This window comes from Cetorhinus maximus, chromosome 8, assembly GCF_964194155.1.
Source record: "Cetorhinus maximus chromosome 8, sCetMax3.hap1.1, whole genome shotgun sequence".
Lineage (NCBI taxonomy): Eukaryota > Metazoa > Chordata > Chondrichthyes > Lamniformes > Cetorhinidae > Cetorhinus > Cetorhinus maximus.
Genome location: NC_135886.1, coordinates 9,883,067 through 10,123,822, shown reverse-complemented (window position 1 = coordinate 10,123,822; position 240,756 = coordinate 9,883,067). Strand labels below are relative to the sequence as shown.

The 240,756-nt window shown below is 43.9% G+C and overlaps 1 protein-coding gene and 1 long non-coding RNA gene across 3 annotated transcripts; one reads left to right on the top strand and one right to left on the bottom strand.

Annotated features, from left to right (window-relative positions):
- Positions 1 to 106,845: 106,845 nt before the first annotated feature.
- On the top strand, positions 106,846 to 228,245 carry blacat1 (BLACAT1 overlapping LEMD1 locus). 2 transcript variants are annotated; one of them, XM_078546415.1, is made up of 3 exons: positions 106,846 to 106,962; positions 123,015 to 123,061; positions 221,059 to 228,245. In XM_078546415.1, exon 3 carries the CDS (start codon positions 221,100 to 221,102, stop codon positions 221,199 to 221,201), a length of 102 nt encoding a protein of 33 aa, XP_078402541.1. In that variant the 5' UTR covers positions 106,846 to 106,962; positions 123,015 to 123,061; positions 221,059 to 221,099; the 3' UTR covers positions 221,202 to 228,245. The 2 variants fall into 2 exon arrangements, with proteins under 2 accessions (XP_078402541.1, XP_078402542.1); XM_078546416.1 differs by lacking the exon at positions 123,015 to 123,061 and having other exon boundaries at positions 106,858 to 106,962.
- On the bottom strand, positions 132,394 to 186,290 carry LOC144683422 (uncharacterized). Its single transcript, XR_013577254.1, has 3 exons — positions 186,181 to 186,290; positions 145,554 to 145,737; positions 132,394 to 133,517 (listed from the first exon to the last, which is right to left on the bottom strand). It is a non-coding gene; the product is annotated as an uncharacterized LOC144683422 (long non-coding RNA).
- Positions 228,246 to 240,756: the final 12,511 nt, after the last annotated feature.

Sequence of the window (240,756 nt, the reverse complement as noted above, 5' to 3'; positions counted from 1 at the left end):
GTTATGTTCTTCCCTTCAAAATATCGGGCCCATAAAAATCCTGCAGGCTGTCAGAAGCTTAAAATATTAGCAACCAAATCCATCAGCTAATTTTGATTAATCCGCCATATATATTTAGATAACAGCCAGGTCTCTCTAGATACTGAATGGCCAGACAAGACACACGAAATATAGAAAGATATTCCCATTTTGGTCCAAAACTAGGGACCGAAAATATCAGAGTCACCAATAAATCCAATTGGGGATTCAGGAGAAACTTCTTTACCCAGAGAGCAGTGAGAATGTGGAACTCGCTGCCATAAGGGGGATCTGAGGCCAATGGTGTAGATGGATTTCAGGGGATACTAAATAAAGACAAGAGATAAAGGGACAGGAAGATGTGCTGAGAGGGCTGGATGAGGTAGAGTGGGAGAAGGCTCATGTGGAACACGTACACCAGCGCTGGAGCAAGTGGCCTTCCAGCATATGCCAATGGCAGGTGTTAAGAGCGGGAGAGATTCCTGGTCAGCCATGTGATGGGAAGAAGATTGGATCCTCTACCAACACTATTCATAGCTCCAGACTACAACCCACAAGTGAAAGTGGACATCACCACAGCAGCTTGGCTGGATGGTCAATGTGGATCAGATTGGCGCCAACAGCATGGGTTCGATCCTTGTTCCGGCTGGGGTGGATTCCGGACCTGACTCCTTGTGGTGGAAGCCGTAATGCTGTGGGTCAGACCTGCCTTCAGGCAAAGAACTGAAAAAGGAGAAGAAAGGTGATATATAAATTCAAGTTGTTGCTACTGCTGAATGTCTAAGCTTGCATTCGAACAGTGGATGGAGTGCCAGAGGACTTAAATAACGAAAGAAAAACTTAGACCTGCATTCTTATAACGCCTTTCACGACCTCAGGATATCCCAAAACGCTTTACAACCAATACAGTATTTTTTATGGTAATTTGGAAAACATGGATATCAATTTTCTCACAGCAAATCCCCCAAACAGCAACAAAATAAGTGACCAGATCATCTGTTTTAAGTGTTAGTTGATGAATAAAAATTGACCAGGCCATTGAGAGAGCTCTCCTGGTGCACTTTGAAAGGTGTCGTGTATCTTTTACATCCACATGAGAGGGCAGATAGGGTCTCAGTTTAGCATCTCATCCGAAACACAGCACCTTTGACAGCGTGCCAATGAAATGCTCTCCCCATTGGCACAATGCATCAGTGTGCCAATTCTCTGTGGTAGGAGATCTGGGAATGACCTCCATGTCTATAATTCTTAGACTCAGGATAGCGCATGGAGTCTGGAAACTTCTCTCAAAGGAGGGCAGCAAATGTCAGCTGATTAACTCAGAGCCCTCCCATCCTTTGCAAAAACTAATTTCCCAGGCGCAGCCCTGGGAACACTTCACAAGGGCCACACTTTCCCTCAGGGATGGATCTCAAAAACAAGCACATGCATTAAGGGAGCACAATGGGGAGCAAGCTCGAAAACATTGTGAACCAGTGCCACTTGCTCTTTGCTATTCCACTGCCAAATACGCCTGCCCTGCATGGGAAAGATCTACTCATGCTAAGAAGATGGATGCTGTTCTGAATGCAAGCTGCCGACTTATCACAGGTTGTTTAAGACCAACAAACACCAACAGCCTATATATCCTGGTGGGTATCGCTCCCCCTGATATAAGAAGAATGGTAGCCAGCAAGAAAGAGCGACTCCGTCAAACATCAGATGAGAGGCACCCTCTATATGGTCATACACCTACACCCAGCCACCTAAAGTCAAGGAAGAGCTTCATGAACAGTGTTGTTCCATTACAATCAACCCCATCTGAAGCCCGCATCTCCTTGTGGAAAGACCGGCTCGCCAGTCTCAAACAACCCCCAGCGATGGAAATTCTACCGGATGAAAGCCTTCCCCCAGGAGCCAAATGCAACTGGGCAACCTGGAAGTTCCTTAACAGACTTAGGACTGGTTCAAAGGTGTCACTAAGCAAATGGGGATATACAACCAGCCCAACAACTTGTGAATGTGGAACTGAGCCACAGACTATGCAACATCTCCTGCAATGCCTGTCACTAGAGGAACCCTGCACTGTTGCAGACCTTGCTGAATTCAACAACAAGGCGCAAAAATGTGTCCAGTTCTGGCTGGGCCATGAATAGACTGTCCGTGGACATGATAAGAAGAAGATGCATTAAGGGGAATTCAACATCTTACCAATAACAGTAAGTGGCTATTTCTTCATATCCAACCTACTTGATTAGTCCTTCCTGCTTAAACCTCCTTCTGCCATCGTCAGCTCTCCCTCAATTCGAGGATGACGTTTATTCAGGGTCAGAAGTTTCTGTCCTGGGTCTTCTTGTGACTGCAAAAGGTTCTCAGGTCTTTGGGCACAAGGGGCAGAACGTCCCACAAGGTTGTGGGACCCAAAAGGCAGGATTTGCTTCCTTTGCTTTCCTACTCTGCTGGAGCTCTGCCTCATCATTAAGACGATGTGACTCAAAATGTGATCCAACTCGATGGAGACGATGTTGCGATCCTGGGCGATTGGTAGCAAGCTCATCCCAGTCATTAATGTCACTGTCGCCGGGTCACAATCCTGGAACCCCCTCCCTAACCGCACTGTGGGTGTACCTACACCACACGGACTGCAGTTGGTCAAGAAGGCGGCTCACCACCAGCTTCTCAAGGGCAATTAGGAATGGGCAATAAATGCTGACCTAGCCAACGACGTCCACATCCTGTGAGTGAATTAAAAAATGCTGCCACGCTTTAAGGAGACCTTCAGAGTGTCTTTGAAGCATTTTCTTTGGCCTCCCCTGGAACGCTGGCCGTTTGAGAGATGGGAAAGCAGAATTTGGTGAGGGAGATGGCTTTTGGCCATCCAGACACATTGTCCAGTCCATTGAAGTTGATTTTGCAGGAGTTTTGTCTGAATGCTTATGGAACCAGCTTCAAGAAGGACACTAGCACTTGTTCAGTGGTCCTCCCATTGAATCGGAAGGATGTGCTGAAGGCATTGCTGATGGAACTTCTCTAGCGCTCTTATATGTCGCTGATACATAGTCCAAATCTCACTGCAATACAGGAGTGTAGTGATAACAAGTGCTCTGTACAGTAGGACTTTGGTTGACTTGCGGAGGTCTTTATTGTCAAACAGTGTCGTAGTTTGTAGAAGGCTGAGCTGGATCTCCTCATCAATGGTGGCCTTTTGAGAGAGGTGGCTGCCAAGAAATGGGAAGTGCTCAACGTATTCCAGAGTCTATTCTTCAACATACATGGGAGTGGAATATTTGCTTGACCAGATCTGGGCTATCATATGAGCTTTGTTTTGGAAATATTGAAGGGCAGGCTGAGTCTCTTGTATGCAGAATTGAAGAGATTGAGAGTAACTTGCAAGTCTGGTGCAGAGTGGGCAGTGACACTGCAGTAATCTGCAAACTGTAGGTCATGTATGTCTATAGTAGTCAGTTTAGTTTTGGAATGGAGGTGACTGAGGTTAAAGAGTTTTCTATCAAGGTGGCATTTCATACTGACACCAGAGGGCTGTTGATCTCTGATGAGGTGAATAGTCAGGTAGATTGTACATTGTAAAGGGGCTATAACAGCATGGCTTAACCCCATTGGGAATCCCTTAACGGAATTTTGAAGGCATCTGTTTCGATTTCCCACTCAAGACATTTGCAGTCATATCATCATAAGGCAATTGTAAGATTGTGATGCAGTTTCTTTGGCATCCAAAAGCTGGGAGCACAATCCACAGAGCCTTGCGATTTACTGAGCTTTGGCCAGGTTGGCGAATGCAAAGAAGAGCACCCGGTGTTGTCCTCAACATTTTTGTTGGATTTTTCTGGCAACAAACACCAGGTCAGGGGTTCCCCTGGAAGGTCAGTGCCTCTGGAGGGATTTCCTCAGCCACAGGAAGTGGGCAATTCAGGAGAATGCATGTCAGGAATTTCCCTGCTGTGGACAAGAGGGAAATACCTCGATAGTTTCCACAGCGTCATCTATCTCCTGTCGTGAAAATAATACAATCCTGAAGTTGTTGGGATGTGGGGGGGGGGGGTTGCAGAGTGGGTGGGGGTGGGGGTGGGGGTGGTTGCGGGGGGGTTGGTTGCAGGGGGCGGAGTTGTTGCGGGGCCTGGTGGTTGCAGGGGGGGATGTAGTGGGGGGGTGGGGTGGTTTCAGGGGGGGTTGTTGTGGGAGGGGTTGTTGCGGGGGGGGGGTTGTTACAGTGGGGGTTGTTGCAGGGGGGGTTGTGTGGGGGGTGGGTTGCGGAGGGGTAGGAGGGTGGGTGGGTGGTTGGAGTCTTTTACTTCCCAAACCCGTAGGATGAGTGTATGGAATCGAGATGTGAGCAAAAGTCCACCAGCTTTGAAGACTTCAGCTGGAATACCATTGGGATCGCAGGCTTTGCTGTTTCCCATCTGTTTGATGGCTTGTTGCAGCTCTCCCATCGATAGTGCTTTACACACGAACTGTACACAGGGCACTGGGGGATAGCCTGAAGGGTGTCAGCTGCCACTGTGGATTCTTTCCAGTGCTCCTTCCAGCATTGATGGGTGGCATTGTCATGAAACACCATCCTGTGAATGAAGAGGATTTTGTCCATTGGCCTTGGTCTTTGGATGGTCCTGGTGACCCTGATGGGCATCTTACCGCCTAATGCACAGCAAAAACAGGAAGGAGCTATTTCTTCCTACAATTATCCCTTCCTGCTTAATCACCTCATGAGTTGCTTAAATCTCCTTCAAAATCCCGGCCATTCATACTCTACATGCTTTGTTTCTTCTGTGTCAATAAAATGATCAGCCTAGTGGCCGAGTGTTAGCATCATCATGTTGCCTTGTGAACAAAGAGTCTTCAAAACCACAACGCAGGAAGAGTAATGATATGATCACAATCAGTTGGCTTGCAATGAACATAATAGCATAAGAAATAAGAGCTGGAGTCAGCCCAGCAGCCCTTCAAGCCTGCTGCGATATTCAATAAGATCTTGTCTGAATGTCTACATCAACTCAACTCTACTGCCTTCTCCCTATATTCCTCAATTCCCTTAGTATCCAAAAATCTAGCCAGCTCAGTCTTGGATATATTCAATGACTGAGCATCCACAGATCTATGGTGTAGAGAATTCCAAAGATTCACAAGTGAGATCCTCTGAGTGACAAAAATTTCTCATCATCTCAGTCCTAAATGACCAACCCCTTATCCTGAGGCTATGAATCCTAGTTCTAGACTCTCCAGCCAGGGGAAACATGATCTCAGCATCTATCCTGCTAAGTCCTCTAAGAATGTATGCATTTCAATGAGATCACCTCTTATTGTCCTAAATTCCAGAGCGTATAGGCCCATTCTACTTAACCTCTCCTCACAGGACAATTCTCTCAGGGATCAGCCTAGTGAATCTCTATTGTGCCCCCCCTCTAAGGTAAATATATCCTTTCTTAGGTAAGGAGACCAAAACTGCATATAGTGATGACCTTACTAGAGTTGTTTATAATTTCAGCAAGAGTTTCCTACTCTTTTCCACCAGCCCGCTCATAGCAACACCTTCTCAATTGCTTGCTGTACCTCCAAAATATCTGCACTTCTTCAAATCTGGCCTCTTGAGCATCCAGAATTTTAATCAATCCCCTATTGGTGGCCATACCTTCAGCTGCCTAGGCCCCAAGTTCTGGAAATCCCTCCCTACACTTTTCAGCCTCTCAATCTCTCTCTACTCTTTTCATACATTTCTCTTTGGCTCGGTGTTAAACTTTGTTTGAAAATCGCACCTGCGAAGCTCTTGGAATGTTTCCCTGTGTTGCAGCTGCTCAGTAAATACAAGTTGTTGTTGCTTTTTTTATTCATCCATGGGATGTGGGTGCCACTGGCTGGGCCAGCATTTATTGCCCATCCCTAGTTGCCCTTGAGAATGTGGTGATGAGCTGTCTTCTTGAACCACTGCAGTCCATGTGGTGTAGGTACACCCACGGTGCTTTATAGAGGGTTCTCAGGATTTTGACCCAGCGACAGTGAAGGAACGGTGATATATTTCCAAGTCAGGATGGTGAGTGACTTGGAGGGGAACTTGCAGGTGGTGGTGTTCCCATCTACCTGCTGCCTTTGTCCTTCTAGATGGTAGTGGTCATGAGTTTGGAAGATGCCATTGAAGAAGCCTTGGTGAATTCCTGCAGTGCATCTTATAGATCGTACACACAGCTGCTGCTGTGCATCGGTGGTGGAGGGAGTGAATGTTTGTGGATGGGGTGCCAATCAAATGGGCTACTTTGTCCTGGATGGTGTCGAGCTTCTTGAGTGTTGTGGGAGCAGTTTCCAGTCAATGGCAACCCCCAGGATGTAGATAGTGGGGGATTCAGTGATGTCATTGAACATCAAGGGCCGATGGTTGGATTCTCTCTTGTTGGAGATGGTCATTGCCTGACACTTGTGTGGTGCGAATGTTACTTGCCACTTGTCAGCCCAAGCCTGGATATTGTCCAGGTCTTGCTGCATTTGGACATGGACTGCTTCAGTATCTGAGGAGTCGTGAATGATGCTGAACATTGTGCAATCACCAGCAAATATCCCCACTTCTGACCTTATGATGGAAGGAAGGTCATTGATGAAGCAGCTGAAGATCTTTGGGCCGAGGACACTACCCTGCGGAACTTTTGCAGTGATGTCCTGGAGCTGAGATGACTGACCTCCAACAACCACAACCATCTTCCTTTGTGCTAGGTATGACTCCAAACAGTGCAGAATTTTTACCCTGATTCCCATTGACTTCAGTTTTGCTAGGGCTCCTTGATGCCACACTCGGGCAAATGCGGCCTTGATGTCAAGGGCAGTCACTCTCACCTCATCTCAGGAGTTCAGCTCTTTTGTCCATGTTTGAGCCAAGGCTGTAATGAGGTCGGGAGCTAAGTGGCCCTGGCAGAACCCAAACTGGGCATCACTGAGCAGTCATTGAAGGGGAGAGAGGCAGTGTCAAAGATGTGCTTGGATTTGGTGGGACAAAGGGGCCTGAGGAACTCAACATACCACCACATTTAGAAAGGACAAGAGGACCTTTGGATCAGTCACATCAGAGAGACTGGTGTGATGTTGCAATGTGTCAATGTGCAGAAGAGAGAACAAATCTAAGGAGCCGTGAAGAAAACTAAAAATCAAAATAGAAAATGGCTGCCTTAACACTATGACATCTTGCACATATCAGATTGGTCCGTGAGGGTCTCATGGATGAGGAATTCGATTGGCCTATGAAAGACCAATCAGCAAGGCTAAAAACTCAGTACAGTGGAGAACTAGAGAGGCAGAGGAACATTGTTGCATTAGAGAATGTGAACTCTGGAACTTCATTTCAGGAAGAATCTGAACTTTAAATTAATCCCCATTTTGCCACAGACAAAACAGAAGAAATTGTGACCTTGTGATTCCCTCTAGTGGACCAAGTCTCACTCCTTTGTGTCTGCAAATGTTTTTTTATATGCTTATTTCAAATTTTTGGACATGTCTAAATTATTGTTTTAACTAAAGTGTTCATTAAATTATATCCTGGAAAATGAATCTGAAAATACTTTAAAAAAATAATTTTAGACATGTTCAAAAAGGTGGATTAATTTAAATTCAGATTCATCCTGAAGTGTTGCACACAAGGGTCTCACCAATGGGGAGAGACGCACACTGAAGGATAAGAGGCAGTGGGACAGGTAGAAAGTGACAGCATAAAGGCCACTAGCGCAGGGTAAAGGGCAGCAAAGGTCAGTAGATGTTTCCTCAGTGAGACACTAGGTGGCACTCATGTTGTTGGAACAAGATAACACAGCAAAGAGAAATAGAAAGTGCATTTATACAGCGCCTTTCATGACCTCAGGACATGCCAAGGGCTTCGCAGTCCATTAAGTACTTTTTGAGATTTAGTTACTGATGTAAAGTAGAAAGTGAAACAACCAAATTGCACACAGCAAAATCCCACAAACAGGAATGTCATCATAACCAGGGCATCTATTTTGTAGTCACATTGGTCATTGAGGGATGGATAATGGCCAGGACACTGGGGAGAGCTCTCCTGCTCTTCTCCAAAATAATGGCATGGGATCTTTTACACCCATCTGAGAGGGCAGACAGGGGTTCATTTTAAGGCCTTATCTGAAAGATAGCCCCTCCAACAGTATAGTACTCCCCTCAGTACTGCACTGGGAATGTCAGTCTAGATCATGGGCTAAAGTCTCTGGAGTGGAACATGAACCCAGAACCATCTGGGTCAGAAGTGAGGCAGCTATCCACAGGGCCATGCCTAACAGTGGGGTCAATCTTAACTTACGCCCGCAGACCCCAACCCATTCAGCTGGGAGCTGATGGTCAGAAGTTGAAATAGACTGAGGTATTTTTTAGCATCCTGATCAGACTGTAGTCACAGGAGCTTGATCTGCTATTTTAGCCCGAGGCCTAAGCTGGGCTGCAGTGGTGCCTACCTGCCGGGGGGGCAGCAACCAGGTCGGAGAGGCCCCTTAAAGTACGCGTTTTTAAAACTTCCTTATCGTCACCAGCGGTGATCTCCTGCTGTATGATTTAAACAGCCAGGCGGCCACTTCCCGACCTACGTTATCATCACTCCCGATCCAGGGCTAACCTCCTCCCACTCTTCACCTGTGAGAGATCAAACCTGAAGCTCTCATTTACTCTCCCAGGTGGATTTAAAAGATCAAGGAAGAGCAGGGGAGTTAGTCTCAGTGTCCATCAGCCAACACCACTGTATTTAAGATCCTTTCACAGAATGTGGGCATCGCTGGCTACAGGCCAGCATTTATTGCCTGTCCCAACTGTATTGCAGAATGTGGGATCTTGCTGTGCACACTTGGATACCACTTTTCCCACATTACAACAATGAATACAATTCAAAAGTACTTCATTGGCTGCAAAGTGCTTTGGGTCTTCATGAGGGCCTGAAAGATGTTGTTTTCTATATATGATATATATTTATATATATAAAATACACAGACACACACGCTCTCACAGACACACACACACAGACACACACACAGGCACACACACACACACACAGACACACACGCACACACACACAGACACAGACACACACGCACACACACACAGACACAGACACACACACACGCACACAGGCACACACACACACTCTCACACACACACACACGCACACACACACAGACACACACACACACACACACAGACACACACGCACACACACACAGACACAGACACACACACACGCACACAGACACACACAGGCACACACACACGCACACAGGCACACAGACACAGACACACACACACGCACACAGGCACACACACACAGACACACACACACGCACACAAACACACACAGGCACACACACACACGCACACAGGCACACACACAGACACACACATCTTTCTTTAACGCTCCCTGTTCATGCCTGCTTCCACTCCCAGTCTGAGCCCATCCTGCTATTGTTCTGGACTGGGCTGGTTGCTCATTTTGCCACATTCCTGCTTGTTTTACAATTGAATCTGGTGTAACAGAACATCTGAAAGACAGAAAGCAAGAGAGAATGAGAGAAACAGAAGATAAGTGGGAGAAAGGCATGGAATTACACTGAATTTTACAGCGTAGGAACAAGCCATTAAGTCAGTGTTTATGCTGTGCACGTGCCTCCCCCCTACATGACATCATCTAACCCTCTCAGCAAAACCTTCTATTCCTTTCTCCCACATGTCCTTATCTAGCTTCCCCTCAATGCAACTATACCATTCACCTCAATCACTCCTTGAGGCAGCAAGTTCCTCATTCTGACCACTCACTGGGTAAAGAATGGTGACAGGAACAGAATCAAAGCGTTGGTAAATTAATGAGAGAGAGAGAGAGAGAGAGAGAGAGAGAGGAGGCGGGGGGGGAGCGGAGAGGGGGAGAGGGACAGTGAGCACAATTGAAACAGTGACGTGTTTGCAAGCTGACCGATGAGGTACAGAAGGAGGGAAACAAATTGCAATCGGTAACAGGCACTTTAAACTAAAAGGGAGAGAGATGAAGAACAGAACCACTCCAAACAGGGAGATAGATGAAGGGATACTGAGACGTGACCCAGTTATACTGCAGTCTCTCTGCCATCTTTGATAAGACATCAGCGCTAAACATGCCGTCTAACAATGAAGTTAATACCAGGAGAAAATCTCCTTGAAAGAATAGAATTTCATCTCCGTAGCACCATTGGAGGGCAATCCCCCTCCTGGTCTGTGCGTTCTGGCATTGCCTGCTCTGTGAGTCAGCTTAAGAGGGAAGACTGCGTAGTCATTTCCTGCCTGTACCCAAAGCAGCTGAACCTGTGCCATCCTGACGTCACAAAGCCTTACCAGTGGGCAGATCACCCCATTGCCCAAATTTGGACCACCAAAAGCCATTTTCAACTCCACAAGTCACTCAACACGGATGAGGGGTTCAGCTGCAAGAGGAGCCCAGCATTAGCGTTATTTACAAAGCCATGTACTCCAACTGCAGGTAAGGATTCTTAAGAACTTCTGAAATTACAATATGTCTGGAATTACTGAGTTGGAGTTGTGCTGAATTCCTGGCTTTGGCAGGGCGTGTAGCTGCATGCTCACAGGAAGGGCAGAAGATCTGGTGACCTGCCATACAAAGGCAGTGGAAGGTATGGTGGCTGCAGCTGCAGTGCCTCTGGGTCTTCAGTGCAACAGGGAGACGGACGGAGCAGAGGCTACAGAGAGGGAAAGCCCTCTGCCAGATTGGAGCTGGGCTCTTTGACAGTGAGAGGGGGCTGTCTGGCTCTGTCAGGCCAGCCAACTCACCCAGCATCTCAGTGTCATGCCCATCGGTGTTCTCCTGTATGCTGCCCCATTGAGGTCCTCATCTGTGCCGCTATAGCAGGGATAGTCTGGGACCCCTCCAGCCAGAGAGATGACACAAAAAACCTATCCTTACCCCCTGGCCCACCTGCTGTGGCTGGGCAGGCGGTAGTCCTTAGGTGTATGAAAACAGGAAATCAGAAGGAAAAGGTTGGGGTAAGGGAATGAGGTGGGGTGGAAAGCAAGAGGTCCATGGTCACACCACCATCAGCTTCCTCATTATGCCAGATAGCAGGGCGAGGGTGAGCTGGGAGTTGAGAATAGGCTGGTAACGCAAGAACATATCAACATCCACAAGGTTCTCAGTGACGCTGGATGCCATGGGCTCTGTCGCATAACACAGAGAGCCATCTCCTCCATTGGGCTCAGGAGATGTCGGTGTCCGTGTCTCTCACAAGTTCTACTCTGCTCTTTTCTATCACGTGACCACCTTGTCCTGCAAGAAAAAGGGCAGGATGCCAGTGACTGTCTAGTGCGGTGTTTGGGTGATGTGCCTGCCATAGCATAGGAGCTGGAGACATGTGAAAGCAGCAAGAAGTGGTGTGAGACTGGCAGGTGTGTGAAGATGTGGTGCACTATCTGGATGCTAGGTATGATGCAGGGAGCGCTGCTGGGTAAGCGATGGGGCTACAGCGCGTTGAACATAATGAGAAGCCAATGGGGTGGTGGGTAGGAAATGTCCTGTGAAGATGCATTCACAGACCTTGACTACTCATGTGAGGTCATTAGACTTCTTGTGGCACTGCTGTCAAATCCTCAGGGCCACACATTGGGAATTGACCAGCTTGGGCATCTGTTCTCAATCCCTTCTACGGGTGGCCCTTGATGACCTTCTGGTCCCTCACAAAATTGTAGCATCTCTCCTCCTTCCTCCACCATATAAAGCCTCCATATTCGTGACCCTGGAGCCCTCTCTCTGCCCCTGTGTTCCCTTTTCCTCTTTTAAAATTGCAGCTACAGTATTCGGCAGCAGCATCCTATAATCCTGTGCAGCTTCCCTTTAAGAGGGGCAGACTGACTTTAAGAACAGTAGGCTGGCAGCAGCAGCAGCAGCAGCAGCACAACATTGCTGGGCCTGTTGCTGAACACGGAGGCAGCCATCAGTGTGACAGGCTTTTGGCCCAACAACACTATCATGTGAATGAGGCAGCAGCTCCAAATCTATGTGCAGCCACCTGCCCTGAAGCTGGCACACAAGGTCACAAATCACAACACCCGTGCCCAGAAAATGGGGCAAACCAATGTTTAATCTTTAAGCTTGTTAAAAACTCTTATGTTTGAAGGTTTATGCCCATTTTAATCACTGTCTCATTTCAGCCTGTGGGATTGCCGGATACGTCTGTGTGAAAATATTGACAAACATCAGAGAGCATTTCAACCAGATCTCACATATACTCAGGTCTACGAGCAATGGGTAGGGGTGCACCTTCAAAATCGGCGCTTCCAACATCTCAAAGTACTATTTATTGCAGGGTCATTCTCCTTCCATAAATTGAGGTATTAAAGCAGGAGTAAATACAAATCTGGATGTGAATTGAGCTTAGTCACAAAGTCATTACAGCATAGGAAAAGGCCATTTGGCCCATCGAGTCCAAGCTTACACATGTAGTAGACTATATTTAACCCAGACAAATGAAGGAGAAATATCTCGCTATGATTCTCAAAGAATATCATTTGCCATTCCATTTTGTGACCAACAGAGGACATTGCAGCTGTAATTTCCCCTCAGCCAGGATTAAGCCGTGGTGTACGGGGTTTAAGGATGTATTCGGCAGTTGATTTTGTAGTTCCCTTGTAAAATGTAAAGGAGGTAAAATGGAGAAAGATTGTCTAAATATCGATCGCCAGTTGGATGAGATACTAAACCAAGGCCCTCCCCCACACCCCCACCGTTGCCCCCAACCCCCACTCCACCAGGTTTATGCCCTCTCAGGTTTATGTTACAAACCCCATGGCATTATTTCAAAGGAGAGCTGGAGAGCTCTCCCCTGTGTTCTGGCCAATATTTACCCAACCGATACTGGCAAAAACAGATGTCAGGCCATTCATTCACTTGCTCTTTGCAGGCCTGGCCTGGCCTATTGAGGAACAGTGACCACACTTCAAAAGTGGCACAGTGGGAGGCACCCTTGTCACTGAGTCAGACGATTGTGGGTTTGCGTCCACTCCAGTTTCTTCACGTTTTCTGTGTTAACACTATACAGAGGGAGTACTGCATTGTCAGAGATGCCATCTTTCTTTTGAAACATTAAACTGAGGTCCCATCTGCCCCCTTAGGTGGACGTAAATGATCCCACGACACTAGTTCAAAGACCAACAGGGGAGTTCCCTGCCCCGGTATCCTGTCCAATATTAAGCCTTCAATCAACATCACTAAACAGGATGATCTGGTCATTATCACATTACTGTTTGTGAGAGTTTGCTGTGTGCAAATTGGCTGCCATGTTTCCCACATTACAACAGTGACTAAACATCAAAAGTATTTAATTCGCTGTAATGCTTTGGAGGTTGTGTAAGGTACCACAGAAATGCAAGTTCTTTCTTGCTTTAGTTGCATAACCAAGAGACAGGTGCATAACCAACTGAGTAACTAGCAACTGAACCAAGCTGACACCAATTATTATTAGTTCCTATGTTGTGCTGATTTAATTTGCACAGGTTGCCACTGTGATTCCTGTGGCACATCATTGGCGCTCTTAAGACATGGAATCTTCCACCTCCACCTGACAGGACAGATGGGGCCTCGTTTTAACATCTCATCTGAAAATTGACGGGGGCCGGTTAAGTGTGAGGGAGTACGGTTAGGGAGGGGAATGAATTTTAAAGTGTTGTGTGTGCTCAAGTCATTGACTTCCTCAACCATTCTTCAATTCGTTCTCTTCTCTATAATTCTTTTTGTTCTGCTTCATCGGGTTTCCCACTTGCTCGGGTTGCTCATCAGTCGGAGAGTTTTCAGATAAGTAGTTTTGTTTTAAATGGCTGTCAGAGCTGGGAAGCTTTCAGTGCAGAATGCGGAGACCTCACATTATGAATTGTCCTTTCTGGCTTGAAGGACAATCCGAGGCCTGGGTTTAGTTCAAGCCTTTGTACAGGTTTGCATTGTGAGCTTTTGTTGTATCCCTTGTGCTGTGAAAGATTTGCAATCGCCTGGCAAGACATTACAAAACCTAACTTCTGCTACAGGACTGCGGGTGGGTTTTTGCGCCTGGCCTGTTGTTCTCACAATGTGCTAGATTTTTAAGTTCTTTCTTTGAGCCAAGGAGAGTGGGGCATATTTCTTGCTGATCATTGTGTGAGAAATCAATACTGGTGAAAGGAGTATGTCACCTCTGATGCCAGCATCAAACGCTCCCAGAATTAACGTAGCTCACATGCAGAGTTCAACTCTTTTTTTTAGTTGTGCCCCAATAATGCCTGAACTTCAAACTCAAGAGAAGACTCAACCTTCCTTTAGCCCAACAGCATAAAATGTCCATGATTTTAACCGACTATATTTTAATCTCTGTCAGGATTGATGACTAGTTGCTATTAATATAAATAAATTAAAATTGGGGTGTACAGTTAACATTGAAGAGAGCAAATGGCAGACGGCGTTAATAAACTTGCAGAACGGGCATGTAAATGACAAATTAATTTCAATATAGGTAAGTATGAGGTGATGCATTTCAGTAGGTTGTATAAGGAGGCCACATACTACACTAGGTAATAAAGTCTATTGGACAGGAGGAGGCCTTGTGGTGCAGTGGGTAGTGTCCCTGTCTGAGCCAGAAGCTCTGGGTTTGAGTCCCACTCTGGGACTAGGTGACCAAGCAGTGAACATTCATAGTGTAGCTAAACAGGTTGAGTATCAACCTGTGAATCCTTCCAACACAAGCCAATAGCGAGTAGTAAAGAGTGGGAGAGATTCCTGGTCAGCCATGTGATGGATAGAAAGTTGGAGCCTCTACATCACCATCCATTGCTTCAGAATACAACATGCATGTAAAAGTGCATGTTGCCACAGCAACTCGGCTCCCTGAGTGAACTGTGATGCACCCCCGCCAAATGGGGTAGAGGAGCAAAAGGATCTAAGGATACAGCTGTACCGATTGTTAAAAGCATCAACAAAACTTTGAACATGCAACCTAAGTACTGGAGTTTAGTGGAGATTGGTGTTTTAAACCTAAATAAAGGCAACCATAAGGATATGAAGGCAGAGTTGGCTAAAGTGAAATGGAAACTAGGTTAAAAGGAAACACAGTAGAGATATAGTGGCAGACCTTTAAGGAGATATTTAATAGTTCTCAGCAAAGATTTATCCAAGTGAGAAAGAAAGGCTCTTTGAGAAGGAAATTAAGGATAGTATCAAATTGAAAGAAACAGTGTACAAATCTGCAAAGATTAGTGGTAGGTCAGAAGATTGGACAGATTTTAAGAACCAGCAAAAAATGACTAAAAATAATAATGAAGAAGGAGAAATTAGAGTGTGAGAGAAAGCTAGCTAGTAATATAAAAACAGATAGTAAGAGTTTCTACAAATATTTACAAAGGAAAAGGATAATTAAAGATAGTGTTGGTCCTTTGGAGAGTGAGGCTGGGAACTAATCATGGGAAACAAGGAAGTGGTGGAGGTGTTGAACAGGTATTTTGTGTCTATCTTCACTGGGGAAGACTTAGAAAACTTCCCAAAAATACTTAAAAATCAAAAGGAGAAAGGGAGGGAGGAACCTAAAACATCACCAGGGAAAATATGCTGGGAAAACTATTAGACGTAAAGGTTGACCAGTCCCCAGAACCTGATGGCTTCTATCCTAAGGTCTTAAAAGGTGTGGCTGCAGAGATAGTGGAGGCATTGGTCATAATCTTCCAAAATTCCTTAGATTCTGGAAAGGTCCCTGCAGATAGGAAAATAGCAAATGTAGCACCTTTATGCAAGAAAGGAGGGAGATAGAAAGCAGAAAACTATAGGCCAGTTAGCCTAACATCTGACATAGGGAAATTGCTATTAAGGAGGTTACAGCAGAATACTTAGAAAATCAAATTGTGATCAGGGAGAGTCAGCATGGTTTTGTGAAAGGGAAATCATGTCTAACTAATTTATTTGAGTTCTTTGAGGAAGAAGCAAGGTGCATAGAGGGGAACTAATAGATGTGGTGTACTTGGATTTCTAGAAGATATTTGATAAGGTGCCACATCAAAGATTACTATGCAAAATAAGAGTTCATGGTGTAGGGGGTAACCTATTAGCATGCATAAAGGATTGGTTAGCTAGCAGGAAGCAACGAGTAGGGATAATTGGGTCTTTTTCAGGTTGGTAACTAGTGGAGTGCCACAAGGGTCAGCACTGAGGCCTCAACTATTTACAATCTATGTCAATGATTGGATGAAGGACCAAATGTATGGTAGCTAAATTTGCCGATGACACCAAGGTAGGTAGTAAAGCAAGTTGTCAAGAGGAGGTGAAGAGTCTGCAAAGGGATATAGATAGGTTAAGTGAGTGGGTAAAAATTTGGCAGATGGAGTATAATGTGGGAAATTATGAACTTGTCCAATTTGGCAGGAAGAATAGGAAAGCAGTAAACGATTTAAAAGGAGGGAGATTGCAGAACTCAGTGCTACAAAGGGACCTGGGTCCTGGTACATGAATCAAAAAAAGTTAGTATGCAGGTACAGCAAGTGATTAGGAAGTCAAATGGGATGTTGGCATTTATTACAAGGGGAATTGTTATGACATGGCAGATGATGTGTGCCAGGCGGACTAAATCCAAAAGTGAAACTTGGTCACGCTATCACAACGGTTTCGCAATTCGTATTTATTATGAGAAGATGAGTGCACTGAATTAAGAAGCAATATGTCCGCTAAGACCTTTAGAGATTTAAAAAATTAAATTAAAATATTTATTAACAAAAAAAAAAGATTTAAAGCACATACATAAGACTACAATTACTTACTGCTATAACAAATTCTAAAGTTCCTAATTAACCTGACTCCCAGTTACACACTCCCTTTAAGGCAACAGTCCAAAATAGATTTTAAATTTAGGAAAAACCAGCAAGTTAACACAGTACCCACTTGACAGTGGATTTCCAAAAGGCTTTCTCCAGCTTTAGTTACTGGACTTAACAGACTCATGCACAAGTGGCTGGAGACTTCTTCAGCGCTGTTTCACACACTCCTTTTTGATCTTACATGGCCCTCACCACATAGCTTTCATCCTCCTTTATATATGTTCCTCTCTCTTTAATATGTAAATTCCATTGTTCCATTTGGAAATATACCTTTCCCATAATATAAAAACTTTCATTTTGCTGACATTGTCAGTAACCTTTGGGAAAAATAAACACACTCCTTAGCCTTGTGTATCTGGCTAGTTGTAAACAGACTAACGTCCCTTTGAAATCCAAACAATCCCTTCGCTTATCTAAAAATGCAAATTCCCTTCACACCTTACATGCTAAGACTCCATCCATGTTTACTCCTTAGCATTTCAAGTACATTTCTATACCTAGCTTCTTTTGATAATTTCAAGCTCGTAGTCTGACTGAACCCAAAAGTAATTTGAACCATCTGCACTCACACTGATAAACCTACTTTACAACAAACCAGAAAAATATCATGAAAATTGTTATACTTTTGTAACAGAACAGAATATAAAAGTAAGGAAGTTTTACTGCAGCTGTACAAGGCCTTGGTGAGACCACATCAATGCACTGTGTGCAGTTCTGGTCTCCTTATTTGAAAAAAAATTATGTTAGAAGCAGATCAGAGGAGGTTCACTCAACTCATTCCTGGGATGAAGGACTTACCTTGTGAAGAAAGATTGAACAGTTTGGGCCATTATCCATTGGAGTTTAGAAGAACGAGAGGTGATCTTATTGAAATATATAAGATCCTGAGGGGACTTGAGAGGGTTGATTCCTGGCAGATTTTTCCTCTTGTAGGAAAGACTAGAACCAGGGGACACAGTTTAAAAATAAGATGTCTCCCTTTTAAAATGGAGATGAGGAGAATTTTTTTCTCTCAGAGGATCATTAGTCTGTAGAATTATCTTCACTAGAAAAGAGTGGAGGCTGGATCATTGAACTTGTTCAAGGCTGAGTTAGGTAGATTTTTGATAGACAAGGAAGCCAAGAGTTATGGGGGGCAGACAGGAAAGTAGAGTGATGCCACAGCCAGATCAGCCATGATCATATCGAATGGTGGAGCAGGCTCAAAGGGCTGAATGACCTATTCCAGCTCCCATGTTCCGATGTTCACTTCTCCAGGAGTTGGATTGAAAAGTAGAGAGGTTATGTTAAACTTGTATTGCATGTTAGAACACACTTAGGCTGGAATTTTCCACTCTCACTGGTGGCGGGCATCATGGCGGGCGTGAGCGGACAATATGGCGAGAAAGCCAAAAACCAGTTTTATGCCATCGAGAAACCAGTTTGCAATCACCCGCTCCGCCCATCAATGGTGGGCTATGTTTCCCGGCGTCCAATGTTGGGAACTTAATTTTAATGCATTTGCATCCCATCATTGGGGCCTCACGCCTGAATCAGCCCTCCCACGTCAAAATTACCTCCCACATCGGTATGACTTCAGAGTCGCGGCGTGCTTCACAACTGCATTTAAAAGGCGTGCACCTGGGGAGCTGAACTTCGAGGGGAACTCGGAGGTGAGTGCAGACAACCTTGCTCAGCGCTCACGAGGATTGCCCGTAGGAACATCAAGGAAAAGACTCTGTGCATTCGGGGCTTGGGTGGGGGGGGGGAACACAGGCAAGTCACCTTTTCCCGGCTGGCTTTCAGAGCAGTGGTGGGGCAAAGGCTCCAGTGCGAAGGTGATAGGGGGGGTGGGTGGGGGGGTAGTGGGGGGCTGGGGGGAGGTGAAGTACATGGGAAAGCTTGTCAAAAGTGGGCATTCTTCCACAGCTGAGACCATTCAGCAGCAGCTCCATTGACATGCTTGGAGTCGGGCCGACGCAAAAGCATGAATGTGCCACCAAATGCTCCAGAGCTTTTCACCCCTCAGGCGCAGACTGCAAATTAATGTTCATTTAGGGGGCTGCAGAACAAATGGACAACTGGGCAAGTTGAAGACTCAGAGGCTGCAGGGTTGACTCCTCGTGGAAAAGGGCTACCCACGGAGGACGTGGCTGATGACGCCCATGCAGCGGCCTCAGACTGCAGCAGAGAGACGGTACAATGAGGATCATGCAGCAACCCAGACTTTGGTGGAGCAAACGATAGGCATATTGAAAATGAAGTTCCAGTGCCTCAACAGGTCTGATGGAGCACAGCAGTACAGTCCCCTGGAGGGTGTCGCGCATCATCGTCGCTTGCTGTGCGCTATACAACCTGGCGCTGCAACAGGGGGAGGACCTGGCTGAGGAGGAGATGGAAGAACTGTATATCTCCTCCGATGAGGAGGAAGTCAAAGGGATTGTGGGAGATCAGGCCCTCGAAGGCGAGGATGCCTCTGATGAGGATTGTGTTTGTGAGGGTGATGACGAGATGTAATGAGGACAGTCCTGACATTCTCACTTTGCATCCATGAACATTTGACTCCTGTGTGGCTGATGGCAGTGCACATACCCTCAGTGCTCAGGCTCATGTCATGGAAATGCAGCGGAGACCCTAATAGGCGCAATATTCCGGGAGGATAATGACGACACGTAGTGAGGACGCTCCACATATCTCCACATAGCCTCAGTGAACGTTTGACTCCTGTCTGGCTGAGGGCAGCTCGCTTGTGCTCTGTGATCAGGGTCATATCATGGAGACTCAGCTGTGAAACTTTAAATGCACCTGAACCTTTGGCAGCCTTCAGCACCTGCCCCCCTCAGGACCACACCTTCACTGGACACAGATGCTAAAGAGATGGGGGGGCCAGCCCTACCTCAAAGATGCAGAGAGCACACGGTGAGAATGGCAGAACTCGGTGACACCTGCCCACTACATTCTGGCAGCAATGACCAGCACCATCGAGGTGCAGGCATTACTAATGTATCCAGTGTGTGTGAAGCCGGACCATCACTTTGGTCTGAAGGTTGCGCACTGCACAAGGAAGAGGCCCTGGACTGAGACACCTGCCTTTATTTTGTGCAGGAACCAAAGTTTCACCTCTGAATGACACGAATACTGCTCATCATAACAAGGAGCCATTGACAAGGAGACATTCTTGGGACAAAAGCAGAAAATGCTGGAAAAATTCAGCAGGTCTAACAGCATCTGTGGAGAGAAAAACAGAGTTAATGTTTCGAGTCCGTATGACCCTTCTTCAGAGCTAAAGAGAAGTAAAAATGTGATGAAATTTATACTGTTTAAGGGGAGTGGAGCAGGTGAAGCTGGATAGAAGGCCAGTGGTAGATGGGGGCAAAGGAGAGATTGACAAAGACGTCATGGACAAAAGGACAAAAGGGGGTGTTAATGGTAAGGGCTAAAGGAGGTGCTGATAGTGGCATAAAGGTGAGAAAGCAGAATGTGATAATAGCAGTACAAGGGTAAGCACTCTGGAAAGAACAACATGAACAAGTGCCAGATAGCCCCTTGTGGGGGTGGGGTGAAGGGAGGGGACAGCGGTGGGGAAATAAAGGATAGAAAATGGGATTAAAAAGATGTATAAAAAAAGGGATAAAACAAAGAATAAATGAATAAAAATAAAAGTAAATAAAAATAAATAAATTAATTAATTAAAATAATTTTTAAAAAGGGATTTAAAAAGGGGTGAGAATAGAGGAGAGAGTTCATGGTCTGAAGTTGTTCAACTCAATATTCAGTCCGGAAGGCTGTAAAGTGCCTAGTCAGAAGATGAGGTGCTGTTCCTCCAGTTTGCGTTGGGTTTCACTGGAACATTGCAGCAGGCCCAGGACAGACATGTGGGCATGTGAGCAGGGTGGAGTGTTGAAATGGCAAGCGACAGGGAGGTCTGGGTCATGCTTGCAGACAGACCGAAGGTTTTCCACAAAGCGGTCACCCAGTCTACGTTTGGTCTCTCCAATATAGAGGAGACTACATTGGGAGCAGCGAATGCAGTAGACCAAGTTGAAGGAGGTGCAAGTGAAATGCTGCTTCACCTGAAAGGAGTGTTTGGGCCCTTGGATGGTGAAGTCCTTGCGGGAAGCGGAGTGTGAGGAGCTGTAGTCGAGGTAGCTGTGGGAGTCGGTAGGCTTGTAATGAATATTGGTGGACAGCCTATCACCAGAAATTGAGACAGAGAGGTCAAGGAAGGGAAGGGAGATGGACCATGTGAAGGTGATAGAGGGGTGGAAATTGGAAGCAACAGTAAAGGCAGGAAGAAAAGGGGCAGGTGTTGCACATTCTGCGATTGCATGGGAGGGTGCCATGGGAGGGGATGGAGGTGTTGGGGGTGATGGAGGAGTGGACCAGGGTGTCCCAGAGGGAACGATCCCTGCGGAATGCCGCCAGGGGGGTGTAAGGGGAAGATGTGTTTGGTGGTGGCATCATGCTGGAGCTGGCGGAAATGGCGGAGGACTATCCTTTGAATACGGAGGCTGGTGGAGTGAAAAGTGAGGACAAGGGGACCCTATCATTATTCTGGGAGGGAGAGGAAGGTGTGAGGGCAGAGGTGCGGGAGGTGGGTCGGACACAGTTGAGGGCCCTGTTAACCACAGTGGGTGGTTAAGGAAGAAAGAAGACATGTCAGAAACGCCATTTTGGAAAGTGGCATCATCGGATCAGATGCGACGGAGGCCAAGGAACTGAGAGAATGGAATGGAGTCCTTACAGGAAGCGGGGTGTGAGGAGCTGTAGTCGAGGTAGCTGTGGGAGTCGGTGGGCTTGTAATGAATATTGGTGGACAGTCTATCACCAGAAATTGAGACAGAGAGATCAAGGAAGGGAAGGGAGGTGGACCATGTGAAGGTGATAGAGGGCTGGAAACTGGAAGCAAAATTAATAAATTTCTTCAGGACCAGCCAAGAGCATGAAGCAACAACGAAGCTGTCATCGATATACCAAAAAAAGAGTTGTGGGAGGGGGCCTGTGTAGGACTGGAACAAGAAATGTTTCACATACCCCATAAAGAGACAGGCATAACAGGGGGAGTTTATTTACAATAGCGAACATTATGTACAAGTGATTAACACCTGTGCCCACACGATGCAACTACATCTTCTTAACCTTCCTAACCCTGTCCTGGTTCTCCCCTGAGATCCACAGCGGAGGTGGAGGCAGCCTGCTGACTGCTACACCCTATCTGTGATGACTTTGACAGGAGTCCTCTGGAGGACCAAGACCTGGAGGGCCCAAGCGCTCCTCGCTGACTCCTTGAGGAAAAGAGGAAGCTGGAATGAGATCGAGCTGCCCAGTACCCCTCTTGCATTGACACTGCTGGAGACCAGCTATGGTGTCGGCGATGGAGTTGAGCCCACGCAGCAGTGCAGGGCGATGTCCTGAACCAAATTTTCCATGGCGGCCGCCATCCTACCAGTGTTGACCTCGATGCGTTGGCATGTTGGCACTATCACCTCAGACCAAAGGCGGACGGAATCCTCCATCATCCCTTGCAATCTCAAGGACTGCACCAGACATCCCCTCCTGATGTTCCCATGATTGTCTTTGCAGCTCCAAGAACTGACTGACAACTGAGTCCAGATGCTCATCATCTGACTCGGACTCAGCAGATTCCTTGCCTCCAGGAGTCCTCCGAGTGGCTTAGTTGTCGGAGACAGAGGGTGAGGACACAAGGGCGCTTTAGTGACTGGAAGCCAGTGTCCAGTGGCGTACCACAGGGATCTGTGCTCGGTCCCCTATTATTTGTCATTTATATAAACGACATAGATGACTATGTGGGGAGTAGAATTAGTAAATTTGCAGATGACACAAAGATTGGCCGGGTGGTTAACAGTGAGATTGAGTGTCTTGGGCTACAGGAAGATATAGACGGGTTGGTCAAATGGGCAGATAAGTAGCAGATGGAATTTAACCCTGAAAAGTGTGAGGTGATACACTTTGGAAGGAGTAATTTGACAAGGAAGTATTCAATGAACGGCATGACACTAGGTAGTTCTGAGGAACAAAGGGACCTTGGCGTGTGTGTCCATAGATCTCTGAAGGCGGAGGGGCATGTTAGTGGGGTGGTGAAAAAGGCATATGGGACACTTGCCTTTATCAATCGAGGCATAGATTACAAAGTAGGGAGGTCATCTTGGAGTTGTATAGAACATTGGTGAGGCCACAGCTGGAGTATTGTGTGCAGTTCTGGTCACCACATTATAGGAAGGGTGTGATTGCACTGGAGGGGGTGCAGAGGAGATTCACCAGGATGTTGCCTGGGATGAAACATTTAAGTTATAAAGCGAGGTTGGATAGACTTGAGTTGTTTTTGTTGGAGCAGAGAAGACTGAGGGGCGACCTGATCGAGGTGTACAAGATTATGAGGGGCATGGACAGGGTGGATAGGGAGCAGCTGTTTCCCTTAGTTGAAGGGTCAGTCACGAGGGGACACAAGTTCAATGTGAGGGGCAGGAGGTTTAGGGGGGATGTGAAGAAAAACGTTTTTACCCAGAGGGTGGTGACGGTCTGGAATGCACTGCCTGGGAGGGTGGTGGAGGCGGGTTGCCTCACATCCTTTAAAAAGTACCTGGATGAGCACTTGACACATCATAACATTCAAGGCTATGGGCCAAGTGCCGATAAATGGGATTAGGTGGGTAGGTCAGGTGTTTCTCACGTGTCGGTGCAGACTCGATGGGTCGAAGGGCCTCTTCTGCTCCGTGTGATTCTGTGAGTGCCGGTGACCTTGGATGTCTCTGCCTCCATTTCCTGTGGAACAGATTGTGTGTTGTGCTCACCAGATTGTGATCCCGAGGCTACTCTACATCTCGGTCCCACCGAGGTGTGTGTCGCTGCGCTGGTGGAGGGTGTGGGTGAGCGCCATGATGGGTCTTCAATGGTGCTGCCCTCAGGGTCCTCAGCCAAGGTGATCTGAGCACTGGGGTCGTGGCCAAGGTTGCTGGAGGGCAATGTGGCAGATGGGCCTAGGAGAGAAAGTGAAGATTATTAGTGCTTGGCAGCCTCGTTGAGCACAGGCCAGTAGACTCAGAGCAGCTTTGAGAGAGGGATGATCTAGTGCAGGATCCTCATGTGGATGTTTTGCCGCCGACCTCACCATCACTGCAGGAACGGTCCATGTCCTCACCAGCCAGCTCCAATGCGTGATTCTTGAATGGAGTGAGGACCTTGATGACTGGCACTCCACCCACCTCCCCCCCCACTCCCCCAAACCCCCAGGTCTGGGACCTCTCCGAATGATTGTAGGCGACCTTGCCCTGCATAAAGACAGGTGGAGAGAGCGTGAGCAAGGCACATGCTAGGCCAAATGAGAAGGATGCCAGGCATGTGTGTGTGCTGAGTGGAGGCGTGGATGGGATGAAGAGGTGATCTCTAGAGGAGATGAGGCCAGATGGAGTTGTGAGGAGGCGTGTGAGAGAGTGAGTGGTGATGTCCCTTGAGCTGGCAGTGAATGAGCTGCCTGTGAATGTGTGATGGGCTTGTGAGAGTGTGAGTTGAGAGAGATGAGATAGCTGACTTACCCTGGTGGCATGGATGAGATCCTTCATCCATTTTCTGCAGTAGATGGCCAACCTCTTGTGTGCAGTGTTGGTATTGACCACTCCTGCCATGTATCGCCTCCCAAGCTGTATTGGTGAGACTGATGGGCCTCCTGTGGCCAGGATCAGAGCAGGAGTAGAGGACATCATCGTGGGCCACCATGGTGCCCAGAAGGCACCCCAGGGAAGCGTCACTGAATCAGAGGGCTGCACTCTTCTTGGTTTTGGAGCCATGTCTTCACCAGAGCAGTCCGGGGTTACAAGTATTGAGAACTGTGCATGTGGCTGCAGTTTGAATATGGCACCCGGAGTGAGGAAGCGGCGAGGTAACAGTGGCCAGTGATCCGGCGTGTTTCCCATGACTGCATAATTAATGAGGTGGGAAGTGGACAATACGGCGCGAAAATCCACCATTGTGGCCGGCGAGTAAAGCGTCTTTTACCGCACTCAGTGCAAATCTTGGACGATTCTGCCCTTAGAGTACTAGGCACAGTTCAACCTCAATGATGTAAAATGGGTATAGAGACAATGAGGAAGGTGCAAAAAGAAAGTACATAAGAATGATATCAGAACTGAGAGACCAACGAGGTAACATGGCAATTCACTTTGAGTTGTGCTCATTTGACCCATTACTCAATCGAATGATCTCCCCGACCATTTTACATTCATCGGACAGAAGCAATGTAGAAAGGGCAAAGTTATTCCTTTAGGTTGAGCAACATTCTAATCCTGATTCCTGGAAATCCACCTAACAATTTAGTGTGGAAAAACATCGCTGGTCTGGTCTTACGAAGCAGTCAGCAAGACCCCAGGTCCAAACCCACACCAGCCACCACACCAACCCCCATGCCACCGAGTGCGGGCCGTTAGGTGATCTGAGTCAGGGTGGCAGTCGTGGGAACTACAGTTACCTTCCGAAATCTTGGGCTTCGTGGGGGTCAAATAGCTTCACTATCGCCTGCTAACCAAACAGTGAACCTTCGTCATCAGAGTCATTACAGCACAGAAGGTGGCCTTGCTCGAGAGGAAGAGGAAAATTAATGTGGTGGGTGGTGGGGGGGGGGGGGTGTTGGGGTGGGAGATTTTAAAAATAGGAGAAAATAATACATTACAATAACAACTTGCATTTACACAGCACCTTTAACTGAGTAAAATGTACCGGGTCACCTCACAGGAGCATTTTCACTGAAGCCGCCTAAAGAGATATTAGGGCAGATGACCAAAAGCTTAAACTGAGAGGTATATTTTAAGGAGCATCTTAAAGGAGGAGAGGGAGATGTAGAGAGGCTGAGATGTGCAGGGAGGGAATTCCAGAGCTTAGGGCCCAGGCAGCTGAAGGCACAGCTGCCAATAATGGAAATCGGGGATCACATGAGGCCAATGAAAATAGGGTGAATAAAGTGGGAGATGAAATATAATAGCTCACCACTACACATTTAAGGGGAGGTCTTATGGTGCAGCGGCAGTGCCCCTACCTCTGGGCCAGAATGTCCAGGTTCAAGTCTCACGTCAGGACTTGATTACCAAGGAAAGTGCATTTATAACATGGCCAAACAGGTCAATTATCAGCCTGTAACTCCTTCCAATAGGTCTGATGGCAGGTGGTAAGAGTGGGAGAGTTTCCTGGTTGGCTACATTGTAGAAGGCAACAGTAAATTATTGTGGTACTTTGCCAAACTTAATCATAGACCAATTCAATAGAATTCCATGGTCACCAATACCCTCTTAGGGTATGGTACCTGAAGGGCGACACATTTAAGATCCATTGTCAGTGTACATGACCCCAGCCTCATGCTTTGCAAATAAACTGAGAGTGATTAGGTGTTCCAGGGTCCTTGTGTTTCATTAACTACGAGGATGCATTATTCACCTGGAATGGGATCGTGTGATTTACTGGGACCACAACGGATTCTCTGTGTCAGTCAGTATGTTAGGAACTCAAAGATCCAGTCTGATTGGGCATCAGATCCTTCTTACAATTTACATGTCAGACCAGATTGCAAAGCTTCCTGGGAGATTAACGGTCTGACTTTTTTATTCTTTCATGGGATGTTGGCATTGCTGACAAGGCCAGCATTTGTTGCCCATTTCTAATTATATCAGAGAAGTTGGTGGTGAGGTGCCTTCTTAATTGGCTGCAGTCCATGTATATAGGTACACCCACGGTGTTGTTTGGAAGGGAACTCCAAAATTTTGACTCAGTGACAGTAAATGTGTTTCCAAGTCCTACATTTGTTTCTCCAGCGAGACTGACACACACAGACAGACAGACAGGCTGAGGCTGGGATCTTATCAGCCTTCTAGAGATGGATTAGTATCAGGCAGCAGGACCGGTAAGATGGCAGCAGAAGGCCCCAGGAGGGAAGCCTGGCTTCTCATCACCACAGGATTCTTTGAGAGACGGAAACAGCAGTGACTCAACAGGCCGCTGGCTGGAAACAGGCGGGCAACTAAGGTAATTAAATGGCCTATTAGCAGGTGTTTTATGCCTCTGGTTTTACCAGCATCGGAATACGTTCCTGCCCCACTGTGTAGGGAGACCACTAGGTACATCGAGGTTTCATGAGGAAGAGGGTGTGACCTTCCTTTAATGATGCTCAATGGTCCAAGGAGGAACCCCTTCCAACAGCAATTGGCTCCAACGCACCCCCACCCCCTTGGAGTTTTCACCCCTCCGAGAACCGAGGCCCAATGGCCTGGTCTCAGAAAATTGAAAAAAATTCTCACCAACCCTTCGAGTGCACCACAACATGGAGGCGCCCTCCCCTTCTCCCTGCAGCCACAGCAGCAACCACCTCTAGCGGTGGCGCTACCGAGCTGTTGGCTCTCTGATTGGGCCAGGTCTTCAGGGAAGCAGGCCACCGCCCTTAATGGGGCAGCAACCCCAGTGGGGCCTCTTAATTAGCTTCCACTGGTAAAACCCGCTCAGGGGTCCCGCTGTTCACCCGTGTGGGCTTGTGGCCTGCATTTGCTCTGAGCGGCGGGACTGGTGATGTGCCGGTAAAATTCCGACCAGATTTTCCAATAATAATCATTGGGTAGTAAAAAGGAGATTAAGATTACCTATACCATGCCTACCAATACGACTCAGCCTTGACTGGAATTGACCCAGAATCTGAACGGGCTCAGTGCCGCTTGATGCTGAATTCAAGCCAACTGAACCGTGGAAGGAGCCCGTTCTTCCTTTGTCCTAGGAACAGGAGGAGGCCCTTCAGCCTCTCAAAGCCCATTCCGTCATTCAATTAAATCATCTGCACTTTAATCACCCATTCTGCTCCATTCCGTAACCCTGAATACCCTTATCCTCACAAAAGTTCAGCAATCTCAGCTTTGAAATTTTCTCTTGATCCCCAGACTCAATGGCATATGTGGGGGGGGGGGGGGGAGTGCCAAATTTCCCTTACTCTTGTGCATAGAAGTTTTGCCTGACATCACCCTTGAATGACCCAGCTGTAAGGTTATGCCCCCTTGTTCTGCCTTCTCACTCACTAGACGGAAGTTTCTCTCTCTTTACCCCATCAACTCCTTCAATCGTCTTAAACCCCTCAATTGGATTGCCTCTTAATCTTCCATACTAAAGGGACAGTTTGATCCAACCAGCATCCCAACATTGTTATGTTTTGGTGTTCTGGTGTTTGATTCGACACTGGATTCAATTTGGGGCTGTTATCCATGATGCTCAGCAAAGGACAGAGTTGAACCTCTGGAGCCTTGTCACGCACGACCAGGGAAATTTTTATTCGCCTCTTGTTAGGAGGATCCCATAAACCATGTATAAAACTCAGCAAGACCTCATTAGTGCCTCTGCGATATACTTGGATGCCCCATTGAGAGTAATGCAACTAATCTATGAATGCAGGAATGTTGACCTTTATCCCAAAAATAACATTAGTGTCAGCAGTAACAATGGACTGTGACCATTCCTTCAGGAAGCCAGAGTATGCTTTGTAATTATTGGGTTGATTTGTCAAAAGATTTGTATCTATCAGCTGTCAGAGATGAGATTTATCCTTCTTTACACAAAATGATTCAAAGATTAACCTGCATGTTAAATAGTTACCGCGTCAGTCAAGCTTTTTCTAACGACCCCCACCTCCCCTCCTGCTTTATCCCCTCACCTTTGACGCCAGGTCTATCAGTGTCCTTTAACCAGTGAGTGGTTTCCTTGGCAACAGTTACTCTGACCACCTTTATGATTTTGTAGAACGCGGCATGTTAGGTCTGTTCTGAATGGCAATAACTTTGAAGGTATAAGTCAGGAGAGCAAATTCCAAGTTGCTATAGCGACCCAACTAATTGCAGCTGCTTGAGTGAATGTTGAACAGGAATCCAATACCTCAGGGCAGATACTGCTTTCTTGAAACATTGTAGGTCAATAAAAATACTTCAAATTGTAGCTAAGAGCTCCTTTGTTCCTTGCTGGGTCTGGGGGAAGCAGGGGCAGAAACGTGACTTGCTCTTAGAGGCTGATGTGATCATTTCTGTTTAGCGAGGGGCTAATGGTACAGGACAAATGCAAGAATACAAATGAGGAAAAATGAAGACTTGCATTTATATAGTGCCTTTCGTGACCTCAGAAAATCCCAAAACACTGTACAGCCAACAAAGTACATTTGAAATGTGGTCGCTGTTGTAATGTAGAAAATGCGGCAGCCAAAATGTGCACAGCAAGCTCCCATAAAGGGCAATGTGATGAACACAGATAAATTGTATTTTTAGTGATGCTACGTGAGGGATAAACATTGGCCGGGACACCAAGAAAACTTCCCTGCTCTTTTTTTGAAATAGTGGCTGCAGGATCTTTTACATCCACCTGAGAGAGCAGGTGAGGCCTTGGCTTAATAGCTCATCAGAATGACAGCACCACCTACACTGCAGCACTCCTCGGTACTGCACTGGGGTGCTGGCCTAGATTTTTGTGTTCAAGTATCTGGAGTGGGACTTGCACCCACAACCTTCTGACTCAGAGATGAGAGTGCTGCCCACCGAGCCATGGCTGACGTTCATGATGAGATAAATTAAGATGACTCAAGCTTTAAACCCCTGTAGGTTGTAAGAGGACTGGTGGGTGGGGTACTGATTGGGGGTTGGGGGGGGGGGGGGGGGGGGGACCTGGTTAGGGGAGGGAGGGGGTCAGGGGAAAGGAGTTCCACCATTTTGAAGTCCCAGGGAAGATTGAGCAGGAAGCAGTGTGATGACCTTTAGCTGCAACATTACCTCCTGTAATGCATGTGCTAGAAAGTGAGAGCCAGAAGGAGGTAAGGAACCGGGAGCAATACTGCTGTGTATCTAAAAGCAGGTTTGCAGCATCATTCAGCTCAGATTATTGCTGTTTAAAGGAGATACACAGTTTAATTGCAGTAGGAAGAATATTATCCCACTATTTTCTCATGGATGATTCACAGAATGATACCAAAAACTGATAAGATGTGCTTATTAGGAAATTGTGAACAAGCTGGGATTCTATTCCCCAGAAAAGAGAAGGCTGAAGGTGACACGAAAGAGATCTTTGAGCTTATAAAAGGGTTTGATAGGGCAGGCATAGAGCAAATGGGGACACAAATTGGGCTCCATGGGGCTTCTCAAGCACCCAACATGGCACACACACGGAACCTTGCAAGTGAATGTGCGCCAGATGCCATATTTGTAAAGTAGTTCGCATGCACATACTTAACATCCACAGAGAAGGCAGGTCATGATGTCAATCGGTGCACAATGCTGATTTGACAGCAGAGCTGCCATTTTGGAACTCAGTGCTCCACCTTACACCCGGGTCTTAACCTTGCACAGGCGGAATACAATCTCAAGCAGCGTAAAGAACCTCCCACCTTTGCCATTTACAAGCGAGTTGCTGATTTATTTCTTCTGGCTGTTGCTGCAATTACATGAGTTTTGGGTGCTTTCTAAAGTTGGTAATGGTTTCAATAGTGTGCAGTGTACAGACCAGGTGTAGAGTGGAGCATGAAGTTCCAAAATGGCAGCTCTGCTGTCGAATCAGCATTGCACACTGATTGACATCATGACCTGCTTGCTTTGTGGATGCTAAGTATGTGCGCGCTAGCCCCTTTACAGATACGATACCTGCCGCACATCCACTTGCAATGTTGCACATGTGCCAATTTGGGTGCTTAAGAAGCCCTGTAGAGCCACAACATGTATAGTGAGTGATATGAGGGGTGCTGAAGCACTTTTTTGTTGACTTAAAAGTTTCTGCACAGACCAGTTACTCCCAGGCATGGTTGGCCTTTATTGTGGCATTGAGCAGGACTGGGAGAATGAAGAGAGCTCACACAGAGGGGGACAAGCTGCTGGAAGAGGGAAGAGGAGGAAGAGGCAAAAGAGCACTCAGTGGGAGGCCATATCTCCATATCTGCAGAGGGTGTTTAGGGAGCAATTCCCTTTCCTGAAGAGGAAAGGAGGCTATAACCTTCACAGCTCCTTTCTGTGCTGGTTCTATTAATCAACAATACCAGTAATCTTAAACCCATTCACTCATTCACCAAGAGTGTCACACTCCTCACTTTCCCTCTGTCACTGACCATCACATTGCCCTCTTTCCCATGATGCAAAAATAAAAACTGGCACAAAGAGTATATTCCCATCTAAATTTATAAACTAAAGCATGCTGTAGTGAATACAAAAATAATGCTCATTCCCCTAGTTCCTCTTTCCTGTGCCTTTACTGCCCCTATAATACTCCTGCAAAGTGTTTACCCAGTGGCTACAGCATGACTGGTTGAAGGACCAGACTACAGATGGCTTTGGAGGGCACCCACTGTAGCAGTCTGGGCTGGTTGACTGACTGGCAACAGCAAGGGCATTAGCAGGTGGGGCAGGAGATAACAGCACACAAAATAGGAGCAGGAGTAGACCAAACAGCCCATCGAGCCTGCTCCACCATTCAATACGGTCATGGCTGAACTTGGGCTTCAACTCCATTTTCCCACCCGTTCCCCATATCCCTTAGTTCCCTGAGAGACCAAGAATCGGTCTATCCCAATCTTAAATGTATTCGACGATGGAGCATCCACAACCTTCCGGGGTCGAGAATTCCAAAGGTTCACAACCCTTTGAGTGAAGTAATCTCTCCTCATCTCAGGAAGCGCAAACATTATCGTGCAGAGAGAGGACGGCAGCTTCATATTCCACGGAGCTACTGCCGAGGGATCTTTTATGCGCACCCGAAAGGGCAGATGGGGCTTGGGATCATCCAGGATGTCACAGTTAACAGGGTTTCCCCCTAGTAGAATCTGATGGAGGTGTGTGGAGTTGAAATGCAGAAGATTTCAACAGGTGTTAATGGAACACGGAGGCAGCAAGTGCTTTGGTTTGCGTGAACTTAATATTTCAGTCAGCCCTCCAGCCAACTTCGCAGCACATTGATAATTCACAATCCAATCACGCAACACACTTGTTCAGAATTGCTTTACGTCCGCTGCAGGACTAGTTTAATCAAGCCTAGATTCTCACTTCACTCTGGCAATTATGATAGCTTGAGTGGAATTGATTGCGAGGCTAATCATGTTAGTTTCTTCAATTCGAATGTCCACTTCTTCCTGTGGAAAATTCAGAATGGATTGTGCTTCTTATTTTAAAAGGAAATTGAAGCTCCAATTCTTTAAAATAAATTACGTGGGGATGTTGGTGAAAATCCCCGGCTTTCGTAATGATTAGCAAACATTATCAGGCACCAGCTGAGCTGTGTAAAATGTACGCAGTTGGGAGGTGACAGGATGAAGGGTAGTAATTGGCTTTGGAAACAAGGTTTCGGTTGAAATCTGAAATAAAAACAGAAAATGCTGGAAGAGCTCCGCAGGTCTGGCAGCGTCTGTGGAGAGGGAAATAGAGTTAACGTTTCGAGTCCGTATGACTCTTCTTCAGAACTCAGTTCCAACGAAGAGTCGGATTGAACTTGAAACGTTAACTCTGCTTCTCTCTCCACAGAAACTGTCAGCCCTGCTGAGCTCTTCCAGCATTTTCTGTTTTCTTTTCCAATTTCCAGCATCCGCAATATTCAGTTGATTTCTGTCTATTTCTGCAGTGTCAATTTGCCTCACCTTCTTGTGAACTTTTACTAGGTTCCTTGCTTCACCTTGCAAGGCTGAATTCATACTATTTTCTACTTTCTTTAAGGAAAGCAAACGTTCCTATAATATAATAAAAATTGTCCACCTGCACACGCTTTTTCCATTAGAAATTCCTACATCCCTATTTATAATGCGAAATGCCTATATAAACAGATCAAGTTGTAATTCCACCCTCCCGCCTGTAGTTAAAGGTAATGACTTTAGCCTTCCTGATGTTGTGACGTATCGAAAACCTTGATGTTGGGCAATGATTTGGCAGTACTGAGGCAATCAAAGGCTAGAGAGAGGAGGTGAAGAGATGGAGCTGGCTATCATCAAGGAAGATGCTGATGACGCCAACATGGCGGCATGTAAATGAGGAAGAGAAGGAGGTAAAGGGTACAACATTGGGATCTGCTGGATGTGATAACACAGGAAAAGGGAAAGAAGCTATCATTGGAGAAACCCTGGCTGCAATTTGTTGAGTAAGAAAGGAACCACATGAGGGAGATTCCACAGATTCAATGGCAGAGAAATGGCATTGGGACGAGAGGGTATGAAGTAAAGTATCAAACACTGCAGATAAGTCAAAGCATACAAGGAGAGATTGGTCATAGTCACAGAGAATGTCACTCTTGACTTTCTCCGAGGACTAACTATCTAAAACACTGTTCTCATCAATTAAAGGATGTTCATGCTGTATAATGGAGCACTTTCCATTTTGAACATCCACTATCAATATTCAGCCCTCCTAGATCAGGCATAAAATAGATAGACCTAGTTGCCACTACCCGAACCCCACCCCTCCCCAGCTATGTACCTCAGTCCACCCCCACCTCAAGAGAGCTCTATACACCTCCAATTATAGCCTCTTGTGCCTATCTCCCTCTAAATCAGTACTCATGATCATGCCTTCATTGGGGTCATCCATAAGCTCTAGAGTTCCATCACTTAACCTCTCCAACTCTTTCTCCTTGTTTAAGATTCTCCTTAAAACCTATTTCTTTGAGCAAGCTTTTGATCTGCTGTCCTAATGTTTCCTTATATGGCTCAGTTTCAATTTTTAGTCTGATTACACCCATGTAAAGCACCCTAGGGTGTCTTAACATGTTAAGGGTGCTATATGGATGCAAGCTGTTGTGTAACATTCTTCTCAACCATCTGTCCTCGAGTCTCTTTAAGTAAAATTGCCAATTGGTGCCAAATTAAGGACAATCTTTTATTGTGGACTCAGTCCTACTAGGGAATAGCCAACAGATGTTGCCATGACTTATTTCACATAGGATCCTTATAGTCAGCAGACAGTTGAGATTCCTTTTGCTTATTAACCCCTCATTTTCTATCACAGTCTTCCTATTAAGGACACATGGATCTTGTCTAGCATGAATGACAACTGAAGGAACGACCAGGAGAATTCTTGGAATTTGAGAGCCGATTGGACTTCCTCAACTCGACTCATGAGCCATTAAGTCTTTACATCCTTTTCAATCATGGAATCTTATAGCACAGAAGGAGTCCATTCAGCCCATCAGGCCTGTGTCAGTTCTTTGAGAGAGCTATCCAATTAGTCCCGCTCGTCTGTTCTTTCCCCCATAGCCCTGCAAGTTTTTCCTTTGCAAGCATTTGTCCAATTATCTTTTGAAAGCTACTATTGAATCTGCCTCTACTGCACTTACAGTCAGAGCATGCCATATCATAACATCTCGCAGTGTAAAACAAATTCTCCTCATCTCCCCTCTGATTCTTTTACCAGTCTTAAATCTGGCTCCCTTGGTTACTGACCCTTCTGCCAGGGTAAATGTTTCTCTCTCACTAGTCTATTAAGACATTCATAATTTTAAATATTAAATGTCCCCTTAACCTTCTGTGCTCTAAGGGCTTTTTTTATTCTTTCAAGAAATGTGGGCATCGCTGGTAAGGCCAGCATTTACTGCCCATCCCTAATTGCCCTTGAGAACATGGTGGTGAGCCACCTCCTTGAAGCCACAGCGCTGTTAGGAAGGACTCTACTCTTTTGCAGATGCAGTATAAATTCAAGTTTTTGCTTTTATAAATCCCAGTCTCTCTGGTTCTTCACGAATTGAAGTTCCTCATCCCTGGTACCGATCCCATCTGTAACCTCTCCAATGCCTGCAGTGGACACTCAGACCCTGCTCAGTTTAAGTGTAATCCTTGCAGCGAGGGCTTCATGTTCCGTTCTAACAACAGGCTCCGTGAAGAGAAATGGACTAAACTATAGTTCCCAGAATTGGACGCAATACTCCAGCTGAAGCCTAGCTAGTGATTTATAAAGATTTAGCTTGGTTCCAGTAACAGTCACAGGGCCTTTTGATGAGCATTGCTTGACTCAAACTCACAGGTCTCTCAGCCAACACAAGTACATAAGAAGAAAGTCACCAATTCAATCGAACACATAGTCATTGAGCATTTCAGTGGTGAAAATGATTAGTAACAGTATAAATAACCTAAACATCCAGTCAAAGGCTGCCTTTATGACTCAACGCACATTAATCTAGCTCTGATATCTTGTAGCATGTTTACTTGCAAAGTAAACCTGAGCCTGAAGGAAGCTGCATGTGATTAAAGTTCACGCAGTTATTTCAAGTATTATTATCCCTTCAATTCTGCCCCAGTAATGTTCCAGAATATTAGCCTCTGCAGTGGATCCATTCTATATGGCTCTTCTAATACTAAATAATGCATAGAAAGAAAATTCTAGTCAGTTAAGCAAAATAGCTTATCTGACTAAGCCATCGTATGGGCCATTATGTGGTCATAAAAATCAAGCATGGCTGTTTGAAGAGGTGAGTAATTTGGTTGGTTATTCTTAGTATATGTGGGAGTGAGAGAGAGAGAGAGAGAGGTAGACAGACAGATGGATAGATGTTGACTCCTGTTTCACCTAACTGGGTGATGGCATTGCCAATTAATTACTTAAATGGTTGCTCCCAGCATTCACCATTCTATGAAGATGGCAAAAAGGGTTTATTTTTTACTTGAGGTCATTCAAAACTCTGCTGCCCATGTCTTAACTCACAGCAAGTCCAGTTCCCCTGTGCTCCCGGACCTAACAACTTACTCCCGGTCAAGCAACTTCTTGATTTTAAAATTATGAACATTGTTTTCAAATCCCTACAAGGCCTCACCCCTCCCTATCACTGTAATCTCCTCGAGTCCCACAACCCTCCGAGATATCTACACTCCTATAATTTTGAACTCCTGTGCAACACAATTTTAATTGCTCCAGCATTGGTGGCCATGCCTTAGTTGCCAAGGCACCAAGTCCTGGGATTCCCTTCTTATACCTCTCCCCCTCTCTACCTCCCTTTCCTCCTTTAAGACACTCCTTAAAGCCTACCTCTTTGATCCAGCTTTTTGCTCATTTGATCCAGTGTCTCCTTTTGTAGCTGGGTGCTGTATTTAGTTGGAAAATGCTCCTGTGGTACCTTAGGACATTTTAATATGGTAAAGGTACCATATAAATATAAGTTGTTGTTGTACTGACATAGGCGATGTTTTGGGATTATTGCAATTCCATATTAGCTTGAGGAATTTTTCAGAACAGAAATGAAAAATTAAGTAAGCCCAACAATTCCACCCTTTCTTGGCTGATCTCAGTCCCACTGACCCACCTCCTCACTATTTCCCTCAATCACATCTCCCTCCGGAACAACACATTTTTACTGTCCCTTTTAATGGCTTCCACCCTTCAGGAGAAACAGATTCATTTGACTTCCCTTCTAACTCTTAATTATTATCATGTGCCCCAGGGTACTTAAGGATGCTTATTTAAGAAAGTACTTATTTAATTCTTAAGGGTACTTAATTAAGAAAGGATATAATTGAATTTAGATGCACTTCAGAGAACGTACAGTCAACTGATTCCTGGGATAGGGTGTTATCTTATGGGGAAAGGTTGGACAGGCTGGGCCTGTGTCCATTGGAGTTTAGAAGAATGGAAGGTGATTTTATTGAATCACAGAATCTCAGAAATGTTACAGCGCAGAGGGAGGCCATTTGGCCCATCATGTCTGCACCGGCTCTCCAGATGAGCATTACCACTTAGTGCCATTCTCCTGCTTTATCCCCCATGCCCTTGCACATTGTTTCTATTCAAATAATCATCTAATAACTTTCCTCCAGCCTGAACAGTATCCATTGACTATTACCCTCTGTTTCCTATTACTCAGCCAATTTTGTATCCAAATTGCTACTGTCCCTTTTATTCCATGAAACTTAAAAGATCCTGAGGGGACTTGATAGCATGGATGCTGAAAGGATGGTTCCCCTTGTGGGAGAGACTAGAACTAGTGGACTCAGCTTATAAATATGGGGTCTTCCTTTTAAGATGGAGATAGGGAGAAATTTTTTGTCTTAGGGAGTTGTGAGTCTGTGGAATTCTCTTCCCCAGAGAGCATTGAAGGCAGGGTCATTGAATATTTTTAAGGCAGAGTTAGATAGATTCTAGTCTAACAAAGGAGTAAAATAGTAGAGGGGGGTGGGCAGGAAAGTGGAGTTGAGGCTACAATCAGATCAGCCATGATCTTATTAAATGGCACCCATCCACAAACATTCATTCCCTCCACCACCGACGCACAGTGGCAGCAGTGTGTAGAAACTCACCAAGGCTCTTTACATAGCACCTTCCAAACCCATGACTGCTACCATCTAGAAGGACATGGGCAACAGGCAAATGGGCACACTATCACCTGGAAGCTCCCCTCCAAGCTACACACCACCCTGACTTGGAAATATATCACCGTTCCTTCGCTGTCGCTAGGTCAAAATCCTGGGACTCCATCCCTAACAGCACTGTGGATGTGCCTACACCACATGGACTGCAGCGGTTCAAGAAGGCAGCTCACCACCACCTTCTCAAGGGCAACTAGGGATGGGCAGTTAGTGCTGGCCTAGCCAGCAATGCCCACATCCCATGAATGAATAAAAGAAAGGAGGCCCAAAGGGCTGAATGGCCTACTCTTGCTCCTAATGTTCGTAAGTAGATAAGTCCATTATTTTACCTTGGAGCATAGAATTAGGGTGAGCCATTGTAATAAACGTGGTGTACCAGACTGGTTTCTTACTTGAAACAGTTAATTTTATTTTCAGAGCTCCTGAAGAAGCTACGTGCTTGAACCAGGTCCACAACTAGAAAGCTCCACCCCTAAGATTACCCATGCTTAGGGCTGATTCGTCAGTATAATCACATGACCCCCTAAAACAGTAGGAAAGGTTTTACTTGCAATCACTACATTCCTCCCCCATTAATTTTTTACATTTTTTATTTACAAGAATATCTTAATCTACAACATATAGATATATACACAGGTCATGCGATTATAGGTTAAATCTCTGAGGTGGTTTTCTAATTCGGTTAGAACGACGTAGCACTACAACTTAAGATTCTCCCATTGGATCGACATGATCAGGAACTACAGTATCAGTGACATACTTAGACAATGGCAGTTCAGAATTATTTGGTTCAACAGAGACATCAGGTATGTCTATTCTAGGTCGATCTGTCACCTCAGGAATTAAAGGTTCGACATTAATTACCAGCAGAATAACTGGTTGTTGGAATGTTTCTCTACTCCTTAGATGATTCACATGTTTTCGAACAACCTGGTCTTCCACTTCCACTTGGAATGACAAAGGTCCAGTTTCAGAGGCAATTATACCAGGAACCCAACTAGGTCCATTTCCAAATTTCACACGCAAACTGTACCTCTCACAGTAAATCTTCGAGCTTTGCTATGAATATCATGATACACTTTGACTACTCTGGTTCTTCTCTACCTTCCCCTCTTGAGTTTGGAAACACCAAGCTCAAACTTGTTTGAAGGCGGCGTTTCATCAGTAATTCAGACAGTGTTGAACCCGTAGTTGCATGGGGAGTCGTGCAGCAGTTGAGAAGAAAACATGAAATTCTTGTTTCTAACATTCCTTCGGATAATTTTTCATTCTTGTTTTCAAAGTTTATATTGCTCTTTCTACTAGCTCATTGGATGAGGGATGATATGGTGCTGTTTTAATATGTTTAATCCAATTTAAACTCATGAATCTCTGGAATTCCATACTAGTGAAGACAGTACCGTTATCTGAAACAACGACTTCTGGTAGGCCATGTACACAAAACATTGGCACAGCTTTTCAATAGTTGCGCACGATGTCAGTGATCAAACTTCATACACATCCATCCACTTAGAATGCGCTTCGATGATCAATAAAAACATGGTACCTAAAAATGGACCCACATAACCTATATGTAGTTTAACCCAGGGTTGACCAGTACACTTCCATGGATGCAGTGGAGCTGAAATGGGCAACTTCTATTGTTGCTGACACTGAACATTATGTTTAACCATTTTTTTAATATCACTGTCTATACCTGGCCACCAAACACTGCTTCATGCAAGCATCTTCATCTTCGAAATGCCTGGATGTGTACTGTGAAGCTCTGTCAAGAGTGGTTCTCTTCCTTGCGATGGGAAAACGACTCTTGCTGCCCACAACAAGATTCCAGCTTGACAACTTAACTCAGTTTTCCGGGCATAGAATGGTTTTATCTCTTCAGACACTGGTGCATTCGGTCATCCTTGTAATACCTGGTCTTGGACTTCTGATAAAATTCGATCCCAATTTGTCCAATTCTTTATTTGCTTCGCAAAGACTGGCGAGGAGTTAAGGAAATTCAACACACATACAACTTCTTGTGGCACTGAAGCATGTACGATGCTATCTGGTAATGGAAGACGACTTAGGGAGTCAGCATTTGCTATATGCACACCCGGATGGTACATAAAGGTGTACTCATATGCATAAAAATCAAGGCCATCATTGAATTCTGGCAGAGGCTATTGGTGGAATTGCTTTATCTTCACTAAATAAACCATTAGTGGCTTGTGATCTGACACAATGGTGAAATGCCAACCACGCTATTATTGATGGAATTTCTTTACTCCAAATATTACAGATAAACCTTCTTTTTCAAGTTGTGAGTAACCCTTCTCAGCTGCAGAGAGGGTTCTGGAGTCACAGCCTATTGGCCTTTCAGAACCACCTTCCATCCTGTGTGACAATATCGCACCCACCCCGTAAGGAGACACATCACAGGATAACATTAACTCTTTTGATCGGTCATAATGTACTAGTAGACATGATGAGTGTAAAAGCTTCTTGACTTTTACAAAGGTTTCTTCTTATTGTGCCTTCCATGACCATCTATGGTTCTTTTTCAATAATATATGTAAAGGGGCTAACACTGTTGACAAGTTTGGCAAGAAGCGACCATAATAATTTATCATGCCCAAAAAAGACCTGAGTTCAGTGACACTGGTAGGAGAGGGTGCCTCCTTAACTGCCCAGACTTTTTCCTCTACTGGATGCAACCCTTGGGCATCCACTCAATGAGCCAAATAAGTGACTTCAGTCACTTGGAAAGTACACTTCTCTTTCTTCAATCATACACCAGCTTCCAAAAATCTCCTTAAAATCTCTTCTAGGTTGGCCAGATGTTCAGCTTCCATTGTTCCTATGATCAGGACATCATCCAGGTACACTACAATTCAGGAAGTCCTTGTACTAGGCTTTCCATGGTTCTTTGGAAAATCGCACATCAGATGATACATCTGGGCATGTATATTGGTACAGGCCTTTGTGCATGTTGAAGGTTACATACCCTCTAGATGTGCTGTCCAGCTCTAGCTGTTGGTATGCATGGCTCATGTCCAGTTCGATGTAGGATTATCCTCCTGCAAGCTTAGCGTACAGATCTTCAATCCTCGGGATTGGATATTTGTCTAATTTAGCATCCTTGTTCACAGTTAATTTATAGTCTCCATAAATGTGAACAGTTTGATCTGGTTCCATCACAGGCACTATGGGCGCTATCCATTCTAAAAATTGGACTAGCTGAGTTATGTATAACTTCTCTAAACAGCACAATTCTGCATCCACCTTCTCCTTTAGGGCATAAGGCACAGGTCTGACTTTAAAGGACTGGGGTGTTGCCTCCGAATCTACATATATTTTTGCTTGTAGGCTTTTTATCTTTCCTTTCGTCATGAGATATGCTGTCGTACTTCTTTAACAACTCAGGAATTCCTCCTGTTCTAACTTGAAAAATTTCTGTGCAGTTGAGCTTAATTTCTTTTCATCAATCATGGCCCAGAAGACTAAGTCCTTCACCTGTTACAATAATCACTGGAAGCTGGGCTGTCTGTTGCCTGTAGGATACAGGTACAGAGGCCATGCCTTTTACCAGTATTGACTCTCCAGTGTACGTCTTCAGCTGAGCTGTGGCTTGTTCCAGATTCAGTGGCTGGGTACCTTCACTTAGGTATTTAAATTTGTGTTCTTCCTGTGTCAACCTCCATGACTAGAGGATTCCCATTCACTTGAAGGATGACGGTAATCGGTTCAGTTTTTACTGCTTTGACATTATATAGGGAATAGAGATCAGTATCGGTTAGCTTCTAGTTCAGTGATATTGTGCACTTCATTCACCTTGGTCTGCTGTCTGATTGGCTGTCTTGATTTCGCCCTGCATTGCTTTATTTCTTGCCATTTTTTGTGACAGTCTTGGCATTCTGCCTCTTTAAATCTGCAGGTTTTCAGTGCATGGTTACCCCCACATTGGTAACAAATTAATTTCTGAATCACTGGTAAGATGCTTCCAGTATTCCTTTTCGGCTTTCGAGCAGCAGAGACTGTTTCCCGCTTCGCGGTTGTCTCTCTGGTTTTCATGCCATGCCCGGCGGTAGGTTCCCGCCCCAGCTGAAGGACGGTGCCAAGGTGCACACTCTGCAAAGCCTGCGAGTCCCTCTTAACACTCTCCATTGCAAGCGCAATTTCAGTGGCACACTTCAGGTCAATATTAACTTCTGCAAGTAAACGGCACTGAATGGCATCATCGTGTACACCGCAAACCAAACGATTTTGCAACATGTCCTTGAAATCGCAGTGCTTAGCCTACTGTTTTAACTTGGCGATATAAGTTGCCATTGACTCACCCAGGGCCCTTACTCTGGAGTTGAACTTAAACCTTTGCATAATCACTGATGGCTGCGGCTGAAAATGTATCTTCACGAGGTCTACCAGCTCATTAAAATATTTAGAATTGGGCACGTACAGGGCTCTCAGGCCAAGGATGAGGTTATTTGTCTTGCTCCCGCAGACACTTAAAAGAATTGCTTTCTGCTTCTCCTCCGCTGTTATTTCATTCGCCACGAAATAGAAACCTAGGCACTCCATGTACTGGCTCCAGTCTTCCATGGTGGAGTCATAAGGGTTGATTATGCTGAAGAGTGGCATGACTGGTGAGTATACTTTTCTTTCTTTCCTTTAGAACTGATATACTCACATTCACGTGGCAAGGTGCATCATCAGAACTATTTATCCTCGTCGCCAATACCGGACAGGTTTCTTACTTGAAACAGTTAACTTTATTGACAGAGTTCCTGAAGAAGCTACATGCTTGAACCAGTTGCATGACTAGAAAGCTCCGCCCCTAAGACTATCCACACTTAGGGCTGATTCGTCAGTACAATCACGTGACCTCTAAAACAGTAGGAAATGTTTTACTTGTAATCGCTGCAGCCATTTAACCCTTTGAGCCTGTTCCACCATTCAGCGAGATCATGGCTGATCTGTGACCTACCGGCATAAACCCACCTTTGCCCCATGTTCCTTAATGCTTACGGGCAACAAAAATCTATTCATCTCAGACTTAAGATTAACAATTGACCTCGTATCAATTGCCACTTGAGAAATAGAGTTCCAGCTTCCTACCACCCTTTGCAAGCAGAGTGTTTCCTAATTTTACCCCTGATCAGTCTTTGTACGATTGCCACTCAGCCACATCCCCTGCTGGCTGAAAGGCAGAATTAATTTTGTTAATCTCCTTCATAACCTTCTCATCTTCAGTCAGATCAAATCAAAAGCTTTGCCAAAGAGAACAAGACACACTCCTTAAACTTTCCATATTCATGACATCCAATGTCACCTCTGGTTCTTGTTCCTACTCCAAACTACACGAAGTGACCCTTGTTAGATCAGGTTTGGTGCAGGTTTCTCAGCACCCATCATTGTTCCTTTTGAGTCCTGCCTGCTCACCCTCACACTGCATGCCCCTCCATTAACTTCAGTTTATCCTTGTAAGACCATCTCTCGGATGCCTCTTTTCTGGGTGAATTAAATCACAGAATCTTAGGGCTGAATGTTGGGTGGGGGGGGGGATGGTTGGCATATTGGTCACCACGCCCCCAACCCCAGAAGAAAAATTGGTCCCAAACAGATGAACTTTTATAAAGCCTGCCCTACAGCGATAACACTAGGGTTAACAACTATAATTAAATGTATTCCCGGAGATTTCATCCCATGACTTGCCCCACATTCCAGCCATTTGTCAGCCCACTCATATAGCCTTGTGACATACTGCCTTCCTACGCCAATTGGAAGGCAAAAAGACTCATTACCCAACTGAATGATGCTTGGCTGTCAGTCAAACAATCCTTTTTAACCCATTTTCAATATTTTTGCATCCGGTAAAGAGAAATGTTGAAAGATTTTTTTTTAAAAGATATCTTTCTTCATGTCCCTATGATGTTTCTCCAGGATTGTGCACAGCAGTGTCCTGAACATTGATCTTCAATTCCCAGAGACTCCAGGCCAATCTGGAAGGTTGGCAACCTTAGCCTGCCCCAACATATTGTCTAAACAAGCTGAGGGTTGGACCTCCGCCCCTCAGTGCACACAGAGTCCCACCCTCAAGAGCTGCCGACCAATCAGATTGGCCGGCAGCTCTAGCAGTCCCAGGGACGCCAGAACTCACTAGTGGACACTGCTGGGACTGCAAGCAGGCCCATGGAGATTGAGGATGGTGTCTGGACCCAGGTAAGTCCTGGGCTTTTAGGGCCAGATGGGATCGGGCACCCTAGGGAGTGATTCGGGCACTGAAGGGGTGGGGGGCACGTATTGGAGTCCAGACAGAGAGGAACAAAGCGGGTAAAATCTTGGAGGAGCTGCCCCCAATGTGCACAGGGCACCCCCAGAATTATGTGCCCCTGTACTCTTCCCCCCTAGCCCTGTAATTTTCTCACCTTCAAGTGTTTATCCAATTCCTTTTTGCAAGTTACTATTGAATCTGCTTCCACTCCCCTTTCAGACAATGCATTCCAGATTATAACAAGTCACTGCTTAAAAAAAAATCTCTTCATTCCCCCTTCTGGCTGCTTTCTATGATCTTAAACCTCTTTCCTTTGATTACCGACCCTCCTGCCACTGAAGACAGCTTCTTCTCAGTTACTCAACCAAAATCCCTTTGTGATTTTAAAAACTTGTATTAAATCACCAGTCACCATTAACTGGTGCATTCTCCATGGCAACCCCTCTACCAATCAGAGTCCACTTGGCAGCCAATCAGCACTCTCTTCTCATATAGTAAAGACGTTTCTTCCCCTGACATTGGTATTCTTGCAATTGTCCTGATGAGTGCAAGATGAAAAGCTTTGAAAAAAATGTCTTTTTTCAGCAATACTCAAGTTCTGTACTACCAGTCGACTATTATTAAATCTTCCCTTCACATTCTCTGCTCTTAAGAGAACAATCTCAGCTTTCTATTCTCTCCAATTGCTTCTCACAACTCAGACCTCTAAAAGCTGTGACAAATGGCTTTCCCTGACCATTATGTTCCGTATTCTGGTAGATTTTGAACCATTTGAGGTGCATCTTCTTTCTTTTATTATTTTTCAACGTTGTTTAATACTGTGTATGGATTTTTGTGCTCTATTTTGAAAAGAACCTCATTGTCACTCACTTTGATTGTGTAGCTCCCTCTGAAGCAGTAATTCAAAGGCTAATTCTGTGTGTAGGATTTTATTGATGAGGCTGTAATTACATACCCCCACTTCTCCCCTTCAGAACCACATTTCTCTCTATCGGCCCCAACACACTAAGCTCTGACTGACTTTGCAACAATTACTGCTAATGAGAGTTTACATGACTAATGTAACTGACAACAACCTTTCAATGATGGATGTGCTTCAGTCATTCCTCAATCAGGTAAGAACTTACTAACATTACTAAAAGCAAGTGATCTTATCATTGTGACTTTGCTGTTCATGTTTCCTATGTTACAACAGTGAATACATTTATCTGAATGTGGAGTCGTGAGGAAATCATAAGTTTTTTTTTAACAAAACCTACCTTTTTTGTTATAGCATTCCTTTGGTCCCTTAAAAGATCTTTGGTTTGACTGCATTTGACGACAACAACTTGCATTTATATAGCACCTATAATACAGAAAAATGTTCCAAGGTGCTTCACATTAGTGTTATCACTCAAAATTAGCCATGGGGGCCACAGAAGGCTATTAGGACAGGTAACCAAAGGCTTGGTCAAAGAGGTAGGTTTTAAGTAGCATCTTAAAGGAGAGAGAGGTAAAGAGGAGGCAAGGTTTAGAGAATTCCAGAGATTAGGGTCAAGACAACTGAAAGTACAGCCACCAATAGTGGAGAGATTAAAATTGAGGATGCAGGAGATGCCAGAATTGGATGGACTCAGAAGCCTCAAAGGTATTTAGGGTTAGAGGAGGTTACACAGATAGGGAATTGAAAACAACATTGAGAATTTTTAGTTTGAAGCATTGCTTGACCAGAAGCTCATCTCAGGAGCAAACACAACACCAATGTTGTAGCCCACTTGATCGGTACCCCATCCACCATCTTAAACATTCACTCCCTCCAGCACCACCGCACAGTAGCAGCAGTGTGTACCATCTACAAGATGCACTGCAGCCAACGTTCCTTCGACAGCACCTGCCAAACTTGCAACAAGAGAAGCAGACACATGGGAAACATGATCACCTGCAAGTTCCCCTCCAAGCCACACACCAGCTTGACTTGGAACGATATCACCGTTTCTTCACTGTTGCAGGGTCAAAATCCAGGACCTCTTCCTAACAGTGGCAGTGGGTGTACCTACATCATAAGGACTGCAGCGGTTCGAGAATATGGCTCACCATCACCTTCTCAAGAACAATTAGGGATGGGCAACAAATGCTGGTTTAGTCAGTGACACTCATTTCCCATGAACGAATTTTTAAAAGTCTTTGTTTTCCCCTGGAGTCCATCGTTGGAGCCACTTACACAAACCATTCAAATTTATTGGGAAAAAGGAATCCAGAGCTAGTGGAGGATAGGATGACTTGCACTGCGCTCACTCAGAAAATACAATTCGTTAAACTTGCCAACAGCTGCAGAATTCAAGGGAAGGCCCGATTTAATTTAAATCTGGAACCAACCAGCGTGTGTAACGAGGTAGTCAGCTATTAAACTCTCTTGTGCACTGAACTCAGAACAACGGAATCTCATTAGGAATGGAGAATATGGGAAATAGGAAAATAAAATTCAAAGAGAAGAGAAAGCAGATGAGCTTCAGCCTTGAATGCCACTGGCAATATGATTGATCAGGGAGGCTGTGATGAGATGCCCTTAATTTTCTGTCAGGCATATGAAAAGGACCTCGCTTTGAATAGAAGTCACTTTGGTTCACTGGTACATAGCCCATCTTGTGCCATTGAGACGCAAGGAAGACATTCAGTTGCCAGAGCCAGTGCAGAGGAGAGTCAAGGGACTGATGACTATTGCACTGGAGATCTGAGCTATAACAAAAAACCTGAAGAGAGTGGGACCTTAGAAATTCATTGATGCCGCGCCCTGGGGTTACGTTTTTCAACGTAAAACAGGTGCCTCAGTATTCAATGGGCAGCATGTACGCACACGCTCCACATTGGAAATGCACGACCCATCACATTGGTAAAGAAAGATTTGGATTTATATAATGCCTTTCAGAACCTAGGGATGTTGCAAAGTGCTTTACAGCAATTAAGTACTTTTGAGGTCCTGACAGTGTTGTAATGTAGGAACTGTGTCTGCCAATTTGCGCACAGCAAGCTCCCACAAACAGCAATGTGATACTGAGCAAATCAAGCTGGTTTCCAAATGCGGATCCTGCTTAAAAAAACATGCATGTAGAAAAACTCTTCTAATTTCCCCTCCAAATTACCTTAAATCTGTATCTTCTAGTTACCAACCCTCTTGCCATTGGAAATACTTCTCCATATCTACTCCATCAAAGCTCCATATAATTCTAAATTACTCTGACAGATCTTCCCTTAACCTTGTCTGCTATAAGGCGAACAACCCCAACTTCTCTAGTCTCTCAATGAAGTCAATCATCCCTGAAATTATTCCATTAAAACTCCTCTGCACCCTCCCTCAAGGACTTCTAACTTTTTCCATTAACCTGCACTGGAATGCATCTATGGGTTTACCTAGGTGAGAATCAATAGAGTTCAAGTGCGATGCCTCATTGTCAAACAACCTGGAGACGTTTCAGAGAGTAACAGCTGGAGATGGTGGTGCAGTAACAATGTCACTGGACTAGTAATCCAGAGGCCCAGGCTAATGCTTTAGGATACTGGTTCAAATCCCACCATGGCAGCTGGTGGAATTTAAATTCAATTAATAAATCCGGAATATAGCCAGTGTTAGTGATGATGACATGAAACTATCATTGATTGTTGTAAAAACCCATCAGGTTCACTAATGTTCTTTAGGGAAGGAAACCTGCCATCGTTACCTTGTCTGGCCTACATGTGACTCCAGACCCAGAGCAATGCGGTCGGCTCTTAACTGCTCTTTGAGTCACTCAGTTCAAGGGCCATTAGGGATGGGAAACAAATGGTGGCCTTGTCAGTGATGCCCACATCCCATAAAGATTTCTTTTAACTTATCCATTATCCCTTCACCCTGGTTGGGAAACTGATGAGATGGAGTGCAGCACTATTTTTACATGCCATCCGATTTTAATGTACTGCTATGACCCCTGTAGAGACCAATAACTTTTAAAAAGATATTCGAGTTCCCAATGACTGACTCAAAGGAATCGCACAAGAAGATTTCAAGTTTTAAGACTTTTACTGTAACAGCAAAATTAAAATCAACATCAACAATATATTATGTAGTAAGAATATAATATGCTAGAATAGATAACCCTTATTAACATCTTAACATGACTGATTACCCCAGGCAGCATTTATACTTTATAGCACGCTTTCCACAAAATCGCAGTCTTTTCAGGAAACAGTCTACAGTCCCTCCCAGCTTCCAATGGTTTCACTTCTCCCCCGTTTCACTGAATCGTAATGTCCAGCAATCGTCGAATGTCCTCTCCCTCAGTCCTCTGAGAATTCCCAAACCAACTTTCAGCTGTGGGGCCTTTTCCAGTGATTTCTTCTCCTGGTCTCACCTGGGCAAATCTTCCATTGTCCTTAAATCACTGCGGGTCCTTCACTCAGGCCAGTGGACCAGCTTTAACCCCCCGTTCTGCTCTGAAGAAGAGTCATAACGACTCAAAACATTAACTCTGTTTTTTTTTCTCTCTCCACAGATGCTGTTCGACCTGCTGAGCTTTTCCAACATTTTCTGTTTTTGTTTCAAATTTCCAGCATCCGCAGGATTTTGTTTTTAATTCCTCCGCATTCTGCCTGGTAGCTAACAGGGAAAGCAGCCCTTTTCCCTCTGCCGACTGCATCAGTTGCTGTCTGAGACTTTTCTCTCTCTCACTCTCCAAAGTTTCTGAGACCGAAAGTCTACAGCTGCTTTTGCCTTTGTTTCAGGTGTGAAAATTTTGCTCTCAATAAGCCTTGACCTGAGCTCTCTATCCCCATGGTAACCAGGCCACCTGGCCTGTTGTCGGGCAGAGTTAGCAGGAGATCACATGCCCCTCTTCACCACTCCATTTTACCTTGAATTATAAGAGACGGTTTAAAACATAACAATCTTATAAAACTCCACATTTGTAACAATGCATAGAAGTAAATAGAGATTAGTGTTGGCCAGTATTGGAAAGCCAGCATTCCACTCAACTTGCCCACCCAGTGAGGTCAGTTAAAATTATCCCTGATGTCTAATTGCATACATAAGCAACAGTGAGTTAAATTGTATCCCAGTAAGGGCCTGTGCCTTAAGGAAATTTCAAGAGCAACCTGTCACTGGGAGTAGGGGTGGGGGTGGGTTGGTGGTGAATGGTGTAGACAGGGAGTAAAACCCAAGTAAAAACATGGACAGACACTGAGATAAAAGCAAAGAACTGCGGGTGCTGGAAATCCAAAACAAAAACAAAAACAAAAATACCTGGAAAAACTCAGCAGGTCTGGCAGCATCGGTGGAGAGGAGCACAGTTGACGTTTTGAGTCCTCATGACCCTTCAACAGAACTAAGTAAAAATAGAAAAGGGGTGAAATATAAGCTGGTTTAAGGGTGAGGGGGCGGGGGGGGTGGTTGGGACAAGAAGAGCTAGGTAGAGGGCCAGTGATAGGTGGAGATAACCAATAGATGTCACAGACAAAAGGACAAAGAGGTGTTGAAGGTGGTGATATTATCTAAAGGAATGTGCTAATTAAGGGTAGAAAGCAGGACAAATAAAGTACAGATAGCCCTAGTGGGGGTGGGGTTGGGTGAAGGAATCTAAAAAGGCTAAAAGGTAGAGATAAAACAATGGATGGAAATACATTTAAAAATAATGGAAATAGGTGGGAAAAGAAAAATCTATATAAATTATTGGAAAAATCAAAAAGGAGGGGGAAAAAACAGAAAGGGGGTGGGGATGGAGGAGAGAGTTCATGATCTAAAATTGTTGAAGTCAATATTCAGTCCGGAAAGCTGTAAAGTGCCTAGTCGGAAGATGAGGTGCTGTTCCTCCAGTTTGCGTTGAGCTTCACTGGAACAATGCAGCAGGCCAAGGACGGACATGTGGGCATGAGAGCAGGGTGGAGTGTTGAAATGGCAAGCGACAGGGAGGTCTGGGTAATGTTTGCGGACAGACCGAAGGTGTTCTGCAAAGCGGTCACCCAGTCTGCGTTTGGTCTCTCCAATGTAGAAGAAACCGCACTGGGAGCAACGAATGCAGTAGACTAAGTTGAGGGAAGTGCAAGTGAAATGCTGCTTCACTTGAAAAGAGTGTTTGGGCCCTTGGACGGTGAGGAGAGGGGAAGTGAAGGGGCAGGTGTTGCATCTTCTGCGGTTGCATGGGAAGGTGCCGTGGGAGGGGGTTGAGGAGTAGGGGGTGATGGAGGAGTGGACCAGGGTGTCACGGAGGGAACGGTCCCTACGGAATGCCATCGGGGGGATGAAGGGAAGATGTGTTTCGTGGTGGCATCATGCTGGAGTTGGCGGAAATGGCGGAGGATGATCCTTTGAATGCGGAGGCTGGTGGGGTGAAAAGTGAGGACAAGGGGGACCCTATCATGTTTCTGGGAGGGAGGAGAAGGTTTGAGGGTGGATGCACGGGAGATGGGCCGGACATGGTTGAGGGCCCTGTCAACCACCATGGGTGGAAAACCTCGGTTAAGGAAGAACGAGGACATGTCAGAGGAACTGTTTTTGAAGGTAGCATCATCAGAACAGATGCGACGGAGGCAAAGGAACTGCGAGAACGGGATGGAGTCCTTTCAGGAAGCGGGGTGTGAGGAGCTGTAGTCGAGGTAGCTATGGGAGTCGGTAGGCTTGTAAAGGATATTGGTGGACAGTCTCTCATCAGAAATTGAGACAGAGAGGTCAAGGAAGGGAAGGGAAACGTCAGAGATGGACCATGTGAAAATGATGGAGGGGTGAAAATTGGAAGCAAAATTAATAAGTTTTTCCAGGTCCAGACGAGAGCATGAAGCAGCACCGAAGTAATCATCGATGTACCGGAGAAAGAATTGTGGGAGGGGGCCGGAGTAGGACTGGAGCAAGGAATGTTCCACATACCCTATAAAGAGACAGGCATAGCTGGGGCCCATGCGGGTACCCATAGACACACCTTTTATTTGGAGGAAGTGAGAGAGACACTGTGTTTGACAAGGCTCCTGTAAAGCCTAAGCTATACTAGGATTCTTTAGAGTTACTGAACTAACGGTGCAGAAAGACTTGCTGTAAGTGTGTAGCTCCCTGTGGTCCTGATCATTGCCAGGGATTTGCAGTACACATGTTATGTGATGAGACAGTGAATTAGTCAGATGGGCTGCCAGGTAATCAGAGCTGTCACTGCTCCTCGTGTCCGTCTATTCCCCTTATGCAGGAGTTCAGTTTCAAACCACCTCATCTGCAAAACATCTTCACTTCCATTTGCTACCAGGTGACGCAGAACATGATCAGATAGTTAGGCTTTCAGAACATGAATAAATTGAGTTTGAGAATCTGGACGCAGTAAAGGAGATGGACAAATTAGAAAAGGAGACAAACTTAATCAAGGTGTAAAGCAAGTGGCCGGCTTAAAGGGTAGAGGATACACCCAGGTGCAAGTGTGTTATACATGTTATTATGTTACCCCAAGAATTTCCTCACTCTTTTATGCCTGCCTAATTAATCTGTGCCCCCAAACAGATCTTGGCTCAATACAATGGCTCACCCACCTACAAGACTAACGTGCTGTACACGCAAACACCCTGCTATTACACTGGTACAAAATAGGTGGAAAATTACACCCAGAATTTGTCACTTTTCCAGTTTTCTAAATTGACATTCTTAAAATTTCCCTTCCCTGGTACATGCTGTCTGTTTTCTGTTCCTTTAAATGCATTTTTATGGCATCAGTGAAGTCACATTAACAATGCAAAAGCTTCGAGAATCACATACTTCTACACCCGCTGTGCCTAATGTGCATGAATGATGGCTGGATAACTTGAAACTTTAATTTTCAGACTTAAAAAAGGAATGTATGGCATGAGTTCAGCCCTTTCTGCAGGTCCCCCATTGTTTACACAATTTTTATGTCTGGCATAAGCCAATGAGATCGGTGGGATATTTAGCCATAACTTGATACTGGCAAAATGGGAGAATGAATTATCATAATTCTTAATGATGCCACCACAGGAAACTCCACGCTAGTGTCCAGGAGACAGGCAGGTTATCATTCTTACTCAGGACCCCAAACCTCAGTCGAGGTTTTCAAAATAATGAGGGGAGCAACTGTTTCCATTGGTGGGAGGGTTGGCAAAGGAGTGAGAGGAGATCCTTATGCAACGAGTTATATGATATGGAATGCACTGACTGAAAAGGTGGCGGAAGCAGATTCAATAGTAACTTTCAAAAAGGGAATGGGGTAACCGGGGTCAATATCCTCACAGGGGTATTCACTAGTAGTGTGGGGGAGGGATTAAACTAGAGTGACAGGGGGATGGGAACCTGAGTGGGGAGACACAAGAGAGGGAAACAAAGATAAGAACGAAAGGCAGAAAAGCAGAAAGCAAAAGTGGAAGGCAGAGGAAACAAGGGCTAGCAGCAAATAGGGCCAGAGCACAAAAAAGATGTGTAAAAATGTTTAAAAAAAAGGACAAGTCTAAAGGCACTGTATCTGAATGCATGGAGCATTCTCAATAAGGTAGATGAATTAACAGCGCAAATAGCTATAAAGGGGTACAATATAATTGCAGTTACAGAGAGATGGCTGCAGGGTGACCAAGGCTGGGAACTGAATATCCAAGGGCACTCGATATTTAGGAAGGACGGGCAAAAAGGAAAAGGAGGTGGGGTGGCATTGTTAGCTAAGATGAAGTCAGCGCAATAGTGAGAGAGGATATTGGCTCAGAGAATCTAGATGTGGAATCAGTCTGGGTGGAGCTAAGAAGCAACAAAGGGCGGAAAACATTAGTGGGAGTTATATATAAGCCTCCAAACAGTAGGGTAGGGTAGGGGATGACATTAAAAAGGAAATTAGAGATGCATGTAATAAGGATCCTACAATAATCATGGGTGACTTAATCTACATATAGACTGGGCAAACCAAATTAGCAATAATACTGCGGCGGATGAATTCCTGGAGTGTACGAGATGGTTTTTTTAGACCAGTACATCAAGGAAGCAACTACGGAGTGGGCTATCCTAGATTTGTTACTGTGCGATTAGAAGGGGTTAATTAATAATTTTGTTGTGTGGGGTCCTTTAGGGAACAGTGACCATAACATGATAGAATTTTTCGTTAGGATGGAAAGTGAAGTAGTCCGATCTGAAACTAGGATCCTAAATCTAAACAAAGGAAACTACAAAGGTATGAGGCGTGAGTTGGCCAAGATATATTGGGGAACTTCATTAAAAGGCATGACAGTGGATAGACAATGGCTAATACTTAAGGAGGGAATGTATGCATCGTAACAGTTATACATTACTTGCTGGTGCAAAAGCACAACAGGAAAAGCGGCCCAACCATGGTTAACCAAATAAATTCAGGATGGTATTAGATCCAAAGAGGAGTCAGATAAAGTTGTTAGAAAAAGTAGCAAGCCTGAGGATTGGAGCAGTTTAGGATTTAGCAAAGAAGGCCAAGGGCAGAATTTTCTGGGTGACGTGCGGGTGGTGGACCCCACACGTCAGCGCTTAAAATGGCGCGCGCTGGCGTCGGGCAAGTGTCCCGACATCACCGCGCGCCATCGCAATATTTAGCTGGGCGGGCGCGTGATGAAGTGCAATGCCATTGATTAAAGGGCTTGCTAAGGCCCTTAACTCGGCAATCGACGCCGATTTTGAGGCGCCCGTGCAATCTTCGGCTTGGCGCAAGGGCGCAACAGGCAGGCGGGTAAGTGACTTTTGAACAAAACTCATCCACGGGCAGGATATTTGGGTTCAGTCGGGTTGTCAATGTTTTATGTGAAGTATTTATTGCAGCAAGTATTTTAAACTTGCCTGTGTGATCTGTAGCAGCTCAGAACGAATTCCAGCAGCTTTCTCTGTACTTTGAAGCTTCAGCTCAGCAGTCTGCAGTCAGGAATCTTTATCGGGCCTGCAGCTTTCCGGAGGCCTCCATTTAGCCTGGGTATGGGTTCTGACATCTTCACTGGAGGCAGCTCCCCTGAGGAGGAAGGGAGGGCTGGAATGAGGAGGAGGCCAGGATTGGACAATCAGCCTCCAGACCTTTGGGAAGCCAGGCACAGGCAGGGCCAGCAGGAAGTCCAAGGCAGAAGGGGCCGCAGAAGACGCCACTATCTTGCTGCCAGGGTTTACAGATGGTGATGCAGCTACCTCAATGCGTCTGAGGTGCAATACTGAAGGAGGCTCTGTCTCTCAAGGGAAACAGTGACCTCGCCCTGTCAGAGGATTGGCCCTGAGATCAGCTCCGACTATGTGGATGGACATCCCATGCCAGTATCTCTGAAGGTCACAGTGGCCCTCAACTTCAATGCCTCTGGCTCTTTCCAGGGGTCAGTGGGGGATTTGTGTGGAGTCTCCCAATCAGCTGTCCACAGTTGTGTCAAACTGGTGACAGAAACTCTGTTCAGTCGTGCATGGACGAGGCCAGCCAGCAGAGCGAGCCAGAGTCTTTGCAGTGATTGCTGGCTTCCCCCATGTCCAGGGTGCTATAGACTGCACACATGTGGCCATCAAGGCGCCAACGGGTGAACCGGGAGCCTTCATCAACAGGAAGGGATTCCACTCCATGAACGTGCAGATAGTGTGTGATCACAGGATGCAGTTTCTGCAAGTCTCTGCAAGGTACCCAGGCAGCTCCCATGACGCTTACATCCTGAAACACTCCCAGGTGCCGGGTCTCTTCAGTGCTCCAGCCCAGCTGGATGGATGGCTGCTGGGTGACAAGGGCTATCTCCTGAAAAGGTGGCTCATGACGCCTCTCCACTACCAAGAACAGAGGCTGAGCAGCGGTCCAACAGGAGCCACGTCTCTACAAAGGCAGTGGTAGAGAGAACCATTGGTCTTCTCAAGATGCGCTTCCGATGCCTGGACCATTCAGGGATCGCACTGCAATACCCCCAAGATCGTATGTCACCGATAGTGGTTGCATGCTGCGCTCTCCACAATCTGAAACTGGAAATTGGGGACGCAGTGGAGGAAGAAGATCTTGACGCAGCTGCACAGGCAACAGACAATGAGTCCAGTAGTGAGTCCAAGGACGAGCATGCTCAGGAGAATGCTGAGGGCATAGATGCTGACCTGGGCAACCTCGGAGGCAGGGACACGTGGGAAGCTTTGATCCAAAGCTCCCTCAGCTAGCCTACCAAATAAGAACCACCACCACGTGTCAGGGCTGCAGGCTCCATACTCGATCCCTCACAGGACCAGTTCCTTGGTTAACAACATACCCTATGTGCCTGTGTGATAAAGTTTAAGGAGTCACACACCCATCACAACACCATGGCTTACCCTGCACCTACAGAACAAATGAAACATCCAGAGGCCAGTTGCAAAAAAAAATCTCATTTACTGCTGACTGACAAACATTGCAGAAATTAACATTGACCGGTGTTTTACATCGTACCATTAAAAAAAGAACAGAGAAATGGGGGAAACAAATATCATCCGTGATCAGGCCGTGTTGTGTTTAAAGTGCTTTAAGTTTTTGCTTGCGGGTGCTCTGTTTTGGTGCTTCCCCCTCGCTGACACTGGCATTGGAGACAGCCTGCTGACTCTGCTGTCTTGTTGGCCTTGATGACCTTGGCAGGCACAGGCCTAGCCTGTAGAGTCTGTTCTGGCTCTGCCTGGCAGGGAGCGGCCAGTGCCACGACTGGCATCTCTCCAGTCGCCACAGCCTCATCAGATGCCACGGTCACTAGCAGAGGGTCGGAGGAGCTGCTGCCATCATCCGGAGGGCAGCGAGGCACTCATCGCCTGCCGTGTCCACCCGCTGCAACCCCCATTCACAGGACCTCCACGTCCTTCCAGGGCTGCCAAGGCCTCATTTGAATCGGCCGCCGGGTCACCATTGGACCCAGCAGACATTAAGCCCCCGCCCCTGCCCCCGTCCACCCCGCGCTCTCATTCACATGCTGCATCTCACGCTGCACGGGCCTTAATTGGCCCGTCCATGTAAAATCGTGGCGCGCTACTGATCACAGGCAGCGGTCGGCTTCCCGACTGCCCCCACATGCCCCCGTCGATCCTGCACGCCAAGGGCAAAATTCTGCCCAGTGTTAATCCACCACCTATTAGTAACCCAATCTTAAATTACTGCAAGTGTCTTTTAAAAAAACACACAAAACTATTTTCTCGTTAGATTGGGGTACTGCAGTCGGTTCCAATCCATTCAAAATCTTTCAAAAATGTATCTATTAGTGGCCTTGAGCCTAAAAAAATTTGGCTTAATTTTTGGTGCTTCATCATAGACCTGCAAACAAGCACAATTAGCAGGAACTCTCAATGGTGATTAGTTCATTAATTTTGTGAGCAGGGCCTGCCTCTAGTATAAATGTGTTTTTTTTTTAAAGTCAGGCTCGCATTTCTATAACAATACAAATAGACAATTAAGCACTTTTGAAGTGTAGTCACTGTTGTAATGTAGGAAATGTGGTAGCCAATTTGCACACAGCAAGCTCCCACAAGCAGTAACTTCATAATGACCAGGTAGTCTGTTTTTGTGATATTCATTAAGAGAGAAATGTTGGTCAGACTACTGTGGATAACTTCCCTACTCTGCTTCAAAGTAGTGCCATGGGATCTTTTATTTCCATCAGAGAGGACAGACGAGTCTCTGTTTAATGCCTCGTCCAAAATGCAACACCTCCAACGCTGCAGTGCTTCCTCTGAACTGTACTGAAGTGTTAGCCTTGCATTTTTGTGCTCAAATCTCAGGAGTGGGAAATGTGGCAAAACAACTTGTGCAGAGCGGAATGAAAGCCAAGATCTCCAATCTGCGGTTACAAGACAACAAACTTAAATAAGGACACATCAATCACCCCTTTGCACACAACAACTTAAATGTATAACAACAACCCACTCCAAAAGATGCATCTTCAAAGCTGATTGTTCTAATAATATGGTTCACAAATACAGATACACTAGTTCTTACATTCACTTTTTATAATGCATGAACCCGGCGGCCTTGAAGACTTAAATCTTCACAATGGGTTCCAAATGCATTTGATTTCCTAAAATTAATTTAGTTGATTTTGGATTGTTATTTTTACACTGGGAAGCACAATAACATACTAATAAATTATTTAATGGAACTCTCAGTGTAACGTTCAAATTTAACTTATTAATAAGTTTTATCCGAAAATTCAAAGCACCTTAATGATTCATATATATATATGTATAAAACATATACATATATATCCACACACAAGCACATACATAAAGAATGGAATATAGGGTTATAAGGTAGGGTGGAAAGAGGTCATTATGGCTGAGTCGTGTGAAGTATTAGTACCAGCATAAACCAGTTGGGCTGATGGGTTTGTTTCTTAGAAAATGTTCCTATGCAGCAACTGGGAATGTACCACATGGGGAGCAAACCAATGGTAATCGCACAAGCAACATTCCCTTTAAAAGTGTGCATACATGGTCATGTGTTAATCTTAAAGGGACCAGGTGCATACATGAAACAGAAGTTAGAGCATTGAATTTGAGCAATTTGATTGGATTCACTTCTGCTGACTGACTGATTTTTGATTGGGAGTTTTTTTTTTGACTTGCTGATTGGTGGTTTCCATTCCCATTTGCTATGAGTTAAATGGTACATCCTGCACATCTTCAGTTCTAATTTGCTGTTGTTTTCTGAATATCAAATTTCAGCCTATGGAGCGCAGATGCTTGAATTGTGATAGATGTAAAAACATCTAATACGTCCCAGCTCCAAGATTCCAGGACCTGGGAGAGTTAATACCCTGGGGTCATACACTATGGCTGGAGGACAACAGTTGGAACAATGCCTGGTTTTGCTGGACTTCATTTGACTAAATTTGTGGTTGCTTAATGTCAATGCTATTCATAAAATCATAGCACATTCGTAGAATCACAGTACAGAAGGAGGCCATTCAGCCCATTCAGTCTGCGCCAAACCTTTCAAAGTGCAATCCAGTTACTCCCACTCCCCTACTCTTTCTTCATATTCCTGCAATTTTTCTCCCATAAATATTTATCCAATTCCCTTTTGAAGACTACTGATGAATCTCTATCCACCACCCTATCAGTCAGTGTATTCCAAATCCTAACTACTCATACATAAATAAGCTTTTCCTCATGCTACCTCTGGTTCTTTTGCCAATCACCTTAAACGTGCGTTCTAGTTATCAACCTTTCAGCCAAAGGATAAACTTTCTCTATTTAGTCCATCTAAACTTTTCATGATTTTAAACACCTCTATCAAATCTCATCTTTGTCTTTTCTGCCCTAAGGAGAACAACCCTGGTTTCTTCAGTCTATCGCATAACTGTAACCGCCGCGCCCCCCCCCCCCCATCCCTGGAACCGTTAGCTTGCTCTACCACCTTCAAAGATTTGTGCACAAATGCCCTCATGTCTCTCTGTCTTGGACCCACTTTGAGGTTGTAGCAATTAGCTTGTATTGTCTCTCCTCTTCACATTAAAACGTATCTTCACACTCACACTCTTCTATGTTGAATTTCACCTGCCATGCATCCACCCATTCCATGAGCCTGTTTCTGCCCTCTTGAAGTTTATTACTATCTTCCTCACTATTATTCTGCTTCCAATTTTCGTGTCATCTTAAATCTCATAATTATGCCCAGCCAAATCCAAATGATTAATCGTCCTTGTTGCCTCAGTGCCATGCTGAGTGGTGTAGGCAACCATGGTCTTCCAAACTTTCCAATTATCACAATAGTGAATGACCTCATTGTTGGAGTTCTGGTTAAGCCAGTCTTTAATATTGTCTAGCTGCTTCCTTTGCTGTCCTCTTGCTCTTCTGTTAATCCTTCCAGTGGTGATTAGGCACTCCAATCCTTCTGCATGGATAACATGTCCAAAGAACTCCATGTGTCTTCTTTTGATATTATTTAAGAGTTCTCTTGTTCTTCTGCCCTCATTCGTTACTTCTTCGTTCATTCTTCTCTCCACCAAGCTTACCCATTAATACACATCAAAAACAGCAGTAGTCCTAGTACTGAACCCTGGGGAACACCACCGTGTACTTTCCTCCAGCCCAAAAACAAGCCATTCATCACAACCCTCTGTTTTTCTCCCTTAACTGATTTTCTAGGCGTGCTGCTACTGTCCCTATTATCACAGAGGCTTCCATTTTTCTAACAAGCCTATTGTGGTCTTCACAGTGCTGTCACTTTACACTTATTAGTAATGTAAATATGCACAGAAACTGGAACTTACAATATTCCACAAGCACATTTCTAGCTATGTATTATCCCGTATGAATAGATTAGCTGAATGGCAAAACTATAGCAAATGGATTTCAATGTAGGCAAATGTGAAGTCATTCACTTTAAACTTAAAGATGTATCAAAATACTTTCTAAATGGTGAAAAGTTAGAAGCAATGGAACTCCAAAGGAACTTGGGGGCCCAGATACATAGATCACTGAATTGCATGAACAGCTACAGAAAATAATTTAAAAGGCCAATAGAACATTAACCTTTATATCTGGAGTATTGGAATACAAGAGGAAAAAAAGCCTCGCTTCAGCTATACAAAGCCCTATACATGGAGTACTGTGAGCAGATCTGAGTGTCTCACCTTAGAAAGGTTATACTGATCTTGGAGGGAGTGAAGGGAAGATTTACTGAAGTGATACCCAGACTCCAAGGGTTAGGATACAAGGAGATTTTTCACAAACTAGGGCTGTATTCACTGGAGTTAAGAAGGGTCAGGGGAAATTTGATCAAAGTTTTCAAGATAATAAGGGAAACAGATCAGGTATCTTGAGAGAAATTATTTCATGTGGTTGGGGAGTCTAAGACTATGCAGCAGAGTCAAAGAAATTAGAGGCAGACCTTTCAGGGGTGAAAGTAATAAATACTTCAACACACAGAGTGTAGGGGAAGTTTGGAACTTTTTTCCTTAAATGAAAATGGATGCGAGACCATTTTTGATAAATTTAAAACTGAAAATGATAGAATTTTGCTAACCAAAGCTGTCAAGAGATATGGGGTGAAAGTGGGTATGTGGAGTTAGGTCGCAGATCAGCTGTGGTATCACTGAATGACAGAACAGGCTCAAGAGGCTGTATTAGCCTCCTCCTAATCCTTTGTTCCTAAGTGGTAATATTTACAAATTAAGCAGAAATAAAAAAAAACAAGTCTTTGCATTATCATAATGCTGCTAAAATGCTTTGACTTGAGGGCCAATCAGGGACATGATGGAACACTGGACATTGTCTTCATTATACCCAAGATAGAGGTGGGACTACCCAAAATTCCTCGTTTTCAACATCAGACCTTCAGATCAATGCAAAAGACACAGTTCAGAGCAATTTTAACCTAAACCACCAGGAGACTGAGGCAATCAGGTGCAACATTGGGTTTACAACCATTGTAGTTAACAAGGAGTAATGTTGGGTGGGGGCGTAAAACCTGAGTCCCATTGATCCCTTGGGTTCCAAGAGTTAACTGTAGTGTTCAACTGTTCTGTGTTTGATTGTGTGAGTCTGTTTACTATTGATGCTCACTGTGCTTGATTGGTTAAGCCTGGGTGTGGACTCAGGGAAAAGGAATTGTAGAAAGAGCTGGAAGCCAGAGCTGAAGCATATAGCAGACATTGTTAAAAAGCACTGTAAATAAAACCTGTGACAACATACAAACTAGTGTCATCTCTGCATGGATCTAAGGTATAAAATATACAACATTAACGTCTCAGGGTTGATGGCCTTTTGTGATGAAAGGCCATTGACCTGAAACATTAACTCTGTTTCTCTCTCCACTGATGCTGCCTGACCTGCTGGGCATTTCCAGCATGTTCTGCTCTTATTTCAGATTTCCAGCATCCGCAGTTCTCCACTTAGTGAGTTAGTTTAAAACTAACCCCATTTTTGAAACTTCAACTCACAAATGTGAAAAATCTGAACGAAACAAAATGGCATCTGATAACAGTTTATTTAAATTAACGCCATACCCTGCACTCTGGGTGCAGTTTTAAGGCGGGGGAAAAGCCTACAGAAAACCGCCCATTCGCGAGCGAGAAGCACGGTGTTTGTAGAATGGGCAGTCCTGGAATAGCTGAGGTGAGAGGGTCTGTGCTATTGAGCGTGTGTATAGTACCCATGTGAGCCTCCATCTAATATCTGTGAAACGAATGGGGATGGGAATTGATTTACTTGCTATTTCTCAAGATCAGGCTTTTTATTAAAATATTTGCTCCTGACACAAAAAGACAGCGAGCCTTGATGATGAAAAGAACTGTCCCAATCATAACCATGGCAACAGAGGGGCTTGTGCTTTAATAATTATTAATCTATAATGAAACCTAGGCTGTGTTGAAAGAAAGGGAAAAGGTGTGAGAGATATTTTTAGACATAGCTGTCATCCTGGCATACTCTGAAACCACATCATAGCTGCACAATGAATGAAAGTACAGCAGCGTTAAATGTTGAGTTACACAGTATATAAAATAAAGGCCATCAAGCACGGTTTGTTAAGCAGCAGCAAATGTGTAAAGACTCGAGAGAGAGAGAAAACTGGGTGATGGATAGATAGATAGAATGAAGGAAGGAGAGAGGGAAGAAGAAAAGGAGGAAGGAAGCATGGAAAGGAAGAAGGAGGGAGGAAGCAGGAAGAAAAGGAGGGGTGGGGTGAGGTAAGAAGGAAGGAAGGAGAAAAGAATGGAGGGAAAGAGAGAAGAAAGAAGGGAAGAGGAAAGAGAGGAAGGGAAGGGAAAGAGGAATGGAGAAGAGGAGAATGAGGGAGGGAGGAAGGAGTTAGGAAGATTCTGCACCTTATCACACCTTCAGCGTGTCCCAAAGTCCTTGATGTCAATGAATTACATTTTCTTGACCTTCTGATACAGTTGAAAATGCAATATAGGTAAAGACTGATCAACCAGTTCACAAAGAGGTACTGAAATCAATGGAAAAAAAGAATGGATTGGGTTCTCTGACAGCCAGGTGATCTGCTCCAATGGTTTAATGCCCAAGCAGTGAAGCTGAAAGTTACCCCTGTACCTATATCACTTGGTCGAAGTCTGAATCAATTACAGATTAATGGGTAAGTGATGCTATGGAAGCATTTTCCACCACTGTTTAATGACTGTGACGACAGGAGTGGACATTAAAAGTAGCAAAAACTACAAGAAAGGTTGAAACCACACAGTAAGCTATTGAAAAACTGCAGAGTACTGAATACTTATTCTCCCTGATGGGAAATGAAAAATCTTGAAGTTTAGACATTTGAAAACAAATTATTGGGAATATAAAGAATAAATCAAGAAATGAATTTCAATTTTTAATTTTTGAAGCGAACTTGAAATGTAGTTTACTCTTTGCTTCTGATTTCAAAATTCCAAAATTGTCACATCAATTCTCGTGATGTGGATGTCACTGGCATTATGGGCATGTATTCACCATCCTAGTTGCCCAAGAAGGTGACAGTGATTTACTAGGCCACTTCAGAGGGCAGCTAAGAGTCAATCGCATTGGTGCGGGACTGGAGTCCCGTGTAGGATCAGTCAGGTAAGAACGGCAGGTTTCCTTCCCTAAAGGACGTTCATGAACCAGTTGGGTTTTTATGACAATTTGACAGCTTAACATTCCCTTTAACTGATATGCAATTTTAAGGGGCCAGATCTCGAAATCAGCCTTTCAAAATCTAGAAATGGCCGTGTCGACCAATGGGTTCACTGGGACAAATTTAATGCTTTGTTTAATTTCCTATACTTACTCATTCTCTTGAGCTCCATTAATACCCGTTCATAGTTTCTTAACTAGTTATGTAGCTGCCAAGACATTTGAGAGGCACAAAATGAGTATTAGTGTAGGTGTGTCCCGGGCAGTTTCCTGCCAGTGAGGCTAATAAGATGTGATAGGACCAATGCCCAATAATCAGCGTCTCTACTCCAATGCTAATAAGGTAAATGTTCCGAGGACTTAGTTGCGCCCAATTATTGCGGATACACTCTCCTCATCATTAAAGGCCCTTTAACTGGCATTGTGGCACAACTAAAAGAAGGCACTCCAAAGGCAAAAAACATGAGGAAGGTAATGGGAAACCATCTCAGCTGATTTACCAAGTAAAAATGCCAAGAATCTCATATGTGAGTCTTGAATTATTACCTGCTCCAGGGCAAAACATTGTGTACAGACGGGACACTAAGTTCTTTAGAGTGCACATATCAGAGCTTATGGTTACAGAGGGTAGTATCATTGAAGTAATGTTGCTGGACCACTAATTCAGGGGCTATTTTTAGCACCCACCTGACTCTGATCCCAGCCCTGGCGAGGGCCTAAAAATCATGGCCAAGAGTTCAAATCCCACCACGTTAGCTGGGGGAATTTAAATTCAGTTGATTAATAAATCTGGCATGAAAAGCTAGTCTGCGTAATGATGATCCTTGCGTAGGGTGTGTTGCTACTGATTATTCCATATCCTTTGTGCTGTTCAGCTCAAAGGTCTCCGCTCCTTCCATAACAAATGGAAGCAATAAAAGATTTATATCACTTCAAAGAAATCCTGATTTCTCATTAATGGAACAAAACTGACTCCCACCCTCCTTTACCTCCTTCCCGCTGTGCTGTTCATCCAGCATCTTGTTATACTTGAAAATGTACACAGCTTTTAAAAGACAATATTTGATTATCATGTTAACAACTTGAACTTCAGTTTGCAGTAAACTTGTTCTGGCAACTTGTGAAATTCTTTTGACTGCCTTCATTGCAGAACCTTTGCTGAATTAAATGCTGCATCTTCTATTGATTCGGGATCATGATGGATTTTGTTTTCATCACAAAGTGACACACAATTAATGTAAGTGAAGATCTGAATTAGTGCACAGTAATAATGAGTGTGAATGGGTGCTCGCTATCAGTTGTTACATAATTAATCTTTCAAATGTCCTGCATTCAGACCTGTAATTGTTGTGTTCTGTTAATGAGTTGTAATTTAACAATGATGTTCATCTCATTACAAACATATTTAAGTGTTTGTCATTCATCCATGCTGCTGGAAACCTAATGAAATGTCACAGCTAATACTTGGTTGTACTGTGTGTTGGTTTTGCCTTCCTTGCCAGCTGTTGTCCTCCCCAGTCTTGGAGGCACTGAGGTGGTAACGGCAGCTAAGACAGCCAGCGTCAATAGCCTATTCAACATGGGGGGACAGCGTTTGAAGCATCAAAGTCAGGCCCAATCTTGCCCTTACCCAGTATTTACACGCAGCAGGAGTTAGCAGATAAGGACTCCTAATGGAGGGAACTTGTTTGAGGCATTGATATGAAGGAAGCTCACACATTTCGGACCTGTGATGTGAACAAGAGGGGAGTGTTAGGAAAAAGGTAATGCAAGGCAAGCCACCTGGAAAACATGCGCAAGACCCAAGATGGCATGGGTGGACAATATCAGAACGTTGACTGGCCTCTCTTTGGGACAGGCAGTGAGGGCAATGGAAAATAGAAATCAGTGGAGAAAGATTGTTCATAATGCGGTCAACCCTCGGAACAAGGACGAATGAAGACAAGACATGACCAGAATTAGAGGGGCTTACATTATGAGGGCAAGTTGCATAAACTTGGCTTATATTCCCTTGAGTATAGGAGATTGAGATGTTTAAATGTTAAAAGAATTCAATGCAATCAATACGGAGAATATATTTCCTCCAGTGGGCGAATCAAGAACAAGGAGGCACAAGTTTAAAATCAGAGCTAGGCCATTGTGGAGTGAAATCAGGAAACACTTTCTCACACAAAGGGTAGTGGAATCTGGAATCCGCTCCCTAAAAGGCTGTGGAGGTCACTGAGTGATGACTGGAGCTTTCAAGACTAAGTGATAGCTATAAGAGGCTGCAGGTATTCTGGCTGAGGTATAAAGTGTGGCATAACAATTTGCACTAGACAGCATGTTCGGCAAGAGTTTGGAAGAAAGTTTGGAAAATGGAGTTGATATGAGAATGCAATATTAGGAAAGACTAAACAGGCTGGGACTTCTTTTCTTAGAAAAGGGAAAGCTGAGGAGTGACTTGATACATGGTTAATGTTTTGAAATGTTGGAGCAGGTTCGAGGGGTTAAATGGCCTACTTTTGTTCATCTCCCTATATTTTTATGTGACTGGGACAAGAACAATGTTTTTTTCTATTTATAAATAATCAATATACTCCACAGGGTTGGGTGTGGGGAGGAAAAATAAAGTATATTAAAAAGCATAGGCCAGCACTCCATGTGTCACACTTCAGGCAGCACACAATGCAAAATGTTTTGTCACACTTTTTACCGCAGCCAGAGTATCTGCAACCTCTTAAAGCCGGAGTTTGATCTGTAGCGGGACATGTCAGTGACCCGAGCAACTATTTCAAGATTGTAGAGAACTGTAACTTTTCAGTCTTAAAGGGACACATACCTACATTCCAGCAGCAAAATAATACAAGGGAGATGAAATTCATCTGTGCCAGCTCTGCAAAACGGGCTCATAGTGAATCGGCAGTTGATTTTTCATCGTGCCAGTTTTTATTTTCCATTAGCTTGGAAAATATTGCCAAGGTTTTTAATCTCAAACCAAGTAAAGTTGAAAATGAGATGAGAAAATGAGTGAACTTCAGTGAAAAGAAGATTGAACACGGTGGAAAAATCAGCAACCTATTCACTACCAGCTCATTTTCGTGCAGCAGGCAAAGGCCAATTTCATCCCTATTACCATTCACATTTCATCATTTTTCCATCCTTATTATGTTAAACGTCAGGATGTGCTCCATTATCAGTGCCCTGGTAGATGACCCAGTACAGTAAATAACATTGCAGTTATAAACCATTTCCTTGAGGAATGCAGAAGAGCGACATAGTGAATGTAGTTCAGATGTGTGGCTCATTGTAAGTATAGTGGAGGGAAATGATACTTAGTACATGGGAATTGATAGCTGCTGCAGTAAATTTATTCATGTGGGTGATATAAAGACCTCCGGTCCCATGCGGGACAGTGGGCTATAAATATAATGGATATAAAGAACATATACCATATTGGGTAATTTACATACGACATGAGGAGAATATATAGTAAGTATATTGTAGAGATGCAATGTGCATAGTGAGTAATATACATGAAATATGTTGCAATGGGAAATCTATAATAAATACGCTGTTGAAGGCCATATATAATTACATTCTTCTGGATGATATATAGTAAATATACAGTTAGAGTGTGATATGCAGCAGATATATTATTGGGACCGATGTATAGCACTATCTTGAGAAGCTATAATGACTGCCTAGAGATATTTAGCTTGTCTCTGGAGTCCCATAAGCCTTGATCTAGAATTAATCAAATTACAGATGTCTTTAAAAGGAGACAAGAGGTTTTCCACATGCCAACACCCAGAGGAATTGTTTGCAATGAATATGTCCAATAATGCTGAGTATCACATGCATCCCTCCTGGGGTAGTGGAGCTGACAAATACCATCATTTCTGTCACTAGGTCCGGTGAACTAGCAGAGGTGGCAAGGAAGAAAAGCAGAAAATACTGAAAATATTCAGCAAGTCAGTTAGCATCTGTAGAAAGAGAGAAACAGAATTAACATTTCAGGTCAACCTTTCGTCAAAACTGGAAATATTTAGAGGTATGGAAAAGGGAAGAGAAGGTCCATGGTAGGGTGGAAGACAGGGGAGATTAAGTGACCAAAGGGATGATGGTGCAAGGCAAAAGGTGAATGTAATGGGACAAGTAAAGAAACAAAAGACGTGTCCAGAGGATGTGTGAATGGAATTATCAGAATCCTTATCATCAGGGCCCAAGGGAAAGGGATGCAGCCGATGTCAAACACCGGGGCCTTGAGGCTGGGGGAGGTGCCGGGCTCAGGGTTTAAGACCGAATTCTCAAGTCGTCCAGCCCAAGCTTCAAACCTTAAAGACCGGCTTAAAAGATTTGGCAGCGTCAGGCTGCATGTTCCGATTTTTTTTTTTTAAACAGCCGGTCAGTGCCAGGTCAGTTTCACCAGTTGCTACGCGGCTACTTCCGACCTTTCACCAGTTGCTACGCGGCTACTTCCGACCTTTCACCAGTTGCTACGCGGCTACTTCCGACCTTCAGGCAGCTTCAGGGTTCCAATTTTTTTCTTTTGAGAAGCCCATCGGAAAACCACAAAGGTCAGCAGCAGCACAACAACTGTCAAGAGAGTGTTCTCTGTTCAATAGTGGCAAGTAAAATAAGTGAAATCCCTGGAATTTTAGAGTGTGTGGGGGTGGGGGGACGGGTTGAGTTGGAGGGGGGTGGGGATGGGTGGTTGGTGGGGGAGTGGGTGGCAGGTTGGATGGGGGTGGGCGGGAGGTTGGATGGGATTGGGTCAGAGATTGGAGGTGCTGACCCTGGGGATGTCACTTTTAAGGTTTAGTGCCACAAAATTAAATACTGTACACTTCTCAAAATTCTCTTTTGAATTTAAACCAGATATAAATAGCAGTCTAACATTTTATTATGCCTTAAAGTAGACACAATTCTGATGACAAGCTGTGTTGATGTACCAGAGGCTTGAGAATCTTGGGCCTCATCAAAATAAATGTAAAAAACTAAAAACCGGGAGCGATGTAAAACAGGGTGTTGACTCACTATTGCCTGCTTAATTACTCTTTCTAAGTCTGGGAATGAAATCCCTATTTGTCGTGAAGAGATTGCTTAAAGAAAGGTTTTACAAATCTATACTGCAACCTAGGTTCACCCCACCCTGCACCATCCTATTTAAAATCTAGCAAAAGGTGGTCACACTGTGGGACTAAAATTTCTCTGGGGCTGAGGATTCCCAATCATCCATTGTAACTTTGGCAAAAAAATCCATTGAAATCCCAGATAAACAGCATAAAGGGCTTTTACCATAAAGGGCCTTTATAGAAACCCAATACTATGACTTAAGTGCTTCTAGAAATGGTTTTTCTTAGGATTTTGCTGTCACACTCTTTTTCTGCTGTTGGAGTTTATTTATCAATTACATTTTTGCACTTAATTTTCCTTATTCTCTCATACCTCAAACAACAATTAGATTTTTTTTAAATACTATTAAATACTATACATTTATTTGGTACAAATTTAATGAAACATCATATGGAACCTGTGGATAGGCTGTTAATTCACAGTGTACAACACAGTGGGTTGATGCCGGAGAAGTCAGAATGGTAAGGTTGTATTAGCTACAGAGTTGAATTGTTCTGTAAATGTAGTGATTTCTTTGTAGCTACTTTCCTGTGATCAATTATCCTTACAGAATCAGCTTTGGGCCTCCAATTTCACCATTGTTACAGTCACTCTGCCTACTGCATGCAGATGTAATGAAAGAAAGACAAAACCTACACTTATACAGCACCTTTAACAATGTCCCAAATTTCTTTACAGTCAATTAAGTACTTTTGGGTGTAGTCACTGGTTTGGTATAGGCAATGTTATCAAATGGCAGATCAAGCTTGATGCCTGCTCCTGCTCCTAATATGTATGATGTATGTCATTTTGGATGGATGAGACGAGCTGGGTTAGATGGACTTTGTCATTCATAATTATCTTGCAAACAGATGATAGAATCATGGCTGGAGTTCTGTTCATTTTGTTGTTAATGAACATTTGCTGTGAGTGGGATTTGTGGGGTGAAATTTCAAGGAAAGGAGTGCATAATGGGCTCATAGTGAGTAAGTACCCTGTTTTACACTGCACATGATTCTCAAGAGTAATTTCCATTGACTTCAATCTTGTCCTTTTGTCTACTTACCTATTATCCCACTGTATCTTGGCACTTCTTATGAATTTTTTGAGGTATTAAAATATTGTTGCATAGTAGATATTGAAAGTATATTGTAGTGAGAAGCAGCAATCAGCAGAGTCTTCAGACTTGCAAATCGTAAAAACACAGATACAATTATGAACTGTTCAGTCTTTGTCCTCTGGCCTCTTAAAAGTTATGTTGCACAGAGACACCGGAGGGCTCCAACACTTCTCACTGAGAGTGAAGACTTACGTTGGTCAATCATTCCACTTTGTTGCTCAGGAGTCATTTGCTCTTTCTCCCCTGTGAGATTACTGATAAAATGGAATCCAATTACACTCCTTGTATGAAATAATTATATTTAATAATATCGTGCACTGAGGCAGAAGAAAATTTTCTTATACTTCTATAGAATGGGAAAGATCTTGTGCAGTTCATCTGAGTTGGAAGTATTGAATCTTTCCCCAAATATGAATTTACTATCATTGTGTCCATAGGTTGCAATGTGCAGAACATGCTAATGAGGGCTGAGGCAGTCACCAAAATCAGTGTTATCACCTGCACAGTGTTATAAATAACTAATAGGATATTTTCCTGTCAAATTGACAAAATTGCTCAATGTTGTGCAAGTAAAATTTGTTGCTTTACTTGTTGTGGTGGGATCACCTCTTGGGTGCACACAAACTAACGCTGCATTATATTGTTGCTGCTCTTAATACTAATGACCCATGACGCATCTATATCTAAAGATATTTGTCACCACATTTCAACAATGGGCGTTATCATTTTACCAGTAACTTTCTGTGATTGTTTGGCAAATTGATTGGTGAATCGTGAAAGGAGAAAAAAATAACATGCATGATTGGGGGTGGTCGGGGTGGGGGGGGAGGGGGAGGGTGCATGGAGGGTTAAAGTGGGGAGGGGGGAATAAGAAGCCCGGAAACTGGAGAAGCACCAGGGCCCATGATTCTCTCCCTGGCCCTGCTTATCATGGGACTGGTCAAAATTGTTACCATTTAAAGGAAGGGCAGTTGTTTCCAGTAATGCATTATTTGCTATGACCTGAGCCTTTTAAGAAGAAGACTATAAAGAGATTGCTTTCACATGAGAGAAAGGATATCTCGATAATCCAGAGGCCCTTTAATGGTATCTAGTTCTCTAACCGCAAAAGACAAGTGAATTGTTGAACAGGCATCAGCATGTTAAACAACTTCAGAGATTATGGAGCTGATAATATAATTATGGATGCAGGACATTTCACATTGGTTCAACGATGATGGTGGGCACCCTTCATATTTATTGAGAGTTGGTGTCAATTGTTAAACCTAAGCCTACTGTAGGGAAGAATGCTGTAACATTCAATTTTTAAAGATGTTAGTCTGATTATGGAAACCATAATCCAGCTACTGATAGGTGGAAAATATTGATAGAACATGTGCTGGCAGCAAGAGGTAAATGTCAAACAGTCAGGCCGTAAACAATAAGGAGTAAAATAGGGCCCACTGTGAGACAGTGAAAGAAATAAAATAGCATTCAAGTTACTGCAGAATGAAAAAGAATGAACATCCCTGGATCTCCAATTCTTACAAACGATCAACATTTCTCATCCAACAGAATGTGTTAAAGTGTCAAATAAAATGTTTAGAAAACCAGATTTGACAATACCTCCAGGATACATTGATGTCTCCTTTATTTTCCCAAGCTGACAGTTTACATTTCTCCCCCGTCTTGTCTTTTTAAGTACAAGAATATTTACCTCATGAAATCATTTTTTAAAAGTTGATGACTCAACCTTTTCTGAGTGTTTTCTTTTGTACTTTGTTTATTTGCCGGGTGACCGGGAAAAGGTGTGGGACTCTGCTGAGTTGCGTCTGCGGAGATCCAGCACAGGCAAGATGGGCTGAATGGCCTGTTTGTGTGTTGTAACCATTCTATGATTCTGATGGCTGGAACTGGCTGTACTGGACCTATGTCTCCTGGAAAGTTAGTATGCAAGTGATTAGGAAGGCAAATAGAGTGTTGCTGTTTATTGCAAGGGGAATGGAATATAAAAGTAGGGACGTTTTGCTTCAGTTGTACAGGACAATGGTCAGACCACATCAAGAGCACTGTGTACAGTTTTGGCCTCCTTACATAGAAAGGATATATTTGCATTAGAAGCCATGCAGAGAAGGTTCGCTTGACTGATTCCTCAGTGTTGAAATGGCAAGCGACAGGAAGGTCTGGGTCATGCTTGCAGACAGACCGAAGGTGTTCTGCAAAGCGGTCACCCAGTCTGCGTTTGGTCTCTTCAATGAAGAGGAGACTGCATTGGGAGCAGCGAATACAGTAGAGTAAATTGAGGGAAGTGCAAGTGAAATGCTGCTTCACTTGAAAGGAGTGTTTGGGCCCTGGAGGAGGGAGGGGAGAAGTAAAGGGACAGATGTTGCACCTTCTGCGATTGCATGGGAAGGTGCCGTGGGAGGGGTTGAGGTGTTGGGAGTGATGGAGGAGTGGACCAGGATGTCCTAGAAGGAACAGTCCCTACGGAATCCTAACAGTGGGGGTGAGGGGGAGATGTGTTTGGAGGTGGCTTCATGCTGGGATTGGTGGAAATGGCGGGGGATGATCCTTTAAATGTGGAGGCTGGTGGGATGAAAAGTGTGATGAATAATGAAGGTGTGAGGGCAGAGGCGCGGGAGATGGGTCGGTAATGGTTGATGGCCCTGTCAACCACCATGGGTGGGAAACCTCGGTTAAGGAAGAAGGAAGACATGTCAGAAGCACTGTTTCGGAAAGTGGCACCATTGGAACAGATGCGACGGAAGCGAAGGAACTGAGTGAATGGAATGGAGTCCTTAAGGGAAGCGGGGTGTGAGGCACTGTAGTCGATGTAGCTTTGGGAGTTGGTGGGCTTGTAATGAATATTGGTGGACAGTCTATCACCAGAAATTGAGACAGAGAGGTCAAGGAAGGGAAGGGAAGTGTCGGAGATGGACCATGTGAAAATGACGGAGGGGTGGAAATTGGAAGCAAAATTGATAAATTTTTCCAGGTCCAGACGAGAACATGAAGCCGCACCGAAGTAATCATCGATGTACCGGAGAAAGAGTTGTGGGAGGGGGCCTGAGTAGGATTGGAACAAGGAATGTTCCACGTACCCCATAAAGAGACAGGCATAACTGGGGCCCATGCAGGTACCCATAGCCACACCTTTTATTTGGAAGAAGTGGGGACAAGTTTTAGGAGAAATTGTTCAGTGAGAGAACAAGTTTAGCCAGATGGAGGAGAGTGGTGGTGCATGGGGATTGTTCAGGCCTCTGTTCAAGGAAGAAGCGGAGAGCCCTCAGACCATCCTGCTGGGGGATGGAGGTGTAGAAGGATTGGACGTCCATGGTGAAGAGGAGGCGGTTAGGGCCAGAGAACTGGAAATTGTTGATATGGTGTAGGGCATTAGGGGAATCGTGGATGTAGGTGGGAAGAGACTGGACAAGAGGAGAGAGAACGGAGTCAAGATAGGAAGAAATTAGTTCCGTGGGGCAGGAGCAGGCTGATACAATCAGTCTACCAGGTCAGTCCTGTTTGTGGGTTTTGTGGAGGAGGTAGGAGCGGGCTTTCCGAGGTTGGGAGACTGCAAGGTTGGAGGCTGTGGAGGGAAGATCTCCAGAGGAGATGAGGTCAGTGACAGTCCTGGAAACAATGGCTTGATGTTCTGTGGTGGGGTCATGGTTCAGGGGGAGGTAGGAGGAAGTATCTGAGAGTTGGCTCTCAGCCTCTGTGACGTAGAGGTCAGTACGCCAGACAACAACAGCACCGCCCTTGTTGGCTGATTTGATAACAAATTCAGAGTTGGACCTGAGAGAACAGAGTGCAGCGAGTTCAGAAGGAGACAGGTTAGAGTGGGTGAGAGGAGCAGAGAAATTTAGAGGGCTGATGTCACGCCAACAGTTCTCAATGAAAAGATCAAGAGCAAGTGAGAGGCCAGCGGGAGGGGTCCAGGTGGAGGGAGAATACTGGAGGCGGGTGAAAGGATCCGTAGAACGGGGGGGAGGACTCCTGCCCAAAGAAGTGAGCACAGAGACGAAGGCAGCGGAAGAAGAGTTCAGCATCGTGCTGGGCCCAGAATTCATTGAGGTGAGGGTGTAAGGATATGAAACTGAGTCCTTTGCTGAGTACAGAACATTCAGCATCAGAGAGGGGAAGGTCAGGAGGTATGGTGAATACATGGCAAGGGCTGGGATTAGAAGATGGGATGGGGTCAGAGGGATGGGAAGGGGTGGAGGGTCCTGGGTGGGCATTGGTATCAATGAGTTGTTGGGAGCTTGTGTTCCTTAGCACCTGAAAGAAAGAGACAAAGTTTCTTGTTAAAGCCTCAGATGAGACGAAGAATAAAATGAAACTGGGGGCAAGGACAGCTTTGAGACAGGGTGAGTCGGTACTGCTGGAGGGAGAGGTCAAGACGTGCTTAACGGTTGGTTTTCAGACTGGAGAAAGGTATACAATGGAGTTTGAGGGTGAGAAGTGTGGGTTTAAGATTAGTGTCTTAAACTTAAAGGCAAGTACAAATCCTTATAAGATTTGATGAAGGTTGATTAAAGTGAATTGGTTAAAAGATAAGACAGTAAACAAACAGTGGCAGACAGTTAAGGAGGTATTTCATAACACTCAGCAAAGATATATTTCATTGAGAAAGAAAGTCCTTATGAGAAGGATGCACCATCCATGGCTAACTAAGGAATTTAAAGGTAGCATTAAGTTGGAAAAAAAAGCATACAATACTGCAAAGATTTGCGGTGGACCAGAAGATTGGGCAGATTTCAGAAAACAACAAAGAATGACTAAAAATGATGAGGGAGAAATTAGAATATGAAAGAAAGCTGGATATAAATATAAAAATGGATAGTAAAAGTTCTACAAGTATTTAAAAAGGAAAAGAGTAACTAAAGTGAGCATTGGTCCGTTAGAGAGTGAGTCTGGGGAATTAATAATGGAAAACAAGGAAAAGGCAGAAGCGTTGAATAAGTATTTTGTGTAGGTTTTCACTAGAAGACACAAAAAACCCAAGAATACTTGAAATGAAATACTTTTAATGGTCCGTCAAATTTTTGCCCGTGACAATTCCTGCGGCAGGCAGGGCTGGGAAATCCCAACCAAGAGGTAAAATAGTGCAAGGAACCTAAAACGATCACAACCACTTGGAAAATGGTATTAGGAAAACTTGAGTATTGTTGAGAAAAGAGGCATGTCAAAGCTTTTTCTCTTGCACTCATCAGGACACTTCGCAACAGTACCAATGTAGGGGGAGGACCACAATTTATACTGTATGAGATGTTAGAATCGTATCTCTCGAGACTGAATTTTTCTTTTACAAAATGGAAGGACATGGCATTATCTGTACATTTGGATGCTCACCTGGGTTTTTTTCTTAAAAGGAGGTCATAAATCCATCTTGGAACTGTCAACAAGCAGTCCTCTTCCAAGAAATCACCTGCCCTTTATGGTACTTCAGGAAGATCTGGTTGTTTAGAACAAAGAAGAATAGAGAAGAAGCAGGAAGAATAGAGCAGCTGAATATTGTTTAAATGGAGAAAGACTGCAGAAGGCTGCAGCACAGAGGGATTTGGGAGTACTTGTGCATGAATCCCAAAAAGCTAACATATAAGTTCAATGGTAATAGGGAATTTTGGCCTTTATTTCAAGTATAAAAATAGGGAAGTCTTGCTAAAACTATACAAGCCACCAGTTAGACCACACCACTGTGAACAATTTTGGGCCCCTTATCTAAGAAAAGATATACTGGAATTGGAGGCCGTCCAGAGAAGGTTCACTAGGTTGATCCCAGATTTTGTTATGAGGAGGGGTTGAGTAGGTTGGGCCTGTACACATTGGAATTTAGAAGAATGAGAGGCGACCTTATTGAAACATACAAGATTCTTAGGGGGCTTGACAGGGTAGATGCTGAGAGGTTGTTTCCCCTTGTGGGAGAATCCAGGACCAGAGGGCATAATCTCAGAGTAAGGGGTCACCCATTTAAGACAGAGATGAGGAGGAATTTCTTCTCTCAGGGGGTAATGAATCTGTGGAATTCTTTACCACAGAGGGCTGTAGAAGCTGGGTCGTTAAGTATATTCAAGGCTGAAATAGATTTTTAATCAGTAAGAGAATCGAGTGTTATGGGGAAAAGGCAGGAAAGTGGAGTTGAGGATTATCAGATCAGCCATGATCTCATTGAATGGCGGAGTAGACTCAATGGGCCGAATGGCCTACTTCTGCTCCTACGTCTTATGGTCTTATGGTCTCAGATGAAGGGGTTGGTTTATGAGGAAGGGTTGGACAGGTTGGGGCCCCCATCCATTGGAGTTTACAAGAATAAGAGGTGATCTTATTGAAACATATAAGATCCTGAAGGGACTTGACAGAGTGGATTATGAAAGGAAATTTCCCCTTGTGGAAGACTAGATCTAGGGGACACAGTTTAAAAATGAGGGATCACTCTCCAAGATGGAGATTTTTTTTACTCTCAGAGGACCATTAGTCTGAGGAATTCTCTTCCCCAGAGAGGAGTGGAGGCAGAGGCATTAAATGTTTTTAAGGCTGAGTTAGATAGTGTAACGTGCACTTTAAGCACATGGACTGCACATAGGTTAAAAAACAAGGCTCCTTTATTCCATCAGCATCAAAACTCCATAAACTGTCAAGAGAAAGCATAACTCCAAGAAACAACCATTTACAAAGAATATTCACCACCGATGCTCCAGATCTCTGTCCTAGTCAGGGCCTCGATTCCTCAGCCTAGCACTCACCAGGCGTGTTCAGGCTTGTCCTGCAGCCCAGCTCTTGGCTGCAGTCAAGTGCCCCTCTCTCTCCACGAGGCTTCTCAAACTCAGGGGTCAGTCAATCTGAATACCTCCCAATTCCCCTTCCTGTCTCTCCAGCCACCCTCAGGGCATCAAGCTGCCCTAGGCTCCTGCCACCCTGCCACTTACAAGCCCTGGCTGCTTTCTCCCTCACCTCATGGCATCTGGCTCTACCCCTCAGCTTGTCAAATGCACTGCTCAGTATCCCACAGGAGCCGATCAGGGATCAGGTCCCCTGCTCGGTGCCCTCCCCCACCATCGCCACCTGTTGCCAGGGGCCTGGCTACAATAGATTCTTGATTGACAAAGGGAGTCAAAGGGTATAGGGGGTAGACAGGAAAGTAGAGTTGAGGCCACAATCAGATCAGCCATGATCTTATCAAACGGTGGAGCAGGCTTGAGGCCTACACCTGCTCCTAATTCGTATGTTCCTATGTTCACATGTATCTTTCCCTTCCTGGTTGGAAGCCTGAGTTAGGTCAGTTGTGAGGATTTTTACTGCATTTGGGAGTGAAATTGATTGTTATTCTCCGTCTCACCAAGTGTCACAGATGTGTGAGGAGAGTCGCCAAGAGCTGCCAGAGCCCTTTGTTAGAGGCATTTGCAGATTTTTCCACCGGCTGCCATGGTAATTCCATCCTCAAGGTGATTCAAATAGAGATAAGTAAACAGATGCGTCTCCAGCACAATCATGTAGGGCTTTTTGATTCCTGTCCCTGCTGCAGTAAACATTACACTAGCTAAAAGGGAACATTTCGCTAGTGTCTGGCACACGACGGAGAAAGAAAGAGAGAAATAGAGGAAGAGAGAAAGAGATAAAGAAATACACAAGGAACAAAGGTATTATTGAATTTTTTTCTATCTGAAATATTCTGGTTTTTTTCTTCTTTTTAAAATATTACTTTCAGATGCAGATTCACCCTTAAAGCCCCTGGCAAGTTGCTTGTTTTCCACGCTGAAATTTCAGTTGGGAAACATTAACATGCCGAGTGACCTTTAGGGTCAGGCAGAAATATTGATTATCTCTACATGTTAAAGTGGCAGATCCTATTTCAGCGATGGTAATGGAGATGGATTACAGCAGCCCCTCTCTCGGTTCTGCTCCCAAAGCTGCTCCAATGAAAGGAAGATATCACTGGGCTCCGTGACACCAGGTTATTTATGCAATTGCAGCGCTCTCTTTTTTTTGCAGTCGGCAATATTTCAGCCCTTAATGAAGAAATATAGATATAGATACAGATTGTCAACGCTGTGCTTACGAGAATGGGAGCCAGGGAAGCTGCAGATGTGAGGCCTGTGATTTTGTTATTCTAAATGTAGCCGTGCAAATAGAACTTAACAAATGACAAATTCAGCAACTGTTATGGCTGTTGCTTTGTGCTCTGAAGCATCTCGATATTGGAAATTATGTGAGGAGGATTTGATTGTTGAATTGGTTTTACATATTATAGTACTTAGTATTTACAGCACAGAAACAAGGCCATTCGGCCCAACATGCTCCACAGGAGCCTCCTCCCACCATACTGCACCTCACCCTATCAGCATATCGTTCAATTCCTTTGCATCAGCTGATGCTCAGTGGCATTGCTCTTGCCTCTCAGTCAGAAGGTTTTAGGTTCAAGTCCCACTCCAGAGACTTTGAATTGACATCTAATAAGCCCTCACAGCCCAAGAAGATACTATGCACTGACCAATGTTAGGATTGAAAATGGCTCATTGGCTCCAAATAACCAAATTTTAGAAACAAATTGTTTTCATTTAGATGGAAGTGGAAACTACTGAGATGTTACAATTCCAAAATGTTACAAAGAGAAATTTGTATAATTCCTGAAGTGCCTCTATTGTGTCTAAGCAACCGTACATTTGAAAGTGGCGATAAGTTCCTTTAGCAGTTCAGCAACAGGGAATTATTGCAATTCCTTGATTAAAATATCAGCGTGCCTATTAATATCATTGTCTCTGCAGATGAGTTGGAGGCAGGGTGACTTATGACAGGAATCACATATTTTACATCAAAGTCCATTTACACAACAGAGTCTACTTAAGCAATGTACTATGCAAACGGTCTACAGAGTCTATTTAGAGGACTTGATCCAAGAATGCTCTGGAACAAGAACAGTTCTTAAGACCCAATCATCCTGTCCCTTCTCAATAGATCAACCCAACTACCTGCTCTCTCACTCTCAGCCTATTTTCTGTCCAGAAATGGATCTGATTCATTAACCTTCCTTGGCAGTCATAATCTTCGCTCTTGAGAACAATTTGCCTGGATTAATTTAGTCAATTTACTTCATAATCCTGAAAGTTTTATCTGTGTCACCAAGCTGTATGGGATTTTGAATCCTCAAATTTTATTCAATTCCCATTGCTAATTCACCCATAATCTGAATCGCTTTGTATAATTTGTCAAAATTAATTTCCTGCCCCAGTCATTATCCAATGACTCCCATTGGCCGTGCGAGGGCAGGATTGCCTGTGAGGCCCTCTCGGTAGAATAGTTCACTGACAATTTCTGGGCTCGCACACCAAGTTGCAATAACCGGGCTGAGGTGGCCAAGGTTTACCAGCTCCCGTGGAACTTGTACCCCAATTAGTTAATCCCTTTAAGGGGAGCAGAGTGGAGAAGGGGGGAGAACGTTCAAGAAAAATAAAGAGAGGCTTGAATGTTAGGACACAGGACATAAATGGTTAACTTTCTATTGCTTTCAAAGCTCTGACACAACCTGTTAAATTGTGAGTCAGACATTAAGAGGAGGGCTCAGTAGCAATCTAATCATTGCTCCTGCAGAGATTGCTCACTGTGTGTGGGGTGGCAGTTCTCAGATTTTGGAGGATTTCACTGCAAGGCTTGACAGACCCAATGGATTTTTAGTGTGGTTTGATCTACTTGGCTACCTTCAGTTAAACGTTAATAGGATCACAGAGGTAGGAAAACTGAGCTTGATACAGAGAATCGCCTTTCCTTTTGCGTGTGGGACAGGACAGAGCATGAGAGACCAACAATTTCTTGTACGAGCTCCACAGAGCATTGCCAACTCTGTTTGGGTACATTCCTGGAGGTTTTGTTACATGGCCCTCTGCCTTGAACTCTTCCAGCCCCACAGGGTTCTGCTATTGGTCCATCCTCCAAATACACTGTCATCCCTCAACCAGTTGGAAAACGAATAGAGCTTTTGTTGCCCAACTGTGTCAGCCTTGTCTCAGTTGGTAGCACTCTCATCTCTGGGTTCAAGTCCCGCTCCAGGACTTGAGCACAAAAATCAAGACTGAGACTCCAGTGCCGTACTGAGGGAGTGTTGCGCTGTTGGAAGTGCCTTCTTTTGGATGAGATGTTAAATCGAGGCCCTGTCTGCCTCTCAGGTGAACATAAAAGACCCCATGACACTATTTCAAAGAGAAGAAGGGGAGTTCTCCCTGATTTCAGACCAATATTTAGCCCTCAATCAACAAAAAAATAGATTTGTGGGAGTTTTCTACGCACAAATTGGCTGCCTCATTGTCTACATTACTGCAGTTATTACATTTCATAAATACTTCATTGGCTTTGAGACATGCAGTGGTCAAGGAAACCACTATATAAATGCGATTATTTTCTTTTTATTGCATTAACCTTGACTGTTAGCGAAGCAGCTTTTTCTCTCCCATCTCCAATATTTTTATAATTAACAATCAGAAGTGCCAACAGAAAATGAAAAAAAAAAATTTTTTTTAACAGCCCTATGATTTTTGCTCACAGCAGTTTCCTGGCGATGATTCTTCAATTCCTGAAGACTCTAGGACAATCTTAAAGGCTTTGCAATCCTGTTGACATGCAAGTCTTCACAATGTGTTAAACAAAGCAGACTGTGTGCACACATGTCCCTGAACTATTCCATGTGTTGTATTGACTGTCTACTGACCAATTTTTTTCTCTCTCTATTTTCTCTTTTTCTGGTCAAAGACCATTTCATTTTGGAATTACTGAGAATGCAAATACAGGAAACCATCAAGATTAAAAAGCAAAGGGGAGAAGATGAAGTAAATGTAGGTGTTTTACTGAGTTAATGTCAAGCCTAGGCTATGGAAGCCTGATGGTTATAGATAGGAAGAATGAAGGAAGTAAGGGGTTCCACATTTCTGAAGATTGAAGAGCATAAGTTAGAATAGGAGATTGCAGTGTGGCAGTGGCGGCTCAGTGGGGACCACTCTCACCTCTGAGGCAGAGGTCGTGGGTTTGAGACCCATCTAGAGATTTGAGCATAAAAAGCTGGGCTGACACTCGTAGTCCTAGAGGAACATTGCTGGTGGTCTTACAGATGAGACCTTAAAACTGCCTGCCCGTTCAGTTGAACGCAAAAGATTCCATGGCACTCTTTGAAGGAGAACAATGGAGTTGTCCTTGGTGCCCTGCCCAATGTTTAGCCAACAACTCAAGCAGATTAACTGGTTGTTATCACATTACTGTTTGTGGGACCTTGCTGTATACAAATTAGCTGCTGTGTTTTCTACATTGCAACAGTGGCTACATTTCAGATTGGCTTTAATTGGCTTTACAGTGTTTTAGGATGTCCTGCAATTGTGAAAGGTGCTGTGGAAATGCAAATCTTTCTTCCTTTTGTATTCATGGAAGAGTGAGGAGAGGAAATATGAACTAAGTGCTACAATTTTAAGAGGGGTGCAGGAACAAAGTTAACTGGCAGCGTACGTACACAAATCTTGGAAGGTGGAAGGACAAGTTGAGAAAGCTGCTAAAAATGCATCAGGATCCTTGGCTTTACTAATGGAGTACAAAAACATGCTAAACCATTATAAAACACTGGCTCAGCCCCAGCTAGAGCATTGTGTTCAATTCTGGGCATTGCACTTTCGGAAGAGTATCAAGGCCTTGAAGAGGGTGCAGAAGAGATTTACTGGAATGGTACCAGGGATGAGGGATTTCAGATATATAGACAGACTGGAGAAACAGGAATTGTCCTCCTGACAGCAGATAAGATTAAGAGGAGTTTTAATAGAGGTTTTCAACATGATAAGGGATTTTGACAGAGTAAGTACAAAACTGTTTCTAGCAGCAAGAGGGTTGGTAACCAGAAAACACAGATTTAAGGTGATTGGGTAAGGGGAGACATTGGAAGCATTATTTTCTTTACACTGTGAATTGTTGCGTTCTGGAAGGCGCTGCCTGAAAGGGTAGTGGAATCAGATTCAATAGTAGGATTCAAAAGAGAATTGAAAATCTACATGAAGGGAAGAAAATTTACATAGCTATGAAGGAAAAGCAGGGAGTGGGATTAATTGTATAGCTCTATCAAAAAGCCAACACAATCATGATGCTTCATACAGTCCCCTTCTGTGCTCTTTTATTTTATGATTCTAGGCTATTTCAGTGAGGTGGTGTCACAGGTACACAGAGTCCAAGCCAATTCAAGACTTAAGACTTAAGACATAGGAGCAGAAATTAGGCCATTCGGCCCATCGAGTCTGCTCCGCCATTCAATCATGGCTGATAAGTTTCTCAACCCCATTCTCCCGCCTTCTCCCCGTAACCTTTGATCCCCTTACCAATCAAGAACCTACCTATCTCGGTCTTAAATACACACAATGACCTGGCCTCCACAGCCTTCTGTGGCAATGAATTCCATAGATTCACCACTCTCTGGCTAAAGAAGTTTCTCCTCGTCTCTGTTCTAAAAGGTCTTCCCTTTACTCTGAGGCTGTGCCCTCAGGCCCTAGTCTCTCCTACTAATGGAAACAGCTTCCCCATGTCCACTCTATCCAGGCCTTTCAGTATTCTGTAAGTTTCAATCAGATCCCCCCTCATCCTTCTAAACTCTATCGAGTATAGACCCAGAATCCTCAAACGTTCCTCATATGTTAAGCCTTTCATTCTTGGGATCATTCTCGTGAACCTCTGGACCCTCTCCAGGGCCAGCATATCCTTCCTGAGACACGGGGCCCAAAATTGCTCACAATATTCTAAATGTGGTCTGACCAGAGCCTTATAAAGCCTCAGCAGCACATCCCTGCTTTTATATTCTAGTCCTCTCAAAATAAATGCCAACATTGCATTTGCCTTCCTAACTACTGACTCAACCTGCAAGTTAACCTTAAGAGAATCCTGGACTAGGACTCCCAAGTCCCTTGCACTCCAGATTTCTGAATTCTCTCCCCATTTAGAAAATAGTCTAAGCCTCTATTCTTCCTACCAAAGTGCATGACCTCACACCTCCCCACGTTGTATTTCATGCAGCACTAATGACTTTTAATAATGTTTATGGAGTTGAGGTGATATGTAAGATGTGCCAACACTGAGCTCTTTGTTTCTCGAACAGTGATCGTGTCACTGGGGCACCGGAATACAGCATTTCCCAATTTTCTCTCCCTTTCTCCTCCCTGCTGTTCTGAAGGCATAATATTCCTTGATGGGTGGACAATTCCACAGAATAGCCTGGGCTGTCGCATCCAAGTAACCATATCCCATGGAGTCAGTCAGTGCTGGCGGGCAGGGTGGGGTGGTGGAGGGTGTGCATGGGGGGATGGGGGTTGATTTACTGCATGTGAGGCTGGCCATCATACACATAAACCTAGAAATTCAGCCATGCAAGACCTATTTTTCTGGGTGCTAAACAACTTCTCAAACTTCAATATGACAGGCAGGAATCACACACTTATTACAAGTTGGCATGCTGCCTGCCTTATTGGTGTAGGTAGATATGTTGGCATTTGGAGTGCCCAGTTATATTTTGTTAATAGCAGATATGTTATTCAAATTACACTTCCTGCCGGACACATTTCCAATTTTCAATTGCCCCATACGATTCTTGCCAGGTGCTGAACCTAGTGCAACATAGTGTTAAGCAACAGGACAGCTCCCAATCTCCCAAACTCATGTTAAGAAAACATGGGCTGCTTCACCTAAACCTCTCCTGGCCTAAACATCCATCCCACTCCCAGACCAAGACCCAATCAGACAGGGTTCTCAGAAGGGTGGGCGTTCGGGCTTCAGGCCAAGAGTGGACGATTGGTGACTGGGATTAATGATTCCCATGGAGATGGACAATCGGGCATTGGCCAATGGGCTGATCACAAACACACAGCCCGAAATACTGTCATCCATCTCCAGACTGATCATTTGCCCCAGACTGAAAGTCTCCGATCAGCCGCCAGACCAATACTTAATTATCCACCTCAGGCCAATCAGCCATTCCCAGAGTGATCATCTACCCCAGTCACCACGCGTCCTTGGGCATTAGGGAATGCAGAGAAATTTTGGAATGTTTTGTAACTTCCAGATGTGGTGCCAATTCTGTTATTATAAACTAGAAGTAGACAGCGTACCAGCAAAATATTATTTATTTTTAGTGTATGATAAACTACATTTAAGGGATTTTTTTCAGCCTATTATTTGAGTTTCATTTTCCGCACATGATGTCCTTCCCACTAGCAAGAGGTCACAGATAAATTTTCCCGATTTCTTTCTCCAATTGACTAGTCTTTCCAGCCTTCTAGGATTGTCCTGGAGACCTTGCATTTATATAGCAACTTTCACAACCTCAGGACAGCCCAAAGTGCTTTATAGCTAATGAAATACTTTTAAACTGTGGTCACTGTTGAAAAGTAGGAACCATGAAGCCAATTTTGCACACAGCAAGCTCCCACAAACAGCAATATGACAATAACCAGAATTTTTTTTATATACATTCCAAGTCTGCTGATAAGGTTGCATTCTCTCCATGTGCAGTGTAAACGTTTCCTCCTTCACGTACCATGCCCTAAGAAGGTGTTGGTGACTATGGGCTTCTATTGGATTGGTCCATGATTATACGGTGGTTGCCTTCTGCAGTATGACTGACCGGGAAACTCTCCCATCTGCCATCAGCATGTTGGAAGGATTTACAGGTTGGTAATCAATCTTTTGGCCACGTTATGAATGCACCTTCCTTGGCCATCAAGTATTGGAGTGGAATTTGAACCCAGAGCTTCTGGTCCACAGGCAAGGACCCTACCACTGCACCACAAAGCCTCCCTGCAAATACAAAGGTTGTTATAATGTTAAGAACTGTGATATAGAAAATGATGCCATTGTAAACTAGATGAGTGATGTCATAAGCCACTACATCCAATGGCTTCTTTGTAAACCAGAGCAATACATTGCTATGGAAACAACAGGAAGATGCCCAGATATGGTAGTTCTATGCTAGAAACGGACAGCAAGCTTGACCATGAAGAGAGAAGCAGGTATCTGCATTATTCCTGTGCAATATGATATTCATTTCAATGAGTGAAGCTGTCTGATTAAGGCACAATGACACATTTCTGAATTCACTCTTTGATCTGTATTCTTGTCATTGAACTTTCTAACAGGGAGATAATTACATGGCTGTAAATCAATCACAGGAGATGGGCGGTGGTTTGTGAGGACACTCAAGTGGTTTATGATTGTCAGCCAAAATCCCAAGACAGTGCTCGAATCTTTAACCTTTTCATTCCCCTCAGGGGCACCTGGCGCTTTATATAAAAAGTCTTTGTCTTTCATAAGGGGTTTGCTCTCCACTCTTTTGTTCCTCCCTCCCCGCCACTTACCATTGAGAGGGAAGCTAAGTGACTCACTCACAGCCTTCTGTGGATGTCATTCTTCTGATGGTCAGTATGAGGTGCTCAAGAGCAGCTGTGGCGTTGGTTTGCATTTTGATCATTGCCTTGTAAAGAAGGCAGCAATTAACCCTTGCTTTTCACCGCCTTATTGGAAGGGAAATGAAGAGATCACAAAGGTTTCACTGTAGGCTCTGTGCAATGTTAGATGGTCTCAGGCAGCGTAACAGTGAAAGTTCAGGAATTGGCCTCAGCGTCCATGGTTTAAGGAGATGAGAAGTCTCGGCAGGATCTGCCTCCTGACTGCCCAACCCTCACTTGTTCACCTAATGTGTCTATACTCGCAATATACCACAGCCCATCAGAAAAACAGAGAGTCACTAATAAATCCAAAAAAGAATTCGGGAGAAACTTCTTTACCCAGAGAGTGGTGAGAATGTGGAACTTACAACCACAAGGAGCGGTTGAGGTGAATAGCATAGATACCTTTAAGGGGAAGCTGGGTAAGCTCATGAGAGAGAAAAGAATGGAAGGATTTGCTGACAGGGTGAGGTAAAGTAAAGTTGCAGGAGACTCATGGGGGGCATAAGCATCTGCATGGTCTAAATGGGCTGAATGGCCTGTTTCTGTGGTGTAAATTCTAAGTATCAATGCAAATACAATCTTCATTAGCTAATTGGATGTCTTTTGACCGTCAGCCAGCAGTCTTTTCCTTCCCACCTCAGATCTCCATTATGAATAACCAAAATGTTCAAGATTTTTAAAATAAACACAATTTCTTTTATTGCATTAAGAATTTTCTCTTGAGTTTGCTTGCAGGTGTTCTGCAGGTTAATTTTTAATCCCTAGAGATTCCAGGGCAATCATGCAGGATTGGCGACCCTCCGCAACTATCCCACCACCCGCCGCCTTGCCCCCAACCCCCCACTCTGCCCGCCGCTCCCATCAGAGGTCATCGGTGTCCAGTTTACCCAGGTGAGGCGACGGAGTTTGTTGATACATAGAATTTACACCACAGAAGCCAGGGGTAAGCCCCAGGGAAGCTGTGTTAGTGAATTGTTGCTCCTGTGTCTATTAGATACGTCTATTAGCTCCTTCTCTGTAGGCTCATTGCAGGTCCTTTTGTGACCTCTGCAGAGATTGATATTCTAATCACACAGGACACTGATCGAGGAGAAACAGGTATGGTGACATCAAACACATGCACAGCTGGCATCCTCTGTTGCCTGGCAACAAGACTGGGTGATCAAAGCTTCACTCTGGCATCAGAGTGGGTCTATGTTTACACAGCTAACTACAGAACCTCCAGCTGCTGGGTCAGAGTCTCTATTTGGAATGGGGGAGGGTAGAGAGGGGGAAGGTGGAAGGGAAGGTAAAGGAAAGGTGGATAGAGGGATGTCGGAGGTGGGAGAAGGGAGAGGACATGGAGTGAAGACGAGGTGGAGGGGAAGAGGTAGACAGGGAGGTTGAGGGAGTGGGAAGGATGTGGAGGGAGGGGAGCAAGAAGGGGAAAGCGGAGTAGGGAGGAGGTGAAGAGGGGAGAGGACATAGGATGGTGGAGTGGGAGGAGGTTGAGGGGAGGTGGAGGCCTGGAGGGGAAGGAGGCGGAGGCAGCAGGGAGCGGGATAAGGGACAACACTGTGGTTGCTTCCCAGGTTTGTTTAGGGGGTTTGACACTGGACTCATTCTGATCCAGATTCATTGGAAAGCTGGTTTGAGCAGCTGGATTTTGCCTTGAATTTGAAATAAAATGTCACCCTCATTTTCAAGATGAGGGGTCTTCCCCCTTTTCTATGTTAGGACCCTCCCCTCCTGTTCACCAATCAAAAGACATCCTATTACATGGCCTTCATACTCCTCTGTGGGGTGGGCTCACTATGTAGAGTGAAACACTCCCAGCGAACCTCTGTGCAGAGTGACATCCTCCTAGGGACCCTCTGTGTAGAATAAGACACTCCGAGAGACCCCCTATGCAAAATGACACACTCTCAGGATCCCCCTATGCAGAATGAGACACCCTGAAGGACCACCTGTGCAGAGTGATGAATCCTATGGACCACCTGTGCAGTGTTACGGACCCACTATGAAAAGTGACACACTCCCACGGACCCCTATGCAAAATGACACACTCCCAGGGACCCGCTGTGCAAAGTGACACACTCCCAGCAATCCCCTGTGCAGAGAGACAGACTCCCAGTAAACCCCTGTAAATGCTAAAAGGGTGGGAAGGAAGTGGAGGGGGGTTGGTCGCTCTTCGAGGGTTGCCCTTTGCCGATCGCAGAACAGCCACCCCTCATGGTTGAACCTCTCCTTTCTTCCTACCCGCTCCCTCCCTTAAACCGAACCCCACACACACCGTCCCCCAACTCTCCCCCCCCCCCACCATCCCCCAGCACCACAGCCCCTTGCCTTAACCTACCCAACTCTCCTGGCCCAAGACCCCAGACTTACCTGCTTCAGGGATCCAAGGCCTTGAAGTCCTCTCTTCACCAGCAGTTCTGGCAGCGGCCACTGACACCTTCCTGGCATTGCCGGGACTGATGATTGGCCGGCAGCTCCAGAGGGCAGGACCTCTGCCCCAATGAGAGGCGGAAGTCCTGGTCGACCCTCATTAATCAGCCCTACGGCATTTTACGGTTGCGGGGCAGGTTGGCGTGGAGCATGTCGGCCCTATGCCGACGTGGTTTCTGAGGGGATGGGGGAGGGGTGGTGGGGGGTGGTGATGGCCCCCACCAACCCCCACCATTCCCCCACCAACCCCCGCCCCTAACTATTATTCAGCCCACCTGGCTGCAAGGGCACACAACCGTTGGTGTGCCCTCCTCCTCTAGATATAGCTTCAACAATAGCCACTGCTCCCTGCGGCACTGCTGAGGCTGCTTGGATGCCAGCCTCTGACAGCTCTTGGTGGCGGGGGTGTGGTGAGGGTGAGAGGGGGGTGGTGGGTGTGGCTGGGAGCCAGCCAACCTCAATGAGGACTGCAGCCCCTGCAGCAGCCGAGAAGATGCTAGCCAGGTCCCACTGGCCGCTGAGTGGATTTAACCCTCCCTCGGTAGGACCCCCGCCCCCATCACTAAATCCAGTCCTGTGTGTCCTACAATTGAACTCACTAACAGCAATTCATCAAGAGTAGTGGAAGATAGAGAGAAAAAAGTCTGATATACATACATTAAAATCACCCTAAAGTTGGTGAGTGAAGCAAATTAACAATAATTGGCATCGATTAAAATTGATCCCATTTAATGTCTGCAACTTATTTTTTATTTCCTAACCAAAGGTGCAATTCACCACATCAAGATTCCCAGTTAGAAAGATGTGGCTAGTGGCTAATGTATTGGACACACTGTCCTGGTCAATATCCTCCCCACGGCTCCAAAGATTTCCTTCTCTCCGAGAGCATAACAGATTGACTGGTTACTCATTTGCTGTCTTGAGATCTTGCTGTGTGAGAATTGGTGTTTCTCACCCAAAAAACATGAATTCATTGGATGTGAAGTGCTTTGGGATGACAGCAGGAATCTATAAATCCAAATTCATTCCTTCTTCATACACTGATGCTTCATGTTGTGGACAGCAAGTCAACTTGGGTTAAATTAGTTAACCCCCAAGTGAAAACAATATATAATAACACAAAGCTCAAAACAGTCAATGATTGCAAATTAAAAATTCTGGATCTGTAATTTTTTTTCTCTCTCTGTGCACTTGTACTCTTCATGATGATGGGGTGACAGTACTGGCAAATTAAATGTTCTCTTTGCACAAAGTGACAGAGTAAGGCGTTCCTGGGGCATTTAGACTTCAGTAGGTCTTTTATTGATGCTAATTATCTTTCTTTAGGTTCACTCAGTAGCTTTAGAGCAGCTTTAATCTACGTTCATTAGATTTATTTCCCTTTGCCATCATCTTGTCTCAATGAATTGTCATTGGTGGATTCAATTGGATCACTGCAGAAGACCAAATTTGCAAGTTTACTTGGCACAACCCGAGGAGTCTCCCATTTTGTTCCCATAGGCAGGTATAGACATTGGGGTGAACCTTCTGCTCTCTCTGCTGGCAAGCTTAGAGGTAGGAAGGATATTTAATGAGGCGGGATGGAGACATACTGGACACCTTCCCAACTCTGCGCCAGAATTATGGGTGGGAAACTCTTTCGAGTTATCAACAGTCACAGATTGCAACTCTTTCGAGTACAATCACAGTTCTTGGTTTCCGGGAGTGGGACATGAACCCACAACCCTCTGATTCAAAGGCGAGGGTGCTATGAACTGAGCCACAGCTGACACCTCGTAGGTGCATGGTTGATTTTTCCACCCAGCTGCCAATTGAGGCCCTTAAGTGGCCAATTAATGACCACTTAAGGCCTCATCCCACCGCTGCCGGTATTAGCCCAGCTGCAGGTGGGCCTGTTGACATGCAGTGTGCGCGGCAGCTAAAACCATGTGCCAAACTTGTCACCTCTGGGGTTTGTGGGGAAGGGGGGGGGAGGGGCATCCGTTGATCAATGGCACACAGTGCCTGACCGACATCAGGAAGAGGGGGGCCTGCTGTGGGCCAACCCCTGCCTTTACTACCAGACCCCATACACCCCTATCCCCGCCAGACTACCAGACCCCCACCCCCCCACCCCACAAAACACCACCCACCAACCCCACCCCCCCCCACCCCACCCCCACCACTCCACATTACTTACCTGTGGCCTGGGTCACTCTGCAGTCCTGGGGCTCTGGTGCCTGTCCTTCCGGCAGGAGCCACAGCTGTCAGCCTCTGATTGGCTGGCAGCTTTCAGTCAGAGAGACTTCTGCCCTGGGGTCTTGATTCCAGAGGAAGGCCCACCGTTGACCTCGCCACTGCCTGAATGGCTCATGGTTTGGTGGGCCTTCCTAAAAAGAGGCAATGCAGGTCACTCTCCAGCTCTCCAGCCAGCAGGCAAGACCCCCGATACCTCAACAAGGTTCTGCCCCAAAACTCATTGATTAGGCAGAGTAGCCGATGGTTGTCAATCCAAGTCATAATTCTGTTTCCAGGGGACACAGGTTTAGTGGGATGAATATTATGGGATGTGGGGGGGGGGGTGGGGGGGTGGTGGGAGAGGCAGATGGCTCACCCCATCCTGCAGCCCCCTGCCGAAACCACATCTGGTGGCGGCACGTTAGATGCAGCCCAATGTTTTAGTCAAGAGAAATGAGTTGTGGGGGGGGTGGTGGGATTGGGGGAGGAGGTGTAAGGAAGAACCTTTTTATGCAGCGGATGGTAATGGTTTGAAACTCGCTGCCCACGAGGATGGTGGAAGCAGAAACAATCAATGGTTTCAAAAAGGAAAATGGACGGGCACCGGAGGGAAATAAACTTGCAGGGCTACGGAGATAGAGAAGGGGACTGGAATTGGCCGGATTGCTCAAGAGAGCTGACCCGATGGGCCAAATGGCCCCCTTCTGTGCCATTGTGACTCAGTGGCCGGCACTTTCAGGAGGTGACAGGAGTTGCCAAACACTAAGGCCCACACTTGAAATGTTGACCAGTCTTATCTCTTTTCAGGTGCTGGGTGTTTCTAGCACTTTCTGCTTTTCATGATAACCAGCAGAAAATGCTCTCGGACACAATGGCTCAGTCACAGTATCTGAACAGTCTCCTTCTGTGTCGTAAATTTTCTATGATTTTCTGTGTACTTTGCATTTGAAGAGTGCGACAGCAATAGAAAGCAGTTTCCTTAGATTGTTGTTGAGCAGCAGAGTGAGAGAAAAATATATGTAGATCCACAGAGATAGAAACACTGTGTTCACCTCATTTACTTCAGTTTATGTGTGTGAGAGAGAGAGAGAGTAGATGGGGCCTACAGAGATTGGTTTCATTATGGACTGCCACTTTCCCAGCTCTTTTATACAAACTTTTAAGTGCAGACAGGGCCTATTGAGGAAGGCTTCATAATGGATTGGCATTTGTCCAGCTCATTTACTCAAGCTAGCGAGAGTGTGAGAGATTAAATACAGAGATAAGAGTCATTATGGACTGGCGTCAATTCAATATGAGCAAGAGAGAAAGTGAGTAATGGGACCTAGACGGACTGACCTCACCACTGAAATATACCAACCTAGTTAGTTATAGCTTAATAGTGCTCTTGTATACCTTAATTTATTCCCTGCTTACTTTTTCCTCCATTTTTAATAAATATCTGCCCCACTATATTTAGGTTCCCCATTATGCTCCAGCACAGGCTAGATGGACTGAACTGGAGAGCAACAGAGAAAAAAATAGAATTGTACAGCACAGGAAGATGTTTGGCCCATTTGCCTGTACTAGCCCTTTGAAAAAGCTATCCAATTAGACCCACTCCTCCTGCTCTTTCCCAGCAAATTTTTCCCTTTCATGTAGAGAAACCCTTCACTTTGACCAAGCAGTCCTGATATTATTTTATTTGGCTCATTGTCACATTTTGTTTGATGTGCATAGCTTCACACTGAGCAACTTGCTGTTAAGCCACATTGCAAATGCCCTTTCTGTGGCCATCAAGTCCTGGAGTGGGACTTGAACCCGGTGCCTTCCAGCTTAGAGGCAGGAATGCTACCAAATGAGCAGCAAGACTTCTCAATTTTGTTTGGCAATGCTGCTGTGAAGTACCTTGGAACGATTTAACACATTATAGGCATTATATAGATCTCGCTGCATATATCAAAAATAGTTTAGACATTAACTAAAATTTTGCACATACTAAGAACAGGAAAGCATCTTCAGCTGCTTTGGTTAAGGACTGCAACATGCGGTAGATAAGATCGTTTTCCCTCCGTCATTTACACCTGGGTCTAAATCCAGCCCAAATTTTGCACCTCGAGATCCAATGTTAAATGGTTTTGACATTTCACCCATTTCACTGCCCCCCCGCCGCCATGTCTCTGTCAAAGACAACATATCAATGTGATCCACAATAAGCTCATGGATGGCAAGTGAACATACATTTTGGAGGGAGATGTGGAGAGGAGCTGCAACAGCCAATCTGCAGGCAGAGTTTACAGAGTCAGAGCTGGAAGTGGTGAGAGGGAAAGAATGTTGGCAAGATTAGCTGCTGCCTCTGTTTCTGCTTCAGTTGTGTCGGCATCACAGGCTAATATCCATATTCCCCCAACATTTATATGGGTAGCGCTAGCTAAACCAGGCATAACTTGCTGAGATGGTAACCCAGATAATGAAAGTTTTTAAATGGAAATAATCTAAAGACAGATCTTGAAGATTTCAAATGATGGGGCTGTGACCATTTCCTTTTGGCAGCTTGTTCTATTGTGTGATTGTCCTTGGGAAGAAAGATTGTTGATGCAGTGTCTTGGGAACAAATGGTCTTGTTAGTTTGTATTGATGACTACCTCTATTTTGTCATTGCTGGACGGTACCAGGTACTTGGTTCTGTCAATTCCCACCAGTCCATTCCATGTTTTATGGAACATGGTCGTACATGCTAGGTCAGGAAGGACAGGGAAAGAACAGAATGGGATGCTTGATGTTGCTGCTCCTTAGGAGGCCATGGCAAGTGCCTTGATGGGCCTTTCTGAGGATTTCCAAGAAATGCACAGAGGGAGGCTGCAGGATCATTTAAGGGGAAGTCAAGCCTGGAATGGCTGTGTGAGAACAGAAAAGAGAAACTTCTCATAATTCAGCACAAACTGGGGCTAGATGGGGTGTCTTGCTGAAGTAAAATATATGGAAAATTATTGTAGAGAAAAGAAACATTTACACTAAGGGATATTCCTCTGAGGTCAAGGCAGCAGGAGCAGAGAGGGAGAAGTTCTACTATATGGCCAGCCACGCTTGATACTGATACTGGGTGACAAACGTAGGATATATTTCCTTGCCCAGCATTGACATTCTTTATAACCACAGCAGCTCATTTAAAAAAAAACTGCTAGGTTTTAAAATATACATTTTGGTCAATAATTGCTTTACAAATTACGGGACCTGTCTGCTGACTTGTTTTTGAAACTGAATACAAACCTCACTTAGTTTCCCATAGAAATGCGAACATATGAACACACAAACAAGGAGCAGGGGTAGGCCATTCAGACCCTTGAGCCTGCTCCGCCGTTTAATAAGATCATGGTTGATCTGATAGTAACCTGAAATCTGCATCCCACCTACCACTGATAACCCATCATCCCCTTGCTTACCAAGAATCTATCCACCTCTGCCTTAAAAATATTCAAAGGCTCTGCTTCCACCACCTTTTCAGGAAGAGAGTTTCAAAGATTCACAACCCTCTGAGTGAAAAAATTTCACCTCATCTCTGTTTTAAAAGGGAGACCCCTTATTTTTAAACAGTGACCCCTAGTTCTAGATTTTTGCCACAAGAGGAAACATCTTCTCCATATCCACCCTGTCAAGACCCCTCAGGACCTTATATGTTTTCAATCAAGTCACCTCTTGCTCTTCTAAACTCCAGCAGATACAAGCCTAGTCTGTCCAACCTTTCCTCAAGAGGCCTTTGGCAAACTATTACCAACCCTGCGATGGCTGGGTAAGAATGGCATTGGGAAGGGTTCCAGCAACAGTATGAAGAGTAACGGTGATTTTGGAAAGAGTGCTTGGAATACAGAAAGAGTAACGGCAATTCAGGAACATTAACATGAATACTTAGAACAATAATGTGGTTACTAGGCATGGTAACTAGGAGCGGCAATAGCAATGTCAGGTATGGTGACATTGTTGTAACGATGTTGTAAAGAGTGGCAGAAATAATGAGGTTGTAAAATGTAATATAGTGCCAGGAAAAGCACCTGCAACATCAGAAAGAATAACTGTGAAGTTGTGAAGGTAGATACAGTTGTTGACAGGAGTAACAGTGAGGTTATCAAGATTGACATGGATGTTAGGCAGAGTAACACTGAGGTTGTGAAAAGTAAATTGTTGTTGGGAAGAATAGCACCCAGAGCAACATCCAGAAAAAAGGGGTGGCATAACTGAAGAAAATCAGGAAAAGAAACAGGATCTATGAAGATGTAAAATGGCAGAAGATTAATCCTAGGTATTACCACAAAAACAGAAAATGCTGGAAATAGTGAGTCTGGCAGCCTCTATGGAGAGATGCATTGACACAGATGCTGCCAGAGCTACTGAGTACTTCCAGCATTTTCCATTTTTATTTCAGATTTCCAGCATCTGCAGTGTTTTGGTTTACCCTTTGAAATAAGTCTAGTCTGATTATAAATGGCCACTTTCACTTTCTTTACAGATTTTATACTGCTTCCGATCTTAATTTCATATTTGTCTACCTAGAATGATTGGTTTAAAAATAAAAATAAATAAAAATATCTATTGAGAGTACCGAATTGTCCATTTCATAAACAAAAAACTCCAAACATTTTTTTGAGATTGTGGCGATCATAACAAGATGGTTAAACTGAACAAATTCTCTGTGAATAAATAGGATAAAGAGTGTCTTATGGTTGAGTTAAAATTCATCTACTCAATAGCTCACTGAACCAGCAATTGCAAATTAACATCTCCAGCCCTTTACTGTCACTGCGTCTTCCTTTAGTTTGAGCACAGACTTTCATTGAAGTACCGAGGTAATTAAACTTTCCCATCAAAGCCGATGACAGTACCAAGCTCTCCCAGGTCAGCTAATACTCGGGAGAGGTCAGATGCAATCAAGGCTCAGCTTTTCCTATGTTACTCATCACTGCAGTTGAGAGCTTCCTCGATATTGCTGAGACAATGCATTTTGTTTTTATGCCCTATGACAGCATCGAGCTCTTCGAGGCCAGATGCTATATAATACAGATGGGACTCTGAGCCAAGCTGACAATGTGCAACATCTTTATAGCAAGTTATAAAATCAGGTTCACCAGCTAATCTTTGCTAAAGTACAACATTATTAATTTTTCTTACAATATCAATATCTCAGCATTTTAAGTGAATGTAAGATCAGCAAATATTTCTGGAGCTGATCTTTAGTATAATAATGCATTCTAAGTATTCAAACGAAGATGTGTCATTTTGGTCTTGTTAACACGAACAACCAATGGGCATCATATAAGGGCAGAAATGATTCAAGAAAAATTGATCAATTTAGCAAAGAAAGGCTCTTTTGTATAATTTGGGTCAGATACAGTTCACTGCACCTCTCTATTACTCTGACAACAAGCCTTACCCTCGCAGTCCATAGGGCATCTTTGACTGCAACAGTGTTAGATTACCAATTCCCACACTGTATGCTTGAGCCATATCTGACTAAACTCAAGCTAAACTCTGACAGTTTACAACCTCATTAGAATCCCTCAATTGTGTTACAACCTTGCAATGCACTTCAGCCTATCTATTACCGCACATGTGATACACTTGCAAAGCAGTTCTATATAGAAAAGTACCTAATATAATACGCTACAGAACACTCTGCTTCTGATCTTACTGAAGGCCACGAGTGACATCTGAGGAAGCAACCACCCGAATTAGGGGAGGCGATGGTGTAGTGGTATTGTTGCTGAACTAGTAATCCAGAGACTCAAGGTAATGCTCTGGGGACCCAAGTTCAAGTCCCACCATGGCAGATGGTGGAATTTGAATTCAATAAAAATCTGCAATTAAAAGTCTGTGACCATGAAACCATTGTTGATTCGTAGTTAAAAACCCATCTAGTTCACTGATGCCCTTTAGGGAAGGAAATCTGTTGTCCAGACCCACAGCAATGTGGTTGACTCTGAAATGGCCTAGCAAGCCACTCAGTTGTATCAAAACCACTTCACAGCTTCAAAATAGGATTGAAAACAGATGGTCTGCATGGCATTGACTGAGGTACTGGAAATGACAATGGCAAACTCAGTCCTGTTGACCATAAAAGTCCTCCTTATGAACATCTGGGGGCTAGTGCCAAAATTGGGAGAGCTGTCTCACAGACTAATCAAGCAACCACCTGACATAGTCCTCCTTGCGGAACCATATCATATAGATCATGTCCCAGATGCCACTATCACAATAGATAAAAGCAAAATACTGCGGATGCTGGAAATCTGAAACAAGAGCAGAAAATGCTGGATAAACTCAGCAGGTCTGACAGCATCCGTGGTGAGAGAAACAGAAAGTCTGTATGACCCTTCTTCAGATCTCTCTTTCTTTCTGTTTTTGTTGCCACCATCACTATCCCTGGTTATGTTCTGTCCCACCGTCAGGAAAGAGCCAGCAGAGGTGGGAACACAGTGGTATACAGTCAGGAGGGAGTTGCCCTGGGAGTCCTCGATATCGACTCTGGACACCATGAAGTCTCATGGCATCAGGTCAAACATGGGCTAAGGAAACCTCCAGCTGCTTACCGCATACTGCCCTCCCTCAGCTGATGAATCAGTGCTCCTCCATGTTGAACGCCACTTGGAGGAAGCACTGAGGGTGGCAAGGGTGCAGAATGTACTCTGGGTGGGGGACTTCAATGTCCATCACCAAAAGTGGCTCGGTAGCACCACTACTGACCGAGCTGGCCAAGTCCGAAATGACATAGCTGCTAGACTGGGTCTGCGGCAGGTGATGAGGGAACCAACAAGAAGAGAAACGTACTTGACCTCATCCTCACCAACCTGCCTGCCGCAGATGCATTATTGAGGATACCCTCCATCGTGTTGTGTGGAACTACGACCGTGATAAATGGGATAGGTTTCGAACAGATCTAGCAACTTAAGACTGGGTATCCATGAGGCGCTGTGGGCCATCAGCAGCAGCAGAATTGTACTCGAACACAATCTGTAACCTCATGGCCCAGCATATTCCCCACTCTACCATGACCATCAAGCCAGGGGATCAACCCTGGCTCAATGAAGAGTGCAGGAGGGCATGCCAGGAGCAACACCAGACACACCCAAACACAGGGCAACTTGCATGCAAAACAGCATAAGTAGCAAGTGATAGACAGAGCTAAATGATCCCACACCAACGGATCAGATCTAAACTCTGCAGTCCTGTCACATCCAGTGGTGAATGGTAGTGGACAATTAACAACTCACTGGAGGAGGAGACTCCACAAATATCACCATCCTCAATGATGGGGGAACCCAGCACATCAGTGCAAAAGATAAGGCTGAAGCACTTGCTACAATCTTCAGCCAAAAGTGGCGAGTGGATGATCCATCTTGGCCTCCTCTGGAGGCCCCCAGCATCACAGATGCCAGTCTTCAGCCAATTTGATTCACTCCATGTGATACGAAGAAATGGCTGAAGATACTGAATACTGCAAAGGCTCTGGTCCCTGACAATGTTCCGGCAATAGGAGACTTGTGCTCCAGAACTCGCCGCACTCTTGGCTAAGCTTTGCCAGTACAGCTACAACAATAGCATCCACATAGCTATGTGGAAAATTGCCCAGATATGTCCTGTACACAAAAGTTAGAACAAATCCAACCTGGCCAATTACCACCCCATCAGTCTATTCTCGATCATCAGTAAAGTAATGGAATGGGTCGTCAACAATACTATCAAGCAACACTTGCTTAGCAATAACCTACTCACTGGTGCCCAGGTTGGGTTCTGTCAGGGCCGTTCAGCTCCTGAGCTCACTATATCCTTGGTTCAAACATGGATAAAAGAGCTGAACTCCCGAGGTAAGGTGAGAGTGCCTGTCCTTGATATCAAGCATTTGATCGAGTGTGGCATCAAGGAGCCCTAGTAAAACTGGAGTCAATGGGAATGAGGGGGAAATTTTCCACTGGTTGGGTCATACCCACCACAAAGGAAGATGGTTGTGGTTGTTGGAGGTCAGCCATCTTAGATCCAGGACATCACTGCAGGAGTTCCTCAGGGTAGTGTCCTAGGCCAAACCATCTTCAACTGCTTCATCAATGACCTTCCTTCCATCTGAAACTCAGAAGTGCGGATGTTGGCTGATGATTGCACAATGTTCAGCGCCATTCGCAACTCCTCAAGTACTGAAGCAGTCCATGTCCAAATGCAGCAAGACCTGGACAATATCCAGGCTTGGGCTGACAAATGGCAAGTAACTGGCCACACAAGTGCCAGGCAATGACCATCTCCAACAAGAGAGAATCTAACCATCATCCCTTGACGTTCAACGGCATTACCATCACTGAATCCCCCATTATCAACATCCTGGGGGTTACCATTGACCAGAAACTGAGATGGACTAGACATATAAATACTGTGGCTACAAGAGCAGGTAAGAGGCTAGGAATCCTGTGATGAGTAACTCACCTCCTGACTCCCCAAAGCCTGCCCACCATCTACAAGGCACAAGTCAAGAGTGTGATGGAATAGAATATTCCCCACTTCCCTGAATGAGTGCAGCTCCCACAACACTCAAGAAGCTTGACACCATCCAGGACAAAGCAGCCCGCTTGATCAGCACCACATCCACAAACATTCACTCCCTCCACCACTGACACACCGTAGCAGCAGTGTGTACCATCTACAAGATGCACTGTAGGAATTTACCAAGGCTCCTTAGACAGCACTTTCCAAACCCATGACTACTACCATCTAGAAGGACAAGGGGAGCAGATAGATAGGAACACCACCAACTGGAACTTCCCCTCCCCAAGTCACTCATCATCCTGACTTGGAAATATATCGCCGTTGGGTGCCACATTCCCTACGTTACAATATTGACTACACTTCAAACGCATGTCATTGGCTGTAAAGTGCTTTGTGATGTCTGGTGGTCGTGAAAGGTGCTATATAAATGCAAGTCTTCCTTTCTCAAATGACACCACCTTAATCTCTAAATCTGCTCCATTCTTTAAACAGTCCGCCGACAAAGTTCCAATAAAATAGTCAAATGTAGTTCACATATTCAAGAAGAACAACTTGGTATCTGGACTCCTTTACCTGGCCTCAAAAATCAAAAAGCACCTGCATGAATATAACCTAATAAATGGGAGCTCTTACCTGGCTAATTCCGGAGGCCCTGAAATAATGGATTGGCATTCTAGCATTTAAATGTTTAACACATCTTTCAGAAATCCCTCCTTGCTCTATTTGAGCAAAGATGCTGACCCATTTATTTTAAATGTGGCTGCTAATAGAATGAAGAGAGGAACTTCAAGCAAGCACATTACACTAGTATCTCACGGTCTAATTTCAATGTCATTGTTTCCTTTTGAAGAAGTGACACCTCAAATCAAAGCCATATGGTGTAATGTACCTAAACTTCTAAAAGACCCTTTGATAAAGTACATATGAGAGACTCCTTTACAAACTAAAGAAAGGTAAAACATGGACATGGATCAGTAACTGACTAATGGGAAGAGTGGAAGTGATAGCCATAAGGAAGCTGGAGCAGTGGGAAAATTGAATGTCTGGGTCTCGTTCTGAGAGCCATCCTATTCCAAAAATGCATAAGTAACTTTGGAAACTCAGTCTAAGTGCAAGGTATGTAAATTCCCAGGAATGAGAACTCAAACGTAACAGCCAAGAGCTTATAATGAGAACCTGGCAAGGTTTCATCTGCCCTAATTAATGGCAAATGAAAGTTCAATGCAAAGACATACTGGGATAAAAATACAGCACCTACAAAACACCTTTAGCATGGCAGAATATTCTAAAGCACTTCCCAGGAGGACTGAACACTGGACCTGGCTTGACAGCAGAGTTAAGGGAGGACACAAAAGGTGAAGCCAAAGGAAAAGGCTTGAGAAGGTACAAGAAGTGACAGGAGTTCTAAATAACAAGGCCATAATGGCAAAATACAATGCCGGCTAATCTAGAAATTAAGGTTGTACTTAGAGGTCCAGACTGAGAAGAGTCAAGGGTCCAAGAGGTGTAAAGGGCTTCAGAAAGTTGCAAAAGTAAGCTGAAGAAATGCCATTGCAGAACTCATATCTCATGATGAGGATTTTAAAGTCAGTACGTAAGTGATGCAAAACAAGCAAAAATTAGAAAATGTTGATAGGCAGGCAAGATTTGCTACAGGATAGGAAGCAGGTAGCACAGTTTTGAAGGAGTTCCAGTTTATTTACAGTGGAGCTGCAGAGCTATCAAGGAGCAGAAATTGAGTCTTGATGTGACAATAGCATAGTCGAGGATCTCAATGGCAATTGGTATGAATTAGGAGCAAAGGCAAGCAGAATTGGAAATTAGTATTACCAGCAAGCGACTATCTTTGGAGTTTAAAGGCCACATAGAATACTGTAATCAGTGAGGGGTGGGGAGGCTATGGAATCTGGGAATCGGTTGCAGAGTGTCTGCTGAGAGTCAGTCAGGATGGTTCTGTGGCTGGGATCGCATTTGTCTTGGAGGAGGCTGCACAGACTTAAGGGTGTTAGTTGACTTGACAACCAGTGCGAGGTGTAAATAGGCAAAAGAAAAGGCTATGTTAACAAGTAAATTGTGGACTGGTTCTCAGATTGGGTGCCCTCAGCAAGGAGCAGAGCTAGCTTGAGTGTTGTTTAAAAATTCACAGGCCTGTGCTGCCTGATTTGCTTTTTTATTCATTCTCAGGATATGGATGTCACAGGCAATGCTGCCATTTATTGAGAGGGTAGTACTGAGCCTTCTTCCTGAACCACTGCTGCCCTTGTGGTTAAGGTGCTCCCATAATGCTGTTAGGTAGGGCATTCCAAGATTTTGACCCAACAACAATGAAGGAACAGCTGACATATGTTCAAATCAGGATCCTGTATGTCTGGGAGTTCCAGTGTCCAATATCACTGTGGTTTGACCCATATGATAGGGGGGAGAAGTTGGGGAGGAACTTCTACTTAATATTGATGGTTACTCCTTTGTAATATACAGGAGAGTGGATGGGAATTCTAACACTGCAGTGCACAACTTCCTGATCAGCAATTCCTGGGAGGGCTAGGAACACCTGACAATGGAACCAGCCCTTTGAATTCAAAGCCCAGAGCTGCTATGTTGTCCTGGTCAGGCCAAATCTGGAGTATTGCATGCAGCTGTGTTTGCCACAATACAAGGAAGCAATCCAGATCCTGGAAGCAGGGCTAAGGAAGGGGCAATGAGTTGGTATTGGTGATAAAGCTATCAGGGACCACTTGAAAAGAGATGTCTCAGGTGGAACTTTATAGAGGTCTATGGGATATTTACGGGATTAAGAAAAAATAAATGCCAAATCATTACTTTCAGATACATCTGGGCACAGAGTGGGAGTGCAAAGGGACAGACATCAGGAAGTTTTTATTCACTGCAGCTGGAATGGTTGTCAGGACAGGACACTGTAGGAGAACAATATTGGCTGCAGCATGTGCCCAGCAATTACATAGATTCTGGTAAAAATGGAACATCTTCAATGCATTAAAAACTATTATTAAATAAATCATAACTGGGGGAATGTATACACACATATACACAACATGTCAATGCCATGTTCATTCAACCATATGAATGGAAGATAATTGCTGGCAGTAAATTATAAAGCACTAATGCAATATGAAGAGTTTAGGTAATACTCATATGCCATGAGAGCCAAGCTTAAGTGTTTTGATTGAATGCTGAAAGCCAAGGCTGGGTTATTACCAGACATGTAGTATTTATTTTTTATAATAGGTTTACGTAAAGTTTTCTTCAAACGTTTAGGCCAGAACATTGATCTGACAGTGTATGTACCTGTGATATGGCGTTCTAATGGGCACTGAGTAATTTCACTAACCTCAATGTCAGTTTGAGCTGTCAGTTTGAGCAAATGCACCATGATGGCGCTACACTCAGGCATGATAAAATACCATTATACTGTATGATAAAATAAGACAGCAGTACGTATCACGTGATACAATAATACTATAGAATGAATCACATGGCACAACGTATCTTTCTCCTGGACTGTGAACCTCAAAACCATGGAGCCTACAGGACTGAGGAGAATGGCTTATTGCAGGATTAGCCAATTTTACAGATCAGGGAGGCAGACACACACAATGAACCCTTGAGTGGGCCATGGCTAGATATCCAAGCCCTCCTGATACTTGAAATATAGTTTACCTCACCCTCGCTCCATCAAAACTCTGTGCTCCCCATACACCAATAACCTAAACTGCTCTGCCTCTCCTGTCATGAAGCTATTAATGTGTATAATATTATTGGAAAATATTTTTCTTTTAAAATAGAGGTTTAGTCTGTGGGTGTATCTTAACTGGATTAAAGCCAGCTAGTCTGGGTGCTTTGGTGTGTACTAGTTTTGAGATGTAAACAGAGGGGTAGAGTTCATTTGCATTTTTTGAATAGAGCATTCAAGAAGTAGGGTGAAAACTACTGCCAGATACCAAGCAATATGTTTATATTACTAATAAAATTGGTACTATGAAAGGGGTTTTATTGTTAGAAGATGCTGGTGATACAATGAGAATTTACATTCAATGGGCTGTGCTAGATATAATAAGATGACCATTTTGTGTATGTAGAGCACAGGCAATGTGAGATCAAAAGCAAGCCCCCAACTGTCTCCACAGAAACCAAAGTGAAAAGAACCTCATTTTGAATTCGTAAGGTTAAAATGCTTTGCCCACTGTCTGGTTAAGTCTATGGGTTAGAAACATAGAAATATAGAAACTAGGAGCAGGAGTAGGCCATTTGGCCCTTCGAGCCTGCTCCGTCATTCATAATGATCATGGCTGATCATCCAACTCAATAGCCTGCTCCCGCTTTCTCCCCATATCCTTTGATACCTTTTGCCCCAAGAGCTATATCTAACTCCTTCTTGAAAACATACAATGTTTTGGTCTCAACTACTTTCTGTGGTAACGAATTCCACAGGCTCACCACTCTCTGGGTGAAGAAATTTCTCCTCATCTCAGTCCTAAATGGTCTATTCCATATCCTCAGACTGTGACCCCTGGTTCTGGACTCCCTCACCATCGGGAACATCCTTCCTGCATCTACCCTGTCTAGTCCTGTTAGAATTTTATAGGTTTCTATGAGATCCCTCCTCATTCTTCTGAACTCCAGTGAATATAATCCTAATCGACTCAATCTCTCCTCATATGTCAGTCCCGCCATCCCATGAATCAATCTGGTAAACCTTCGCTGCACTCCCTCTATAGCAAGTACATCCTTTCTCAGATAAGAAGACCAAAACTGCACACAATATTCCAGGTGTGGTCTCACCAAGGCCCTGTACAATTGCAGCAAGACATCCCTGTTCCTGTACTCGAATCCTCTCGCTATGAAGGCCAACATACCATTTGCCTTCTTTACCACCTGCTGCACCTGCATGCTTACCTTCAGCAACTGGTGTACAAGGACACCCAGGTCTCGTTGCACATTCCCCTCTCTCAATTTATAGCCATTCAGATAAAACCTGCCTTCCTGTTTTTGCTACCAAGATGGATAACCTCACATTTATCCACATTATACTGCATCTGCCATGCATTTGCCCACTCACTCAGCTTGTCCAAATCACACTGAAGCATCTCTGCATCATCCTCACAGCTCACCCTCCCACCCAGCTTTGTGTCATCTGCAAATTTGGAGATATTACATTTAATTCCCTCATCTAAATCATTAATATATATTGTGAATAACTGGGGTCCCAGCACCGATCCCTGCGGTACCCCACTAGTCAATGCCTGCCATTTGGAAAAACACCTGTTTATTCCTACTCTTTGTTTCCTGTCTGCCAACCAGTTTTCTATCCATCTCAATACACTACACCCAATCCCATGCGCTTTAATTTTACACGCTAATCCCTTATGTGGGACTTTGTCGAAAGCCTTCTGAAAGTCCAAATAAACCACATCCACTGGCTCCCCCTCATCAACTCTACTAGTTACATCCTCTCATAATTCCAGTAGATTTGTCAAGCATGATTTCCCTTTCATAAATCCATGCTGACTCTGTCCAATTCTGCCACTGTTTTTCACGTGCTCAGCTATTAAATCTTTTATAATGGACTCTAGAACTACCAACGTCAGGCTGACTTCCTTGTTTTCTCTCTGCCCCTCTTTTTAAATAGTAGGGTTACATTAGCTACCCTCCAATCTGTAGGAACTGTTCCAGAGTCTATAGAATCTCGGAAGATGACCACCAATGCATCCACTATTTCTAGGGCCACTTCCTTAAGTACTCTGGGATGTAGATTATTTAGACCCCGTGGATTTATCGGCCTTCAATCCCATCAATTTCCCCAACACCATTTCCCTACTAATACTAATTACTTTCAGTTCCTCCCTCTCACTAAACCCTCTGTTCCCCAACATTTCTGGTATGTTATTTGTGTCCTCCTTTGTGAAGACAGAACCAAAGTATGTATTTAGTTGGTCAGCCATTTCTTTGTTCCCCATTAAAAATTCCCCTGCTTCTGACTGTAAGGGACCTACATTTGTCTTCACCAATCTTTCTCTCTTCTTAATGAAGATTAGTTTGGGAATTTGTTAAAAGTTATGATCGTAGTAATTTGTAGCCATGTGTATGTATTTAACTTGTGTAATTTAATAAAATGTTTTATTTAGCTTAATATAAAACCTCTCAAGAACTGGTGGTATGATTCCTGAATTTAAATTTGCATCTCAAACATAACACTTAAAATTATAGGTTATGACAGTTGTTTAAAGTTTCCCTCTGGGATTTTTAAAAAAATAACTCAGCTTTACTAACTGCTCGGTCATAACGTCTCCTGTAGACGGCAGCTCACTTACCTTGTTTATCTTCCTAGCCTGTCGCACTATACTTCTCTTCATCCTCTTCCACTTCCTGGTCCTGTTTGTTCCCTCCTGCTCCTTTGCTTTTATCTTTCCTTCTATTTTTCAGCTCTTTTATTCTTTTATTGCATTGTTGGCCACATGTTCACTAATTTCAGCCTTTGTAGTTGTACTGAGCCCAGAGACTGTTGGTTCACAAATACTGATTCTCCATTGGTCTAGATGGGCCAATCAGGAAGCAGCATTTTATATTCTTTAAGGTTTGGGAAGTTTGAATAATTTTTCGAAATCTTCTGTGTCGACAATATCTTGATAGCAACAGTAAAGGGTAAAGGATATATCTTAAAGGGGAAATTAGAGGGACAACAAATGAGAGAAAGTTTCAGTGGTGTCAAAACAAGGTTTTCAAATGGTGCTCCACAGATTGTCTCTTCTGGTGTCTAGATAGTGGGAAGATCCATGAGTAGGGGATTTGGGTCTTTGGCTGAAAGAAAAAAAACTTGCATTTATATAGCGCCTTTCCCAACCTCCGAGCTTTAGAGCCAATCAAGTACTGTTGATGTGCGGCCATTTTTGTTGTGTAGAGAAACACGGCAGCAAAGGTCCCACAAACAGGATTGTGATACTACAAATTGGTCCTCAGTTTCCTCGAGCATTTTGCTATGCTCCCGCTGTAACTGTAGTAAAACCCAATGGAAAAAGAAGGAAAGCTTGGTCATCCTGGGGACCCATTGACTCTGAGAGTTTGCAGTCAGCCATGTGAAGGGTAAAACTTCTGTTCGCCCTTTGCAAAACCATGAGAGCAGAGCCAGTGGCAGGGATCCCCTATATTGTGTTCTTAGTTCCCTCAGTTTCGAAGGGACTCAGCGTATCAAAGGAGGCTGGTATGCTGAGACAGAGGAAGCCTCCAGATGGGCTCAAGTGGGCCTCACCTGTTGGAGGAGAAGGTGGCATGCCCAGGTCAAAGTAGCAGCCAAGACCCCCGTAGATAGGTTAGCAAATTTTTAAAACAATATTGGATCAGCTTATCCTTATAGGGAGGCTGAGAGGGGATTTGACTGGGGCTCCTCCAGGAAGACCTGGGCACCCCCTCAATTTCAGCTGTCGGGTACTGCAAATGTGCTTCTCGTGGCACAGGCACCTTCTGGCCTTGTGAAAATTAGCTATCTACACAGCCGTCACTGAAAACTCAAGCAGGGTAAGCACTGCCTGGCCCATGGATTTTCAACGCCATAGTATTTATTGTAAGGTATCTATGGAATTCATTGCCACAGAAGGCTGTGGAGGCCAGGTCATTGAGTGTATTTAAGACCGAGATAGATAGGTTCTTGATTGGTAAGGGGATTAAATGTTACGGGGAGAAGGCGGGAGAATGGGGTTGAGAAACTTATCAGCCATGATTGAATGGCGGAGCAGACTCGATGGGCCAAATCAGCTAATTTCTGCTCCTATGTCTTATGGTCTTATGGTATAAAGGATATCTTTGCAGGCATAGAATTCCATCTTACTACAGCAATATAGGTGAAGTCCATCACCTAGATATATTGGAAACATGCACAGTAAATATAGCTGTTCCAGGCACTCTTTTAAACCACAATTATAATGATGGGAGATGCCCACATTCCTTGTTAGTGAGATTCAGCACCTGAATCAGAACTGTTGATATTGACACAAAGTGTGAACTTCTGTAAAAATAATGGTATGTTTTCATTGACTACAGCTGTCAGCTCACATTCCATGGCACTAATCTGACATAGCTTTTTAGTGACCATCCCTACTTGGTATGAGAGTGAGACAATAAGATGGGAGAATATTCCATTTAGCAGCACTGATTTCCTATAATGGAATATGAAAACTCATCTCATTAAAGAACAGAAATAAAAATTGACCCATTTACTGGCCATGTTGAACCTGAAAGAAATGCTATTGACCCTTGAAAGAATTAAACTACAATCTGCATCATAAATATAATTAGAGTTGTTTTAGAGATCATTTGTTATGTCAGTCAATATTTATTCCTGTCTTGTTCTTTCTGCTTATCAAAGTGAGGGATGTTTGACATTTCCTTTTAGGGCCAGTGTCAGCATCAAGCATTCCTAAATCAGATGTAGCACTGTGCCATGCAGGCTTCTTTTTTAATTTGTTCATAGGATGTGGGCATTATTGGCCATCATTTATTGCCCATCCCCAAATGTCCTTGAGAAGGTGATGGTGAACCACTTGAACTGCTGCAGTCCATGCGGTGTAGGTACACCCAGAGTGCTGTTAGGGAGCGAGTTCCAGGATTTTGACCCAGTGACAGTGAAGGAACGGCAATATATTTCCAAGTTAGGATGGTGAGTGGCTTGGAGAGGAACTTGTAGGTGGTGGTGTTACCATCTATCTGCTGCCCTTGTGGTAGAGATTGTAGGTTTAGAAGGTGCTGTCAAAGGAACTCTGTCAAGTGGCTGCAATGCATCTTGTAGATGTTACACACTGCTGCCACTGTGCACCATCGGTGGAGGGAGTGAATTTTTTTTAAGGTGGTGAATCGGGTGCCAATCAAGCAGGCTGCTTTGTCCTGGATGGTGTCAAGCCTCTTGAGTGTTGTTGGAGCTACACTCATCCAGGCAAGTGGAGAATATTCCATCACACTCCTGACTTGTGCCTTTCAGAAGGTGGACAGGCTTTGGAGAGTCAGGACGCGAGTCACTCGCAACCTCTGATCTGCTCTTAACTGGCTGGCCCAGTTAAGTTTCTGGTCAATGGTAACCCACCTAGGTGGTTCCTCTGTACCAGCAAGGTGTCTCAGTCTCAGCCTCATTACAGTGTCTCCAACTACACCCTTCAAGCCAGCACATAGGGGAATCAGCCTGGGCTTGAACTCAGGTTCTAGAAATGCAACCGGGTGTACAATCCACTGCATCTTCCAGTTTCCTAAAAAGATTGTTGGGATTAATTAATTCTGCACATTCAGTTTACTAATCAATTCAATTTCCTCCCACACTGTTTTAAAAACAGGGGGATGTGTGTGTGTGTGTGTGTGTGTGTTTGTGATGGGGCTGGGAATTTTCTCTGTGTGATTCGTGTGATTAAATTCTCATCGCATTTCAACATAACAGATTTCTGATTTTCTTACACACGACCCACTTGGTAAATTATTATTTTTTTAAATTCTCAGTATATTCTTTGAGAAGCGTGACGTTTCTATTTAATAATTTTATCTTTCATTGTGTGAGGTTAAGGTTCACCAAACTTTTTTTTTAAAAAAAAGAATTGGATCTTTTTGTTTCCAGAATCTGCGAGGAACAGGTTCTTAAACGTGCAATCAGGGTGAGCGATCAAATTTCCTACCTCCCTCCATGGCTGTCTGTTGTGGGAGTGTCCCTGATGCATTCCCATCGCAGATTCCTACTCTATGGGAGGGAGAGAGACGTTGCAGGAGAAATCCTTGTTTATTTCAATCGCATGAGACGCAAGCTTATGTGGCTGTTGTGTGCTTTACTTTATCACTGGCAGCCGTGATATGAGCGAGGTTGGTTCGCTCAGTTCCTGAATTTCTCTCTCGGCATCGACTGAAGGCAAGAGGGGAAAACATATATATATATATATATAAGATTTAAAAGTGAGCAGGGTGGAAAATCTCTTACTGTGCCATTTAAAATCTCTGCAGTCTGATGATGGGGGCTTTATTTTTTTTTAATATATTATTAACCGAGGCTGTTAAAGGAGAATTGATGTGTGTCAATTGGGGATGTTGCTTCCTGCACACTGATTGGGTGCCTGGATCTTAGGCTGCTGTCTTAGCTTTTGTGTGTGTGTGTACCCTGAGAGGGAAGTGATCATTCAGTGCGGAGCTTGCGGAGCTAGATTAGGTGGCGGGGGGGGGGGGAATCCGACAAATAGAAATCACCCACCCACAAGGAGAAACCCGCGCGACCCAAGGGTGAGTAAAAGCGTCTTTGCAACGGGTGGGCTGCAGACCACTCAGAAATTGGGGAGACGGGTAGAGGCAAGAGAGCGGAGTAAACTTGGGGGGGGTCTCTGTACATGGAGAAAAAAATAAACTGGACAGTTAAACAAAATGCTGGGGGTGGGAGGTGGGGGGGAGGGGAGAAACCCCATTCCTTGGAGGTGTAAATATTTTAACAAGACTGCAGCCTTTCAGTTCTGTGGCGATCAATATTGCGGCTCTTATTTTAATGAAGAATTGCTTCTCTTGTACCTGCGTGTTTCACCTCTGAAATGTTCCTGGTGTCCGCCTGATAATATAAAATGCTGAGCCATGTTTTTAAATATGAGCAACACAGTAACTGGGGTAGCTCTCCGGTTCCAGCAACGCTTGGACTGAGCTGTGGGTCGTGTGTCTTTTTTTTTATATCTATTGTAATGTTAAATGTATCTTATCGTTTTTAATCTACTGTGAATATCCTTACACCGAAACAGATCTCGAGATTTCGATATACCCTTTCTGTGGTAGAGCTTATTTAATGTGCAGCATTGTGAATCCTGAATCTAACTACATGGATGGAAAGTGATGCAGATACTAGTGAGAGATGTTAGCCCAGTAGTCAGAACCTGACACATTTCACTCAGAGCTTCCAGTAACATCGTAAAGAGTAAAATCCAAGCTGACAGGGTTATATATACTGTCTGGAAGTCTGTCTATCTATATGTGTGTATTTTATATCTATATCTATATATATATATATATGTGTGCGTGTAATCATATACACACAAGTGTTGATGGTCGGGATGGGGGTGGTGGTGTTTTATTTTTGTGTTTTCTGTTTTAATTGGTACTTGGTGCCCAAACAGGATGTTGTGTGTCTTTTTGAGTCGAAGTTGAAGTTACTGATAATTCTGAAGTCATCGCTGCAAGCTTATCAAATGGTTCCTGTAGTTTATCTGTAAAAGGGAACAATTCTGTGTATGTACATTTTTAAATATATATAGCATTGCACAGAGGGAAGCCATTCAGCCCATCATGCCTGTGTCGGTCTTGTGAAAGGGTTATCCAATCAGTCCTACCTCTCTGCTCTCTCTACGTAGCCCTGGATTTTTAAAAAGTATTTATCTAATTCCCTTTTGCAAGTTACTATTGAATCTGCTTCCGCCATCCTTTCAGGCAACGCATTCCAGATCACAACAACTCACTGTAGGGGTTGGGGGATGGGGGGTGGTGGGGGATGTGAATTCTCATCTTCCATCAGGTTATTCTGGCATTTACTTAAATCTGTGTTCTCTCTGACCATCCCGTCCCCCCAAACCCTGCCAATGGGAACAGTTTCACCCTATATACTCTATCTAAATCATAATATGTGTGTAAATGTAATATATTTAAGAATTATGTATTCAAAGTGAGAAAATATTGTAATAGCAAAGCTGGTTGATCAGCATCTGAATGATCAAGTTCAGTTAACCTTTCAGGTTCAATCCGTCATGTATAATGTTATTTGCATAAATGTTACTGTTGTCAAATGGTTGATGAGCATTGTTACATAAAAAGAAAATCCCAGTCACGATTTGGAGCACCAGATCAGTCTCAGGTCTTCTCGCCCTCTCTCCACTGAAGGCACAAACCTCTGATGCAATGCAGCTCCGCAGATTGTAATAAATGCTGCAAATACTCAGTGGGTCTGGCAGCATCTGTGGAGCAAGAAACTAAGTTAATGATTCAGGCTGATGACCTTTCATCAGAACTTGGAAAAGTTAGATGTGTAATAGGTTTTAAGCAAGTGAAAGGGGAGAGGTGGGAAAAAGAACAAAAGAGGTCTGTCATAGGGTGAAGGACAGGAGAGATTAAATGACAAACGGTTTGATGGCACAAGACCAAAGGGAGGGGGATGGGACAAGTAAAGGAACAAAAGATGTGCCTAGAGGAGGTGTGAATGGCTGCCATTCAAAAGCAAAAGTCAGAGAGAAACAAGTTAAAACCAAAACCTGTAAAGGAAGAAGGAACCAAAATGGGGGCAGAGGTTCCAGCCTGAAATTGCTGAATTTGGTTGAATCCAGAAGGCTGTAAAGTGCCTAATCAAAGGATGAAGTGCTGTTCCTCAAGCCTACGTTCAGTTTTTGCTTTTGCCCATAGGTTGTAGTATAGCCTGTCCAAGTGGGCATTCTTGGTGTGACTTTATACAATGAAGTTTAAGTTTCCCAGCAGCCATTCGCAGTGGGCAGTATGCTGTGCTGTTCGTGCAGATTCAAAAGTCGCAGATATACCACCTGCTATGATCAGAAATGTGCCAATGGTGGGTAAGATTCTTTATCAGTCATATTTGGAGAACTTAAGCTTAAGTTTAGGATATCCAATCATCAGGAAAGGAATAGGCCAAATCTGATCCCAACCTCATCTCAACTGCACTCCATCCAACATGGATGGTGATCTGGAGGGGGCTCCCTGCTGTTTTTTGCTTCCCTCGTCCATGGTGCTTGAAGTCAATTGTATTTACTTGACTTGCTACCTAACTAAGATCAGTGAACTCAATGCAGACCATCAACTGGGACCAACCTGAGCTTCATGGTCTCTGAGGTCTTCCATTAAGGAAACTGGAAATGATCCAATTCTCCTTCTTGTTCCCAGTTGTAATCCAGTTGATTTCTTTACAATAAATAACCAGTTTTCCTCTTTTATTTTACTGAGTGGGAATTTCAAAGCTGAAAACCAGAATAAACATTTGAGGGGTACAGTTTCTTACCTTTTTTTAAAAAAAAACCTGCTTAATTTAGAATTTAAAAAATGCATCTAAGAACTGCAAACTGCAAAGCAGGAAAGGAAGGAACTTAATGCAATCCAAACATCACATCGAGTATGTGACGACGACAACCATCAAAATGCAGCATGGATCTGAATCTTAGTGTAAACCTATTCATCAGATGCAGAAAGATGAACAGGAGAGGGAAGGTAGCAAAAGGTTGGGTAAAAGGGTTTTTTATATATTTTGACCGGAATGCAAGATTGCTTTGTGTTGTTTTTGTTTTGGTTTTTGAACAGGAGAAGGAAGTAACGCTTATGTGTGGAGGGCTGGGAAGAGAACGAGAAGACAAAATGCCTCCTATTGCTAGCTCATCTTGTTTGCTACGTTGGAGAGCTGTTACAATTTCTGCATGCTATCCAGATGGTCCCTGTGTGAGATTTGGGCTGTAAACAGAGTCAAATCTGTAATCTAGGAAAAAACACAACATTCTCTTAACAGCTGAAATGATTTGGTTAACAGAAGCAGCCATAGTGAACTTGAACAAAGAATGGTTTAGATTTTTTAATGCCTATTTACTTAGCTTAAACATTTGCTGATAAGATATTAATTTAAGTGGAGCTAATTGTATCTCGTGGCTCATACAACACTGCCTGGAGAGTAACGGTAAGCTTAACCCCCAAATCCATTGTAGCCTGAATTGGGCTGGTTCACTCATGTCCTAAAGGAAAGAAAACCTACTACCATTACCTGGTCTAGCCCATATGTGACTCCAGTCCCACATAGATGTGATTGACTCTTTAACTGCCCTCTGAAGGGGTTGAGCAATCTACGCGGTTGTATCAAACTAAGGATGTGCAATAAATGCCGGCCTTGCCAGCAACACTCGCAGCGACAAAATGAATTGTTAAAATTTGTGCAAGTTTTGTCTGGCTAAGAATTTCTTCATGTCAGGTTAGCCTGTTGCAGCTGGATTTTAATTTGAAGTGGATCTGCGGAAGGGTATAAGGTGTCATTCTTTGATGTAGACACTGTTCATTTTGGGTATATCTGAAATTACTGCCAAGGACGGTTATTGGGGACAAATCTAACATTTGTGGGTGATACAAAATGAAAAGGTGAAATTTATTATTTTCAAATTACCTGGTAGACTTGAAGGTGAAATCATATCCCTTGGAGCTCACTGGTAAATACATATCCTTTTTTTTCTTGTAGGTGCTGGTCAATCTGGCACTGAGTATTTGCTCTGGTTGTTTTATGAGGTTAATGGATCCAAAGTGTGAGTCCCTGTTTATTTTGAGTGTGCCAGTTTAGCTGGGATAGATGTGTCCTTATGCCATGGTGGTTGGAGTGTGGGATGGAGCTGATCAATCAGCAGCAGGATTAGAATGAGATGTTCAGTTCCTGCCCCAGACGGATCCAAGATTTTACATGCTCCCTTGGGAAAGCTTAAACAAAACTTCATTCCAAATCTCAAGTAAATACGATCAAGAGCAAAGCATACAAAGCTATTTATTTCTGTGTGGGTGTTTCTCTGGCAAGGCTAGCATTTGTTGGCTGTTCCTATACAGCTGTGTTGCTTGTTAGGTCATTTCAGAGGGCGATTAAGAGTTAACCACGTTGTTGTGGGCCTGGAGTCACAGGTAGACCAGACCAGATAAATGTCAGGGAACTATAGGCTCCCCAAGCTCCTGGGTAATTCAAAAAAGGTGCAAGGCTTGAACGTATTCCTTTTGTTTGCAGAGAATGGGTCCCTGCATATGTCATTTCTAGCAAGGGTAAATGAGCCACATTATGAGCTTGAGCCTTTTATCTTAAATTGTTTGTTAGTGTAGCTATTAGTGCACTCAGGATTGTTCAGCAATCATGGAAACACAGCTAACAGAAGACGTTTTGTTTTGGGTTTTACAAGCACGGGCTGGTTGAATATGGACTGTACTCTGCCGATTACAAATAACAGAAGGAACATGCTGTTTGATTCGATCAGCCAACTGCTGGGACGTAGGACTGATATAACCTGACATTGCACCAGCACTGAAATTCATACATGACGTTGCTCAATGGTGTGGTAGGCAGAACGTCTTTTTGGACTGATGACAGCATCCTGCTAGTGGAAAATACCACTTGTGTAGCCACTGCATAGTAGTGAAATGGCTTCCTTAACCTGTTGTTCAAAATTTTGAGATGCTTTGCCTTTCTAGGGTAATACATAATGTTTCCATACACTTTCACAACTGATGTACAATCTACCCTATCATGGATTTTGCCCAGCCCTTTTCATCTCTGAGGGAATAGTTCTGCCATTTCTCCCCGACTCCACCTCCTAAACTAAACAAACCTCCCAAATATCTATTCAACTTTATGTCCTACATTGTACATCTTTTAAGCTTGTCAACTGCGCAGTCCCAGTATCTCAGGAAGGAGCATAATCTGCACACTCTCTTTATCTACATTTTAACCACCAGTCCATCAACAGAATCAAGAACCTTTTTGGCTCAGGAGCTATTTAATAGATGGTGAACAATGGTGAGAACACAGGCTGTCTGTCCCCTCCCTACCTTTCCCCTTCCTAGACTGGTTGAAAATATCTAGACCAAACAGCAGTCAAACCGGGGATCTGCTAGTCTCTATTGCTTATTTTTCCCATCAGGAAACTAGAACATAAATGTTTACGACCACAGCGGCTTGCATTTAATTGGCACCTAAGAGAGTAGAACATCACAGGTTTTTGTTATTCGTTCACGGGACGTGGGCTTCGCTGGCTGGGCCAGCATTTATTGTCCATCCCTAGTTGCCCTTGAGAAGGTGGTGGAGAGCTGTCTTTTTGAGCAGCTGCAGTCTATGTGGTGTGGGTGCACCCACAGTACTGTTAGGGATGGAATTCCAGGATTTTGACCCAGTGACAGTGAAGGAATGGCGATATATTTCCAAGTCAGGATGGTGTGTGACTTGGAGGAGAACTTCGAGGTGATGGTGTTCCCATCTATCCGCTGCCCTTGTCCTTCTAGATGGTAGCGGTCGTGGCTTTGGATGGTGCTGTTGAAGGAGCCTTGGTGAGTTCCTGCAGTGCATCTTGTAGATAGTACACACTGCTGCCACTGCTCGTCGGTGGTGGAGGGAGTGAATGTTTGTGGATGGGGTGCCAATCAAGCGGGTTGCTTTGTCCTGGATGGTGTTGAGCTTCTTGAGTGTTGTGGGAGCTGCACTCATCCAGGCAAGTGGAGAGTATTCCATCACACTCCTGACATGTGCCTTGTAGGTGGTGGACAGGCTTTGGGGAGTCAGGAGGTGAGATACTCCCTACAGGATTCCTAGCCCCTGACCTGCTCTTGTAACCACAATATTTATATGGCTAGTCCAGTTCAGTTTCTGGTCAATGGTAATCCCCAGGATGTTGATAGTTGGGGATTCAGTAATGGTAATGCCACATCAAGGGGCGATGGTTAGATTCTCTCTTGTGGGAAATGGTCATTGCCTGGCACTTTTGTGGCACAAATGTTACTTGCCGCTTGTCAGCCCAAGCCTGGATACTGTCCAGGTCTTGCTGCATTTGGACACGGACATCTTCAGTATGTGAGGAGTCACAAATGGTGCTGAATATTATGCAATTAGCAGTGAACATCCCCACTTCTGACTTTATGATGGAAGGAAGGTCATTGATGAAGCAGCTGAAGATGGTTGGGCCGAGGACACTACCCTGAGGAACTCCTGCAGTAATGTCCTGTGTGGTAATCTGAGGTGCAATACACCTTTAAGAGAATATGACCAGATCGACCACATGACTGTATGACCCAATTGCTGTGCAGCACGGGCTACCATGTTAAGGTTAGTCTAGAGTAGGTCTGGTTGGATAAGCACACTCATGTTGGTGCTCTGTTGTTCGTGTAAATAAATAACATGTGCTTCATTTCATATTGGTCTCTGCGTCTGCCGTATATTGTAATCGACTCACCTGCCGACAGATAAGTGTGCAACCGGTTCGCGAATAAAGTGACCCCGCAGTACAGCATAACAACTGGCAATGAGGCAAAACTCACCAGTTGACGGCACCAAGGAAAGCTGCAAAAACTCAACTGAAGTGAATCAGCCATGCCTTGCAGGCCAATTGTAAGTAAAGCCCTCCCCATAGTCGTCGAAGTTATCTCCCTCCAGTATGGCCACAATTTGGTCGCATCAAACCGTTTGATTAGACCACCGATGGCTTGTCACATTATATTGAATGCCTCGCGTTTTTCTTTCTGGCCAACGACATATCAGAGGGGGAGAGGAGGCGGGCGATCCTAGCAGTAAAACATACGGCCTAATTCGTACTCTAAAGGCACCCAACGTCCCAGATTCCAAGAGCTTTGATGAGCCGGTGAATCTTGTGAAAAGCCACTTTCAGTCGAAACCCTCGGTAACAACGCAGTGTTTTAAATTCAATTTCGAGGTGTCACGCCCCTGGAGAGACAGTTGCTTGCTATGTAGCAGCCTTAAAACAACTGACAGAGTTCGGGACGTCGATTAATGGCATGTTAAGAGACCGATTAGTGTGTGGGATTAATGAAGGCGCCGTTCAAAAGAGGTTGTTGTCAGAAATGAGTTTAGACGTCAGCAAGGCTCTGGAGTTGGCGCTCGCAATGGAGACGCAGTCAGGGTTCAGAAGCAATCAAGGGAGCACAAAATGGCGCCGTCCTTCACATCGGGAGGGAGGCACCGGTTAGAAATGGCGCGGAAGCGCAGGGCTCTGTGGAAAGGCGGGAAACAACCGCCATTAACAGATCAGCAAAATGCAATGGCTTCACAGATAAAAACAGCATTAACATTAGCAGAATCGAAACCAGGTAGCCTGCAAATGAACGACAATTTAAAAGAACCCGAGTATTTCTACTGCCATCACAATGGGCACATTATACGATATTGCAAAAAGAGATTGAGGCAAAATTTCAAACAAAAAGGCAGAAATCGTGAAGTTTATATAACGGAGGAACCAGAAGAAACAGAGTCAGATATTTACTCGCTACACAACTTAAAAATGGGTAAAACAGAACCAATCTACGTGACAGTAGAAGTCAACAGAAAACCCATCCGAAAGGAGGTGGATACAGACGCATCCACGACAGTTATCGGGGAACACATGTTTAAGTATCTGAATGGAGGAAGCCACTCACTAACTCTGGAAAACTCAGATGCTAAATTAAAGACATATACTGGCGAAGACATACGAGTAAGGGGTATACGCAAGGTTCCAGTACAATATGGAAGCCAGTCTGCAAATCCACCCCTAATAGTGATAGCAGGCAGAGGACTAAGCCTCCTCGGAAGAACTGGTTAAGAGAGATCAATCTTGAGAGATTACCGAGATCTCAGTCAGAAGCAGGAAATGTTGCTGTTTGGAAAAAGGAGTATGTAAAGACTCAACAAAAGGAACTCATAGAGGTGATGCTTCAGGACAGAATTTGATTTGAAGTCAGTAACTTCCAAAAAGAAAACCTGTTGAAGGACTTTTGCATATTGCAAGGTTCCCTCAGATCCCAATCTATACCACTAAAAAGGCATGAGGAAGAACAAAGAATTCAGTACATCTCTGGCTGAGATGAAGAATCAATTAGCCGAGAAAGCACAACAATACTTAATTCTCCAGGAAACGACTAACAAATATAAAAGAGAAACGGAAGAACTGAAGAACCACCCATGCGGAAGCCAAAAAGCCTTAAAAATAGAGACCCCTAAGTTTTCAAAAGATCCGGCAGAGGAGGAAATACTGGAAGACTCAACCACCGAGTTCAAGTTGTGCTAATACCTGAGCCTAGTCTGGGCATTAGGGAAATTGAAAAGAAGCTGAGATTAAAGTCAGCGCTTCAAGAAGAAAACCCAACAAAAGAAGACACATAGAAAGAGAAAGCGAAATTACTAACAACGCCCCCAAAATTTTTTTCTCTTTTTTTTTACACAACAGACCACTGATCATTCCGTGTTGAATTTAGCCTTCCCCTCATCCTGATTTTGAGAACCTTCCTGACAGTTGACCTTCATACTGTTGAACTAGGAGGGGAAGAGCAGCAGGAGTGCATGTGATGGGGCCTGAAAGAGTGTGAAAGCATTCCCTTTGGAGTCTACACCATATGTGGAAGGAACTCCCCTTGGTTTGGAAGTACCTGTGGGACCCGTTGAACCTGAGAGAGTCGAAGAGGCAAACTTACAGGTTCCTACTGGATAGCCTAGTGGACAGATAACTCCTGAGAGGGAGGCCTCGGATAAAACATCCGAAGTCGTAGAACTAAGATGTTCGACACGTTTGAGAAAGCCTCCTGAGAGACTAAATTTGTAAATAGTTTATTTATGTAAATAGTTAATATGTTGTAAATTGTACTTTGAAGTAAAGGGGGGGAGGGGGGATGTGGTAATCTGAGGTGCAATACACCTTTAAGAGAATGTCAGCAGATGGACCATGTGAATGTATGACCCAATAGCTATGTAGCCTGGGCTACAATGTTAAGGTTTAGTTTACAGTAGGGTCTGGTTGGAGAAACATATGTTTCTCCAGAGTATGTTCGTGCTCTGTTGTCTGTGTAAATAAATAATATGTGCTTCTTTTCATATTGGTCTCTGCTTCTGCAGTATGTTGTTATCGACTCACCCGCCGACAGGTAAGCGTGCAACTGGTTCGCGAATAAAGCGACCCCGCAGTAGAACATAACAACTGGAACTGAGATGACTGACCTCAGGCAACCACAACCATCTTCCTTTGTGCTAGGCATAACTCCAACCAGTGGAGAGTTTTCCCCCTGATTCCCATTGACTCCAGTTTTTCTGGGGCTCCTTGATGCCACATTCAATCAAATGCTGCCTTGATGTCAAGGGCAGTCACTTTCACTTCACCTCTGGAGTTCAGCTCTTTTGTCCATGTTTGAGCCAAGGCTGTAATGAGCTCAGGAGCTGAGTGGCCCTGGCGGAACCCAAACTGAGTGTCAATGAGCAGGTAATTGCTAAGCAAGTGCCACTTGATAGCACTGTTGATGACTCCTTCCACCACTTTACTGATGATGGATAGTAGACTGATGGGTAAGTAATTGATCAAGTTGGATTTGCCCTGCCTTTTGTGTACAGGACAAATTTGGGCAATTTTCCACATAGCCAGGTAGATGCCAGTGTTGTAGCTGTACTGGAACAGCTTGGCTTGGGGCACAGCAAGTTCTGGAGCACAAGTCTTCAGTACTATTGTCAGAATATTGTCAGGGCCCAAAGCCTTTGCACTATCCAGTGTCTTCAGCCATTTTTTGATATCATGTGGAATGAATCGAAGTGGCCGAAGACTGGCACTTGTGATGCTGGGGACTTCACTGGCACTTTTGATGCTGGGGACCTCCAGAGGTGCTTTACCAGAACATTATCAGACAAAAAAAATTGACACTGAGCCAAAGAAGGAGGCATTAGGACAAAGACTTAGGTTTTATGGTGCATGTAAGTGGAAGGAGAGCGAGATAGAGAGACAGAGGGGTTTAGAGATGGAATTCCAGGGCCTAGGGCCTGAAGGCATGGCCATCAATGTGGGACAAAGGAAGGTTGGGGGTTTCAGAAGAGACCAGAATTGGAAGAACAAGGAGTTACGGTGCTGGAGGTGATTACAGAGATAGGGTGGGGAAAAGCCATGGAAAGATTTGAACAGAAAGACAAGGACTGGTGTTTTGTTAAAGACATTGCTTCCAAGAAACGCTGCCAGGAACACTTAGCTAGAGAGTTGGAATGATGAGTTAGCTGATCTCAATCAGGACACTAAAAATGCCCTCAATGTCCATGTAATGTGGAGAAGGAAATCGGCCAACATTCCCCATTTCTGTGACTCAGCCTGTAAAAGTGCCTATGTGAACATGGACGAAGGGAAGATTGGGATAGGTTCAGCATTTACATTGCCAGATAAATGCATGACACAGTCCAAGCTTACGTACAAAGAAAGGCCTGTCAAATGAGCAGCTGCGAATCCTTTGTCCAGCAATGAGTCACTGCCTTCAGGGGAAGAAGGAAGAAAGAGTTTAGATAGTTTGAATACAAGTTTTGAGTGCTGTGCATTAGTTCTGGCCTCTATATTATAGAAAGAACATAGAGACACTGGAGAAGGTGCAAAAAGATTTACTAGGATAATACCAGAAGTGAGGGACTAGACTCATCAGGAAAGACTGAACCAGCTAGAGCTATTTATTTTAGAAAAGAGAAGTCTGAGGATGACCTAATATAGAAGATGTTTCCACTTGTGGGAGAGACCAGAACTAAGGACCACAAACATAAGGTACTCACTAATATGATGGAGCTGTATGAAACATTAGTTAGGCCACATCTGGAGTGCTGTGTGCAGCTCTGGTCACCACAGGATGTGATTGCACTGGGGGAGCTGCAGAGGAGATTTACCAGGATGTTGCCCGGGCTGGAGCGTTTCAGCTATGAAGAGAGACTGGATAGGCTGGGGTTGTTTATCTTAGAGCAGAGAAGGGTGAGGGGAGATTTGATTGAGGTGTACAAAATTATGAGGGGCGTCGATAGGAAGAAACTTTTCCCCTTATTGGAGGGGTCAATAACCGGGGGCATAGATTTAAGGTAAGGGGCAGGATGTTTAGAGGGGATTTGAGGAAATTTTTTTTCACCCAGAGGGTAGGGGTCTCTGGAACCCACTGCCTGAAAAGGTGGTAGAGGCGGGAACCCTCACAACATTTGAGAAATATTTAGATGAACACTTGAAACGCCATAGCATACAAGGCTACAGGTCAAGTGCTGGAAAATGGGATTAGAGTAGGTAGGGGCTTGATGACCAATGCAGACATGATGGACTGAAGGGGCTCTTTTCACGCTGTAAAACTTTATGACTCTAATAAATTCAATCGGGAATTCAGGAGAATCTTTTTTTACTCAGAGAGTGGTGAGAATATGGAACTCGGTACCACCAGGAGTAGTTAAGGAAGCTACCATAGATCATAGAATAATTGAAACTTAAAGCCTTGTTGGTGCATTGCACCTGTGTTGGCTCTTGGAAGGAGCTGTCATGATTAGTCCCACATCCTGCTTTATGTCCATAACCCTATAAATCCCTCAGCTTCAAGTACCTGTTTAGCTCCTTTGAAATTATGGAATCAGCTTCCGCCATCTTTTCAAGTGGAGAGTTCCAGATCCTGTCAAGCCTCTTGAGTGAACAAATTTCTTCTCATCTACCCTCTAGATTTTTACCAGTGATTTTAAATCTATAATCTTTGGTTAATGATCCACTCGGCAGAGGGAATAATTTTTCTTCAGCTGCTCTATCGAAACCTCTCATCATCTTGAAAGCCTCTATTAGGTCGCCTCTTAACTTTCACTGTCCCAGGGAAAACAGTCCAAACAGTCCAAACTTTTCAACCTTTCCTCATGACTGAAGTACCTCTTACCTTGTAACTTCCTGGTAAACCTTCCCTGCGCCCTTTCTAAGGCATTTATATCATTCCTGAGATGTGAGGCCCAGAGTTATCCAAAATACTTTAGCTGAGGCCTAACCAGTGATTTATAAAGTTCTGGCTTAATTGCTTTGCTTTGGTATTCCATTGGACCAAATATAAACACAAGAGGTGGCAACACAATGGCATACAGTTGGGAGGGAGTTGCCCTGGGATTCCTCAACATTGACTCTGGACCCCATGCAGTCTCATGGCATCAGGTCAAACATGGGCAAGGAAACCTTCTGCTGCCCTCCCTCAGCTGATGAATCTGTGCTTCTCCATGTTGAACATCATTTGGAGGAAGCACTGAGGGTGGCAAAGGTGCAGAAAGTACTCTGGGTGGGGGACTTCAATGTCCATCATCAAGAGTGGCTCGGTAGCATCACTACTGACCGAGCTGGCCGAGTCCTAAATGACATAGCTGCTAGACTAGGTCTGCGGCAAGTGGTGAGGGAACCAACAAGAAGGAAAAACATATTTGACCTCATCCTCACCAACCTGCCTGCTGCAGATGCATCTGTCCATGACAGTATCGGTAGGAGTGACCACTGTACAGTCCTTGTGGAGACAAAGTCCGCCTTCACATTGAGGATACCCTCCATCATGTTGTATGGCACTACCACTGTGCTAAATGGGATAGATTTTGAACAGATCTAGCAACTCAAGACTGGGCATCCATGAGGCGCTGTGGTCCATCAGCAGCAGCAGAATTCTACTCGAACACAATCTGTATCCTCATGGCCCGGCATATCCCCCACTCTACCATTACCGTCAAACCAGGGGATCAACCTGATGAAGAGTACAGGAGGGCACATCAGAAGCAGCACCAGGCATACCTAAAAATGAGGTATCAACCCGGTGAAGCTATAACACAGGACTACTTGCATGCCAGACAGCATAAGCAGCAAGTGATAGAGCTAAGCGATCCCACAACCAACGGATCAGATCTAAGCTCTGCAGTTCTGCCACATCCAGTTGTGAATGGTGGTGGACAATTAAACAACTCACTGGAGGAGGAGGCTCCACAAATATCCCCATCCTCAATGATGGAGGAGCCCAGCACAGCAGTGCAAAAGTTAAGGCTGAAGCATTCGCAACAATCTTCAGCCAGAAGTGCCAAGTGGATGATCCACCTCGGCCTCCTCTGGAGGTCCCCAGCATCACAATGCCAATCTTCAGCCAATTTGATTCACTCCACATGATACGAAGAAACGGCTGAAGGCACTGGATACTGCAAAGGCCCTGACAATATTCCGACAATAGACTGAAGACTTGTGCTCCTGAACTTGCCGCAACCATTGCCAAGCTGTTCCAGTACAGCTACAACATTGGCATCTACCCGGCTATGTGGAAAATTGCCCAGGTATGTCCTGTACATAAAAAGCAGGACAAATCCAACCCGGCCAATTACTGCCCCATCAGTCAGCTCTCCATCATCAGTAAAGTCATGGAATAGGTCATCAACAGTGGTATCATGGGCACCTGCTTAGCAATAACCTGCTCAATGATGCCCAGTTTCGGTTCCGCCAGGGCCACTCAGCTCCTGACCTCATTACAGCCTTGGTTCAAACATGGACAAAAGAGCTGAACTCCCAAGGTGAGGTGAGAGTGACTGCCTTTGACATCAAGGCCTCATTTGACCAGGTTTTGCATTAAGGAGCCCTAGCAAAACTGGAGTCAATGGGAAGCGGGAAAACTCTCCGCTGGTTGGAGTCATACCTAGCGCAAATGAAGATGGTTGTGGTTGTTGGAGGCCAGTCATCTCAGCTCCAGGACATCACTGCAGGAGTTCCTCAGGGTAGTGTCCTCAGCCCAACCATCTTCAGCTGCTTCATCAATGACCTTCCTTCCATCATAAGGTCAGAAGTGGGGATGTTCGCGGATGATTGCACATTGTTCAGCACCATTTGCGACTCCTCACATACTGAAGCAGTCCATGTCCAAATGCAGCAAGACCTGGACAATATCCAGGCTTGGGCTGACAAGTGGCAAGTAACATTCGCGCCACACAAGTGTCAGGCAATGACCATCTCCAACAAGAGAGAATCCAACCATCCAACCTTGATGTTCAATGGCACTACCATCACTGAGTCCCCGACTATCAACATCCTGGGGATTACCATTGACCGGAAACTGAACTGGACTAACTATATAAATACTGTGGTTACAAGAGCAGGTCAGAGTCTAGGAATCCTGCTGCGAGTAACTCACCTCCTGACTCCCCAAAGCCTGTCCATCATCTACAAGGTACAAGTCAGGAGTGTGATGCAATACTCTCCACTTGACTGGATGAGTGCAGCTCCCACAACAATCAAGAAACTTGACACTATCCAAGACGAAGCAGCCCACTTGATTGGCACCACATCCACAAACATTCACTCCCTCCACCACTGACGCATAGCAGCAGCAGTGTGTACCATCTACAAGATGCACTGCAGGAATTCATCAAGGGTCCTTCGAAGGCATCTTCCAAACCCACAACCACTACCGCCTAGAAGAACAAGGGCAGCAGATAGATGGGAACACCACCACCTGGAAGTTCCCCTCCAAGTCACTCATTATCCTGACTTGGAAATATATCGCCGTTCCTTCACTGTCGCTGAGTCAAAGTCCTGGAACTCCCTAACAGCACCGTGTACCTACACATGGACTCCAGCGGTTCAAGAAGGCAGTTCACCATCACCTTCTCAAGGACAACTAGGGATGGGCAATAAATGCTGGCCCCGCCAGTGAAACCCACATCTCATTAATGAATTTTTTAAAATTCTCTTTTAACCGCCTTATCAACTTGCCTTGGCACCTCTGAAGAATTTGTGTATATGGACACTAAGGTCTCTCTGCTCATCTACTCTTTTCAAAATTATTCCACTTTTATAAAGTACTATCTTTTGATATTAGTCCTCCCAAAGTGCATCAGTTGACACTTCTCCACATTGAACTCTGTGCTTCTGCCCATTTCACCATTCTGCTTATGTTATCCTGAAGTTTGTAATGATCCTCATTACTATCTACTACTTTGCCAAGTTTTGAACCATCTGAAAGGAAGGAAGCAATGTTGGATCTGGTTCTGGAAAATGAAGTAGGTCAAGTAGAATGTGTTACTGTAGAATATCATTCAGCTAACAGAACATAATTTGTTTTGGAGTAATTATGGAAAGACACCAAAAAAACATTGAAGACAAAAACACTCAACAGTGGAAGAGCTCATTTCAGTGATTTTAGGAAGGGACCAAGTACTGGGAGTTTGCAATAGGTGATTGCAGGCTAAAGCAATAATGGAGCAATGGAAGGCATTCATGTGAACTCTGTAATGCTGCTCTCTGCATCCAAGTCCAAGCCATTTATACAAATTGAAAAGAGCAGTGGACCCAAAATTGACACATGGAGAACACGAGAACAAATCACCTCCCAGTCTAAAAAGCATCCAACCAGCACCTCCTTTTGTTTCCCGTCACTGAGCCAATTTTGTTTCCATACCGTCACTTTCCCTTTAATTCCATGGGCTTCCATCTTCTTAAGTAACTGAATGCATTCTAAAAGTCCAAAGATACATTTGCTGCACCACTTTGATCAACCTTTCTATTAACTCATCAAAGAATTGAATCAAGGTAATTACACATGATTTACCTTGAACAAATCCATGCTGGCTCTCCTTGATTAACCCATGCTTTTCCAAATTAAAGTTTATTTTATCCGTGATGATGTTTTCCAATAATTTCCACCGATATTAGGCTGATTGTTTTATCCCTCCCCACTTTCTTGAATAGTTGTATAAATATAGTGTATAACATTAGCAACCCACGTATGAGGATTGAAAGATTGTGACCAATGCCTCTGCTATTTCTGCCTTTGCTTTTTTTCAGTAACCTAGGATGCATTCCATCTGAACCGGATGACTTACCCACTTTTGGTAATGTTAATCTTTTAAGTACATCTTCTCCATTTATTACAACCCTAGCTATAACTTCCCCCTTCTTTTATGTAACCTTCACATCATCTGCTTTTGTTGTAAAGACACAGATGTAAAGTACACATTTAATACATGAGCCATGTCCTCTGCCGCTACATGAAGATTTCAATTTGGGTCCTTAACAGGCACAACAGGCTAACGATACACATTTCATATGTTTAGAACTGTCTTAGGATCAATTTAATGTTGCCGACTGATCTTTTCTCGTAACTTCTCTTTGCCTCCTATATTAATTTATTGAATTCCCTCTTGCACTTTCCGTAATCTTTGTTATTAACTGAATCTTGCTGCTAATATTTGTTGACAGGCCCCTTTTTCCGTTTTAAATTTTATTTCCTCTGCTTTGGATGCTTGGTCTTTTCCCCTATGCCTATTTTGTACCTGAACTATTTCCTTCCTGAATGCCTTCTATTGCTCCGTTATTGCTTTAGCCTACGATCGCCTTTTGCAAATCCCTGTGCTTGGTCCCTTCCTAAATCACTGAAATGAGCTCTTCTCCAGTCAAGTGTTTTTATCTTCGATGCTTTCTGGCCTCTTTCCATAATTACTCTAAACCAAATTATGTTGTGGTCACTGTTGGCTTGATGATATTCTAGTGTAATACACTCCACGTGACCTGCTTCATTTCCCAAAACCAGATCCAACACTTATTGGATGGGAGATATATTGATCAAGAAAGTTCTCCTGTACACGCATCAGAAATTGCTTTCCTTTCCTACCCTTAACAATATGTTTTCCCACTCTGTATTAGGGTAATTAAAGTCTCCTAACATTACTACTGTATGCTTGTTACATGTCTCTCAACAAATTTGCTCATCTATCTCCTTCTCACTGCTTGGAGCTTTATATTAAAAAACCTCACCGCAAGGCAGCTTCCCCTCTGTTCCTGAACTCAAGCCAAATGTTTCATTCCTAGTACCATCAAGTATATCCTTTAGAACTATAACATCATCCTTAATCAATACTGCCACATATTACTTGGAATACTTGGCAGCCAGGGATATTAAGAAGCCATTTGTGGGATTGTTTGAGCCTTGTCTCTTAATGCAACCACATCAAAATTCCATGTGGCAATTGGTGCCTATAGCTCACCACACCAACCTTTTTAGTTACGTACAGACATTGATGAACAATCGATTTAATACCTCCTTCACGACTTTTACTATTTTCCTAAATCCAGTTGCTACAGTTTTTGGGATAGTACTAAATTTTCTGCACTTTATATTTCTCTCTCCTTGGATCTCACTGCGCCTTTCTGCTTTTTTTTTTTATTCATTCATCGGATATGAGCACCCCTGGCAAGGCCAGCATTTGTAGCCCATCCCTGTAATATAAGGGTCTGGCACATAGTTAACATGGGACTAAGTACAGTACTGCCCACATAGTGATGTAAGAGAGCACATGACCCACACCTAGGAGTCAGACTAGTGTTGGACAGAGCCATGTGTCATGGCAAGCCTGGAGAAAGCTCCTAGCTTGACCCCTTTACTGTATATCTGTACATAGTTCTTGTAGTTGATAAATGCATACATATAAACCTACTTAAGATGTCGAAGACTTCATTAAGACCCAAGAAGCACTATCCAATACCTACAACATGGTGGCAGTGAATGGAAAAAGCAAAAAACCTCCTCTCAAAAATATGAAGAGAAACTAAAATCCTGCGAGACTAAATTAAAATTTGAAGAAGCACTCTGGCCTGAAGAAAAGCTCGAGAAGCATATATGCAGAAGAAAAGCACCAGGGAAAAGCTGCAAAGAAAGGCTTGGAAGATGAAGGCAGAATTTAAAATTTCTCACCGAGCAGAAGACGCTTGGAAGTCCAGCTTCGATTCTCAGATTAGAGTCAGCAAACCTAGCAGGGGTGAGCTAAAACTTTTAACCTCCAGGATATAGCAAGTCCTGAAAGACTTTTAAGTAGCTCAGTAGTCAGAAATTACCATTTAAAAGCTCCATCGGAAAAACCAGATTCCAAAGTCAGCACCTGAACGTTAGAGCTTGCTCCAGGAAGAAAATAAATAATTAATTCAGAAGAATCACAACTAAAGAATCAGGTGCAAAAGTCAGGATTCAAAGCTTTGGGGCCCTACAGCATGGCACTGAAACAGAGAAGTCTGCAACCAGTTGATCCAAGCAGCCATTGTTTACATTTTTTTCAAGGCCGGGTTTGAGTGCCATTGCAACGGGAGCCCATCAAAACTGGCAAGCGAGGGTAAACCCTTTGTCTTCAAATGAACAGCTACGCCATCTTGAATTTCAGCAACTTCTTAAAGCTGAACCTTCACTTTTTAAAAATTTTTAACCGTGGATCAAAAATCCAACGTATCAGATCAGTTTGGGCTCATCCAAGGGCCAAACCTAATGAAAAATTGGGCGTCCTGGAAAAGAGAATTTTTAAACTACCGGAGTACGTCAGGTCTAAGTAGAAAGTCAGAAAAAGTCCAGATTAATACCTTTTTGGTTTGGTGAACTTGATGATGAAGTGATCCTAATGCAGTGCATTGGTGAATCCTCAACCAGCTTCAATGAAATATTAAAGACCTTTGACAAATATTTTAATCTTCAATTTGTGGAGCACATAGAACTTTAAAAGAGGCACAGAAAACCCCCAGTAAAGCTGAAAGGGGAAGACAATACTCGAGTAGACCACACAAGTGCACCAGAGAGGCAGGGAACTTTCCAGAAGTCTCAAAAATATATCTTTTCAGAAATTTTGATATATTACCTGACCTGCAACAGCAGGTGATAGTGCGGAGCAAGCAGCTGGCTGTGACTGAAGGAAAGCTATCTGATGAAACCCAAAAAAATCTTTGCAAAAGGAAAATTAAATAAGGTTGGAAAATGTTCATATCAGAACTGAATTGGAAGATTTAAAACTCAAGATTCAAGCTGAGTATATACCCTTAAAAATGCATGAGACACTAAAGTCATCAATGAACCAAAATGTTCAAGATCTAAACAAACAAAATTTTTAAGTGCCACAGAGGTACAAGAAAGAGACTGCAGAGCTGAAGAAAATGGTTGGACATTTGGAAGCAAACTTGGAAAAACATTACATTTCCAAAGAGATATATGAAGAGATGAAAATCAAGGACTTAGAATAGTAATAGAAAGTAGAAGTTCTCACAAAAGAGTGTGAGGACTCTCAAAAACAATTAGCAGAAGCACAATTATAGAATGTGAGCTTGTATGACAGCACAGATGAATTATACTCTGCCAAATTTCATGTACGAAAGATGCGTTTGATAAGGAAAAATTAGAACTAATGTGAACAGTGGAATGTTGCTCACAGGAAGTAGGACACTTGAAAGAGGACTTGAAATGTTTAAATTATAAACTCTTGAAGCATCAGAAGCCTCTAGTAAACATTGTGTGAAATGCAGGGAACAGGATGAACAGAACAGTTGCTTGAAAGCAGAATTAACAACCAAAGCTGATGAATTTCTTGAATTTTGGTCCAATCTGAACAACATGAAGGATGAGATGTGCAGCATTGAAGAGTAAATCCAGGCTTTAAAAGCAGAAAAGGTGAATTCTACGGAACAGATTGAAAATCTAACAAATGAATTAGAAGAGTCTAAGAAGCTGCCAGTGACCATGAAACAGAGATTCCAAAAAGAACTGAATGCCCAGGCGAAATTGTTAAACCTATACAAGAGGTCCACAAATAAAACAAATTGGGGATGGGCAATAAATGCTGGCCTAGCCAGCGACATCCTGTGAATAAATTATAAAAAAAAACAACTCAACTTACAAGATTTGTTGCAGAACTGAATGAAAAGATTCACAAGCATCAAAAAACAGCTGGAAATGAAGAAAGTAATCAAAAAATCTGGCTAAAATTGTGAAACAAGTAGGAATGAAAGTTCCATTGTTGAAACATGAACATCCGGATGCGTTGCGGCGAGCTGCACAATGAAAGAAGAGGAAAAATTGCTATCGGAATGAGCACAGCATCCGTCCACCTCAAAAAAGATGGGATAAATCAACCACTACCTATCACCACAACTGCCAAATCGACAAAGAGCAGTTCAATACCAAGGAACGGAAAAAGAGGATAAAAAGATACCTAGATGCCAGAACAACCTCCGAATCAACAGAGTTTACCTGCAACAACAAGCCTACCACTCCTCCAACAGCAATGTGAATGAGATATGGAAGGGTTATAAGGCCTTCAGACCACCTGAACCTATGAACTCAGAGACTTGAAAGGGGGAGATAGGGTAGTAATAATGATGTAAATACAAGGGGTAAACTAGAATAGCTTGAAATGCATTGGATAAAGTCTTGAGGGAGGTGTAGTATAATAGTCTGGCAATATAGGTTTAATGTGGGATAGACAGGGCCGCCCACACAGTGATGTAAGAGAACACATGACCCACATCTAGGGTTCAGTCTAGTGTTGGACAGAGCCGTATGCACACACAAGCATGGAGACAGTTCTTAGCTTGTACCCTTTACTGTATACATGTACATAGTTCTTGTAGTTAATAAATGCATAAAGTTAACCTACTTAAGACTACAAAGACTTTGTTAAGACCTACCGAACAGCATCCAACTGCCCTCCAAGGTGGTCGTGAGCTGCCTTCTTGTACCGTTGCTGTCCATGAGATGTAAGTGTTGTTAAGAAAGGAGTTTGAGATTTTTGATAGTTACAGTGGAGGAACCATTAATTAGTTTCAGGTCAGGATTTGTGTGGCTAGGAAGGGAACTTGCAGGTGATGGTGGTGATCCCATGCATCTGCTGCCCGTGTCCTAGGTGGTAGAAGGTGCTGTCGAAGGGGCCTTGATGAGTTGCTGCAGTGCAGCTTGTAAATGTTACACACTTCTACCACTGTGCGCCAGCTGATGCTGGAGGGATAGAACGTTTAATGTAGTGGATGTGGTGCCAATCAAGCGTGTTGCTTTATCCTGGATGGTGTCGAGCTTCTTGGGAGTTGTTGGAGCCACACTCACCCAAGCAACTCATGCTTTTTAAAAAGGTGGTCAGGCTTTGGGAGTCAGGAGGTGAGTTACTCATGGAATTCCCAACCCCTAATCTGCTTCTGTAGTCACAGAATTTATGTGGCTGGTCCAGTTAAATTTCTGGTCAATGGTAATCCTGAACCTCGCTCCCCCGGGATCTTGATGGTTCCTCTGTGTTAACAAGATGTCTCAGTCCCAACCTCATTATAGTGTTTTTGACTAACCAAGAGCACCTTTTTCTATTTCGCATACGAACCATTTATATGGCTCGTCCAGTTAAGTTTCTCATCAATGGTAATCTCTAGGATGTTGATGGTGGGGCACTCAAGCGATTGTACTGCTGCTGAACAACAAGGGGAAATGGTTAGATTATCTTGTATTTAAGATGGTCATTGCTTGGCACTTCCGGTTCCACTTGCCCTGCCAAATTAGTTTAAACCCTCCCCACGTACTGGTTAACCTCTCAGTGAGAACATTGGTCTTGCCTCTATTCAGGTGCAATTCAGGTGCAACCTATGCATCTGGTATAGGTTCCCCCTAGAACTGGTCTCAACACCCCAAGGACTGAAATTTCTTGTTGATGGTAAAGTCCTACCCTGGCACTCCCCCCCTCAAGAGCTGCCTGCCCAATTAGAGGGCCAGCAGTTCGGCAGCCTCAGCAGTGCCACTGCTAACGGTGGCCAGTGTTAGGGTTGCAGCTCCAAGAAAAGGGCACTTCAATGGCAGCAGGCCATCAAAAGCAGGTGAGTTGAGTTGAGTTGGGGGGTGGGGGTGGGGTAGGGTAGGTGGCAGGGCTAGTGGGGGCCACTGGATGGGCCGCGGAGTGTTCATAAGGGAGACCCCCAACCCTTGAACCCCGGTTTACCTGTAAAAATGCCCATGAAGGCAGGAAGTGGCCCTTAATTGGGCACCAGGTGGACAACCCACCCGCACTCTTCCCACCACTAGCAATATGCCGTGGCAGCAGGAAGACGTCTGGCTCTCCTCCTGACCCCTTCCCCTGCTGCCTTATTGCCAGCCCTCCTGACTCCCAGGTCAGTCACCAGTGGGCCGGGTAAACCCAGCCCTAAGAATCTGAAACCCTCCCTCCTGTACCAATTCTCCAGTCATGCATTTAGCTGTATTAACCTCCTGTAACCGCACACTCTAGCACGTAGCTCTGGGAGTAATCCTGAGATGCCCTCTTTGAGGTCCTGTTTTTTTAAAAGCTTTTTCCTAGCCTTTGAAACTCTGCCTGAAGGACCTCAGTACTTTTTCTACCTATTCCAGCACAGACCACAACTCTTGTCTATTCCCCTACCCCCGTGCAGAATCGACTGGATTTACATTTTTTTTAAATTAACAAATAAATGTCCAGCTGTTCCATAGCCAGGAATTGAAGCTTTTCCAGTTCACACTCTGTGTATTGATCTTTGAGGTTCTGCTGGCTGCATGACTGCACCAGGGACCAAATGTTCTCAGCAGGTGATGTTTGAAGGCCCCGATGACTGTATTTCTTTCTGTAATCAGAAGTATTCTGGAGTGCCCTGCTGTACTGATAAACACCTGCCAATTGGACACCGTTTATTAGTCAGGCTGCTTGTCCTGTGAAGGGTCTGTTTATCTTTAAACATTGATGGAGAGGGAGGAGGCTGCTGCAGGGTAGGAACGCAATTTTAAAAAACTCAGACGACATCAGAAACAAGGAAGGAAAAGCCTTAGGTGATTTATACACATCATTTTAAAGCCTGAGCCTTCAACCCCATCTAATGGAACATTGTAAAAAGAGGCTTTCATTTATGTACTTCCTTTCACAACCTCAGAGATATTCCAAAATGCTTTACAGCCAGTTAAGAACTTTTTACCTATCCTATTATAGGAAATACAATTTGCACAGAGCAAGATCCCACAAAAAGTAATGACCATATAATCTATTTTTAGTGATATTGGTTAAGGCATAAATATTGACCTGGGAGAGCTCCCTTCTCTTCTTCAACATAGCGTTGTGGATCTTCCATGAAGATCCACCACTTGAGACGGTAGACGGGGTTTAAATTAACTCATCTGAAGGATGGCACCTCTGTCAGTGCAGCATTCCCTCAGCACTGCATTGGAGCATCACCCTAGATTTTGTTTGACTCAGGGTTTTTTTTATTAATTCATGGGATGTGGCATTTGTTACCCATTCCTAATTGCCCTTGAGAAGATGATGGTGAGCTGCCTTCTTGAACCGCTGCAGTCCATGTGGTGTAGGTACACCCACAGTGCTGTTAAGGAGGGAGTTCCAGGATTTTGACCCAGCGACAGTGAAGGAATGGTGATATATTTCCAAGTCATGATGGTGAGTGGCTTGGAGGGGGTCTTCTAGGTGGTGGTGTCCCCATCTATCTGCTGCCCTTGTCCTTCTAGATCCTAGCAGTCATGGGTTTAGAAGGTGCCGTCTAAGGAGTCTTGGTGAGTTCTTGTATTGCAACTTGTAGATGGTACACACTGCTGCAACTGTTCGTCAGTGGTAGAGGGAGTGAATATTTGTGGTTGGGGTGCCAGTCAAGCGGGTTGTTTTGTCCTGGATGGTGTCAAGCTTCTTGAGTGTTGTTGGAGTTGCACTCATCCAGGCAAGTGAGAGTACTCCATCACATTCCCGACTTGTGCCTTGTAGATGGTGGACAGGCTTTGGGGAGTCAGGGGGTGAGTTACTCGCTGCAGGATTCCTAGCTCTGAGCTGCTCTTGTAGCCATAATATTTATATGGCTAGTTCAGTTCAGATTCTGGTCAATGGTAGCTCCCAGGATGTTGATAGTGGGGGATTCAGCGATGGTAATGCCATTGAATGTCAAGGGGTAATGGTTAGATTCTCTCTTGTTGGAGATGGTCATTTCCTGGCACTTGTGTGGCACAAATGTTACCTGCAACTTGTCAGCCCAAGCCTGGATATTGTCCAGGTCTTGCTGCATTTGGATATGGACTGCTTCAGTATCTGAGGATGAGAGTGCTACCAACTGAGGCAGGGATAAGCTGGTTTAAGCTGCATCTGAACTCTGATATTTCCTTCCCAATTGATCAAAAATCTTAATGACCTTAACTCCACCACAAAATTGACACAGAGAGGAACAAATGATGAAAGAAACAACAGACCCTGCATCAGATGATGACAAGCCATTATCAATAGTGATTTTGAAAAATGCATTTCTAATGGGCTAGGGAAAGTTAATATAGAAAATAAAGTGCAATGCATTTAAATGCATGGCAAAAATAGAACACATGATGGGTTACATGCTGTGCTTAACTAATGAGGGTGACTTACATAACTGATAGGTGATTAAGGGAGCCGATGACTTATGAGATAGGCCTGCCTCAGTAAAAGTTAAATAGCGTTTCATACATTTCCATTAGCTATTCTCTCAATATAACAGAGAGGATTGTTTATTTAGCTGCTTAATTAGTTCAAATATTTTGTCTGCAGTAATCCACCGACACATCAATGCCTTGTGCACTCTGGTCCCAGGCGACAGTGCAGAGGCAGTGCACACAAAGAAAACGGTGTTTCTCACTGGAATTTCAGTCAGGCATACCAGTCGGTCTGTGGAAATGTTGCTGCTTTGTGTTCCCTTCGACAATGAGAAGCATCCAGTAGTATAATTATGAACTTTGTCCCTCCGAGGCTGGGTTGTTTCTGCTTAACATTTTGAGCCATATGACCGGAGTCTCATTGTGGGTTCTGGGAATTTGAGCAACTTGTGGTGATGGGATTAAGGACAAAGTTACTGCTGCAGCATTAAAGTGGCTACACTGGGAAATAATACAATGCAGCCGAGGTCCAGCACAGGTAAACTGACCATTCACCTGAAATGTGAGCCAAGTCTGACCTCTGGGAATTAGATACAAATTGAGGACAGACAGAAGAGATAAAAGTCTTTAATCAGCGCCTGAGCAGTTCTCTGCATTTGAACTCTGAATTTGCACATCTTTGCTCAGCTTCCAAACCCATGACCACTACCATCTAGAAGGACAAGGGCAGCAGATGTATGGGAACACCACCACTCGGAAGTTCCTCTCCAAGCCACTCACCATCCTGACTTGGAAATATATTGCCGTTCCTTCACTGTCGCTGGGTCAAAATCCTGGATCTAACTCCCTAACAGCACTGTGGGTGTACTATATGGACCGCAGCGGTTCAAGATGGCAGCTCACCACCACCTTCTCAAGGGCTTTTGGGAATGGGCAACAAATGCTGGCCTAGCCAGTGACACCCACATTCCAAGAAAAAATAAGAAAAAACATATAGGCACTAGATTGACCAATTTTCCATTTCTAAAAAGGGGTTTGCTTATCCTTTCAGCTGTAAGGCCTGGGGCTAAATGCCATTCATTGTATTTACATCCTTGGGCCTGACGTGAAATATTGCAGCTGTGGAAATGAAGCTCTTGAGGTTCTTGGGATGATGAGCTTTATAAGCCTTGATAGAACTCAACCCATACAGCACTAAATTTGTTTTGTAACTGCTGGTAAATATTCCCTCTTGGCTTAATCATAGAACCCAGAAGGAGTTACCATTCGGCCCATTGATGCAATGCCAACCCTTTATAAGAGCTATTCAATTAGGCACACTTCCCTGCTCCTTTCCAAGAATAACCCAATGTTCTGTTGAAATTAACTAGCTTGCATGATAGGAATAGTAATGCATGTATCGGTGACTTTTTTTTATTTCTAGTAAAAGTATTGATGTCTTGTTGAAGTACAATTCTGTAGGTACCAGACACCATCCACTGGTGGTGACTGTCAGTCAGCCCCATTGGTGACTGCTGTTCGTGTGTGAGCAATGAATGTTATCAGGTTATTTAATTGCAAGGGACCATCACACCTAAAGCACATCATGTCTCCACCCGAGATCTACATATTCACTTCCAGCAAGGGTTGTAATCAGAAACAATAACTTTGGGTAACTTTTCCACTCCAGTGAACTGAGGCCAATGGCAGTACCCCTAGATCAGCTAACTCAGCACAGCTTGAGGATTGAACCCTGGAAGATACAACCTGGCTTAGCCACTCACTGGTTAAAGTCATTGAGCCATTAATAAAGTAATAACAATAAGCTTTAGATAAGTCTAGAGGTTAGAACCAACTGCAGTGAAGTAATTCTTAGACAGTTAGTTCCTACTTGGTATTCAGAAGGGATTTAAAAGATAGCTCGAGAGTACAGTATCTCACCACGATCCATATCAGAGCCACGATCCCACACATGGCTGGTTTGTCTTTAATGTGTGCCATGAGCTCTTCCTTTTTCATCATCATCTCCATTTGTTTGTCCTGTGCTAGCCCCGTGGCTTGTTGGTGGCACGCTCGCCTCTGAGTCAGAGGATTCGGGATTCAAGTCCCACTCCAGGACATGAGCACAAAAGTTAAGGCTGCTACTCCGGTGCTGTCTCCCTGTTGGTATTTTAAACCTTGGGTGGCTGTAAAAGGTCACGTGGCACTATTTCAAAGAAAAGCAACAGAGTTTTCCCCGGTGTCCTGGGGTCGATATCTATCCCTCAATCAACATCACATAAAAACAGATTATCTGCTCGTTATCACCTTCTTGTTTGTGGGAGCTTGCTTTGTGCAAATTGCTGCCATGTTTCCTGCATTACAACAGTGATTACACTTCAAAAGTACTTCATTGACTGTAAAGTGTTTGAGACGTCCGGTGGTTGTGAAAAGCATTATATGAATGCAATCCTATTTATTTATTTATTTGTTTGTTTGTTTATTTATTTATTTATTTACCGAGGTTTTCCACCCATGGTGGTTGACAGGGCCCTCAACCGTGCCTGGCCCATCTCCCGCGCATCCGCCCTCACACCTTCCTCTCCCTCCCAGAACCATGATAGGGTCTCCCTTGTCCTCACTTATCACCCCACCAGCCTCCGCATTCAAAGGATCATCCTCCACCATTTCCGCCAACTCCAGCATGATGCCACCACCAAACACATCTTCCCGTCACCCCCCCATCGGCATTCCGTAGGGACCATTCCCTCCGGGACACCCTGGTCCACTCCTCCATCACCCCCTACACCTCAACCCCCTCCCACGGCACCTTCCCATGCAACCGCAGAAGGTGCAATACCTGCCCCTACACTTCCCCTCTCCTCATCGTCCAAGGGCCCAAACACTCCTTTCAAGTGAAGCAGCATCTCACTTTCACTTCCCTTAATTTAGTCTACTGCATTCGCTGCTCCCAGTGCGGTCTCCTCTACATTGGAGAGACCAAACGCAGACTGGGTGACCACTTTGCGGAACACCTTCGGTCTGTTCGCAAGCATGACCCAGACCTCCCTGTCGCCTGCCATTTCAACACACCATCCTGCTCTCATGCCCACATGTCCGTCCTTGGCCTGCTGCAATGTTCCAGTGAAGCCCAACGCAAACTGGAGGAACAACACCTCATTTTCCAATTAGGAACTTTGCAGCCTTCTGAACTTGACATTGAGTTCAACAACTTCAGATCATGAACTCTCTCCTCCATCACCACCCCCTTTCCGATCCCTCTTTTTCCAATAATTTATAATTTTTTTTATATCTATATATATTTTTAATATATTTTTCTTTTCCCACCTATTTCTATTATTTTTAAATTTATTTCCATTCATTGTTTTATCTCCACCTTTTAGCCCATTTCGATCCCTTCACCCCACCCCCACTAGGGCCATCTGTCACTTGCCCATCTTGCTTTCTACCCTTAATGTCACTATTAGCACACTCCATAGCTAATATCACCACCGTCCACACCCTTTTATCTATGACATCTTTGGAAATCTCAGCTTTGCGTCCACCTATCACTGGCCCTCTACCTGTCCCACCTCCCTCAACCAGCTTATATTTCACCTCTTTTCCATTTTTCCTTAGTGCTGATGAAGAGTCATACAGACTCGAGACGTTAACTGTGTTCCTCTCCGCAGATGCTGTCGGACCTGCTGAGTTTTTCCAGCTATTTTTGATTTTGTTTCAGATTTCCAGCATCCGCAGTATTTTGCTTTTATCCTTTATTTTCTTTTACATTTGAAGGATCTGACTCATGCGGCACACAGCACTAGTGATAATGGTTGCTCTTCCTTCTAAGTGGCCTTTCTTTAGCTGCAGGTCATGGCTCAGTGGCTGACGCTCTTGCCTCTGAGTTATGAAGGTTGTGGAAGTTTCATTCCAGAAACTTTGAGCATAAAATCTAGGCTGACACTAGGCTGGTTAACACAAGGATTTTCACCAAACATGGGAATTTTTAAAACATTGCTCAACCAGGAGTGAGCACAGGGGTGATGATGGGTGAACCAGACTTGGTGCGAGTTAGGACAGGGCAGCAGAGTTTTGAATGAGTTTAAGCTATGGAAGGTGGAAGCTGAGAAGCTGGCCAGGAGTCTATTGGGATAGTTAAGTCTAAAGGCAACAAAGGCACAGATGACGGTTTTAGTGACGGATAAGCTGAGGCACTGGTGGAATTGGGCGATGTTACAGAGGTGGAAGTAGGCGGTGATGGAGCAGACACGTGTAGGAAGTTCATCGCAGGGCCAAGTATGCCATCAAGGTTGAGAACAGTCTGGTTCTCTTAGACATTAGAATTCCATAGAATCTATAGCTCAGAAACAGAACCATTTAATCCAACTGGCCCGTGCCAGTGTTTATTCTGCACATGAGTGCCCTTCCTCTCCTGTTGTCTTTTCTTACCCGCCCTGTGTCTCTCAATTCCCTTCGCCTATATGTATGCACCTAACCTTAATTGCATCATACGAACATACAAATTATGAGCAGGAGTAGGCCACTCGGCTCCTTAAGCCTGCGCCGCCATTTAAAAAGATCATGGCTGATCTGAATGTAACCTCAACCCCACATTCCTCCCTACCCTTGATAACCTCAAACCCCTTGTTAATCAAGAATCTATCTAGCTCTGCCTTAAAAATATTCAAAGACTCTGCTTCCACTGCCTTTTGAGGAAGAGAGTTCCAAAGACTCACAACCCTCTGAGAGAAAATATTTCTCCTTATCTCTGTCTTAAATGAGCAACCCCTTACTTTTAAACAATAACCCCTAGCTCTAGATTTTCCCACAAGAAGAAACATCCTCTCCACATCCACTCTGTCAAGTCCCCTTAGGATCATAAAGGTTTCAATTAAGTTGCCTCTTACTCTTCTAAATTCCATTCAACGTTACCAGCTTCAACCACTTTATGTGGCATTGAATTTGGCATCTTCAGTACTCTGTAAAGAAATTTCTCCTATATTTTTAATTTGATCAGTTAGTGGCTTTCTTATATTTTATGCCCTTGGTGTAGAAACCTTCACTACTGGAAACATTGGGGTTATGATGTTGTCTTGGGTGATTGAATAAAGCATGCAATAGTGAATTGGTCGCTCATTTCTCGTCGTACCCAAATTTTCTTTTCCTATGTTGAGACTGATGATGAGCCCGAGAGGTCTTTTCTTTATAATGAATGAGTGAGTGCAATTGTTCACAAGTTCCATTCTGGCAGCACAGTGACTGAGGCCTGCTTTATTTGTTGTATTACTTGGTCCAGACTCCTGGCCTAGTTGACTAAAAGATAACAGCTGATGACCTCAGGTGCTGCTGCCATAACTGTCTGCCACAGCTAACAGCCTTTGCTAACACCTCCCAGGTGTCAGACTTGGCTCAGTGGTAGCACTCTCACCTTCTCCGTCAGAAGGTTCAAGCCCCACTCCAGTGACTTAAGCGCACATTCCAGGCTTATATCTCAATGCAGCATTGTCAGAGGTGCAGTGCTTTGGAGGTGATGTAAAATGATTGAGATATTAACCAGAGACCCCATCTGCCCTCTCAGGTGGGTGCAAAAGATCCCATCACACTATTTTTAAAAATAAGGGAATTATTCCTGAATCCCAACTATTATTTATCCCTCAAGCAAAATAGATTATCTGGTCATTTGTGGGAGCTCACTGTACACAATTTGTCTGCTGCATTTCCTACATTATCACAGTAACTGCACTTCCAAGAGTAATTCATTGAATGCAAAGTACTTTGGGAAGTCCTGAGGTTGAGAGGCGCTATATAAATGCAAGTCTTTCCTTCTTCCTTTGACAATGATGAGGGAGAGATCAGCTCTTCGGAGAGCACTTCATAAAGCTAGAGGCACTAACAATACTACCCAGAATAGTGCATTTACCAACTAAGCCATCATTTTGTTTTTAGGCTGTTGGTGGTCTGGAGTCCATTGATAGCACTTCCCGTTCCTTCATTCGCTGTAGAATGTTCAACAGAGTCGGGATCCTTACAGTTTCAGTGAGATTGAGAAATTTGCCCAAAGGCTAGTGAGCAATTTAGTATTGTGATGGGGAGGTTAGTTTCTTTGCTGTCAGGCAGGTTCAAGACTAGATGAGCTTCTTTCTGCCTAAACATTAAACAAAACCAATGATCTGCATATATGAGGGCAACTAATTAAGAGATAATGAATAAAAAAATGAGATGGCCAATTAAATTAAAATTATTAAAAGTCTGCTTTAATTTTTGATTGACAAATACATTTAAAGGTCAGGTCAAGAAGAAGGAATGCAAGATGATTACAGCAAACCAGAGCTATAGCTACTGCTTTCTTCCCACCCCACCCCCACCCCACTCACTCTTTCAATTAATTGACTTAATTACATTTTGTGTGTCATGTAACCGAAAAGCCTAATCTCGGTCCAAACTGAATGTATCGCTCACGACAGTGAGTGAGATTCTTCAGGAATGCACAAGCATTTTTGTTCACCAGAAAGGACAAGTTGTCAGCCAATGGATGTTTGTGACTCAGGCCTGGGCAAAGAGGTTGAAACAGGATCGTAGAATTTTACAGCAAAGGAGAGGCCATTCAGAGCGATTGGGCCTGTGCTGGCTCTTTGAAAGAGCTATCCAATTCGTTCCTCTCCCCCTGCTCTTTCCCCATAGCCCTGCAACTTTTTTCTTTTCAAGTATATACCTAATTCTCTTTTGCAAGTTACTGTGGAATCTGCTCCCACAGCCCTTTCAGGCAGCACATTCCAGATCAGAACAACTCACTGTGTGAGGGTGGGGGGAGGGGAGGGGGGGTGGGGGGGGGGGTGGATGACGTGGGGGGAAATCTCCAATTCCCCTTGGTTCTTGAGCCAATTATCTTAAACCTGTGTCCTCTGGTTACCAGCCCTCCTGCCAGTGAAAACAATTTCCCCGCATTACTTTCATCGAGACTTGAATCTTCCCTTAACCTCTCTGCTCTAAAGGAGAACATAAAAACATAGAAAATAGAAGCAGGAACAGGTCATTTGGCCCTTCGAGCCTGCTACGCCATTCAATATGATCATGGCTGATCCTCTATCTCAACGCCGTACTCCCACTCTCTCCCCATACCCCTTGATGCCTTTCAAGCCTAGAATTTTATCTAATGCCTTTTTTAATATATTCAGTGACTTGGCCTCCAGATCCTTCTGTGGTAGAGAATTCCACAGGTTCACCCCCTCTGAGTGAAGAAGTTTCTCTTCAACTCAGTCCTAAATGGTCTACCCCGTATCCTGAGACTATGACCCCTTGTTCTAGACTCCCCCAGCCAGAGGAAACATCATCCCTGCATCCAGTCTGTCCATCCCTATCAGAATTTTATATGTTTCAATGAGGTCCCCTCTCGTTCTTCTAAACTCCAGTGAATACAGGCCCAGTCGGCCCAATCTCTCCTCATACGACAATCCTGCCATCCCAGGAATCAGTCTGGTGAAAATTCCCTCTATGGCAAGTATATCCTTAGGTAAGGAGACCGAAACTGCACACAATATTTCAGATACGGTCTCACCAAGGCCCTGTACAGCTGCAGTAAGACATCCTTGCTCCTGTTCTCAAGTCCTCTTGCAATGAAAGCCAACATACCATTTACCTTCTCAACTGCTTGCTGCACCTGTATGTTTGCTTTCAGGTGATTGGTGTACAAGGACACCCAGAAGTTACAGAATAGTGAAATGTGTAGAGTAGTTTAATAAAGGGTGTACAAAAGGCAACTGTGGCTTTACAGAGGGTGTGAATTAGAGCTAGGTAGGTTATGCATCGGGATATAAAGAGGGATATATAGAGTATATGCAATAGAAACTGTAACATGCTAAGCAACAATGGCCACTTATAGGTGGGTTATATAGTAAGTAATAAAAGAGATTGGTAGACAATACTTAATGGAAATGGGAGCTATACATAATATGGAAAAGAGGATTGTATTGACAGTGCAAGTTAGGAAAAATGGATTAAGCAATGCAATAGGGAACAGTGGATTAAACAGAGGCAGCACAATGAAAGAAAGATAGACCTTACACTTATATAGCACCTTACATGACATCTGGGTGTCTCAAAGTGCTTTACAGCCAATAAAGTACTTTTTTAAGTGTAGTTACTGTTGTAATGTAGGGAATGGACAATGGACATAGTTCTTGAAGTGGAAGAAAGGCATTAAAGAGCTGTGGGTTATTATTGGAGGGAGGTATTGTGCTGTAGTGGGTAGCATCCCTACCTCTGGACTAGAAGCTCCAGGTTCAAGTCCCACTCCAGGATTTGATGGCCATGGAAGGTGTGCACATAATGTGGTCAAACAGGTTGATTATCAGCCTGTAAAACCTTCCAATACGCCTGATGACAGGTGGTAAGAGTGGGAGAGTTTCCTGGTCAGCCATACTGCAGAAGGCAATGGCAAACCACTGCAGCACTTTGCCAAGCATAATCATGGACCAATCCAATGAAAGTCCGTGGTCGCCAACACCCTCTTAGGGTATGGTACCTGAAGGAGAAGAGGGAGGGTTATTATAGAGTCATGGTATGGAAAAATAGTTATATTGAGATCAGGCAAATGAGAAGAATAGATTGCATCAAGAGTATGTAGTAAGCACTGCTGGTCTAATGGCGGGGACAGTGGATGATGTGAAGGTTATGCAGCTGGCAATGAAAATAAGGGAGTAATAAGAGGGTATTAGCTAGTATATGGAGCTAAGTGACAGGGAACGGTTAGAGATTGCAGATTATCTGATTGGGCTGAAACCTCTTGAATGACAATCAGCGGAATGTCCATTTTCTTTGCAGCTAGTGAGCCTTTCCCCTGACGGAATTGTGTTCTCTGATATCACAATTTTCAAACTTGCACACTACCATGATTGCAGTGGCTGATTGTTAATTATGGCAAATAGGCTTGTATTAAGAAAGGAATTTCGGGTATTCATGGAAAAGTGACTGGTCGTGGAGGTAGCTGCTATTATGGATGACTTTGACAAAACTGAGCTCATTCTTTGCTTGGACAGAGTGTACAGTGAATGACAATGGGACCTAACTCTACAAGCCAGCACTAAGGAGAGGTAACTGATTAACTCCAAACTACTGTGACGATACAGGGAAGGGACTGAACTTGCCTTAAGGTAGCGTAGGCCCGTGCATATATCTTTTAAAAATTATCTGTTAGTTTAGGTTTCCCCAGTGACAGCAACAGGAAAGCAAATCTGCCAGTTTCCCCTTATTGGAGGTAAATTTAATCAAACATTAAATCTCAAAATTTGTGCTCAGCAAGCTCCCACAAACAGCAATGTGATGATGACCAGATAACCTGTTCGTGTGATGTTGATTGAGAGACAAATATTGAACAGGATACCAGGGAGAACTCCTCTGCTCTACTTCGAAACAGTGCTGTGGGATCTTTTACACATCCACCCGAAAGGGCATTGGGGCCTTGCTTAAACATCTCTTGCAAAAGACAGTGATGCACTCTCATAGTGCTGCAATAAATTGTTAAGCCAAGATTGTGTGCTCAAGTCTCTGGAGTGGGACTTGAGCCCACAACTTTGACTGGTGAGGGTGCTACACACTGAGCCATGGATAACATCCAATCGGGGCCTGAGGTAAGGATTTACCTCCAATCCTCAAGTGTAGGATCTGCTAAATCTGACCAGCACGCCAATGCAGTCCTATTGGGTTTTCCAAGCAGCTACTCTTAATGAACCCAGCAATTTAATTCAAGGGTTGCCACTGCATGAAACCCATGCATCAGAAATCAGGCTATAAATATCTCTCATGATATAAAAGCAGCTTTAGTGTCTGCCAGGGAAGGATAGAAGGGACAGCTCTTTATGTGCCCTTTAAGCAAATACCAGAGTTGGCTAATCTGGCAGAGTTTCAATGAACAGGATGAATTCATCGTTTCACCAAGAGCCCTGTGGAGATCCAAGAATTTCTGAAGTCGTCCTTGTTGTTTCAGGAAGATAAGAGTGCATTAGAGCATTAAGTATCCTGTATTGTGAAATGTACCTGTCTGGAAAAATGCAGCATACTGGAATCCCATAATCAGCTTGGACAGGTACAAAGGGACACCCAGACAGTACAAGCTCTGTTATAGCAACTCTCAAACATAATTCAGTTCTTCCTGTGGTGACTCAGTCACAAAGCCCTCTCTTTCCGCTGTACAATCAGGTGCCCCATTTCCCAGTATCACCCTGTAAAGGGGACATCAGCAGTCTCAAGGCTCATTTTATACTTACCATTTGTTTTTGTTCTGGCAGAGGGGAGCATCTGTGCACCACTCTGCTCTCCCATTCTGGTTTGTCTTTGTCTATGGGTCAATTGGGCTCCCTTGATGCAGTGCAGAGACCCAACTGCAGGGGGCAGGAAACAGAAAAGTAGGACTGAGTCCCTGCATTTAGCTTGCATGACAGAGACACTTGACCTGACAGCAGTCCATAAACCCAGAGTCTATGGTGCAACTCAGCAGGTCAGGCTGATTTTCCATTTGGCCCCTCTAGTCTGCTCTGTAATGGCTGATCTGTACCTCAGCTCTATTTACTCGGTTTAGCTCTATATCTCTTGATGTCCTTACCCAGCTAAAATCTGTTGCTCTCAATGCTGAAAGCTCCAACTGACCCTCAGTATCTACAGTCTTTTGGGAGAGAGGGTTCCACCACCTTTCTGTGTGAAAAAAGTGCTTCCTGAGTCAGATTGTGTCCCTTTGTCCTTGATCCTCCCCACACCAGACAAAATAGTTTCTCTCTACCAACCCTATTGAATCCTTTTAACATTAGGATAATCTTGATCAGACCACCCCTCTTTTTTTATTCTAAAGAGATTAAAAGCAACCTGTTCTCATAATGTATGAAGCCCTTTTATCGTTCTGGTGAATCTGTGCTGCATTGCATCCAAGGCCAGTATATTCTTCCTTAGGGAGCGGTGCCCAAAACTGAGCTCGAACCAAGGCTCACATAGGGATGCAGCCCACAAATTATCAAGAGGGGAGCCTGTTCCACTGCTCTGCCGCTGTAACTTCCATGAAATCCACTGGAAAATGGCAAGTGACACCAGAACTCTGCCATTTCTGAGTTTTTCTCGTGTGTAACCTCTGCCAATGTTGAAAGTGAGATGGAGCCTGGCACTGGGAGTGCACTTCACCAGGAGTTCTAGCTTCACTGGCTCAACCAGGAACTGGTGTGGCATTGGAGGCTGCTGCAATGCCGAAAGAAAACAGACATACTGAACTCTGGTGCGACCCCACATTTGACTGCCTAATGGGGGAGCAGAAGTGACAGGCCAGGTAAGAACCCCGAAAAAGGTATGATTTTTCATTTTTTTTAAATGTCAATCGACACCTTGCATCAAGAAACAACCCCAGCCCAATTAAGAGTGCCAGATTTTATGGTTAGATGGGGCAAGCAGCCATTGAAAGTGTGTTGGCACTTGCACCGGTGCCCACCTGCTCCCAGTTCTTCTGATGTTCTACATTTTGCTCTTAATTCTTTTGAACAAGAAATAGGAACAGGAGTAGACCATATAGCCTGTTGCGCCTGCTCTGCCATTCAGTGTGATCATGGGCTTCAACTCCACTTTCCCCATATTCCTTGATTCCCTGAAAGATCAATAATCTGTCTATCTCCACCTTAAATATATTCCATGATACCACATCCATAACCCCCTGGGGCAAAGAATTCCAAAGATTCAAACCCTTTGAGTAATTAAATTTCTTCTCATCTCAGTCTTATCCTGAAACTGTGCCCCCATGTTCTCAATTCCCCTGCCAGGGGAAGCAACCTTATGTCAAACCCCCTCATAATCTTGAATGTTTCAATGAGATCACCTCTCATTCTTTTAAACTCCAGTGAACATAGACCATAGACAATTTCTTACCAAAGCTCCATATGGGCATTGCTGGCCAACATTTATTGCCCATCCCAGAGGGCAGTCAACCACATTGCTGTGGGTCTGGAGTCACATGTAGGCCAGACTGCTGCCAATTTCCTTTTCTAAAGGACATTAATGAACTAGAGCAGCCATGATCATATTGAATGGCAGAGCAGGCTGAACGGTCTACTCCTGTTCCTATTTTTTTTTTAAAATGACAATCAGCAATGGTCATCATCATCAGACTTTTAATTCCAGATTTTTTTATTGGATTCAAATTTCACCATCTGCCATGGTGGGATTTGAACCCAGGTCACCAGAGTATTATCCTGGGTTTCTGGAATACTAGTCCAGTGACTATGCCACCAACAAGACTTATTTATTCTCGTACTCCAATCCCCTTGCAATAAAGGTCAACATGCCATTTGCTTTCCTAATTGCTTGCTGTACCTGCATGCTAATTTTTTGTGTTCCTTATATGAATACACCCAAGTCTCTCTGAACGCAGCTCTTGTGGACACATTTATATGGCTGATCCAGTTAAGTTTCTGGTTAGTGGTGACCCCCAGGATGTTGAAGTGTCAGCAAATGAAACGGAAACTTTGCAGATTTTTTGACCCATTTTCACACGAGAAACCCTCAGCAAGTCAGGCAGCATTGGTGAAGGGAACTGAGATCCGAATATAGATCCTTAGTCAGGGAGGAAGATATAACTGGGAGTGAACAACGTTTAAAATGGATCAGAACAGAAGGGAGGAGCAACACATTCAGACATGCACATATACGTAAAGACAAATACAAACGATCTCAGAAGAGTCCGTGCCTAAAGTAATTAAGTTGAGAGTGAAATGGCAGAAGAGATATTAGCAGGAAACAGCAAGGGCCATAATGTGGGAAATCAAAGAAATACAGGCGAGACATGCAAGACACGTGGCGGAATTTAATGTAATGCTCTCCAACCAATAGGTGAGACCCCCGTCGTCTACGATAAATCTGGCTGGAGAGCTGACCTCCTTTTCAGGAAGGTCCACCACATCTTGTACTAATCAAGCATTCAACAGGGCAGCGGTGGGAGAAATAATTGTAGGAAAATGGCGTAAAAGCAGAAGTGAGACTAATTGGATTACAAATTGAAAGAGTTGGTGCAAAGTGAATGGGCCAAATGGCCTCTTGTGATTCTATTTTATGATTCACTGCATGGGACTAATTGAATAGCTCTTTCAAAGAGCCAGCAGTCACAATGTGCCAAATGGCTGCTTTCCCAAGTGCATGAACCAGAAACTAAATTCTGAAAAATGAGAGGATATTTAGCAAAGCAAAATATTTCAATTTTGAATGCTGATCAGGAGGGTGTATGACTGTTTCTGGCAAGAGAGTTGTCTTTCAGACAAGGGCAATTAGGGATGGGCAACAAAAGCTGGCCTTGCCAGCAATGCTCATACCCCATGACCGAATATTAACAAAAAGAATCGTAGAGAAGAGAGTACTTCGAGGCTAGTTCTAATTTTACAGTCTATGTTTCCTCTGGCTTGTGTGTCTGGAATGTTAATCTTTACTTTGATAAAGTAAGCTTGACCCTCTCGCCTCCCACACCTCTTCAACCCTCCTCCCCTTCTCCCACCACCCCCACCTTGAGAGGAATGTGCTGTAGCTTGGGAGCAACTCAATATGTACACTAATCATCCATCTCAAACTGATCCCTTAGCTACTCTGGGTCTGGGACCAAAACAAATGAATAAGCAGCGAGTCTGTCTTATAAAGCCTATTAGCTTCGTCAAGACACACTGCAACAGGATCACGTTAAGATTAAATTTGTGTGGCATTGGTAATGTTTCTGCATGACCAGAAATACAGAGAAGATAAATAGTGATTTGGTTAATTAGGAAAAGGGAAGAAAATATGTGCAGTGACTGTGAACAATGGCAGTATAGATCTGTGTGCCAGCTAATAACGGAGCTCTCCTACACTGCAGTGTTTATATTTAATCTCGGGCAACTGCCATTATTGCAGAAGTCCAGCATCAATGGGTCAGCAGGGTGCTTCAGCAATACCCTCTCCAACAGTTACTGCAGAGCCAGCGAAGGATATACAAGGGTTTTCTGCTCCACAGACCAGAAACGTTTTGTAATCAAAAGGCCCTTTTGTTCTGCGGCTTTACAAAAGCTGAGGCTTGGCGAAGAAACCTGAGACTGGGGTGGGTTAAAAACAAATTTTTAAGACCAGCAGAGGTGCCCATGCTGCGACAGAGGCGCTTTTTGCCGTTGCCCATAGATCAATGGTGAAATCGAGTTACTTATGAATGCCCCTTTATGTTTCATTTTTAACATTTCATTTGTTTAAAGAGGTTTCACCTTTTTCCTTGATTGTTTGCAGGAGTACGTTTAGTTTTTTGCCAGGTGCAAGCTCCTCCGATGGGGGTCATTTTCAATTTGTAACCTTGGGCCATCGACTGCTGTTGACGGGGTAGCTGGGTGACCTCCTCCCAATGATGTTTTTCCCCACTCCTGTCAGGAAGTGCTTGATCATGATTTCCATCTAGGAGAGAAAGAAAGACTTGCATTTGTACAGTGCCTTTCATGACCTCGGATCGCCCCAAAGCACTTTACAACCACTGAAGTACATTTGAAGTGTAGCCAATGTTGAAATGTAGGAAATGTGGCAGCTAATTTGCGCACAGCAAGCTCCCACAAACAACAATGCGATAATGACCAGTTAATCTGTTTTTAGTGATGTTAATTGGGAGATAAATATTAGCCGGACAATGGGGAGAACTCCCCTTCTTTTCTTCAAAATAGTGCTGTGGGGTCTTTTATGTCTACCAGAGAGGATAAATGGGACCTCGATTTTACATCACCGCTGAAAGATGGCATCACTGACAGTCAGCACTCCCTGAATACTGCATTGGAAATGTTGGCCTAGATTACGTGCTCAATTCTCTGCAGTTTTTGGACTTCAAATCACAACCTTCTGACTCAGAGGTAAGAGTGCTACCCACTGAGCCATGGCTGCCACCCATTGGCTGAGCTGAGATTGTGAACTCTACAGGAAGTTACAGGCAAAAGAGAATCCATGTTCTTTCACAAATTCCATCCCCTGGTTATTATGTGCTGCATTTATTATGCTGACTTCAGCCACTAATTCAGTGCCGTGAAGGTAAATAAGGAATATTGTGTCTGGGACTTGCCTATACACATAACTGTCACCCATCATCACACCCATTCCCCCAACATAGCAACAGTATCAAAAGAGTTGCAAACATCCATCTCCTGTGAACACTAGTGGGAATGGGCTGAGTGCCTTGGTGCTCCCGCATGGAGCAGACCTGGGATCTGATTGAAACTTACAGAATACTGAAAGGCCTGGACAGAGTGGACGTGGGGAAGATGTTTCCATTAGTAGGAGAGACTAGGACCTGAGGGCACAGCCTCAGAGTAAAGGGAAGACCTTTTAGGAGAAACTTCTTTAGCCAGAGAGTGGTGAATCTATGGAATTCATTGCCACAGAAGGCTGTGGAGGCCAGGTCATTGAGTGTATTTAAGACCGAGATAGATAGGTTCTTGATTGGTAAGGGGATCAAGGGTTACGGGGAGAAGGCAGGTGAATGGGGTTGAGAAACTTATCAGCCATGATTGAATGGTGGAGCAGACTCGATGGGCCAAATGGCCTCATTTCTGCTCCTATGTCTTATGGTCTTGTATTTGTTGACCGCTATACACCTTCTTTAGCTATTGGGAATAGTGCAGTGGCCAGTCACAAAATGAAAGATTTGCTTTCATATAGCCCGTTTCTACCTCAGGAAATCCAAAAGCACACTCCAAGCAATTAAGTACTTTTGAAGTGTAGTCGCTGTTATAGACACGTTGTCTGCACACGGCAAGCTCAAATATTCAGCCATGAAATAAATAATGAGATAAATGTTGACCATGGTATCAGGGAGAATTCCCAAACTGTTCCAATAAAATCTTTGGGGCGGAACTTGAATCCATGACCTTCTGACTCAGAGGTGAGAGTGCTACCACTGAGGCAAGGCTGGCACCTTGGTATAAAATGGCAAAGTATGAGTTAGAAACAAGTGCAGACACTCAGATGTATGTCCACATAGCCTGCATTAGCACAGGATGCTATCTGGTATATTTTCTGCCATACCATTGCAATCTGATTATTTTTTAACATATTAGTTAGCTTTTGAGAGTTTCCCTGAAAAACAATTTTTGCCTTTCCTCCCCTGACACTGTTAGCTGACCCGTGTTAGAGTGTGACATCCTTCAGATTTCCTACTATAGATGGGGGTGCAGGACGGAGGAAGAGGGGAGGAATCTGGCAGGGTTTCTGCTCCCAGTGCATGGTCAGTGATTCCTGATAGGAAGTACATATGCGGGGTTGCTGCTTGAGAACACGGTTTAGCTCAGCTCTGATGCTGCCCTGGGTGAAATAAACTGCAGATGCTCACTGAGCCTACAACTTGAAAAATGGCCACTTAAGCAAGTTATCTCAGTGCTGCCTGTGCCCAGAGAACCATATTTCAGCCAGGGCCTGTGCTTTTAGGAAAAGCAGTGAGTAAATTGGAAGTAAATATAACTTTTTGGAAAATTCCAAACACAGGTCCTGCCTGTTGACCTACTCTCACCAACATTATGACAAATAGAAAGCAGGCGGGCGAGTGGGGGTCTTGTCACCCAGTCTCTGGATTGCTTTCAGGATGTCAGACAAGAATTTCCATCCCTAAATGGGCCAAAGATCCCCCTCTCCTCCCCAACCCCCCTCCCCGGATGTTTGCCTCTCGCAAGTGATTGAGTGAATGTTTTATGCGAATAGGAAAAATGGTGTGCAGATGCGCTATCATTGCCAGGTTGGGACAGGCTCAATGGGTCAGCTGTTTTTTCCCTAATGTCCAAATGCAGAATCACATCTTTAATTCTCAAAGACTGAAAGAAAAGCAAATGTCTATCATCAGTAGGTCACAAATTTCCAGGACAGCCGTATCTGTCATAAGTCACCTCATCATAGACTAAAAAGAAACAGAGAAAAGTCGATAATGTCAGCTTTGTTTTGATAAGATAGTGAGAGATACGAAAAATCATTATTCTCTCACATTCTCGTCTGTATTCTGCCAACAAATTCAGGAATATAGAATGATTTTAGAATTTCCCAGCATCTGGTAAAACTGGGAAACCTGCCAGATAGTACCTGCTCCCAACACAATCAGCTGAATGTCATAAAAACAGAAATTGCTGGAAAAACTCAGCAGGGCTGGCAGCATCTGCGGAGAGAGAAACAGAGTTAACATTTCCAGTCCGTATGACTCTTCAGCTGTGTCTCAGTTGCTAGCACTCTCGCCTCTGAGTTTGAACCTTGGGAGACTCATGCCAGAGATTTGAGCACAAAATCCAGGCTAACACTGCAGTGCAGTAAGGGAGTGCTGCATTGTTGGAAGTCTTTCAGATGAGATGTTAAACCCTGGCTCCATCAGTTTTCTCGTATGGACATAAAAGACCCCATGCTGCTGCACTGAAGAGGATCAGGAAAATTCTCCCCCGTGTCCTGGTAATATTTATCCCTCAAGCAACATCATAGAAAACATTTAATCGGTCATTTACATAATTGCTGGTTGTGGGACTTTGCTGTGTACGAGTAGGTCACTGTGGACAGAATTCTATGCTCTCCCGCCAGCAGGTTTGTAGATTGGGTGGGGGGGGGGTAAAATTCCTGGGATGGGCTTCCCGCCCCAACTTCTCCTCAATTTCACAGTGGGGCAGGCAACGCCGAGGCTGGCCTGCCTGCCCTTGCCCCAATTGAGGCCCTTAAGTGGTCAATTATTGACCATCTAAGGGCAATTTCCCACCCAGTCTCAATTTTCAGACTGGTGGGAGAGGTTCCTGGTATGGGGGAAGCCCGAAAATAAACCGGGTTCAGGCTTTGAGTAGGAAGGTGTCAGTGGAGGGCGTCTCTAGCAGCAGCTCCCTTTTAATATCAGGCGCCCCACCATGCGGTCCTGTCACTGCAGGTCCTCCCTCCCACCCCCCAACAGCCTCTCCACCAACAACCCCTCTGTCCACCCACCCACCCCCACCCTAAGACCCCTAAAACATACCTGGCCCTGGACGCCTAGGATTTAGGCTCTGGGGACTGCTTGCAGTCCTAGTCCTGTCCACTGTAGCTTTGGGTGCTGCAATGACTAGCGAGGCGCTGGCCAATCAGATTGGTTGGCAGCTCCCTGAGTTGGGACTTCTTCCTGGGTGACGGGAGGAAGTCCCGTCTCCAGTCAATTAATGTCCGTTGATGTGTTTAATAGCTGCAGGGCAGCCAGTATCAGTGACGATATGTTCCCCACCGACTCTTTAGATGGTGGGAAGGGAAACCCCACCATCCTTTAAATCCTGGCCTATGTTTTTTACAATAATGACTACATTTCAAAAGTAACTGACTGTAAAGCACTTTTTGATGTTGTGAAAGATATTTAGTGAAAGTCTTTCTTTCTTTACCTATTTTTGCAATTTATCATTGTTATGTACAATCTGAACTCCTGTTAAAAGTTTCAGAATGAATCAACAATACCTCTCATTGCTTCCTTGATGTCTTGATGGGTAGATGAGTGTGGAACTGATCCATATAGAATAGAAAATCTGATCTTTGATTCCCAGGCTTAGTTGATCTCAGACTGGGTGGTGGTGGAAAGGTTGAAATTGGAATTTTGCATTTGGAAGAGTCTCAGCTTTTGATTTGGTATCTGTCTGAAATCTGCAGCAGTGTGCAGATGGGTGGACAGTGGCTCAGAACAGAATTGGGCTCACCTGCCAAGGTTTCTTATAGTCATTTAGCCTGCAAAGATTTACTGTGTAGGTATGAACATAAAGAATGACCATTTGGGCAATGTAGCCTAGGATTAAAGGGTATTATCATGAAATCAAGGCAAATTGATGGAGTTAAGATACAGATCAGCCATTAATTGAATGATGGTACAGGCTCGAGGGAGTTGCCTACTCTTGTTCCTATGCCCCTCAACTTTCAGGAGAAAAGATAACAAAATGGATGAAATCTATTCTTCTATCAGGAACTCATCATCTGGGGAAACTGGGACTCTGCCCACACGTAGTATCAACTCATGAATTTCTAGAGGGAACAGTATTTTGTAGAGAATTGTTTGACCAGACTATTTATGTATCTGTGGTGGCATTAAGGGTAGAAAGCAGGACGGGCAAGTGACAGATGGCCCTAGTGGGGGTGGGGTAGGGGGAAGGGATCGAAATAGACTGAAAGGTGGAGATAAAACAATGGTTGGAAATAAATTTAAAAATAATAATAGAAATAGGTGGGAAAAGAAAAATATATTTTAAAAATATATAAATAATTAGAAAAAAGGGGGTGGGCTTGGAGGAGAGAGTTCATGGTCTGAAGTTGTTGAACTCAATGTTAGGTCCGGAAGGCTGTAAAGTGCCTAATCGGAAGATGAGGTGCTGTTCCTCCAGTTTGCATTGAGCTTCACTGGAACATTGCAGCAGGCCAAGGATGGACATGTGGGCATGAGAGCAGGGTGGTATGTTGAAATGGCAAGCGACAGGGAGGTCTGGGTCATACTTGCGGACAGACCGAAGGTGTTCCGCAAAGCGGTCACCCAATCTGTGTTTGGTCTCTTCAGTGTAGAGGAAACCGCATTGAGAGCAGCGAATGCAGTAGACTAAATTGAGGGAAGTGCAAGTGAGATGCTGCTTCACTTGAAAGGAGTGTTTGGGCCCTTGGACGGTGAGGAGGGGGGGAAGTAAAGGGGCCGGTGTTGCACCTTCTGCGGTTGCATGGGAAGGTGCCGTGGGAGGGGGTTGAGGTGTTGGGGTTGATGGAGGAGTGGACCAGGGTGTCCCAGAGGGAATGATCTCTACGGAATGCCGCTGGGGGGGTGAAGGGAAGATGTGTTTGATGGTGCAATCATGCTGGAGTTGGCAGAAATGGCAGAGGATGACCCTTTGAATGCGGAGGCTGGTGGGGTGATAAGTGAGGACAAGGGGGACCCTATCATGGTTCTGTGAGGGAGAGGAAGGTGTGAGGGCGGATGCGTGGGAGATGGGCCGGACACGGTTGAGGGCCCTGTCAACCACTGTGGGTGGAAAACCTTGGTTAAGGAAGACATGTCAGAAGCACTGTTTTTGAAAGTGGCATCATCAGAACAGATGCGACGGAGGCGAAGGAACTGAGAGAATGGGATGGAGTCCTTACAGGAAGTGGGGGGCGAGGAGCTATAATCGAGGTAGCTGTGGGAGTCAGTGGGCTTGAAATTAATATTGGTGGACAGTCTATCACCAGAAATTGAGACAGAGAGGTCAAGGAAGGGAAGGGAAGTGTCAGAGATGAACCATGTGAAAATGATGGAGGGGTGGAAATTGGAAGCAAAATTAATAAATTTTTCCAGGTCCAGACAAGAGCATGAAGCAGCACCGAAGTAATCATCGATGTACCAGAGAAAGAGTTGTGGGAGGGGGCCTGAGTAGGACTGAAACAAGGAATGTTCCACATACCCCATAAAGAAACAGGCATAACTGCGGGTACCCATAGCCACACCTTTTATTTGGAGGAAGTGAGACGAGTTTAAGGAGAAATTGTTCAGTGAGAGCCAGACGGAGGAGAGTGGTGGTGGATGGGGATTGTTCAGGCTTGTGTTCAAGAAAGAAGCGGAGAGCCCTCAGACCATCTCGGTGGGGGATGGAGGTGTAGAGGGATTGGACGTCCATGGTGAAGAGGAGTCGGTTGGGGCCAGGGAACTGGAAATTGTTGATATGATGTAGGGCGTCAGAGGAATTGCAGATGTAGGTGGGAAGAGACCGGACAAGGGGAGAGAGAGTGGAGTCAAGATAGCAAGAAATGAGTTCCGTGGGGCAGGAACAGGCTGACATGATTGGTCTGCCGGGACAGTCCTGTTTCTGGATTTTGGGTAGGAGGTAGAAGTGGGCCGTCCGAAGTTGGGAGACTGAGGTTGGAAGGTGTGGAGGGAAGATCTCCAGAGGAGATGAGGTCAGTGACAGTCCTGGAAACAATGGCTTGATGTTCAGTGGTGGGGTCATGGTCCAGGTGGAGGTAGGAGGAAGTGTCTGCGAGCTGGCGCTCAGCCTCTGTGAGGTAGAGGTCAGTGCGCCAGACAACAACAGCACCACCCTTGTCAGCAGGTTTGATGACAAAGTCAGGGTTGGACCTGAGAGAACGGAGTGCGGCAAGTTCAGAAAGAGACAGGTTAGAGTGGGTGAGAGGAGCAGAGAAATTGAGACGACTGATGTCACGCCAACAGTTTTCAATGAAAAGATCAAGAGCAGGTATGAATCTAGAGGGAGGGGTCCAGGTGGATGGAGAATATTGATTAAGTCATACGGACTCGAAACATTAACTCTGTCTTCCTCTCCACAGTTGCTGTCAGACCTGCTGAGTTTTTCCAGCTGTTTTTGTTTTTGTTTCAGATTTCCAGCATCCGCAGTATTTTGCTTTTATATTCATGTATCTATATGGACAGTCCTGGTATCCACATTGCCATTATTTAGGTTAAAAAGCTTGTGTGCATCCTTCCTGGGAGCCACAAAACCCTCTTATTCTGCTTTATTTCATCAGCGGTAACTGCATATCTGGAGAGTTCATGGCTGGTGTTACCAAGACAAATTCCTATCGTCAGGAACTTAGACGCCTGTGTTCGGAAATATGGAAGCCCCTGCCCCCCGACCCAATTCAATTGGAGGACATTGGTTATCAATATCATGGTACAAACACACATGGATCAAATCACTGTTTTGGTGTGTGCAAGTCGCTGCTGTGCCCTATGGCTTTTTATTCCTATGTGATAGTATTTTGACCTCACGTAGGGGTGAAAGCCATGGGATACATGGTGAGAAACACGTCTGCAGTTACCGATTCCGCTTGTAATCATTCTTATTTGTAACCATTTGTTAACTCCTCATTGCTGATATGAGTCTATCAGATGATATCATGAGAATTGTGGTGGGTTGCAGTGTGTATAAATGCAAAATATCTGGTGCATATCTGACATTTTTATAGAAAGGAGTGTAGGCTGTATCAGATTGCTATAAGGAAGGAAATAGATTTATCCTTAAAGATAGCAAGGGAGTAATGTTTATGCAGTGCAGCTAATCACTGTTGAACAGAGAAGATGAATAGTCTGAATTTTGCTCTCGGGGCTTAGAGGCCATTTATGCAAAAGTTTAAATTTTGTGGAGTAAAGTCCATGATATGGGCATATTGTATGTCGTCTTTGGAAGGGGCAGACATGATGGGCCTTAATGGCCTTTTCACATTCTCTTGGCAACATTTTTTTTAAATCATTCACAGGATGTGCTTGTTGTCAGCAAAGCCTACATTATTGCTTTTCAGAACATGGTGGCTCAGTTGAGTACAACTGAGTGACTTGGGCCATTTCGGAGTCAAACACATTATTGTGGGTCTGGAGTCACATGTAGGCCAGACCGGGTAAAGGTGGCAGATTTCCTTCCCTCAAGGGCATTAGTGAACCAGACGAGCTTTTGAAACAGTCCAATAGTTTTCTGATTTTTTTTTTAATTAATTGAATTTAAATTCCCCAGCTGCCATGATGGAATTTGATGTTGTCTCTCTTGGATTATTAGAGCAAGGGTTCGGATTACTAGTCCAGTAACATACCCACTATGCTACCGTACCTTTGTGTAATTTATTAAATATGTTACAATCTTGGAATTAATAAGCAAGAAACAAAGTGCAGTCCTGGGTCACATTCAGTAACGTGAAGGTGCTGAGTGACTCGGCCCACAATTTTCTCTCGTCACTTTGGAGGAAACATGTCATCTTCCAACCTGTGTGTATTTGGAACTTGCTGGTTTGGTCATGAATAACAGTAACAGGGCCTGAGTCAAGTTGTACATCCCCCGCTGTCCTAGGGTTGCCAACCCTTCAGGATTGGCCTGGAGTCTCCAGGAATTGAACTGAAGATATTTAGGTCGCTGCTGCAAGCAATCCTGGAGAAAATCATAGAATCAGTAAAAAGAAAAGGTGTTTTTTTTTGTCATTTTCTTTGAACATTTCCATTCATTCATTATAAAAATGTTGGAGATGGAGAATAAAAATGCTGCTTGACAGCCAAGAATCATCCATTTGAGTAATGAAGAGTCTTTTATCATCTCCAATTGGTGTGGGAGGGAATGGTACTATGAGGATGGATCTTGAGGCGATCAGTGGCGGGAGCATTAAGGCAGGACAGCTGAAGACAGGTGGTCATGTGATAAAGCCTTCAGGAATTCATTCAGCCAGAGTTGGAAACTGTAGTTGGCACAGGCAGTCTACCACCATACTGTACTGATCCTGCGCACTAAATACATTACATTTTGAATAAATAATTCCGATTATGGACCACAGATAATATGTTTTTATGATTAGTGTATAGGTGTTCTATTTAGATGGGAACATTATTCTCCATCTCCACCCAAAAACGAAATAACTGATCTATCATGATAGTATTCTATATCGTGAAAACTATATTTAAAGGTTGTATTTTTTAAAATGGGCTGTAAGTCAAGATGGACTCTAAGATCACATGACTTCTGTGGTTTCAACCATTCTCTCTTGATCTGACGAGGAGACAAAAGGATGCATTCTCAAACATTGAAAGACATTTGGCATTCAATAGGTCCTTGACTAGTGTAAGTAGATGCCATTGACTTTTTTCAGTTTCCCATCATACATGGAGACTGACTGATAAGATGCTTTAAGGTGTGAAAATCCACCACAAAAGGTGGGAGGATTCACACTATAATTAAAATTATCATAAGACCTTATTTGGAAGATGAGTTGGCATTTGTTACGGGGTCACATGATACAGTGGCCACCTTTACTCCCTGTTTGAAAGTACAAGTCAGAACTCCCAGACAGGACTCGAACACAGAGTTTTGTCACACAGGAAGAGAGGGACCAACAAGCACAGCCATTGAACTGCTGTAATCAACCAGGTTAAAGGACGGCACCAGCAGAATCTTGAAAGGGAAATAAAGAACCTCCTCTCTCCCCACTACTTGGTTCCATGTTCAAGCTTACCTAAGAAGATCAACCTCCTGCTGGTCAACTACGGGAACCATCATAACTGCTGAGACATCTCCACAGTTTCAAAGCCTGCACTTCCAACAACTTAACAATGTGCCTATGAAATAACAGGTCTGGGTTGAGATTGAGATCCATTCCATTTTTATAAGTATTGTCTGTATCTTCCTCTGTCCCTAGTTTTGGTGTATTTGAGATTATGAGTGAGAGAGTGAGTAATACATTGTTTCTTTAGTAACCCCCAGGGCAAGGGTGTGAAAAATAAACTATCCTTTTCCTTTTTAAAGACAAAAATCTTGCTGATGGGTATTTAAAATTGACTTACTCACCAAGGATAAGAAATATGCACATCTCACATACAAGTATCAATGATCAAGAGCAATAAAAGGTAACACCTTAAAATTTTCCGTGACTGATCTAAAATTGATTCTCTAAAAATGAAAAAAAAGGACTTGCATTTCTATATTGTCTTTCACAACCTCAGGATCTCCCAAAGCACTTTACAGCCAATCAAGTGCATTTGAAGTGTAGTCACTGTTGTAAGAAACACAGCAGCCAGTTTGTGCACAGCAAGATTCCACAAACAGCAATGTGAGAATGACTGGATAACCTGTTTTAGTAATTTTGGTTGAGGGACAAAGATTGGCCAGGACACTGTTGTAGGGTTGTTGGATATTGTCCGATAGGACTTAATGAAGTCTTCATAGTCTTAATAAAAACATACAATTAACCTGCTTAACTACAAGAACTATGTACATATAGTAAAGGGTTCAAGCTTGGAGCTGTCTCCATGCTTGCTGGTACACACAACCCTGTCCAACACTAGACTGACTCCTAGGTGCAAGTCATGTGTTCTCTTACATCACTCTGTGGAGAGTACTGTACTCAGTCCCACGTTAACCCTATATGTGCCAGACCTTTATACTACAGGCACCAGGGAGAGCTCCCCTACTCTTTTTTGAAATCGTGTAATGGAATCTTTTATATCCATCTGAACAAGCAGACGGAGCCTCGGGTACCCCTTCCTAACTCAATAAAATATACAACAATGATTAAAACTTGGTAACCGTTCAAATGATGCTGTTGTGTTTTTTTGAGTTGGTTAGTTGCTGGTGAGGATATTCTAGTTATTTCAGTGGGTGATCAAAGTATTTTCTGACTTAATGGCAGAATTAGGCAATTTCATTAGGGACTGACAAACCCTGAAGATAACTCACAAACGAGTGCATGAGAAATGACAAGTGGCAGATGTTGTTTCGTGTGGTTGGTACCCGTCCAGAGAGGAGAGGGAGCTAGGATAGCTTACAGAAACCACCTGTTCCATGTGAAGCAGCAGCAAAAGACATAAGTAAGAGTGCAGAAATGAAAACAAAAAATGCTCAGCATGTCAGGCAGCATCTGTGGAAAGAGAAACTGAGTTAATGGGCAGAATTTTACGGCAGCGGGATTTTACGTTCCCGCCGAAGTCAATGAAGTTTTGAATGGCTCGCCACATTTTACTGCCCCGGCCCCGCCACAACGAGGCTGTAAAATACCAGCCAGTGTTTCAGGTCAATGACCTTTCACCAGAACTGGGAAAAGTTAAAGGTGTTATAAGGGATGGGTAGGTGGGACGAAGACAAAAAAGGTCTGTGATAGTGACAGGAAAGATTGAACGACAGGAGAGTTAATCTTACCAATCCAAATGGAATGGTGATGGGGCAAGAAAAGAGCAAAGAAACAAAAGATATGCCTCGAAAGGGTGTGCTACTGTCTGAAAGCAAAAATAAGAGAAAAACTAAACAATGCAAAGAAGAGACCACAATCTGAGCAGTGAATACAGTAGACTAGATTGAAAGAAGTACACAGAAGCCCATCTTCAGCTGCTTCGTTAATGACCTTCTTTCCATCATAAGGTCAGAAGTGGGGATGTTCGCTGATGATTGCACAATGTTCAGCACCATTCGCGACTCCTCAGATACTGAAGCAGTCCATGTCCAAATGCAGCAAGACCTGGACAATATACAGGCTTGGGCTGACAAGTGGCAAGTAACATTCGCACCACACAAGTGTCAGGCAATGACCATCTCCAACAAGAGAGAATGCAATCATCACCACTTGATGTTCAATGGTATTACCATAACTGAATCCCCACTATCAACATCATTGGGGTTACCATTGACCAGAAACTGAACTGGACTAGCCATATAAATACTGTGGCTACAAGAGCAGGTCAGAGGCTAGGAATCCTGCAACGAGTAGCTCACCTCCTGATTCCCTAAAGCCTGTCCACCATCTACAAGGCATAAGTCAGGAGTGTAATGGAATATTCCCCACTTGCCTGGATGAGTGCAGCTCCCACAACACTCAAGAAACTTGACACCGTCCAGGACAAAGCAGCCTGCTTGATTGGCACCACATCCACATTCACGCTCTCCACCACCGACGCACAGTAGCAGCAGTGTATACCATTTACAAGATGCACTGCAGGAATTCACCAAGGCTCCTTCAACAGCACCTTCAAAACCCATGACCACTACCATCTAGAAGGACAAGGGCAACAGATAGATGGGAACACCACCACCTGGAAGTTCTCTTCCAAGTCACTCACCATCCTGACTTGGAAATACATTGCCATTCCTTCACTGTCGCTGGGTCTCCCTTCCTAATAGCACTGTAGGTGTACCTACACCACATGGACTGCAGCGGTTCAAAAAGGCGGCTCACCATCACCTTCTCGAGGGCAACTAGAGATGGGCAATAAATGCTGGCCCAGCCAGTGAAGCCCACATCCCGTGAATGAAATTTTAAAAATGTACATGGAAAGGTGCCGTGGGAAGGGGACAGTGTGTTAGGTGTGACTGAGGAGTGGACCAGGGTATCACAGAGGAAATGGTCCCTCCAGAATGCTGAAAGGGGAGGAGATGAAAAGAGGCATCATGCTGGAGATGGCGAAAAGTTATCAGTTGAATATGGAAGCTGGTGTGGTGGAAGATTGAGAAGAAGGGGAACCCTATCATGGTTCTAGGAGGGAGGGGAAGGGGTCAGGGCAGAAGTGTAGGAAATATAGTAGGAATGGTCAAGGTCTCTGTCAATCATGATGGCAGGGAACCCTCAGTTGAGGAAAAAAGAAAACATCTCAGAAATGCTGGGGTGGAAGGTTGCATCAGCAGAATAATGTGATGGAGCCGGAGAAACTGGCAGAATGGAATGAAGTCCTTACAGGATGCAGGCTGTGAGGAAGTATAGTTGAGGTAACTAATTGACCTCCAGCAGGATAAAGCATCGATTCCTAGTAGTGATTCACAAGATTAAACAAAGCATTGGCCCTCCTCCATTTGGAGTACCATATCCAATTCTAGTCACCATGACATAGTAGGGACATTCTAGGATTGGAGAGCATACAATGAAAGGAGTTTAAACATTCTTGGGCACTTACCCTTTGAGGAGACACTACAGAAACTGAGAGCATTTGCAATGGAAGAGAAAAATAGCTTGGGAAGATCTTATTGAGCTATTCAAGGTTCTAAGAGATGCAGATAAAATGAAGTCTAATAATATGACTGACATAATCCAATTCAATTACCTCCACCATCTAGAAGGACAAGGGTGGCAGGTGCACGGGAACACCACCACCTCCAAGTCATATGCTACTCTGAATTGGGCATATATCATTGTTCCTTCATCGTTGCCGAGTCAAAATCGTTGAATTCAATAATAGCTTTGTGGGTATATCTACAGTACAGGGACTGCTATAGTTCAAAAATAATATGGCCTACCACCTTTTCAAGTGAAAGTAGGGAAGGGCAATAAATTCTGGCCCTACCAGCAATGCCCACATCCCAAAAATTGATAAATAAAACCACAGAACTACAGTGAGGGGCATGAACTTCTGTTCACAATGCAGCAATGAGCAGGCAGCTAGGATTCTTTGCAGGGGATAATGCGCAGATGGAGCGAAAGAGGTAATGGAGGTAGCATGGTGTCAGTAAATTCAAGAGGGAATGTGATAGGTAATTGGAAGGAAACCAGTTGTGGAACATTAAGGGCAAAGTGGTATATGGTATTTTTGGGACCAGTCGTCTTATCCAGCTCTGTCTATTCCCAAGCTTGTATGAATTATTGATTAAAAAGTGACCTCCACTGTAGTGCATGGTCCCAAAAAGGTTTATTGTTATATAGGGGAGGAAGAATTTGTGTTGTGATTGATGTGCTAAAAACTTCTGATATGTCACTGTTGAAACATCCTGGGATTTGATTGTGTTGAGAGTTTATGTATCCTATTGCTGTCAGTGATCAAAGTGTTTTAATTGCGAGGTTAGTATGTCTTCTTACCCTGAGTGATTTGTCCCAATTTAAATTATTTCCAGCAGAAAGCTTTTGTGAATTTAAAAATAAAGAAAATTATTTATTATCACACACTTGCCCCGGTATCTCACTCACACTATCATACACACACAAAGATTAGATACAGATGAAGGAAAAAACAATATGATTACAATCTGGAATTAGTTCAATCTCTTTCGTAGCAGGCCTGTAGTTTCTTAGATGAATTGATGCTTTAGCTGGAGTGGAGTCTTGTAAAAGCAGAGAATTCTCAATAAGCTGCAAGGCTTCTTGTAGGTGAATTGCCAGGAGGTCAGCTCTCGAATGAATTTGAAGTTGGAACAGGTTGGGAGGCGGGTTGGTGGGGATGGGGAAGAGTCTTCCTCCCACTTTCAAGGTATAGCTGTATATTATCTTGGTTGCATAGTTGTCCTGCAACTGGTTCAATGGCTTAAATGGTGTTTCTGATGGCATCTGTTTTAGAACAGCTTTTACTGTTTTAGTTTAAAAGCAGGTAACAAACAAAGCTGTCTTACACAAATCCAAAGTCCTTTTCCAAATAAGGTGGTCCATTAGACCAGTAAAAATCCTATGGTGTGGCTTTTCACAGAGTTTCAGACAGCCAAGGTCTTTGTGTTTGTGATGAGAAACTATCACAATACACTGAAAGGTCGAAGAGATCCATTTCATATTTGTTTAGTCGTCATTGAGTTTCAGTGTGTCTAATGACCAATGTCCTTTCTGTTGATGGTCCAGCCTTAACAAAAAGGATGTGTGAATTTCACAAGTGGCTGTGGTTGTCCATTTTTTATTTAGGTATTTGCTTGTGTTTCAGGACTGTCTGGAGCTGGATACTGCCAAGTCACGTGATATGCTACAGCCACCTTAAACAGTTTGTGGTGTTCACTTGTAAAAATATAACTTTAAAGTTTGTCACATCTTCATGCCTGTACTAGGCACAACAATAGAGTAGACACAAAAAACCTCTTTCCATTGGTGGCGAAATCAACAAGAGGCCATAGGCTTAAGATGAGATGTATGCCGTTTAGGAGAGAAATTAAGAAGCACTTTTTCCAAATAAAGGGTGATAGAAATCTGGGATTCCCTTCATCTAAAAGACTGTGGTTGTTGGTCAATTTAAGCTTTCAAGATAGAAATAATTAGATATATGTTAGGCAAGGGTATCAAGGAATTCAGAGTAAGGCAGTTAAATTGAGTTGAGGTACAGATCAGCCATGATCTGACTGAATGGCAGAGCATGCCTAAGGGGCTGAATAGCTGAATTGTATTCCCAATGTTCCTAATTAATGTTTCCTACCCACGTACTAGCTAAAAATAGAGAATATTGGAAATGCACAGCAGCTTAGAATCAGTGAGACAAAACTGGATTAAAGTCAGGGGTCATGAATTTATGCCAAATTTCTGTTGCAGGGACCTATTGGAAAGATTTTTCTTTAGGCACTGACTTCTAAGAACATAAAAAATGGGAGCAAGTGAAGAACATTCAGCCCCTCCGCCATTCAATAAGATCATGGCTGATTTTCTGCCTCAACTCTATTTTCCCAGCTACTCCCCATAAGCCTTGATTCCCTGAGAGACCAAAAACCCGTCTACCTCAGCCTTAAATGTACTCAATGACAGAGCATCCACAATCCTCTGGGGTAGAGAGTTCCAAAGATTCACAACCCTCTGAGTGAACAAATTCCTCCTCATCTCAGTCCCAAATGATCGACCCTTCATCCTGGAGTTCTGGATTCCCCAGTCAGAGGAAACAACCTCTCAATGTCTATCCTGTCAAGCCCTTTCAGAATCTTATATTTTTCAATGAGATCACCTCTCATTCTTCTTCTACATTTCTAGATTTTATTTCAGATTTCCAGAATTAATGATTTTCCATTTATTAATGTAAAACATCTGGATTACTGAACTGGGGCTGTGCAGAAAAAAACCAGCAGCAATGTCGTCACTGCCATGTAGAAGGGAACAGCAAAAAGGCAGCCTCCCCAGCCAGAAACACACTACATGATTAGTTGAGCTCCTTCTGAATACTATCGCACCTTTGGGTTGGTGATTGAGGCTAACCTGTACAACCCCTCCAGGCCCTAATTTACCTTTGAGTGATACTGCACTATCAGTCTGCTGTCTGATTCTGAGCCATTTGTTGCACGGATAAGTTAATCTGCTGACTGGCTCTTCTGTCCTTTAGAACAAGTCTGTCAGGTGATGTTCTGCATCTTCACTAGTTAGGATGCCAAAGGTTAGTAAAAAGAGACAAAAAAATGTTCAAGAAATTAATCATGCAATGAGCTGGTGACACTGAACCTTATGTAATTAAGTAAATCCTGCCAGAGACGTATTCTTCACAGTCTGACTTGTTTTTAAGCATCTCACTGCCTATAGCAGACTAAAGAGACACTAACTGTGACTAATAATACATTCATAGTCTGGTCCTTTTCCCATGCCAATGACTGATGTATCTCACACTGACCCTGCTCGTCTACATTCCACACTTCTCCTGAGGCAATGGACCAGAGCTAGGTTACAACTGTATTCAGCCCAGAGACCATGTCTTCACATGAGCCCAGACAACAAATATAAATGAGCTATTTAACTATGGGTAGCATCACAATTCAGCTTGTTCCTATTCTTTTTCCAAATGGGTCCTTGGATAACCATCAGGATTAGGATTCTGGCCAATTATTCCCCTTCCTAGACCGGGGTGATGAGACTTGCTGCAGTCTTCTCACTTTCTTATCAACATATATAAGATCATCTTGTTGTCGTTAAATTGCTAGTTTTGGCCTGGACTTCACAACAGTATCAGCTCCACTGTGCTTCTTGTCAGACACTCTAAAAACAGGTGTCTGATTACTTACACATTTACATTCTGACCAATGGAGCATAACATGTAAGTACATCACGAACCAGACATTTTGCAAACTTGGTGCCCTATTTGACACTGATCTGAGCTTCTGACCCATATTCTCTCCATCAGCAGAACACCTACCCCGACAAGTTGCATTTGTATAGCTCCTTTAACATAGTAAAACATCCTATCTCTGTAATACCATCTCACACTCCCTCAACACATCCGCTGCTAAAACCCTCATCCATGCTTTTGTTAACTCCAGACTTGATTTTTCCAATCAGGTCTGACAGCATCTGTGGAGAGAAAGACAGAGTTAACATTTTGAGTCCATATGACTTCTTCAGAGCTCTGAAGAAGAGTCATACGGACTCGAAAATTTAACTCTGTCTTTCTCTCCACAGATGCTGTCAGGCCTGCTGAGTTTTTCCAGCATTTTTTAATTTTGTTTCAGATTTCCAGCATCCGCAGTATTTTGCCTTTGACTATTTCAATGTTGTCCTGGCTGGTCTCCCACCTGCCACTCTCCGTAAACCTCTCCGTAAACTTGAGCTAAAACTCTGCTGCCAGTATTCAAATTCACACCAAATTCTATTCACCCCCCACCTCTGTGCTCGCTGATCACCATTGGTTCCCAGTCACCAGCACCTCGATTTTCAAATCCTCATCCTCGCGTTCAAATATCTCCTGGCCTTGTTTCCTTCTTATCTCCCTAACCTCCTCCAGTGGTACAAGATCTCAGCATTCTTCCAACTCTAGCCTCTTGTGCACTTTTTCCACTCGTATTTCGATTACCCCACCATTGGTAGCCATGCCTTCAGCTGCTCAGGCACTAAGCTCTGGAATTACCTCTGTACATTTCTATCTCACTGCCTCTCTCCTTCTCTAAGACACTCATTAAAATCTGTTTCTTTGACCGAGCTTTTGATCACCTGTCTTAATGTTTCCTTCTTTGGCTCATTGCCATTCCTTGTTTGATTACACTTCTGTGGAGACTGCAACAACACTCAAGAAATTCAACGCCATCCGTGGTCTGTTTGATTGCCACAACTGTCACCACACTCAATATCACTTCTGGGGCACTGTGGCTGTAGGTTTTACTATTTACATAGGTACTACAGCAATTCACTAAGCTTACTTCAACACACATCCCAGACCTTTACCACCGTCATGGGAACACTATCATCTCCATGATCTCCACGACACATCATCCTGCCTTGGACGTGTATCACCATTCTTTTATCATCAAGGTTAATATTCTGGAATTTCCTGCATTTTATCATTGTGAGAGCATCCTCAGATGGAGGACTGCAATGGTTAAAAGAAAAGGCCCTCCACCACCCTTTCAGGGAAATCAGAGATCAGCGATGAATGCCAGCATCACTTGCATCCTGTGAACAAATTATTTTTTAAAATTTACAAAATATACAAATTGGGATATTTTCACAGATTAAATTGGGCTAGTGAAAGAAAAGTGCAAAAATATTCTTATATTTAATATGAACAGTTCCACAGTTAATAAGGCTGTAGGATTATGAATACAGAAACAAAAAGAAATCATGGAGCCATTCTGCAGTGGACCACCATTTGTGAGTCATTTTCTAAAAGTTAAGTTCTATATATAAGCGTCAGCCTTGGCTCAGTGGGCAGCATTCTCGCCTCTGAGTTAGAAGGTCATGGGCTCAAGCTATAGACTAGGGACTTAAACACATAATCTAGGTTGATGGTGCACTACTGAGTGAGTGCTGCACTGTCAGAGGTGTTGTCTTTTGGATGAGACATCAAACCAAGACCCAGTCTGACCTCTTAGGCAGATGTAAAAGATCCCATGGCACTATTTTGAGGAGGACCAGAGGAGTTCTCCCTATATTTATCTCTCAATCGATGTTACTAAAACAGACTAGGCCAGAACTTCCGAGGAGTGGCAATCACCGTTGGATTGCTACTCTGCTTCTTTTTACTGACACTGGAATGGAGCTGCAGCTTTCTCACTTGACCTTACGACTTGGGCCGGGTGAGAATAGTGCAGCGCAGGTTCCCAAGGCCTGCAGATGAGTGCAGCAGAGTTGGGGGAAAGGAAGCCACGGCCCCTTTTTTAAGACACTAGCTTCTGTAGACCAGATAAGTTTAAAGGTCCCACCCATTTTGAGAAGCCAGGGTGAAGGTAAGTGTGTAAAGTAAGTGGGTAGGAGGTGGGTGGCGGGGGGGCGTGGAGGTGGTTGGTGCATACGATGGTGTAGTAATCTGATGTAATATACCTTTAAGACAAATGTTGTAATGTAAGATCATATGATCTTGGTACCCAATAGCAGAGTAGTCAGTAGTCTTGAGTTAAGAGTCTGAAGAGTAAAGATAGAGTTTTGAGTTGTAAGCACACAAGTGTAGCTGCTGAGTTCCTTTTGTAAATAAACAGAATGTTTCTTCTAAGAACGGTCTACAGATCTTCTCCGTCTTGGTACCAACACAGTCACCCCGAAACAAGCGTGCAACCCGCATCCTTTAGCCCCAACAAACCAAGGCACTGGATCCAACAGATGGTCAGTGCGGGGGGCGGGGGATGCTTTGGGGAGTAGAATGGGTTAGTGGGGCCAGGTGATCAGTGTGGGGGGTGTGGGTTGGATAGATCGGGGGGGATTGGGTGGCCAGTGACAGGGTGGGATGGGTCAGGGGTCAGCTGGTCAGTGGGGAGGGTCAGATGGTAGCCAGTAATATAAAAGAAGATTGCAAGAGTATTTTTTAGATATATAAAGGGTAAGAGAGAGGCAAAAGTGGACATTGGGCCGCTGGAGAAGTAGTAGTGGGGAACAAAGAAATGGCGGAGCAACTGAATAGGTACTTTGCGTCAGTCTTCACGGTGGAAGACACGAGTAACATCCCCAAAGTTCAAGAGAGTCGGGGGGCAGAGGTGAGTATGGTGGCCATTACCAAGGAGAAGGTGCTAGGAAAACTGAAAGGTCTGAAGGTGGATAAATCACCTGGACCAGATGGATTACACCCCAGAGTTCTGAAGGAGATAGCTGAAGAGATAGTGGAGGCGTTAGTGGTGATCTTTCAGGAATCACTGGAATCAGGGAGGGTCCCAGAGGACTGGAAAATCGCTAATGTAACCCCCCTGTTTAATAAGGGAGTGAGGCAAAAGACAGGAAATTACAGGCCAATGTCAGCATGGTTTCATCAAGGGGAGGTCATGCCTGACAAATCTGTTAGAATTCTTTGAGGAGGTAACGAGTTGGTTAGACAAAGGAGAGCCAATGGATGTTATCTACTTGGACTTCCAGAAGGCCTTTGACAAGGTGCCGCACAGGAGGCTGCTCAGTAAGATAAGAGCCCGTGGTGTTAGAGGCAAGGTACTAGCATGGATAGAAGATTGGCTGTCTGGCAGGAGGCAGAGAATGGGGATAAGGGGGTCCTTTGCAGGATGGCGGCCGGTGACTAGTGGAGTTCCGCAGGGGTCAGTGTTGGGACCACAACTTTTCACTTTATACATTAATGATCTAGATGAAGGAACTGAGGGCATCCTGGCTAAGTTTGCAGATGATACAAAGATAGGTGGAGGGACAGGTAGTATTGAGGAAGCAGGGAGGCTGCAGAAGGATTTGGACAGGTTAGGAGAATGGGCAAAGAAGTGGCAGATGGAATACAACGTGGGGAAGTGTGAGGTCATGCACTTTGGTAGGAAGAATAGAGGCATAGACTATTTTCTAAATGGGGAGAGAATTCAGAAACCTGGAGTGCAAAGGGACTTAGGAGTCCTAGTCCAGGATTGTCTTAAGGTTAACTTGCAGGTTGAGTCGGTAGTTAGGAAGGCAAATGCAATGTTGGCATTTATTTCGAGAGGACTAGAATATAAAAGCAGGGATGTGCTGCTGAGGCTTTATAAGGCTCTGGTCAGACCACATTTAGAATATTATGAGCAATTTTGGGCCCCGTATCTCAGGAAGGATGTTCTGGACCTGGAGAGGGTCCAGAGGAGGTTCACAAGAACAATCCCAGGAATGAAAGGCTTAACATATGAGGAATGTTTGAGGACTCTGGGTCTATACTCGATGGAGTTTAGAAGAATGAGGGGGGATCTGATTGAAACTTACAGAATACTGAAAGGCCTGGATAGAGGACGTGGGGAAGATGTTTTCATTAGTAGGAGAGACTAGGACCTGAGGGCACAGCCTCAGAGTAAAGGGAAGGCTTTTTAGAACAGAGATGAGGAGAAACTTCTTTAGCCAGAGAGTGGTGAATCTATGGAATTCATTGCCACAGAAGGCTGTGGAGGCCAGGTCACTGAGTGTATTTAAGACCAAGATAGATAGGTTCTTGATTGGTAAGGGGATCAAAGGTTACGGGGAGAAGGCGGGAGAATGGGGTTGAGAAACTTATCAACCATGATTGAATGGCGGAGCAGACTCGATGGGCCAAATGGCCTAATTTCTGCTCCTATGTCTTATGGTCTTATGGTAAGTGTGAGGAGGGGGTCCGGGTGTTCTGTCGGGGGTGTAGTTGGGGGGTGGGGGAGGGTAGTGAGGGATAGTAGGGTAGTCGGGGGTTGGGGAGAGGTTGGGAAGGTAGTTGGGGGGTGAGAAGTGTAGATGGGTGTGGAGGTTAGTCAGGAGTTCAGGAGGGTAGTCGGGGGTGTCCAGTGGGAGGTTGAGGGGTGGGGTGGGGTGGGGTACTAAAGTTACCCAGGAGTTAGAGGTGGTTTTAAATCTTCAAATTTTTCCTGGGTAACTATTCTGGTAAGACAGAACCATCCGAAGTTTCCGATTTAAATCGGTGTATTGGATGGTTCCAGGGTAAGTGTGGGGTAATTGCCCAAATGAAGTTTGAACTTCCCAGGTAATTCCCATGCAGTCCTTGCAGGAAGGTCCCCACCGCATCTTCTGGGCTACCTCCTGGGTACAACCCTCCAGGGATTGGAAGTTACCTGATCATTATCTCATTGCTGTTTTTGGAACCTTGCTATGCACAAATTCTTACAACCGTGACTACAAAAGCACTTTATTGGCTGAAAATGGCTTTGGGATGTTCTCAGGTTGTGAAAATCGCTACATAAAAGGCATGGCTTTTTATTACAAGTTACAGGTATTCAGACCGAGAGATTGAAGGTGTTAATGCCATTAAATTGTTCTGATTGCGTTATATCTGTGATTCATACGCAGTGCAATCCTCCACATATCACTAGTTATTGTGACAAAATAAGCTGACAGTTTCCATCAGAATGGCAAGCCTCCTTTGACAAATTGCTGTCTGTTGCCTGAGCCGATTCCTCGTAGCTGTAAAGATTTCAATTTACTAGGCACTATTGAAATGTTTGATGGAGCGTTAAATTATAACTGGTTTCTATATAGCATATTGTTTCTGCATGCTTATGTCATCACAGTCGTTAGATTCTGATTTTGTTTTAAGTGTTTCGGATTTGCCTCATCATTAAAGATGTAACATGTCTCTCGCTGCCCCATTCTGCTGGAGTTTGCCCCCTCTTTTTTTGAAGCTGAACTGCACACTCAACTTCAGTGCTATGAAATTAGATTTGAAGTTCAATTTAGATTATGTTGGGCAAGAGGTTTTTTTTTAAAAAAAGACAACGTATTCATTGGGCAGCTCGAGTTTGATGACACTTATTACTGTAGACAGCTCCTACTATACGTCCCTGTGAAAGAGATTATACCAGGGAAGATTCTCCTATTCGTGGAGCTATTGCATCACCTGGATGAGGCGATTAATGGAAAATCAGAGAAGAGGTGCTCCTGAGGTCCAACTTTCTATTCTGTTAAATGAATGCATGCAAAAACAATCAGGTTTTGTTTGGATGGTGCATTCCATTCTGCACCTTTTCCTGTACCTATTTTCTGCACCCAGACAATACCCCATGATTTAAGAACAAAATCTAGGCCCACAATCCCATGTAGCACTAAAGTAGTGCAGCACTGTTGGAGAAACTGTCCCTTGGCTAGATATTAAACCGAGCCCCATTTACTCTCCCAGGTGGAGGTAAAAACGCCCAGGACATTTTCAAAGTAAAGCAGGGGAGCTCTCCTCAGTGTCCTGGCCAATATTTATCTCTCATCCTAGATCTGGTCATTAGCACATTGCTGTTTGTGAGACCTCTTGTTGCGTGCAAATTGGCTCCCGTGTGTTTAAATTCCTTCGTGAGATGTGGTGTCGCTGGCTAGGCCAGCGTTTATTGCCCAACACTAATTGCCCTTGAGAAGAGCTACAGTGACTAGAGTTCAAAAGTACTTCATTGACTGTAAAGGGCTTTGGAACATCCTAAGGGCATGGAGACTGCTATAAAAAAAAGAGTCTCGCTGTCTTCTTTCACATTACATTATTATTGAGAGTAACTTTGGATGGAATCATCCCAGATTTGCACTAAGTGCGCTAGCGGGTGGGTAAAACATTGTTTTACCTGCCGGCCGCAATGGCGGCTTTTCAGGCCATATCACCCCAAACCCGCCGCATTAGTTATGCATTCCCGGGTTAAGCGCCATTTCCATGGCGGGCAGGCTCTCATTCGCCTGCCAAGCCTTCACCTCGCCACTTCAGCACACTGGGCGCTGTATTTCAAGTCCAGCTGCGTGCACACATCTCAGCGCTTCCAGCCCACAACTGCTGCAAAGAAGACATGGCCCTGAAAGGCAAAAAGACCACAGCTCCCAGCGTCGAGCGCCTTTTGGACATAGTGGAGGCTCGCCATGATATCCTTTACCACCGCTTTAGCCGCAGGATGGGCAGCGGTGTGACCAACCAGGCTTGGGATGCAGTGGCAGCAGTGGTCAGCACCAACACCCTTCAAAAGAAGACAGCCACTCAGTGCCGCAAGAGAATGAATGACCTTCTCCATTCCACGAGGGTAAGTCACTCTTCTCATCACTCCTAACTCACACACTCACAAACCCATCACACATCCACAGGGCCCTCACTCACTGCCATTTCAAGGGACATTACCATTCACTCTCACACATTCACCTTCATTGTCCTCACCCCATCCATGGGACCATTCACCACCCACACAGACCAGGCATACTTATCATCTGGCCTGGCAGGCATCCTGCTTACACTCTCTCCATCTCTGTTCATGCAGGACAAGCTGGCACACAACAAGAGGGAGAGGTCACTGACCAGTGGAGGAATGCCTGAAATCAAGGTCCTCACGGACTTTGAAAACAGAGCCATCCGGCTGGCCAAAGAGGATCTGGACCGTTCCTGTACTGATGGTGATGTCAGTGGTGCTCTACCAAATGAAGGTCAAGCAGTGCAACATCCATCAAACAACTACGCTGTGTGTGATGTGTCCTGTTTCTCTCCTTGCTTCCACAGGCACATCTGGGGAACAGCCAATGGTGTCCATGATCCTGGGCCTCCAATCAAGCCCTGAAGAAACCTCTGAAGAGGAATCTGGAGGCACCCTCCTTGAAGTCCCATCACAGTGCTCACCCACACCCTCCACCAGTGCAGAGACACACACCTCGGTGGGACCTAGCTTTAGAGTAGTCTTGGGATCACAATCTGGTGAGCACATCGCATTGTCTGATCCACAGCAGGTGGCAGCAGGGACTTCCCAGGTGTCTGGCACTCAGAGGACTGCTGGAGGCCAGAAATTTGCTGAGTCCGAGTCAGATGATGAGCTGCAAAGGCAAACTCAGGAAGGTCAGGAAGGGATGTCCGCTGCACTCCTCAGATTGCAAGGCACGAAGGAGGACTCCATCCACCTTCAAGCTGAGGTGATAGTGCTGGCATGCCAACGCACCAAGGTCAACACTGGTAGGAAGGCAGCCGTCATGGAGACCTTGGTCCAGGGCATCGCTGCTGCGCTTTTATGGGGGCTCAACTCCATCGCTGGCCCCATGGTTGGCCTCCAACAGTGTGTACACAGGACGGGTGTGGGGCAGCTCGATCTCACTCCAGCTACCCCTTCTCCTCAAGGAGTCAACCAGGGGCCCTTGGGCACCCCTAGGGAGGAGGATCAGCAGGTGTTCCCCACCCAGGGCCATCCATCCAGGTGACTCCGGGAGTGTCCAGCCCATCCAATTCCCCTCTTCCTGTGACCTCAGCAGCGCCAGTTCCACAGGCCAGGGAGACTGCCACTGCCACACAGCAGGACTCCAAAAGCAGACCGGGGCCCTCCAGGTCTCGGCCCTTCAGAGGACGCCCGCTAAGACCATCACAGACAGGGTGTAGCAGTCAGCAGGCTGCCTCCACCTCGGCTGTGGATGGCTGGGGAGCACCAAAACATAGCGGCAGGGTTAGGAAAGTTAAGAAGATGTAGTTGCACAGCCTGACCACAGGTGTTAATCACTTAAACATACTGTTCGCTATTATAAATAAACTCTCAAGAATGTCTCCTTGCCTATGGCTCCTTGTACTGATCAGCAGTGTTCGTGTCACTCAGATGTGAAACCTTTCTGCACAAGATAAAGTAAAATGTCTCAGTCCAGGGCCTCTTCCCTGTGCTTTGTGCAGCCTTCAGACCAAAGTGATGGTCCAGCCTCACCCTCCCTGGACACATTACTGATACCTGCACTTCAATGGTTCTTGTCATTGCTACCAGAATGTTGTGGGCAGGCATCACAGAGTTCCGTCATTCTCTCTGTGTGCTCTCAGCATCTTTAAAGTAGAGCTGGCCCCCATCTCTTCAGCATCTGTGACCAGTGATGCTGTGCTCCTGAAGGTGAAAGTGGACAAAGGGTCAGATGTTTCATGGCTGTGTCTCTATGGTATGACCCTGATCACAGAGTGCAAGCAAGCTGCCCTCGGCCAGACATTCTCAGAGGCTGTGTGAAGATCTATGGAATGTCCCCACTGATGTCTTCATCATCCTCCTGCAATCGAGTGATTATTAGGGCCTCCACTGCGTCTCCATGACAGGAGCATTAGTACAGAGGGTATGTGCATTGCCATAAGTCAGACTGGAGTCAAACGTTCATAGATGCAATATGGTACCTCCTCACCGCAAGTTGTCATCATCCTACAAATTTAGCAGCTATGAGAGCCTCCCGAGCGTGTCTGCCTCATCTGGCCAGTGTGAGGGCCTCATCCCCGTCATCGTCACCTTTGAGGGCCTCCTCACCCTCATCCCCATCGGCATCCTCATCACCACAGGAGACCTCCACCACCTCCTCAGCCAGCGGCAGGTTGTAAAGGACACAGCAGATGATGACAATCCATGACGCCCTCTGTGGACTATATTGCAGGGATCGGCCAGACTGGTCCAGCCACCGGAACCTCACTTTCAGCATCCCGATGGTCTGCTCCACCAAGTTGCAGTTGCAATAAGCCTCATTATACCTTCGCTCTGCTGCAGTCTGAGGCCGCCGCACGGATGTCAGCCACATCCTCTGCGGGTAGCCCATATCCCCAAGGAGCCATCCCTGCAGCTTCCATGGACCCTGGAAGACGTCAGGGATCTGTGAGCGACTGAGGATGTAGGCGTTGTGCACGCTCCCTAGAAACTGTGTGCAGATCTGCAGGATGTGTTTGTGGTGGTTGCACACCAGCTGCACATTCAGCAAATTGAATCCCTTGCAGTTGACATAGTTGCCCGCTTGTTGCGATGGAGATCTGAGTGCCACGTGGGTGCAGTTGATGGCACCCTGCACCTGTGAGAAGCCTAAGATCTGGGCAAGTCCAATCACTCTTGCATCCTGGCTGTCCTGGTCGCAGGCGAAATGCACAAAGTTGTGTGCTCCCACGAGAATGGCATCCATGACCTCATGGATGCATTTGTGGGTGGAGGCTTGTGATATCCCACAGAGGTCATCTGTGGAGATCTGAAAGGAGCCACTGGCGTAGAAATTGAGCATCGCGGTCACTTTCATGACCAATGGCAGTGGATGTCCTCCATGGCACAACGTGGTGCCAAATCCTGCAGTAAATGGCAGATGTGACCCAGTTCCCGAGGCATGCGCAGTCTTCGGCGACACTAGCTCTCAGTCATCTGCAGGAATGAAAGGCGGTGTCTATACATCCTGGGTCTAGCTAGGCACCGACCAGTAACGTCTCGCTGTGGCTCTTTGGTGACATGTGCAGGAGCCCCAGACGCCCCTTCTTCCAGAGGGTGCTGCTCCTCCCTCTGCGCAGCAAGGCGCTTTAGTCGCTCTCCTCTTCTCTGTCATCTTCGCTCCCTGTAAGCCACAAGGCATACAGCTAGGTCACCAGGCTCCATGATCCTGATGTACTCCTCTTCCAGGACAAAAGAGAGGGAAGCGTGGGTTCGCATGGGTGTACAAAGGTCCTGTCTTCGTTAAGTCTGAAGGCCCCTTAATGCAGCCCGGAAAGTTCTGGCCACCAATTGGATGGCCAGAGACTAGTGCGCTGCATGGCTGCCTGAAACCCCACCCACCTCCTCCCCACTCCGCCTGACCGAATGGCGGCAGCTTTGCCCACAGACTGCAGTGCTCTCAGCTCAGGCGCAGGCATTCTCCTAACCCGCACTGCAAGGCTGCACCGTTAGCTTGAACCATGGGGGAGACTGGTCCAAACCTGGATGGGGACATTGCAAGGGGCTGTGAGTACCTCCACCAGTGACTGCTACATGGCCAGGTTTAACAAGGAGATTGTACAACGTGCCCCGTCATCCAACTGTTCTGCAGTTCACTAAATGCTCATTAGTTTGCAGTCTGTGCCCGAGGAGTGAAAAGCTCTGGAGCACTTGGTGGCACTTTGATGGCTCTGTGTTGCTTGAGTGGGCAGCGAAGTTAGAGACCTGACTCCAACCATATCAATGTGGCTGTGCCTGAACTGTCTCAGCTGTAGATGACTGGTTACTCTATACAAGGTTTCCCTAATGCATGGCTGCTTCCCTCGCCCACTGACACCCCCCACACCCTGCATGTGCTTCAAACACAGGGCAGCTCTTGCCCCCAACCCCCCAAGACGCCTCAACCGCAGGGCAGCTCTTGCCCCCAACGCCCCCAAGTCGCCTCAACTGCAGGGCAGCTCTTGCCCCCAACCCCCCAAGTTGCCTCAACTGCAGGGAAGCTCTTGCCCCCAACCCCCCAAGTCGCCTCAACCGCAGGGCAGCTCTTGCCCCCCCCCACCCCTGCCCAAAAGCGCCTCAAGATTGAAGTCCAACAGGCGACCCGGGCAAGTGCTCTGCAACGTTACTGTGTACTCACCTCCGAGTGTGGGCAAACGATCCAGCTGGGGGGAGGAACGATTCCAGCAGGCTGGGCTTATAATGATATGCAGATGTATTACAATGCAGTTCCTGATGTCCGATGGCGGGAAATGTGGCCCACCATTGACGGGCAGAGCAGATGATTGCAAACTGGTTTCACGATGTTGTGAAACCAATTTTTTGCCTTTTCACCATATTGTCTGCTCACGCCATCAAACACGCCCGACACCAGAGGGCACGGAAAATCCCGGCCTTTTTTCCTCTCTCCCTGCAATCCCACTCCTCTCGCAAAGGTACTGAATCCTTATTGGAGGGCTGCACCACATCTGTAGACCTCGGTCCACTCTTTGTGTGACCCTGGATCATCAGTTAACATCGTGGCAAGGAACCGGAGCATTAACCAAGAAGAATGTTTCTCAGTTTTAGCCTCTCTGCTCAAAACTGAATGAAATCTTCAGTTTTCATCATGCCTAATTTCCAATAGGAGTCACTGTCTCAAAAGCAAAAAACTTTGACTGTACCCCCTCTCCACCATCCCCTCCCACCTCCTCCCAATCCCTTCTCCTCCTTCTTAAACCTAACACAGAACGGTTCAAAGAAGCTGTTATATTTCTATTGCTCTTCTCCTGACGTCAGCTAATTTAGTACAAATTGAGTAATCTTCCTGGAGTGTGTGACTTGGTAGCACATCACGCAATATACTTAATCTGTTGAACCACTGTCAATCCACAGTGAGATACCAATAACTCACATATTAATATTTTCTAACGACCTCTGAACGATTGAAGGGTCATTTACCAGAAAGTACATTACAGTAAATCAGCAGCCACTGTCATTTTGTTCTGTAACTGCGATAAAACTCTCTATTCCCGTTACTTTTATCTGCGCTGCTCCAACTCGGGCCTCTTGTGCATTTCCAATTTTCTTCACCCTGCTATTGGTAGCTATGCCTTCAACTAGCCATTTGAACTCTGGGATTCCCTCTCTAAACCTCTCCCCTCTCTCTACCTCTCTTTAAGACGCTCGTTAAAATCAACCAAAGAGTTTTTGGTCCCTTGTTCTAATTGTACAAGCTAAGCTTCATACACATCACAAGTATCTCACTCTCTCTAGGCCAGCAGACTACGGGCTAAATCCAGCCCACAAGACCCGTTCATCTAGTCCCTGAGTTCCTTTCTCCCAGTCTGCAAGTTCCTTTGGACTAATTACACTTTTCCTTATATTGAAAACATTTCATTTACAGTCTGATTCATTGGGAGCTGAAACTAATGGGTGAAATCAATTTTGAGTGTTGGATATGAGAAGAAGCCGGGGCCGGATGACTGGTTTGGATTCAGCCATTTAAACTGCTCATGCAAGGAGGACTAGAAAAGGCTGCTTCTTAAAACAGTGGCTTTGGATCAGTCAGTCCATCGAACTAGGAAATTTTCTTCTTTTCATCCTGTAGCAGGGAGGGGTAAGTTCATGAGAGAGGGGTGACAGTGAGAATGGAGGGACCACAATACAGTGATAGAAAGTTATGGCAGAGCAGAATGGGGATGAGAGAAGAATGATGAGAGCAGGATGGAGACTTTTGTTATTTTGTGTTAGTCAGTTCTGTGTATGCAAATAGTCAATTGGTAGTACAAAATTTGAGTATTGCTGAAAAAAGAGACATGTCTAAACTTTTCGTTTTGCACTCATCAGAACACTCACAAGAATACCAATATAAGGGGGAAACAACAATTCATACTATACGTGAAGAGAGTGCTGATTAATTGGCATTGCCATGGGGAATGCACCACTGATGGTGACTGACAGTTAACTGTCAAGCATTGTTTGAAATTTAAATCAGGCAGCTTGACCCTGATTGATCAAGGCATTGCCCTGAGGAATGAGTCATCAAATTGGTCAGGGCAATGCCTTGACCAATTAGGGTCAAGCTGGCTGGTTGAAATTTTAAACAATGCTTGGCAGTTAACTGTCAGTCAGCATCAGTGGCGCATTCTCCATGGCAATGACACTTGCCAATCAATCAGCACTCCCTCACATAAATTGTTGTTTACCCCTTATATCGCTATTCTTGCGAGTATCCTGATAAGTGCAAGACGAAAAGCCTAGACATGCAAATTTTTTCAGCAATACTCAACTTATGTGTATACCCGTCACTTCCCTTCACCTACAAGAACCAAAAGGAAGTATGGCTGTAATATATATTTACATCTTATTCTATCACAGGCTACAGTTCAGAACCTGGAGGTCCAAATGTTATTTCAACTGAGAATGTGATTACCCCTGGGTGTTTGAAACTACTACCTTGGGCCTTCATTTACATCAGCAGAATCAAACAGCAAACTGTGCTTTTGATAATGTTCCTGTGTTTGTTTATTTATTTATCTTTTGCATTCCCAAGAGTTTTGAGCTTTCCCCTGATTGGCAGGTGGAGCTGTTTGACTTGACTTGCCGCAGGAATCAGCCCCTGCAGATTTTTGGCCTGTAGATCTGTAAACAGTCTTTGTCATATTTGCAACTCAATGTCCTTATGTAATGCATTATATTTAACACCCACAGCATTTATATAGTACCTTCAATGTAAAAAAAACGTCCCAAGGTGCTTCAAATGACAGAAGAATTTGAGAGTTAGAGCAGAATTCTCGGGAATGGAGGTAGATGGGACCTGAAAATACGGGCATCAGTCAGCTTGTAGTTTCCTTTCATTCCCAGCACTGGCCATTTTAGGGGAAGTGGGTTGCCAGTCTTCATGGGGCACTGAAAATAATTCAGAAGAGATTTACGAGCGTGTGGTCGGAATTGAGAAGATGCAACCTTCATGAAAGATTGAACAGGCCCGGCTCTTTTCTCTGGGAAAGAGGTGACCCGATAGAGGTTTAAAATTTTAGTTCTAAATTTTAGTTACAAAGGGGTTTGATAGAGTGGATGTGGAGAAATTTTTTCACCTTTGGGTAAGTTCAGAACAAATGGGAATAAATATAAGAACAAAGTACTGCAGATTCTGGAAATCTGAAATATAAACAGAAAATGGTGGAAGTAGGCAGCAGGTTTGGCAGCATGTGTAGAGAAAAAAATAGTTAATGTTTCAGGTCAATTTTTCTGTGCTCTGTGTAATTCTGAATGGAGCTTGTCATTTTGCGCTATTTATCAGTCTTAACACAAAACTAGCAGTTCAAACTGGATACTGCTTAATTGTGTGAAGTACAGGAAGTGTCTTCTTGAGGGTCAGTTAGCTCAGTTGTCTAGAGTGTGGTGCAAAATGATGCCAATGGCGCAGGTTCCATGCCTGTACTAGTTGTGGTAGTTCATGGAGGCCTGCCTCATTGCCTTGCCCATTGTTTGATGTGGAGTGGTGCTCCTCAAGCTATATAACCACTTGTCTCTCTTTAACACAGAGAGATGCCTATGGTCCCTCATGGACTATGGCTAATTACCTTACCTTACTTGTGTCTGCATTGCGCATGGTGTTGATTTTGGGCCAAATACAAAGAATGCAACAAAATAGACATTAAGACTAGTGTGTGAATGTGTTGGAGGCTGCAGCATTTTGAGAATGGTTCAGAAACACAGCATGCGCGATCTTTACTGCAAGTTTAGTGTTGGACATCTGTTATTCTTAAGTTGGTTTGTGAGAGCTACCTCCATGCTTTGCTCTCACCCCCTTTAAACTCTTGTCAGAAAGTAGTTTTGAAGATTTGCTGAGCTTACCCTCATCAGCACAGTCATACACACACATGAGGCTGCAAGGCTGAGAAATCCTGAGTGATGATGCTGGGTGGTAGGAGGCTTGTGCGGAGCATAAATGCCAGCATTGACCATTTGGGCTGAATGGCCTGTTTCTTTGCTGTAGACTCTTCCATGTAATAAATCAGATTTGAGACAGCAGCTTCATGCCATTAGTAAATATGATATTGAGTCAACCAGGTCAGCACAGTCCCAGCTCCAAAGCTTGACTGCACCGAATTAGCCAGTAGCAGTAGGATTCCTACAGGTAGCCTCAGTGACTCTGGGTTAGTTGTGTAGAAAAGCCTAAATTTTAAACACATACCTAATCGTTCTTTCAATCTTCTCTCTCTACTGACTGTGTGTGATTTCAGTTATACCACGTGGATGACTTGAATGTTTGTTGATGATCACCTGACTGGGAGTGGCCAGGGCTCCCAGCCAACATGTGTACCCCAACATTGTCACCTTGCTTAATTGGATTTTGTTCTGACAATGTCAAAGTAAACACTCGCTTAACTTTGTGTAGAGCTGCAGGGAATCCATAAAAAAGCTGAGAGTCGGTTTAGAGTTCTCATTGCATTGTGTCCACAAAGCTGCACACTTTAGGAAGGACATCAAGGCCTTGGAGAAAGCAGAGGAGATTTACTAGACTGTTACCATGGATAGAGGACTTTAGTTACATGGAGAGACCAGAGTTGGAATAGGTCTCCTTGGAGCAGAGAAGATTTAAAGGCAGATTTAGTCAAGGTGTTCAAACTGATGATGAGGTTTGATAGTTTCTCCTTATCAACTCTGTGTCCACTGGCTATAAGGTTCATAACCAGAGCATACAGATTCAAAATAATTAGCAAAAGAATCAGAGGAGAGATAGAGAGAGATTCTTATTTTCAAAAGCAGTGAGTTGTTTCAATCTAGAATGCACTATTTAATAGGGTGGTGAAAGAAGATTTAATGGTAACTTTCAAAAGGAATTTGGTATGAATGTGAAAAATTTACATTTGTAGGGCTATGGGGAAAGAGTTGACACAGGCACAATGGGCCAAATGGTCTACTTCAGTACTTTAGGTCTCTATGATTCTACATGTTTAGCTTCGTCAAGTCAATTTCAAATGATAGGGCTGTGGGGGAGGAGGTAATGGGGCAGAACGTGAAGTGAGAGAAAACATGATGTGCACAATTACTGTTAGGTTAACTAGTTTAGAGGGTTTTATTATGGAATCGGTTACAGAATAGCTACACTGACTTTAGAAACAGATAACCAAACATCCTGGTGTGTCAGGCACAATCGTGATTGTCCCACATTTGTCCTGACAGGCAGTTTCACGGCTATGAGCTGTCTCTCTCACTCAGATATTCATTGACAGGTAGCAGGTGCGTGATTAGCATAGAACATTGCACCTGCAACCTGGGAATGCAGACTTGACCTGTGACAGGCAATTTAAAAGGGCCATGTCTTTGAGTAAATAATTGCCCAAATGTCCCCACACCAAACTTAAGGTAGTGATTCACAGATGTCTTTTAAATCGTTGCCAGAAAGCATTTTATGCTTTGTTGAAAATTGTGTTTCACGTCCCCTCCTCTCCTGAAGTTGGTACTGAGGAAGTGCTGCACTGTCAGAGGTGTTGTCTTTCAAAAAAGATATTAAACTAGGGCCCTGTCAGACCTTTCAGGTGGATAAGAAAGGATCCTACAGCAGTATTTGAAGAAATACTTCAAATAATTAGCAAAAGAATCAGAGGAGAGATAGAGAGAGATTCTTATTTTCAAAAGCAGTGAGTTGTTTCAATCTAGAATGCACTATTTAATAGGGTGGTGAAAGAAGATTTAATGGTAACTTTCAAAAGGAATTTGGTATGAATGTGAAAAATTTACATTTGTAGGGCTATGGGGAAAGAGTTGACACAGGCACAATGGGCCAAATGGTCTACTTCAGTACTTTAGGTCTCTATGATTCTACATGTTTAGCTTCGTCAAGTCAATTTCAAATGATAGGGCTGTGGGGGAGGAGGTAATGGGGCAGAACGTGAAGTGAGAGAAAACATGATGTGCTCTGGTTATGAACCTTATAGCCAGTGGACACAGAGTTGATAAGGAGAAACTATCAAACCTCATCATCAGTTTGAACACCTTGACTAAATCTGCCTTTAAATCTTCTCTGCTCCAAGGAGACCTATTCCAACTTCTCTGGTCTCTCCATGTAACTAAAGTCCTGTACCAGTGAATATTTATCCCTCAAACAACACCACTGAAAACTGAGCATTATCACCTGACTGTTTGTGGCATCTTGGCTGCTCTGTTTCCTACATTACAACAGTGAATACACTTTAAAAATACTACATTGGCTGTAAAGTGCTTTGGGACGTTCTGAGGTTGTGTAAGGTGGCCATGTGTCTGCTGCCTTTGTTCTTCTAGATGGTAGTGGACTTGGGTTTGTTAGATGCTGTCTAAGGAGCCTTGTAGATGGTACATACTGTTGCCACTATGTGTTGGTGGCGAAGGGAGTGAATGTTTGTGGATGGGGTGCCAATCAAGCAGGCTGCTTTGTCCTGGATGGTGTCAAGTTTCTTGAGTGTTGTTGGAGCTGCACTCATCCACGAAAGTGGAGACTATTCCATCACACTCCTGATTTGTGCCTTGTAGATGGTGAACAGGCTTTGGGGAGTCAGGAGGTGAGTCAGTCACCACTCAATTCCTAGCCTCTGACCTGCTCTTGTAGCCACAGTATTTATATGGCTAGTCCAGTTCAGTTTCTGGTTAATGGTAACCCCCTAGGATGTTGATTGTGGGGGATTCAGTGATGGTAATGCCATTGAACGTCAAGGGGCGATGGTTAGATCCTCTCTTGTTGGAGACGATCTTGTGTGGCGTGAATGTTACTTGTCAATTGTCAACACAAGCCTGAATATTGTCCAGGACTTGCTGCATTTGAACATGACTGCTTTAGTATCTGAGGAGTCGCGAATGGTGCTGAACATTGTGCAATCATGTAACTTCTGCCAGCCCTGCAAGCTTTCGAGAGCTCTTCATTCCTCCGAATCTGATTTCTTACTCATCTCAGCTATTGGCATTCATGTATCACACCCTAGGCCTACCCTAACCATCTTTAGCCAGAAGTGCCGAGTAGATGATCCACCTCAGCCTCCTCCTGAGGACCCTAGCACCATAGATGCTAGTCTTCAGCCAATTCGATTCACTCCAAGTGATATCAAGAAACGTCTGAAGGCACTGGCTATTGCAAAGCCTATAAGCCCTGACAATATTCCAGCAATAGTTCTGAAGATTTGTGCTCCAGAATAGCTGTGCCCCTAGCCAAGTTGTTCCAGTACAGCTACAACACTGGCATCTACCCGGTAATGCGAAAAATTGCCCAGGTATGTCCTGTACACAAAAAGCAGGACAAATCCAACCCGGCCAATTACCGCCCCATCAGTCAACCCTTGATCATCAACAAAGTGATGGAAGGGGTCATTGACAGTGTCATCTAGCAGAACTTACTCAGCAATAACCTGCTCACTGATGCTCAGTCTGGGTTCTTCCAAGGTCACTCAGATCCTGACCTCATTACAGCCTTAGTCCAAACATGAGCAAAAGAGCTGAGCTCAAGAGGTTCAGGTATAGACTGTCCAAACCATTACCCCTTGACATTCAAAGGCATCAACATCACCTGAATGCCCACAATAACTACGTCCTGGGGATTACCATTGACCAGAAACTGAACTGGACTAGCTATGTAATTAGTGTGGCTACCAGAGCAGGTCAGAAGCTGGGAATTCTGTGGTGAATAACTCACCTCCTGACTCCCCAAAACCTATCCACCATCTACAATGCTCAAGTCAGGAGTGTGAGGGCATACTTTCCACTTGCCTGGATGAGTGCAGCTCCAACAATACTCAAGAAGCTTGACGCGATCCAGGACAAATCAGCCCGCTTGATTGGAATCCCATCCACCACCTTCAACATTCACTCCCTCCACTACTGACACACAGTGGCAGCAGTGTGCACAATCTACCAGACACACTGCAGCAACTCACCAAGGCTTCTTTGACAGCACCTTCCAAACTCGTGACCTCAACCATCTTGAAGGACAAGGGCGGCAGTTGCATGGGCACACCACCATTCCTTCACTGTTGCTAGGTCAGAATCCTGGAGCTCCCTCACTAACAGCATTGTGGGTGTACCTACAACACATACACTGCAACAGTTCAAAAAGGTGGCTCACCACCACCTTCTCAAGGACAATTAGGGGTGGGAAATAAATGCTGGCCTAACCAGCGATGCCACACCCCATGAAAGAATAAATAAAAATTATTTTCCTAAATCTTTCCTCTTCTTTAAAGCAGATTTTTTTGACCAGGCTATTGTCTGGTGTCTATTTTTTGTCTGATTAAACTCCAGTAAAGCACCTTTACTATGTTAAAGGTCTATTTAAATGAAAGCTGTGTTGATACAATTCCCTGAATCTATCAGGCTGAGTAATTCATTCCAGCTTGTATAATGACTCTATCTCTAAGGACATTCATCCAGCTACCTCACACAGTAAATTTCCAGAACTCTTCCCAGCTATTTCTATAAGATATCAGCAACCTTTGCATTTAAACAAAATTAATGAACAGAATAATTTTTAACCAGAGAGTGGTTTGAATGTGAAATTTGTCATGGAGTAGTTAAGACAAATAGGATATAGTAGATGCATTTAAGAGGAAGTTGAATTGTACATGAAGGAGAAAGGAATAGAAGGACGCACTGAAAATGGCTTAATAAAGTAGGGTTAGAGGAGGCCAGTGTTGAATATAAGAGCTGGTATTAGACTTGTTGGGCGGAGTGGCCTGATTCTGAGCTGTAAATTCCATGCACAGGAACAGAAATGACAAGGTCAAAAGATCCTTCTTTTATTCTTTCATGGGATGTGGACATTGCTGGCCAGCATTTGCTGCCCATCCTATCTTGCCCTTAAACTGAGCGACTTGCTAGGCTATTTCAGAGGGAAGTTAAGTGTTAGTCCCATTACTGTGGATCTGGAATCACATGTAGACTAGACCAGACCAGGTAAGGACAGCAGATTTCCTTCCCTAAAGGACATTAGTGAACCAGATGGATTTTTACAACAATCGATGATTTCATGGTCACCTTTACTGAGATTAGCTTTGTATTCCAGATTTATTAATTGAATTTAAATGGAATTTAAAATTCCACCAGCTGCAATGGTTGGACTTGAACACACAGCATTAGCCTGGACATCTGGGTTATTAGTCTAGTGACATTACCACTACACTGCCATATCCTGCCAATGGTAGAAGTATGTATGCTATTGGTCCCCAATATTTGCACAGATATAACAACTTATATCTGTGTTGTTTTTCAAACTTCCTTACTGTTTTATTGCCACCACTGGTGATTGTGAAGCACTCATGCTTCATGTGCTGCACTTGGGAGAAGTAGTATGAATGGGTTCAAGAATCAAGGAAAAGAGGATAACCCAGTGGTGTGGGTGGATGTGGAGAGAGGAAATTCCATATGGTTGACATCCTCAAGACATCTTCAAATTCAAGTGAAACATGCCTCTGGGAATAGTGAAGTTTTGTGGCAGCGTTCTACTTTGTGAATCCAGAGTCATAAAATAATTTGTAGCACAGAAGGAAGTCATTTGGCTCATCAAGTCTCTGCCAGCTCTCTATAGAGCAATCCAGTCATTCCCTCACTGTATCCTTGTAACCCTGCAAGTTTATTTCCTTCAAGTGTCCATCTAATTTCCTTTTAAAATCACTGGTCATCTCTGCTTTTACCATCCTCATAGGCAGCAAATGCCAGGTCACAGTATCTTTACAGTGCAGAAGGAGGCCATTCAGCCCACTGAGTCTGCACTGGCTCTCTGAAAGAACATTCCACCTAGACCCACTCCCCTGCCTTATGCCTGTAACCTTGCACATTCTCTCTTTTCAGAGAGCAATCCAATTTCCTTTTGAATACCTCAATCGAACTTGCCTCCAGCACCCTTTCAGGAAGTTTGTTCCAGCCTCCAACCACCCTATGGGTGAAAAAAGTTTTCCTCACATCACATTTGCTCCTTTTGCCAATTATTTTGAATCTGTGCACTCTAGTTCTTGATGTTCTCTCAAGTGGGAACAGTTTCTCACTATTTACCCTGTCCATACCCCTCAGGATCTTGAATACCTCTATCAAGTCTCCTCTCAGTCTTCTTTTCTCCGAGGAAAACAGTCATAACGACTCACCGCGTAAAGAAGTTCTTCCTCACATTCCCCCTCATGGCAAGAAATTTCCCATCGGTGAGCGGGGGCAGAGCCCGCTCGCCGACGCGTAAAATGACGCGGAATGACGTGGGCGGAACTCCCGACATCATCCCACATCATTTGCATTTTCAGGTAGGCGGGGGCGCAGCCGGGTCAGCTGTGCGCCCACCGACCTGTCAACGGCCTATTTAGGCTATTCCAAAAACAATTAAGCTCATTAGTGGACCTGCCCGTCCAACCTTAAGGTTAGCGGGCAGGTTGGGAGCGCTGGCGAACACATGAAAAAGCATGAAACCTCATCCACGGGCGGGATGAGGTTTCACCGCTGAATCAAAAAATTAAGACACTTTTAATTAACGTAATGTCCATGTCCCAACTCATGTGGCATTGTCACATGAGGGGACATGGATGGTGAATGAAATTTTCACTGCAGTAACTATTTTACTTTGGGAACCAATCTCCCTGAGGCAGCACTTAGTCTCAGGGAGATCGGAGCATGCACAAAGGAGCGCACTTCCGATTTTAGGAATCCCCCCTCCCCCGCACAGGAAGTGCATAGGGCTTCCCTGCGGACGTCACACTGGGCGGGCCTTAACCGACCTGCCCACTAAAAATGGCGGCGCCCCCCCCCAACCCGATCGGGGCGCCGATCATAGGGCCGCCCACCCACGCTCGCCCCTGCACTTACCCCCCAACGGGGGGGGAAATTTTGCCCCATATCTCTTTCACAAAATCTTAAATCTGTGTCCCCTAGTCCTTATACTGTCAGCTAATGGGAACATTCCTGTATACCTTATCCAAACCTATCATAACCTTGTACTCCTAATGATTTGCTTTCTATCTAAAAGAGTTTATTCACCTGTACATGTTTAGTTGAATGTGGCTTGCTCAATGAAACTTTTCAGATGTACAATGACCAAGTCAAATGAAACTCGTTGAAGCTTATACTTCTCAGTTTTGTTCCACTTGCTGCAATTGCTGGTAATGCAGATCGTGCTTCTCCTCCAGGATGAGAGTCATTAGAGTTAAACATATTGGTAGAACATTTCAAAAACAGACATGGTGGTTTGGGCAGACAATTTATCCATCTAGCTGACACTGATGAGGAGCAGCAGGAAGAGCCAATGTCATCTGCTTCTTTACTGTTGATGTGAATCAATAAGGTGTCTGTTATTACTATTCCAACACCTTCACAGTGTCTGATGCACAGCAGAGCTATAAATCTCAGATTGTCCATTGACCCTCAATATCACTACTCCTAGGAATACTAAACCTTCACTCTAACAAATTTGATATTGCAAATCAAACTTTTCTCTGCCTGCCATGACCTTTTTCTATATTTTATTGATACCATTACTTTTGTACTTCCTAATATGCTAATATCCTACATGTATTTTTTAAAATTCATTCTAAGGATGTGGCATCACTTTCAAGGTCAGAAACATTTGTGTCCTATCCTTTGTTGCCCTGCGAAGGTTTTTTCCTTTATTCTTTAATGGGATGCGGGCGTCGCTGCCCATCCCTAATTGCCCTCAAACTGTGTTGCTAGGCCATTTCAGAAGGCAGTTAAGAGTCAACCATATTGCTGTGGGTCTGGAGTCACATATAGGCCAGGCCAGGTAAGGGTGACAGATTTCCTTCCTAAAGAACATTAGTAAACCAGGTGGGCTTTTAACACAAAGTGATGATAGTTTCATGGTCACAATTACTAAGACGAGCTTTCACTTTCAATTCTGAGTTTTATTAATTGAATTCAAATTCCACCAGCTGCCATGGTAGGATTTGAACCCATATCCCCTACATCATTAGCCTGTGCTCCTGGATTACTAGTCCAGTGACATTACCATTATAGCACCATCTCCTGTGGTCATTGTGGTGGTGGTGGTGGTGGCCTGTGAATCGCTGATAACATTTTGATAAATGAGTGGTTTTCTAGGCTATTTCAGAGGGCAGTTAAGAGCCAACCACATTGGTTGTGGGATTGGAGTCACACAACAGTAAGAATGGCAATTATCCTTCCCTAGAGGATATTCATGAACCAGTTGGAATTTTACAACCATCTGACAACTTAATGGTCACTTATACCAATATCAGATTTCCAGACGTTTAAAAAATTTTCACTTCTTTGGATGCTTGCAATGCTGAGATCAAGGCTCATCATTCGGACCCTACTCGTTCAATTTCAGGTCCTCAAAACTACAGAACTTTACACGTTCTTCAGCTTTTTCTGCTTCCCGCAATCTACTGGCATTTAAATTCCAATATTATACAGGAATTCAAGCTATGGAAAAGACCATGTGGCCAGTAGTAGTGTTTAGGAATTATTATATCCCATTATACGTCTCATGATACTTATCCATCAAATCTTATTCCAGGTCTTCATCCAGTTCTCTCTTGAAATTAATGAGACAATTATTTTTTGCACCTTCCCTGGAGAGACCATTCCATATGTGCACCACTTTCTGCATTAGTAGGCAAATCTAAACTACCTTTTCACTTTCTCTTCTATGTTGAAGACGACACCATCTTGTAGTGGTGACACCTAACCATTTTCTCCTAATTTACCTCATCGTTCAACTAATCATTTAGTGTGTTGCACTATGGGCTTTGATACATCACCTGGATTTCTCAATCTTTAAAACATTCACATTATGAAAAAAAACTACCCAATAACAAACCTCTTATACCAAATAGCATTTCCCGTGGCCTGGTGAAACCTCTTGATGAGTCGACTCATTGAGGAGAGGAATTGGTGATTTCCACAGTGTTGGATAGGCAGTCTGATTGGCAGCACCTAGCAAAAAAGCAATCAAAGATGCTGTTATTGGTGTTCTAATGTGATCAAAATCCTCTATGGCCTCAGCCCTCCCTATACAAACAAGGAGCAGGAGTAAGCCATTCAGACCCTTGAGCCCGCTCTGCCATTCAATAAGATCATGGCTGATCTGATAGTAACCTAAAATCTGTACCCCACCTACCCCCAATAACCTATCATCCCCGTGCTTACCAAGAATTTATCCATTTCTGCCTTAAAAATTTTCAAAGACTCTGCTTCCACCACCTTTTCAGGAAGAGAGTTCCAAAGACTCACAACCCTCTGAGAGAAAAAACCTCACCTCATCTCTGTTCCAAATGGGCGACCCCTTATTTTTAAACAATGAATCCTAGCTCTAGATTCCCCCACAGGAGGAAACATCCTCCCCACATTCACCCTGTCAAGACCCCTCAGGATCCTCTATGTTTCAATCAAATCGCCTCCCTCTCTTCCATACTCCAGTGGACCCAAGCCCAGCCTGTCCAACCCCCTCCCCATAAGACAACCCACCCACTCCTTGCACCAGTCTGGTAAACCTTCCCTGAACTGCCTCCAACGCATTTACATCCTTCCTTAAATAAGGTGACATGCAGGTACAGTAACCAAATAAGAAGGCAAATGGCATATTGGTCTTTATTGCAAGAGGACTTGACTACAGGAGTAAAGATGTCTTATTGCAATTATATAAAGTCTTGGTGAGACCACATCTGGAGTATTGTGTACAGGTTTGGTCTCCTTACCTAAAGAAAGATATACTTGCCACAGAGGGAGTACAATGAAGCTTCTATCTCTGCAACCTCCTCCAGCCCTTCAGCTTCAATGAACTCTTTCAATTCTGGCCTCTTCCACATCTCTGATTTTCATGGCCCTACCATTGCTGACTGTGCCTTCAGCTGACTAGGCCCTGTGGTCTGGAATTTCCTCCCTACACCTTTCTGCCTCTCCCTTTTTTGCCTCCTCATCAGGCAATGACCTTAAAAGCCATCTTTTCGACCAAGATTTTGGTCACTTGTCCTTTTGTTTCTGATGCAGTTCGGTGTCAAATTTTGTATAACATATCTGGGAAGCACCAGAGATATTTTAATACATTAAATACACTATATAAATGCCAGTTATCACTGTTATTGAGTGAGTACCAGAGTTGCTTGTCTTTCTAATCTGTCTTCTTCAGTCATATTTCTCCTTGGATCGCCCATTACTCTGATTTACTTTTGAATTTGTGCAATTAATAGCTGGCCAACAGTTGGAAAAATTGGCACTGAGATCAAAGGAGGTCCAACAGGATTAAACTTTTCCAGCAGAATCAATTACATATTGTCCCATTAGTGGTAATGAAGATGATCGCAATTCAGACCATCCTGCCTGCTGAACTGGAGTAGGATGTGGGAGAGGCTGAGAAAGCATTCCCCTATCCTTGCTGGGAAGGAATTGTGGAGGGTGGAGGAGGCAGAGACTTTCTTGACAGGTCGGAGTTATATAGTAGATAGAGAAAAGTAGGAAAATGCATCTAAAATGAAAGGATCTAGGAAGAGCATAATTTCCTATATTACAACAATGACCACGTTTCAAAAATATTTTGTTGGTTGCAAAGTGTTTTGGATCCTGAGATCATGAAAAGAGCTATATAAATGCAAGTTTTTTTTTAGTGGTACTATATGCAAGTTAATGATATTCATGTGTTATATAGTTTCATCACAGTTTCAGAATAAATGATGCATTCATAATGTTGCCATTAGTAATTATCTGACACAATAAAGTTTTATGACTTATGACAAGCTATCTGGGTCACAAAAGGTTACATTCACATTCTGTTGCTTCATAAGATTCTAAGATTTCTCATGAAATTTCATGATGACCTTTATGTTTCATCTCACTTTCACTTTGAAATGCTAAACACTGGAAAACAAGCAAAATACTGCAGATGCTGGAAATCTGAAATAAAAACAAAAAATGCTGGAAAGACTCAGCAGGTCTGGCAGCATCTGTGGAGTGAGAAACAGAGTTAACGTTTGAGTCCATATGACTCCTCTTCAGAGCTGAAGAGAGATAGAAATGTGACGGATTTTATACTGTTTAAGAGAGGGGGTAGAGCAGGTGAAGTGAAATAGCTGAGTTTTTCCAATATTTTCCACTTTATTACTGGAAAATGTAATTGTGTGAGCAATAATAATTGAGGTCCAAGTCTCCTCAATGGTAGAATTTTTATTGTGCTTTATATTATGGAGAGGCTATATTAGTTCAAACTTTAAGGCGACAAACACTTAAGAGTCTCAGAATATGTTATGCATCAGTGAATCTTGAGAATGGTAAATGAAAAGATGATGCTATCCATGCGCATTTGCACTTTCCTCCAATCTAATCATTAATTCCTTCATTCATTTTGTGCTTAAGGTGAGGGTTGTTTTGCACTCCTGTTCTTCCTAGTCCCACAAGAATTTTTTTAAAAATTTTCTATCTTGCCTTTATTGGATCTCCTTTGGCCCCCTTGTATTTCCACGTTGGGGTGTCCTGGCAAGAAACTCGTGCGACTTCTCCCTCAGGTCTCCAAGTAAATAAAGCAGTCGGGTCCCAATGATAAAGGACCGTAGTGGCTTTGGGCAGATGTCCTTGCTGCCTGCTTAGTGAGTGAAAACCCCAAAATTTAGTTCCTAAGAGTCCAAGGTGGGTGACTGAAAGATTGGGTGATTTTTAACTGCCCACCCCACCCACTCTCTGCTTTGAGGGAAGGGTTAAAAATCACCTGCAAATAATTGTAAAGAATTCATGTCATGAAGTAGCTGATCTCATCTGGGGGCAGTAAGGGTTCTGCAACTGACCTCGGCACCCCTGAATTGGGAGCAGAAGGGGAGAAAAATCAGGTGTGTTTTCACTGACCAGTTGGATAGTATCTGCATGTGGTGTCAGCGAGGGATGGATCAGGCTGGGCTGTGGTGCCCCTCAGGTAGAACAAATACTCTCACATGCATGTAAGGTGGCTTACATAAGATAAGAAAGAACCTGCATTTATATAGCGTCTCTGTACGCATGCATTAATACGCTTTACAGTCGATGAAATACTTTATGAAGTGTGGTCACTGTTGTAGCGTAGGATACAAAAGGTGCCTGGGAATTAACATAGATATTTATTACGTGCTGGAAGCATTTTGCTTCAACCAGTAAAGCAGAGCATTTAATTTAGGAGAAATGGCTCTTTTCAAACAACCAAGAGATGTAAAATGTGAACGTGTGTTACTGTGTGAAGGGAATAGTCAGGATTTTAATGATGCCATATGGCTTCTAATTACGGACAGAGCAGGAGCAGAATTTACTGCTACTTTCTCTAATCTGCTATTCTGTGCCTGCTGCTGCAGACCCTGCTCAACTGGGGAGTTGAGCAATAGCTTCGTAATTAGTGATTGATAACAGAAGGCACACACATATTACACGGAAGACACGTGAAGATTGGAGTAGGATCGAGGCTTACAAAAGAAAAACAAACACAACATTTGTCAGACTCCATTTATCAGCTGATTTTTTTTTTTTCGAGTGTTAGCTGTGTTTCAGTGGGTAGCACACTCACCACTGAGCCAGAAGGATTCAGCTCCCAGTCCAGGGGCTGGTGCACAAAGTCTAGACTGGCATATCAGTGCAGTATTGAGGGAGTGCTACACTGTTGGGAGCTGCTGCCTTTTGAATGAGACATTAAATCAAGGCCCTGTTTGTCCTCAGATGTATGTCAAAGATCAAATGGCACTATTGGAAGAAAAACAGAGATGTTCTCCCAGTGTCCTGACCAATATTCATCCCTTATTCAACACCTAAAATATCTAGTAATTTATTTTATTGCTGTTAGTGCGAGTTTGCTATGCAAAAATTAGATGCCACATTTCCAACATTACAACAGTAAATACAATTAGAAAGTGCTCCATTGGCTATATTAGAGCATCCTGAGCTTGAGTGATATATAAATAAAAATATAGATATAAAAAGATATAGATATATAGATGTAAAAATACGGAAATACAATTATTTCTTTATACCATTGGGTCCAATAGGTTGTTGAAGGCATGCAGCAGATGGGCCATGGATGCAAAGCTGTAGATGTGCAACTGATTTGCAAAAATGCAGAGTGCTGCATGTTATAGCCAGGATATGACAAGTTCACAAGGCATGCTACATTACACTGTTGCAATAGGGGTTAGTAACAGTGTGCCATGTGATCCTACAGGCAAGTGTCAGGGATGCTATGCGGTAGGGCAAAGATGTGGCAAGCTCACTGTGTGATACTTCAGCTAGGTCACTCGGAGAAGAATGAAATGCAACTGTATAGGCATACAACCATATCACAGCACATATCAAATATTCCTGTTTATCTTTAAAATGAAAGGATAATTGCTTACATTAAAATAAAGCTAATCTGTAATATTTAACTTACTAGATTTGGGGTGTCTAATGTAGGACTTTGCCAGATCTGATTTGCTCCATAATGTCATCCAGTCCAATATGTTTGTACATTGTATGACCCACCAATGGGCTCTTTATTCTTAAAGTTCTGCCATGATCTGATCCTTCCCATTCTCAGCACTGAACCACAGTTTGATTATTGTCGATGAAAAGTTTGTGAAGAGAATAGAATTTTCTTTTGATCTACAAAATATTTAAGACGGAGATTACTAAGTATAAAATGGTGGACTAGGCTAAGGAGTAGGAAGAGTTGTTGATCACAATTTAGCAAATGAAGAATGGGGTGGCGGAGTAACTAAGACAATTCATTAAGCAGCTTTGGAAGATTATTGTGTGATTTCTGATTGTTCTCCCGTGTTAACACTGTCTGGTTGAAATGCAGGAAAGGATAATCATCTGTTACAGATTGTTTCCAATGTCCCAATGGCTACTGATGCACTGAGTCCCCTGCCTCAAAATTTTGAGGGTCACCATTGAGCAGAAATTCAACTGGACCAGTCACATGAATATCGTGGCTATTAGAGTGGGTCAGAGGCTGGGTATTGTGTGATGAGTGGCTCAGCTGACTCCTGCAAAACCTCTCCTCCATCTTCAAGGCACAAGTAAATGATGTAATGAAATACTGTCTACTTGCCTGAATACATATAGAAGCTCAACACCATTCGGGACAAAGCAGTCTGCTTGATTGGCACCCATCTCCCATTTTAAGCATCCACTCTCTCCACCACTGGTGTTACATGGCTGAAATGTTCAGGATGTACTGCAGCAATTCTCCAAGGCATCTTCAGCAGCACCTCCCAAATCTGTGACTTCCACAACCTGGAAGGACAAGGGCAACAGGTGCATGGAAACACCAAAACGAGTTACCTTACAAGTCATACACCATCCCGATTTGGGCATATACCACTGTTGTTTCATCATTGCTGGGTCAAAACCCTGGAACACCCATTTCTCACGTGGGCGACAGCGGTTACACAAGACAGCCACCACCACATTCCCAAGGGCAACTAGCAGTTGAGCAATAAATGCTGGCCCTTTGCTACCATTGCCCATATCCCAAGAGTGAATTTTTAAAAAACCATTTGCTGATAGTGCAATGGTAGTTCATTCATCGTCATATAATAATATAAGCATCTTTATAAAGCTTTTCCAAGTCAAAATATCTATCTTTTACATATCTTTTGTTTGAAGTGCAGTGAGTGTTATGTTGGAAAATAGCCATGAATACAGACAACACAGCTCGCTCAATAAAAAAGGTGAACAGAGATTTCTAGCTTCAGCTGGTCCAAATTCCCCAAATATTCAGTAGACAATATTTGTGATTTCAACCCAAAGCAAAACACCTGCTGGCTACTGTCAGGTATTGCCAGTTAAAACCCTCCAGATACCACTGAATAATGTTTGGCAAATGTCCAGTGCAATGTAGTATCAGGAATTAGCAGTTGAGCCCTGCAGACACCATGGAGTGATAGCTGGCACCTGTCCAGTATCAGATAGCATCAGGTATTGGCAGTCAGAATTCTCCAGATGCCATTGAATGATACTGCAAATGTGCCGCAGTGCCAGCTGGTACCAGTATTAGCAACTGGAACCTTGTAGATAGCAATGGATTTGTTTTATAATCCATATAATTAAAGAAATGTCACTACCCTTAGGGGTTCTATGTTAATTCTGCAATGCAATAAGTTTTTGAACATTTATTTAATGCATCTCACAACTAAATTGGGCAAAGTACAATTCCAAATTGTAGCTGTTTAGAGTTGAGCCTAACTTTGCATGCTTGGAAAGCTGGACTGGAACCAGGTCTAGTTATGTTCCTTGGGGTTGGTTTTGGCCTGTGCTTATGCAAAGTGTTACAGTCGTGTGATCTTCTTCCAACCTGTCCAATCATACTGACTGCAGCTCGTTCTCAGTAGTTCCCCTATTAACAGTGTGAGTGTGACAGCTAGAGTCAACCTGAAGCTGCAGGGATGGCATGAGATTGCGTTATTTCCTGTCTTGTCTTGCAGCAAATTTTGTGATCACAAGCTGCCAGGGTCATTAGAGAGGCAAATACTCACATTGGAGGATTCAAGCTGTCTGAATTCAGATACCTGGTAGCTAAGGATACTTTATCACACATTTTTGCACAGTCACAACTATGTTAATGTGCACAGGTTGGTGGTCAAATTTGATGATTAAAGAATTTTACTCACTTACCAGTTTTGGTAAAGCAGCAAAATTAAATAGTTCTCCAGCTTTTAAGTAATGTATGTTTACATTTCTATCTGAGAAGCTTCAGTTTATCTATCCCTGAATTTCTGATCCATCTGTGTGTTTATTCCTCCATCTCTGATCTTCTCTCTAACTCCAATTAGCTTATTTGTTCTTCCTTTGCAATGTTTTAGTGTATTTCTGCCACATTCCTAATTCATTTTCCCCCTGATAAGTAAAATTGGCAAGTAATTGGCATCAGAAATTTATTTTCCAAGAATACTTGAGCTGGAAAACACCATACCCTAAAAGCACAAAGCATCTTCTTTCCAACTATTTGCTGTTGTCTTATCATTTGGGTCCTGGTTGCTATGCAAGATTAATTTCTGGAGGCTATATTTTCCTCAATTTTATTTTGCCAGAGTACAACCCTGTCATTCCTGACAAATGTCACTCTTAATTGGTGAGAAGGAAAAACTTGCATTTATCTAGCACCTTAGTTCAACTAAAGACTGAAAAACCACTAAATAGGAATCACTGAAATTAAGTTATCAAGGAACATATCGCAAAATAGTAAAATACTTTACAAGCCCATCAATAAAGAAAAGAAGACTATGATGAGAGTGGGACAATTAAGGGATAGACAGGATAATACTGCAGCTAATGATAGTGATAGCAAAAATACTAAATAATTATTTTGCATCAGCATTTACCAGAAAAATAGAACAAATAGACATGACTGAAAGATGAGAAGAGCAATGAGATAAGATATTTAAAATGAAAAGGGGGATGTATTGACTAAACTAAACAAACTCAAAGATGCTAAGACCCTTGATCAAGATGGATTGCATCCACATATTTTAGGAGACTCCAGGGAAGAGATAGTAGATGTATTACTACACATATTTAATCATTCTTTAGAAATGGGTGTAGTGCCAGAGGACTACTGTATAGCTAATGTAATTTCTATATTTAAGAAGAACAGAACATGTCTATGGAATTAAAGATCAATCAGCTTAGGAAAAATAATGGAATCTCTGCTAAAGGTGGGAATAGAAGAACATCTAGAAATGCAAAATATAATAATGAATAGTTAGCATGGAATTCAAAAGGGAAAATCTTGTTTGACCAACCTTATTGAATTTTTTGAGGAGACAACAGAGAGAATGCAGTTGATGCAATTTATTTGGATTTTCAAAAGGCCTTTGTTAAGGTGCCCCATAATAGACTGGTGCCCCTTCAATCACTCTCTGTGGTAGCGAGTTCCATGTTCTCACCACTCTTTTGGTAAAGATATTTCTTCTAATTTTCTGGTTGAATTTCTTGGTGATTATCTTATGTTGATGGCCTCTGGTTATGCTCTTTCCCACAAGAAGAAACATTCTCTATGTGTCCACCCTCTCAAAACCTTTCATAACTTAAAGACCTCTATTAGGTCACCCCTTAGCCTTCTTTTTCAAGAGAAAATAGACCCAGCCTGTTAATCCTCTCCTGATATGTATACCCATACATTTCTGGTATCATTTTTGTAAATCTTCTCTGCACCCTCTCCAGTGCTTCTTTATCATTTTTATAATGTGGTGGTCAGAACTGCATGCAGTATTCTAAGTGTGGTCTAACTAAAGTTTAGCATAACTTATTTTTCAATTCTATCTCTCTAAAAGTAAAGCTTAGTGCTTGGTTTGCTTTTTTAATGGCCTTACTAATCTGAGGCACAACTTTTAGTGATTTGTGTATTTGTACTCCAAGATCCCTTTATTCCTCTATCCCACCTTCCAAGGTGCAAGTCTAGGTGGGATAGAGGATGAATAAAGTCAGAGAAAGTGGAGTCAGGAGACAAGTGGCTGAATTGATTGTTAGTTGGCTTCAAGATAGAAATCAAAGAGTGGTAGTAAAGGGTAGCTATTCAGAGTGGCAGAATATGGTGTTCACAATTTACATTAATGATTTGGGTTTGGAATCAAAAACACAATTTCTAAATTTGAGGATGATACCAGAAAGGGTGGGGGGATAATTAATACTGAGGAGGACTGCAACAAATTACAGGAAGACATCACTCACTTTCAGGGAGAGCAGTCGGAGGTGGACCTGCAGGAGATACACGGAGTGGGGAGAGAATAAATACAGCCCAGGGAGCGCGGCCTACCTCCCTCACCTTCTGAAGATCAGCCAGAGAGGTGGACCTGTCAGCTGCTCAGAACTGGCCCGCACTGAGTTCGAAAGGAGAGTGAAAAAAAAATTGTGACATCACAGAAAAGAAGCAATTTGACTGGTCGGAGAAGAAACTAGCTGTTTGGTGGGTATCTTGTGAGTATCTAGTAAGTGTTTAAGGTTTATTCTATTTCCAAGGTTTAGAATAAAGTAGGAACTGTACTTTTTGGTAAGATTTATTAAATAGGATTTAAAAGTTTAAGTGATTTAAAAGTTTAAGGTTAGGGCATGGCAGGACAGCTCAGCCAAGCGGAATGCCCGTCCTGTAGCAAGTGGGAAGTCATGGACACTTCTCGTGACCCAGACGACTCCATGTGCAGGAAGTGTCACCGGCTGTACAAGCTTGAGTTCTACGTGTCAGAGCTTGAGCAGCGGCTGGAGTCACTGAGGTGCATCGTGAAGCAGAGACCTACGTGGATAGCACATTCAGAGAGGTGGTCACACTGCAAGTTAGGGGCAAGCAGGCAGATAGGAAATGGATGACCACCAGGTAGTCCAAGTGAAACAGGCAGGTAGTGCAGGAGTCCCCAGAGGTCCTGCTCACTAACCGGTTTTCCATTCTGGATATCGCTGAGGGTGATGGATCCTTGGAGGAGTGCAGCAAGAGCCAAGTCCATGGCACCATGGGTGGAAGGCGGGGAGGAAGAAGAGCGCAAGGGCAGCACTGATAGGGGATTCTTTAGTTAGGGGAGCAGACAGGCATTTCTGCGGGCGTCAACATGATTCCAGGATGGTTTGTTGCCTCCCTGGTGCTAGGGTCAAGGATGTCACAGAACGGCTGCAGGACATTCTTGTGGGGGAGGACAAATAGCCAGAGGTCGTGGTCCACTGGTTCTAATGGCAAAAGTAGGAAGGGGGATGTGGTCCTGCAATCGGAATTTAGGGAGCTAGGGTGGAAAATTAGCAAGCAGGACCTCTAAAGTAATCTCCAGATCACACCCAGTGCCACGTGCCAGTCGGCACAGAATTAGGAAGATATGACAGATGATTGCGTAGCTGGAAAGATGGTGTAGGAGGGAGGGCTTTAGATTCTTGGGACACTGGGACTGGCTCAGGCAGAGGCAGCACTTGTACAAGCTGGACAAGTTGCATCTGAACAGAGCCAGGACTGAATTCCTTGTGGGTTGTTTTGCTCGTTTTGCTGGGGTGGGTTCAGACTAACTCAGCAGGGGTGTGGGGACCAGGAGAGAATATTAGAAAGTAATATCAGGGTGCATGGAATGTTGGAAGAGGCAGAGAGCACTAAAATAGAGAATAGTAAGTTAATAGATGGAGTCGGAGTAAGGGAGCAAGTAATGAAGTCGAAATCAGGGTTACACTGCATGTATGTGAATGCACGGAATATAGTTAATAAAATTGGGGAGTTACAGGCACAGATTGCCTTGTGGGATTATGATGTTGTGGCGGTAACGGAGACCGGCATAAGGAAGAGCAGATCTGGGTGCTAAATATTCCTGGTTATAAAGTGTTCAGAAAAGATAGGAAAGGGAAAAAAGTAAGAGAGGTGGCGTTTTTGGTTAAGGAAGGTATTGCAGTACTGGGGAAAGAGGATGTGTCAGAGGATTCAAGGACAGAATCGATTTGGCTATAGCTAAGGAATAAGAAGGGTGTAATTACATTGCTTGGTATAATGTATAAACCACCAGCTAGCGGGGAGGATATAAAGCAACAAATCTGCAAGGAAATTACAGAGAGGTGTAAACATCGTAGAGTAGTTATAATGGGGGACTTTAATTACCCGTAAATAGACTGGGATAGTGGTAGTGTAAGGGGAAGTGAGGGACAAGTGTTCCTAGATTGTGTTCAGGAGAATTTCCTACAGCAGAATGTGTCCAGTCCAACAAGAAAGGAGACACTGCTAGACCTGGTTCTTGGGAATGAGGTGGGCCAAGTAGATCAAGTGACAATAGGGGAACATTTAGGGGACAGTGATCGTTGTACCATAAGGTTTAGGAATACGGTGGAAAAGGATATTGGTCAATCGAGAGTAAGAATAATCAACTGGCAGAGAGCAGACTTCAATGGGGCAAAAACAGAGCTGAGCTGGATAGAGTGGAATCAAAACTTGATGGGAAAAACAGTAGCTAAACAATGGGCCACCTTCAAAAAGGAGATGGTTTGGGCACAGTGAAAATATGTTCCCTCAAAAGGGAAGGGTAGGACAAGCAAATCCAGAGCTCCCTGGATGACAAAGGAGATAAAAATTAAGTTAAAGGAAAAAAAGTGTGCTTACAACAGGTGTCAGGTAGCAAATACAACTGAGAACCAAGCTGAATACAGAAGGTTCAAAAAGGATGTGAAAAAGAAAATACGAGAAGCAAAGAGGGATTATGAAAAAAGACTGACAGCTAACATAAAAGAAAATCCCAAAGTATTCTATAAGCGCATCAATAGTAAAAGGGTGGTAAAAGGAGGAGTAGGGCGAATTAGGGACCAAAAAGGGGATTTACACATAGAGGCAAGAGGCATGGCTGAGTTGTTAAATGAATACTTTCCATCTGTCTTTACTTACGAGGCAGATGCTGTCCAGGCTATAGTGACAGAGGAGGAAACTCAGTCATTAGAAGGGTTTAAAATTGATAAGGAGGAGATATTGGATAAGCTGTCAGTACTTAACGTTGATAAGGCGCTGGGACCGGATGAGTTGCATCCAAGAATATTGAAGGAAGTGAGAATGGAAATTACAGAGGCACTGGCAATAATCTTTCAACATTCCTTGAATCCGGGGGAGGTGCCGGAGGACTGGAGAATTGCAAATATTATGCCCTTGTTCAAAAAAGATTGTAAAGATCTGCCCTGCAATTACAGACCAGTCAGTTCAACTTCGGTGGTGGGGAACCTTCTAGAAACAATTATTCAGGATAGAATTAATATTCACATGGAAAAATTTGGATTGATTCGGAAGAATCAGCATGGATTTGTATATGGACTTCCAAAAGGCATTCGATACAGTGCCACACAACATGAGGAAAGTTACAAGTAATGGAATAAAAGGGGCAATGTGAATGCAAAATTGGCTGAGGGATAGGAAACAGAGAGTAAAGGTTAATGGCTATTTTTCAGGCTGGAAGAAGGTTTGTAGTGGAGTTCCCCAGGGGTTGGTTTTGGGACCCTTGCTCTTCTTGATATATGTTAACGATCTAGAACTTGGTGTACAGGGGACAATTTCAAAGTTTGTAGATGACACAAAACTTGGGAGAATTATAAACTCTGTAGAACTTGAAAAGGACATTGACACATTGGCGGAGTGGGCAGATTGGTGGCAGATGAAATTCAATGTGGAGAAGTGTGAGGTGATACACTTTGGTACAAAGAACATGGAGAAACAGTATAAAATAAAGAATACTATTCTAAAGGGTGTGCAGGAGCAGAGAGACCTGGGTGTATATGTATATAAGTAATTAAAGGTGGCAGGACAGTTAGAGAAAGCTGTTTCTAAAGCATACAGTATTCTAGGTTTCAGTAATAGGGGCATAGAGTACAAGAGCAGGGAGGTTATAATGAACTATATAAGATACTGGTTAGACCTCAGCTGGAATATTGTGTAGAGTTCAGGGCGCCACACTATAAGAAGGATGTGAATGCATTGGAGTTTACGAGAATGGTTCCAGAGATGAGACATTTCAGTTATGAGGAAAGATTGGAGAAGGTTGGAGAAAGATTGGGACAGTTTTCCTTGGAGAGGAGAAGGCTGAGACTTTATAGAAGTTTTCAAATTAATAAGGGGCCTGGACAGAGTAGATAGGGAGAAACTGTTCCCGCTCGTAAATGGATCGAGAACCAGAGGGCACACTTTTAAAATGTTTTGCAAAAGAAGCAAATGTGAGGTGAGAAAAAACATTTTCACACAGAGAGTAGTTAGGGTTTGGAATGCACTGCCTGGAAGTGTGGTGAAGGCAGGTTCAATTGAGGCATTCAAGAGGGCATTGGATGATTATCTAAACAGAAACAATGTGCAGGGTTATTGGGAAAAGACAGGAGATTGGCACCAAGTTAAAATGTTCAGAGAGCTGGTGCAGACACAATGGGCCGAATGGCCTCCTTCTACACCGTAACAATTATGTGATTAATAAACTTGCAGAATGGGAAAATAATTGGCAAATGAAGTTCAAAACAGATGTATATGAGTCAGTACCTTTTGGTAGGAAGTATAGGGAGGTCGCTTATTACTTGGAAGGTGATAATGGTAAACAAGGAAATGGCAGAAGCGTTGAACGGGTATTTTGTTTCTGTTTTCACTGTAGAAGACTGAGAAAACTTCCCAAAGATTCTTGAAAATCAAGAGGTGAACGGGAGGGAGGAACTTAAAGCAATCACCATCACGAGGAAAAGGTGCTGGGAAAACTACTAGATCTAATGGCTGACAAGCTCCCAGGACCAGATGGCCTGCAACCTAAAAGAGGCGGCTGCAGAGATAGTAGATGGATTGGTTATAATCTTCTAAAATTCCTTAGATTCTCAAAGGGTTCCAATGGACTGGAAAATAGCTAAAGTAACACCTTTATTCAAGAAAGGAGAGAGACAGAAAGCAGGAAACTACAGGCCAGTTAGCCTAAACATCTTTCAGAGGGAAATTACTGGAATCCATTATTAAGGAGGTTATAGCAGGATACTTAGAAAATCATAATATGATCAGGGAGAGTCAACATGGCTTTCTGAAAAAGGAATTCTGTTTAACTAATTTATTAGGGCTTATTGAGGAGGTAACAAGCAAAGTGGATAAAGGGGAGCTGGTAGATGTGGTATACTTGGATTTCCAAAAGGCATTTGATAAGGTGCCATATCAAAGATTACTACAGAAAATAAGAGAATATGGTGTAGGGGGTAACATATTAGAATGGTTAAAGGGCTGGTTAGCTAACAGGAAGCAGAGAGTAGGGATAAATGGGCATTTTTTCAAGTTAGCAAACTGTTACTGGTGGAGTGCCACAGGGATCAGTGCTGGGGCCTCAACTAAGACCATAAGACCATAAGACATAGGAGCAGAAATTAGGCCATTCGGCCCATCGAGTCTGCTCCGCCATTCAATCATGGCTGATAAGTTTTTCAACCCCATTCTCCCGCCTTCTCCCCGTAACCTTTGATCCCCTTACCAATCAAGAACCTATCTATCTCAGTCTTAAATACACTCAATGACCTGGCATCCACAGCCTTCTGTGGCAATGAATTCCATAGATTCACCACTCTCTGGCTAAAGAAGTTTCTCCTCATCTCTGTTCTAAAAGGTCTTCCCTTTACTCCGAGGCTGTGCCCTCAGGTCCTAGTCTCTCCTACTATAGAACCATAGAACACTACAGCACAGAAAAACAGGCCATTCAGCCCTTCTAGTCTGTGCCGAAATATTATTCCGCTAGTCCCATTGACCTGCACCCAGTCCATAACCCTCCAGACCTCTCCCACCCATGTATCTATCCAAGTTATTCTTAAAACTTAAGAGTGAGCCCGCATTTACCACGTCAGATGGCAGCTCGTTCCACACTCCCACCACTCTCTGAGTGAAGAAGTTACCCCTAATGTTCCCCCTAAATCTTTCCCCTTTCACCCTAAAGCCATGTCCTCTCATGTTTATCTCTCCTAATCTAAGTGGAAAGAGCCTACTTGCATTTACTCTGTCTATACCCCTCATAATTTTGTAAACTTCTATCAAATCGCCCCTCATTCTTCTACGCTCCAAGGAATAAAGTCCTAACCTGTTTAATCTTTCCCTGTAACTCAACTCCTGAAGACCCGGCAACATCCTAGTAAATCTTCACTGCACTCTTTCAATCTTACTGATATCCTTCCTGTAGTTAGGTGACCAGAACTGCACACAATACTCCAAAGTTGGCCTCACCAATGTCTTATACAACCTCACCATAACATCCCAACTCCTATACTCAATACTTTGATTTATGAAGGCCAGTATGCCAAAAGCTTTCTTTACAACCCTGTCTACCTGTGACGCCACTTTCAGGGAATTATGTATCTGAACTCTCAGATCCCTTTGTTCCTCCACACACCTCAGTGCCCTACCATTTACTGTGTATGTCCTACCTTGGTTTGTCCTTCCAAAATGCAACACCTCACACTTTTCTGCATTAAATTCCATCTACCATTTTCTGGCCCATTTTTCCAGTTGGTCCAGATCCCTCTGCAAGCTTTGAAAGCCTTCCTCGCTGTCCACAATGCCTCCAATCTTAGTGTCATCAGCAAACTTGCTGATCCAATTTACCACATTATCATCTAGATCATTGATATAGACAACAAACAACAATGGTCCCAGCGCAGATCCCTGAGGCACACCACTAGTCAAAGGCCTCCAGTCTGAGAAGCAATCATCCACTACCACTTTCTGTCTTCCCCCACACAGCCAATTTCGAATCCAGTTTACAACCTCTCCATGGATACCAAGTGTCTGAACCTTCTGAACTAACCTCCCATGTGGGACCTTGTCAAAGGCCTTACTAAAGTCCATGTAGATAACATCCACAGCCTTTCCTTCATCTACTTTCTTGGTAACCTCCTCGAAAAACTCTACAAGGTTCGTTAAACACGACCTACCACGCACAAAGCCATGCTGACTATCCTTACTCAGCCCTTGGCTGTCCAAATGGACACTAGAAACTACTAATGGAAACATCTTCCCCACGTCCACTCTATCCAGGCATTTCAGTATTCTGTAAGTTTCAATCAGATCCCCCCTCACCCTTCTAAACTCCGAGTATAGACCCAGAGTCCTCAAACGTTCCTCATATGTTAAGCCTTTCATTCCTGGGATTGTTCTCATGAACCTCTTCTGGACCTTCTCTAGGGCCAGCACATCCTTCCTGAGATACGGGGCCCAAAATTGCTCACAATATTCTAAATGTGGTCTGACCAGAGCCTTATAAAGCCTCAGCAGCATATCCCTACTTTTATATTCTAGTCCTCTCAAAATAAATGCCAACATCGCATTTGCCTTCCTAACTACTGACTCAACCTGCAAGTTAACCTTAAGAGAATCCTGGACTAGGACTCCCAAGTCCCTTTGCACTCCAGATTTCTGAATTCTCTCCCCATTTAGAAAATAGTCTATGCTTCTATTCTTCCTACCAAAGTGCATGACCTCACACTATTTATAATCTATATCAATGATTTGAGACCGAATGTATGGTAGCTAAATTTGCCAATGACACCAAGATAGGTAAGAGAGTAAGTTGTCAAGAGGAGGTAGAGAGTCTGCAAAGCGATACAGACAGGTTAAGTGAGTGGGCAAAAATTTGGCAGATGGAGTATAATGTGAGAAAATGTGAACTTATCCGCTTTGGCAAGAAGAATGAAAAAGCAGTAAACTATTTAAATGGAGAGACATTGCATAACTCGATGGGTACAGAGAGATCTGGATGCCCAGGTATATAAATCACAAAAAGTTAGTATCCAGGTACAGCAAGTGATTAGGAAGGCAAATGGAATGTTGGCATTTATCGCAAGGAATATAGAAGTAGGGAAGTTGTACTGCAGCTGTACAGGGCATTGGTAAGACTACATCTGGAATACTGTGTACAGTATGGTCTCCTTATTAGACAAAAGATATAATTGCATTAGAAGTAGTACAGAGAAGTTTCACTTGACTCATTCCTGGGATGAAGGGCTTATCCTATGAAGAAATGTTGAACAATGTTTGGCAGAGGTATAGAATATAAAAGTAAGGATATAATGTTGGAATTGTATAAAACACTGATGAGGCCATAACTGGGGTACTGTGTGCAGTTCTGGTCACCACATTACAGGAAGGACGTAATAGCTCTGGAGAGAGTGCAGAGGAGGTTTAGAAGAATGTTGCTAGGGTTAGAAAAGTAGCTACGAGGAGAGATTGGATAGGTTGGGGTTATTTTCTTTAGAACAAAGAAGGCTGAGAGGTGACTTGATTGAGGTGTACAAAATTATGAGGGGAATAGATAGAGTGGACAGGATAAAATTGTTTCACTTGGTGGAGAATTCTAGATCCAGGGGACATAGATTCAAGATAAGTGGCAGAAGGTGTAGGGGGGACATGAGGAAGATTTTTTTACGCAGAGGGTAGTGGGTGTCTGGAATTCGCTGCCCAAGTTGGTGGTAGAGGCAGAAACTCTAAACTCTTTTAAAAAGTACCTGGATCTGCACCTTAAGTGCTGTAAGCTGCAGGGCTATAGGCTGGGTGCAGGAAGGTGGGATTAGAAAGGGCACCTGGGTGTCCTCAGGCTAGCATGGACAAGATGGGCTGAATGGCCTCCTTCTGTGCTGTAACTTTTCTATGGTTCTATGTTGGGCCTCTACCGAATGAGTTTAGAAAAATGAGAGGTGATCTTATTGAAATATGTAAGATCCTGTGGGGACTTGACAGGGTAGACACAGAGAGGATATTTCCACTTGTGAGGGAGGCTAGAACCAGAGTTTAAGAACAAGAGGTCTCCCTTTTAAGACTGAGATGAGGAGACATATTTTCTCTAGAGGTTCATTAGGATGTGGAATTCACTTCCCCAGAGAGCAGTGGAGGCTGGGTCATTGAATTTATTCAAGGCAAGAGTTAGACAGATATTTGATAGACAAGGGAATCAAGGGTTATGGTGGGCAGACAGGAAAGTAGAGTTGAGACCACAACCAGAGCGGCCATGGTCTTATGGAATGGCGGAGCAGGCTCAAAGGGCTATTCCTGCTCCTAAGTCCTACATTCCTATGAATGCAGGCATCTGGCATGTTTTGGTTGGGCTGAGAGGATATATGGTACAGAAACAGTCCAATATAAAAGCCCCATGGGCAGAATTTTTTAGATGATGGGGCTTCGCGCATCATCACCCGAAGGGTCAGCAGGAACCACATTCCCGCTGATCACAGCAGCCCCACAGCCATTTAAGGGTCCAAGTCCCGGCTCAGAGATTCTCCGGCGAATCTGATTGGCTGACAGCGCCAATCCCAGCATTGTAGTCCCAGCAGCGCCAGTGGCTGCGGTGGTAAGGACTCGGACTACAATCAGTCCTCAAATTTCTAAACACTCGGGTCCAGGACCAGGTAAGTGCAGGGGAGGTGAGGCCCAAGGGAATGGGGCGAGGGGGATGAGGGTACTAATGGAGTGTCCAGGAAGGGATGGAGCATTCGCCTGTGGACAGATCTTGAGGGGGTGGTGAGGGGGTGGCCTCATCCAACGTAGAAAGGGGCCCTTAAGGGAGCCCCACCCCTTCCTGCCCGAGGTCTGCCCTTGCTCCTGAACTCCTTCTGCTGCCCCAGGCCATGCCCTCCCAACATAAAATTGTAGACAGGTCAGGGGATGAGCAGCAGGGTGGTGGGAAGGTCACTTCGAGTAATTTTATGGGGTCCCGCACCTGCAAACCCGCTGGTGGGGGGACTGTAAAATTCTGCTCCGTATGTCTAATAGGCTCCAAGTCATTAATTCTATCTTCTACAATACTCTTACTTCATAATGATCTATTTGCTAGTTTAAAGAAATTTGTAGGAAATCTATTAAAAAAATAAAGCATTAGATGGCTTACAGCACACACATTCCTGAGCGATTGAGATGTTGTGGTGATTTAAGAGTTATTGTTTCTTTGAATACCTATAGCACAGTATCCCTATTGGTATGTGCCAGGTGTTTCCATCTGTGAATACTATCCAGTAATTCTTGCTGGATAATGCACATGGATGGGCAGCTCTCAGTGATACTCTCAGTGATGGAATAATCGTTGAAAATGATTGCCTAGGCTCTCATATGAAAGGTGACCACTTAGATCCAGGTACTGGAGGACTACCAGCACCTGTGGAGCCATACCTCAGCAGGAATCAATGCCTTCAGATGCACAAGGGTGAAAATTAGCCAAAACAAATAGCTTTATGCGAACTAAAGTTTTATTTTATAATTGAAATAACATAGCTATTTTTGCTGACACAAACAGCTATGAATTTGTCTTTCATGTTGACAGTTGTGAGCTACCCACTATCAGCAGACCAGAGATATTATAATAACTGAGGTAATTATTTATTTCTTTAGAACATGGCGACCTTAATCCATTCCACAATATACATGTTAAAAACATATTTTCTTGGTTCAAAGAAAGAAAATCAACTGCTTTGAAACACAATGATTTTATTGCTGCCCTAATAAGAGTTATTGGGTATCTGTTAAATCCCCAAGGGCAGTTCAGTGCCTGTGAAAATACAACTCAAGTTTCATCTATTGGGTGAAATGGATAGACTGAAGTGAATGATTTCTTTATAATGCATCTCTGAGGAGCATTAGATTGAAATCTGTTCACTTTCAATCCATTAATTCCATCTCTAAGGACTCTCTTAGCTGAGGCACCGTATCTACAGTTTGATTACCCAGTTGTAGTGGACCATATTAGTATTTCACTGCTACAATAGTGTTTGTGCAGAGAGATTGATTATGTGGTGAAAATGGATCAGTGATGAGTCACTGTCTGTAGATAACACTGAGGTGAGTTGGGATTGGGGGTGAGTGGGGAGGTAGGGGAGGAACAATACAAAGTGATTGCAGACTCGCTATCATTCTGTCTACCTGCAGTAATTGCTAGAAACACGTTACATTAGTGAGAAGTGCAGGAGCTAAAATACTCATTGCCCATCTGCTCTGCAATTATCAATGTTAGAATAAAGAGAATAAAGGTCACAAGCAGTATACAAGAATATAACAGTAATGGCTAATAAGTGGCCAATCAGACCACCTGAATCCTTTACCTTACTACTCCCAACATCCAGCTGCACTTTGAATGTCCCTCAGTGCAGCACTCAAGTGTCAACCTGGATTGCCTCTAGAGAGGGTCTTGGACCTGCAACTTTCTGCCTCAGATGTGAGAGTACTACCCACCAAGCCACAACTGATTCTGTGGTATTCCCCCAACCCACTGTGCCACCCTCCCTCACCCGCACCACCACCACCACCACCACCACTCTCCCAACCATTGACTGCAGTTTGGTGCCATACATGGTGGCATGTTTCCTTGATATTGCTGATGGGAAACTGATTCTCTTCAGTCCACAGTGGATTTAACTGCTATCCACCTTTAAAAGGTGATGAGCATTGCATGGAGGCTACTCTTCCTAGGCAGGAGGGAAACAATTTGGCAATGTAAAATCACCTTGTAAATGTGCAGATCTTGTCCATTGAAAGAACCCTAGGCTTGTTAACATTCAATCTATATAACATATCCAACAATGTCTTGGTATTATTAAAATTGCAGTGTCCAAAGTCCATTGTGGCAATATTATCTCCATGTGTTGATATCAAAGTCTCAAGTTCCATGTCTCCCTGGCAAAAGACTCATTGTGAGAATAGCTCGAAGCTATCTGCTCCATCCATTCTTGCTGATGATGCATCCCTGTTTTCTTTATAATGCTACTATGATTTCCACTCTTATTATAAGGGAGGGTTTGTGTTGGCTAATCCTTTCTAAAAAAAATAATGCAGTATCAGTATTTGTGCCAATTGTACCCACTTGAGCGTAACAGAGATGCATATTATGAAAACCACTATGGTTTTATAGTTGCACAGGGAACTGCAAACTAATTTTAATACAAACAAAGAAAATGATGAAGGTTGGAAAAACCATGTCGAGGAACATGGGAAAAGGAATAGTCCATTCAGCCCCTTCTGCCTGTTTTGCAATTCAGCTAGATCATGGCTGATCTGTATCTTAACTCCACTTTCCTTCTTGATTCTATATTCCCACTACCCTTTGTGTGAAGAAGTGCTTCCTGGTGGCATGACCTGGCTCAATTTTTAAGGTTATGCCTCCTTGTTCTGAACTCACCCACCAGAGAAAATAGATTAGGTAGAAATTACCAAACTCTTTAATCATTTTAAACACTTCACAATTAGATTACTACTTAATCTTCTGTACAATCTATGTAACAGTTTATGCATTAAAAGCAAAATATTGTGGATGCTGGAAATCTGAAATAAAAACAAAATGTTGGAAATACTCTATCAGCAGGTTAGCAACTTCTGTGGAGAGGGAAACAGGGATAACAACTTAGTTTATTGGAAAACAACTTTAAACAAGGACATCCCATAGCCGTAACACAGTCTGGGCAGCCTTAACAAAGTGAGATTTGGGCTTCCACCCCTTAAGGGAGGAAGTCCAGCCCTCAAGAGCTGCTGGTCAATCTGATTGGTTGGCAGCTCTAGCAGTCCCAGCAGCGACAGAACTGAGTAGTGTGTACTGCTGGGACTGCAAACAGTCCCCAGGATAAAAAGGATACAGCCACCAGACTTGGGTAAGTGTGGAGTTTTGGGAGGGGGAGGGATCGGGCTGACTAGGGAGGGATGTGAGGACGGCTGGGGGGGGTGGTGGGTTTTGAAGGCCAGGCGGGAAGGTACTAAGGGGGAGTAGGAATGTAGGGGGGTGCCCTCTTGTGCACAGGGCATTCCCTAAAGGAGGCAACCCCCTTCCTTCCTGCCCTTTCACCAAAGCTGGTGAAAAATCTCTAGTCTGTCTTCCATTGACCAGTGTATTATGATGGCCGAGGTGGGTTGAGGACCTTAAATGGGCAATAATTTGCCTAAGAGCAGGTGGCCTAGCGGGCGCCTTACCCATCTCCCGTATTATGGGGACCAGGTCGGGGATGGGCAGGAAGGTGGTGGGCTAGCCACCCGACATAATTTACATGCCCCCCACTGCCAAAAACATGCCTGGTGAGGGGGCCTCAAAATCCAGCCCAACGTTTCATGTTGATAACACTTCAAAATTTCAAAATTCGCAGATGGCACAAAACTTGGAAGTATTGTGAACTGTGAGGAGATTAGAAGAGAAATATGCAGGCTGGTGCAACAGGCGGACATATGGCAGATGAAATTTAACGCAGAGAGTTGTGAAGTGATACATTTTGGGAGGAAAAAGGAGAAAAGGCAATATAAAATAAAAGATACAATTCTAAAGGGGATGCAGAAGGATCTTGGGTATATGTGCACAAATCATTGAAGGTGGAGGCAGGCTGAGAAAGCAGTTAGAAAGGTATATGGGATCCTGGACTTTATAGAGGTGTAGCGGACAAAAGCAAGGAAGATATAGTGAACCTTTATAAAGCACTGGTTCAGCCTTAACTGGAGTATTGTGTCCAATTCTAAACATCACACTTTAGAAAGGATGTAAAGACATTAGAGGGGGTGCAGTAAATATTTACAAGAATGATTCCAAGGATGAGGAACTTCAGTTGCAAGGATAGATGAGAGAAGCTTGTTAGGGCTGTTCTCCTTAGAGAAGAGGAGATTGGGAGGAGATTTGATAGGGGTGTTCAAAATCCTGAGGAGTCTGGACAGAGTAGATAGAGAGAAATGGTTCCCATTGGTGGAAGGGTCAACAACAGGGCACCAGATTTATGGTGAGGGCAAAAGAACCGAAGAAAACATGAGGAAAAGCATTTTTTAAGCAGCGAATGGTTAAGATCTGGAATGCACTGCCGAAGAATCTGCTGGAGGCAGATTCAATTGTCACTTTCAATAGGGAATTGGATAATTATCTGAAGAGAATTGAGAGCCACGGAGAAAGGGTGGTGGAGTGGGACGAGCTGAGCTGCTCTATAATTCTATTGTAAATACAGCATAGCTCTACTTACAGAATCTGCTGCATCCTTACGATTGCCAATGCTCTCAAAGCTTCTAATTACTGTAGAAGCACATACTGACACCCCATTCAGAACAGAACATCATTTTTAATTTTCACCAGCTCTGACTTCCATAAGAACTGTCTCTTAAAAATATGATCTGAGATGAATTTCTGACACCAGCCAAATAGACCCAGAAAAATATAATTCCTGCAATGCACCGAAACCAGCAAAGAGGGAGCATTCTTTTTTAATATTGCAACTTTTCTGAGTCTTCTAAACCATACAAAGACACTGAGCTGTTTGGGGGTTATTTGGTGATGCGGGAGAGGGTCATGGGGCTGGAGAGCGGGGAGAGACTTCTGAGCTCTTGTCAATGAGCTACTTTGTCTTTTAGTGTTTTGCTAGCAACAAGAGCATTTTTTTTGTAGCTTTGCAGCAAGCACACACCAAACTGTGTGATGCAGAGAAACTGTGTCAGAATGCTAAAATAGACCATTCTGCCTACCTATGCATATCGGTCAGAACATCTTGTGCAGCATCACCTTTCAACACCATTGACTTCTGTTCTTTAGTAGCAATGGCATGAACATAAATTTGCCTCAAGTAGTTTTGTTGCATCTTGTTGTGAAATACACAATATGGAAGTTTGTACAAATTTGAAAAATGTTAACGCTTAACTTTGATTATTTATTTATCTCACTTTCACATGAGAGAGAAAGTATGTCTCTATTTTTTTGTTGACAATTTCCTTCAAATCACTGGCGCCACTGACCAATTTGTGCAGTATTCTTCTTCAGGCATGAGTTATTCTCCATTATCTCACCCAAGTGATCATTATTCATGTATGAGCAGATTTTCAGGCACTGCTCCCTCCACTTTCAAAACCTGCCTTTATTGATCATGTCTCAAAAGGAACATAATGGTACTTGTTGTGGAGAGGAGTGTAATGAAGATTTACTAGATTGATTTCTGGGGATGAAAGCGTTGTCCTCTGAGGAAAGAGTGAGTTGAATTTCCTAGAACTTAAAAGAATGAGAAGTGATCTCATTGAAATGTTTAAAATTCTTAGAGGGTTTGACAGGGTAAATGCCGAGAGACTGCTTTCCCTGGCTGGAGATCTAGAACTAGGGGCTAAAGTCTCAGGATAAGAAGTTGGCCATTTACGCCGATGAGGAGAAACTTCTTCACCCAAAGGATTATGAATCTTTGGCATTCTCCCACCCATAGGGCTATGGACGCTAAGTTGATCAGTAGGTTTCTGGGCAGGAAGGGAATTGAGGAATAGGGTGGGAAAGCGGATTGATGTAGAAGATCTTATTGAATGGTAACGCATGCTTGATGAGCCATATGGCCTACTTTGCTCCTAGTTCTCATGTTTTTTATCCACCGGTCTGCCTGTAACCCACCCTTTCTCTTCAAGCTTCTTTAATACATCAGCCCATAACTTCCAATCTCTGGAAGGTTGTACCTGGGAGGTACCCAGAAAATGTGCTGGCGGACCACTCGGAAGTCCCCAGGCAAGGATTGCACAGGAATTGCAGGGAAGTTCAAACTTCCAATGGGCAATTACCCTGCACTGGAAACTATCCAAAACTCCAAATTAAATCACAGACTTCGGATGGTTCTGACTGTACTAACAGAATAGTTACCCAAGAAAAGTCAGAAGAATTAAAACCACATCTAACCCCTGGCTAATTATAATGCTGACCCTCCTGACTCCCTACAGGACCCCTCAACTACCCCCCCCACCGACTACCATCCTTCCTCCCTGCCCCCAACTGACCTCCAAACCTCCCTGACTACACCCCTCACTCACCATCCAACTGCCCCCACCTCCCCCCACCCCGACCAGCTAGTGCCATAAAAAGGTGGCATAGTGTCGTTTCCCCCAACTTTCCTGCACTCGGCTGAAGGATTCGGAAGCCCGCTGCGCTGCACATTTGTCACTCGGTCCAAGTCGGAAGGTCGGGCAAAATTAGTGAAGCTGCATCCCAGTTTAAATAAAAAGGAGCCAAGTGGCAATCTGACTGTGATTGCCACTCCTCAGAAGTTTTGGTCCATCAGTTCTACCTAACTGCACTCTTACCTCTCTCAGATTGAGGCCCTTTTATTTGACTCGCAGCCAGACCACAGCATCAAGAGGTCAAAGTTCCCAATGATCATGGGTCGTTCTTCATCATCATTGATCCACCTTCAATCGTTCAAACTCCATTCAACCCATTACCACCCTTATTGAAATCCTCATCCCCATTTTATTAGCTCAAAGGTAGATTTCTCATAAGGGGCATCAGAATGAAAACAAGCCTTGCCCTCACCAGGGATCCAGACATGGGTACACATCCTTCACAAATCTTAACTAATCCAGAACTCTCCAAGCCATTTCCTATACAACATAAACATCCCATCCTTACCGAGATGCATTGACTCTCTGTACTTCAGCAAGTCAATTTCAAGATCCTCAAACTCACTTTTGAATCCCAGTTCTCCTCCAAATTTATTTGATAATCCTTTTCCAGCCACATGTTCTAGCCTGCACCCACTCCCATTAATGCTTGCTCCATTAGTCTCTCCCTCACCATGCCTTCCCCCTTTTTGACAAGAACATTCACTTCACCATTTGTGGCTGATGCTTCTTAGAATTATGTGCCAGCCCTCTGATATCCTCTTCCAAAACCATTTTACCTTGCTACATTACCCTCAGCTTCAAAAAGCATCTTTAAGATCTTTCTACTTGACCATGTTTTCCACCCCCTCCATTCCCCAGATGAATTATTTTCCTGTTTAGTGTCCACTGCTTGTAAACAGGCATGACACTTCCATTTGGGTAACACAAATATATATTTTTTTTTTCCCATAAGTTGTGGGCCAGCATTTATTGCCCATCCCTAAATGCCCTTGAGAAGGTGGTAGTGAGCCACCTTCTTGAGCCACTGCAGTCCATCTGGTGTAGGCACACTCAGTGCTGTTAGGAAGGGAGTTTCAGGATTTTGACCCAGTGACAGTGAAGAAACAGTGATATAGTTCCAAGTCAGGATGGTGTGTGGCTTGGAGGGGACTTGCAGTTGATGGTCTTGCCGTGCATCTGCTGCCCTTGTCCTTCTAGTTGCTTCTAGACTTGAATGTTGTGGGTTTGCAAGGTGCATTGGAACACAGTGCTGCCACTGCATGTCGGTGATGGAGAAAGTGAATGTTTAAGGTGAATGGGATGCCAATAAAGCAGCTGCTTTATCCTGGATAGTGTTGAGCTTCTTGGGTGAGGTTGGAGCTGCACTCATCCAGGCAAGTGGATGAAAATATGAAACTAGCAGGCAGGAAAAGACCATTTAGTCTACCAAGCCTAGCCCAAACACTGAAGTATGAGAATTCGACAGATCCCTCATCCTTCACCACAGCCAAGTAATCTTTTAGGAGGGGAAACAGACCCAAGAAAAATTCTAAGGTCAATAAGGGAAAAAAGACCCTGAAATATTGCTCTCCAGCCCTCTCAGGTGCTCAAAACCCAGTGAAGGAGATCACATGGACCAAGTATTATCTGTAAAGAAAGTTACCTTCCATATGATGCGATTTTTGCCCCAGTCAAGAAATGTTCTAGTCCACTCTTGAAGGTGATGCAGAAGGTCAGTACCCACCACATCATCTGACAATGTATTCCAGAGGCTCACTGCTGTCCAGGAAAAGAACCACCTATACAGTCTATTCCTACTTTTGTATAACCTTGAAGTCTAAACCTATATCCCCAGTCCTTCCCATTCTGTTAAAATGGAACAATCATGGGCTGAATTCTACATTGATCGGCAGGCGTGCGCCTGACCCAATCGGGAGTGAAATTGTATGAGATGACGTCGTGCGAACGTCCCGACGTCATCACGCACTCACGCAATATTTTGCTTGGTGGGTGCATAAAAGTCAGAAGCATACCCGTTGACAATTAAGAAGGCAATTAAGCCCATTAATGGTGCAATTGTCTGCTATTTTTCATCGCCCGTCCAACCTTACAGTTGGCGGACGAGCGAATCGGCCAGGCGGCCTTTACATTTTTCATGAAACCTGAACCAAGGACGGGATGAGGTTTCCGTTATGAAATAAAATAAAAATAAAAATCCGTGGGCAGCATTTTTATCATCTATATTTTCAGATGCCTGATTGTGATGCTCGGACATTTTTTTTCTGCTTTTTAAAACTTCATTGCAATATTTTCGGGTCTGCAGCTCCCTGAGGCAGCTCTCGGCCTTCAGGGAGCTCTCTCTCAGCGCTCACCCGTGCCCGCGTTGACACATCGCCCGCCCTCCTCCCGCCCCCACCACAGCAGTGCTGAGCTTTACAGTGTGTGCTTCACGCTAGCTAGCCGTTAATTGGCCAGCCAGTGTGAAATCGCGGTTAGGGGCCGATCGCGGTCAGCGGTCCGTTTCCCGGCCGATGCTGGGCCTGCCAATCGCGCCTGCCCGCCAAGCTTAAAATTCAGGCCCATTTCATAATGATGCATATAATGGCACATTGTTGCTGCACAGTGAGCAATGACATGTTATTAAATCAGAGGTATTGGAGCAAATCTGATCCTGTCCTCATCTAACAAGCACACATAAGAACTTAGGTTACTGTGGTGAACAGCGCTGGGGACCCTGGTCATAATCTTTCTCTCCGTAATCCAGAGTGCTGAGGTTAGTTGCAACTGGCTTCCTACCATGTAGCACAGCATAGATTGCAAATTGATCTCAGATATTTCTGGTTGCACTGTATATACATTAAAAAAATATTTATCGCAATTTTTCAGAGACTGCTTTGTAGCTGATCTTGAATTGAATACAGGGGCTTGTGAAGAACAGGAAACGATGGAAAATTTAGAAAAATGTAGGGAGAGGAGTGCAGAAATGATGGAACAAAAGAAGGGATAGCAAGATGTATTCAGAAAATCTTCCTGTTGTGAAAATTACACTCCTGAGGTTGATTATGCACTGAATGTATTCCTGTTGCATCAGTCAAGCTGCACATTTCAAACCCTAATCCATTTTTGTTAACATTGATTCATTCCTGTGTGTTGTTTAGAATTACTGTGAATGATTGATGCGTGAGCAGTTACCCCAGAATCCTCTCAAGGATCTATTTCAGCTGTCTATTAGCATGCTCATTATTTTTCATTTATGATGGGTCAAAGGTATTTGTAAAGGTCTCAGAGTAAAAAAAACAATGAGACTTAAATCCTTGGGTAATATTTATGGATGTGACATTGCCAAACACTTATTTTGTGAAGGAAAGCATGTTGATGTCATTATCGCAGGACTGTACTGATTTCAGAATCAGTCATGTTTGGGCCTGCGTTTGCAGGTTAGGCAGGAGCTGTGTCCGGAACTGGCAGGAAATGTATGCATTAGATCTCTTATGTACTTCTTAGAGAACGCTGCGTTGAGTTGGTCTTTTGAAGTTCAATTATGTCTTTTTTATCTAATACACTTATCTGGGGAGGAGGGAGCTACTCTCAGGACTAGATTTTCTCTACCAAGGTGAGTAGTTCAAGTCAGGAAATTTTCCGACCCAGCAGACCCACCTTGGTGTAAAAGGCTCCGTTAGAACCAAGATTCGCTCTGGGGAAGCGGGGTGGCTGGATTGGGTCGGGCCCTCTAATCCCGGAAGCAGGTCCTAGGTGCCACGGGGGTGGACGAAAGCCAAGGTTGGCTGCTTAGAAGGCCCACTTTGTTCCTCTGGTACTTTGTCCCAGGTGTTTTAGAAGCTGTTAGGTCCTCTAGCCCTCGCCCTTCATATCCCCTCACTCCCACCCGCTCCCAAAGCCCCCTCATACCCCACCAATTCATGCCCACCACCCACACCCATGACCTCTCATACCTCCCATGGTCCCACATACCCCAATGCTACTTCCAAAGCCATTCACCCAGTGGGAAGACCTGAGGAACCATGTAGACATGAAAAACATAAACTTCTAAAAATCTTACACAGCTCTCACTCATACACACTTGATAGTGAAAAAATTTCCCATTCGTGAAATCCATTCAAAGCTTTTAAATCTCAAGTGCTCAATTTCTTATAAAAACAAACTTCTATTCATAACCCACACCAATGACAGCTAATCTTTTAATAGCTTCTTTAAACTGAAAATCTGACTGTGAACTCAGAACCGCCTGCTGAAATAACTGTAGCTTTTGAAACTCACCTAAACATTAATAATGATAACCTTTGGGAAATGTCAACATCAAAACTGCATGAGCAGATGATATTGTTTTTTCTATACACCAGATGGCCTGTCAATCTGGCAGGTGGTGAGGGAACCAACAAGAGCGAAAAACATACTTGACCTCAGCCTCACCAACCTGCTTGCCGCAGGTGCATCTGTCCATGACAGTATCGGTAGGAGTGACCACCGCAGTCATTGTGGAGACGAAGTCCCGCCTTCACATTGAGGATACCCTCCATCGTGATGTGTGGCATTACCACCGTGCTAAATGGGATAGATTTCAAACAGATCTAGCAACTCAAGACTGAGCTTCCATGAGGCGCTGTGGGCCATCAGCAGCAGCAGAATTGTACTCGAACACAATCTATAACCTCATGGCCAGGCATATCCTCCACTCTACCATTACCATCAAGCCAGGGGATCAATGCTGGTACAATGAAGAGTGCAGGAGGACATGCCAGAAGCAGCACCAGGCATACCTGAAAATGAGGTGTCAACCTGGTGAAGCTACAACACAGGACTACTTGCATGCCAAACAGCATAAGCAGCAAGTGATAGACAGGGCTAAGCATTCCCACAACCAACGGATCAGATCTAAGCTCTGCAGTCCTGCTGCATCCAGTCGTGAATGGTGGTGGACAATTAAACAACTCTCTGGAGGAGGAGGCTCCACAAATATCCCCATCCTCAACGATGGAGGAGCCCAGCACATCAGTGCAAAAGATAAGGCTGAAGCATTTGCTACAATCTTCAACCAGAAGTGCCAAGTGGATGTTCCAACTCGGCCTCCTCTGGAGGTCCCCAGCATCACAGATGCCAGTCTTCAGCCAATTCAATTCGCTCCATGTGATATCAAGAAACGGCTGAAGGACGAAGATACTGCAAAGGCTATGGCCCCTGACAATGTTCCGGCAATATTACTGAAGACTTGTGCTCCAGAACTTGTCGCACCCCTAGCCAAGCTGTTCCAGTACAGCTACAACACTGGCACCCACCCAGCTATGTGAAAAATTGCCCAGGTATGTCCTGTACACAAAAAGCAGGACAAATCCAACCTGGCCAATTACCGCTGCGTCAGTCTACTCTCGATCATCAGTAAAGTAATGGAAGGGGTCATCAACAGTGCTATTAAGTGGCAGTTTCTTAGCAATAACCTACTCACTTATGCCCAGTTCGGGTTCCGCCAGAACCACTCAGCTCCTGACCTCATTACAGCCTTGGTTCAAACATGGACAAAACAGCTGAATTCCCGAGGTGAGGTGAGAGTGACTGCCCTTGACATCAAGGCAGCATTTGACCGCGTGTGGCATCAAGGAGCCCTAGCAAAACTGGAGTCAATGGGAATCAGGGGGAAAACTCTCCGCTGGTTGGAGTCATACCTAGAACAAAGGAAGATGGTTGTGATTGTTGGAGGCCAGTCATCTCAGCTCCTGGACATCACTGCAGGAGTTCCTCAGGGTAGTGTCCTCGGCCCAACCATCCTCAGCTGCTTCATCAATGACCTTCCTTCCATCATAACGTCAGAACTGGAGATGTTCGTTGATTGCAACTCCTCAGATACTGAAGCAGTCCATGTCGAGGCTTGGGCTGAAAGTGGCAAGTAACAGTCACGCCGCACAAGTGTCAGGAAATGACCATCTCCAACAAGAGAGAATCCAACCATCGCCCCTTGATGTTCAATGGCATTACCATCACTGAATCCCCCACTATCAACATCCTGAGGGCTACCATTGACCAGAAACTGAACTGGACTAGCCATATAAATACTGTGGCTACAAGAGCAGGTCAGAAGCTAGGAATCGTGCAACAAGTAACTCACTTCCTGACTCTCCAAAGCCTGTCCACCATTTACAAGACACAAGTCAGGAGTGTGATGGAATATTCTCCACTTGCCTGGATGAATGCAGCTCCCACAACACTCAAGAAGCTTGACACCATCCAAGACAAAGCAGCCTGCTTGATTGGCACCACATCCACAAACACTTACTCCCTCCATCAGTGACACACAGTAGTAGCAGTGTGTACCATCCACAAGTTGCACTGCAGGAATTCAGCAAGGCTCCTTAGACAGCACCTTCCAAACCCACGACCACTACCATCTGGAAGGACAAGGGCAGCAGACAGATGGCAACACCACCACCTGCAAGTTCCCCTCCAAGTTACTCACCATCCTGACTTGGAAATATATCGGCCGTTCCTTCACTGTCACTGGGTCAAAATCCTGGAACTCCCTTCCTAACAGCACTGTGGGTGTACCTACACCACATGGACTGCAGCAGTTCAAGAAGGCAGCTCACCACCATCTTCTGAAGGGCAACTAAGGATGGGCAAGAAACGCTGCCCCAGCCAGCGAATCCCACGTTCCGTGAATGAATAAGAAAAATCAAAGCAGTCCAGCAGACTTTTTTTTAACTCTCACTGACAGTTTCAGCCTGTTTTCCTTTCAAGCAGAGGGTTTAAAAAACTTAAGATCATGACACTTAAGCAGACCCTATCTGCCCTTCAGGAGTGTTTATGCCTACTCCATCAACTTATGACTCCTACGCTGCATGTCATGATGGGACCAGCAAAAATGGGGTCTTTCTGAACTCACCACTACATTAAATGGCCTTGCTGAGTTTGTGTTTTCCACCTGTGTGAATCATGCTCTGCCACGAGCCCCCTCCCAGCAGAAATTGGGTCTGTCAGAAATGGGGGTGGGACTTCCACGTCAGGGATCCGCCCATTATTTTTAAAGGTTCCCGGAGTCTTAGCCAACACTGCAAAAATCCAGCCCTCAATGTTGTTTTTATCCCTTATCTTCCTGCAAACTCCCATTTTTGGGCTGTGAAAATGAACAAATTCCAGCAGCAATGGTGTCAGCTATAGCTCAATGGCTAACACTCTGAGTCAGAAGGTTGTGGGTTCAAGCCCTACTATGGAGGCATGAGAACATAATCTAGGCTAATACTTAAGCATAGAGTCGAGGGAGTGCTGCACTGATGGAGTTGCAGTCTTTTGGATGAAACGTTAAACCAAGGCAATGTCTGTTCTCTCAGATGGACATAAAGATCTCAGTGCACTATCTAAAGAAGAGTTTAGGGGATCTCCCTGATGCCCTGGTCAATATTTATCACTCAACTAACATCACTAAAACAGATGCTCTGGTTATGATAACATTTTTGCTTGTGGAGACCATGCTGTGTGCACATTGGCTACTGCTTTTTCTACATTGCTACAGTAATTACACTTCACAATGTGCTTAATTAGCTGTAAAGCACTTTGGGACATGCAAGGTGCTATAGAAATGCAAGTTTTTTTTCCCTTTTATATATCGTCTTCAACATAGCTAAACATAAGGTGTTATTGAAAACTGGATGAAGGAGATTTTAAGAGGGATGACCAAGACCTTAGTCAAAGAGGTAGGCTTCAAGAAGGTCTTAAAAAAGGATAGACAAGTGGGGAGGTAAAGGGATTTGCAGAGCATGGTGCTTAAGTGGCTAAAGTTGTGGCCGCCACTGATGCGTCATTAAATCAGTTTACTTATGTTAAAGTTAATTAATTATTTTCAATTTCCATCACTAAGATTATACTAATTTGTGGTAAACAGCTGCTATGAAGAAAGGTACTTGGGACTTTTACATTTTAATGTATAAAAATGCATGTAAACATAATTCTTGCAGTCAATTGTAGGCCACATTAGTGAACCAGCTATTTTTTTCTTATAATCCAATAGGTTATATGATTATTCACATGCTCTATTGCAAATATCCAATTCAATTTCACAATTTTCCACGTTGGGATTTGAACTTACAACCATTAGGTTACTCGTCCATTACCACAACCACCAAGCTGCCATACTCCATCTACAGGATCATTCAAAAAGCAGCCTCTGAGCGGGTATCTTCAATGTTTCTGTGCCATTGTTTATAGCCCTGTAATTGCCTGCGAATTGCAGTTGCTGGGTTATCTGGCTGATTCTGCAATGCCCATTTTTACAAAGGGAAGTCAGCCCCCAGGGAGCATGAGTTGGAGTTGGTCTCACCTGATATCTGGGTTGCTAATCCAGTACATAACTAGTCCAATGCCGTACCCAAAATCATCACACCTGTGCTTGCTTTGGTAAATTACTGAGGATGCTGACCAGAAATACTTCCGCTTATTTTTGTTAAGTAAAATAAAATTAATTAAAATCAAATAAAACTTATTTTGTCCTGTAGATTGAAAAGATTTGAGTGAAAGAAGTGCTCTTACTGAACTGAAATTCATTAAGGGCACTTAAACTTAAGCAGATAAAAATTCGCTACCTAGATACTCATCACTTTTAAGTAACTTATTCTGAAGCTGAATATTGTGCTGAAACATCGGGCTGAAATTTCAGGTCCCGCTGGGCGTGTGAGAAATGTGGGCAGGCAGGGGACATAAATACCAGCGCTGGCCATATGCCGGCTTCACAGTGTCATTACAGTGCCAGCAAGATTCACCAGGGCAGTGGGGGAGGATGGTCCCAAGATCCTGCCTGAACCATTAACCAAAGCGATAAAGATTGTTAAAGAGTTTACTGAGAGCTCAATGAGGGGTCTGTTCAGATTTTGCAGGTGAACACACGACACACACTGCCTGGAGCAGATCAGATACATGAAGGAAAACACATAGCTGGGAGCCAGTCACGGCCAGCCCAGGGAACTTGGTGGGCTGCATGAAAGGGTGAACAGCACAAAGTGGGGAGTTAAACATTGGCACACAGGTGCCATCGAGTCAATGCAAGTTACATAGGAAATTGGAGCAGGAGTAGACCATGTGGCTGGTAAGCCTGGTCACCATTCAATATGATCATGGCTGATATTTGGCTTCAACTCCACATTCCCAACCACTCCCCATATCCCTCGATTCCCTGAGAGTCTAAAGTGCTGTCTATCTCAGCCTGAAATGTGTTCAATAATGAAGCATCAATAACTCTCTGGGGTAGAGAATTCCAGAGATTCTCAACCCTTTGAGTGAAGAAATTTCTCCTCATCTCAGTCCTAAATGATTGGCCCCTTATCCTGCGACTGCCCCCCATTCTAGATTTCCCAGCCAGGGGAAACAACCTCACAGTATCTATCCTGTAAAATCCTTTCAGATTCTTGGACGTTTCAATCAGATCATCTCTCATTCTTCTAACCCCAGGGAATATAGACCCAATTTATTCACTCTCTCTTCATAGAACAACTCTCTCATCCCATGAACCAATCATGAGCCTTTGTTGTACCTCCAAAGCAAATATATCCTTCTTTAAATATGGAGACCAAAACAGTACACTCTACTCCAGGTGTGGTTTCATCAAATCACTCTACAATTGTGGCAAGACCTCTTTATTCTTGTACTCCAATCACTTTGCAACAAAGGCCAGTGTGTCATTTGCCTTTCTAATTGTTTGCTGTACCTGCATGCTAACTTTCTGTGTTCCATGTACAAGTACACCCAAGTTCCTCTGAACATGTTACAAGTTTCATGCCTTTTTAAAAAATATTCTGCTTTTCTATTGTTACTAGCAAAGTCAATAACCTCACAGTTAACCACATCATACTCCATCTGTCACCTGTTTCCCACTCACTTAACCTGTCTATATCTCTTTGCAGCCTCTTTGTGTCCTCCTCACAATTTACATTCCCACCTAGTTAGTTCAGGGACAGTGGTCAGTAAGTCTTTGGGCAGTGAGGGGCAGCCCTGCCTGGGTTCCAGGCCTCTGTATCTCCTGAGACATCTTTCCAACAGCAGGTAATGCAATGAAATGTCAGCCACAGTAATGGCTCTCATGGTCTGCTTAAATCAAGCCCGCACTTGCACAGTCACACTTCCATTCAGGCTGCCACAGACGCTAGGTGGCCGCCAAAGCCAAGCCAATTAAGGGTGCATCCCCATCTAAATTGAATTGACAACCCCAACATCTGTTTCCATCCTCTGGAAGGAAAATCCTATCTCTCAACTCAGAACTGTGTTTTGAAGAGATTACGATATCAAACTGCAAAGGCAGAGAGTGAGCAGCCTTTGCGGCAATCTCTCAGATCTCATATAACAATCCAGCAAAACCAGAGCACAAGCTGTTATCTATAGGATTCCATTAGTAATCCTGCCCTTAATGTTTCTCACATATTTCTCTCAAGTCCTGAAACACTTTTATTTATTTTTCAGATCAACATTTGTTCGATGCCATGCACTGACTCTCATAGGTGATGCCCCAATTCACTTTTGCCTGCTTCTGTGGACTCCATGGCTTTTGCAACTCTAAGAAAAAGAAGGAAGAACATGGCTCTGAACGGGAAACATCCGTGTAAAAACGGGCTAAGGATTATGGTATACTCTACTGGGCCCCCACTTACAAAGGGGGCCAACTGTATCTCTTGGAATCCAACGTGATGCTCTAGCTTCATAGCAATGAACAAACCATCAGGGGTATGAGATGGACTGCATTTGACATTGTCCTAGAAAGCAAGACCTCTGTTCTGACCTGTGGAGTGTGCATATATCTCTTTTGCATTAACCTCTAGGAAATAGGTCGTCACAACTTATGACTTGAACACATGGTTTACTTGTTAACAGTTCCACTCAAAAGAAAAATACCACAAATCCTACACAGAATGGTTTTAGCAATTACTCTCTTTCTACAGATTCATTTATTTCAAAATGTCAGTGTGGGGTATCCAAATATTTTCCTGAAGGGTGCAGATTGTACTGAATGTTCAATATCACTTGGTATTTCCTTTGGTGTTTGGGAATGGGGAGATGGTAATGTCTTAAATCCAGTTACATTTTCTTTAAAAAAAAGAGTACTGGGGTCATTGGAGTTATTGCAGGTGTTGGAAGGAATGCAACTATGCCTGTAATAGCAATGTCCCATTGCCACTGATCTATAAAGGAAAATTGGTTTGATTATTCACACAAAAATTAAGAATTGTGATATATCATTGTTATATCTTGTTCCTTATTATCAAAGCAGCAAAGGAGGGCTTGCCTTGTAACTGCTATTGTATGCACTGTATCTTGTCTTGTTCATTGGAAGTTAGGGTTGCCAACTCTAGTTGGATGCATTCCTGGAGGTTTCATACATGCATGGCTCCAACCACCTGGTTCATTCAAATGGTCTTTTTCACCTAACTCTAATCCTTTATAATTAATAAATGAAGGTGTTCAAAGAAAATGGAAAAACAAAACATTTTTTGGTTTAAAACACCTTTATCATTTTGTTGCAGTGTCAGATGGATGAATTTTTAATGCCTGGAGAGTTGGCAACCCTATTGGAAATCTGCAATGCAGACATTACCAGGCTGTGCCATTAAACACCAATTGTTACTGTAGTGCATTGTAGCTTTTGACACAATCTTAGAGTTCAAATGCTGTTCATTAACTGCTCTAGCAAGATCTCCCATGGGGTTACAATACAATCTAGAACTCCCACCTTCAGGTTATGGTTCTGCAACACGGCCCTACTAAAATATATGAGCCAGGGCAACAGCTTTTTTTTTTAATTTTAAAGAATATAATATGATGGCAGTGAAGCCCTGGTTTTTCACATTTACCTCCTCTTACTTTGCAACATCTGGGTGTTTGGAATGTAAAGAAAATTGTTTATTGCTGACTAGCAGCTTTTAAAGCCAGTAAAGGGATTTCGTAAATCACTATTTGTCGGGTTCAACAAATACCATGTGCTACATGGGAACAGACTGAAGTCTCTGTTGTGCTTGCACTTACCATATTTCATGAGTTTGACAGGCTGTGGGGTATCTCTGTTACCTGTAGAGCCGAGAAACTAGTCCAACTGAATCATAAATTTATTTAAATGAGTTTATTTTCTTATGAAAGGTCAAAGTTATGAATTTCCTTTTTATCCCTCCTTTGACGATATGGTTTGCAAAGCATATTTTTTCTTACACAAAGTAGGTTGGGTAAGATAAAGAAGGATGGATGGAGGCTTGTGCAGAGCATGAACACTGACATGGACCAGTTAGGCCAAATGGACCATTTCAGTGCTGTAATTTCCAAGACCTGGTCATATCTCAAATGTAATCCAAGGAACATAACAGCAAGATACAGTAAGATCCACTTAAGATAATATCATATAATTCTCAGATAATTCTCACTTTTATATATCTGAAACTATCATTGTTTAATTTAGTTGATTATTTTTGTAAACATTTTCCCTTCCTTTCCGTTATGTTTCTTACCTCTCCACCTCCACTCCTGGAAGCAATTGCTCTTCATTAGGTACAGCTCCATGGGTCCCAGGCAACCTCAAGTAATCCGCCAAGTGTCCATTCATCATATGAAAGCCTGCACAGTGAGTAAAAAGAAAATCTGCAAGTGCTGGAACTCTGAAATAAAAGCAAAAGCTGCTACAAATACACAAGAGTCAGAATCTGTATATTATGTTTTGATGATGGGCATTCACCTGAATAGATCATAATCTGTTTTCTTTTTCTCTCTGTACGCTGACTGACCTGCTATGTATTTGCAGCATTTTCTATTTTTATTCTTAGATTATTGAAGTTAGAAATTAAGTAACTGTGAGGGGCATCAAGCTGATTCTTGATCAGCTATCTATCCTCAACTTCACATCCAGAGGTGTGCACTAGAGGACACCAAGAGAAGGATTATTTAAAAGTTTAAGAGATTTATTTATGAAAATGACAACTTTGTATGCAATGATGGCAGTTCTACAGCAATAGAGCTCCTTTAGCTGTAAGGCAGAATTAGCAACACTGACTGAATTTTGCCTCTTTAATTCCAGGCTACTGAGGCCAAATGTGACATACCAACTGGTGTTGGCTGAGATCAAGTAGCTTACTACAAAACGTTTTCAATATTTTAAATAGAACACTTGTGTCTCTTGCTTAATTCTGATTAAGATGGTATTACCGTATTCTAAAGCATTTCACGTACAAAACATGGCATGTTTAACATTATGTATCATCACTTGTTGCAGTAAGACAAGCAAGGGGTTGGAATGATTTCCCAGCAGGGAGGGAAAGCAGGCAAATTAAAAGGGCTGATCCTTCTTTACTCCTGCAGACCACTTTCAAAGCAGCACTGTAGGAAGTCTAGGAACAAGTCGCAGGCCTAGCCTTCCAGTTGGACATATGATGTAACATGGAGAATCCCAAAGAGTAAGAGAGGGAAGAGAGTTTTGCAAAGACGGTTAGCATTGATTTCCACTCTTTTCTATGGAAATGCACAAAAATATTTGTTCAAACATTTGGTGTTTTATTTATTTTTTCTCCTTTACCATGAGGCAATCATAGAATCACACAGCACTGCAGGAGGCTATTCCCCCATCGTGCTTGTGCCAGTTCTTTGAAAGGGCTTTCCAATTAGTCCCAGTTCCCTGCTCTTTTCCCATGGCCCTACAAGTTTTTCTCCTTCCAATGTTTATTCAATTTAATTTTTGATAGTGCTGGCTCTGCATCCACCACCCTTTCAGGCAATGTATCCCAGATCATCATAACTCACTAAATAAAAAGATTTTCCCCTTCACCCAACAGGTACTTTTACCAAATCTTTAAGATGGAACTTTTAGTCAAATGGAACTAAGCTTGTCAGTAAAAGAAAAGCAAAATACTGCAGATGCTGGAAATCTGAAATAAAAGCAGAAAGTGCTGGAAAAACTCAGCAACTCTTCTTCAGAAGAAGAGTCATATTGGACTTGAAACATTAACTCTGTTTCTCTCTCCACAGATGCTGACAGGCCTGCTGAGTTTTTCCAGCACTTTCGGTGTTTATTTCTAAGCTTATCAGTGTTCACAAGTAGTAAGTAAGTACACAATTTAATATTTTGGATGAAGAAAGTAATATTTACTGCAGAGAAAGTGGACTAAATTTCTCCAAGCCTATGCTGATCAAGAAATGCAATAAGTCTTTATTTCTGCAGTCACAGTTGTGTTAGTGGTCATGTGTGACCTTGGTACATGGCTCATAAATTTAATTTATTGAAGCAGCAGCTGGCTGATCAGAAAATCACCTCTAAGTGAATAGAAACTGATGGGATTTTCCAATCAGGCACCTTCTGCATTTTAGATGATTTGAAAATTTAGTCCTATATTTTTCTACTGAAAAAGTTTGAATTAAATAATTAAATCTTTGGATTTTTTTTAAACATCAAGCAAAAGTCTTTTACGGCAAAATATTCTTATACACGAGCACAATACATAGGATCTCTTTATTCAACTCAATACTGAACCCCAAATAAATGTCTAATTTCATCTCATTATTTAAAGCTACAGGATTCCACAGATGTTCATGATTTATTGCAGGCACACACATCGAGTTTCACTTTATATGGACAAAAACTGATCAAGGATTGCAGCCATTATGATCACTAATTTAAATGCTTGCAGTCACTATTGCCACCGATTATGAAGCTTGTGGTCACTGTGATGGTTGATTTTGATGCTTGCGGTCAATATGATCACTGATTGCAATGCAGTAAACAATATAGATGTAACATGGTTTTCTTTCCACAGTACCTGTAGGATTCAAAAAAAGATGGTACATGCACACTTAAGGATCAGGGAAAGACATCATAAAAATATACTTAGACTGCGTGTGCGTAGTACGTCATGAATTTAGATTTCCCTGGTAATTATCTGCAGAAGTTTTTCTGAGCTGATAACATCACTGTTGTTAATCATGAAGTGTGAATATCATGTCACACCAGCGACAAGGCAGACCAGGGATCAACAAATTTGCAGTTTCACCGATAGATATGAAAGATCACCAGCTGTAATTTTGTTACTGTTGTGGGTTTATAATGAACCACCCTGACTGCACTTGGAATACTCTTTGCAATTTCAGTCATTGCCCTTCAATTACCCAGAATTGGGGAGACTGTTTGAACTTCCAGACATAGTTTTGTCTTGTCTCAGGATATGTAATACATTCTTAATTTGTGTTCTGCCACAAGTAGAATGAAAATATACATCAGGATGAAGAACTGGTTACTCCGGAGTATATAGTTTTGATGGGATCTTACTTAATCATGTAAAAATGAACTTCTGTGTAAAATGAATAAATACATATATTTAAATATATAAATAACCGTAATAGTCCATACAATTTTATTTATCTGTGTATAATATATTTTTATACATACTAGTAATTTATTTCTATGATTGATAGCAGATTTGATTATCAATGAAAATCTAAGCCCTAAAAATGTCAAAATAGCTGTAACATAGGAATATATTATTGGTCATATACCTACTAGAAAACAGAGATAGGTGAGACAGGTTGTATATTCTTATTTATATGGAGGAAACTCAGTCAAACAGGTATGGCACAGGTCCAGAATTACAACCTATTGCATCTGCTAACAATGGATGGCTTGCCGGGGGAGGGGGGGTGCACAGGGAATAAGCAGGATGGTTTTATTTTTCATGATTGCAAGTTAGTTCTGGATGAAGAAAGTTATTTGGCCAATATTTGTTCATCCATCGAAAATGACCCTAAAGTATTCCCATTTCCAGAGCTTAAACAAACCCAGGGTTTCCACTTTCACACTATTATGTATGTTATGTGTGCGGAAATTTATCTTGGCGGTCTTGAGCACCCTTGACGTCTACCATCCCTCTGTGTACCAAGGAAAGGTGTCATGTAAAATCTTACTTGTCTGTGAAAATGCACTAGCTTTATGATTGATAAATTGAACAAAAGAATATTAGTGGGTCCACATTCGCTGCCTCTTTTATTATTTTCGGAATGCCTGAACCTTAATCCTTAGTGAAATGAGCAACATTTTGGTGATTATTTTGTCAATGAATAGGTGAGTGGATATTTTAACAAACCAATGTACAAGTCATGCAAGAAATAAACACATACCTTCCTTTACTCAGTAATGACAGAATGTTTGTGAAGTACTGTGAGTACAGGAGGTTTGAACTGCCTGGTCAAGGATAGGGAATCTGGGATGGGAACTCTGAACACAACATTGTACTTTTCTCTTTTCATCAATAAAATACAAATTATGTTAAACCAAAATAAAAAAAGCTCAGAAAATTCTGGAAACACACAGCAGATCCAACTGAAAAGAAAAAAAATGACTTGGCATGTTCAAATTTGGGTTCAATCACATTTATTAGGACACAAGGGATGCAAAAATGTTCAGTTCCCAATTTATTGTTTCCTATTTCACACTTGCACCAAGTTTTTAACTGAAGTTGACTTTTAGGGGAATTTCAGCTCCCTGGTGGAGGCAATATACATACATGGTCAAATACAAATATGGTCTTTATCAGATCTGGAATAAAAGCAAGCCCCTTTAAATAGTAAGTAACTATTGACTTATACCTATTGATTAATTCTCTACAGGAGCTCCCTTATTTGCCAGTGTCCGGTTTTGACCATCTACCACTGACAACTTAAAGTCATTTTTTTAATAAAAAAACAAATTGAAGTACTAGATAAGTAGCATTAATTAGCTTTCAATTAAGACTCACACTCAAAACAGTAATTTGTCTTTTGCCTTTTCAGGTGCTGTCAAAGACACTGTTGACCTACATTCTATTTTGTATCATTCTGTAAAATCTTGTTAAAATAATTTCAGAAGCAACTTGGTTTTAACAGTTTTCAATGCTTTGGTCCATCTGTTAAACCAAGGTGAAAAAAGCTAAAGTGGGACTTTAATAGAAATTTAAGTTGTGATGTAGAGCAATAAATACCGATGTAACTAATCTGATCCAGTTAGCTTTTAATTGTGTTTACAAAGGCCACTAGTGATATTGAGAAGTCAAAGGCAGGTAACAATGATGGAAAATGAAAAAAACACATACATCCACAAGCTTGACTAGTTCTAACAGAAGATGCAATAAATATGAAGACAGCATCTATGGAGAGAAACAGATTTCACATTTCATTGAATGACTTTTCATCAGAATTTTTTGTTATTGATCTGAAACCTTAAATCTGTTTTTCTTTCCACAGATACTGCCTGATCGAGTACTTCCAGCATTTTCTGTCTTCATTTCAGATTTCCAGCATCTGCAGTATTTTGCTTTTAACTTGGCATGTTCAAATTTGGGTTCAACCACATTTATTAGGACACAAGGGAGGCAAAAATGTTCAGTTCCCAATTTATTGTTTCCTATTTTACACTTGCACCAAGTTTTTAACTGAAGTTGACTTTTAGGGGAATTTCAGCTCCCTGGTGGAGGCAATATACATACAGTAATTAGGAATTATATTCTTGACAAAAATATGCATACAATACTGTAATTACTCTAAGAAATTGTATTACATTGTTCAAAGAGTGTATGTTGCCATTGGCTTTGCTGTTCAAAAAAATCAGTACTGACAGAAGGTATTAAAATTAATTATTAAAATGTTAAGCCGAAATATCATTATTAACGAATGAGTCACTTTAAGACAAGTGAAAATTTCAGTTACTTTTCTAATAAAGTACTGCCTTGATTTATTCTTTAAAAAATCTATACAGACTGACAGTCTCCACAAGTATAATCAGTGGATTTCTGAATCGCCAACAGGTGAGCCTTTTAATAAAAGTGCATTTTCTTTACAGCAACCCTATAGAGTATAAAACTTTATCTATCTGGATTCAAATTACGTAAAAATTGGTAACGATTTAGTAAGAAGAACACTATTGTTTATTAATTCATTTCACTTGATGATTCTCTCTATTGCTGTGAAAATATACAAGGCACATAGTGGTGACAGTGCCCTCCTCAGGCTGGGAGGAACTCCTAGAGTATTTTTAGTTAAAAAGACTATGGGTAGAATATTGCGCTCGTCAGGTGGGCACGTGCCCGACCCGAAAGACTGTAAAATGACACATGATGACATCGGGCGAGTGTCCCAACATCATCGCACACTCGCACGATATTTCAGTCGGCGGGAGTGCGCGGGAGTCAGTAGCACGCCCGCCGACAATTAACAGGCCTATTAAGGCCGTTAAAGTTCTAATTAAATGAAATTTTTCGCTGCCCATCCAATCTTACGGTTGGCGGGCAGTGCCTTTGGATTTTTTGCGAAACCTCATCCATAGGCGGGATGAGGTTTCGATCAATGATTTTTAAAAAATTTTCAAACTAATTTCTAACATGTCCCTGCTCATGTAACAGGGACATGTCATTAACATTTTTAAATTCTTTATTTTTTATTTTCAAAATTCTTCAACTCCCTGAGGCAGCTCTGTGTCTCAGGGAGCTTTTAATGCACGCACCCCCGCACATGCACACACTTCCGTGTTTGCACTCCTCTCACCCCCACCCTGGAAACTGAGAGCTACAGAGCATGTTTCATGCTGGCTGGCTGTTATTTGGCCAGCCAACCATGAAATCGCGGTCGGCTTCCCGCCCAACCACTGAAAATTCCTGGCCTATAGGAGCATTTCAGCATGGCACAAAGATTAGAATTTTCCAACCATTGGACCAAGTTTAGCTCATGCATGTAGGACTAACATGGATCTCAATTTGTTGGTAGTCAAGTTATATTTTTGATAATATTTCTTTCCTGTCCTTGCTCATTAATGGGTGGATCATCTGCCCACGTCAGTGTGATTGTACACCGATGCAGAACATGTCTTGACAAGTGTGACGTGCAGAAGTTGCGACTTACTGCCAGGGCCTTTCTCACATTATGGACATCTGAGAAGCAGAAAATGCTGGAGCCCGACAGCAATGGCACACTGCAGGAACATCTATGGCATGCTGGGTGGATTCTCATGGACATGGCTCTGCTGCAAAGCAGCTCATGGAAATTGGAAAGTCACTGTTGAGGGTCTGTTCACAACGGATGATGGTCGAGGGGGTGGAGAGAAAGGGCCAGCTGTGTTTGGGAGATGAAGATGTACCGGGGGTGGAGAGGAAGGTCTAGGATCTACTGGGAGAGGAAGAGGTGTCAGGGGGGGTGAAGCTGGGGGGTGGTGGGAACAAAGATGTCGGGGAGGGTATTGTTGGAAGGGGGGAAGGAAGATGTCTGGGGGGGGGTGTTGGAAGGAGGGGAGGAAGTATGGGGGAGGAGGGGGTAACGGGAGAAGACGGCAACTGAGAGGTAGGTGTAAGGGGGTGGAAGGTGTAAGGGAAGGAATTCAGAGGAGGGAAGAAGTGTGGAGAGGGGAGGGGGTCCAGGGGCAGAAGGAATACAGAGAGGGGAGGGAGTTCGGGTGGGGAGGAAGGGTGGAGGAAGAAGGGTGTAGGAAGGAGTCAGGAAGGGGGAAGGACTAAGGGTGGTGGAAGAAGTAAAGGTGTCTGTAGGAGTCAGGAAGGGGGAAAGACTAAGCGAGGGGGTGTGTGGAGTCAGGGGGTGGGGAGGACCAGGAGGACAGGGGGATGGGGAGGACTAAGGCGGGGGGAATCCGGCGGAGGGAGGGGATTCCAAGGGGGAAAGGGGTTCCAAGGGGAGAAGAGGTCTGGAGGGGGGGATATCCAGGCGAACGTGCAAGGAGGGCTTTGATGAGTCTATGACTACCTCCTGGGAAGCAAACTGAGGGTGGGCTTGGTGCAAGGGAATGGTAAGAATGACTGAGGGCAGAGAGAGGCAGTAGGGTGGGAGGGTGAGGTTCGACGGTAGTGGTAGAAGGGACGGCAAGGATGGTAGGTGGGGACTCGGAAGCAGACACGGAAGGAGGAGGTTGGGGAGGTTAATATAGATGGGAGTGGAATTTTCAGGAAGGAATGGAATGTGCACGTTCACCAAAGGAAAAGGGTTGTGGCTGGTAGGTTGTGGAGGGGAGGTGGAAGGTGATGCCAGGGGGTCAACAATGATGGGTAAAAGGAAAAGGGTGACTAGGGAAGGGGAAACGATGAGGGAGTGAATGAAAAGCTGAATTACCACCAATCTGTCCAACTCGAAAGTGAAAAGAGAGTCGTGGTGGGCGAAATCAGGTGCTGCAAAGGAGTGTGATCGTTCGGTGGGCTAAGATGCAGGTCAATTCTGATGGAGAACTGAAAGCAAACCCCAGCAGGCAGAACTGAAAATGCTCAGGACATTGAGGTGAGTGTGATATAGGAATGGTCTGCGTGCATGTTAGAATGCGTGCACGAGGCTCCAAAAGGCCCTGCCACATGCACTTCTCCCTCCAGAATCACTCGTTGGCCAGCTGCTCCCTCTGCGGTGACAGAGGACGAGGTTGAGGAGTTCACAGGCAAAGGGGACTCGTGGGGGAGAGGGCAGCCTCATAGATTACTAAGTGGATGACCCAGGGGTGTTTAGCTGCGGCACCTCCTCCATTCAGGTGCCCAGGGGCCCAAACCTGAATCCTTGAGAAGGAGCACCTGCAGGGACATCGAGGTGCCCCATTTCCGTCTTGCGTTGCCACAGCAGGAAATCACCCACGGCTCCCACAATAGAGTGCAGGTCTGCACACATCTCTGCATTCTGGTGGACCAGGGTCTCTATGCCATCTGCCGTCCTCCCCATGAGACCTCCATACATACACATGTGGGCACCACTTCATCAGAGAGCAGGCGGATGCAATCCTCCAACTCACGAGCCACTCTGTCGAGGGCTTCCACAGCTCTGCGTTGTGTTTCCACGCTTCTGCTGAGTCTCCAAGGTGAGTTGGAAGGGCAAATCCAGAGGTTCGTCACCTGACACAGACCTCACAGATGCCTGTTCCCCAGCAGTCCTCCAACTGCTAGGGAGCTCAGCTGAACCTGCCTACTCCTGCTGCGGACATGTGTCCATACGGTGACCACCAGATTGTGAACCCAAGCCTATCCTGGATCGAAGTCCCGCCAAGGTGCGTGTCTCTGCGCTGGTGGAGGGTGTGGGTAAGCGCTGTGATGGGTCTTCCAAGCTGCTTATTTCCAGCTCCTTGGCTGGAGATGAGGACCTGGATGGAGCTGAGGGACTGACTGGCTGAGGGTGTCAGTCGCTTGCTCCCTGAGAACCAAAGTAGAGATAAAAAGTGCATGGCAGCAGAGTCAAAAGCAGGAGAGAAAGCACTCACATTTGCGTTGAGAGAGGGATGATGTGGTGCAGGATCCTCATGAGGGTGCTCACTGCTGACCTCACTGTCACCACAGGCACGGTCCACATCCTCACCAGTCAGCAAGATGGCACGTTCCTCAAAGTGAGTGAGAGGCCTACTGTGGGCCACTCCACCCCCAGTCTGGGAACTCTCCCTGCTAATGTAAGCAAGTTTCTCCTGCATGGAAATAGATGGAGAGAGTGAGCAGGACACATGGCAGTGCATGGAATGTTTGTGTGGTGAGCAGAGCCATGGACATGAGCTCCAGAGGATATGAGCCTGATGGAGATGTGAGGGTGCGTGTGAGTTAGTGGTGTTGTCTCTTGAGATGTTAAATCCCTGTGGATGCGTGATAGGTTTGTGAATTTATGACTTGAGAGTGATGAGAAGAGTGAGTTATCCTGGTGGAACAGATGAGACCATTCATCCTGTAGCGGCACTGGGGTGGCTGTCCTCTTTTGCAGGGCATTGGCACTGACCACTGCTGTCACCGCCTCCCATGCTGGATTGGTGATGCCGCTGCCCCTCCTCGACCAGATTGGGGGTAGAGGACATGACAGCAGGCCTCCATGGAGTCTAAAACGCTCGAGGGATGCATCACTAAATCGGGGAGCTGCAGTCTTTTTGCCTTTCAGGGCCATCCATCCTGTCTTCTGTGCCACAGTCCTGGGCTGGGAGCACTGAGAAGCTTGTGCGCGGCTATGCTTTAAATGTGGCGCCCAGCATGATGAAGTGGCAAGGTGATGTTGTGGTGGGCAAATGAGAGCCTGCCCGCCATTGAAACGGCATGTTTCCGGGAAAGTATAATTAATGCAGCGGGTTTGCGACGATATGGGGTGAGAAGCCGCCATTGTGGCTGGCGGGTAAAACATTGTTTTCCGTGCCTGCTACCACACTTCGTGCAAATCTGGGATGATTCTACCCAATGTGTCTTAATTTTTTGGGTGATGTACCTTCTGGCTTCAAGAGCAGCATTGGATGCAATCACTCTCTCATCAAAATGCAGTTTCTCTGTCCAATGCTTCAAGAAAAAAAAATTGCATTCATATAGTACCTTTTACATGCACGCAACATCCAAAAATGTTTCATATTCTGTGAATTATTTGTAAAGTGCAGTCATTTGAGTGCAGTGTCCCACAGGTAAGTACTGGGATTAGGGTGGGCTATGGCAGAAGATCCAAAGAAGTTGGGAGAACTCCTCCCTACTTTCCCATGGCTCTATAGAATGATGTTTGAAATATTTTTTTAAATACCTGTCATTGGCAGCCATGGATGCCATTGAAGAATCCTAAGCTAGGCAAGTCCAAGACTAACTTCAACAAGAGGTTCCCTAACTGTCATTAGTACCCTAGTTAATGTATTCAAGGAGCCAGATGCCTGTTTTAGATGTATGTCCGGGCTACCTAAAAAGGCCACGCTAATTTAGCAGTGGAGCCATCGCTAGTGCAGACTGGCCGCTGACCATCCCTCTGCCAAACTGATATGCTTTGGCCGGGATTTTCCAGCCCCGTCGCGGGTGGGACCCTCCACGGGCGAGGCGGCTCCCCAGTCAGAAGTCCGTTGACTTGCGGCGGGACCGGAAGATTGCGGCAGGTGCGGAAAATCCCGCCGCTTGTGTCTGTTTTCTGCCTGTACAATGAACTCAATGCACACTAGTTTCTACAACATCGTCTTTCAAATGGTGTATATATATATATTTATATATACACAAAGTACAGCTTTACAAGGTACATAGGTCACTAAGCACTGTCTTTCACATGTTATACACCTGTTTAGAGTGATTTATTTCACATATGATATTCACATATGGTACATAGTGCAGCTAATGATGAAACTTTCAGAATATACAGTAAATTTTTGGAAAAACATTTCTTTAAAACTTATGTTACAAGTTCATTCCAGTAGCATTTGCAAAGTAGGATATTACAAACAAGATTTGTAATCTACTACGTAGAATCCTGGAGCCATGCTCCACAATTTCCCACAAATGATAATTTCCTGAGTGGAATGAACAGGGTGGGGAGTGGGCCTTTGCTCCTGGAATGAATTTATATCTAAGATAGGTGTGTAATTTATAGTCATGTGAAAGTGGAAAGTAATAGAAATAATTTAATGGTTAACAGTTTTACACTGGGGGCAAAATGTGTACAAGAGTCAGTAATCAACTTGCAGCCTTATATTCAGGATGGTGTGAATTAGAGCTTTATAACAAAATAGCCTTATAATGAATGTGGGTAGGGTAGTTTTATAAGAAAGCCATATTTGAGTGTGAGCTGTGTGTACAGGGATATTTCAAATACTCTGAGCCTTATACTTAGGAGATTTAATATAGATTGCTATAATTAAAAGCCTTATACTGAGGTAGAGAGTGTAATAGAGGAATAAAAAATAATCTTATACTGAGGGTAATAGAGAGAAAATACTTGCATTTATACAGTTTCTTTCACAATATTCCAAATCACTTTATGGCAAATTAATTATTTTTAATGTGTAATGTAATGAAATATAGCCAAATTGTGCACAGTAAGCTCCCACAGACAACAATGAGACAAATGACAAAGTAACCTGCTTTAATGTTGTTGGTTCGGGGATAATGTTAGCCAAGACATTGGGAGAATTCCCCTGTTCTTCTTTGAATAGTGCCAAAATATCTTTTATGTCCACTTGAAGGGCTCATGGTGCCATGGTTTAACATCTTATTTGAAAGACAGTACCTTCAAAAGTGTAATACTCCCTCAAAGCTGCACTGAAGTGTCATAATGCAGCACATTGAATCGTGTCTGCCCTACTCCTTCCTTATGGCCCTTCAAATGCTTCCCCCTTCAAATGTTTATTAAGTTCTCTTTCGAAAGTTATATTGAATCCACTTTCACCATCCTTTCAGCAGTGCATTCAAGATTATATGCCCAAGTCTCTGAAGTGGGACTTGAAACCACAACTTTCTTCCTCAGGGGCAAATATGTTACTGCTTAGTCCCAGTTTGTAGGTATACATACAGTGGCAACCAAGAGGCTTGTACTGAAGTAAGAGGTGTAATAGAGTTTGTTATTAGCTAAAGCCTTTACTAAGGAAGGGGTGTAATAGAAATACTGAAGTAGAGTGCATATGAGTTGTTTTTATAACTAAGCATCTTACACTGAAGTGAGGTGTGTAATAGAAGTAATGTCAAACTAATACTACAGTGTGTCTCCTTTTGTATTACCAGATCATTGTATAACCAAAAACCTTAAATGGAGGTAGGGTGTATAATACAGATTATTTTCTAGCCAAAACCGTTATACAGGTAGGGTGTTTAACAGATATTATTCCATTACTGAACATCTTGTAATGAAGTAGAGTGGGTCCGAGGGATTGTTTTAAATCCAAAAGCTTTGTACTGAGGTGGAATTTGTGTTAGAGAATGCTCTTCTATAGGTAAAAGGCATATACTGCAGTGGGGTATGTAACAGAGATAGTTCTTTTAAATAAAGTGTTGCATTCAGACAGAGGATGCAATAGAGTAATTTCAGAAAATCTGATACAGGATTACAGAGCTGCTTTGAGAACTGAGAGACTTATACTACAAGTAAAATGTGCAACAATTCAGAGCCTTAAACAGAGGATAGAATATGCAGTGGAGAGTTTTTGAATTAAAAGCCTTTTATGGAGTTACGTTATGTAATAGGGTTCTAATAACCAATTACGCTGATGTAAGATGAGTGATAGAAATTGTTCTATGACTAAAGATTATATACGGAGATACATCTGTAGTTGAGAATGTTCTATAATTAAAAGCCTTGCTCTAAGGTAGGATTTAAAATAAAGTTATAATGAGAAGCAGGTTATCGGATCATAGAGTAGTACAGCACAGAAAGAGGCCATTCGGCCCATCAAGTCTGCATTGGCTCTTTTGAAGAGTAATCCAGTTAATCCCAATCCCCTGATCCTTCCCCATACCCCTGTAATTTTGTTCCCTTTAAAGTATTTATCCAATTCTTTAGGGAATAGAAACCATGTATAACTGAGAGTCCTTTACTGAGGCGGGGTGGGGGGTGAAATTTATAATTAATACCCTTGTATTGACAATGGGTTCATTATATAAACGGGGTTATAATAACAGTGGAATATGTAACAGAGATAATACAAGTGCTATATAATGTGGATAACAGCTGATATAAGTGCTTTATAATGAGGATTGGGTGTGTAAGAGTGTACTAACAGTTTGTCAAAAGATTGTGCGACTTTATAATGATTGTGTTCTTTAAAATAATTTTTTTCTTGGTTTATCCAAATGTTCCTGTTTTGTGTCCGTTCACTTTATGCATGTTTGGCGAACACCGGAAAGCAGTGAGTTGTGATCCCTCTTGGTAATGAGGGCAATGGAATGAGCTGCAAGTCAGCAGCTTACTTCGTGCATTCCCTTTTTTGGGTAGATCGCAAGTGAGCTGCTTTCCTGGGCTTGCGTGAGGTAAGGCCTTGCTTGCCTGAGGTGATATTGATATTTGCAAGAAGGTCCAGTACCAGGAAAAATTCTTGCCTGTGCAAGAAATGCAAGCCTGTCTGAGAGAAGTAATGTCAAACTAATACTACAGTGTGTCTCCTTTTGTATTACCAGATACTACAGGGCTGTGCCTGAAGGCCTTTGTGTGAAAGAAGGTTTTGCTTTCATTCCCCGAAGGAAAAAACAGTTTGGACCAGTACTCTTATTTCCCAGTTTTTACTGGTGTTCCGTTATAAGGTATACAAACCAGTTCGGACCAGTTATTTCCCAGTTTTTACTTTTTTTTACCTTCTGGGGTATTACAGGCTTGTGTGAAAGAGAACCTAAATTTCAAGAACGTTTCAATCAAAACAATTTTTTGAAATAGAAATGCCATCTCTGAACAACCTTCCATTTCAAGCTTACTTAGAAGGTAATACCCTAATTTCAGAACTATATGCGCAACAGAAAATGCTGGAAATACTCAGCAGGTCTGGTAGCATCTGTGGAAAGAGAAACAGAGTTAACATTTCAAGTCTGCGAGCTTTCATCAGAACTGGGAAAAGTTAGAAATGTAATCGGGAGGAGGCTCAAGTGGAGCATAAACATTGACATATACTGATTGGGCCAAATGGGCTGTTTCTATGCTATATATCCCACATTATCCTACATAATAGGTTTTAAGCAAATTAAAGGCGTGATGGTTGGATTAAGAACAAAGTGAGAGATCTCTGATAGTCGGAGGGCAGGAGATATCAAATGGCAAAATATTTCATGAGAAGATATGAAATAGGAGCAGAAGTAGGCCATTCGGCCCCTTGAGACTGCTCCACCATTCAATAAGATCATGGCTGATCTGTTTGTGTTTCAAATTCCACATTCCCATCTACACCTAATAACCTTTGGTTCCCTTGCCTAACAAGAATCTATCTACCTCTGCCTTAAAAATATTCAATAACCCTGCCTCCACTACCTTCGGAGGCAGAGAGTTCCAAAGTTGCACAACCCTCTGAGAGAAAAAAAATTCTCCTCATCTCTGTCCTAAAAGGGCAACTCCTAATTCTGGACTCACCCACAAGAGCAATCATCCTTTCCACGTCCACCTTGTCAATACCGTTCAGGAGCTTATATACTTCAATCAAGTCACCCCTCACTCTTCTAAATTCCAGTGAAAACAAGCCAGTCTGTCTAACCTTTCCGCATAAAACAACCTGCTCATTCTAGGTATCAATCTAGTAAACCTCCTCTGAACCGCCTCCACATTTATAACTCCGCATTTACATCCTTCCTTAAATAAGGAGACCAAAACTGCACACAGTATTCAAAATGTAGGGGAGGTGGTGGCGTACTGGCATTGTCAGTGGATTGGTAACCCAGAGACCCAGGGTAATGCTCTGGGGACCCGGAATTCAAATCTGGAATTAAAAATCTAATGATGACATGAAACCATTGGCGTAAAAACCCATCTGGTTCGCTAATGTCCCTTAGGGAAGGAAATCTGCCATCCTTGCCTGGTCTGGCCTACATGTAGCTCCAGACCCACAGCAATGTGGTTGACTCTTAAATGCCTTCTGAGCAAGGGCAATTAGGGATGAGCAGTAAATGCTGGCCAAGCCAGCGATGCCCACATCCCATGAATGAATAACAAAAAAAAATGCGGTCTCAACAATGCCCTGTATAACTGAAGCATAACATCCTTACTTTTATGTTCAATTCCTCTAGTAATAAAGCATAGCATTCCAGTAGCCTTCTTAATTACCTGTTGTACCTCCATACTAACTTTTTAAGACTCCTGCACTAGGACACCTAGATCCCCTGCACCTTGGAATTCTGCAGCCGTTCTCCATTTAAGTAATACTCTGCTTTTTTCATTCTTCCTGCCAAAGTGAACAACTTCACATTTTCCTACATTATACTCCATCTGTCAGATTTTTGCCCACTCAATCTATCTATATCCATCTGCAACCTCCTAATGCCCCCTTCACAACATACTTTCCTACCTTTCTTTGTGTGATCTGCAAATTTGGCTACCATGCCTTCAGTCCCCTCACCTAAGTCATTGTCATTCTGACCACAGCAGATGTTAATTAGACTCATAGACATCTACAGCACAGAAGGAGGCCATTTGACCCATCATGTCCGTGCCAGTCAACAAAAAGCTGACTACACTAATCCCATTTTTCAGCGCTTGGCCTATAGCCCTGGATGTTACGGCAACACAAGTGAACATCTAAATACTTCTTAAATGTTCTGAGAGTTTCTGACTCAACCACCCTTTCAGGCAGTGAGTTCCAGACTCCCACCACCCTCTGAGTGAAAAAATCTCTCTTCAACTCCCCTCTTAGCCTTCTACCTCTTACCTTAAACCTATGCCCATTGGTTATTGACTCCTCTACTAATGAAAAAGATGCCTTCCTATCCACTCTATCTATGCCCCTCATAATCTTATACACCTATATCCCTTCTCAACCTTTGTTGCTCCAAGGAAAACAACCCCAGCTATCCAATCTTTCCAAATAGCTCAGATCCTCCAGCCCAGGCAGCATCCTGGTAAATCTCCTCTGCACTCTCTCCAGTGCAATCACATACTTCTTATAATGTGGTGACCAGAACTGCACACAGTACTCCAGTTGTGGCCTAACCAGCATTTTATACAGTTCCCACATAACCTCTCTGCTCTTGTATTCTATGTCTCGGCAAATAAAGGCAAGTATCCCATATGCCTTCTTTAACCACCTTATCTACCTGCCCTGCTACCTCCAGGAATATATGGATATGCACACCAAGATCCTTCTGATCTTCAGTACTTTCCAGGGTCCTACCATTCATAGTGTAATCCCCTGCCTTGTTAGCCCTCCCCAAGTGCATTACCTCACACTTTTCTGGGTTCAATTCCATTTGCCACTGCTCTGCTCACCTGACCAGTCCATTGATATCCTCCTGCAGTTTACGGCTATCCTCCTCACTATTTACCACCCTGCCAATTTTCGTGTCATCCACAAACTTCTTGATCATACCCCCTATATTTAAGTCCAAATCATTTATGTACACCACAAACAGCAAGGGCCCCAGCACCGAGCCCTGTGAACCCCCACTGGAAACAGACTTCCAGTCACAGAAACATCCCTCTACCATCACCCTCTGCTTCCTGCCTTCCAGCAAATTTTGGATCCAACGTGCCACTTTGCCTTGGATCCCATGGGCTCTTACTTTCTTGACCAGTCTGCCATGAGGGGCCTTATCAAAAGCTTTGCTAAAGTCCATGTAGACCACATCTAATGCATTACCCTCATCAACACTCCTGGTTACCTCCTCAAAAAATTCAATCAAATTTGTCAACATAACCTTTCCTTAACAAATCCATGCTGACTATCCCTGATTAATCCACTTGTCTCCAAGTGCAAATATATTCTGTCCCTCATAAATATTTCTCGTAACTTCCCCACCATTGAGGTTAGACTGACTGGCCTGTAATTTCTTGGTCTATCCCTTTTTCAATAATGGGACAACATTAGCAGTCCTCCAGTCCTCTGGCACCCCACCTGTGGCCAGAGAGGATTTGAAAATTACTGCCAGGGCCCCGATATCGCTCCCCTTGCCTCCCTCAACAGCCTGGGATACATCTCATCCGGGCCTGCAGATTTATCCACTTTTAAGGCCGCTAAACCCGCGAGTGCCTCCTCTCTCTCTATGTTAATTTTCTCTAATATTTCACAGTCCTCCACCCTGATGTCTGTATCAGCGTCATCCTTTTCCATTGTGAAGACTGACGCAAGTATTCATTGAGGACTGCACCCACATCTTCCGGGTCCACACAGATTACCTCTATGATCCCTAATTGGCCCTACTCTTTCCCTAGTTATTTTCTTGCTCTATATATATTTTAAAAACTCCTTTGCGTTTTCCTTTATTCTACCCACAATGCTTTCTCATGCACTCACTTAGCTTTCCTAATTTCCTTTTTAAGTTCCCCTCTGGACTTTTTATACTTCTCTAAGGACTCTGCCGTATTGAGCCCTCGGTATCTGCCATAAGCTTCTCTTTTTTTCTTAATCCTAACCTTTATGTCCCTTGCCATCCAGGGTTCTCCAGACTTGGTCCCCCACTTTATCTTTACGGGAACATATTTGCCCTGTACTCTCTCTATTTCCTCCTTGAATGCCCCCCACTGCTCGAACACAGTTTTATCTGCAAATAGCTGCTCCCAATCCACTTGTGCCAAATTGCATCTCATTTTAATAAAATCAGCCTTTCCCCCATTTAGAACTTTTATTCCTGGCCCAACCCTATCCTTTTCCATAACTATCCTAAGTCTAACTGAGTTATGGTCACTATCTCCAAAATGCTCCCCGACTGATACGTCTTCCACCTGCCCAGGCCCATTTCTGAATATTAGGTCCAGAACTGCCCCATCCCTTGTTGGGCTTCCTACGTACTGACTAAAAAAGTTCTCCTG

Coding starts and splice junctions, on each gene's coding strand:
- blacat1 (XM_078546415.1), top strand. CDS start 221,100: ATGCCCCAATTCACTTTTGCCTGCTTCTGTGGACTCCATGGCTTTTGC.